Raw genomic sequence first — 281,895 nt, 5'->3', positions numbered from 1 at the left:
CTAGCTCCCTCTCTCTCCTTCCTCCTTTCTTTTCTCTCCCTTTTTCTTCTCTCCATCTGTCTCTCTTCTCTCCTCCTTTCTTCTCATCCCTCCCCTTCTAGCCCTTTCTTTCCATCTCTCTCTTCCCTTTTTTTTCTCTCCTTTGTTTCTCTCCCTTCTCCTCTACATGCCATCCTTTCCCATGGTACTATGGCTTGACGATCTCTCAATTAGTCTTTCAACCAATACTCCTATTTCTCTACCAAAAAGATGAGTAGACCTCTTTTTCTGTCAGTCTTTCTCACACAATAGAATCCAACTAGCTATTCCGTTTGTAGAGAGCCCAATATATTCCATCTCCTCATTTTTTTCTCCCCTGAACTCTTCAGCTTATGCTCTTTTTCTTTTCCTTCTCTTTCAGTTCCTCTCCTTTGTCTCTTCCCTTTTCTCCTTCCTTCTCTCTCCTTCTGTGCCCTGACCCTGTTTCCTTTGCTTCTGCCCTTCCTATTCCTGTCTCTCTCTTCCTATCCTTCCTCAGGCCTTTCCTTCTTACCCTTCCCTCATTTCTCTCTTATCCTTTTCCTTATCTCTGCCCCCACTCCCAACCCTCTCAATTCTGAGTAGTAGGCTAACAGATCCCAAATTGTGTGAGATCAAAGATATCTAGTAATCTCTGATCCAACCCTTTCATTTCATGAAGAAGAAATTGTAGGCCCAGGCAAAGGAATAGACTTACCTCAAAGTTAAATTACACAGGTGGTAAAGGCCATGCACCAGTGGTAAAGCAAAGTCTTTGGACTTCCAGGACTAGGCTGTCCACTGTAGTTAGAAACCCTTCCGGCCACACCTCTTCCCCGGGTTACTTACATTTTTATATGTACCAATAAAAGTGCTGGGGCCTCATTAGCACTAAATTTCTACCCACAGTGTTTGACTAGCAACAAGCAAAGCATTTATGAAGCACCCTGGGGCTGCCTGGATCACCCAGAACCAGCTTTGTAAGTGTGTGTAGTTGTGGCCAAACAAGGGTAATTCGAGGCAATAGCTCTCATAGTCTTCATTAAGTGTTACCAATAGTCTTATTTCACAGAAGAGGAAACTGAAGCCAAAAGAGATAAAGAGCCATCGAAATAGAACCACCAAGGAGGAAGAGACCTTAGAAATTGCCTAGTCCAATCCTTTCATTTTTTAGATGAAGAAACTAAGACCCAAAGAAGAGAAGCATCCCCTAGCAAAGTCAAGAGACAGAAACAGAATAGAGCATGTTTCTCCTAATTGAATTTGAAGTCACCTCATTTCAGTTTTGAATCCTACCTTAGCTACTTATTTCCTATGTGATCATGGGCAAGTTACTTGCCTACTTGACACATCAGTTTCTCCATCAATACAACAAATGGAATTGTACTAGATTATCTCTAATTCGTCAATAAATCAAGTATTTATTAAGGGTTTATTTACTGAGTGCTAGATACTGCTCTGGGTAAAGACATAAATTAAAGGCTCTGTCCCCAGGGAGCCTATATATGTGTATATATGCAAATATATACACATACATGTATATAGATACACATATGTGTGTAGCAGCTGATAGTACAATGGATGGAACTATGGATTTGGAGTCAAGAAAACCCGAGTTCAAAAGAGATAATATTTGTAAAACACTTTGAAAACTTCAAAGTGCTATATAAATTATTGTATAGATTATAAAATATAAATATTAGAAATTATCATAAGAAATTATTAAGAAACTAGCACTGGAAAGATCACGAAAACTTCAAGTAGGTTGTGATGCTTGAGCTGAGTTTTGAAGAAAATGAGGAATTTTAAGATGGGCAGATGCACATTCCAAATATGGGACAATCTTTGCAAAGACATAGAGATGGGAAATGATAGAATTTCAGGTATAAGTAAGACTAAAGTTCTCTGGTAAGCTCAAAGGATGTGTAAAAGGGAAAACTATTTTTATGTGGAAAGGTAGATTGGAGTCAGGTTGTGAAGCTCTTGAAATATCATCAGAGAAATTTATATTTGATCTCAGAGGTGATAGGGAACACTATAGCCTAATTGAGCAGAGGAGTGATGGATCAGACCCATATATTTAAGGAATATCACTTTGGCAGCTGTCTGGAGAATGGTTCAGAGAAAAGAGAGACAAGGCAGGGAGATTAAATAGGAGGGTATTGTAAAAGGTGAGGTTGGAGAAAAGATGACAAATGCAAGAGACTTTGTGGAGAAAAAATTGGGAAGATTTGGCAAATGGCTGAATATATGGATTTGAGGAAGAGTGAGAAGTTGAATGACATCATGGTTGTGGGATGTTGCTTTCAATAGAAATAAGGAAATTTGGAGGAGAAATACAGGGAGGAGAAGAGAATGAGTTCTGGACATGTTGAGTCCTTTCCAGTTCTAAGTCATATTATCCTTTGACTATTCTCTCTGGGCTCTTCCCACATTACCCTAGCTTCCCCAGATTACTCCAGTTTCTGCAGCCTCTGAAGGATTTTGAAGCCACTTTTTAAATGTACTTTGCAGGAATTATTTTCTCTTTTGCTAATGAAGGTAAAACAAATCCAGAGTTGATTGCAGAGCCCCTCCTGGAAAGTTAAATACTATAAATTATCTAGAAAAGTATAGCCTCTTGCATGATGTCTTAAGCAACAGCTGAGTTTGAAATTTGAGCTAGGTAAAGAACTGGAGTGAAGTGGAACACAGTTACATTTCTTTAAGAAACTTGCTGGGGAAGAGAGAATGGATAGCTATCTAAAAATAGCCAATGGAGCAGATGAAAAGGTTAACTTTATTATTTTTTTTAAATTTTCCTTCTTTCTTTATTTATTTATTATAGCATTTACAAGATATATGAATGGGTAATTTTTCAGCATTGACAATTGCAAAACCTTTTGTTCCAACTTTTCCCCTCCTTCCCCTCACACCTTTCCCCAGATGGCAGGTTGGCCAATACATGTTAAATATATTAAAGTATAAGTTAAATACAATATATGTATACATGTATGACAATTGTTTTGTTGTACAAAAAGAATCGGACTTTGAAATAGTGTACAATTAGCCTGTGAAGGAAATAAAAAATGCAAGTGGACAAAAACTGAGGGATTGGAAATGCTATATAATGGCTCACACTCATCTCCCAGAGTTCTTTCACTGGGTGTAGCTGGTTCAGTTCATCACTGCTCTATTGGAATTGATTTGGTTCATCTCATTGTTGAAGAGGGCCACGTCCATCAGAATTGATCATCATATAGTACTGTTGTTGAAGTATGTAATAATCTCCTGGTTCTGCTCATTTCACTCAGCATCAGTCATGTAAGTCTCTCCAGGCCTTTCTGAAATCATCCTATTGGTCATTTCTTACATAACAATAATATTCCATAACATTCATATACCACAATTTATTCAGTCATTCTCCAATTGATGGACATCTATTCATTTTCCATTTTCTAGCCACTATAAAAAGGGCTGCCACAAACATTCTTGCACATACAGGTCTCTTTCCCTTCTTTAAGATCTCTTTGGGATATAAGCCCAGTAGTAACACTGCTGGATCAAAGGGAATGCACAGTTTGATAACTTTTTGAGCAAAGTTCCAAATCACTCTCCAGAATGGCTGGATGTATTCACAATTCTACCAACAATGTATCAGTGTCCCAGTTTTCTCACATCCCCTCCAACATGGCACATTATCTTTCCCTGTCATTTTAGCCAATCTAACAGGTGTCTAGTGGTATCTCAGAGTTGTCTTAATTTGCATTTCTCTGATTAATAGTGACTTGGAGCATGAAAAGGTTAACTTTAGAAAAAAGGGGTGACATATCCATAATACAGTGGAAATAGCACTGATTATAGTATCGGGGAGCTTGAATTCAAACCTTACCTCTGTCACTTACTATATATGTGATTTAGACTAGTCATTTAAGCTTATTGGGCTGTTAAATAATGAAAGATATGGGTTCCATCACCTCCAAAATCCTTTTAGCTCATAAATCTATAATCTAGTGACCTAACATTAGCCACATTAATGAGTGGAGAGAATAATGTGTAAAGACCTGTGGAGAGGTAGAAGAGGAGTGGTCTGATAAATGGTTAACAACTAACTCTTGGGGGGAGAAATGTTGACATGGAGTACCTTTAAGTTAAATTAATTAATATTTGCTCTCTTGTTAATTTCTAAAGCATAAATAACTGCTCATAGGGACATTTAATAATCAGCTCCTCTGGGACCTGGTGTGAGTTGGCGCCAGTACACTCCCTAAATGAAAGAATATGGGAGAGCTTTCTCTTCATGATCTCAACCTTTTCAGGAGAACCAGAGGCTAGCTCATCCCACAGTTTAATAGGAAGAGCCAATCTGAGGACCAAAATTTTAATTTTAGGTCTTCAGCTGGCTATTTGAAAGAGACTTTGAAGAGAAAAAATTAAGGAGATTTGGCAACTAGCTGGATATGTGTATTTAAGAATGAGTCAGAAGTTGCATTAAAACTTGGTTGTGAACCTAGGTGCAAGTGATACTCTCCAGGTTTAAGTTTCCTTATGTGTGAAATGAGGGAGTGGGAGTAGATGTTCTGTGATTCTTTCTATTTGATTGGTGTAGGGGAATACACATTAAGAAAAAGTAACATTTTCTGAAGTAATGATTATATATATAGCCCTGGTCTTGAGGCTGAGCACATAAGATAGACAAAACAACTATTCCTTTCATTTGGGAGCTCTTACTCTAATAGGAGAACGGTCCAGTAATATGTTAAGGATCTCAGGGAAGATCAGGACATGCAGACCCCAGGCCTGTAGGATGGGAATTGGGGCAGGGGCAAAGAGGGGATAGGATGAGGAAAGGAACAATCAACGGTCCAGTTTGATTGGAATAGAGTCATAATTACAGGTTTAAGAGCTAAAAGAGACCTTAGAGTATATCATAGATAAGATACAGTAGATAAGAACAGTAATAGTATTTATATGGTACTTGAAAGTTTGCAAAATGCTTTAGAAAGAGCTCATTTTATACTTACAGCAATCTGGGAAGGTAAGTTCTATTATTACTTTCATTGCCAGATAAGGAAACCCAGACAAAAGTCACACTTCTAATCTGGTCTCAGATTTGAAATCAGTTCTTCCTGATTTCAGGTTCATTACCTTTCCATTGTGTTACCTGGCTGCCTCAGTCAGAGGACCATAATGCATTAGTTCCAATTCCTCATTGAAAGATGATAAACTTGAGACTAGAAAGAGTAAAGATTATATAGGTAAAGAGGGCAGGCCCTCTCACTCTAACATCAGTGTTCTTTGTATCCTGACATACTGTCTCTCTCTCTCTAATATTCCATATAAAGTTATTACAATGGTAATAACAATAACAAGTAATAAGTTATATTTCTAAGTAAGACAACCATGGGTGGGGAGTGGGAGATGACTTTGAAATCAGAAGACCAGGGGCTAGTTGTGTCCTAACATATACTATTGCCAATCTGGGCAAGTTGCTTAATGTCTCAGTGCCCCCCAGCAATGCTTTAAGATTATAAATTACATCAGAAGATGATGACAAGCATTGGTAGAAGGAATTTCCTCTCTGCGAGTTTTCTTTCTTGTACAGAAAATATAAAGCCTCTTACAATATGTCTGCCTTAAGACACTCTTTAAAAGAATTTTTATGTCCTGGGGGGGTGGTAGCACATATATCTCTAGACTGAATATAAGAAACCAAAATTTTTTTTAAAATATTTTATTATATATATATTTATAATATTATCCCTTGTATTCATTTTTCCAAATTATCCCCCCCTCCCTCTATTCCCTCCCCCCGATGACAGGCAATCCCATACATTTTACATGTGTTACAATATAGTCTAGGTACAATACATGTGTGTGAATATCATTTTCTTGTTGCACAATAAACATTAGAATCCGAAGGTACATGTAACCTGGGCAGACAGATATTAGTGCTAACAATTTACATTCACTTCCCAGTGTTTCTTCTCTGGGTATAGTTATTTCTGTCCATCATTGATCAACTGGAAGTGAGTTGGATCTTCTTTATGTTGAAGATATCCACTTCCATCAGATTACATCCTCATACAGTATTGTTGTTGAAGTGTATAGTGATCTTCTGGTTCTGCTCATTTCACTCAGCAACAGTTGATTTAAGTCTCTCCAAGGCTCTCTGTATTCCTCCTGCTGGTCATTTCTTATAGAGCAATAATATTTCATAACTTTCATATACCATAATTTACCCAACCATTCTCCAACTGATGGACATCCATTCATCTTCCAGTTTCTAGCTACAACAAAAAGAGCTGCCACAAACATTTTGGCACATATATGTCTCTTTCCGCTCTTTAGTATTTCTTTGGGATATAATCCCAGTAGTAGCGCTGCTGGGTCAAAGGGTATGCACAGTTTGATAACTTTTTGGGCATAATTCCAGATTGCTCTCCAGAATGGCTGGATTCTTTCGCAACTCCACCAACAATGTATTAGTGTCCCAGTTTCCCCACATCCCCTCCAACATTCATCATTATTTGTTCCTGTCATCTTAGCCAATCTGACAGGTGTGTAGTGGTATCTCAGAGTGGTCTTAATTTGCATTTCTCTGATCAGTAGTGATTTGGAACACTCTTTCATGTGAGTGGATATAGAGAAACCAAAATTTTAAAAATTGTATTTATTTATTTATATGTGTTTGAAAAGGCATCATGACATCATGTATAGAGAACTACAAGTCTCTATAAGTCAGGAAATTCTGGGTTCAAGTCCTGCCTCTGACATGTTTGACAACACCACAAGACTCTAAACCACAAAGCATTTGAGTTTACATTAATGGAGAGATTTTTTCCCGCCATCAAGATTTTCCTTCAGGGATGAAATCACAGATCTGATCACAAAAACCCACACTAACTTTGACATTTGTAAAGCCTCTTATGGTTTACAGAATGCACTTGTTTTTCCAATATCCCTGGGAGAAAGAATTGCACCTTGTACCCCTGGGCAAGGATTTTGATTTCTTTTTTACTAAAGAAGAAACTTAGATTCTAAGAAGAAAAGTAATTGACCCATTGTGATAGAGCTAGCAGAGTTCAGAGCCAGAAGCCAAACCTAGACTTTCCAATTCCAAAGATACTTCTTTGTGCACTGTGCCAGCAAAAGTCTAGGCTTAGTGGCAAGACTTGGTCAGTCATTCATTAAGCAATTATGAAGCAACTACTATGTGTCAAACATCATATTTCAAGAAATGATGAAGGAAAACTGCCCCAATATCTTAGAACCAGGAGACAAAATAGAAATTGAAAGAATACATCAGTCACCTCCTAAAAGAGATTCCAGTATGAAAGCTGCCAGTAATATCACAGACAAATTTCAAAACTCCCAAGTCAAGGAGAAAAATATTGCAAGCAGCCAAAAAGAAACAAGTTAAATATCATGGAGACACAGTCAGATTCATACAAGATTTAGCAGCTTCCACATTAAAGTGTCAGAGAGCTTGGAATAAAATATTCCAGGAATCAAAGGAGCTAAAATTACAACAAAGAATCATCTATCCAGAAAAATTAAATATAATTCTTTAAGGGGGGGATTTATTTAATGAAATGAAAACATTTCTTTCTTTCTTTTTAGTTTTTTATTTTTTAAAAAAATTTTGTTGAAAGTTCATTTAAAATTTTTTTATTGAAGTTTTTTTTTTATTTTCAGAACATATGCAAGGATAAATTTTCAACATTGACCCTTGAAAAGCTCTGCGTTCCAATTTCCTCTCCTTCCCTCCACCTCCTCCCTTAGATGGCATATAATATAATATATGTTAAACTTGGTAAAAATATATGGCAACATTTCTTTCATGAATTTCTGATGAAAAGGCCAAAGCTGAATAGAATATTTGATTTTCAAAAATAAGATTAAATAGAAGTACAAAAATATAAATATAAATAAGAAATCACAAAGAAATTGATAAAGCTAAACTATTTATATTTCTATATAGGGAGATGACATGTAACTCTTAAGAACTATCTTATTATTAGGATAGTTAGAGTCTATATAGAAAGAGGACTGGAATGAGCTGATTATGTTGGAATGATCTTCAAAAAGAAAATGAAGTGAGAAGGATGTGCTGGGAGAAAAGGGAAGAAAGAGGAAGAATGGCAATAATTATCTCACATAAAAGAGGTGCACAAGGAAGAGCTTTTTATAGTTGAGAGGGAAATGAAGGGATGATGACCAATGCCTAAACCTCACTCTCATAAGAACTGGTACAAAGAAGGAAAAGTGTGTGTGTGTATATACAATATAGAAATAGTGATTTGTAAGAAGTGTATCTTACCCAATGGGGAAATAGAAGGCAAAAAGGGGAAGAGAAAAGAGTATGGTTGTTATGGACTAGAACTCTGAATTTGAAACAAGGATGCTTACAAGGTATTAAGTGGAATTGAGGAGACAATGGTTATCTAGTTTAGCATGGTTCAGTATGATTGATTTAATCCTACAACAAATGATGGTTTCCTAGTCATATAACCATTGGTTTATACTTAGTGTAGTATAAGATGGGACTCAGAAAGCCCTCAGAGGCAGAGGTAGAGAAGACAAAGGACTGGAGGCAGGAGCTTAAGCTCTCAGAACCAAGGGGAGAAATTCAATTTAATCTTTGATCTTTCTGGAGGCTGGCCTGGACTCCTGCACTTACCCCACTAAGACCAAGGTTAGACTGAAAGGCTCTCCAGAAAGCTGCTCAGCATCAGGCAAAGAGATAATAAAGACTTTTGGAATTTAACACCTGGCTATTCTCGTGGTGATTATTCTGAGCTGAAACTAAGGCTGCTCCCAGAGACCCCAAGAAAACTGAACCAGATAACATTATGTAGGATGATAAAAGTGAGCGAAGATTAATACAGACAATGGTCAGAAGTAAAACAGATTTGTGAAGAAGTACAGGATTAAAAAGAAAGAGAAAAGAATAAACAAAAGAAAATAGGAAAGAGGGAAATACACAGTAATCAATTGTGAATGTGATTTCGATGATCTTGCCCATAAAACAGAAACAGATAACAGAATGAATTAGAAACCAGAATCCAACAATATTTTGTTTACAAGACAGTTCAAGAGAGAACAACATAAATATTTAGTAGGGAATAAGAGTTTTCTAAATTGATAAAGAATTAAAAAGGTAAGGGAATGGAATGGGAGGATTATAGAAGGATGTGTAGATTAACAAAATAGGATATGGTGTGGAGATTAGTGGGAATAGGAGAAAGAGAGATGGAAAAGATGGAGGAAGAGGATAAGAGAGGTATCCTTATGGTGGAGGGAACAATCGGCTAAGTAACTGAAAGGCAAGGTAGTCATTAGAAGGAGTCAAGACGCATAAAAAATAAGAGACATACAAATATAATAATAAAGATCAGGAGTAGAATTTATTAAAATAAAAAAGCAAACTTACAGCTAAAATAGATTTAATCAAAACAGAAAAATAGGGAAACTGCACTATGTATCAGCCATATTAATAATTTTTTTACATTTTTTATTGTAGCTTTTTATATACAAAACACATGCATGGGTAATTTTTCAACACTGACCCTTGCAAAAATTTCTGTTTCAACTTTTCCCCTCCTTCCCTCCACTCCCTCCCCTAGATGGCAGGTAGTCCCATACATGTTAAATATGATAAAATATATGTTAAATACAATATATGTATACATATTTATACTGTTATCTTGCTGCACAAGAAAGATTGGATTTAGAAAAAAGGTAAAAATAACCTGAGAAGAAAAAACAAAAATGCAAGCAAACAATAACAGAAAGAGTGTAAATATTATGTTGTGGTCCATATTCATTACCAGTATTCTTTCTCTGGTGTAGCTGGTTCTGTTCATTACAGATCAATTAGAACTGATTTGGATTCTCTCATTGTTCCTTCTATGATATAAGAACTCATAAATTAAATGCCTATCAAATTTGAAGATAATCCAAAGTTAGGAGGGATGGCTAACATGATTGGGTGGTGGTTCAGGAACCAAAGGGGACCATGATGAATGAAAATATAGAGTAAATCTAATAAAATGAAATTTCTTTTAAAAATAGAAAGCCTTGCCATTAGATACAAAACTTCAACTTTATAAGTACAAGATAAAGGAGATATAGCTAAATCCTAGTCCAGAAAGATATGAGGTATGTAGGAAAGGAAGTTAGTATATTTGACTCAATATGAATTCGCAGTGTATTAAAAACCACCAGAATCTTAGGTTAGAGTAAGAATGAATTGATCCTCCTGATCCTTTGTAGAATGTAGGGGTCTGCAGGTCTGAGACTACTGTTTTGTTTTGTTTTTTCCTGTAAATGGCTTTGCAGGATTTTTTTCTTTCCTTCTTTTTTTTTCTTTCTTTTTAAAAAAATTTTTTTTCTTATGAGGTTGGCTTTCTGGGAGGAGGAAGGAGGATACAAGAGAAAATTTAATAAATTGCAAAAATTAGTAAATTATCAATTTACTAAATAAATACAAGTTAATTTTTATAAAAAAGGTTTGGCATCCAAAACCAAATTGGTAACAATTTACTTGTTCTCTCTTCTGGTCAGATAGCATCTAAAATAAGGTTTCCAGTTCTGGGAATCCCAGTTTAGGAAGAACATTAATAAACTGGGTAATGAGGGTAACCAGAGACATGAAAGGCTTTGACTTCATGTCATATATAAGTATGGTGGTGGGAGGAGACATGTTAATAATTGTCAAATTCATGAAGAGGTAGTCACACAGAAAAAGGGCTAGACATATTCTCCTTGGCCCCAGAGGACAATAACCAGAGATGGCAGAGAAGAGATTGGAGCCTAGATGAAAAAGAAATTTTTAACACTACTGTTATCACTCAATCATTTTAGTCATGGTTGACCTGTTTGGGCTTTTCTTGGCCAAGATACCGGAGTGCTTTCTCCAACTCATTTTACAGATGTGAAGGAATTGAGGTAAACAAGCTCACACAGTTCACACAGCTAGTAAATGTCTGAAGATGGATTTGAATTTAGGAAGAGGAGTCCTCCTGAATCCAGGCTTGGTATTCTATCCACTCTGCCACTTAGCCGCAATAAGATCTTATTTAACAACAAGAACGACTCAATGCAGAATGGGCTTCCTCAGACTGTAATGGTGCCCCACCACTAAGGATCTTAGTTCTTAGGCTATAAGACCCCTTTAAGAGTATGTTTAGAGAGAATTCTTCTTCAGCCTCATGTGAGAATTGATGGACTCTGAGGTCTAACTCTGAGATTCTTTGATTAATCCAAACCCCCCTAATTTTACAGTGGTGGCAGTCCACAGATTGAGCGTCTTCACACAACCAGTAAAAAATGGAGTCAGGATTAGGACCCAGATTTCTTAAACATTTAATCAGCAGCTACTGTATATCAAGTACCAAGGATAGGAATTTTTAAAAAGACAATTCCTACCTTTAATGAGCTTAAAATCTAATGGGATGGGGGGGGGGAGAGAAGAAACAAAAGCAATCAAAAAGTGGAGGGGGACATTATCCAGCTTGAAAGCATAAAGAGATGACTCTCAGTGGCCTTCTCAAATGGAGAGTCTTGGAGTTCACGCCTCTGCTCTCCAATCAGAGGGGCAGAAAATATTGATGCCCCAAGAATATCAAAGTTGATTTGATTTTGCAGAATGATGAAGTTACTGAGGGCATGGTGATTATGCCCAATCAAGTACAAGTGAATGGAATAAAAAAAATCTTAGGTCTAGTGCTTTTTTCCACTTAAATTTGCATCATAGTTCACCCACAGCCTAATGCACTTCAGAAGAAAACAGCTTTGCAATAAATAAAAATCATAGAATGGGAGAATCTTTTTTTTTATTTAATTTTAATTTTATTTTATAATTATAACTTTTTTTTTGACAGTACATATGCTTGGGTAAATTTTTACAACATTATCCTTTGCACTTACTTCTGTTCAGATTTTTTCCCTTCCTTCCCCAACCCCCTCCCCCAGATGGCAGGCAGTCTTATACATGTTAAATATATTACAATATATTGTGTGTAGAACCGAATTTCTTGTTGCACAGGAAGAATTGGATTCAGAAGCTAAAAATAACTGTTTACATTCATTTCCCAGTGTTCCTTTTCTGGATGTAGCTGATTCTGTCCATCATTTATCAATTGGAATTGGATTAGCTCTTCTCTATGTTGAAGATATCCACTTCCATCAGAATACATCCTTGTACAGTATCATTGTTGAAGTGTATAATGATCTTCTGGTTCTGCTCGTTTCACTCAGCATCAGTTGATGTAAGTCTCTCCAAGCCTCTCTGTATTTCTGGGAGAATCTTTTTAACCTTTTTATTTGCCAGAGGAAGAATCTGAGAGTCAGTAAAGATAAGAGACTCGCCCACGTTCATCCAGCAAGATCATAGGTGAACCCTGACTTCCAGACCAAGATACCTTAAGTGCCAAATCTTGAACAGGAAGAAGAGGGTAAAGGGCATTCTGTCCTGGAGTTCTGGACAGGGCAAGAGCCGGGAAGCCATTGTAGATGTGCGTGGAAGATGCTAAGTAGCCAAGGCTTGTGGGAACCTGGGGAAGAGTTGGAGCTGGAACTAATTTATGAGCCTGAGAGAAGCATGAAAGGATTCCTCTGGCCATGATTCACCTGGGCACAGAGGCCATAGACTCCCGGGACTACATAGACTTGTTGTTTCACAATCAAGAGGAGGAGGTGACAAAATAAATTTCATCTATTTCCTTAAGTATTGATTGGGCATCTTCTGTATACCAGCCTTCAAGATAGACACAGGAAGGAAATGAAGAGAAGATTCTAGCCCAGTTTCTGTCACTGACATATCATTGTCGAGTTAGTGTCTCCATAAAAGGGGGGAAGAGACTTGTATTACCTTAGGAGTTCCTTGAAGACAGTAACTGTTTTTGCATTTCTTTATATCCCTGATACTAACCCAGGTCTTTATGGAAAAGGGAAGGGACTATATGTCAGGTATTATGCTAAATATTTTTCTTTTTTTTCTTTTCTTTTTTAAATATAATTTTATTTAATCTTTACAACAATTTTGCTAGGTAAGTACTGTTACTGTACCTATTTTGCAGTTGAGGCAAACAGTCACATGATTACATAGTAGCAAGTGACTAAGGCTGAAATTAAACTCCTCTTCCTGATTCCAAGCCTGTGCTCTATCCATTGTGTCATAAGCTATCTCTAAGAAGTTAGTAACTTAAAAAAAAATAAAATAAAAGTAGTAACTTTTTTGTTGACTACATAGGTCTACTGTGTAGATCATGTGAGATGACGTACTTCTTAACAGGGGACTGGCCAATGAGGACCCAATCCTTGGAACATGCACCTAGGATGAGCATGCTTGTGGACTTTCCTGATAAGTTACAATGAAGAGGGTAAGATCTCCTTTTTGGGCATAAACCTAGGACTGGGACCTCATCAGTCTGTCCCTTCATGCTCCCCCTTTACATATGTAAAGTATTATATAAACTCTTAATTACTATATAAATTTCAGTTATGATAATATTACTATTACATTTTGTAGTAATTAATATTTTATAGTAATTATATTTTGCTTTTAAATTTCAAGAAGTATTTTCTTTTTAAAAAAAAATTTTAATAGTTTTTATTTACCAGATATATGCATGGGTAATTTTACAACATTGACAATTGCCAAACCTTTTGTTCCAATTTTTCCCTCCTTCTCCCCCCGCCCAGGTAGCAGGTTGACCAATACATGTTAAATATGTTAGAGTAAAATTAAATACAATATATGTAATATTTTCCTTTTAATGCTTAAAAAAAGAGCATGCCGATATTCCTTTTTATAAATGAAGACATGAGTCTCAAAAGATAGCAAAGCTATTTTTGAGCTTTAGATTAGGATCTAATTAGGATTAGAACTCTGGTATTCTAATTTTAGGCTATCCCTCCTTGCATTATCCTACATTGTAATAATAATGTCAAGAATCATTGATTTCACTAATTGGGAATTCCTTCCATTAACGTAAACTAACTTAATAAACATATCTGAGAGAGCTGCCTGAGGCAAAGACAGGTTGAATGATTTACCTATGGTTATCCAGACAAACAGTATTAGATTCAGGATTTGCACCTAAATTTCCCAAACACTCAGGTTAGCAATCTCTCCACATGCCATGCTATTTGGTTGTTGTCACCCCTATCCTGGCCACATTTATAGTTTCCATCAGTTGTTTTGATTCATATAAAAGCATTCAGCAAGAGCAAATATTTGCAGCCTACTTCTTCTATTAGCTGCTAATGAAAAGAGAAAGATAATTCAGGCTTAGATTAATTATGACTCAAGCAATTCAGTGAAGAGTACAAGACAGAATATAAGTGTGAGTTGCATTTTAGACATGGAGAAGTTCAGAGAAGAGAGAAGTCATTGAAGGCGAGAGTACTCAGGGGGCCTCCCTGGTAGAGGTGGAATTTGAGCTGGGCATTAAAAGAATTGTAGAGCTGGAAAAGAAAGAAAGGAGAATTCCGAGAAGGGGAAATGATATAAACAAAAGCTGGAATCTGCAAAGCGAATGTCAGGGACAGTGAAGACATTTTCATCAGAGATCAGGGTAAATACAGAGGATGTTTAAGAATCTAGTTTGTCTAGGAAGGTTAGAAACAGACTTCAGAGGGTCACAAATGCAGAGGATTGTGGGATTATAAGATTTGTTTTATTTTATTCCATTATGATCTAGAAGTCTCACTACTGGGTCTACATCCCAAAGAGGGAAAAGGACCCACATGTGCAAAAATGTTTGCAGCAGCTCTTTTTGTAGAAGCAAGGAATTGGGGAATGGCTGAATAAGTTATGGTATATAAAAGTAATGGAATATTATTGTTCTATAAGAAATGATGAGCAGGCTGATTTTAGAAAAGCCAGGACAGATTTACCAGGACTGATGTTGAGTGAAATGAGTAGAACAGGAGAACACTGTACACAGTACCGTACACAGTAACAGCAAGATTGTGTGATTATCAACCACAATAGACTTAGCTGTCCTCAGCAATTCAATAATGCAAGGCAATTCTAATAAACTTTGGATGGAAAATGCCATCCACAGCCAGAGAGAGAAATATAGAGATTGAATGTGGATCAAAGGATACTATTTTCACTTTTTTTCTTCTCTTTTTTTCTTTCTCATAATTTTCTCCTTTTGTCCTGTTTTTTTCCCCTCTCCCAGCATGACTCACATGGAAATGTTTAAAAAATAAATATACATATATAACATAAAAAAATAAAATTTAAAAAATATCAGTCACTCTGCAAGAGAATGGAGATACAGAGAGAGAGAGAGAGAGAGAGAGAGAGAGAGAGAGAGAGAGAGAGAGAGAGAGAGAGAGAGAGAGAAAAAGAAGAAGAAGAAGAAGAAGAAGAAGAAGAAGAAGAAGAAGAAGAAGAAGAAGAAGAAGAAGAAGAAGAAGAAGAAGAAGAAGAAGAAGAAGAAGAAATAGGCCATGCCCTTAGCAAAGAGGGAGAGGGGCCACATAGAAGATGAGGAAATTGAGATTAAAGGAAATCATTTTCTAGGTAAGGGAGTACTGGTCATGTTATCTAGGCAATGTTACATAATGGAAAGTGCACCCATGGCATCGAAGGTTGGAAAAACTGGACTAGAGTCCCAGCTGCTTCCTAGGTAACTAATACTGGGAAAGGTATTGATCTCCCCCCCCTTGATAAAATGAAGGGATTAGACTAGATGTTCTGTATAGTCTCTTTCAGCTGGAAAATTCTAGATTCTGAGATTTATTTGTTTGGTTGATTGCTTATTTTTAGGCAATGACGTGAGGTGGCTCAGAGGCTAGAGTGATAGGGCTGATTCCTGACCTGGAGTCAGGAAAACCTCAGTTTAAAACCTGTCTCAGACATTTACAAGTCCCTTAACTTTTCTCAGTCTCAGTTTCCTCATCTATGAGATGGGGACAATAATGTAATTATGGCATCTACTTCCCAAGGATCTAATTTATATATACACATATGCATATTTGTTTGTGTCTGAATTTTTATTGGTGAAGTTACAGTGACTTTGTTTATACATATCAAACTAGTGGTTTGTACAAAATAGATTGGAAAGATGAGGGATAGATAAAGTGATGGGGAGAGTGAAGGGGAAAATCAATAAGGAGAAAGAAATAGATTGAGAAAGATATAGAGAGATCAAAAGGGAGAGTAGGAGGAAGGGAGAAAGCAAGAGAAATAGGAGACAGTGGGGGTAGGATGGGGGAAAGAAGGAACTTCTTACTTTCAAGTCATATTTAATAGCCACAGCTTATGTTCACCCATCAAAGCTTTCTTTCCATTGACCCTTAGGTCCTTCACAGTTTTGATTCTTCTAAGGTTACACTGTACTAATAGTTCTCTGGAAAGAAGAGAGAAAAGAAGGAAGAGGGCACAAGAGGTGGAGAAAATGACAGGAAAGGTTGAAAAGAAGCAGTGGCTGAGAGATGGACAGAAAAAACACAAAGCAGGCAAAGAGATGGGGGTGGGGAGATCTTGGATAGCAAAAAATTTTAAAAAATTAAAAAATTAAAAAAAGGAGTGGGATAAATTAACAATACAATGGGTTAAAATCCCAGACTTATTATTTGTCAAAGGGCCCTTTGCAGGTTTCTAGAAAACACGGCTGTGCCTTGGACCCTTAAACAAAAAAAGCAGGAATCTAATCACCTCCTGAAGTTACAGGATAGATGAGACCAACTCTACTTGGCTTCAGTTCCTTGAGCTGGGTCAGACAGTCAAAGGGCTTAGCTATTAGTCATTAGTCACTTTGAATGTAGGTTGGAATGGGAAGAAAAGAATTGAGAGAGCCAGAGAAATTAGAGAGGCCTGCTTCCCTGTGGAGGGGGTGGAGATTAGGCAAGAGGAAGCAAAATTGACTCTCTCTCTGTGTCTCTTTCTCCCCTCCCCAATCCCTCTCCCCCTCCCCCCTCCCTCTCTCCTTCTCTCTTCTCTCTCTGTTTCTTTTCTTTTCTTTCTCCCTCTCTCTGTCTCTCTGTCTCTCTTTTTCTCTCTCTGTCCATCCTTTCTGTTTCTTTCTCTCCCTCTTTCTCTCCTTTTTTTAATTGAAGCTTTTTATTTTCAAAACATATGCAAGGATCATTTTCCACCATTTATCCTTGCAAAACCTTGTGTTCCAATTTCCCCCTTCCCTTCACCCCCTCTCCTAGATGGCAAGTAATCCAATATATGTTAAACATGGTAAAATATATGTAAATCCAACATAGGCATGTGCATTTATACAATTATGCTGTTAGACAAGAAGAGTCAGATCAAAATCTCTCCCTCTCTCTCTATCCTCCACTTTCTTTCTCACTTTTTCTATCTTCTCCCCTTTTTTTACCCCCTTTCTTTATACACACAAATGTCTATGTATTCACAGTGCAAACACACATTAATGTTATGTTATATTCATCTTTTGTAAAGTCAATGCCCACATGTATAAACAATTATCAGTCAGTGATCTGAATAAAGGTATAGAAGGCATGCGAATCAAATTTGTTAATCAAAGATAACAATCAGGGTTCAGAAAAGCTAGAATGATGTGCCAAAATTAATAAGATAAAACATAATGGGACTCAATGTAAAGTGTTATGGTTGGGTTCAAGAAATCAAGTATGTAAATACAGAGTCAGAGGATCTATTATTTGCAACCTGTTTGATCTTAGTCAAGTCATTGCTTACTGGTAATCTCTAATTGAATATGCCATAGTCATATAAAATTTAATATGTCCCATATAGATCTCAATGTCTTTCCCCTACTAAATCTGTCCCTCTTCCTGTTTTCCTTTTTTCTGTTGAGGGCACTATCATCTTTCCAGTTACTTGACTCTTTCTTCTTCTTTCCCTTCATATTCAGTTTTTAAATCTCCTTGACTTCATCTTCACTTGCACTCATCTCTTTCTCTCATTCATCTAGTCACTGACCTCATCTAGGCCATCTTCACCAATTCACTAAACAAATGCATTTTGCCTCTAACATAACATGCAAGTTTTAGCTTTTAAAGCTTGTCACAAAGTAATTACACTTTGCTTTTCTAGATTGATTTCTGTACTTTGGTCTCAATTCTCACAGATTCAGACTGGGCCTGTTTGCTCTTCTCCATCTCCAACATTCTGTCTTCTAGCTCTGTGACTTTGTACAGGCCAAGATATATTTCTTCCTGATGGTTACTCCATAAAAGTCCTTGATTTCTTGGGTTTTTTCCAAAGCTTATCTCAAGTGTCACCTCCTAAGAAATCTCTCCTGACTCCTTTGACCCATTTTCTAATGTCCTAATCTCAGAAATTACTTTTTAAATATTTTGTACTTAATTTTCTCTGTTCATGTAGGCATTATTTTCCTTCAAGAGAATGTAAGCTCCTTAAAAGGGACCTTGTTTTTTTTTTTTTTGTTTTTTTTTTTGCCTCCACATCCTTAGTGCCTCCACACAAAGCCCAGCATTTACTAAGTGCTTAATATATGCCTATTGAATGAAGGAACAAATGATTTTCATTTTCTGAGCTTTTTTTTTTTTAGTCAAGCTCTAATTAGTATGAATAATGAATCCCCTGAACTAGTCAGATGTATTTGAATTTGTATTATTTGCAGTTATAATTATGTAAAAATGTGGTAATTGGTTCCAGCACAATGGAAATATACATTCTGAATTCTAATAATGGGATCGTGTCAAGGTATACATTCTTTACACGATAATTAAGACCCTAAATCGAGGAATGGATTATACTAAATGATATCTGGTTCTATAAATCTAGGATTTATAGTACGATAAATCCTACTATAAGTAGGATTGGAAAGTAGGATGGTGGCAATGCAGCTAAACTGAAAAAGACCTGGGCATTTTAATAAATAACAATCACTATTTTGGCCCCCACTGCCTAAAGGTTGGTTTTATTATATTTTAGCCCTCTTCCATAGTTCTCTTTGATTCTCTCTGCAAGTGCCAGTGTTTGCAGATGGGACTTCCCACAAGTCTAGGTGGGGATTCTTGATACTCCAGGTTCACTTAACCATTAATATGGATTAGTTTTGATAAAGGAATATTTACTTTATAAGATGGATATATGCAAACAGCTTCCCCATAACTTCTTTGCTGGGTTGGCTATAATATCCATCCTGGAATCTAAGGTTGCCATGGCTCAAGCTCCCTGGTCCAGTGGGGATTAGATAGGTAATTTAGCATCTAAAACTAGGACAAACAGAACAGAAACAAACATCCCCAGGCCCATATTTTCAAGCCTGGGTAGAAGAGAAGGGAGGGAAGGTATCATCCTGGCCTTCCCAGTTCAGTTCATGGCACTCAGGATGTGGAGGATCTTTACTTTCTAGATGTAGTAAGAAAGACAAAGATTTTTCCAATCTGACCAGATGCAGTTTGTTCTGGCTATTCAGCCAATCAAAGGAGGCTACCTCCACTCAAAAAGTGGGGCTTAATATATGTTGGTGAAACAGGGTGCCTCTACATTAGGCAATCTGAACATAAGCAGATAATTCCCTTTACAAAAACATCTATAAATTCAATAATGTGACATGCAAGTTAAATAACTTAATGTCATCTTTAATATATTGATGGATTTATGATCTCATTTATAGAAGAATTTTTTTAAAGACCAGATCTCCCTTTCATACCCATGCTAGAAGATAAGGAGCTACTCATGACCCAGTCTCACTAGTGATCATCACAGGAACTTTGACCTGTTCTATTGCTAATCCATACCAGTTCACCCTAACTTAATAGGTATCCAAGTCCCACATCCCCTAGGACTTACCTTACTGATGCTGAACTTAGTGTAGACACACACTTGGTATAATCCAATGCAGCTCAGAACTAACTCTTCAACTCAAAGATTCATCAGAAGTCCACCATAAGTCAACAAAGCATTTAGTAAGCATTTAGTAAGCACCAGGCACAGTGCTAAGGGATGGAAATACAAATGTAGCTTTGTCATTGTTCAATCATATTTGACTCTTTGTGTACCCCTCTTGGGTTTTCTTGGCAAAGATATTCTAGTGTTTTGTCATTTTTACAGATGAGGAACTGAAGCAAACAAGATAAGTGACTTGCCCAGATAGTGAGTATCCAAGGCCAGAATTGAACTCAGGAAGAGAAGCCTTCCTGACTCCAAGTCCAACACTATCTGTTCCACCTAACTGCTCCTAATAGTGTGTTCATGTGTGTATTTATGTGCATATATGTATATGTCTCTCTCTATTATTATGTTTATATACCTGTATATATAAATATATTTGTGTGTATATATGTATATATACATGCTTATAGGTATAAATGTATATATATATACATAAACTTGTATGTTTATATATGTACACATATATACTTTGTATGTATATATACATGCATATAGTATGCATGTGTGTAATTTAACTAAGTTCTTTTACCCTTGTGTGGATAGACAATTAATTAGATAGATAAATAGATAACTGGATGGATGGATGGCTAGATAGATAGATAATTTATTAAGTGCTTATTATGTATCAGCCAATATCTTTTTTTAATAAAAATTTTTATTTTCAAAACACATGCATAGATAGTTTTCAACATTCACCCTTGCAAAATTATTCCAAATTTTCTCCCTCTCTTCCCCCCACCCCCTCCCCTAGACAGCAAGTAGTCCAATATATATAAAACATGCTATTCATATTTCTATAATTATCATGCTGCACAAGAAAAATCTGATCAAAAAGAAAAAAAAGAGAAAGAAAACAAAATGCAAGCAAACAACAAAAAGAGTTAAAATGTTATGTTGTGAACCATACTCAGTCCCACAGTCCTCTCTCTGGGTGCAGATGGTTCTCTTCATCACAAGATCATTGGAACTGGACTCAATCCACTCATCATCGAAGAGAGCCACGTCCATCAGAATTTATCATCATATAATCTTGTTTCCATGTATAATGATCTCCTGGTTCTGCTCACTTCACTCAGCATCAGTTCATGTAAGTCTCTCCAGACCTCTCTAAAATCATCCTGCTGGTCATTTCTTACAGAACAATGATATTCCATAACATTCATATACCATAACTTATTTAGCCATTCTCCAACTGATGGGCATCCGCTCAGTTTCCAGTTTCTTGCCACTACAAAGAGGGCTGCCACAAACATTATTGCACATGTGGGTCCTTTTCCCTTTTGTATGTCTTCAGAATACAGGCCCCCAGTAGAGACACTGCTGATCAAAGGGTCTGCACAGTTTGAAAGCTCTTTGGGCATAGCTTCAAATTGCTCTCCAGAATGGTTGGATATCAGACTGTTGTTTAATAAAACAGGGGCACATTTGTTAAGGTAGCTCACATCTTTTCTGGAGGTGAAGGGAGTGGGGATGTCAAGCTAAGGTGTATTCCAGGCAGTTTTGGAAATTAATTGGACTCATAAGTGGGTGCTAGGATTTTAACCGATGTTTCCAAATTTCAGTTTATCAGGCCCAGAGCCAGCTAGTTGCTGAGCTGTTTGCAGTCAAAAATAAATCCAAGAGTTCAGGGAAGGAGGCAAGGACAGTTTCAAACATACTTTGTCCAAACACAAAGTATGAACTTTTATTTTAAACAAGGTTTTTATGGAGTCCAATGATTTTAATTTTTTTCCTCCTTGACTTGTTTTACAGATCACTTGTTTGCAATGTAAAATGTTTTGATTTTTATCTAATATTTCTTGTTATCTCATGAAGTCATTAGTTTCTATTTGGTCTATTTTAGTTTTCAGGGATTTCATTTCTTGGGTAAAGTTTACCACTTCCTCTTCTGACATCCTTATTCTCCTTCTAGGTCTTTCCTCAAAAGATTTTATTTCATTTCAAAAACAAACTCTTGCTTCATTTCTTCTAGGTATTCATGTAGTCCTTGTGGAAAATACATTTTCTCTTTGAGTCTTTGGAGTTAGATTTGCAATAATGATGATACTGGATGGTGTTTTCTTTGATTCACTTATCTCTTCAGTTTTAGTTCATGAATTGGGGCTTTGAGTCCAGTCCAGATTGTCCTAGTTGCCCTTGAATTTCCTGAGTTCTTGCTCTATTCTGTATCTCCTGAGGTTGAGACCCCTATAACTCTTTAATAATCAGAAAAAGGGTGCTTTAGGGCCTTCTCTGAGACCTTAGGACAGAGTATTAGACCCCTTTAAGGCCCTGAGCCCCAGCAGTACTAGTCTGAGCTTATGTGCTGAGCCTCTAGGACTTCTGTCAATTCCTAGGATTTCTAAGGTCCCTTTCTGGGGCTTTCTCTGTGCTGTTTTCTGCTATTTCTGTCCATGGGCACAAACTTACAGGATACACATGTCCTCTTTCTGCTTACATTAATGCTCTCTTTGCTTGAGGGCCCCCTGTTCTATTTCCCATAGGCTTCTGGATGACTTTTTGTGCAAACTAGAGATGCAAGATGTCATTTACTATAGTTATTTGTTAGATTTCTTGACCATTCTACCTGGTTCAAAGGGAATAGGTGTTGGGAGCTGGCCAGTCTGCCTCCTGCTTAGAATCATCTTGGCAGGAAGTCATTTCCCCTCTCTTCCATTAAAAAATAAATTCCTTGAGGGCATGGATGGTTTGGTTTTTGTCAATATATTCCCAACCTGTCATAGTCATAAAGTAGATTTTCAAAACTTTTTGAAAAGAATAGGGCTAATATGCACCTAGAAAGAGGATTTGGGGACTGGGTATGGATCATAACATAGTATTTTCACCTTTTTTGTTGTTGTTTGCTTGCTTTTTTTTTCCTTTTTGATTTGATTTTTCTTGTACAGCAAGATAATTGTGGAAATATGTAAAGAAGAATTGTACATGTTTAACATATATTGTATTGCTTGCCATCTAGGGGATGAAGAAGAGAAGGGGGAAAATTTAGGACACAAGATTTTGTAAAGGGGAGTGTTAAAACTATCTATACTTGTATTATTTTGAAAATAAAAAGATTAAAAAAAAGAAAGGACTATAGTAATAAAGAAATTGTGATATGTGAATGTAATGCAGTATTTTTTTGTCTTAAGAAATTTAAGAAAAACATGGGAAAATTTATTTGAACTAATATAGAATGAAGCAAAGCTCATCCAAGAAACTATATATATATATATATATATATATATATATATATATATATATATATATATATATATATAAAACCGGCTGTTGTGCATGTCTAAGCCACCTAAAATGGGGGCATCCATGTGGGAGATGGCTAGGGGTTGCTTCTGGGAGAAAATAATCTGTGCTACTCTGGGGTGAGAACAGCCTCTTCCCCTTCATTAGCTGTATCTTTAAAACTGCCCAACTGGAATGGTTGAACTCTTTATCCACAGTCTGGATACCTTGAATTAATCAAGAGGTAGGAAGTTAGTGTAAAGAACTATCTTTCCTCTCTCCTTTTCAGGCTCTGTGGCCTTGGGGTTTTGTTTTGGTTTGTTGGTTAGTTTTTTGTTGTTGTCATTTTTGTTCCAGGCTTAGACCTTAGAGTCCTTGGACCAGGGAGCTCAAAACATGGTAATCTTGGAAGGAGGAGTCAAGGCCGATGTTGCTTTCAGCTTACTGAGGAAATTTTGAAAAATCAGCTTATCAGGAAACAAGTCCAGAGGGGCTTTGGATTTGGAACTTGAAGGGAATATGGGATGTATTGTATTTTGTTGTTCAGTTTTTAAGTCCAACGCTTTTCATGATCCTATTTGGAGTTTTCTTGGCATTTATACTGAAGTAGTTTGCCCTTTCTTTCTCCAGATCATTTTTATAGATGAGGAAACTGAGACAAACAGAGTCAAATGACTTGTCCTCTACCTTCTCAGAAATTGAGGGGGTATTTGGGGGCATTATACCTCCCAGATATTGAGGATGGTGGTATGTTGAACATAACTTTGAAGTTAATATTCCCTCGTAAATGCTTATCTGACTGTTGAATGGTTAAGTGGAACTGAGGGGACAAGAGACCCTAATATTGAGTCAACAGCAGAGAGACCAGACATCCCAAGCTCCTCCTTGAGGGTACCAGAGAGCCCTGGGGAAGGAATGAAATGTAACATACTTTGCCTTCAGGATGAAGAAGTCAGTGTACTTATTGTTATAGATAAAAGAATGTTAAACAAAAACTGCGCCATTGTAACAGTAATAACTAAGCTTGGCCCCCAAAAGTACCTAGAGAAGGCAGTTCCTTTCCCTCTTTGCAAAGATGCAGAGCTTTGGAAGTAGAATATTGTTTCCACTGTCAGACAAGGGTGGAGCATGTTGGTTGCTTTTATTGAAATTTTTTGCCTTTCCTTTTAAAATCTTTGTTACAAAGAATAGAAAGCTGGGTAGAAGAAGAGGAGAGATACATTGGGAAGTGAAAGTGATGAAAAAACTAAAGATAACTAAAGAATTTTTCAAATAGCTTGTTAAATTATAGCTGGGCAACAGGCGAGAGCTGCCTGTGTGCTACCATTCCCTATTTGGGCTGCCCGTGAACAATTTTTCATGGGGCCTGAAGCAGTCATTAACCCTGGGGAGGAGATTTTCTTCCACAGAAGGACCATTTGTGAAAAGAGGTTGGGGTGGGAGCAGGGAGAGAGAGGATTGAGTTACAAATAATTTGCACATTCTTTTCCCAACCAGGAGATGCTTAAGGAGCTGACCTGGAAGGCTTGGCATTAGTCCCAAGCAGCCACCTCACAAACCTTTCCTTTCATAAACGGAGATTCATTTTAGTTCCATCCCACCCTACACAGCCTCATCTCAGGCCACCTTCGCTTGGCTGACTATTCCCTGAATTGCCCATGAAATGCTGTTGGTGAACACACACACACACACACACACACACACACACACACACACACACACACAAAGATACAGAGACACATACATGTGTGGACAGACTTACAAATCCGTCCATCCAAAGAGATCAAAAGACACAATCACAGACCGCTTTGGCTTAACTGACCATTCCCTCCCCCTCCTTGAGCTACTTGGATTGGGTTACATTTGTGAATACACATAGACATACATAAAGACAAAGACAGAGACACAGACTAACAGGTACACACCAACAGGGTCAAACACATACACAGAGAGAAACAACACTCCCATACACAAGCATACACAGAGACAGACAGAAACTTCCCCTCCCTCCATTTCTTTCCGCTTCTTTGAAGCTCCATCTCCCTTTAAATGGTTTTTGAGATTGGGCGCCTTCCTCGTTCCTGCTTTAGGTCACCAGGACTAATTCTCTACACCTGGTTGCCTCAAAAGGACTTTTCTGAAGCATGTTCATGCATATGTGTGAGTGTGCGCATGTGTGAGTGTGTGTGTGTGTGTGTGTGTGTGTGTGTGTGTGTGTGTGTGTGTGTGTATGAGACAGAGTAAGAATATTGCTGGCCTGCCCCCTTTCTCACAGCCCTCTCCTCATTCCTTTTATTAATTTGCAACCCAGAAGAATGGAGTACAAGAAAAACTATTGATGTGAAAGGAAAGGCTTCCTGCAAGGAACACCAATTTTCCTGCTTCTTCCATTGTCCGGTCAGATCCTGTCATTGATCTTTGGAAAGCCATGAACTGTAGGACTACAGAGGGCAAATGCTTTAGTTACCAAAATAGGGAAGACTATAGATTCCTTTAATCTCTTTGTCATATAGCATGGTTTTGATTTCTGACAATGATAAAGGAAGAATTATTGAAAGGCTAGTTTATAAAATGAAATCAGGATCCAGCACAGTTTCATCAAGAAAAGATCACCCCAGATAGACTAACCTTAGTTCCTTTTTGGGGCAAGATGATGACTGGTAAATGAGAAGAATTTTATATGCATTCCTGGGATTCTGGAGGTAACTGATAAAGTCTTTCAAAGTATCCTTAGGGACAAGACTGAGGCTTAAGATCTAAATGACAAATTGATTCAGAACTGGTTGAATAATGAGATGTAAAGAATTAGTGACTCGTAGATTAATGTGAAACTGGATAGTGTAACACTTCAGGGAACTGTTCTTAGCTTTTGTGTGATTCAATATTTTTATCAATGGCCTGGTTGCAGGCATAGAAGACACTGTTGTAAATTTGCAGATGATTCTAAGGAATAACTAATACAAGTGTGCTGGAATTCAAAAAAACTTTTGAAAGGTTAGGATGAGGGAACAAATCTAACAAGATAGAATTTAACATGAATAAATGTAAAAGCATGGAAAGACTTGTCCAAAAATAACAAAGAGCAATGTTAGCAGAACCAAGAGACCATTATATACAGTTACAGCAATATTTTTTTTAAGAAGGACTTTGAGGGAATAAGTTATTTTGACTATTATAAATGCCCAAATGAACTATAAAGAACATGTGAAGAAAAATGCTATCTGCATCCAGAGAAAGAACTGATTAAAAAAGTATGTTTGGAACAATTTTACAACTGTGTGTATGTGTGTCTGTATGCTTAATAGTAGCTGTCTCCAGCTGAATCAATTTGTCATTTAGATCTTAAGTCTCAGTCTTGTCCCTAAGGACACCTTGAAAGACTTTATCAGTTGTCTCCTGAATCCCAGGAATGCATATATAATTCTTCTCATTTGCCAGTCATCAAGGAACTCAGGTTAGTCTATATGGGATGAAATTTACCTGATAATTTTGTTGTATATTTGAAGGAAATAGCATATTATAGATTGTTGATTTACAGTCTCATATGCAATCATCTTTTTTATTGTACTATGTTATGGAAATTTTTGTTTTATTCCATAAATTAAAAATAAAATAAAAAAGATGTAAAAACCTATATTTAAATTTTAAAAAATCCAATCATACAAACAAAAAGGGAGAAACTGTGGTTAGATTAGTTCTAGTTAAGAATTCTAATGGATTAGAAATTCAATAGGAATTAACAGAGTAATGAAACTAATTTTAAAAAAAGACAATCTAGCACAATTAGGTTATAAGCAAAATAGCCAAAACAAAGCCAGTGGGTAACTATATAAATTGTTGAACCTGTAGTCCCAAAGCTCTGGATTTAAAATCGGCCTCTGCCAATTAAGAGCCATGTGGCCATGGGCAAGTCACACTAATGAACTTCATTGTCTTCATCTATACAAATGGAGACAATAGTATTTGTAGACCTTCATGGTAAGATTGTTGCTATAAGGCTCTAGTCAATATGTAAAATACTTTATAAACTACATAAAATCTTTACGTATAAGAGAAAGCAAGGTCAGTAGTTGTTAATGTTATTGTGGCCACCATTTTTGGTAATAGGAAGGTATGTGTATTCTATAAATGTTATTCATTGCTCTGGTCAGATTGCATGGAAATACTGTATATAATTCTAGAATCACAGTTGAGAAGGCACATTCACAGTCCTGTGCTATTAAATCTTTAATAACGGCTTAAAAAATGTACCCATAACACACTTTTAAGTTTCATCTACATTATTCATATTTTCCCCATCATTTTCATAAGGTTAGATAATCAACAAAATAATAAATCAAGTTCCATTTTGAATCATTTCCCTATTTCCAAGGTGTAAATAAGTGCACCCACTGAAAGTTTAACGAGCTTCTCTCTGGCTACAGCTGGTTTGGATCCACACCTGAACAGAGAATCTCAAGTGTGTCTCCAGGAAGGCAACCAGGATAATGAGGGAACTTGAAATTATATCCTATATGGAATGGTTGAAGGAAATGGACATGCTTATTCTAGAAAGTAAAAAACTCAGGAGAGACATAATGGGTGTCTTTAAGTGTTTGAAGGACTATAATGTAAGAAAGATATTATATTCATTCCATTTGGCAACAGAGTGTAGAACTCAGCAAATATCACTGGAGGGCTGATTTCTAATTTTTTTACATAAGGATAGAGTTCTGGGCTTGAAATCAGGAACACTTGGGTTTCAGATCCTGACTCAGAAACTTAGTAGTTGTTTGACGCTGGGCAATTCATTTACCATTACTCAGTTTTTGTGTGTGTGTGTAAAATGAGGCTAATAATAGCATCGGTCTCAAAGGATTGATCACAGGATCAAATGAGATAAAATGTGAAGGGCTTTTCAGGTTCTAAAGCACTAGATAAACATCAGCTATTATTATTATTATTCTCAAATACAATGACATAATAAATAAATAATTATATTAATGAAAGAATAACAATTAATAATAATGCTAGATAATCAATAAAATATCAATAAAACAATAATGTTAATAACTATTATAAAGGAAAATGATACATAATTATAAATAAGCAAATAAATAAAATGGAAAATAGATCTATGTTCCCATTATTGCCTCCAGGAGAGGCATCCTATCCTGATTGTTTTTTTCCTGTGGAATTCTTGCCCATATCTTCACATGAGTTCCCAACAGGAAGTCTATCAACATAATGAGGGTCTTCCTTGATTTCTCTTGACATTGCAAGAGCCCCAATAAGCATAGTCCATCTGTTGTCCTCACTCTATGTGATCTTTAGTCAATCAGTCAGTCAATAACCATCTATTAAGTTCTCACTATGTGCCAGACTGTGCTAAATGCTGAAGATAAAAAAGAAGTGAAAGATAATCCCTGCTCTCATGGAGCTCATAGTCTAATGAGAGGAACAACAAGCAAAGAACTATATACAAACAAGCTAAAGACAGGGCAAATCAGAGATAATTACAGAGGGACAGGATTAGCATTTTTTTCATTATGTTGGATTTGAACTCAGGTCTTCCTGAGTCCAGGGTGCTATGCACTACACATACCAGCTTGCTGCCTCTACAGCATAGCCTTTGAGATAGAATTTTGCTCTACAGAATCAAATTATTTTATACATAACCACATAGCAGTATCATGTACTATGTATATATTTAAGGCATTGCTATGAGGATAAAAATCTTTTCTATTATGGATTATCATCGGTTTGCTTCTTCCTAATACCATCATCAAAGATGCTCTTGTATATATTTGTAGATTCTTCTCCTAATAGTTTTATGTAGAAGGAAAAGTAGCTGTATGGGTTTTTATTTATTGATAGTCTTAGTTTTTTGTTTTTTAAGATAATAATGTTTAGCATTTTGTCCATACTTTGAGTATCTTTCTTTTCCTTTGAACATCTTATTAATCCATTCCTCAATACTGCCCCAATTGTGTTGCCGCCTCTGGCACAGATATTTTTGTCTTCTGTTTTGATTTGGCCATTCCCATTGTTTTTCACATCTCCATTGTCTCAAGGGTCATTTCCATGTTCTCCATAAGTACATCTGGTCCCGTGACCAAATGTGGTTGTGCCATTGTTCTTGACAATGAGAAGAGGTTCTTATAACAATCTGCAGATACTTTAAATTTTTATTATATATTTTATTTAATTGAAGCTTTTTATTTTTAAAACATGTACAAGAATAATTTTTCACCACTGGCCACTGGCAAAACCTTGTGTTCCAATTTCCCCTCTCTTCCCCATCCCCTCTCCTAGATGGCAAGTAATCCAATATATGTTAAACATGATAAAATATATGTAAATCCAATATATGTATTTATATAATTATTTTGCTAGTCTGCAGATATTTTAATTGCTTGTTGCCCTAGTTATTATTATTATGAACAAATCTTAATAATTAAAGACATTCCCAAATAGAATGTGCTACCTCTTTCATTAGTGGCTTTTAAGGAAAGGAGGAATAACTCCTTATTTGTGGATGCTGTAACAGACCTATGGTCTTAAACTCAAAGAAACAGGACCACTAATCCATAAATAAGGACCCATTGCCACCTGCGTATTGACTTAGGAATATAATGTTATCTTGAGCATCTAGTTGGCATAATGGAAAGAGAACCAGGGCTGGAGTTAGGAAGATTAGGAACTCAAAAGTTAGGAATTCAAATTTGGCCTCAGACACTTATTAGCTGTATGACCCTGGACAAGTGACTTAAACTTGTTTGCCTTCATTTCTTCATCTGAAAAATGATCAAGAGTGTGAAATAACAAACCACTCCAGTATCTTTGCCCCAAAAAAAAAAACCCATACAGATTCCCAAGGAGTTGGAAAGGACTGAAAAAACAAATAACAAAATCAAAGACTGATCAGGGATGTAGCTTAGTGGAAGCTACTCTGGGCCCTAAAGGAAGAGAGGTACAGTATTTCAGCTAGTGGAGGGAGAGCCTTCCAAGAGTGACGGGAGTCCTTTCCAAATGCATTCAAGTAAGAGGAGAAGGTCAAAGACAAGGAGGCGAAGGGAGAAACATGCTAGGAGGTAAACATAAAATTTTGATAAGTCATTTATTGAGCAAAAATTATCTATTTGCAAGACACTGTGAAAGGATACAAAAGATACAAAAACTAGAATGAATCAACAAATGGCACTGACATTAAGAGGGGACTGACTGTACTTAAATTCTATAGAAACCTGAGAACTAACTAGTTCTTGTTTTTAGAATAGCCTTGGGACTTCACTGATCTAGGGAACTCCCAGAGACAAAACTCCTTCTTCAATAAATCAGGTTTTTCAGCTGCAACTTAGAAAGCTTCCAGTGGCAGGGGAAGAGGCAGGGAGAATTGGCATTGAGATCTTAAAAATAATTATTTTGTTGTAGTTATTGCTGGGGCAGCTAGGTGGCACAGTGCATAGAGCATCAGGTCACCTTCCTGAGTTCAAAATCCTGCCTCAGAAACTTGCCAGCTGTGTGGCCTTAGGCAAGTCACTTCACCATAGTTGCCTCAGTTTCCTCAACTATAAAGTGAGCTGGAGAAGAAAATGACAAACCACTCCAGTGTCTTTGCTAAGAAAACCTCAAATGGGGTCACAGAGAGTCAGACGGGAATGAATATGACTGATCTATCACTACATAGAGAGAGAATCCAAACCTCCAGCTCCTATGGACAGAGTCTCAAGGCACCATGAGTATAAAGTTGGGGAGCAGGTCAAGATTGGAAACTATTTTAACTAATTATTCCTGCTTAGTATGTTACTTTTTGTGACTCCATTTGAAGTTTTCTTTGCAAAGATACTAAAGTAGTTCACCATTTCTCTACTGAAAAAGGTATTTTGGGGGGAAGAAACTGACTTTTTTTCTTTCTTTTTATTAACAGTGAATATGGCAGCCATTCTAGAAGCTAATATAATCATATGGTTCATAATATTCAGAATAAGGGAGATGACAGTTCTGCTGTAATCTGCCCTGGTCAAACCACATCCGGGCTACGGAGTGGAGGAGAATCTGAGAACATTTTAGAAAGAACTTTCATATTATAGCCCAGAACCATAACCTCTGAGATCATATGGATCATGGGGACTTCTCAAAAATTACTCTTAGCTCTTGCTTCATTTAGGGTTTCCCTTGGGAAAAATCCTCTGAATTAGAGTGCTGGACCTGAAGTAAGGAACACTTGGGTTCACACCACACCTCTGATATTTATTAGCTATGTGACCCTAGCAAGTCATGCAACACTTCTTAAGATCCATTTGCCTATTTGTAAAGTGATGATAAAAATAATAGGATCAAATGTGATAATATTTGTAAAATGTCTTGCAAATCTTAAAACTTTTAAATAATAACAATAGCTATCATTTATATAGTATCTAGTGTGTGCCAGATATACTAAGTGCTCTACAAATTTTATTTCGTTTGATCTTCACAAAAACCCTGTAGTATTTCACAGATGACAAAACTGAGACTAAAACATATCACAATGACTTACCCAATGTCACTCAGTACTGAGGCTGGCTGTGAACTCTGTACTTCCTGACTCCAGGCCCATTGCTCTAACTACTGCAGCTAGTTGCTTCTCAATAAAAATTCTAGCTACTACTGTTACTAATATTATTAACCTGCAATCAGTGTGGGTAAAAACATCAAGAGGGAAATCCAGTTGGTAAAGGGTCTCAAGTTCATGCCATATTCATTGGTTGCTGTTCTTCATGCTCCAAGAGGAACAAAAATGATATCACTATAATGACATCATTATGTTGAGATCAAGGTACAGTGTGCCTGAGTGTGGCTGATCAGACCAATATAATCTTGAAAGACTCTGCTACAGATCAGGTGCAAATAGTCCAGATGAATATTTGGAACAGAGATGCCATGCCATATGGCAATCCATTGAAGGAATTGGGGACGCCAATTGTGAGAGCTGTCAAGTATTTGAAAGTCAGTCACATGAAAGAGGGATTAGATTTGTTTTGCTGGACTGTGAGTGAGCTGGGTTGGACTGTAGATCTAGGAGCAATGGGCAGAAGTTAGGGTGAATTTAAACTGGACAACAGAAAATACTTTCTAACAATTTCCTAATTGTTCCATAGTGGGATGGACTTAAGAGGTGGTAGATGGGTTCCCTTAACTAGAAGTCTTTAAGCACTAGTACATGACTGTTACATTGGGGATTTTTCTTCAGATAGATGGCACAAAAAGGCCTCTGAGAATCCTTGGGCTCATTCCTAGTATTATAGCAAGTTCTAACCTTCTAAGCTTCCCAAGGTAAAGATCCTATCTAACCTTTGTATCTCTCCCAAGCCTTTTCTATAGTTAGAGCTTGGTATGGCTGCTCAACTGAATTGAATACAAGCAAAAAGTTGGGTCAAAGAAAGGAAATTGACTAAGGTTCCAGGGTAGACTGACAAGATTTGGAGGAAGGGGAGAAGGCCACATTCTGAAGGGGCCAAGCATCCCTTGCTCTCCGATTTCTAATTCGGCAGCTGTGTGTGTATTGTTAGGAGGGAGATGGGGGAGGGCAGTGACAGGAAGGTGATGGGCCAAGGCTGTGGCTTCTGGAGGCCCCAAGTTAGGGGGTTGATCTCATCAGGATTGGTTGTTGGGAGGTCTAAAGGGAAAGAAAGGAGGGAGGGACATAACCAGCTGTCCTTAGCATGATTCTATTAGCAGCTTAGGGGACTAAGCAGGCTACTTCTCTGCTTCCTGAGGGACTCTGCCTTGGGCAGCACCAACAGCTGTGGTGGAGGCCTGGACTGGGGCCTGAAGGCAGACACAGGGGCCTTTTTCTGAGTTTCCCTGGGCTAACCAGGAAGGGTCAGGCAGAAAAGGCAAGGGAAGACCTTTATTTTCTTCTCCCAACCTGCTGAAGTCCCAAGGACAAACTGACCACATCCTTAGGGTACAGACACATGGAGATCTAACGTCCATTTCTATAACTTTAAAGTTTACAAAGACATTTCACCAGGATAGCCAGAGCCACCCTGAGATGAAGGCAAGTGCAGAAATGATTGCCACTTACATGGGGGGAAACTGAGGCTCAGAGAGCCTACTTAGGTTCTTAAAGGTCATAGAAGTAGTACTTGATGGAGTCAGGACACTTAACAACTCTAATTCCTGGTTCCTTTCCATGTAACATGTATAGATGTACCTAGTGGCTCATGAGGGCACACATACTCCACAGACATGCAGACACAAACTCACAAGGATATATAACCCGAAAGAATGGACACATAGAAAAGGCATAACTCCCAAGCATGCACAATTAATAAGCATTTGTTCGTTATTTATTTATTTGGTTAATAAGCATTTATTAAGTATCTACTATAATTAAGCACAAACCTAAGAGAGGAGTATATACTGGGATTCCTGCACAGGGGCAACCTCACAGAAACAATCAAAAAGGTACAAACACTCCTCTTATACTCCTAATTCCTAATTCCAGCCCATACTTTTGGTGTCCAAGCCAGTCTGGGCTAGGATTTAAGCAAATATGCATGGGCCAGGCTCTGGTCTGGATTGGAGAAAATGAGAGAAGCAGCTCTACCTTGTGGCCATAATAGTAATTACACCTGCATTTTCTATCTGGAATTTGTATTTAGGAAAGGGTGTGTGTGTGTGTGTGTGTGTGTGTGTGTGTGTGTGTGTGTGTGTGTGTGTATGTGTGTGTGTGTGTGTGTGTGTGTGTTGCATTGTCACCCCTGTCCCCTTAGCTCCCCAACTGGGGTTTTAGAAGCTGAATGTTAGCCCAGGCTCTAAGGTCCATCACCTCCTTTCACTGCCCTCTTCCAAATCTCATACAGACGAAGAGATCCAGACATCAGAGATCTAGGTGAGGTCTAGAAAGAAGGGATTAAAGGGATTCTAAGAAGGAACTAAAAAAAGAAATTCTTGACTCAGTGGGACTTTACAATATGCTTTCTCATCAGTATTTTTCCCACCACTTTCCTTGTGAGTTTGTGTCTGCATGTCTGTGGAGTATGTGTGCCCTCATGAGCCGCTAGGTACATCTATACCATGTTACATGGAAAAGACCCAAGAATTAGAGTTATCAAGTGTCCTGATTCCATCAAGAATTAGTTTTATGACTTTTAAGAACCTATGTGGGTTCTCTAAGCCTCAGTTTCCTCCCATGTAAATGTCACTTTCTTACATAAGTATCTCTGTCCTTCTTGCTGTGTCCTAGCCTTTCTTCCCTGCTCCTTCTCTACAACTTGAGAATCTTAAGACTTGAAGTTATCTTGGCTATCAAGATGTTTGATGGTTTGTCCATCTTCATGCTTAGTTTCTTTCCCTCCCCATTTCTCATACATATAGAAAAATAATCACAGAAAATTGTCTTCAACTATAAGTACAGTGAAATTTAGATTACAATTCTAGCTTCTATAACCTTCTACTTGTTGGATTCCCAGGTTCTAGGACGATCTTTGTACATAAAAGTATTGTTCCTATTATTATTTTTTAGCTACTACAAAATATGAATATAAAGTAATGAGTTTAAAACAAAAGAAACCAATGCCAGAACCTAAAGGAATAACGTACACAGTATTTAGCCTAGGAAGTTGCCTTCCGATTCCAGCTATGTTGCCAAAGTTTAAAAACAACTCTGGAACTTACTCTTTGAAAATGCTTTCACAGCCAGTTTATTAAACATATTAGAGAAACTACCATCACTTCAGGGATTAACACCTTGAGTTGAAATGGCTAAGACTTATAAAATGACCATTTACCAGCAGTAGATGTTGGGTAGGTGCTATTGTGCTAATGAACAGAAGGCTCTTTCTGCCTCTTACCTAAGTGTGGGTGTTAATACTTTTCCCCAGCCCCTCTGTTAGAATTGTGTGATTCTTTGTAGTCAAGTCCCTCAGCTTTGGCCTTGTGGGGAATGGTTTTCCTTTTAAAATAGCAAGATAATGCAATATCCATCACTTAACTCATAATCTTGCCCCTCTCAAAGACAGCTATTCTCATTGCCTAGTATCTATCTTTTCTTTTTCACTGCTTTGGAAAGTATAAAATGTGTCTCAATTATCAATTAATTTTCTTTTTTGTTCAACTTTGATCCCCCATTCAAGGAAGAATCCCAGCAATTATAAAATTAATTTCTCTCTCTCTGTCTCTGTGTCTTGTTCTGTGTCTCTTTCTCTGTCTCTTTCATTTGCTTTCAGGTCCACAGAGACTTCTTTATTCTCCCTTAGGAAAAGGGAAAGGCTATACCATCAGTCACAAAATAAGGTCCAAAGGCTCCCCAGAGGATAAGGTATTATTTTAGAGGGCAATCCTCCCAGTTTCCCAGGGCTCAGAATCTAGGCATCATCCTGGATTCCTCTCACCTCCCACATATAATCTTTTGTCAAGTCCTTTTGATTTCACCTTTGCCATCTCTCTTGAATGGGCCCCTTTCTCTCTTCTCACACTGCCATCACTTCATGCATGGATTATTGCACTAGCCTGTTGGTGGATGTGTCTGCCTCAAGTCTTTCTGTATTCCAATCCATTCTTCATTTAGTCACTAAGGTGATTCTCCTAAAACATAGATCTGATCATGTCACCCAGACACACACTTAATAGTAGGCAGTTAATAAATGTTTGCTTGCTTGATTGGATTTTCTCTTTGCCAAGTCAGCCACTTGTAAGAGTGGCCCTTGGAACAAAGTGTTCCCATTTACCCATTCTACTGGAGAAAGTCTTCATTAGCTTGGGGTAGACATTCCCCTAATTCACCAAGGGTTTGAGGATTGTCAGTTACCCTCAACCTGTTTTACCAGGTCTAGATGCTACACATGCTACAGTTTCTTGGAGCCACAGGTGAAAGTTGGGGAAAGGTGAACATTAAGGGTAGATGAGCAGATCTGAAAAGGATTGGACAAGGACCCACCCCAGAAGTGCTATTCCTCCTTGTGCATCCCATCAACTAAGCTCTGGCTGGAACTCTTGGATCCATCTCTCTAAGACTTCAGAGTAGTTCAAATAGCTCCAGATTTAGGACAGTTTGGTGTTTAACATGGACTCCCCCTCCCTCATCTCTTTTTACCTCAAGTTGTCTTAGGACATAGAATGAAAACCTCTACCCCAAATAATTTGGCATGTTCTTCCCATCCCATCACACACCTCAGGGCTTTTCTTGGCCTTTTGTAATACCGTACTCCAACTTTTGACCACCCCTCCTTTACCACCCCCTCCAAAGAGCTGCAAACTTTTATCTCATCCCACTGTGGCCAGGCCACTTGTCTTCCCAGGTGAAAGTGTCCTTTCATTTCTTGGCTACAGTTGCTGTCTGCAGTGGTCTTTGAGTCCAAAAATATAAAATCTGACACTGATTTACACAATAATAATATGTCAAAAACAAATTATTTTGAAAGACTTAACTGCTGCATGGTTCTAGAATACTAAAGATGAGGCTTCTTTTATAAAAGTGAGAAGAAAATTCTCCTATTCTTTCTTTCTCTCTCTCTCTCTTCCTCTCCTCTCTTTCCTCTCTCCTCTCTTCTCTCTCTCCCTAGCTCTCTTCCTTCCTTTTCTTTCTCCTCTTTCCTTTCTCTCTCTCCTTCTCCCTTTCTCTCCCTCTCCTCTATCTTTCCTCTCTCCCTCTTCTTTCTGTACCCATCTTTGTCTCTTTGTCTCTGTTTCTTTCTCCTTCCCCTGACTTTCTTTCTTTCTGCCTTTCTCTATATCTATATTCTTCCCTCTTTGAGCAAATTCTGAGGAGAGGTTCAAACATCCCCCCCATTTCCTCCTGCACTGTAAAAACTCTTCCTTGCATATCTTTTATGTAAGATAATTTTTCCCATTCTCTTTTCTCTCAGGTCATTCCTCTTTCTTATTCCTTCATTTTTAAAAATCATCCCAATATTTTAGATCACACCCATGCCCTCTGACTATATAATTCCTTTTAATTGTCACAATAATGATAGTTCTTTGGATCTACCATTTGCATTTTCTTAGATCAGACAAATATCTCACTTTAACCTTTTATTGGCTCTGCCACTCCAAAATTTGATTTGAGACAATATTTTAAAGTTTATTGGAGAGGAATATCAAGAGAGTCCAGCTGGATTGCTGCCTCTAATCCTCCATCTTAACTCCACAACATTGAAAACTCTTAAGATTATTTTCCTTTCCCTTGCTTGTGGATTCATGGTATCTGAATTCTACAGAAATCTGAGAATATAGCCTGGAATATGCTAAAAATTATTGTTAGGAAAAATCTAACAAGTTTGCTAATAAGACCCTTTTCCTGTCCTAATGAACATCTTGTTTTCAGACTAATTGGCCTCATTTAGAGGTGTTAGATAATTTACTTTAAACAAATTACTGATATCTTTTGGTTTTTTTTTCATATTATCAAACTTTCCTCCAGTATCTCTTCCCTTCCTGTCCTCCCAGAGAGCTATTCCATATATATATATATATATATATATATATATATATATATATATATATAGTACTTTTAAAACAAAAAAAAAAGGGGGGGGAGAATCAGTGTAACTAATTGGTACATCATAAAGATCTGAAATTATGTTTGAACTGATCCAATCATTCTAGAAGCAATTTGGAACTATGCCCAAAGGATTATGAAATTGATTCAGCAATACCACCACTAGGTCTACATCCCAAAGTGACTGAAGAAAGTGGAAAATGACACACATGTATAAAAATACTTAGGGAAGTTCTTTTTGTGGTGACCAAGAATTAGAAATCAAGAGGATGCACACTAATTGGGAAATGGTGGACAAGGTGCTGTACATGATTATAATGGAATAGTATTGTGCTGTAAGATAGGATGAACAGGATGTTTTCAGAAAAAACATGGAAAGACTTACGTGAACTGATATAGAGTGAAGTGAGCAGAACCAAGAGAAACTGCACACAGTAACAGCAACATTATATGATAAACAACTCTGAATGACAGCTATTCTTAGCAATACTGTGATCCCAGAGAATCTCAATCATGATGAAAAATGCTATCTGCCTCCAAAGGAAGAACTGATGGTATCTCAGACCAAAGTATATCTTCCTTCCTTCTTCCCTCTCTCCCTCCCTCCCTCTCTTCCTCACTCCCTCCTTCCCTCCCTCCCTTTCTTCCTTCCTCATTCCCTCCTTCCCTCCCTCTTCTTCCTTTTTTCTTCTCTGCTTGTTTCTTTGTTGTTTTTTCCCATAAAATGATTAATATGAAAACATTTTAAATGATTGCGTATGTATAATCCATATTAGACTGTCTAAAGAAGGAGGAGGGTAGGATAAAATTTGGAACTGAAAACTTTAAAAATATATTAAAATTGGTTTTATATATTATTTGGAAAAAATAGAATATTATTATGATTTTTTAAAGATCTGAAAACACATATGATATTGTTGAACCTTCCATATCTGAAAAAGGGTAGGGTGAAAGTTTGCTCATATTTCTTCTTTTGAATCATAATTTTTCTTTATAATTTTACACTTTTTTGGGGGGAGGTGCATATGATTATTCTTTTTTGTACTTGTTGTTTCCTTAGCTTTTCTTCATTCTGAATCATTTTAGGTAGACCTCTCTGGCTTTCTCTGCAGATACCACATTTGTCCTTTTTTATTGTACGGTAATGCTCTAATATAGTACTGAATTGTCATATAAGAGCCATGTGACCTTGGATTATTCACTTACCTCTCTTCCTTGTCAGAGAAAGAAGGCTTTAAACAAACAAACAAAAGGAATGGGGAGGAGGAAACTGACCACAAGTCTCTGCCAATCCCGATAGCCCAGGGAGGTTCAGGTACTCAAAAACAATACTAGAAATTAGCTTTTATATGGTGTTCTAAGTTTTTCACATATGATTTCATTTAATCCTCACAAAAACTCTGGAAAGTAGGTACTATTATTCCTCCCATTTTACAGATGAGGAAACTCAGGTGAACAAAGGTGAAATGACTCACCAGGGGCACACCGCTATTGTGTCTGCCCGTACCATTTGAACTGGAGTCGTCTTCGTTCCAAGCCCAGCCCTCTATTCTTCCCCCCCTCCCCCCCCCCCAAGCTGGCTTGTCTCCGCTTTCAGTCTTCCTCGGGAAGATGCTGGAGATCGCCCGGCACCAGAAGGACCTGGACACGGAGGTCCTTTCTGGAACTAAACTACCAAGGCTGCACAGAGCACAACTCCATCGGGCTGGCCATGTGGTTTGAATGCCAAATGTAGACTTGTCCAGAAAAACATGTTTTAAGGAGGACTCACACAGGGCAGGTGCTCACAAGGTGGCCAGAAAAAACAAACAAACAAAAAAAAAAAAACAAACGTGTTTTAAGGAGGACTCACACAGGGCAGGTGCTCACAAGTGGCCAGAAAAAACAAACAAACAAAAAAAAAACAAACGTGTTTTAAGGAGGACTCACACAGGGCAGGTGCTCACAAGGTGGCCAGAAAAAAAAAAAAAAAAAAAAAAAAAAAACAAACGTGTTTTAAGGAGGACTCACACAGGGCAGGTGCTCACAAGGTGGCCAGAAAAAAAAAAAAACAAAAAAACAAAAAAACAAAAAACGTGTTTTAAGGAGGACTCACACAGGGCAGGTGCTCACAAGGTGGCCAGAAAAAAAAAAAAAAAAAAAAAAAAAAAAAAAAAAACGTGTTTTAAGGAGGACTCACACAGGGCAGGTGCTCACAAGGTGGCCAGAAAAGGCGACACAAGGTCCCTCTCGAGGTCCCTCTTAAGAACTTTAGAATTAACCATGACACGGGGACGCTGGCCCCGGACCGCCCAGCACGGCGTGCCCGCCTCAGAGAGGGGGCTGTGCTCTGTGAGAAAAGCAGAAGTGAAGCAGCTCAGAAGAAGCGGGAGATGTAAAGTTGGAGAACTTCTCGCAAATGTTCACAGGGACTCTGCCCGACTGAGCGCTCCCAGCTCCCAGGGCTCTGCTCTGCCACAATCCGATACATTGTAACTCGACTCTAACCGAGCGAAGACATTTTGGTCCTCTTGGAGAACGGAGGACAACCTCTGACCAACCAAGGTCTTCCCCGGCAACTAGCGCGGTGCCCACGACCCCTGGCCCGCGACAATCGCGTGTGTAGAGCTGAAAGAAATCATTAGCAGTGTTCTGCGATTCCTGGACTCGCCCTCTCTGTGGCTCCAGGCGCACTTCCCAGGTTTGTCTGTAGGTGGCAGCAATGTTCTAAAATGGCTTTTCATTCGCAAAGCCTGGGGCATCCATGCAGGGAGGCAGGCGCGGGACAGCGAATTGTCTCTTTCCCTTTGCAGACGCTATGCCGGCGTGTTGAGGTTTGGGAAGACTCTGATGTCATACATAGGTGTGGAATAGTAAAGCTCTAAAGGACTTTAAAGATCGACTACTTTAACCCTGTAATTTTACAGATGAAGAAACTGAGGTTCAGAGAGGTGACATGACCTAACCGCAAATGTACAGTGAATTCATGGCAAAAGAACCAAGGTTTTCCGCCTCTTAGCCAGGATTCATTCATTCATTCTCTCTCTCTCTCTCTCTCTCTCTCTCTCTCTCTCTCTCTCTCTCTCTCTCTCTCTCTCTCTCTCTCTCTCTCTCTCCCCCTTTGTCTCTCTATCTCTCTGTCTCTCTCTCTCTGTCTCTCTCTCTGTCTCTCTCCTCTCTCTCTGTCTCTCTGTCTCTGTCTCTGTCTCTCTCTGTCTCTGTCTCTCTCTGTCTCTGTCTCTCTCTCTCTCCTCTCCCCTCCCCTCCCTCCCTTCCTTCCCTCCTTCCTTCCTTTCTTTTCTTTCTCTCTTATTTAATTTTCAAAACATGCATAAACAATTTTCAACATTCAGCCTTGCAAGATCTTGTGTTCCAAAATTTTTGTTCCTGAGGCTGGGGTTAAGTGACTAGCCCAGGGTCACACAGCTAGGAAGTGTTAAGTGTCTGAGACCAGATTAGAACTCAGGTCCTCCTGAATTCAGGGCTGGTGCTCTATCCACTGCGCCACCTAGTTGTCCTTATCTTTGTCTCAGTTTCCTCATCTGTAAAATGGGAGAAATATTAACACCTAATTCATAGGTTGCTATGAGAATCAAACCTTTAAATGGTTTTGGCCACTCTTTTCTTAAAATGCTATATAAATGTTAGCCAAAAATCCTACCCTATCCTATTTACACAGTTCAGTGAGAGACAGCAGATTCCACCTCTGAGGCTTTGCCTGAACCTTTACAGTATTAGCTGCCTAGAGACAAAGAGCTTCTGCCTCCAGGGATCTCAACATCCAAGGTGGAAAACCTGAAACACTTCACAGAGCAATGAAATGCTGACTTGTATAGGTTTGGAGAATAGTCTTTATGAAGGAACAGGAGGCTGGGAAGACTTCTAGGAGGAGATGAGACTTGGCCTAAATCTGATGCCAGCTTTGGCTGATCAGAGGGGCACAGAGGGAAGATACTCTAGATGGGAACTGTCCAGAGGAAGGCATCTGGAAGAAGAGACCTTGAGACCTTTGAAGGAACTAAGGTTTTATTGACACTAAGCACATGGACAAAAACCCAACATTTCCCTTCTCAATCCTTCTCACCATCCATCTCTTATGAGAATGAAAAAAACAGACAAAAGAAACTTAGGCTATGGCCATTACTGAGAGCACATAGCACAATCTCTTCTGAGAAGACTATGGTGTTTTATCATGGAACTGGGGGTGTCTAGCTTGCAGATGAGAAGCCTAAAACAAAACAGGATGGAAAATTCCATCCACATCCAGAGAAGGAACTGGAGTCTGAATGCAGATCAAAGCATACTTTGTCCATTTAAAAAAATGTTTTCCCCCTTTTGGTCTGTTTCTCCTTTCACAATATCACTAATACAGAAATATGTTTTATATGGTTCCATACATGTAACCTATAAAAAATTGTTTATCACTTTAGAAAGGGGGAGGAAGAAAAATTTGGAACTCAACATTTTAAAAAATTTTCTTTATATTTAATTGGAAAAATAAAATACCATTAAAATAAATACAAGAAAAAAAGAAAAGCATGAAAGGCTTTGCTTTAGAGTTTTGAAGGGCTATCCTGTGGAAAGGATAGATGTGTTCTGCTTAGATTTATAGTCCAGTTCAGAAGGCAGATTTTGCTTCAACATGAAGAATGGGTACTGGACCTGTGATTTCATTGGTATTCTTCCACTTACTTGTGAGGAAACATCCCTTTTACTAAGGCCTGTTAGCATCTTCTCTGTAAGTTGTCTCTATTGTTTAAAGCATGAAGGGTTAATTGACATGGCCAAAGTCACATACCCAGGATGTGTTGGAATTGGATATTGGACCCAAAGTGTTCCTAGTTCCCAGCTTCACCCTCTCTCCACTGTGCCATAAAGAATAGCCTACACAGTCAGGGATGTTCCCCAAAGGAATACAGTCTTTCTTAATCTCTTCCTATTAAAATTCTACTTTTCTTTCACCTTCAGCATAAAACTTTTCCTAATTCCCTCCCAACTGGAATTGGTCACTCTCTCCATCAATTTCCCCAGAATATTTGGTTTCATCTCTTTTTTGCTCCAGCATGCATTTTAAGATAAATTAGAACACTAATAGTTGACATTTATAGAATGCTTTAAGGCTTGCAACTATGTGGTACTTGGATACACACCTGTGGGTTTGTCTCACCCATTGAATTAAAATTGTCTCAAATACTAGCTGCATGATCCCAGGCAAGGCACAACCACAATTTCAGTTTCCTATTAACTGTAAAATGGGGATAATAATAGCACCTATTTCCCAGCGGTGTAGTATAGATCAAATAAGCATTGAGCATAGTACCTAGCATTTAGAAGGCACTTTATAACCACCTGTTTCTTTCTTTCCTTATGTCCCCTAATGAGACCTCTTCATCATTATTTTACAGATGGAAAAACAGCATCAGAAGGGTTAAGTGATTTGACCATGTTCACACAGCTTGTACATCAGATTACTCCTGATCCCAAGTCCAATATTTGACTATTCCACTGCATTTGTGTACCTTGTATTTGTGCATGTGCTCTTTGTCCCCATCTTTGTTTAAAGGTAGACAAAGGCCTCCTGAGTTTACAAACTGAAGACAATTTCTCATTCAAATTGGTGGATATATCTGTCTTTTTAGGAATGATCTGTTTGCTCCCAGTTACTGCAAACTCTTTGTATGAATTGCATGTGCTTTGGAAGGAAGTTGGAAAAAAAGGGAGGTACCATGTCACCTCCTAACTGCTAATGGAACTGGAGCCTTCTTTTATTGCTTCCATGTGGATGAATACCTTAGATCAGAACACCAAGAGGAGCCTGTAGAGTAGGCCCAAGGTGTTGGTAGAATTTGAGTTAACCCCCAGACTTCCATAACAGGAGCTGAGACTGTTGTGAACAAGTTATGAAATAGAACCAGAACATTCTGAATTAATTCTGCTGTCTTCTCTTCTCCACTTTCCCTATTGACTTGGGATCCAGCTATGGACAAGAGGAATACTTTTTCACTGTCAGACTGTCAGAGAGCTCTCAAGATCTCAGAGAATTCCTTGTTTGTTGCTCTCTTGTTTTTATTTTCCTATGAACTGCTTTTTTCCACAACCAGAGGACATTTGAATACATTTTTATTGAAGAGACTGATTGACTCCTTAAGCCCAGAGTGATTTGTTGCACCAGCTTTCCAGGGCTGCTTAGTGTTTGGGGTAAGCCAGCTTTATTGGAGAGGCTTCAAAACCAAGATCCGTCTGTGTCACATATTGGCTGGTGACTCTGGGTTAAATGACATAACTTCTCAATACTCTCAGCAACTCTCCAAGACTAGTTGCAGAGAAAGGATGGGCCTGTCCTAGTAGAGGGCATTTCCTAAATGGAAATCCCAGGACCAGTCCCTGTCCCAGTTCTATTCACATCCCATCCCTGTTCACTACACAGTCTTTGGATGCTGTGGAAAAAGCTTGGATTTGGAATCAAAAGAAATGGGCTCTGATGCCAGTTCTGCTCATTCTCACCATGTGATCTTGGGCAAATCATTTCTCAGGGCCTCACTTTCCTCCTCCATAAACTAAGGAAGTGTTAACAAAGTCAGCCAATGGTACTCAGAGAGTGCACCACAGTACAGCATGGGAATGAGTTCAGCTAGATTCTCTAAAATTGTAGGTCACATTTACAATAGTATGAATTTTCCTAACTCTAAGGTGCTATGGTTCTTCAAAGAATAAAATTCTGTGCTGTGAACAAAAACTTTTTTTTTTTTTTGACAACTACTGGATTGATTAGCTCCCCAATCCCTAAAGTCCCTTTTGGTTCTAAATCCATGATTCTTACCTTATCTTAAATGGTGTTGGCTATTGCCAACTGTGCAAGTGTACATTGGGAAAATATCCATTGGGGAGTGCTCCATCTACAAAGGCGAGGACTGAGAGCCTAGAAATCAGGGACTGCTTTTTGTCTTTTGTTGTATTCCTGCCCTTAGTGAAGTCTCCGACTTTGGGGATCCTTAATAAAACCTTGTGGCCTTGACTTGAAACTCGGCATGCAGGGGAGGAGAGTTTGTGAGGGGAGAGGGCCTGAGTACTGACACCACCATTCCCCTAACCTCAATAGACCCTAAATTTTGTTGGCTTTCAGAAATGCTATTCTCCCCCTAGACATCTCTCATTACCCCTCTCCTTACATGCCCTTACCTCCTGACTGCTCACTTCACCAGCAGCTCAGCACAGGCTGGCTCGCTCTCCTTGGTGGGTAAAGGAACTTGCCACTGACAACCACAATGAAGACTCATTGCCTGATCATACCCCTCTGCTCATCTAGCTATAGACAGGACAGAGGGTCCTTTTGGGCTAGTTTGCATGGTAGTGAAGAAAGCATCACATGGGGAAATGGGATTTAACCACAGGCATGTTCTGGTGTAAATCCAAGACTACAAATGTGCTAGACACTGTTAATATTTTTGACACAAAGGCAAAAATGAAACAGTCCCTGCACTCAAAGAACTTATTCTCAATCAGGGAGGCAAATATGTACATAGATAAGTATATATGAATAAATAATAAATATAGAGCAGTTTGTGGGGAGAATGGGCTGTAGAAGTTAGGGAGGTAAGTGGGTCAATTGAGTTATCTTTGAAATGGGGTTCATTTATCTTTTGCTTTCTGCATAGATTTGCTGTGATCATCAAATAAATTTGGTAATGTATATGAAAGTGATATCTAAACCATAAAGTTTTTTTATATACGCAAGCATTATTATTTTCTAGAAAGCCCAACCACCAAACATATATTCATACATTGTAAAGTTCTGTTGTCTCTAGAAATTGTGGATCGTTCTCTGGGAGGTGGTTTCTTTTCTGTATATTCTTTTCCTCTGTGAGCAGAGGCTTCTGGAGCCTCCAGCCAGAGGGAAGATAGAATCTCCAAAATCCTCTTCTTCCTGAATCCTGGCTCTGAATCTCCTAGAGCTTCCCTGAAGTTCTCCCAGGAAGTTCCCAATCTAGACTCCTTCCAGACTGCCATCCAAACTCAGTGTCCCTGGAGACAGCCTTGGTGGCTCCTTATATCCTCCCAGAGAATGGGCTTGTGGGTACTTCCAGAGATGTAAACTCCTTTAAAGGTGTAAACTCCTTTCAGAAGACTAAAGGTGTAAACTCCTTTTAAAGATGTGAACTAAAGGTGTGAATTCTGAGCTAGAGAATTGCCAAGTACCAACTTACCACCTAGTAAGAACCTAACAATACATTATCCCAGGGGCCAAACAGGCTGTACATGGCAGCCACACACCCTAGTGTAGCTTTAACTAGGTTAAAATGTAATTGGGAAATGCTTAACAAAATAAATAAAAACATAATAGAACACTTTCTAAGTTAGCACATCATCTACAGGTTTAATGCCTGTTTCTATTTGAGTTTGACACTGTGTCCTAATCCTATTTTCTACTCCCATCTCTATGCCCAAAGCTTCCTACTCTCTTTCCCTGCATCTTTTCTTTCCCAAATATACCATTTCTATCCTCAGTTCCATCTTGATCCTTGCCAAATATATATATCACACCAATTTGTAATCTCTCTTAATTCTGTTTTCTTTATCTTTTAATTTAAAAAAAAGTTTTGATGAATGTTTTTTAACATTATGGTCGTTTTCAGATAAAATTTTCCATAGTAAATTTTAATTGCAAACACAGTAAAGCAAAACTGACAGTGAGCAGGGTGCTAGTATATGCAATAGTCCCCCACCCATAATCACTTACCTTATGTTTCCTCATTTTTTCCCCAAGGACTAAGGATGATAATTAAAACTTCAAAGCATCCACCTTCACTTGAGTGTCTCTTTAATTTAAATTGTTGTAGTCCTTGTATTTATAAATTCTTATGTTTCTGTGAATTTCTTATATTCACAATTTCTTAAAGTACAATGATACTTCATTGTATTTATTACTACAATTGGTTTAGCCATTCACCTAAATGGTAAACATCCACTCCCCTCTTTTAACTCCCCCTCCCCTCAAATCTACTTCTGTCTTCTCTATTTATAAGATCCATTTCCATCCCTAGAGTGACCTCTTTTTACTCTCTATGTTAAGACTCACCATTTTATTTCTGTCCCAGAAGCCTCAGTCCTTGTGTTCCCTTGCCTGTCTTTATCTCCTGGGCCTATTTCTGTTTTTCCACTTCTATTCCCTAGACTAAACTCTCATCTACTTCTATATCCTCTGTCAAATCCTTCTTTCATTCCAGTCTCTGGGCTTATCTTTCCCGGCCTAGCCAAACTCTTTTAGGATCTAACTTTGCCTCAGGACCCCACAATCTCTGCCAGTATTTCATCCCCATAAATTTATTTTCCATTATTAATTTCCATCCCTGGATGTCCAATTCCCTGAGGCTGTCTCTTCCTTGAATTCCCATCAAACTCTGACTCCCACCCATCTGGACTTTTGACTTTGGACTCCTGAGTTGGACACCCACCTTCAGTCATCTTTTGAAGAAAGCTGGAAATTCTATGAGGCAGAGGTAATATGCAAGAAAATTTTGGACATGGAGCACCATCCATTAAAAGGTTATAGGAGCTGGAGATGGTATGTTATATACAGGATAAGAAGAATGTTTGAAAATGTAATTAGAAATGAGTAAGGAGAGTTTTCAGGAGTTAAAATTACTGTATAATAGAAATACCAGACCATAGAATTTGTATTTTTTTTTCTCTTAGAAATAATAGGGAGCTGCTGGAAATCTTTGGGTGTGGCATGTCAGATTTTTGTTTTAGGAATATCAATTAGGCAGCTATGTGAAGAATGCTTTGGAGAGAAGAGAGACTATAAGGGGTCCAATTAAGAAACTAATAGGAAGTCCAAGTGAGAGAGAATAAAGATGAAGGCAGTGAGAATGGAGAAAAGGGGAAGGATATCAGAGATACTGCTGAAGTAGAACAAGATGTGAAACAAGATAAAAAAATCCACAAAGGTTGACCACTAACTTGATACAGGGAATAGGGAAGAGAGAAAAGATGACTCCAAAGTTGTTTAAAAATTAGGTGTCTAAAAATGGTGGAGAGGACTGTTATAGGGTGCAGTGGATAGAGCATCTGCCCTGAAGTCAGGACAACTTGACTTCAAATCTGGCCTCAGACACTTAGCTATGTGACCCTGGGCAAGTCACTTAACTCCAATTGCCTCAGCAAAAAATAAATGATAAAGAATAGTGGTGTTCTTGGTAGAAACAAGAGGGGAGAGATATGTTTGGAGAGCAATAGAGATTTAGTTTGGGAATGCTGAGTTTGAGGACTATGAGGTTTTCAGCCACAACAGACAGTGGAGTCATAGCAGTGCCTTCCAATTCAGTAAGCATTTACTAAGCACCTATTGTTTTCAATGCTATGTTCAATGCTGACTTTCCTAAGCTCAAGTTATTATCTTGGTATCTTATTACTTGGACTCTATAGTAGTGGTCTGAAGGACAAAAAAATCCATCGATATTACATAAAACTAAGCACCATCACACTCATGTTTATAATTATTTTATGAAGTAGAAGATAAAAAGGGTAACGTCAATAAACATATTCAAAACAATACTCTTTAATACATTCAACCATAAGAAGATAATTAATGTAGGAATACAGCATAATAAGTAGACTAGATAAAAATATACATCAATCTAAATTTATAGGAAAACAATTGTGGCACTTGGCAAAATAAGGAAAAGTAACACAAGTAAGTTTGGGGATCAACCATCAATTGTTGCTTCCCTGTAAAGACAGTCTATTTTAGGCAAGTGTTCTTTATAAACAAATGTAGTGAAAAATCACTTGTAACACAAATGTAATTGATCTAGGACTATAGGATGACAGAATTGGCCAAATGTTATCTCAGGCCATAGGCTCTGGGCAGTCAAGGATACAGAAGATGAAATGCTCTAACCCAACATGCTTTCTAATAGCTGGAAGGAACAGTGGAATGTTAGAACACAGAATGTTCGAGTTGGGTTGGAATTCTAGTCCAACTTCTTATTTTACAGAAGTTACACATCCACAAGTGGCAAGTAGAATTTAGTCTACATCTCCCAATTCTAAACCCAGTGTTCTTCATAAATAGCCTATTATGGATAATGTAAAAATGTGACACTTGTGGGGGTCATATTTATACATTTAATAATCTCCAAGTGTACTTGGTGTTTCTATTTCCCTCTTGAACTAAAAATGTGCACTCTTCTACTTCTTCATTCTTTTTGTTGTCATGAATGATTCTGGATTTAGATCTAGAAACACAATTTTTAGTAAAGCACGTTGGGACCTGGCTGTGCAATGACCATAGGCAAATCCTTTCCCTTCCTCTTGATTTAAATTTCTTCATTTGTAAAAGGATGGGATGGGACTAAACAATTTCTAAAGGCTCCTTAGAGGTCTGACAGTTAATGAGCTCTTATAAATGGAAATGACACAAAAATGAAGAGATAGAGGAAGTGAACAGTGCAGTTGTCCTTAGGATCAGTTTCTGATCCAAAATCGAGATTTCTGGAATCACATTCCATGCTCTGTAGCATTCCTGTTAGCTAATACTTCCTATACCAGCTGCCAGTATAATCTGGTGACATCATATGTAGTAAGTTAAGAGCACTGATATTGCAATGGATATCCTCTAATTGTTTTTTCCTAATTTTGCTAAACTACCTTTTTTGTTTTGTTTTGTTTCAAGGGATGCTATTTGATCAGGGGCACAGGAGAAGGGATTTATTAAGGTGATGTAAAATGAAAGATAGCAAGCCCAAAATAATTTTTTGAAGCATATTGGTCTTAAGACTCAGAACACTTGGGCTTGAATCCAAATGCTGACATTTTCTATGAAATAGATAAGTATTTTCTTCAAGTCTGTTTTCTCATCTGTAAAATGGCAATATTGTTTGAACTATCTAAGAAAGTGGCTGTGTAAATCTTAAAGGATTATTAAAATGTTTGTTACATGGTAATGAAGGTCCCTTATGAAATATTACCATCATTTTAAGTTACCTTAAAGTAATTCACATTTATTCAAGTACCACAGGGCCATTATTCCACAAATGGAGAATGTGCAATTAAAAATACAGGAACTCTTTAAGTGATGATTTTACTCCTAAATAACTATTTCCTAACCCAGCTGCTCTGAATATTTAAGGTCAATTCTAATCTTTTTACTCCTGCATTTATATATGTGGGGCCCAAGGGGAAGAACTCACCCAAGGACAGAATTCAAAGTCTTAAATTATGATTCAAGAAAGTATGAAGTCTGATGACTCAAGTTAGCAATTCATGGAGATAAATTAAATCCCAAGAACCAGGCAGAAAAAGGAGTCCAGAATGTATTGGAGCAGAGTTATTTGGTCTTAAATACTTTTCTCCACTTGGTCCTCTTGCAGAGGTAGCTTTTTGTCCATGTTCTCTCCATCTTCTGTGTCATCAGTCTGACTGGGCCCTGTTTCAGGCATCAATGTTAACACTTGGTTAATGTACCCACTCAAACAGCAACAGAGTCTAAATACTGACTATAGGAACAGTCTTTTGGGGAAAGGGAATGCTAAGAATGATTTTCATTTTGCAACATAGAGAAGTCTAGAGCAGGGGGGCAAATGGATTACATTAAGGCATTGATATTATGCAACACAAGAGATAGATGCAGAAAAGTTTTCTTCCTGCTTTTGATGTTTAGTGCTTGAGGTGGCAATTTTCTGTGGTTGTTCCTCAAGGAGTCCATTGCTAGTTAGAATTGAATAAAAGCATCTTCTGTTGTGCAAGAAACTGTTGCTATGGATTTGATTGATATTTTAAGTTTAGCTTAGCAGCTTACAGTAGTTGAACAGGCCCTGGATTCCATGTCAGAAGACCTGGTTTGAGCTTGCCTCTGACTATTACTAATTTTATGACCTTGGGACAAAACTCACTTGATCTCACCAAGTCTCATTCTATCTAGATACTTGCACTGTCTATTCAGTTGTGAGGAAAGTGCTTTTGTAAACTAGAAAAAAACTTTGAAAATATCTGCTATGATCATTTATTTCTGGAATAGCCATTTCCATTCTTTCCATTCCAGCAATGTGCAGTAGCACCTCAGCTCAAGCCCCAGACACCAAGTTTGCCTGCTCTATGGTATGAGTACATCATGTCACCTCTGAAGTTAGGTGCATTCAAAACTATAAAACAAAGCACAAAGGATTATAGAGAGGAAATATGGTGGGTGGGGGGAGGCTCTAATGTGTCGCCAGAAAAAAAAAGCATCAAGGATCTCATCTGAAAGACATGATATGGAAACAAGGAGTGGGACCAGTCACATGGCAAGAAAAATGACCAGCTGGGAGTCTATGTGCTCTACTGGCCTGGGGATGATGGATGGATCCACAGCAGGCTCAGGACAAGAGCTGCACAGTGTGAGAAGGCATGAGTGGTTTGGAGAAGCCCTCACCCTGATGAGGTAACATCCACACCAAGGAACAGGCACTTCTCAATCAAAGGGGGCCGATGCTCCTTAGCTTCTAAAATGTCTTATGGAAGCCAATATTGTTCCAAGTCAGACAGGATCGTCTCCTGGAAAAAAAGAACCCCAACCTAGTGAAAGATCTCACACCTAGAAAATGTGTTGGCATGGGATAAATGCTCATTGTTGATCAAAAAAAAGCTAAAATGGGTGTGGATAAGTTGGGGAGGGCTTGTGGCCTTTGTTCTCTCTCTGTAGCTCCTGGTTGGACATTTAGTTTCACAGCCAAACAATTGGTTGGTGGCTGTCCCTTGTTCTCTAAAAGGACCAAAATGACATCACTATATGGAGTCGAGTTAGTATGTGTCCAACTGTGGCTGATCAGACATACAAGCTCAGAACACTCTCACAAGTAAGACACAAATTGTCCCTATGAACATCTGAGGTGAGAAAAAGATTTTATGGCCAAACAACATTGGACCATTCAAGTGGATAACATAGTTCTGCAGGTGGAAATGGAGTTTGGTAAAAGCAGAGAGTTATTTCACATAGCCCCTATCACCCACTCTCCATTAGGAAACATCCCATACATTTTAGAATTCCAAATCCAGAGTGATCAATTATGGCACAGAGATGATGTCAAGCCTGAAAATAGTTCTCTAAATGTCCCTATGATGGTTTATCAGTATTTGTGGTGAAATGTGCAGCGGGGCTTCTGTCCATTGATGAGAATCATTCACAGGGCCTCTTAACATGTGAATACAAAGACATTTTACTCAACAGGAAATGGGGTTTTATGTCTTGAGGCTCTATTTACAAAGGGAACATTTCAAGTTCTAAAATAACAGTTATGGAAGCATACACAGTAGTAGTAGTAGGGTTTAGTGGCTAGAGGTTGGGCTTGAAGTCAGGCAGGAAGATGGGTTCATCTCTAATACTATTTATTTAAGATGACTTTAGGTAAGTCATTTAATCTCAGTGTCCCAGGCAACTTCTTATGACTTATGATCCTATTAAATCACGGACAGCCTGGGATCTGTAGTGGTGGAAGGAAGCCCTACAATGAAAGTTCACCATGCTAATAAAAACCATGTTCTTTCTCTGCACTTGCCCAGGACTACATTCAAGTAAGAGGTGCTCCTTCCATCAAAGCTCTCATGTCTCTAAGGCTGAGATGATGGTATTCAGCAAATGTTACAATAGCTGAAACGTTCTCTACCTGATACTAGTCTTCTTCCAGTCCTAAACAGGTGCAGGCCCTCCAGGTCCTTCCAGCTTTTTAGAATTGCCAGATCTTTTGTTCTGTGAGGTACGGTTACCTTCACACCAAGAAGTGGAACTGGGGGGAGGCTGTAAGGGAAGGTTATTGTTTTTGGATTGTCTTCATGACATATTGTGGTCTCCCCCCTCCCTGAATCTTGGCTAGATTTGGCTTCCAACTCCTCTCTCTCTCTCTCTCTCTCTCTCTTTCTCTCTCTCTCTCTCTCTCTCTCTCTCTCTCTCTCTCTCTCTCTCTGACAATTGTGTGTAGTTGTCTCTAGTTGTCTGCTTGAAGTCTTTCTGGCTTAGTCAGATCTGTGAGAGTCTCTGGAGAACTTGGGGTCATTTCTGTAAGACAGTAAGAAATCAGTGGAATCATACAACTTGAGAACACTAAAAAGAATAAAGCCAGAAGCACAAAATGATGTGAAAAAATAAAAGGAAATCTCCTATAGGTAAGGGATTTAATTCTTCCTTTCTTTTCAATAATCCTTAATATGTACAATCATCTGACATTTAAGAGAGATAGAGACAGAGAAAAAGAAGAGAGGGAGAGAAAGGGGAGGGGGAAGAAAGAGAAAAAAAGGCAGAGACAGACAGAGAGGAAGGAGGAGAGGGGGAGGGGGAAAGGAGGGAAAGAGAAAGGAGAGAGGTAGGAGGAAGAGGAGGGGGAGGAAAGGGAAAAGAAAGGGAGGGGGGAAGGGAAAAGGGAAAAAAGGGAAGGGTAAAAGAAGGGAAGGAGAAGGGGAGAGGGAAAAAGGGGAGAGAAAGAGAGAGGGAGAGAGGAAAGGGGAGAGGGAAGGAGAGAAAGAACAAAGAAATAACCCTAAGGACAACACAGTCCCATTGTGCATGATCAGAGATGATAAGTATATTATATCCACTTTTGGAATGAAAAGATGGCATCACTTATGGTACCTAAAAACAACTCATAATAAGAATCAGAAGGTCTGGGTTGAATGCTGGTTCCAAGTAGTAGGTGGGAGCGATAGGGCTTCTGTTTACTAGCATTTCCCTGGAAAAAGAAGCCACTTCTCTTTTTTTTTTTTTCCTCATCCCCTTTCAACAAAGTTTAGGTTAAGGTCCCCTCTTGTCTCTCCTTCAATAAAAACGAGTTTTTCCTAAAACGAGACAAAATTGCCCATGGGACCTGATTTGCTCCAGCCTTTCCTATATGACTTGGTTATCTAATGGCATAAATAAGATTGAGTCACAGGCAGTGGGGGCCCCTTTAATTTGGTGCATTTCAGAATATGGTCCTTCACCATATTCTGCCCTGATGAAAAGATGCATGAAGATGAGGAAGCCATATCCAGTGAAGTGCTGCTGTATGTATCCTTGGTGCAGATCCCTGCTATGTTAGGGAAAAGATAAACTTTTTGTTAATATTAGGAGGACCAGGCACATGAATGATGCAAATATTTTATTATAATTTTACTTTGAAATAAAAGTTCCATCCTATTTATATTCATTTTGCTTTTATTCATTAAAAAAAGTGCCCTGCATCAACTGAAACAGCTTGGTCCTTTGGAGTATTCTTAAATTACAATAGTTTTAGTGTTAATTGTTCAATGACTTCTGAGTGCCTTATTATGATCATTCTTATATCAACCCCTAACTAAGGCAGTGATGACATTCAAGCCACTTCAGAGAGTGGTAATATGGGGCATTTCACTATCTGTAAAACAAGGAAAATGACATTTCACATTGTTTATCTTGTTTAATTCAACCACTTTAGTGCATTGTGCTAAGCACTAGGGATGCAACTGAGGATCACAACACTGCTCTTGTTATCAGGGAGCTTTACAGCTTAATAAAAATAACATGAACATGATAGGAGTAGTGTATGATGGGGGCAAAGGAGGGCAAAGAGCTCTGTGAAAGTCTACAGAGGGGATCAATTTTTTTTTTTTCTTCCCTGAATGATTCAGGGAAAGCTTCACGGAGGAGGTGGCATCTGAGTTGCACCTTAAAGGAAGAGAAAAACCTTGAATAGATGGTGAAAGATCTAGGTTTGAACCATCCATTTCAGGCTTGGGAGACGGTATCTAATAAGACTATGAAGTGCTATAGAGAGGTGAGTTAACACATTCAAATTTTTGTAGACCATGTCCCTGGAAAGTTTGGGAAGGCTCTCATTCTGTTCCTTTGATCACAGATATAGAGCTGCATATTGGTATGAACAAAGTTCAGAGCAGAGAAAGAATACAAGTAGCTCACATTTATATGGTGTTTTACTACTTATAAAATGTTTTCCTCACAACAATCTTGCAAAGTAAGTAGTGCAATCATTATTCCCATTAACAGATATGAATACTGAACACCTCAGAGAAGCAATGTGATCTAAGTTGAATTGGCTAGTAACTGGCAGACCCAGGTCTTCTGACTCCTAAGTCCAAAGCTCTTTTTAAGAACAGACCATAAAAGTTAACCAACTGCTTAGCTGAAATTGGGTTGGAAGAGGTAATCTTCAGATTTCCCAAGGCAGGAGGTGGAGAAGTGACTTGTGGTGTGTAGAATTCTTCAATGTCCTAGAATCCTAAGGCACAGAGAACCAGAGCCAATGCATCCTTTCACGTTTTGTCTCTTGGAAGAAAAATGAACAAAATCTAAACAGGATTCAACCTGGCTGGTGAAGTGGACTAAGAGAAGGAAAGCAGCACTGACTTGCCGAATGGCAGAAAATGAGGGCCACTGCGATGAGTAAAAGTGGGAAAACTCTTAAAAGCAACAAAAGGTCATCGGATAAAACATTTAAAATAAATTCCAAAAAACCTAAAACAGGTTTATTTTAAATTTGTGTTAAGGTCACTTATTTAATACTGTAAAAATAGTCAAGGTCTTTAGCAGTGAGATTGCATATAAGAGGAACTAGAACAGATTCTCTCTGGGAATGTCAGCTTGAGCTAACAAAGGAATACCAACTAGGAAGTAAGCGTGCTAACATTTGCTAATACTCCTTTAGGCAAAGGTGTCACCCAGTGAGCCTTGGCTGAATCTGGGTGTCACATAGTCAAATCCAGGAAGAATGAGCAGTCTGATGATAGAGCAGGACTGCCTGAGACATCAATTTCCAGTGAATTCAGAGCTGCCCGAGGCTGTTCTAGCTTTTGGCCTATTTCCCTCATATGCAAGGAGGAGCAGACGTATGGGGTTGCAAACTTCGCTGGGAATCTCATGTTTCTTAGAGAATTTGTAATTACTGAATGTTTGAAAAGTTAGTGTAAGTCATTCATTGATATTTTCTGGAGATGAAAATAATGTGAGCACAGGAATACAACTGGACAGAGCAGAGGCAGGCTTGCTCCGTGCTTGATCAGACCAAAAGCAGGAGGCTAAGGGGAGCTACAACAGATTAGAAGGAGCTGGAGGCAGTGTGTGTATGCTTGTTAGAAATAACACCTTTAATTAGCTTGTAAAGAGGAAGAAGTCACAGCCCAAATATCCAGCTGCAACCTTGATTTACTGGGTTTTGTTTGGCACAGCCTCCTCGGAGAATACAGAGAATGTCTTGCCCAGTACCATGAATTGGTTCCTTGAAAACAGACCATAAGGTAAAACCACATTCCCAAGAGTCATGGGGAGGTAACCAACATTGCTGGGATTAAGGACTGGCTAGGGGAATGTCGGATAACCAATTTGTGGCCTAAATGACATGATGATGGGTGTCCCCAATGTTGACCTAATTGTGATATGCTGAATCTGTGAGCCAGTACGGGCCAAAGATATGGGCAAGTGCCTGGGCTGGAGAGGGTAAGTGATGGATGTGAAGGCTGCTGGTGGGTTTGAGCCAGAATGCCTGGCTCCCAGGGCCAGCGGAGGGGACATGACTGCCTAGCTCAGCCAGTGGAGCAGAACCCACCCTGTAGCTGGATCCTTTCCCAAGAGCAACAACCCTCCGAGTTTCCTTCAACAGGTATCTGAATGACTCGGCTAAGCTGTAAGCTCACTACTAAGCATCAAGAGAGACACTTAGTCTGGATCCACCCCAGCCAACAATGTCCATTATCCAATTACATATTCATTTAAAATCAAAGAGAAAAGTTACAGATCAGATTCAGCCCGCATCAAAGGGGAACGGTCACTGCTGTGACCAATGGGCAACAACCAGTGAATACTCATGAGAGAAGCCCGAGTTCTGCAGCACTTGGATATGTACATGAACACCATATGGGGTTCTTCTAGACAGTATGAGAGAAAGGCCCACTGCACGCCCCTTCTCATATTTCTGGCCCAGTGGTACGGTCAGAAACACATCTTTTCACCACAAGAGCTGGTACATTATTTAATATGGAAGCTTGGAGGGTGTTGGGATTCTCCTTCCCAGGTAACCAGGCCAGCAGCGGGCAGCTGAGCTTCTCTGTGGGCCCTCTTCTCATATGTCCTTCTTGGGAGGCTCCACCAGGATTGTGGGCCATATTCCAAGGAGAAACTATGCAGACAAGGGTTGGAGGAGAGAGAAAAGAGAAAGAACACTTTTTCAGTACAAGTTTCAGGAAAAGAGCAGGCAGAACAGGGCTAGCTGACCACCTATGACTCCTTGTCACAAGAGGTTTTTCCACACTCCTAAATCACAAGTTTCTGGCAGTGTTCATGCACGCACAGTACAAAGTGTGCAGGTTGTGTATTCAGAACTCAGGCTGTAGTGAGCACAGATGGAAGGATGGACGAGCACTGCCAGAAATATCTTGGATTCATTGTGCATTTGACTTTGAATTAATTTTGGGGCACTGCATTCAGAAATCTTTACTGTTGCCAAATTTTTCATCATCTTCATATTCACAACCCACAATTTAAGAAGCTTTGAGTTAGAACATCCTGGTCTAGAATATCAGGGTTTCCTAGCTGAAATCTTAAGAACCAAGCAGTGATTAAGAGCAATGGTCTGTCAGAAAGTGGCTGCATTAGGCCCCAAACTATAGGGAATTCCTGTATTCAAATGCATTCAGACTTACCTTCACCTTTGGTCTGTACCGCAGGAAAAGTGTCCTTGTGTATAAGCTGAAAAGGAAAGGAAAGGGCATTTTAGAGTTAGAATGACTCCCTATATGTACACTTATAAGTATAAACTAAATAAACTCAAGGTGATTTTGGGGAGGAGACACTGGGAGAAGTGTTAGTAGCTGGGAGCAGGAGGGGGATCAGGAGAAGCCTCATGTAGAAAGTGGTATTTGTGCTGAGCTTTGAAGATAGCTAGGGATTCTAAGAGGCAGAGCTGAGGAAGAATTATATTTAAAATATATGGAGACACTTTTTACAAAGATATGGAGAAGATTGTATTTTGTGCATGAAGAATAGCAAGAAAGCCAGTTTGACTAGATCGCAGAGTGGATTATGGAAGCAATATGTAATATATCCAGAAAGGTAGACTCTAGACAGGTTGTTAAAGACTTTAAATTAAAGAGGGAACTGTATTTGATCCTACAGGTCATAAGGGAGATTGCTGAATAGGCAAGGAAGAGCTTATCAAACAAGAGAGCAAGATCAGTTTGGCAGCTGTATGGAGGACGGGCCAGACAGAGGAGAAACTATAAGAAGGGAAATTAATTAGAACACTATTGTAATTGTCTGGGTGAGAAGTGTTCTGAACCAGAAAAAGGGTGGTAATTATGTGAATGGAGAGAAGTGGGAGATGTGGGAAGAAAAATCATTAAGACTTCATAGCTGAACACCTAGAAAAGAACACTGGGAAATGTGTGAACTGTTTACATTTTTGTTTTTCTTCCCAAGTTTTTACTTTCTGAATCCAACTCTTCCTGTGCAACAAGAGAACTGTACAGTTCTGCACACTTATCTTGTATCTAGGATATACTATTATATGCTATAACATAATTAACATGTATAAGACTACCTGCCATCTAGGGGAGGGGATGGAGGGAGGGAAAGGAAAAGTTGGAACAGAAGTGAGTGCAAGGGATAATGTTGTAAAAAGTTACCCAGGCATATGTTCTATCAATAAAAAGTTATAGTTTAAAAAAAAAAGATTTCATAGCTGAATGTTTATGTGAAATGTATAAATGGAAAAAATCAAGGATCATTCTCAAATTATAACTTCAGGTATCTAGAAAGATGGATGGTGGTGCTCTTGACAGAATTTATGCAAGAAATGAGAAAGAAATGCGGATAAATAGAACACAAAAGATTATAGGATTACATTTTTTTGTTGTTCTGTCATTTTCATTGGGGTTTCCTTGGAAAAGAAGTGGTCTGCCATTTCCTTTTCCAGCTCAATTTGACAGATGAGGAAACTGAGGTCAACAAAGTTAAGTGACTTGATTACATCACAAAGATACAAAATCAGCTATTCCTAAAGCTCCAGTGATTTGCTTTTGCTTCTAGGTTAAAATACAAATTCTGTCATCTAAAGCCCTTTATAACTAGGCATAATTTTATTCATTACATTGGGAATTCTTCATAACTCCAATGATAAATGCAGAGCTTAGAACAAAACACATGGTACTTAATAAATGCCTGTCAATTGACCGACTCAAATAGTTACACAATCTGGTTCTGATTTATCTTTCAAGAATGGTTTTATGATTCTCTCCTTATGCACTCTCCATTTCAACACAACTGGGCTCCTTGCTATTCTGCATACAGAACATCCCATTTCCACTTCTGACCAGGCTGTCCTCCACACTGGGACACTCTCCATTCTCATTTTTCTCCTGGAATCTCTAGTTCACCTCAAGGCTTTGGTTATCTCCTCCACAAGGTTTTTCTGATTTCCCTGTTGACAATATTTTCTTCCACAGATATAACTGTGAGTGGAATCACCTTAGGCACAGGGACTGGTATCACTAGAACCCAGAAGATTATAGGCCCTTAGTAAATGATGGATGAATCAAAGTGAATTTAAAGGAACAAGATGCTCTGTGGATTTTGATGAAGAAGGTGATCAGAGCACTGGAACTGGAGTTAGGAGACCTAGGTTATAGGCTAGGCACAGACACAAAGCTGTCTGATTATGGGCAAAGCACCTTACCACTTTGTGTCCCCTCATCTGTAAAAATGGGCAATAATTACAGGTCTTTCTGGGAATGATTTCAAGCTTTTTCTCCTCTGTTCCTCTCTCTTCTCCACAGTCCAGTATGCTACACAAATCTTTGGAAAGCCACAACCTTTGGAAAGTTGGCCCCCATATATGGGATGGTTATTGGCAATAATTGTCTTTTTGTAAGAAAATCTTGAGTTCAAGCTTTGTGTGTGGGCTGCTCAAAGTAGTGGATTTAAATACTTGCTGTTTACTAGTTTATCAGAACATCAAGTACAGGCCACAACAGTGGAGCCATTGAGAGTATTTTTTCTATAAATTACAATTGTCAAAAAAAGTGTCATGCTATACTTCTTAGAGTTGTTTTGAAGAAACTTATGACAAGCAATCAAATTAAGGTGCCCTAAGACTGAATAATCCAGTCTGTCCTCAAAAAGCTTATCCTGAGGGCCTCAAATTATTCTCAAAGAGGTCCTACATCACTGCTGCTGTCGGGGTCACCTCTAAGAAAGTGCTGAGGAAAAAGAGCGTTTTTCCCTTCTTGGAAAAGGGAAAAGAAATTAGACTTTATGTAGCAGAGCACTCTGATGCATGTAACCTATGTAATAGCATTTCAATCATCCAGGCTGGTGTCAATACCCTTTATGGATTCCCTCATTATCAAAGAGCTGTGACTTATCCCCCTGAGGTGCTTAATGTGTGCTTGCTGAAATGAAGCTGAATGAAGTCCACTACAAAAAATATTACAGGATGAGGGGCACCTAGGTGGTGCAGTGGATGGAGCACCAGCCCTGAAGTCAAGAGGACCTGAGCTGTGTGACCCTGGGCAAGTCACTTAACTATCTCAGAAAAAAAAAAAAAAAAACAAACATATTACAGGAAGATGGGCAACCTCACATCTCCTTTATCATTGTGTTCTTGCTGTGTCTTCTGAAGGTGACTATGAACATCCAAGCATGACTGAAGTGAGGTGAATGCTGGGCCCTTTCCCTTCTCTCTCTTTGAGGGGCCATGAATGTGAGCTCTGGAACCAGATGGCTGCGAGTCTGAGGGCGCAGGAGGCCTGAGTCATGGACCAGCAGCACCCTAAAAAGGGATGTTGAGGCACTCTGCAGACAGCTCCTTATCCAAACCCTGGGAGCAAATAATGATGCCAGGCTTTCCCTGGAGCAGCCATAGTGTCCAGAGCACTGGGCTCCAGAAGACTCATCCTCCCGAGTACAAATCTGGCCTCAGATACTCACAGAGAGAACTGGATGGGGATTCTCCAAGTGAAGCTGCTGCCATTTTAACCATAAAATTCCTAGTACAGAAAAAGTGTCTGGGGTCACCAAGAATATGCTGAGATGCACTAGTTGTTCTGTAAACTGATTTCAAATGTTTCCTCCAGGCCCTGAGCAGGCCTCTTGGCTCAGTTTCCTCATCTGTAAAGTGAGCAGGAGAAGGAAATGGCCAATCCTGCCAGTGTCCTTGACAAGAAAACCCCCAACGGGACCCCCAGAGTCAGACACAACCAGACCATGACAATCAGAGGGCAAGGCCGCTCCTGACCTTACTCCATAACAATCAGACTGCAGTATTGGCATTCCGGTGCATGGAGAGAAGGGCTTCCCCTCCCGTTCTGTGAGGAATTTTCCTTTCTGAAAACCCTTGAGATCACTAGGGCTGAGAGGACATGTCTTGGGGAGGGGGGCAATGCTGACGCCGGGAAGGGAATGCTTTCCTCTCCTGGGGATGAGGCCACAGACCACCAGAGCTGAAAGCAGCCTTAAGCTGTCAGACGTGGAGCCGGGAATTGTGTGGAGAAGGGGGACAGAAAAGGCCGGGTGGCACCAAACGGAAGCTGTGGAAAGGCTATCTCAGTAGACAGGGAAGCAACCGGGCATGGGGACCACTTGTGTGTGCTTGGAAATCCGCTCTAATGTTTACTAACTATGGTCAATTTTTAAAAACAAGTCAGAAAGTGGCTAATGTTAGCCAAGGAATGGAGGTGCCAGGGGTTGTGGATGCTGCCATAAGTGGCGGATCTGGTGGCTGTTCCCACTACATTTTTTTCTTTGCCACAAGGAGCAGCTCACTGGAGGCATCAGGAAAGTCATACCCTGAAATGATCGTGATGGAAAAACAAAAAGCGTCAATAAGAAATTATAATGACAGAGGAAGAGAAAGTATGAGAAAGGTTAGAAATGAAAATATATTTTACTTTTTAATTTTGAATCCTTTTTCAAAGGGATAGACATAGTTGGGTCATGTAGACATACAGGATAAGGGAAAGCAAAGTGAGAGAGAGGGGGTAAAGATTTCCAAAGACAAGGAAGAGAGAACTGGATGGGATTCTCCAGGTGAGCTACTGCCATTTTAACCATAAAATTCCTAGTACAGAAAAGGTGTCTGGGGTCACCAAGAGTATGCGGAGATGCACTAGTTGTTCTGTAAACTGATTTCAAATGTTTCCTCCATTATGTTCTCCTCAAAGTTGGGCCTTATGTGTGGAGTATTGTGTGGAGTATGTGTCAGCATTAATTGCCTTTTGGCAGAGAGGAAAACCTTGTTATTGAGACATAAGCCACTCAAAGCAGGAGACTGAAAGAAACTACCTGTGTTTCCTAATAGGAGCTGTTTACTAGTACATCCTGTTCCTTCAAACACACTGGAGCTATTGAGGCTCTTTTTCCTAAGGATTCAGAAGAAAGTTGGTCCAAAAACACCAAACCCAAAACCTAATCCTTCAAAATTGGAGTATAACAAAAATAATATTGTGAGAATATTTTCACAATCAAAGATTTTAGAATTAACTAGAACTTTTGAAATAGTCAGAAAAACTTATTCCCAAAATATATTATTCATAGTAATAGAGCGATTAATTTTTTTGTTAAATCATTTACATCTGCATAATTTTATAAAGCTTTTTACAAAAATTCTGAGGCAAACAATGCAAATCTCACTACCCTAGGTTAAACAGGTCCAGTGCCAAGTCCTTGGAATAAAAATAAAGGCTAAAATTGATCTTGTCCCCAGGGAGTTTGGCTTCTAACTAGAGGAGACATTTAAACAAACAAATAAAAAAATGATTTCTTTAATAAATTAAATAGGCATAGACAAGATACATACAGACAGAGGAAAGTTAGCCTTGGAGGGGAAGACAATACCAGAGGGTGCGTCTTGAAGGAAGCTTGGGATTCTAAGAGACAGAGGTGAGGAGGAAGAGCCTTTCAGGAATGGAGGAGACCTGGTACTAATGTGAGGAACATGGGAGATGGGAGTGTGAGGAACATGGGAGATGGGAGTGTGAGAAACTGGTGGGGAGAGGGCTAGAATGTAAGAAGACTAGAAATCAGGCTGTAAAGAGACCAGGAGGTGAAAAGCTTTAAATTTCACACAAGATATTTTATATATGATCCTGGAGGCAACAGGAAACCTGTCTACCGAGTAGGGTGTGGGATATTCCAGCCAGACTTAGGTTTCAACAAAGGAGTTGTGAGTTTGAGTGATTGGAAGCATGGTGGCAGCCTCTACAGCAGAAGGGAAGTCTGGGGGAGGAGGGGCTTGGGGAGAAAGATAATAGAGCTACTGAATCAATAAGACACAAGATAATAGGTAAGACCTTCTAAGTTTGCTTCTTTGCTCAGAGTTGATTTTAAGGGAAATCGTGGAGCAGATGAAATAATCATTAGTTTTCCTTCTCCCATTGAAAGCTATCATCTTCTCTTCTCCTGGTAGTTCAATTCCCTCCCAAATACTTGGTTCATCTCACAGTTAGTGTGCCCCATGTGGATCTGTCATCCTACTTTTATTCAGATTTTTAAGCCAATCTACACTTGGTAACTACTAAAAACAAAAGTAGTTACCTTAATTATGCTAGGAATAATCCGATTCCCTAATTCACATGAGATTATTAAAGGAAAGGGGAACAGCCAACCCTGACCAGCTAATGCAAGGCAATCAATCCATACTAAACATCTCTTCTCTAGGTGTTGGGTTTGTAGTATAATACAGAGGAAATACACCTCCATCTACATATATCTATATTACAGTGGCTATGCTTTTCTCCCCTTTCAGTCTCTCCCCATATTTCTACTTCATACCTGAAAAGGACATGAAGGTAAGAGCCAAGGCCAGTAAGAATGTGCCACCAAGCATGTAACTGTGTAAAAACGCCCACAAAAGGTGGCACTTTTGTCCGAAAGTTCCTATTAGGAGGAAAAACAGAACAGACAGATTTTTATATAACCACAAAAAGCATATAGCATCTACTACCAAGTGTGTGTTTTTCATGTATGGCAAAGAATGTATTTCTTTAGGGTTGTTATAGATTTGATGAATAAATATTCAGGATACTTTTTTTTTTTTTTTGCATATGTCCCATCTAAAACCACCTCCTGATAGAGAAATGCAGTCTTAGTCTTATTCAATAGATGACACAACTGAGGAAAATAAAGCAACTTTTCTGGGATAAATCTATGAATTCACTGGAGTAAGGCTTTCGATTTCCTTGTACACTCTTGTACTCTTTAGCCTGAATCTTAGTTTTCTGACTAAACTACATGCAATATTGACTAGAATATGGATGCCCGAGTTTGCATTTTATCTCTTTCACATACCAATTCTGTGATATAGGGCCTCAGAGTTCTGTGCACAAGGGAGCACTAATATTTGAGCACCAGTGCCTCAGGGTGATTACTTCCTACATTTTGGTGTCAGAATCAGAATTCTTTCTCTGTTTTTCTATCATTAAACAGTGCTTTATCTGCTACTATTTTTCTAGTGGATTCAGAGTAAAACTTTCAAATTACATTACAAATATGTAGGGTCAGAAATATATACACTTCATATGATCAGGTTTCTTCAGTGTTCTGAGGCTTCCAAAGCACCTTCCTCAAACCAATTCTATGAGGCAGAGGATACATATATGTAATATTAAAAACTACATCTCACTTTCTTATGCTTCTGGGGGAAAAATGTAATTAAGTTTGTTTTTTCTTACCTCAGTGAATCACAAAAGATGTTGTCTACATTCCAAAGGAAAAATCCCATTAAAAATAGGCCTAAGGACGTATAACCCAGTCCTCTAAGCCATGGATATACCCTGTGGAGAGAAGGAAAAGGAAAATCTAATTCTATTAAATCCACTGTTGAAAAATCTTGAGTGTCTCTATTGTCAAAGGGATAAAGTACACATTCCTCAGCCTGGCATTTAATAAACGGCCCTCTGCAATTTGGACTTGACTAATCTTTATGGCCTTGTCCCTATGGCTCTTCCCCTCCTTCTCTATGTACATAGTATCTCTTTCTTCCCCCTCTAATCCATAGTGTACATCCTGACAGACTAGTTTTCTACAACTTCCAACACGATTTGATCATGTCATTCCCTGCTCCATCTTCCTGGCCATCTCCATACCAACTGTTAATTAGTTTCCCTACAAGTTTTTATTTAAATCATCATGTCATTAGCAACTAGGGATCTGTCCATCTTCCCTGAAAGAAACTTGGATTCCTCCCCTGGAACCAGCTTTGATCCCTTACCAGATCTCACTGCCACTTTCTGGATATTTTCTCCTTGACTGTTCTCTCCCTCTAACCTTTCTAGCTCTCTTTAATGTACTGTCTTCCTACATTAGAATGCATGCTCTTTGAAGGCAAGGATTGTCTTACTTATTTGCTTTTTTGTTGCTCACACTTAGCAATTAAATGCTTTATATATCTTTATATATCTACTCAGAAATCTTTCACAATTGTCTACTAGATATAGTCCAAACTCCTTTGCCAGCCAATTACATCTTTCCATAACTTGGCCCTAACCTACTTCCACAGTTTTCCTTTATATTGTATGTCTTATTCAAAGTATATGACTTTGTTCTCTCACCGAGTCTAATGATTTTCTGCCTCCCCCTTTTTTTCTGATGCTGTTTTCTATGCCTAGAATGCCTTCTCTTTCTTAGCCCACTGATACCTTATATTCATTCTTCCAGGTCCATTACTAATGCCACTTTCTCCATAAACCTTAGAATTCTCCCCCTCCCCCACAAGTGCTTTTTCCTCCTCTGATCTTAGAGAACTTTATACAGTTATGATCAATAATCACTTAAGCCTGACAAGTGGCAGAAAGACATCCAAGACATTCATAACCATAAAATGCAATGAGCTCCAACCTGTTGTGTAGATCCTCCATGAGAAATTCACATACAAATAAGGACAAGACTACTTATGGTATTTCTAGAACTATATAAAACAATATTGGGAAGGGGTAACCTTTGCTTTAGTCCTGAATTTATTGGGTTTTAAAGGCAGGCAAAGAGCATATGAATCCATCACTATTTAGTAATGATGTGATGGTTTATTTAAAAAATCTAGTAAATAAGTAAAGATACTGAGATAAAGAGCTTGAGCAGAGTTGCAGAGTACAAAATAAAGCCATAAACATCAATAGCTTTTCAATAAGATAACAAAATCTATTAGGCATTAAAAAGGGAAATTTCAGTCCTAGGATAGAGAGGAATCAGTCACAAAATGTAATCAGTCACATAGAAGCAGAAGCTCTGGTCACAGTACAGAAGCAGAAAAAAATGCTAATGCATGCATCTGCAGGGAACCAGGGTCTTTCCTTGATAAAGATCAGAGCATAGACCAGGAGAGCAGTGGCCAGACCTCTCCCAGAATCAAGGCATCTTGGAAGCATCAAAACTTTGCATACCCCAGGAACCAGCTCTGAAAAAATAATACTAACAATCTCAAAGCCTAGCACAGTACCTGCCTCATCCTACCCACAGGCAAGTGAAGCCCAACTTTAACAAAGTTCAAAGGCAAGAAAAATGAGCAGATTAAAAAAAAAGTTGACCATAAAAAATTATTATGGTGGCAAAGAAGACCCAAGGTATAAACTCAGAAGTGAATGTGAAAACAATGACCAAAAATAAAAATGCCTCAAAGAAAATGGACCCAAGACCAAGAAGAATTTCTGGAAAAGGAAGTCACAAAAATTTCCTGAAGAAAAGAACTTCTTTTTTTTTTTAATTTATTTTTTTAATTTTATAATTATAAAAATTTTTTGACAGTATATATGCATGAGTAATTTTTTATAACATTATCCCTTGTATTCATTTTTCCAAAATTTCCCCTCCCTCCCTCTACTCCCTCCCCTAGATAACAGGCAATCCTATACATTTTACATGTGTTACAGTATAACCTAGATACAATATATGTGTGTAAATCCAATTTTCTTGTTGCACGTTAAGTATTAGATTCTGAAGGTATAAGTAACCTGGGTAGATAGACTAACAATTTACATTCACTTCCCAGTGTTCCTTCTCTGGGTGTAGTTATTTCTGTCCATCATTGATCAACTGAAAGTGAGTTGGATCTTCTTTATGTTGAAGATTTCTACTTCCATCAGAATACATCCTCATACAGTATTGTTGTTGAAGTGTATAGTGATCTTCTGGTTCTGTTCATTTCACTCAGCATCACTTCCTGTGAGTCTTTCCAAACTTTTCTGAATTCGTCCTGCTGGTCATTTCTTACAGAGCAATAATACTCCATAACCTTCATATACCATAATTTACCCAACCATTCTCCAACTGATGGACATCCATTCATTTTCCAGTTTCTAGCCACTACGAAAAGAGCTGCCACGAACATTTTGGCACATACAGGTCCCTTTCCCCTCTTTAGTATTTCTTTGGGATATAAGCCCAATAGCAGCAATGCTGGATCAAAGGGCATGCACAGTTTGATAACTTTTTGGACATAGTTCCAGTTATTATGATGGCAAAGAAGACCCAGAATGGCTGGATTCTTTCACAACTCCACCAACAATGTATTAGTGTCCCAGTTTTCCCACATCCCCTCCAACATTCATCATTATTTGTTCCTGTCATCTTAGCCAATCTGACAGGTGTGTAGTGGTATCTCAGAGTTGTCTTAATTTGCAAGAAAAGAACCTCTTAATTGAGTGGATGCCTATCAACTGGGGGATAGCTGAATAAGCAATGGTGTATAAATATAATGGGATATTGCTGTTCTATAAGAAATGATGGGCAGACTGATTTCAGAAAAATCTGAAAAGATTTATATGAATTGATGCTGAGTAAAGTGATCAGAATCACAAGAACATTGTACACAATAACAACAAGATTACATCATAATCAATTATGATAAACTTAGCTCTTCTCAACAATATAGTGATCCAAGGCAATAGACTTGGGATAAAAAAATGTCATCTTCATCCAGAGAGAAAACTATGAAGACTGAATGCAGATTGAAGCATACTATTTTCACCTTTTTTTTTTTTGCTATTTGCTTCTTTCTCTTTCTCAAGATTTTTCCCTTTTTATTTTGATTTTTCTTTCACAACATGATTAATATGGGAATATGTTTAAAATGACTGTACATTTATAAACTGTATCAGATTGCTTGCTGCCCTTGGAAGGGGAGATGTAAGGTATAGAAGAAAAAAAATTGGAACTCAAAATATTACAAAAATGAAACCTATCTTTACTTGTAATTGGAAAAATAAAATACGATTGAAATAAAAAAGTACTGCTGCAAGTGCAAAAGAAAAAAAAAAGAAAAGAATTCCTTAAAAAGTAGAATAGAGCAAATGGAAAAGAAGGTACAAAAGCTCACTGAAAAAAATAATACCTTAAAAATTAGAATTGGGTAAGTGCAAGCTAATTGCTTCATGAGACATTAAGAAACAATAAAACTTACTAAAAATAATGAACATCAGAAAAATAACTGACTTAAAAACAGATTGGAGAGAGATAGTTTAAGAATTATTGGACTACCTGAAAGCCATATTTAAAGAAAGAGCCTAAAAATCACATTTCAAGAAATTATAAAGGAAAAATGCCCTGATATCTAAGAACTACAGGGTAAAATAGAAATGGAAAGAATCCACCAATTATTTTCTGAAAGAGATGCCAAAGTGAAAACTCTGAGGAATATTATAGCCAATTCCAGAGCTCCCAGTTAAAGAGAAAAAATTTTAAGAAATCAAAAAGAAACAATCCCAACATCATGAAGCCAGTCAGGATCACACAAGTTTAGCAGTTTCCATGTTTTAAAAGAGACAAAAGACTGAGAATATCATTGCAGAAGGTAAAAGAGCTAAGATTACAATGAAGAATTACCTATCTAGAAAAATTAAGTGTAGTTCTTCAGCAGAAAAAGTGGATACTACATTTTGCTAAAAAGTACCATATACAATGAAACAATATTAAAAAAAATTATAGCAAATTTGTCTGATAAAGATTTCTTTTTTCAAATATATACTGAGTATAGAACAGAGTCAAATTTATGAAATAAGAGTCAACCCCCAATTGGGAAATAGTCAAAGGATATTTAATAGATTTCAAAAAAATAAACCAATAATCATATGAAAAATATTCTAAATTACTTGATTTGAGAAATGTAAATTAAAACAACTCTAAAGAATCACTTCACTGCTATCAGAAATGGCAAATGTTGTAAAAGGTATGGTAAAAATAGGTACTAGAGAACTACTGGTGGAGTAGTGAAGTGGTCCAACCATTCTGGAGAAGAATTTAGAACTAGGTCCAAAGAGTTATAAAACTGTGCATATCCTCTGACTCAGCAATACCACCTCTAGGTCTGTATCCTAAAGAGATCAAAGAAAAAGAAAAAGGACTTATATATAAAAATATTTTTATCAATTCTTTTTGTGGTAGCAAAGAATTAGAAATTAAGGGGATGCTCCTCAATTAGGGAATGACTGAATGAGTTATGGCATATAATTGTTATAAAATACTATTGTATTTATAATAATGAAGAAGTAGAGGGTGATATTTTAGGAAAAAAAACATGGGAAGATCTACTAATACAAAATGATATAAGAAAAACCAGGAAATCATTGTGTACAATACTAACAATGTTGTAATGATAATCAACTAAGAAAGACTTGGTTACTTTGATCAATACAATGATCCAATATAATTTCAAAGGAATCTTGATGAAAAAATGCTAATCACTTTCAAAAAGAGAAATGATAATTGACATATACTTTGCTTATTTTAAAAATTTTTCTTGCTTTTGAAAAACTATGACTAATATGGAAATATATTTTGTATGATTTCACATTATATTATATTGCTTGCCTTATCAGTGGGTAGAAGGGAGGGAGAGAATTTGCAACTCAAAATTTAAAAAGAAATTATTCTAAATATAACTAAATAGAAATTTAAAAATCTAGTAAAACCAGAGTGAGTTCTACCTTGGAAATTACTAGCTTTGTGAGCCTAGATGGATTACCTTAACCTAAGTATCAGTTTCCTCATCTATAAAATGAGGATAAATAAAGCTTTTACCTCACATGATTACTGTGAAGATTAAAGAAGACTATCTATCTATCTATCTATACATATATATACATATATACATACATATATATACATATATACATATATACACACACATATATATCTATATCTATATCTATATAGATATAGATATATCTCAGATGAACTCCAATTCTGCTTTAGCAATTGTTGCTAAATAATGCTGCTAGGTGAAGCGTGAAGAAAACACTACGCTTAGAATCCAGAATACCCACATTTATATTCCTGCTTCAGACACTTAGGAGCTAGATGACTCTGGGTAATGTTACACCTCTTAGTCTCAGTTATTCTATCTTTTAAATGAGGGAATTGGACCTGACGGCCTTCAAGGCTCCTTCTAGCTGTAAACCTGGAATTTATGCTGTTCATGATTTATGATCCCATGGTCCCTTCTTTCTATTCACATCTTAGCTCATTATCCTTTTAGTTCAGTTCCTCCTCCCCTCTCACCTAGATTATTCTAATAGTTCTTAAATGGTCTCCTTGCTACTCCAGGCTATCCTATATCTTCCTTACTTAAATTCAAGTCTGGCTTTTCTATTATCTCTAGGACTAATCAGAAATCCCTGTGTTTAGCTTTTAAAGCCCTTTGACAACTGGACTTCATCTGTCTTTCCGCCTAGTAGGCCTAACCTGGCTCTGAGCCAGCCACACTAGCTTCCTTTCTGTCCCTCACACTCCATTGCCCATCTCTGTGTTGGTGTGCTGGTAATTACCTAAGCCTGGAAAGCTCTGCCCCTTTTCTTTTACCCCACTACCTCCTTCCTTTAAAATGAACCTCAAGGACCATCTTCTATATTAAGTCTTTTTTGATCCCCTGAATGCTCCTTCCTAAACTACTTGGGACATAAAGACTTTTCATATATTTGTCCTTATTCACTTTGCATTTATGAAGTATGTCATTATACATGTCCTTGTTTTGCCTACCCTATTGCAGGATAAATTCCCTGTGAATACTGTTTTCATTCTTTGTACTTGTACCTCCAGTACTGAACAGGAGGACTGATTGCTGAACGCTTCCAACTGCATGCTCCATACAGATCTCAAAACTCAATATAAAACTAATCTCTCCTCCTCCTCCTCCTCCTCCAACTTCACTATTTCTGTTGTGGACACTACTCTTCTAGTCACCTAGGTTTACAACAGAGTCATACTTAATTCTTCCCCTCCCTTCCTTTCTGACTCCATCAGTTGCTGAGCTTTGCTGATTCTATCCACCCCCTTCTTTTCACTCACATAACTTCTGCTCTCCTTCAGGCCTTTATTACCTCTTGCCTAGACTATGTCAATAGCCTCCTAATTAGTCTCCCTACTTACAATCCTTCCCCAATTTCATTAAGTTACCAAACTGATATCTGCAAAACACAGATCTGACTATGTCATTACCTTACTAAAAATCTTTAAGTGCTTGCTAATGCTTTTAGGATACAAATTATTCAGCCAGACATTTAAAGCTTTGTGCAATGTGCCCCACACCTATCTCTGCAGCATGATTTTCTATTATTCCCTTTAATGCACTGTCTATTCCAAATTGACATTATGACTTCTTTTTTGATAGGAAGCGGTGCTGTATTTTGTAAAAAGCTTTTTCTGCATCTATAATCATATCTTTTGTTATTAATAGCCAATTATGCTGATAGCATTTTATTTAAAATTTTTGCATCAGTATTCCTTAAAGAAACTGGTCTGATTTTCTTCATTTTGGCTCTTTCTGGTTTGAGTAGCAGTACCATATCTGTGCCTTAAAAGAAATTTGGTAGAATGCCATGTATTTTTCCAAAATTATTTTGGAAATAATTTACATAGTATTAGGATTAATTGTTCTTTAAATGTTTAGTAGAATTCATTTAGAATACTTATAGTTCTGGAGACGTTTTTTCCTAAGGAAGTTCAATGATAGCATGTTCATTTTCTTTTTCTAAGATTGGGTTAAGTATTTTATTTCTTCTTCTGTTAATTTGGGTAACTTACAGTTTTATAGATATTCATCTATTTCATTTAGACTGTCAAATTTACTGGCATATAATTGGGCAAAATAGCTCCTAACAACTGTCTTAATTTTCTCTTCATTAATGGTGACTTCAACCCTTTCATTTTTGATACTAGTAATTTGGTTTTCTTCTTTTTCTTTCTTTTCTTTATTTTTGCTGAGGCAATTGGGATTAAGTGACTTGTCCAGGGTCACACAGCTAGGAAATGTTAAGTGTCTGAGACCAGATTTGATCTCAGATGCTTCTAACTTCAGAGCTGGTGCTCTATTCTTTTTAAAAAATTTTTAAATCAAATTAACCAATGCTTTTTCTATTTTACTGGGTTTTTCCCTCTACAAACCAGCTTCTAATTTTATTTGTTAGATCAATGGCTTTCTTATTTTTAATTTTTATTGATCTCTCCTTTGACTTTTAGGATTTCCAATCTAGTGTTTAATTGGGGATTTTGATTTGTTCTTTTTCTAGCTTTTTAGCTGCATGTCCAATTCACTGATCTGTTCTTTTTCTACTTCAGTGATGTAAGAATTTAGAGAAATAAAATTTCCCCAAAGTGCTTCCTTGGCTGCACCCCATAAATTTTATTACATTATCCCATTATTGTAATTTTCTTCAATGAAATTGTCAACTGTTTCTATGATTTGTTCTTTGACCCATTTCGTTTTTTAGGATTAATTTCCAATTATTTTTTAATCTCTCTTTCCATTGTCCATTGCTGAATGTAATTTTTATTTGCCTTCTGATCTGAAAAGAATGCATTTACTTTTTCTGCTTTTTTGCATTTGATTGTGAAGTTTTTCTGTTCTAATACATGGTCAATTTTTTTTGTAGGTGCCATGTACCACTGAGAAAAAGATATATTCCTTAATATTTCCATTCTATTTTCTCCAGAAATCTTCCATATTTAATTTTTCCAGAATTTTATTTACCTATTTAACATCTTTCTTGTTTATTTATTTTAGATTTATCTAATTCTGAGAGGGGAAAGTTGAAGTCCCTCAATAGTTTAGTTTTATTATCTATTTCCTCCTGTAAAGAATTCAACTTCTTCAAAAATTTAATGTTATCCCCAATTTGGTACACATGTTCAGTATTGATATGCCTACATCGTTTGTGATATAGTTCAATAAGATATAATTTCCTTCTTTATCTCTTTTAATTAAATATGTTTTACTTTTGTTTGTCTGAGAATCATGATTGCTATCCTTGCTTTCGTTGCTTCAGGTGAAGCATAATAGATTCTTCTCTAGCCCCTTACTTTTACCCTGTGTAAATGTATTTCTTATAAATAATATATTATAGGATTCTGTTTTTTAATCCATTTTGCTATCTTCTCATTTATGTGTGAATTCATCCCACATTTATAGTTAAGATAACTGTGTATTTCCCTCCATGTTATTTTTGCTTGTTCATCATTCCTCTCTCTTACCTCCCACCTTTTTCCTTCTTATAAGAGTTTTACTTCTGAACATTGCCTTCCCTTTAATCAGTCCCGCCCCCTTCAGTAAGTAAAATAGATTTCTATATCCAATTGTGTAGGTACACTATTCCCTCTTTGAACCAGTTTTGAGGAGGTTTAAGCTTCATGTTTTTTTGAGTCATCTTATACCCATCAATGTCAAATTTTATCCACACCCTCTGTCTACATATTCTTCTAACTGCTCCTATAGTAACAAAGTTAAGACATTGTCATTTCCGAGACTAATTTTCCTCATTTGTAAAAAGAAAGGTCCTTTTCAGCTATGGCACTGTATATTCCAAAGCCCCTTGGGATTCAATATCCTGTGTTCTAAGGTTTCTGGTGGGCAGGGACACATAGCAGGTGCATTTTTTTAAGCAAATGTGTTTTATTTTAGTATTGCTACAGGATTAAAGAACAATTCATGATGTTCATTATTGGATTAAAAGAGAAAAATTGTTAAAGAGCATTCTTGTATATGTAATTGTCATACTTTAGTCTACCTAATAATATAGAGTTGACGTTGTAACTTACCATGTAACAATATAAATAGACCGCAGTACCAGAGCAAAAACCAATAGTCCATACATGACCTGAAGGAGAAAGAGAAAATATGTTTATCACCTTCAACAGTTTTTTTTTTTTTTTTTTTTTTTTCTTCAACAGTTTTTTTAAAGGAATTTTCATTTACCAAGGACTAATTCACAATGGATTTGAACTTGTTTTGCCTCCTCCTCTGCCACTAAAAAAATTGTTTTTCTGTATTCATAATTCTAAAAATCAAACTTTTGCTTTCCTCTTGATCCATTAGTTAGTCAATTAAGTACCTCTTCTATGCCAGATATCATGCTTAGCAGTGGATACTGTATTAGGAGACTAATAGGAAGAACTAATATTCTGTCAGTCTGATGACATTCACCTGCAATTTAAAGCACTTGGACTTTGTTAAATATTTGCTAAAATGTGAAAGAAGCTAGAAGTTTGGTGTAATACAATGAAATCTGGTCTGGGAATCAGGAACTCTAGTTTGGCCCTGCCATTTATTTTATGTGACTTGTGCAAATTCTTCCTTGTTGGTATAGGGTAGTTGCTGACCATGTCCTTTCCCCACCAGGGACTATTTCTGTGATTCAGAGTTCACTGTAATCTTCATTCCATCTTGAGTACTTGATGCTGGGAAGCAGGCACTGAGAAATGAGTTAAGTCTGATTCAATTCAACAATTTCAAGAGTGCCTCCAGGGTTACCAGGTACAAAATAAAAGAGGGCTCATGCAGGAAATTGCAGAAAGCTGGAGCTGTAAAAGGGCCTTAAAATGCATCCAGTCCATCTAGCCTCTTTAGTTTATAAGATAGAAAACCAGTCCAGGAAGTAAAAGTGGTTATTTAGGCTCACACATCAATTCACTGTTATCTCCTGACCAGGATTTGGGGATCTTGGGGCTATTCTAGGACAAGTCCTATGATGTCACACCACCTCCTGTAGAGATCACAAATGACTGGTCTACTAAGGAATTGTTAAAGAGTTGAATCCTGTGCCATTTTCTCTTACCTCCTTGGGTCACATCTCTCTCAAGCTTCCTTTTCTGTGCACAATATTCTATACCTTAAGGTCCATACAGTTTACTATCTCCATTATCTCATTTGTTCCTCACAAGCACCCCTGTGAGCAAAGTATTCCTTCTGTCATCTAGTGCAGGGATCTCCCAGTAAGAGATTTTCTCTATCAATGTAGATCAGCATTTTTTGTGGCAAATTAATATCTTTAGAGAATTGTCTAGTAGAGAGTGAGGTAGGCATTTGAAAGTGCTGTTATTCCCATTCTGCAAATTAGGAAACTGGATGAGAGGGGAATTAACTCCCCCAGTCACACAGTTTTCTATATTGGTTAGCTGAATTGAATACATGGTTTTTCCTCAGCCAACTGCTCTTTCACTATGGAGCACTGCCTCCTACAGAAAAAATTCCATCCTTTCCACTTTCAAAAGACAATAGCACCAAAGAGTCAGAGTCAAAATGGCTCAGAGTCATGTCAAAACCTCTCATTTTAAAAAGAAGGAAAAAGGTCCAGAGAGTTAAGTCAAGTCAAGATGACCCAGATCTGTGAGGCAAGATTTGGATCCTATTTCTCTAATTCCAGAACCTGTGTACTTTGCCAAGCTCAGAGTCAATATAATTTATTTACTCTCTGCTTAACAATAAAAGCATCAACTGGAAGGGCCTTGAGAAGAAACAATGGCAGGGCTGGAAGGAGACTTAAGAGCTCATGCAACTCAACTCCATGTTACAGAAGAAACTGAGACCCAGAGAGAAGTGATCTTCTCAGTCATTGAGCAAGGTAGTGGATTCCTCATCTTCCCCCTCTTTTACAGTCTCCTCTAAGATTCTAAACTCCTTCGCCAGACTGATGATTGCTGTGTTTGTATGTTGGCACGCCATGAGTGCAGTTAAAATACTAAATATTTTTATAATGGTTGAAGTTTAGGAACAGGAAAAACATATGAAAATAAAAATGTCAAAATCCAGTTTTCCAATCAGATTTTATTTCTATTTGACACTCTTTCCAAATTTCCAACTAAAAAGCCAAGAAATCAGATGAAAAGACTATAATTTATTCCTAATAGCAGCTCACTCATATTTCTATGGCACTCTTGGATTTATAAAATACTTTCCTCCTAAGACCTCTGTGAAGGAGATATTGAAAGCTTTACTGTCCTCATTTTATGGATGAGGGAAGTAAAGTGGTTTATCCACATTTAAAGAACTAGTAAGCAGGAGAAATGGAACTCAGCCCCAAGTTCTGTGATTCAGATACAATGCTCTTTATAATACACATCAGCTGCCTTTCTCTGTTTAAAAGATTTCATCCCATCTGCCAATTCATGCTGCTTATTGGCTCTGTTTAATCTTTAGTTCCAACATATTGCAAATGTGTCTCCTGGCAAACTCTTATTATAAACAAATTTCACCATAAACTCCTTTGTAGTCTCGCTCTGTCACTTTAGAGAGGTAAACTATTCTATGTTCCTCTAATTTATTTATAATCTCATTCTTTATTCCTAGGTCATGAACCCATTTTGACCTAACCTTGGTGTACGGTGTTAAGTGTGGGTCAATGCCTAGTTTCTGCCACATTAATTTCCAATTTTCCCAGCAATTTTTGTCAAACATTGAGTTCTTATCCCAAAAGCGGGAGTCCTTGGGTTTGTCAGAGTTGTTAGAGTTATTATTTTGTCCTTTGGACCTAACCTATTCCACTGATCAACTAGTTATTTCTTAGCCAATACCAAATGGTTTTGGTAACCACTGCTTTATAATATAATTTTAGATCTGGTACAGTTAGGCCACCTTCATTTGATTTTTTTTTTCCATTAATTCCCTTGAAATTCTTGACATTTTGTTTTTCCATATGAACTTGTTATTTTTTCTAGGTCATTAAAATAGTTTTTTGGGAGTCTGATTGGTATAGTGCTAAATAAGTAGATTAGTTTGAGTAGTAGTATCTTCTTTATTATATTTGCTCGCCCTATGCAAGAGCATTTAATATTTTTCCAATTGGTTAGATCAGACTTAATTTGTGTGGAAAGTGTTTTGTAGTTTTGCTCAGTTTCTGATTTTCCTTTGGCAGATTCCTAAATATTCCTAAATATTTTATACTATCGGTATTTACTTTAAATGGAATTTTTCTCTGTAACTCTAACTGTTGGATTTTGTTAGTGACATAAGAATGCTGATGATTTATGTGGGTTTATTTTGTATCCTGCAACTTTGCTAAAAGTGTGGATTATTTCTAATAGCTTTTTAGTTGAATCTTTGGGGTTCTCTATGTATACTATTATATCATTAGCAAAGAGTGATAATTTGGTTTCCTCATTACCTACTCTAATTCCTTTAATCTCTTTCTCCACTCTTATTGCCAAAGCTAGCATTTCTAATGCAATATTGAATAGTAATAGTGATAGTGGACAACCTTGTTTCACCCCTGATCTTAATGGGAATGGTTGTAATCTTTTCCCCATTACATATGATGCTTATTGATGGTTTTAAATAGATGCTACTGATTATTTTAAGGAAAAATCCATTTATTCCTATACTCTCAAGTGTTTTTAATAGAAATGGATGTTGGATTTTATCAAATGCTTTTTCTGAATCTATTGAGATGATCATATGATTTTTGTTAATTTGATTATTAATATGACCAATTATACTGACAGTTTTCCTAATATTGAACCAGCCTACAGGACAGTTTCAATAGAATAATGAGGTCAGAAGTCAGAATGCTGAATTAAGAAGTAAGAGGAAAGGAACTGTGGGCATAGACAGCAGATAAAGCTTTGCAAGGAGTTAAGCCACAAAAAGGAAGAGAGATAGAGTGACAATGGATGGATCTAATGAAGGTTTTTGAGAATGGGAGATATCTTTAGGCAGGTGAAAAGCAGTCAGTAGACAGGGAGAGAGCAAAGATTACTGAGAAAGGAGGGATAATAAGAGACACTCTTCTAGAAAAGATGGAACAAAATAAGATCATTTGCCCAAATAGAAGGGTGAATGACTTAGCAAGAAGGGACTCTTATTCATGTGAAACTGGAGTAATTACAGAAATGACAGCTGAAGGTACCTGAAAATGAAATGAAAAGGATGGGAGAAAAGGGAGCTCTTAATGAATAGCATCACTTTTTTTTTTCAGTGAAATATGAGGCAAAGTTCTCAGCAGAAAGATAGGGGAAGAGGGAGGGATGAAAAGGTTTGGAAAAGCTGCTGGGGTGAATGTTATAGTTAATCAACTCTGGCTATGTAATGAAATAGTGAATCAAGAGGGGATATATAAAATGATTGCCTTATGGCAATGAGGGCCAAGTTGAGATTATGTAATGTAAATTTGTAGTGAACACAGTTGGGACATTTTCATAATTTTCTCTTGTACCAAGTGGGTAGGAGTGATCCAGATGGTGGGAGTAATGTAAACCTGGGTTCTGGCAGGATAATATCTTTGAAAGGATTAGGGTGCAATGGATTTGAGGACACTATAGAGCTGACAGTGTAGCACAGAGCAAAATACAGGTTTCTGTCATACTCCACCACAGACTTCTGTCTAAGTTGATGTCAAATGCCCATCCTTAAGTGAATCATGGCCCTCATTTTACAGAAAAGGAAACCAGAGAAGGCAACCAACTTGAGGAAAAACTGAACTGAACCAAAATCAAACAATTTTACCCTTCTTATACTACCTTTTGAATTGCAAATCCTCTTAGTCTTTGAGGATTGTGGTTTCTTTACTTCCTTGATATGTAACATGTTGGTATGTATACAGATATACACTCAGAATTTAAACACTCTGAGTTACTCCTTCCTAAAGTGTTTCCATGTACTCTGTATCATTTCTGCAAACATCTGAGAGAAAATTAGAAGGCATAATAAATAGAGGGGAAATAATAAATTGCAGCATAATATTTTGAAACCACCTTCTAGAGACACAGAGTGGCTCGGAAAGGCATGAAGATATATTTTTCAATGTTATTACTTTTCCCTGGTCCAGATGAGTTCCCTATTGAGACATTCAATTACTGATTTGAAAAAGGGCTCTTCATAAGAGCCTTACCAGACTTCTATAAATCTGTTACCAACCTTTATTTGTGCTTTCTTTTCATGTCATCTAGTGCTAGACTGAATGATGTTCCTGCTTGTAATATGACTCAAAGGTTGTCAAATTAAATTGTACTTTACAGTCTGAAAATTGAATAAGATATAGTAGATTGTCAACTTGTAAGTGGGCTAAAACATTCTGAGACCAACATCAATAGGCAAGACTTTGTGAAAGGGGATCCGAACTTGCATTATTTCATATAACCAGCTAGAAAAAAAACACCTTATTAACAATTTCTGTCTTACAATACCAAAAATAACACTCCCATTAATGAGTTTAAATCTGTAAGCCATACAGAAGAGTTACTGTAGTAAAGATGAAGAACAAAGTCTTTCAAAAGGAAGATCTGGGGATGAATCCTGATTCTGCCAAAGTGAATGAACAGATAAGCCAACACAGTTAACTGAATTCAATAATTTACTAAGTATTGACATCAAACAAGAATATGCTCATTAAAATGTTTGCCAAGCTGATTTCAGAAAAGCCTGGAAAGACTTACATGAACTGATGCTAAGTGAAGCTAGCAGAACCAGGAAAACATCGTACAAAGTAACAGCAAGATTGTATGATCAACTATAATAGCTTTAGCTTTTAGCAATTTAGTGATCTGTGACAATTCCAAAAGACTTGGGATGGAAAAGGCCGTCCATATCCAGAGAGAGAGCACTATGGAGACTGAATATGGATTGAAGCATACTATTTTCACTTTTTGTTTTGTTTGGTTTGATTTTTTTTCTTGGGGTTTTTGCCCTTTGGTTCTGATTTCTTCTTGTACAACAATACAAATATGGAAATATATTTAGAAGGATTGTATATGTTTTAATCTATATCAGATTGCTTGCTGTTTTAGAAAGGAGCATGGTAGGAGAGGGAGGGAGAAAAAAAATTTGGCACACAAAAGTTCACAGAAATAAATTTTGAAAATTATCTTTACAGGTATTTGGAAAAATAAACTGCTATTGAGAAAAAAAAAAAAAAGTTTGCCTGTATCATATAGGATGGTCTGTACTGTTAGGTTCTTACTAAGTGCTAAATCGGTACTTAACAATTCTCTAGTTCACACCTTTTAGTCCTGGCCTTTAAGGGGAGTTTGAACTTCTGAGAAGGAGTTTACATATGAAAAGGAGTTTACACAACCTTTAAAAGGAGCAAGTTCATTGGTTAAAGTAATTTTCCCTTAAGTCCTTTAATTCTCACATGCCCCTTCTCTGGAAGGATAAAAGAGACAACATTGGGCCCGGAGAAAGGAGTCTACTCTAGGCCAGAGTTGGGACAGCACTCAGTGGAAGAAGAGTCTTGTCTGGGATTGAGTTGAGACAGCAGATCTCCTCCCAGAGAGCAATCAGCAGTTTCTGGAGACAACAGAACATTAAACTGTACAAAGTCCAAACTGAAGAAGGATTCCTTATAGATAGTGAATGAGGTGCTGCAGAATATGGTATTTGTGGGTCACTTTGGGCTGAAAGTCTTCAATGAGGCAGTTGGTATTCAAAAAGATCAGCTATGTCATTTACACAGGAAAAACATGGATGCAGAATATATGTTATTCAAATGACATCCAACTGATGTTAATATTCTGATTTATTGCCCACAGCCTAACCGATCTTTTCAGCTCTTGTCTTTCTCCCTTCAATTCATCCAATATGGGTTGCCAGACTAAAATGCTCAGTGACCTTTGACAGTTTTTTCCAATGTCTCCCAATAAATTAAACTATTTTCTACCCTTTTTAAACTATGACTTTCATTTTACTCTGTTTGGTGTCTCTTGTTCACATCTTTCCTAGACTCACATCACACTTGGTTGTGTCTTCTCTTTCTAGAAACCTTCTCCGATATTTCCAAGCAAAAATCTCCCTTTCAAATTATCTCAGCATTTAATAGCATACTGATCATGCAATAATTTTTATATGATTACAGTAGACAAACAGTGGACTTCAGAGTCCCTCAGATACTGGCTGTGTAGCCTAAGGGCAAAGTCATTTAATCTCTCATTGTCCCCAGGCAATTCTCTTAAGACTAGTAGTTAAAGAGCAATTATTAACTTTCATTAGTAGAGAAAGCCTTTCACTTAAAGCCACCTACACCAATAAAATTACAGGCAGATTTAGTAAAAAAGAAAAAAAAATCCCACATCATGTGTAATGTATAAACTATTTATTTGTATATCTGTCCTATCAGCTCTACCAGATGGAAGATCTTGAAAGGGAAGGGTCAGGATTTTCTTGTCTGTGCTAAGCATAGTGCTGTGCATAAATAACCCCTTAATAAATTTCTCTTGAATGAAGGAAAATCAGAGAAGCCTTTGTTGAAACATATTAATTCCTTGTCCTCAGCCTACAAGTATTGGGAGAAAAATATGCAGCAATTATCCTGAAAAAAACATCTGATGTGTACCAAATTGTCACCTTAAATCCTTAAAAATAGAAAATCTGATCTATTCTGAAGCATAGTTTATGTTTAAAGCCTGGTTAAAGTTTAGGAATATAAGTGATTAAGTCATGCTCATGGATTGAACTCCTTATAAACTCTTATAAATTTGGGATCTTGGGAATTTCATAATCCCAAAATTGGGGAATCAACAATAATCTGATGTGTACCAAGTTGTCACCTTAAATCCTTAAAAATAGAAAATCTGATCTATTCTGAAGCATAATTTATGTTTAAAGCCTGGTTAAAGTTTAGGAATATAAGTGATTAAGTCATGCTCATGGATTGAACTCCTTATAAATGCTTATAAATTTGGGATCTTGGGAATTTCATAATTCCAAAATTGGGGAATCAACAGGAAATCCTGAGTGGAGACAACAAAGTCTAATGAAGCAACAGAAGAGCTGGGTTTTGCCACTGATTTATTGTAAATCTATAGGTCAAGTTGCTTAGGGCTTGGAACTGGATAAGATTATTTACTGAAGGTCACATTTAGTTCTAATATTTTGCTTTATGAAAGCAAGAATGACAGAGTGGCTCAAGAATAATAGAGTCAAGATACCTAAGAGTGAATTCTATCTCAGTTACTTATTACTTTTGTGATGATGACATCAGTTATAGAATTCACAGAATTTAAGAGTGAGGAGGAACAGTTAACTTTCTCAACTCATATTCATGATGATGATGATAACGAACATTTTAAGTTCTTTACAAGTATTTTCTCCTTTGATCCTCACAATTTGAAAAGTAGATATAATTCTCATCCCAATTTAACAGATGGGAATACTGACAACTGGTCATACATTCCCCCCTTTCAGCCCTTTAGGGATCGAGTTATCAACTTCTCCCAAGCTGGGGAGGGTGCTTCCACTTTTGACTTCTAATCTTTTAGAGGTTTTTCTTGACAGAATACCTAAATTTGGTGTCACTGAAGCTGCTTTTGGCTCTATTTTATGGCAAAAGCCCAACCCTAATGCCTCTTCCTTATGGATTTTCTCTAAACATTTGAAGACAGACACCATGTTCCTACTAAGTCTTCTTTTTTTTCCAGGCAAATGTCTTCATTTTCTTCAACTCACCCCCAAATGGTCAGAAGGTAAAGTCCTTCACCATTCCTGTTGAACCCTGTGGCCACTCTCTAGGTCTCATTAATGCCATTTCCAGAAGGTGGTGACACTTTACTCCTTTTCCCATATATTCTATGACATAGTTATGATGTGGTGCAGCCCTTAGGAGAATGTAGCAATAACAACGCCACTTGGCCCTGGGAGTGACCTAGTTAAAGATGATGTGCTTCTATCTGACCAGGATGCTATGGCTACAGATATTGCTAGCTGTCAAATAACAGTGATAACAGAGTTTCTGAGACAATAATGAGCAACAATAATAAGGTGCTTAAATTTGACACAAGTGCAGAACAAAATTGGGTGTCTGTCACTTGACTTAATGACATTTCAGGCTAAAAACACTTCTGGAAGATTATTCTCTGTGCCATGATGGGGTAATTATTGACATTATATCCTACCATATGCCACTATTTTATTTTACCTTTGTCTTCTTCCTCCCTGCCCCCCATTTAATAGTATTTTTCCCAATTACATATATAGAGTTCAACTTTGTCATTTTCCCTTTTTTTGGGGGGGTTAGTAAGGACTAAAAAGGATTATCAAGACATTTTTCCTTAATTCTAATTAGAATATACACAGTGCATTCATACAATACTTTAAGGTTTACAAAACCATTTTACAAACATGATCTCATTTAATTTTCACAATTATTCCTGGGAGGTAAACACTATTATCACCCCATTTAACAAATGGGAAAACTGAGACACAATGAAGTTATGTGGTCTCCAAAAGTCAAGTAGCTAATTAATTCAAATTCAAGTCTTCCTTGATTCTGAGTCACTCACTGTATCCACTGAACCATCTAGTGACCTACAGAGATCAGTTTGCTCAAATTTTCTGTGAGAAATAGTGGGAGGACAATGTTCTGTTCCCATAGATATTGTGACTTGGCTATAAAGATAAGGAATTAGAGGGGGAGTCAAATCAGTGGTTTATACTATCTTGGTCAGTTGAATGGCTTGTAATGACAAAAGAATTTATTCAAACATAGTCAGGATGAAGGGAAGGGCTAAAACGTCCTATTAAGGTATTTCCAACCAAACACCTTGGAGTCAAGGGACTGATCAAACATAACATTCTGATTGGGGGGCTCAGGCCTAAAACTGGATAAAACCAGCTAAGGTCAGTGATAGCACACAAGCTTTTTGCCAACAAGCATGCTTAATGAACCTCATGCTAGTAACTGGCACACTCCAGAGGGTGAGATTAATTGCCATCTTTGAACATGGGATGATCAGGAAGGGGGAATATAATAAGTAAGAAGTGTTATGTAATGGGAATGGATAACATATGAAACTTCTGAAGGGTCTCCTGCAATATCTGGAAAGCAGGAATGTTGGAATACATGGGAGCTGTTGGAATACACGGGAATTACCTGATAATGGTTGCTGGTTACCTGATAATGGATCCAACCCAGAATGGATCTCCTTTTGTGAGGGGATGATACAAGGAGATTGAGAGGCAGTTGCTGTTCTCTGACCTCTCTGACTGAGAGGCCGTTGTGTGGTTGTACCTCTCTCATCTTCCTTCTGCCTCCAATTTATCTCATTCCCAATCCACAAGCAACACCTGTGTCAGCAAAGGCTGCCCTGCACTCCTTCAGATGTTATGATCCACAGCTGTGGAGGCTCTTGGAGAACTGACCTGTCCCTTAACACAGGAGGAAGTGTGGTTATAAGGTATAATTGTGGGTTCTGATACCTGGGAGTTGTGTGGGTCAATGATGGGAGTTTTCACACCCATTTCTGCAGGAGTGTATTAAGGAGTGCTTCACTTATCCTGGGTCTGTTCATTCACTGAGCCTCTTTTGGGGTTCAGAGTATTATTTCTCACAGTTACACACAGAGCTAATAGCAGAAATGAAACTAGAGCCTACTGCTCCCTATTCACAATCTTAGGTTCTTTCCACTATATTACATGACCTTCTCTCTTATTTAACTTTTTATGGAGTGCCAACTCAAACGAAAGGTGTTTTGGGGTGTGTGTGGAGAACTCAAATGGAGAATGCATACACAAGTCCTTCACATTTACACAAATTTTTAGATTACAAAGAATTTTCCTAATTTTGTCTTGTAATTTATGAGGTAGTATTATTATGTAGTAGAAAGAGCATTTTTCTGGGAATCAGAAGAAGAAAGGAAAAGAAACAAACATTTATTAAACATCTGTTGTGTGCAAAATAAAAGAATGTGTGGATTTTTTTCTTTTATTTAGGCAATTGGGATTAAGTGATTTGGCTGGATTTGAACTCAGGTGTTCTTGACTCAAAGACCAGTGCTCTATCCATTATAGCAGAGACATTATTAGTCAAGCAATCCTGACTGATATCTTGTCCCAGGAATCAGATGGTTCTGGAGGAGAAAATAAGGCTGGTGACTTTGCTCAATATACCCTCAATTAAGTCCAACTTGCAGGTCATAGCATCATCTCTATGATGTCATGGTTCTTTTTGAGAACAAAGGACAAACAAAAACTCTGAGTAGAGCTCTCCCACTGGGAATGTAACTGGTCAATTGGGCAACACAGCTCCCTTCCTTTCCTTCCCTTTATCCTTCCTTCTGTCTGCACAGGGTATTATACTCTTACTGGTGGGTGCTCTGCCCAAAGGAAAGTAATTTTTCTTTTCATCACTGAAATTCCCAAGACATCTTGAGGATTACCAGATAGATTTCTTTCTTAAGGATCATGTCTTAAATTTAAATCTGTCATATTGTCATTGATTGGTCAACAATAGGTTCCAGGCCAAGCCTGGGTTCAGTTCAATTGGTCATTGTTCAGGCCCTGATGGATTCAGAGTGAATGTAAATGGCAGTCATTTCTGCTTTGGCCAGAAACCCTTCTGAAAGTCTTTCCTTCCCAGAAATTCTATCTAGTGCTTTTGACTAGATAAGAGAGGCTATTCTTTGCCTCAGTTCTTTTCTGGCCTTAATCACTGAATGAGCTTCAAACTTCAAATTGTTGAAGATCTTAGCTTAAAGACCAAGGTCTTCCATTTTATCTAGGGCCATCTCCGGTTGTTTTCTGGATTTGAGGTATAATTTCAGTCTTTCAACAACAGAGAGCCCTGCAGGACTATTTTCTTACATCTCAAGGGCAGATGACTTGAAAGAATGTTAATTTGAGTGCTAGTTAGTAAACTAGATTTCCATGCTAATTCCACACTGCTGTCAAAATTCAAAACTATATTTAGTATGACAAGCAGCTACAGCCTTAAGAGAACTCATATTTACTCTTGGTGGCCAAGAAGGTTCAATATTCCTTCCACCTACTTATATCTTGAATCAATCTAAGCCTTCTTATTTTATCTGTATATCCCTTTATTGGGATAACAAAGGACTTTCATGTGCATTAAATTCACAGGTGAGGAAACTGAGTTTTGGGAGGGAAGTGACTCACTTCCTGAGAGTCAAACACATATTCACAGCAGAACCAGGCAATTCTGAGGATCATTCTCCTAGACTGTACATTTAAGGGAATGTGGAGAAGCTAAAAGGAAGAACCATACAGCATCTCTAAAGGAAATCTGGAGAGTGCCTGACTGGCTGTAATTATAGGAAAGCAACTTTTATTTTTATTTTATTTTATTTTTTTTCTACAAGAGATTCAAAAAATATAGCATGAACTAGAAACACAAAGATTTTAATTCAAATGGCCTAAAGTGAAACTGCTGCAATTTAGCAATTGTTACCTAATATTGTAGTTGATTGAATCCTATCAGTTCTAAGTCTTTTTTCTCAAAGTTAGGGAAAAGGGAATTTCTAGAAGGCTCTACCACTAAGATGTGCTCAATAACTAGTCCATGAGCTCTCATGCAAAAACCATTTCCTCTGATACCTGGGATTTTGCTCAAGAAATTCCATTCAATTTAACTGGTAGAATCATAAAACTGCAGAGTTGGAAGCAACTTCGGAGGGCATCTGGGTTTAAGTGGTACTTAAGAATTAATCTCTTCCAGAATTTCCTTTTCAGGATTCATTTAGTCTTCTTTGAAGACCTCCAGTGATAGGAAATTCACTACCCACAGACTCAATGTATTCTGCTTCTGGACTGGCCAAAAGGATTTGTTAGCTATTATATGTTAAATGACTACTATGTAAAAAATTCTATGCTAGGCACTAAAATGAATAGGTCATGGTCCTGGGCCAAATGTGGCTTAAAATCTAAAAAAGGATTAACACCAGGCTATAAATAATTACAATATAACTTAAACACAAAGTAATCAATGCCTCACATTGCCCTTTATATGTAGATCGAGCTCCAGTTGTATTTCCCTTACTCTTAATCCATCCTCTTACCAACTGCCTTGCCCACAGGACCAAAATGATGCTTTGGTACACTTAACTCTTCCTTTTTTTTAAACATGTTAAAGTATATTTTAAATACAATGTATGTGTACATATTTATACAGTTTTCTTGTTGCACAAGAAAAATCGGATTTGGAAAGGTAAAAATAATCTGAGAAGAAAAACAAAAATGCAAGCAGTCCAAACTAATTTCCCATCGTCCTTTCACTGGGTGTAGCTGGTTCGGTTCATTACTGGTCTATTGGTTCATCTCATTGTTGAAGATGGCCTCCTCCATCAGAATTGATCATCATTATAGTATTGTTGTTGAAGGAAATAATGATCTCCTGGTCCTGCTCATTTCACTCAGCATCAGTTCATTTAAGTCTCTCCAGGCCTTTCTAAAATCCTCCTGTTGGTCATTTCTTACAGAACAATAATATTCCATAACATTCATATACCACAATTTATTCAGCCATTCTCCAATTGATGGACATCCTCTTAATTTCTAGCCACTACAAAGAGGGCTGCCACAAACATTCTTGCACATACAGGTCCCTTTCCCTTCTTTAAAATCTCTTTGGGATACAAACCCAGTAGCAACACTGCTGGATCAAAGGATATGCACAGTTTGATAATCCTTTGGGCATAATTCCAGATTGCTCTCCAGAATGGCTGGATCCATCCACAATTCCACCAACAATGTATCAGTGTCCCAGTTTTTCCACATCCTCTCCAACATTCAGGTAGACTTAACTCTTTCACCCCCAAACTGCTTTCTCGGGGCCCTGCGAGTGAGTGGTGCTTATCTGATAACTGCCTCATAATAATCATTACATCTAGGTCAGACTGTGACCACATTTCATTTTATTCCCTTAATGTAGTTTTGCCTAGACACATCTACCTTCTCTTCCCCTTCAGTTTTGGTACCATTATTTACTCAATTCTTATTGCTCCTGGAAAGAATAAAAAGAGCTAATCAGGAGTTGCACCTAGATAGCCTCATTCAGAACATCTGGTCCAGATGAACTTTGAATACTGAGAGAATTAGAAGATGTGATTTCTGAGTAATTATCAGTGAACTTTGAATGTCAAGAGAAACTAGATAGGTCCTCAGGATTGGAGCAGGGTAAATGTCCTGATTTAAAAAAACAAAAACAAAACCCACATAATATAAGGAACATATTATATTAGAGGATGCAGAAAAGATATTGTCAGGTTAGAATTCTGGAACAAAAGTAGTAAGATAAACACTTAATGGAAATGTAAAAGTGTTTTGTAAAGTTTTACATTTGGATTAAATGCAAAATGGGGGAGGCACTTGTGGCTACAAAGCTATGTGAAAAAGATTCAAAGGTTAGAGTTCTAAAAGTACAACATGAATGAGATTCGTTATATGGCAGTCAAAAATGTTAATCATAAACTGCATTAATCAACAGTTAATCATAAGCTACAGTAAGAGAACCACCGTGTTGAGGCCTGAGCAGGAAGAGTCAGTTCACAGAACATCCAGAGGAGGACACCCAGGAAAGTGAAGAGCTTTAAGATTATCTGATATGAAGACTGAAGTGGAAAGAGCACGATATTGAGAGTTAGAAAGACTTGCCTTTGAGAGCTACTAGCTACATGGCCAGTTAAGTCATCTTAGCTGCCTTATCAGATGACACCATCCCACTAGGCTGTTGTGGTACAAAGAGATACAATGGCTAGAAAGCTAGACCAGGAGCTGGGAAGACCCGAGTTTCAAATCTGGCCTCAGACATTTGTCAGCTGTGTGGCTTTGGCCACTTAACCAGTCTGCTTCTATTTATCCACTGAAGAATGGAGCTAAGAATAGCACCTTTCTCCTAGGGCTATTGTAAGGATCAAAAGAGTTAATATTTTGTAACGGTATGGTGCGTGGCATTTATTGCTTGTTTCTATCCTTTCTTGTTGGGAGAATCAACTGAGATATACAAAGCAATGTTTTACAAATTTTAAAGCACTAGATAAATTCTACAAGTTATTATTAATATTATAATTGTGATTACTTAAAGCATCAGGGGATGGTTGGAATGTGGACTATTCTTCTTGGCTTCAAAGGACAGAAGTTGAAGAAGAAAACTTAGATCTGATACCAGGAAAAATTTCCTTAATATTAGGGCCATCCAGAAGTAAAATAGACTGACTTGGGAAGTCCCCTTTTAATCCAGGGGTTTCTTATCCAAGTTTAGGTTGGACTACATGGTCTTTGAGGTCCTTCCCAATTTGGAGAATCTGTGATGCTATGATCCTGGCCCTAGGCAAGGCATTTAACTTCATTCTGACCAAGTTTTCTCATTTGTTAAGACAGTTGGATGATCTTAGCTCTGAGGTCCTTCATAGGTCTAAATTCTATGACTTCATGGAAGAGATATTTATAAGTGAGAAATCCTATATAAGTCATGTAAAAGTATGATGACCCCCCAAATACATTTTGTCAATGTGATTTCCTAATATCAAGAAACAGTATCTGAAAAGTAAGGTCTGTATCCTAAATGAGAACACAGAGGTCCATTTGTAGAGAGGTGAGCATATTCTTCAGTAATATCAATTGTTCTGTATAAAAGCATCCTATCCTATTAGTTACTCATTTCCAGTTCTGCTGAGTACATGCCAATCACAGCAGTGCAAGCCATTTGAGAAAAGAGAATTAAAGCTTAATTAATTCTATCTGACGTACTTTTGACACCAGCCAAACATAGAGTTCATTACATTTAAGTTAGATAATGGTGCTAGCTTTCATTTCAATAACCAAAGTAAAAATTTATATAAAGCTTTTTGTGTGTGTATTTTTTAAAATAATAGATGCTAAGATAATTTTCAACATTCACTCTGGCAAAACTTAGTGTTTCGAATTTTTCTCCCTTCTTCCTCCTTTTCTCCCTTCCCTAGACAGCAAATAATCCAATATAGGTTAAACATGCAATTCTTCTAAACATATTTCTACCTTTATCATGCTGTACAAGAAAAATCAGATCAAAAGGGGAAAAAAAGAGAAAAAAACCATGTAAGCAAACAACAAAAAAAGCAAAACTACTATGTTGCTGTAAAAATATGTATACATATATTGGATTTAACATATATTTTAACATATTTAACATGTATTGGACTATCTGCCATCTAGGGGAGGAAATGGGGGGAAGGAGAGGAAAATATGGAACAGAAGAAAACGTTTTGCAAGGATCAATGTTGAAAAATTACCCATGCATATGTTTTGTAAAAAGCAAGCTATACTTAAAAAAAAAAGAAAAAAGAAAATACTATGTTGTGATCTACATTCTGTCCTCTCCCTGAGTGTGGATGACTTTCCCCATCACAAGTTATTGGAACTGGCTTGAATCACCTCATTGTTGAAAAAGCCCAAGTCCAGCTTGGACAGTTCCCTATTAACTTGTTTGAAGGTTCCCTCCCCAGCTGTTCTGTGCTGACTTGATTGGTGGGACAAAGAGGGGGAAGTGACATGTGTGGGAGGAGTAGGAGGAAGAAGAGGAATCAAGACGCAGAAGCTGACTCAGTCTCTCAGGGTGTTTGAGCTGATTACATAATCTTGTTTCTGTGTACAGTGATGATCTGGTTCTACTCACCAACTCTCTCCAGGCCTTTCTGAAACTATCCTGCTGGTCATTTCTTACAGAACAATAATATTCCATTACATTCATATATCACAATTTATTCAACCATTCTATAATTGTTGGGCATCCACTCAGTTCCCAGTTCCTTGCCACTACAAAAAGAGTACTATAAATACTGTACATGTAGGTGCTTTTCTCTTTTTTATGACCCCTTTGGAATATAGACCCAGGAGACACACTGCTGGATCAAAAGGTATACAGTTTCATAGCTCTTTGTATAATTGTACAAAGATTACAATTGTAATTGTAATTGTATAAATCACTTTGCACGTTATTTTATTTAATTCACATACTATCTCTGTGAGAATGGTAGGGTAGTGCTGGAACTCTGTCTTCCCAGAAATCAGCTGGAGTCAGGATCACTAAACGTCTTTATTCTTGATCTTACAGTCAAGGTCAGAGGGTTAGGCCTTCACACCTTCCTCCCTCAAACGCTCTGAGAGACTGAGTCAGCTTCTGTGTCTCAATTCCTCTTCTTCCTCCTACTCCTCCCACACATGTCACTTCCCCCTCTTTGTCCCACCAATCAAGTCAGCACAGAACAGCTGGGGAGGGAACCTTCAAACAAGTTAACAGGGAACTGAACAATTGGCAATTAGTCTCACGAGCTTCATTATCCAAGTGCATTGCTCAGTTCTAGCCCTTTACAGAGAGCTAAAATGGATGCCCCAAGGCCATGACTAGTGAGAATGACAGGAAATGTTCAACTTCATTTTACAGAGGAAGGAAATGAGGCCCTAAGAGGTGATAGTGACAGACAACTTGCTCAGGACAATAGTCCTAGGGACTAAACCAGGATTCCTCTTCTTTTATAAAATGAGGTGGTTAGCCTCTTTTCGATCCTTTTAACTGTTGTGAGGCTTTAAAAAGTGCAGAAGTTCTTGATAGAAGGAAGTACAGAGGAGAGGGGAGAAAGTTAAGTTTGGCCATGTTTCACCAAAATGCCCTTGAGGAAAATGTCATGTTATCCTTATGTAGACAAGACAGAATCTATAAACTTTCTGGTCTGTTACCTCTTTTCTCTGGCAGTCCATTTTCCTGTTGAATGAAACCTGGGAGTTGTCCCTCATTTTCTTTTAAATTAATTATCAACATCTGGCAAGCAAGTCTTCCCTTCAGTGTCCTCCTTACCCATTCTTACCTTTCTATTTCTTCCATTATCAATCCTCACAGTTGCCCAACTGTTGATCTTGCCCCCAGTGTCTCCCCTCTTTCCCTCTCCATTCCAGCCAGGTGACATGCCAGATTTAAGATCACAGATTTAGAGCTACAAGAGACACTGAGATATAACCCCTTATTACAGAAATGAGAAAATGGAGACCTAGGAGTAGGGTAATTAAAATCTGCTAAAGGTCCTATAGGTAGTACGAAGCAGCACTAGGATTTAAACAGTGATCCTCTGATTAGGTCATATCAATCTCCCCCCTTCTCCTGCAATAAACTCCAATGGCTTGGCATTGAATCCAGATCAAATACAAAATGCTCCATTTATCATTCAAAGCCTTTTTAAACCCAGCCTCCTCCTACCTTCCCAGGCTTCTTACACCTTACTTCTAGCACATACTCTTCAATCCTGGACTCTGGTCTCTTGCTTGTGGCACAAATAAGACACTGAATCTCTCAGCTCTGGGCATTTTCTCTTACTAACTTTCCTCTCCCCTTTACCCCCCCCAATGTCTGACATGTTTTTCTTTCCTCCCTTCTTTATTCTAACTATTAACTTCCTTAGCTTCCCTTAAGTCCTAACTAAAATCCCACTTTCTACATTGTCTTCCTCAGTTCCTCTTAATTCTAATGCTTTCCCTAGGTGAATTTTATCTTTATCCTGTATATAGCTTGTTTTGTATATATTTGTTGGCATGTTGTCTCCCTCAATAGATTGTAAGTTCCTTGAAGATAGGTACTATCTTTTAATTCTTTTTGTTTCCTCAGCATTTAGCAAAGTAGCTGACACATAGTAAAGACATAATGTTTACTGACTGACTGACATGGGATTTGAAGGCCTGTATATCAATCAATATTTAACCACCTATGTATAAGAAAGAAAAAGTCTAATTAGCTGGTTTCTTTGTTCATTTGTGACATATTTTCATTTGGCTAAAAACTATTTAATCATTAATTTAACCAGTACCAGTTGGGATGACTGAAAAAGTACAGGAAATAAGAAGTCACTTGTTCTCAAAAAATTAAAGAATCTGACAAGATGAAGTAAAGAATTCTCTAAGAACTCTTCAAAGTTCACAGAAAATCTGTTTCTTTATAGTCGTAAAGTATTGCTAGTGACATTTATATCCAAAATTTTCACCCTTTGGCTTTAAGGAAGACAGATGTGTTTCAGTCCTTTCATACTTGGGTGCTAACTGGAAGGTTTTGTTTTCTTGACCCCTCTTTTCTTCTTCAGGGTAACATATGCATTTCTTCCAAATGACTTTTATATGACAGTTTCCTAGTACTTTAGTGTCCTAGAACATCAGACAGCGATGGACAACTCTTACTAACTGCATTTCAAAATCTAAACAAAATTACTCTCACATCCAAAATGGGACAACAATAGGCTTTAAAGTTGTAAGTCTAGAAATGCATATTCTGCTTCTTGCCAGAAATATTCATTCTTGTCAGGGGAGCTAAGGATTGATCCATATTTGCTATGGTCTAATTCTACAAATATATCCAAGTGTAAAAACAAACAAGAAGTATTAAAGTTTGTTGTTTTCCAATAAGAAATTTATACAACAGAGAATGCTACTTTGCCAACTCTTTGACTGAATTCAAGAAAAGCTTTCAATTTTTCATTTAGCTGTAATATCTTTACATCATCTGGTTTCATTTATATGGAAAATGTCAAAATTAATGTATTTCATTGCCTTTAGCAGTGTGTCATCCTATATGTAGAGGATAACAAAGGTTTTCCTGCTGATTGTAGTAATACTTCACTAGTAATGAATGGCTTCATATTGTGTCTTAGTGCTTTTGATCCCCCTTTCTGCCACTCTGCCTCCTTTGTGGCAGATGAAAAAGGGGATCACATGGGACTAAAGACAGCTTTGTACTTTTTAATCTGTTTCATGAGTTGCTAGGATTAAAAGCCTTTATCACCTGATGACAATCTTTCTGGTAATGAGCTCTGATGTACTTAGTGAGCATAGTCCTTATGTGACAGATGACAACCATACCATTACCATGCACAGACTTGAAGCTTTTCCAGGCCAGAGATTTACTGGATATGTTCCAAAAACCCAAGGCCTGGAAGGAATATTTTAGTAAGTAAAAGGATGAAAATACTATACCATCTGTTCCTCTCAGTAAAGACAGCATCCAGTGGGGACCTCTCCCATGTTTTACACATCACCACCTGGCTCCCTTCCCTACTTTACTGAGAACACAAAAGATCATGTTCAAGATAGAAGGGAATGGGAAACTTTACCATAAGAGGATTGGTAGAAGGAAATGTAGAGTTTGAGAAGATAAGAAAATGGGGGTGTGGTGGAAGAAAGTTAGTGATTATCATTCCCATTTAACCTACTTTGCTTGGCCCTAGAGGGCAGGGGCAGAGATGACTTTCTATAAGTAAAAATATGCTAACTAATGAGGGTTTTCCAAAAATGGAATAAACTAAAGGAACTATCTTCAAATGCAGAGAGTTTTCTTTCACTGCAAACTGTTTAGCAGAGACTGAATGACCACCTTCTCAGAAATATTGTAGAGGAGAAGCTCTCTAACACCCAAAAAGTCCTCCACTTGGGAACCACTGGGCCAGTATTTAAAAGAGAATCCCCCCCTGCTAATGTCTGGAACAAACAACCTGGCTGATCATTGTGCCTTCTCATCTCATTTAAAACAAATGTCTTAGAGATTGTGTAACAAATAAGCACTGTGTATAATGCTTGTTTTTTTCAGAAAAGAAAAAACTTCACTTTTACTAACCAAATAAATCCTCATTGACTCGGAAGCATTGTAATCACATCTTTCCATCTTTCTTTCTGCTGAACTATTTAGGGGCACTAGGTAGATGATAACAATTCCCAGCAACTTTTATTCTTTTTGTCCTCCAGGCTAACCTTCTAACTGCCATCAAGTAACTGTCATTCTACTCCTCTGCTCAACAAACTTCAGTAGCTTTCTCCTTTCTGCAGATTTCAGAGCATGTATTTAGTGCCAATTACCACCAGGCTTTAAGCTAGGTCCTGTGTATACCCATACAAGAAAACAGTTCCTCTCCTCAAGAGACTTACCTTCTCCTGGCAGGTTACAGTTTGTTGACTGATAAGTAAACGGGAGGTCACTGGAGGAAGGATGTACTAACATCCAAGAGGACCAGGAAAAGATTCAGAGAAAAGATGGCACCTGAATTAAACCCTGAAGGGAGACAGGGATTCTAAGAGATGGAAGAGGGTAGGCAGTGCAGTCCAGGTGTAGGGAATAGCCCATAGCAAGTGGGTGAGTGTGGAGACAAAATATTATAATAGCTAAGACTTTACAACTGATGAGATGTGGAAGGTGTGTGTTTGAGGGAGAAGTCTAAGACACTAGCATAAATTTGTCAAATAGCTGGATTTGGAATCGGGGGGACCTGTGCTCAAATCTTATAATCTGGGGAGGCTATAATTTCTGGGTCTCAGTTTTCCTGCTTTAAAATGAGAACATTGGATTAAGTGACCTTTGGGTTCCTTCAGCTTTAAATCTATGACATTATGACTCTAAAGGCTGTAAATCTAGGTTAACTTGAAGCCATCAACAGAAAGCAAAGTTTGAAGAAACAGAAATTGTAGGGCCTTAAGATAAGAATATAGGTAGACATATCTTATAATTTGTGATTTGCAACTGTGGTTTAGGAGAGAGAGAATAAGGCATTATTATAGGAATCATGTCTCTTTCTGGTATGTCAATATTAAGATATATATCATATGCATATGATATATATTATAATTTCCCCCCGAGCTCCTAGTTCTAAGTAACGAGTTCCTTACTACAGTTATGCAGATGATTTCTAAATATATTGTTTTGTATGTATACATAAATAATATATAAATAAGATATGTACAGGAATCATCTGCAAAGAGATGATCAGTGAGCCAATGGAACCAATGGAAGCCAATATGAAGAAGAGAAAATGAGAGATATAAGGACAGATTCTGATGAATGCCCACACTTGGGGTATGGGAAAGAATAATGATTTAGCAAAGAAAAGTGAAAAGGAACAAGGGAAGAACTAGGAAAGAAAAGTGTTATAGAACAGTATCCAGGAAGAGGTTGTGGTCAACAGCATCAAAATGGGGAGGACTGAGAAAAGTTCATTGGATCTCACAGCTAAGCATTATTAACCTTGGAGAAAGCATTCTCAATTAGGTCAGAAGTCAGATTAGAAAAATATAGAGAACTTAGTCTGAAATAAAGAAATGGAGGCACAAGAAGTATAAACAAATCTAGGAGTTTGGCTATAAAAGGTACAGAGATGATAACTTAAAGGAATAAGAGGGTCAAACTTAAGTTTTGTTTTTAGTTCAAACACCTTTGGGACTCAAGCCTCCCTTTCTTCATACTCCATATTCTAAGATAAATTCTATTATTATCCTATTCCTTTTCCAATGAGTCCTGTGTTTTCCTAGCTCGTCCTCTGTTCAAGTTATTTCCTATGTCTGAAATATCCTGGAATACCTTTCTCTTTGCCTGGTAAAAATCTGAAAACCATCAACTGATTTACTTCCAATCGTCCACCCACAGAGAAGGGAGTAGGTCATGTTAGAAATGTTGGATATATGTGACACATGCACAAAGAACAGAGCATTTATCACTTGCAAAACATTTGACAACTTAAGAAGGGGCATTTATCCTAAGGGTGGGGCCACCTAATAGTGTTATTTTTTATGTTCCAATCTTAGCACAGAAGCTAGCACATGTTATAACAAGCTTGGAAGTTAGTGGTAAGAAGCCTATAAAAGCAAAGCAAAATGTCCACATTGGGGCTATCTTTGGTATGTCACTAAAATTTATGAAAAAAAAAAAAAGATATAGTTCTTTTATTTCAAGGACTTCTGCCAAATTCACTTCAATTTCCCCATAACTATTTTTTGGAACAGAATCTATCAGATAATCATGTCATTTATAAACCAGCATTTCAGATTTGGTAAAGAGTCTTAGAAAACATCTAATCCAACTCCTTTATTTTACAAAAGAAGAAATTAAAGCTTTGAGAGGCTTTACAGGCTCAGATCTCCTGACTAGTCCATGCTCTTTCCAGTACATCACAGCTCTCTATGTGTGTGTATAGGCATGTCTTCCAGCCATTTTTCTTTGTTTTATTCAAGTAATGTTCATAGCTTCAATTACTTATTGAGGAGTTAAGATATGTCACGATCCTTTGCCTTGTCCCCATAGAGGACTGGAGTGTGAACCTTCACTTCAACAAGTCAGAGGAAATATATTCATATCTACAGATCTACATAATAGAATTGAAGATTAATGAAGCTGTAAAGTACTGGTTACAAACAGAGAGGCTGATCAGTGAAACAGATCACAAGGTACACAAGTCAGGTGAGTTCTCGTCTGTGACACTGCTGATAACCTCAGACACTCCTCTCTAAGTTTTCATGAGACTGCTCTATTCTGGTTCACCTCCTACCTGTGCAGGACTGTTAACCAGGTCTCACCTGCTGACATGAATGTCTGCCAACGCTCTGTCCTGGCCCTCTCCTCCTCTTCCCCTTCCAAGCTATTTTGATCAGTGACCTTATTAGCTCCCAAGGAATCAATTATTCTCTCTCGGCACAGGATCAAATCCCATCTCCAAATGCCTAGAAAGTAACCAGCTGGCTGCTCCATAGAGAACTGCATCTATTATCTTTCCCAAAGAATCCCCTTCCCTCTTTCAGAGTCCCCTGGAGTGCCCAAGGTACCAACCCCCCCCATCCAGGCTGGACAGGTACACATCTTTGATTCTTCATCATCTTTACAGAACCAATCTCTTCCTAAGTCCTTTCTAATTGGCATCACACTACATTCTCTTGTAATAGCCCTTTTGTCTCCAGTGAGGCTGCTATTACCCCTGGGCAGGCCCCTGATATTTAGACTACTGTAATTGCCTGATAGTTGGTATCCTTACCTCAAGTCTCTCCTATTCCAATTCCACTTCTACATGGTTATTGAACAAATCTTACAGATGTGACCATGTGGTCAATAAGCTACAGTGGCTCCCTATTATTTCCACAATCAAATAGAAAGTCCTCTGTTTTGCTTTTAAAGCTTTGCATAATCTCATTTTTCACCTTATTTTTTCTTATGTTTCTTTCACAACATGACTGATATGGAAATATATTTTACACAACTGACCATATGTAACCTATTTCAATTTATTTACCATATCAGAAGGGGAGAGGGGAAGCAAAGGTGAAAAAAACTTGGAACTCAAAATTAAGGAAAAAAATTGAATGCTAAAAAAAATCTTCTTTAAACACCCGGAATATTGTGACTAAGCTGCAGAATTACCACACAAAGGAGAAAATCTTGCAAGCAGCTAGAAAAAAACAATTTAAATACCAAGGTGCCACAATAAGGGTCACTCAAGATCTGGCTGCCTCCACATTAAAAGATCAAACCTGATATTCCGAAAGGCAAAAGATCAAGGATTACAACCAAGAATAAACTACCCAGATAAGTTTAGCATTTTTTTCCACGGAAGAAGATGGTCATTCAATGAAATAGAGGAAATGTTTCTAAGAAAAAAACCAGACAAACAAAAAATTTGATCTACATCCACAAGACTGAAGAGAAACAGAAAAAGGTACACAGAACCCTTGAGAACTGTATCTCTGTTGTGGATATATAGAAAGTCCGCATGGATAATTTGATTTTACTGATATAAAAAAGGGGGGGTTACAGTAAAGGGAAGGGGGTAGTATCAGAAAAAGGAGAAGGAGTGATAAAAAGAGGGAAACTACATCCCAGGAAGAGGCATAGAAAATATACCATATCTGAGGGAATTTAGAGAGGGGGAGAAACATTGTGTGAATCTTACTCTCATCAGAAGAGGCTCAAAGAGTAAATAATTGACATATTTGTTTTTCAGAGAATTCTCTCTCACCTCATTAAAAGGGGGGAGAGGAAAAGGGAAAAGGAAAAGGGGAATAAGGGAAGTGACTTGGAGGGAGAGGGAGGGATACTAAAAAAAGGGAGGGCTGCGCATCACAAGTGGGGTCTATAAATTAAATATGAGGGAAGGGGTTCAGGGGGGGTCAAGGGAAAAAGCATAATCTGGGGATAATATGATGGCAGGAAATACAGAATTAGTAATTTTAACTGTAAATGTGAATGGGATGAACGCTCCCATCAAACGGAGACAGATAGCAGACTGGATCAAAAATCAGAACCCTACAATATGTTGTTTACAGGAAACACACTTAAAGCAGGGAGATACATACAGAGTAAAGGTAAAAGGTTGGAGCAGAATCTATTATGCTTCAGGTAAAGCCAAAAAAGCAGGGGTAGCTATCCTTATCTCAGATCAAGCAAAAGCAGAAGTTGATCTAGTTAAAAGAGATATGGAAGGAAACTATATCCTGCTGAAAGGTAGCATAAATAATGAAGCCATATCAATATTAAACATATATGCACCAAGTGGTATAGCATCTAACTTTCTAAAGGAAAAGTTAAGAGAATTGCAAGAAGAAATAGACAGTAAAACTATAATAGTGGGAGATCTCAACCTTGCACTCTCAGATTTAGACAAATCAAACCACAAAACAAATAAGAAAGAAATTAAAAAAGTAAATAGAACATTAGAAAAACTAGGGATGATAGACCTTTGGAGAAAACTGAATGGCGATAGAAAGGACTATACTTTCTTCTCAGTAGTTCATGGATACTATACAAAAATTGACCACATATTAGGACATAAAGATCTCAAAATTAAATGTAGGAAGGCAGAAATAATAAATGCCTTCTTCTCAGATCACAATGCAATAAAAGCTACATTCAGTAAGAAGTTAGGGGTAAATAGACCAAAAAGTAATTGGAAACTGAATAATCTCATCTTAAAGAATGACTGGGTGAAACAGCAAATTATAGAAATAATTAATAATTTCACCCAAGATAATGACAATGATGAGACATCATACCAAAATCTGTGAGATGCAGCTAAAGTGGTAATAAGGGGAAATTTTATATCTTTAGAGGCTTATTTGAACAAAGTAGAGAAAGAAGATTAACGAATTGGGCCTGCAACTTAAAAAGCTAGAAAAAGACCAAATTAAAAACCCCCAACCAAAAATTAAACTTGAAATACAAAAATTAAAAGGAGAAATCAATAATATTGAAAGTAAAAAAACTATTGAATTAATAAATAAAACCAAGAGCTGGTTTTATGAAAAAGCCAATAAAATAGATAAACTTTTGGTAAATCTGATCAGAAAAAGGAAAGAGGAAAATCAAATTGTTAGTCTTACAAATGAAAAGGGGGATCTTTCCACCAATGAAGAAGAAATTAGAGAAATAATAAGGAGTTACTTTGCCCAACTTTATGCCAATAAATTTGATAACTTAAGTGAAATGGATGACTTTCTCCAAAAATATAGGCTTCCTAGATTAACAGAGGAGGAGACAAATTGCTGAAATAGTCCCATTTCAGAAAAAGAAATAGAACAAGCTATTAATCAACTCCCCAAGAAAAAATCCCCAGGATCAGATGGATTTACATGTGAATTCTACCAAACATTTAAAGAACAATTAGCCCTAATGTTATATGAACTATTTGAAAAAATAGGGGATGAAAGAGTCCTGCCGAACTCCTTTTATGACACAGACATGGTACTGATACCTAAACCAGGTCGATGGAAAACCAAGAAAGAAAATTATCGACCAATTTCCTTAATGAATATTGATGCTAAAATCTTAAATAAGATATTAGCAAAAAGACTTCAGAAAATCATCCCCAGGATAATACATTAGGATCAAATAGGATTTATACCAGGAATGCAGGGCTGGTTTAATATTAGGAAAACTATTAGTATAATTGACCATATTAATAATCAAATTAATAAAAACCACATGATCATCTCAATAGATGCAGAAAAAACATTTGACAAAATGCAACATCCATTCCTACTAAAACTGCTTGAGAGTATAGGAATAAATGGACTATTCCTTAGAATAATCAGGAGCATGTATTTACGACCATCAGTAAGCATAATATGCAATAGAAATAAACTGCAACCTTTCCCAGTAAGATCAGGAGTGAAACAAGGTTTCCCACTATCACCATTACTATTCAATATAGTACTAGAAACGCTAGCCTCGGCAATAAGAACCGAGAAAGAGATTCAAGGAATTAGAGTAGGAAATGAGGAAATTAAACTATCACTCTTTGCAGATGACATGATGGTATACTTAGAGAACCCCAAAGACTCTGCTAAAAAGCTATTAGAAATAATTCAGAATTTTAGCAAAGTTGCAGGATACAAAATAAATCCACATAAATCCTCAGCATTTTAATATATCACCAGCAAAATGCAACAGCAAGAGATACAAAGAGAAATTCCATTCCAAACAAATGTTGAGAGTATAAAGTATTTGGGAATTCATCTAGTCAGGATTTATATGAATAGTCAGGAATTATATGAGAAAAATTACAAAACACTTGCCACAAAATAAAGTCAGATTTAAATAATTGGAAAGACATTCAGTGCTCTTGGATAGGCCAAGCGAATATAATAAAAATGACAATACTCCCCAAACTAATCTATTTATTTAGTGCTATACCAATCAGACTCCCAAGAAACTATTTCAATGACCTAGAAAAAATAACAACAAAATTCATATGGAAGAATAAAAGGTCGAGAATTGCAAGGGAACTAATGAAAAAAAAGTCAGATGAAGGTGGTCTAAGTGTACCTGATCTAAAGCTATATTATATAGCAGCAGTCACCAAAACCATTTGGTATTGGCTAAGAAATAGACCGGTAGATCAGTGGAACAGATTAGATACAAAGGACAAAAAAGGGTACATCTATAGCAGTCTAATCTTTGACAAACCCAAAGATTCCAACATTAGGGATAAAAATTCATTATTCGGAAAAAACTGTTGGGAAAACTGGAAATTAGTATGGCAGAAATTAGATATGGATCCACACTTAACACCATATACCAAGATAAGATCAAAATGGGTCCATTATTTAGGCATAAAGAATGAGATAATAAATAGATTAGAGGAACAGAGAATAGTCTACCTCTCAGACCTGTGGAGGAGGAAGGAATTTATGACCAGAGGAGAACTAGAGATCATTATCGATCACAAAATAGAAGATTTTGATTACATCAAACTAAAAAGTTTCTGTACAAACAATACTAATGCAAACAAGATTAGAAGGGAAGTAACAAATTGGGAAAATATTTTTAAAGTTAAAGGTTCTGATAAAGGTCTCATTTCCAAAATATATAGAGAACTGACCCTAATTTATAAGAAATCAAACCATTCTCCAATTGATAAATGGTCAAAGGATATGAACAGACAATTCTCAGATGATGAAATTGAAACTATTTCCACTCATATGAAAGAGTGTTCCAAATCACTACTGATCAGAGAAATGCAAATTAAGACAACTCTGAGATACCACTACACATCTGTCAGATTGGTTAAGATGACAGGAACAAATAATGATGAATGTTGGAGGGGATATGGGAAAACTGGGACACTGATACATTGTTGGTGGAGTTGTGAAAGAATCCAGCCATTCTGGAGAGCAATTTGGAACTATGCCCAAAAAGTTGTCAAACTGTGCATACTCTTTGACCCAGCATTGCTGTTATTAGGATTATATCCCAAAGAAATACTAAAGAGGGGAAAGGGATCTGTATGTGCCAAAATGTTTGTGGCAGCTCTTTTTGTAGTAGCTAGACACTGGAAGTTGAATGGATGTCCATAAATTGGAGAATGGTTGGGTAAATTGTGGTATATGAAGGTTATGGAATATTATTGCTCTGTAAGAAATGACCAGCAGGAGGAATACAGAGAGGCTTGGAGAGACTTACATCAACTGATGCTGAGTGAAATGAACAGAACCAGAAGATCACTATACACTTCAACAACAATACTGTATGAAGATATATTCTGATGGAAGTGGATATCTTCAACATAAAGAAGATCCAACTCACTTCCAGTTGATCAATGATGGACAGAAATAACTACACCCAGAGAAGGAACACTGGGAAGTGAATGTAAATTGTTAGCACTACTGCCTATCTACCCAGGTTACTTATACCTTCAAAATCTAATACTTAATGTGCAACAAGAAAATGGTATTTACACACATATATTGTATCTAGGTTATATTGTAACACATGTGAAATGTATGGGATTGCCTGTCATCTAGGGGAGGGAGTAGAGGGAGGGAGGGGATAATTTGGAAAAAATGAATACAAGGGATAATGTTATAAAAAAATTACTCATGCATATATACTGTAAAAAAATTATAAATAATAAAAAATTAAAATTAAAAAAATAATTTAATAGTCAACACTTAAAAAAAAATCTTCTTTAAATGTAATTGGGAAAAAAATAAAATACCACAAAAATAGTCCTGTAGAAAGTATTTAATACCCTTGCTTTACAAATGAAGTTCAGAGAGAAGTAGTTAATGTAAGTAAAATCACAGAATAATACTAGAACTAGGACTCAAACTCAGGTCTTATTTAGTCTAAGGTCCAAGGTTCTTTTCATTATCATACATTCTCTTTCCTATTTTTTGTCCCAATATTTTGAATTCTAATGTTCCTTCCAGCACTAACTTTATATTTTGCACACTAACTTTCTATGCTCTTAAACCACTTCCTGTTCTAATATTCTCTCTTTTATTAGAATAGTAATGGAAAGAACCTTGGATTTAGACTTCAGTTAGGGAGTCACTGTAGCTTATTGAGTAGGGGAATGACATGGTCACACCTGTAAGAAGATTTGTTCAGTAACCATGTAGAAGTAGGACTGGAATAGAGAGTTTATATCCAGCTACTACTGATCCTGGGTAACCAAACTCTGTTTTAGTTTCCTCAACTGTCAAACAGGGATAATAAAACAAACTATTGTCTAGCTATATATTATTGTGAGAATCAAATGAGATATCTATACTCCATTTAGTAGTATCTAGGTAGGATATAGTAAGCCCATAATAAACACTTGTTTCTTACTCCCTAACACTTCTACATTCACATTTTTGACATTATAGTTAACGTAAAGTGCAGGGGATTTGGAATGATAATTGGAAGATACTGAGTTTACATTGTAGTTCTGCAATTTAATATCACTGAATCTAAACAAATAATTTCCTTTATTTGTTCTCTGTTTCTTAATCTGCAGGATGCCAGTATGGGATTGCATGATCTCCAAGATCCTTCTCAACTTTAAAACAAATCTTATGATTCTATTCATCTTAAATGGATTCTAACAGTATAGATATAAGACTAAAGAAAATGCATGAGACCCATTAACATTTTCATGTGATAAATAATAGATTCCTTGAAGGGGATCTGAATAGGCATCTAGTCTAGATATCTCAAATCATCCAAGATTTGGGATCCAAGTCAAAATCATAAAAAAATCAGATTTAAATATTAGAAGTATAAATAGAAGTTTGAAATCATTGATCCAGTCCAACCTCAATTAATAATAATCTCTGTATTTGAAAGATCATATAGTTTAGTCTATACCTGAGGCTCCTCTTTCAAAAAGAGGGTAGTAATCTAATCTCTTCTTGAAGCTATCTTATTCCATTTCCATACATTTTTCTAATTGTGAAGATATTATTTTAACAGAGAAAAAAGAAAAATAAAGTGGCTCTATTAGTGTGACTTTGTGTACATCACCTAAACTCAATGTGCTCATCTGTAAAATGTTCATAACATAGGGTTCTGGTGAGGAAAGCAGTTTTCAAACTATAAAGGGCCATAGAACTGAGAGCTAATTATTCTTTAAAATGAACTAACATCTGCTTTCTTGAAACATCTTCCCTATTGGATCTTATATTGGATCTTATTGTGCAAATCCCAAAGATTTTTTGATGGCATGGCTTCCTGCCTTTGTTTCCTTCCTTGTTAATAAATTCTCAGCTCAATAACTCACTCAAATGTTTAAATTGGGTAAAACCAATTTTCAAAGCACTAAAATGAATTGCTTTCAGGTCTTTCAGATCCTGGATCTACAAAGATTTTGAATTGCAGGCCACATGTTTTAAAATGGGAAAATGCAAAGTCTTGGCTTTGCCACTTTATAATAGGACCACAGGCAAATCATTTACTACGCTTGGCCTCCTAAAATGAAGGGTTTGGACTAAATGGCTTCCAACATCTTTCTTAACTTTTAATATTCAACGAATCTGTGCAGGACCTAAAACAGATCTCCTAGTATTTCCTTTTTTAATTTCTGCTGCTATAGTCCAAGAAAATAGACTTCTTTTACATTAAAATGGGAACCTGAGCTGCCTCCAAAGGTCATCTAGTCCAAGACCCTCTTCTGTAACTTATTCTTCCCTCCCCCCACTCCCAATACAAATGGTTATCTAGTTCAAAAAGGGGAATCATCCAGTTGCTGCTTGAAAGCATCTTGTGATGGGGACCCCACTAACTGCCTAGGTTGTCAGGTCCATTACTGGACAGTCCTAATTGTTAGAAAGCGTCTATATCTATCCAAAGCCGGCTCTCAGCAACTTATAGCTTTAGTGCTGAGGAGCACTGAGTGTATTGCTCCAGGACTGAAGAACAAATGAAACGTCTTTTCCCCAGAAGAATTGTTCAAACACTTGTGATTTTTGCTGGTCTAAGTCTTTTCTTAAGAGTAAACATTTCCTAAATCTTCCACTGATCCTACTGTGGCGTGAGTTCAAGACTGAGTCACGCTCTAGTTTATCAGTATTCTTCAAAATGTGTGATACATAGCCCTGAATACAAACTAGTTAGGGTCTGACCTGGGTAAGGGACAGAAGGACTCTAGCATACAGGGGAACTCAGCTCTAGCAAGTCAGGAAAAAGATCAGCACACATAAGTACAGAGGAAATTTAGACAGTTCAACATTATTCCACAGGAACTGGATTCCTTTCCCCTCCTCCCCAGACATCTGTGTTTTAAAATATTTCCTTCTTTGTTTTGTCATTAAACAGCACTTTAAATTAGTTTAGAGATAATGAAGAAGGCTCTTAGCATTGGAACTGAGTCCTAGCTCTGCCCCTTACCCTGCTCCTAACTCCATTCTGTGACCTTGGCCATTCCCCTCTGTAAAATGAGAGAGTGGTGGAGATGATCTCTAAGGTCTCTTAGGAGCACTAGACCTGGAGTCAGGAAGACCTGAGCTCAAATCCCTGACCTTAGGCACACACTTACTAGCTGTAGGCACAAGTCAGCTAAACCTTTGTGTGCTCAGTTCTCAAAAATAACATTCACCTTCCAAGGCTATTGGGAAGATCCAGTGAGATATTTGTAAAGTGCTTAGTGCAGTGACTGGCATATAGCAGACTCCTAATAAGTCTATCTTTCCATCTTTCCTTCCCTAGGGAATTTAACTTTTGATAGGGCAATGAAGCATGAGCTACAATAATAAATACCTAAAATTTTAAAGTATTTAGAACAATGTTGAAGGGGAAGAGGTGATCCTCTCGCTATACTCTGCCCTTACTAAACTACATTTAGAATATTTTGCTATTTCTGGGTGCTATATTTAAGTAAGGTACATATGCCAGGATCACATTTCTCCAGAGAATGAATAATAACTAGGTGGGCCAGGCTATAGGAAAAGCAGCTGAAGTCACTGAAGGGAGGGAAGGTTTGGGGCAACAACACAGCTGCCCCCAGGTATCTGAAGGGTTGTGATGTGGAAGAGGGATTAGATCTGTTATGCTTGACCCCAGAGGCTGGGATTAGGAACAGTGAGTAAGAATCTCATGAAACATGTGAATATACAGGGAAGCAAATGTTGATTTGAAGTAAAGAAAAAGCTAACAAAGCTACTCCACCCTAGAAAAGACTGTTTAAGCAAGCAATGAGTAGTTTTCACTGCAGGCCCCCTTAATGCCCCTGATTAAGCTTATTTATAGGTGATTCACATCTTCAGAGAGAAGCTAGACTGGAGGCCCCAGGGGTTTCCTATTATTTCAGGAGGCCTGCTCTATATTGCCTTCCTGTGAAATTTTACAAAGGTCACGTAGGGCCTCTATTTCTTTATCTATACAATGAAAAGGTTAGAGAAAATTACCTCAAAGGTTCCTTCCTATTCTAGGACTACATTCTTTTTTAAAAAAATATTAGCTTTTTATTTTTCAAAATATATGTAAAGATAGTTCTCAAAATTTACCCTTGCAAAATTTTTGTGTTCCATATTTTTCTCCTTCCTTTTCCCCCACCCCTCCCATAGACAGCAAATAATCCAATATAGGTTAAACATGTGCAATTCTTCCAAACATTTCCACATTTATCATGCTGCACATCAAAAGGGAGAAAAATAAGGAAGAAAAAAACAAGCAAGTAAACAACAAAAAAGGTGAAACTACTATGTTGTGGTCCACATTCAGTCCCCATAGTCCTCTCTCTGGATGCAGATAGCATCCATCACGAGTCTATTGAAATTGGCTTCTAGGAATACATTCTTAAGATAATGTGATTGTCATATAGTCCATTTCCTTGTTGGACAAGCTTTGATTGCTAGAAAGTTTTTTTCTTTCTTTTGAAACTTAGCTGAAACTGAAATCTCATTTAACTTCTATGGCTGATTATACTTCTGTGATTTGTTCAGCAACAGAGACCTGGAGTCAGAGGAACTAGATTCAGATCTAACCTCTTGGTACTTACTACCTGTGTGACTATAGCCAAATTACTTAACTGCCCAGGACTTTTTAATTCCCTCATCTGAAAAATGAGGGGTCTGGAACCAATGGCCATAGAAGTCTTTTCCACATATAGATCTGTGATTCTATGATTTTTGGTCTTCCTGCCTCTGTGTACAAATCTCTGTCTACTTTACATATTGCAGCAGATGGGAGAAATGGGATCGGATCCAAGATTATGATTACAGCCTTGGTTCTACCACTTACTTGCTAGGTGCTCTTGGACAATTCACTTTTCCTTCTCTAAAACTCAGTTTCATCATCTGTACAATGTAGGTCACAGAATCTGGGAATTTCAGAGCTTAGAAGTCTAGTGTTTTTCAAAGCTATAATCCCAACAAGTAATGAAAGACTTTCTTTGACAAGGAATTCAGGCAGTCCACTGAACTTTTGGGCAACATTAACTGTTAAGTTTTTCTTTACATTAACCTGAAATCTTCTTTTCTAGAAATGTCCACTTAGTTCAAGCAATTAAATATAAGCTTTTTTTTTCCACAAAAAAGTCCTGCAAATACTTGAAGAAAGGGTTTTGTCTCCCAATGGGGGAGACAACATGCAAATAATTATGTACTAACAAGATATGACCAGGGTAAACTGGAGATACTTTCTGAAAAGGCATAAGCAGTGGAAAGACTTGTTGTGAAGGAAAAAAGGACAAGACTTGGCAACAGACTGATATGTAGGATGAGTAAAGACAGAAGTCACAGATGACACCAATGTTGTGAATCTCAATCAGTGTATTTATACATATGTATATAGATGTAATGGCTGAAAAAGATAATTCAGGTTTCTTAAATAATCAAATACTACGAGAGAAGAAAAGGCTTACCTGATGGAATATAGGTTCTTTAACTTTTAGGTAAACCTGCAAAGAATAAAAAAAAATGCATTAATGTAGCCCATTATAAAAGGTCCAACAATCCTTCATAAGCCCCTCCATACTCTATCTTACAAATGCTATTTATTTCTTAATCCTTATTTTAGTCCCTCTGTGGGTAATCCTGATCAGCTAAAAAATCCAGATCAGTAAAAAAGAGTATTGCATTTTGACTCCATGATTTAATGTATGACCTTAGTAAAGAAAGCACTTCCCTTCTTTAGAACCTAATTTTACCAGCTTCACAATAAAGGAGAAAGACTGTTTTCTTTTGAATCAAAGAAAGGTAGAAGTTTGGCAACCTAGTATTTAATCTTTGGCCTGCCATTAATTTGCTGTGTGACCCTGAGCAAATAATTCTTTCTTTTTTGAAAATAACGGGCTTGGATGAGATGATCTTTCAGCGCTGAATCAATGACTTTAAGAAACTTGGTTCAACAGAGTTTTTTGTGTTTTTTTTTTTTAAATCAAGTATAGGCTGCTTGATACTACAGTATCTGTGGTAAATGGCAAATCCATGTTGTGCCTGACCTTAAACAATTACCAGCTGTGTAATGCTGGGCAAATCATTTCACCTTATTTATCTCAGTTTCCTCATCTGTAAAATAAGCTGAAGTAAGAAATGGTAAACTTCTCTAGCATTGACAAGAAAATCCCAAATGTAGACATAAAGAATTAACAAGAACTGAAGTGACTGAACTAAAATCCATTCATGGCATACTTGACTTAGTTACCTCATCAACTTGGTCACTTTCATTTGGACAAGCTCAAATTTGTCAATGGTTCTCCTAAAATGTGATGCTCTAAACTAAGGTTAATGAGATCTTACTCTAGATGGCATGTGACCAGCACTGAATAGAATAGGACTACTGTTTACCTTATTCTGGACATTAGGATCCTATCTATGAGCTTTTTTGGCTACCATAGCACACAATTGGTTCATAAAAAGCTTGGAATGTGCTAAAACTGTTTGGCTCAAGTGCTTTCTCACAAGAGCTAATTATACAACTAATATGTCTAATAGGAAGAAAGGGGGGGAAAGGAAAGGAGAAAGGAAACAAGCATCATTTCTATTTTGTGCCAGGCACTGTGCTAAGCACTTTGCAAATATCTCATTTTATTCTCATGACAAAACTGAGAAGCAGGTACTATTATTTTTCCTATTTTTCCATTAAAAAAACTAAGGAAACAGGTTAAAAGACTTGCCCAAGGTCACAAAGCTAATCCTGATTAGAAATTCAGGTTTTTCTGACTTCAAAATGCTCTATTCTGTGTTCTACATTCTATTCCCTGTGCCACTCAACTGTATCTTATCTATCGACATGGCCTAAGATTGCATTCTCTTTTTTGGTTGTCACATCATACTATTGACTTATATTAAGTTTGGAATCTGTTACAATCCCTAAGGATTAGATGCCCATTGATTGAGGAATGACTAAAGAAATTGTGGCCCATGAAATGACAGCATCATGAAATAGTACTGTACTATAAGAACATGCTGAATACGGAACAGTGTGGGGAGACTTATATGAACTGCTGAAGAGTAAAGTAAGAAGACAAGTAAGATAAAGTAACAAGTAGTAAGAAAAACAACGTGCACAACAATTACAACAATATAAATGGAAGAACAATATCCACAAACCAGAAGAACCAAATATCCAAACAAGATTACCATTAAAAACAGAGAAAGAAGATTCCTCCCCCCACCAATTTCTCTGCAGGGAGTGGGGAATACATGGATATGAAACATTATACAATAGACTTTTTTCAATATATTGATTGATTTTTCTATTTTTTTTCTTTTTTCTCTTTAAAAATTTTAATTCTTATAAAGAATAGCTCTCTGGGAAGGAGGCAAATAGAGGAATATAAGGGGATATCTAGATGTTATAAAAATAAAAACAATTAAAATAAACAAAAATCTATTCCTAAAAACTCATTTAGAATATTTCAGACAAACTGGCTGCTAGTTACCCTTCTCCCATCTTGTACTTGAAAAACTGATTCTGATGAACCCAAGTATAAGACTTTTTGTGTATCCTTAATTAAAGTTCACTTTAAGTGATTTCAGTCCAATTTTCTAGCCAGTGGATTCTGGCTACAATGTATTATGCAATGTGTTAAATGGGCCTCTAGCTTTGTATAATCTGCAATTCTGGTGACTCTACTATTTATATTTTTACCCAAATAACTGATAGAAATGTGAAGCACTACAGGATTAAATATAGATCCCCATTCAAGAAAGATTTATTAAGTGCCTGCTTTGTACAATACATTATAGTAGGTACAAGATACATAAAGACAAAAAAAAAAAAAAAAAAAAAAAAAAGCCCAGAAAAGTACCTGCTTTCAATGAACCTACATTGTTTTAGGGGATACATGGCACACACAGGGGCAAATATGAGCAAGAAAGGGGGAAAAAGGGACAAAGGAGAGGTTGAAATAAAGTGAACTGAGAATATCTGAGGAGAAAAATCTCACTATCATCTGACAGCCTATGTCCTAGCACCTTTGTACCCATGATTATTATACACGGCACTGGAGGGCTTTATGAAGGAAATAGAAAACATTTTCTCAACACAAGATGCTTACTGCAAGATGCTTATTATTGGAAGACCCAAGGTCTTAGAAAACAATTGCCACATCTTTATCTTGTTGAATGCTGAAGTGGCCAAACTAAGTCTACAGAAGAACAGGGTCAATATTTTTCCTGAAATAAAATACATAACTATTTTATATTTAAATATGTCACTAAAAACATGGTAACACATTTATATAGCACCTTAGATTCTTAGACTTTCTGAAGTCGACATAATATGCATTATTATCTTCATTTTTACAAACTGAAGTTCAAAAAAGGGTCACAGAGATAGAACACAGCAAAGCAGCATATACTGATGAATAGTGGCCTAGATTGGGAGTCTGAATTTTAAGTTTAAATGACAAAATTGTTATTTAAAAAAATAAAATCACCATATTTTATTGATGCCTTCTGTCTTTTCATCACTTATCTCAATCCTTTCTTTTAGGATGATAAAAAAGGAAAAAAAAAAGGTAAATTCTTTATAAAATGACAACATATTTCCATAGGTGGCACATGGGATAGAGTAAAGGGCTTAGAATCAAAAAGATCTGAGTTGAAATTTAGTCTCAGACACTTACTAGCTGTGTAGCTCTGGGGAAGTCATTTAATATCTATCTGACTCAGTTTCTGCAAATGTAAAGTGAAAAAACAACAGCTTCAATTTCCCAGAGTTATTATGAGGATCAAATGAAATATTTGTTAAGTGCTTTGCCAAATTTTAAGGCATCATATAAAGTACCTATCATGTCATTACCATCATCTTTAACTTTGTTGGGTCATATGCCTACCAAAAAGATTACAGGGTCAGAGTTCGTAAGCAAGTTACTTACTTTTCTTGAATAATTTCAAGCTGAAATCCAGAATGGTCCAAAGGCTTCATCGTTCCACCAAAAGTGTAATAGACACCCGTCCTTTCCTAACTTCTTAAACATTCATTGATCCCATTTTTTGTTAACTTTACTAATTTGTATAGTGTGAGATGAAATCTCAGAATACTTGTCTTTTTATTTTTCTCATTAATATATTCTGTAACACATTTTCGTGTTGTCATTAATAATTTGTAACTGCCTTGAAAACTGTTCATATCATCTGAATACTTACTTATGACTCCATCTGATTATTTAATATGCTTTAAGAAATTGTTTCAGATCCCTATATACTTTGTATATCAGACTATTATCTCAGATATTTAATGCAATTTTTTTTCTGCTCTACTACTTCTCTTCTAATTCTAACTCATCTATGCAGAAACCTTTTGGTTTTATGAAATCAAAAGTTCTTTATTTTTTATGTCTCACAATCCCCTCTCTACTTCTAGCAACTTTGGTGACTTTACCTTTCTGAGTCTTGGTTTTCTCCTCTGTTAATGAGGGAATTGAATTTGAATTCTAAGATTCCTTCCAGTTTTAAATCTTATGATGCTGATAGGGGTTTCCAATGCTTTTCCCCCTACTTCATAAAATCTAAGATGACTCTTTCTTGCTAACAAAAATTTACATTCACTTTCTTAATAAAAAAAAATCTGAAGTGCTTTTATAAGTCCTTTCATTTAAAGCAAGAACTGATATTTGTACAGAAAATAGTTTTTCTGATCTTTGATGAGAAAGAAGTGTTCTGTTGGCTCACTATAAGTAAAAACTTGAGATGACAATGTGCCCCACCCTAAATGACAACAAAATTCATCCACTCATCCAAAGTTCTATTGGATACAAAAAGAACTTACCGTGGTTACTATTAAGCTGAATAGCACTAGTATAAAAATCAGGTGATAATTGACTGTGTTCTTAGTCTTGAAACTTTCAAACCTAAAACAGAAAAAAAAATTTTCAAAAAGCAGAATCATCTAACAAAAATATTGCTTTTTTCTCATACTGCATTTGATAAAATTTGTGATTATAAAAGAATAACTCTTTAGAAAACTATAGCTTTTGAATAAATTTATGACCACAGATAAGATACACTAGACATATTGGGTTAGCAGACAAAGGAAGGCAGTGAATTGAACTCCGAGAAAGGAAAAGCAGCACTTGTTGGCTTTATGAGGGCACTGACCTCTCTCACTCTGGGTAAGCTCTGGAGATAGGAAAAAAAAAAGAAAAAAGCAGCCCAGAATTCTGGGAGGATGTGTGCTGTCAATGATCACTGACAATGTTTGTGACCACAAAAGCAAGAATGTTAGCAAAAGGACCTGCAGGAGAGCCTGGAGAGATTCCTTTGTGGAAGTCCTTTGTGTAGTTGTAAAAAGTCTAGTTAGTGTAGTGTCTGCATTTTCTCTTGTGTTATATATGTCTCGAGTTCTCAGAGATGGAGAACATCAAAGGATTAGACAGAAATGATGATGTCACAAGGTCAGTGAGAATTCTTAGCTCAAATCCTCATCTACTACAGGAATTCAGTCTTGGCCCACATTCCAGGCTCCTGATGCTTTCCCCTCTCAGGCTACTTCACTCTACTATTGTCTGTCACTGCATGTTTTCTTGCCCATTAGGCTACAGGATCTTTGGAAGGCAGGGATTTTAGTTCTGTCTTTCTGTGTATCCCAAGCACTTACCAGTCTGGCACATAGTACTTGATAAATACTGATTTCAATTCTTAGTAAAATCCTGTGTCACAAGGCACAAGACACTGACAAATTAGACTTAGGATCAAGAGACCAGGGTCCTACTTTCCAGCTTCATCACTGACCAGGAGGAACTTGTGAGTCGTTGGTTTCTTGGGTTGCCAAATGAAGCTATTAAATGACAAGATCTCTGAGTTTTCTTTCCTAAGTCCTAAAATATGTCCATTATCCCTCTAACAAGGACTGGTGGTTTCATTATAATGAGTATTTCTTTTATTTATTTATTTATTTGCCTGCCTAACATTTGTTTTTTTACTTAATTTTTTTTTTTGAGGGGAGGATTCTGGTGGAATAGGCTGGTAAATGTCAAGTCCTCCCAATTGCCCCCACAAGTAGAACTAATTTGCACCTCAGAGTGAACACAGACTAGTGAAAAATCAAGAAAACTTGGAGCAGAACAGGGATCTTTCATATACAACCTGAGAAGATCTGCAGAAAGACCCCAGGCTGGGTATGACCTGTCTGAACTTCTAGCTCCACAGAAACACCAAGTGGGACCCTGGGTTATCTGGTGTGGCTGGAGTCTCAGCAGGAACCACAGACCACAGAGTCAGGGTTTGAGTCCAGGAAGACTGAGGGAACCTCGGCTGAGTGGGGATGCAGGGGTCCAGCTGTGCTACAGAGAGGTGGCCCTGAGAGAGAAGGAACCAGCACCTGGTGAGTGCAGAGGCAGTGGGGCTGGGATGCTGCTGGCTGTGGGCACTTGTAGGAGGGGGGAGCTCTTGGTTTGGGGCTTCTGATCAGAGTGAAAAGCTGAAGGGAAGCTTGAAGCTTATTCCCCCCATGTTACAATTTGAGATGCTTACACTATTACCTCTTATTTAAAAAAAAGAACCATCAAAGAAGAAAGAACCCACCACTGAAACATTATGGGAACAGGGAAGACCAGGATTCATCTTCAGAGGAAGTCACTTAAAAAAAAAAAAAAAAAAAAAAAAAAGCTTCTACCTCAAAGAGAAATGTGAAATGGCTCCTTGCACAGAGAAAATTTATAGAAGAACTCAAAAAAAGAATTCAAAAATCAAATGAGAGACATTGAGGAAAAACAAAAATAAATAAATAAAAATCAAACAAGAAAAAGAAGCAGCTTATAAAAAAAAAGTTAACTAGAAAAAGAGGTACAGAGTATCAAAGATGACAATTAAAATTGGGGAAGTCAGTGAAGCTATGAGATAGCTTCAAGAAGTAATAAATATAACAAAACAGATTTTAAAGAATAAGAAAATAGATGGCACAGTGGATAGAGAACCAGCCATGAAGTCAGGGGGACCTGAGTTCAAATAGGGCCTCAGACACAACACTTTCTAGCTGTATGACCCTCACTAAGTCACTCAACCCCAACTGCTTCAGGAGAAAAAAAAAAGAATAGAATGTGAAACATTTTATAAGAAAAAATATAGATCTAGAGAATAGATCAAGAAGAAAAAATATAAGAATAATTGGACTGCCAGAAAGTTTTGACCAAAAAAGAGAACCTTGATACAGCAATGCAGGAAATAATCCAGGAAAATTGTCCTGGAGTGACAGACAGGAGGGGAAGGCAGAAACAGAAAAAAATCCATTGACTACCACTTCAAAGAGATCCTGAGTGGAAAACAAATAGGAATATTATTGCAGATCAAAGAGAAAATTTTGAAAGAAACAAGGGGAAAAAAAAACAATTTAAATAAGCTGTAGCTATGATTAGAATTGTACAAGACTTATCAGCAGTTACAATAAAAGACCATATGTCCTGGAATTATATCTACAAACAATCAAAAGAACTTGGCCTGTAGTCAAAAATATCATATCCAGCAAAATTATAATTCTGAATGAGGAAAAAATGTTTAACATAAACAAATTATTTTTGTTTTTTATATGTTTAAATAAAAAAACCAAAAAGGCAAAACTTTTTTTTATTAGTTTTCAACATCTACTTTGATAAGATTTTGAATCCAATTTCCCCTTTTTCTTCTCCCCCTTTTTTCTCCCCAAGGACAGCAATCAATCTGATATAGGCCATATGTGTACAATCATATTAAACATATTTCTACATTAGTTATAATGTGAAAGAAGAATCAGAAAAGGACAAACCACAAGAAAGGAAAAAAAAAAAACAAAAAAAGTGAAAATAGTATTTTTTTATAAAGCTTTTTTTTTTTTTCAAAACACATGCATATAGTTTTCAACATTCACCCCTGCAAAACCTTGTGTTCCAATTTTTTTTCTCCCTTCCTTCTCCCCCTCCTCTCCTTTAGATGGCAAGTATATTCCAATATATGTGCAGGTGGTTCACTTAACAGTGAGATGATTCAGGCCAGTTCCAATAGGCTTGTGATAGAGAGAGCCATCTATACCCAGAGAGGACTCTGGGGATTGAATGAGGATCACAACATGGTATTTTCACTCTTTTGTTGTTGTTTGCTTGCTTTTTTTTCTCATTTTTTTCCCTTTTCACTTTATTGTTGAAGAGAGCCACGTCCATCAGAACTGATCATCATATAGTCTTATTGTTGTCATGTACAATAATCTCCTGGTTCTATTCATTTCACATTATCATCAATTCATGTAGGTCTCTCCAGGCCTCTCTGAAATCATCGTTTCTTACAGAACAATAATATTCCATAACATTCATATACCATACTTTATTCAGCCATTCTCCAACTGATGGGCATCCAGTCAGTTTCCAGTTTCTTGCAACTACAAAAAGGGCTGCCACATCTGGGTCCCTTTCCCTCCTTTATGATCTCTTTGGGATATAATCCTAGCACAAACATTACTGGGTCAAAGGATATGCACAGTTTGATAGCCCTTTGGGCATAATGCCATATTGCTCTCCAGAATGGTTGGATCAGTTCACAACTCTTACCAACTATGTATTAGTGTCCCAGTTTTCTCACATCTCTTCCAACATTCATCATTACTGAAAATTGTATGTTGTGATCTATATTCAGACTCCATAGTTTTCTCCCTGGATATGGATAGCGTTTTCTAACATGAGTCTTTTAGAATTGTCTTAGATCATTGTATTGCTGAGAAGAGCAAAGTCTATCAAAGTTGATCATCCACACAAGTTTGCTGTTAATGCATACAATGTTCTCCTGTTCTGCTCCCTTCACTTAGCATCATGTAAGTCATGTAAGGATGAGTATTTCTTCTAGGAACAATGACTCAGACCTTCAAAAATTTAGTGGATTGTCTTTGTGAACTGCTGTGTCCTCAAAGTTTCCTTGACCTGTATTCTGCAGTTGAGAGATGATTATCCTCAGACTTCACTAAGTTGGTCCTGGGATGCCAGAAAACACACAGCCCTCCATCATTAGGCCCATGCCAAAGTTGTTCTAGTCTAACAGAACTAACAGTTCTAACAGTGCTAAGCATAGACATTAAAAGTTCAGGGTCATCTCCTAGGCAGCCTAAAAGCAAGGCATTCTGAAATCCCTAACATTTCTATGATAGCTTACCATCACGCAGTAAGTGGAGTGCCAGATGTGAAGTAGGAAGACCCGAGTCCAAATCCTGTGTTACCAGGGGCAATTCATTTAATGTCTCTTATCCTCAGTTTTATTATCTGTGTGGTTGTTTTTAATCTTAAAAATTATATATGTAAGTGCTTTGCAAACTTTAAAGTATCATGTAAATATAATTTATATTTACTATTATATATAAATTCATTTATTTCTCACATAATTATGGGATGCATAGAAGTATGACTGTCACATTGTACAGATGAATAAATGAGAGGCTAGAAATAGGAAGGTAAGGGAAGTTGGGTGATTCTCCTAGTCCTCCTAGGTAATAAGAGGTAGAAGCAGTACCTGCTTCTAGCTCCTTTTATTATACTGAGATGTCTCATCATTGATCTCCCTATGAGAAGTGACAAGGTAAGGGTATAAGGGGACTTATGTTACCATAAGTAGATCTACGTATAGGCTGGTTTATGAAAAGTCAGAAGCACTGTCAGAAACATTTCATAACAACTTATGGAGATGGCAAGAAACTTATAGCTTCCTCCTGGACATCTATTGGAAGTTGTTTGGTCCTCCAATAAGGAGTAAAGTCTGATTAGATTTGGAATCAGAAGAGATGTATTTGACTTTTTTATCTATATCTCTATAAACAATATTTTATATCTCTATAATTTTTTATCTCTATAAACAATATCCCAAAGAGGGAGTACAATATGCCTGAGTCCACAGACCAGAAAGAAAGAGGCCTGCAATTCAAACAAAAATCTCTTGATTCCATTACAGCCTGTTATATTTACTTGAGGAAGATCAACAGGCTAACAATACATTGTCTTGGCTTTTAGAACACTGGGTAAACTTTTTGGGGGACTGTTAGAAGGGCACAGACAAGAGAAACACAGGAGACCCTGTGGGAACTGGGAGTGCTCATGTGTAAGAATGAGATCATGGATCCACTGCAGTATTCTACACCATAGTTTGTATATAGGCACTATGAATTTTGAGTGACACCTCATTTATACTACTTATACTATTTGTCCTTTGAAAGCATGTATCTTACTTCTTAAGAACAATCCAAGAACATTTATTAAGTGCCTGCAACAAGCTAGGCTCTGCGCTTAGGGTACAGAACAAGGCAGAAGATCCCTTCTCTCAAGCAGCTTACAGACTAACAGTGAAGATCACATATAAGCAAAGATGAAGAGTAGTACTATTATTCCCATTTATAGGTAATTGTATGGATGAAATGGAGTCTGAGACAAGGTAATTATCTTGATGGTCCTCAAGGACCATACAGCTGATCTCTTTTCTATTCACATCTATCAAATGGACTATTACAACAGCTTTCTAATTGGCCTCTGGGATCAAGCATCTCTGCACTTTAATCATATAAAAGTAATTCTTTTACTCAATGAACTTCAGTGGCTCCTATTGTGTCTAGGGACAAATATAAACTCTACTGACTTTTAAAGACTTCACAAGTGATCTACCTCTCTAGTCTCAGTATAGAGTATTCTCCCGATGCTTCCTGCACTTAATAATCCAGCAAATTGGGCTTCTTCTTATTCCTTACACATAACACTACATTTCCCCTCATTTTGCCTTTGTTTTGGCCATCCTTCAACCTGGCATGTTGAGAATGCATTACCTGCTTACTCTGACTCTGAATCCCTTGTCTTTAAAACTCAATTCAAACACCACCTTCTATATGATGTCTTTCCTAAGAGCTCTTCATTATAAAATTATCCTAAATTTATTTTATATATACTGGAAACTTGTTCTGATTTGCAAACATACCAGAAAATTGATGTTACAGTTGTATTTAAAATAAAAGAAAAACAAATTGCTACTTAGCTATAGTTCAAAAAAGAGTACCGGATGGAGGATTTCAAACTCCTAAAAGAGAGAGGTTGTCTCATTCTTTGTATTTCCATAGTCTAGTAGAGTGCCTGGCAGAGAGAAGGTGATTAATAAATGCTTGAATTGAGCCTGAAGCACTGTTGGATGCTCGGTGCACTATGCCATTTTATTCTCTGACATATACTATTATGTGTAATTATGAGCAAAGTCATAACCACTAATAATCTCTGAATGTCTGAAAGGTTTATCTACTAAATTATCTATAAAAGAAACTTGATATCTCATAGAAAATGGTAGTGTTCCATACCAACAAAATGATGTTTGATATATCGTGGTAAAAAAGGAAAGGAGGAGTGGAAGGCTTCTGAAGGTCTATAGTTACTGCTGTAATTACTGGTAGAAGAACTAATAGTAATTCAAGATTTAGCTGCAATTGGAGCATAAATCTCCTCCATTATTCCCATCTTGAGGTGTAGCAACAACACCTGAAAAGGTATTCAATATGCTTAAGGATTCTTACTTTCTATAAATAAAAATTTTCACATCTCCCAAAGAAGGCAACACTAGACCTGAAGTCAGGATATCTGAACTCAAATTCTGGATCCAATACTTAATGATGTATGAGAATAGGCAAGACACGTCACTTAAATCTCTCCTGAGTTTCAATTTTCTCATTAGTAAAAAAAAGGGGATAGATAATAATTCCTGTACAATTTACTTCAGAAGGTTGTTGTGCCCAACGCATTTTATAAACTATAAAGTGCTATGGAAGTTGTATTTTAATAATATATATAATAAGCCATTTTGTTATAATTCATTATGCAGTGCTATTACAGCAAACAAACTTGAAATATTTCCTATTATTAACAACATACAAGGAGAAATCTTTGAAAAAAGAAAAAAAATCTTTTTTGCATTTAGCGTTGGAAAAGCTGTTACTTACCAACTTATTCAAATACCTCCATTTTACTTAAAAGATAGGACTTGAGAGAGAAGTGATTGGTCCAAGTGACTATTACATAGCTAGTGGCAGAATCAATGTTATATATAATTAAAATCAACAATTTCAATCCATGATTTTTTTCATCTGTTCCTATTTAAAGTTTCCTATTTTTAAAATTAAAGCTTTTTATTTTGAAAACTTATACATGGATAATTTTTCAACATTTACTCTTGAAAAACCTTTTGTTCCAAATTTCCCCTTCTCTCCACCTACTCCCCTAGATGGCAAGTAATCTAATATATGTTAAACATGTTAAAATATATATCAAATCACATGTATATGTATGTGTATATATATACATATATATGTATACACATGCACATACATGTATATGTATATGTATGTATGTACGTATATGTGTGTGTGTGTATATATGTATATATATGCAATTATCTTGCCACACAAGAAAAATCGAAAAGGGAAAAAAAAGAGAAAGAAAACAAAATGTAAGTAAACAACAACAGCAAAAATGCTATGTTGTGATCTACAATCAGTTCCCACAGCCCTCTCTCTGGGTGGAAATAGCTCTCTTCATCACAAGATCATTGGAACTGATCTAAATCATCTGATTTTGGAAAAGAGCCACGTCCATCAGAATTGATTATCATATAATCTTCTTGTTGTCATGTATAATGATCTCCTAGTTCTGCTCATTTCACTCAGCATCAATTCATGTAAGTCTCTTCAGGCCTCTGAAATCATTTTGCTGATTGTTATTTATAGAACAACAATATTCCATAACATTCATATACCATAACTTATTCAGCCATTTTCCAATTGATGGGCATCCATTCAATTTCCAGTTTCTTGCAACCACAAAAAGGACTGCCACAAACATTTTTGCATGTGTGGGTCCCTTTCCCTCCTTTACAATCTCTTTGGGATATAAGTCCAATAGAAACACTGCTGGATCAAAGGGTATGTACATTTGGATTGCCCTTTGGGCATAGAATTTCCTTATTCTAAAAGACAGAAAAAAAACTCTATTTTCTTTTCAAAATTATGAGTAAAGAAGATGGAAGTGGTGATGGGAAATACATATGACAGAAAAATACAAAAATTACTCCAATGACTAGAAGTGCCTTATAGCTTCTTCTGAAGAACTTCTTCTGAAGCCTCACAGATAAAATTTTTTCATATTTTTTTTGCCAGATATCAATAAAAATGGGTCCTCACTATTATTGAGAGTACAGATTTAGATAAATTGGCTGACTAAGATCCCTTCCCTAACACTTTTTTCAAATAGACAGAGTAAGAGTCTTGGCTCAAGGTGACTCAGGTGTTGCTAGCAGCAATGGGATCTAAACACAAATCCTCTGATTCCAAATCCATTACTCTTTTGACTATATGATAATTCCATGTCTATATCAAGGCAATCAATGATGTTGATCAAAAATTACTTCCTTTCCCGAGAAGTGACTAGAAAATCTAGGAGCCTCTCTCAAACAAATCTTTGTATGGTATGATATCAAATTCTTTCCTTCTAAGCAATATTTTGGTCACTCTCCTCTGTCCTCTTTCTCATGCTCTAGGTGATCAGTTTCCATCTTAAAATATTTCCAGGTTTCATAGGCAATGAGGTCAGCACAATGCCTCTGTAGATTTTCAGTTCAGTAGTCAGTCTAATACCTTCTCTCTCACACACACACTTTCTTTTCATGTCCCCCAAACACTGGGCTAGCTCTGGCAAATATGTGTCAACTTCATCATCTAACTGTACATCCCTGGAAAGTATATTGCCAAGGTTAAGTGTATTTATTTACAGTATCCAAAATATCTCAATTAGCTGTAACAGATGGTTCCACATATAGATGATTTGCTGCTAGCTAGTGGAGAACCTAAGTTTTCTTGGTGTTAACTATCAGACCAAAATGAGCACAAATAGCAGCGAATCAATCAATACTTTCTTGCATCTCAGCCTCTGAAGCTGCAATGTGTGTACAATTGTCTATGAACAAAAAGTTGAGCACCAATTCTTCCCTTCTAGTCTTGGCTTGTTAAATAATTTACCATTAGAGACTTGGCTTTTCTCAACAATTAGGTGATTCAGGCCAATTCCAATAAACTTGTGAAGGAAAATGCCATCTGCATCCAGAGAGAGATCCAACTTTTTTGTTGTTGTTGTTTGCTTGCTTGCTTGCTTTTTTCTTTCTCATTTTTCCCCTTTTGATGAGGTTTTTTTTTTTTTTTTTGTGCAGCATAACAAATATGGAAATGTTTCAAAGAATTGCATATGCTAACCTATATTGCATTATTCGCTGTCTAGGAAAGGAGATGGGGAGGAAAGGAGGGAGAAAAATTTGGATACAAGGTTTTGCAAGGCTAAATGTTGAAAATTATCTTTGCATGTATTTTGAAAAATAAAAAAAACTATTATAAAAAAGAAAAATAATTTACCATCAGTACAGTAGCTGATCTTGATGATGGCATCATTGAAGACATCTCACTGAATGTCTGGTAACATTTCTGAAAACATCATGCTAAAAATCACAGAGGCACACACACAGACCTATTTCATTCCATTGCTGATTGGGAAAGTATAAGAACACCATTATTACGCAGAGCTAGTGCAAGCGTACTGTCATGAAACTGGCATAAAATATTGAACTTTTTTAGGTGACCATATTTTGCTTCTGATGACTTGGCCTTGGGCAGACTGACGAATGCTGTGTACAGACCTCTGTCATTTCACATGGAGTTGTAAGGCAGCAAAGTTCTCCAGTCCGTTCTGAAGCCATATGGCTCTCGGGTAGATGACCATAGGTGAAGAATCAGCTTGTTTAGGAGGACTCTGTTAAGAATCTTGTTGGCAATCACTAAGAGAAAGACATCCCTGTGATTGTCATAGGAAATCTATTTCCTTTTCCCTTATAGATATGGACAATGGAAGCTATCCTTGAACTCTGGGAGAAAACTTCCCCTTGCCATATAACCCAGAAGATTTCAGTCAGATTTCATATTAGCAGTGGAACTCATCACTTGTAAATCACCTGGAACACAACCAGGCGCACTGTGACACAAAAAGAGCCTAATGACACTCAAAACCTCTTCTTGAGTTGGAAGTTTGGCTGGAATAAACTTCTACCTGAGGTTCACAGTCACACCTCCACCTGAGGAATATGGCTGATGACAATTTACTGAGAATGCTATGGAAGTGTTTGGCCCATCTCTTCAAGATCATGCCTTTATTACACATGAGCATGGCTCTATCAGTGCTGAGTAGCTGAGATGCCCCCTAGGTTTAATCCATCATTATCTCAGAGCATCACAGAAGTGCTTAGGATTGTTACCATCATCATAAAACTGAATTTCACATGCCTTTTTACTGAGTCAAGAATCCTGCAGCTCTTTAAAATTTGCTTTGATTTTTGATGGTATTAAACACTGCCTTCTCAGAGATGGACAAACTAACCTGCTAGTAACTCTGTGGAGTTCTTTTTTCATTTAGCAGTTTGTGAATGTCTTCATCATTTTAATCAAACAAATTTTGATATTTGCGAATGTTCTGAGCCAGATGAATAAATATGGTGCTATACACCACATCTCTGAAAGCTACCCACTCCTTTTCTGCTCCACTGTTGCTGTATTGGCTCAGCTTTCCCTCCAAACTAGTAACAAATTGTTCACACTGGAAGTGCTCTATCCTGCTGACATGAAGTCTTCTGGTAGTCACCTTGTTTTGGGGAATCCACTTTTGCTGAATGTGAATGTTTAATTTGGAGAGGATAATCTATTCAGTACTTTGTACCACACATCACCTTCAACAACTCACACATCTCGTGTCTTACAATAATGCCAATGTTTGCTGCGAGGGTACATCTATGACATTTTATGGCACTTAGGTAAATGGAAGCCATTGTTAATGGTGAGATGACCATGAGAAATCTGCAAGGCTTTAGCAGTGGATGACTTTTGTTTCTGACTCCATTCTTCCCAAGGACTTCCAGACATGTCTGTCTGTGTTTATTCTGTCTAGTAAAGTCATTCATAATTACAAGTTTGTCCTCTTTTGGCACACTGATGCTGAGGGGTCTCCAGGTCTTCATAAAAATTTTCTTGGATCTTTTTAGGATTCATCACAATGGGAGCATATGCACCGACATGATGCTTTCCTGAAAGTAGCAACTGCATTGTCATAAGCCTGTCATTCACCCCTTTTGGGAGGCATATAAGCTTGTTGATTAGATTACTTTTGATTTTGAAACTTATGCCAGTTTCATGGTGTTTCTCAAAACTCAAGTTACTCCAGAAAAGCATGTATCTAGCTCCAACTTCAGTAAGCTTGTTCTTCCTTTGTCAGCTTTGTTTCACTCCAGGCTGCTATTTAAATAAGATACTTGATGAATTCTCCTGCAACAACAGCTGGTCATCTTTCAGGTCTAATATATTTCAAGCTGTCCATAAGTGTGCACACATTCCTTTGACCAATAGTGAGTGGAATCATCTTCACAAAAGTTTTTGTACCTTTTTGTGTATTTCAACTGCAGAGGAGGAGTCCCCATCTGCTGAGGTAAGCAGGCCAAGGTTTGGTTAGGTGAGGCTACAATTTTTAGGGCATCTTTTGTTTTTTCTCATTTAACAGTATTTTATTTTTAAAGCTGTCAACATTTATTTTTGTAAGATTTTAAGTTCAAATTTTTCTCCCTCCTTTATTTCCCTCCAAGATAGCAAGCAATCTGATATGCTATGCATGTATAATCATATTAAAACTTATTTCCACATTAGTCATGTTGTGAAAGAAGAATCAGAACAAAAGGGAAAAGTTTAAAAAAAAAAGTGAAAATAGTATATTTTGATCTGTATTCAGACTCCATAGTTCTTGGGATGTGGATAGTATTTCCCATCATAAGTTTTTTTTAATTGTCTTGAATCATTGTATTACTGAGAAGAGCTATGACTATCAACGTTGATTATCACAATGCTGCTGATACTTTGCACAGTATTCTCCTGATTCTGCTCTCTTCATCAGTAACAGTTCATATAAGACTTTCTGGATTTTTCCTGAAATCTGCTGGCTCATCATTTTTTTTTTAGCATAACAGTATTCCATTACATTCATATATTACAACTGGCTTAGCCATTCTCTAATTAATGAGCATCATTAATGAGAATTTCTAATTCTTTGCCACCACAAAAAGAGTTGCTGTAATGATTTTTGTACATGTGGATCCTTTTCCTATTTTGATGGTCCTTTTGGGTAGGATACTTCTTCTAGTTCCTACCTCATTCTAGCAGGTAATCAGTGTTTAAAAAAGGTACTCAGCAGTCTGCCAAATCCCACCACTGCTTCAGTCCTGTGAGGAAATAACCTTATGGCCTGGGCCGCCTGTGTGCAGGATTCTGTCTATAGTTTCCTGTGTATCCACACACACCTGCTGCTTTGCCACTTGCCTGTTGCCACAGGACTTTGAGGTAGGTAAAAATGGTAAAATGGCATGGGGGATGTATTTCGACTTGCACATAACTTGGGTTTAAGAGAGACACAGTTGTGTAAAGTTGTCAGTCTCATTATCTCTTCCAGTCATCAAAGTCCAGTACAAGACAAAAGTCAAAATGATTGGCAATAGGCCAAGATGCAATAGGTGACTTTGGCTTCTCTGATGTTTAACCAAGCTCTAAGGTCTCACAGCACCTTCTTCAGCCACCGTTATGGTGGTCACTGGAGCTTTAGTAAGTAAGTAAATAGCTTTAGTAAGTAAAATGTTAGATATTGCCAATATCATCCAGATGCAGTGTTTTAAAGTAGGAAGACAAGAGTCAATTATGTGTGGCCAGGCACCCCTGGTACAAGGAGACACTGATTCTGAGGACAATCAATGTTAAACCAACTATGTCAGCTCCTTTCTAAACTAGAACTTTAGTTCTGAGATAATATAAGTTTATATTCAATATGAGTAATTCTTTTGCCAATAAAGTTCTCCTTCAACTCTTTGTCATGATGTAAAGATGAAGACTGACTGTGTGTCTGAATGCCTACAGAAAGAGAGGCTCATTATTAAGAAATTAGACATCAGGAGATGTACTTTTGGGTCACATAAACTATGCTAGAAACTCTTTAGAAATATTTATTCAGGTGCAGAGGTATTAAAATCTATATTAGAAAGAACAAGGACACCAATGAAAACATGGAGTATATGTAACACTTATGTTTTTCAACTGTTTAAAGTTATACGACTTTATCTGATGTAAATTAACTATTATTTATTTATCAATCTCAGAGCTGAATTAAAGCTTTGAGATTAAAACCCATGTTACTTAACAAGTGTGAGATAATGGAAAAAGTCCTTGTCTTGGGCTCAGAAGACCTGGGATCAAGCCTTGGCACTTAGGCATGTAGCCCTAGGCAGGTTACTTAATTTTCTCAAAGTTTCACTTTCCTCATCTATACAAGAGGATGAGTGCTTGCGCCATTTAACCCATATTATTGTGGGGAAAATATTTTATAGGGATAAAAGCAGAGGAAGCACTGTGTAGTGGGAAGTGCACTGGTCTCTGAAGACATAAAAAAAGACCAATATTTGAGTATGGATCTTACACATATGATTGTGTGACTGGAAGCAAGTTATATCTCTCATCAACATCTGGATGATAATCCTTGCACTCCAGACAGCAAAAAAGAAAGACTTTGGAATATCTTATTACAAATCAAACTGCTGGTTCATCTCATCTGAAATGCAAATACTTACATGCAGTAGACAAATATACAACAGCTGTAGATCATGGGTAATTCGTCCAATAGCTACAAAAGAAAAAGACACAAAATTTGAATAACTGTTCACATCAAAATGACATGACAATACAGAAAAACATCATGTGTTTTTGTGTGTATGCGTGTGTGTGTGTGTGTGTGTGTGTGTGTGTGTGTGTGTGTGTGTGTAGTAGCAGATGGAAGGCCACTTTAAAGGAGGATGGCACATATGCCTAATAGAAGGCCACTTTAGGGAGGATGGCACAAATACCTAATTGAACTGAACAAAGTATATATTACCCCTGACCATTTGTACTTTTTTATTTTTTAAAGGTAAAGCTAAAGCTTTAAAAGCTCATTTAACAGTTCAGCAAATAAAATTATACAGCTATTACACATAGATCACTGTGCTAAGTGTTAAATAATTTCCTGCTCTCAAAGAATTACAATTTAAAAGGGAGATATATGATACACAAATAACTGCAATACAAATGAAATATAAAGATATCAGAGGTTAAAAAATGTTATGCAAGTCAGAGGAAAAAATATTTTACTGGGAAAATCAAGGAAAACTTTATAGAGGATGTCCTGCTTGAGCTGGGTCTTGAAAAATGTTTAAGATTTTAATTGGTGGGAGTGGAATGGAGAAAAAAAAACCTGAGTAAAAATATAGAATTAGGAGGACATGGGGTATATATGGAGAAAAGGAAAGTAGACCACTTTGAAACTTTGAGCATATAGAGAGGAACAATTAATGATAAGACTGGAAAAGTAGGCTAATACTTGATTGTCAAAGGCTTTATAGTTGGAAGGGAACTTAAAAGATTCATCCAGAGCAGAGATGCCAAAGATGCTGCTCACAATACTCGAGTGCAGAATCAGATAAACATATAATTAGGAAATATTGAACAAAATAAGTAAAGATGCACTGGAACACAGATTATATTGTGCTTTTCTAAGTCAATATTCAACTGGATACATGACCCTTGTTTTTATTTAGGTTTGACACCATGATCTAGAGTCTAAATTCTAGACTTTGTTCTCTGTGTCCTGTGCCTAAAGATCCTTTTGGGGGTGGGAGTGGGGGAGTGATTAAAATTATTTTCATAGCAAGGAGTAATAATGAGAGATTTGAGCTCAAGTCTTTTGACTTCAAATTTACATTATATCTTGCTGTAGAGACCTAAAGTGTCAAGGGAGGGAGCAAGACCTTAATTCAATGAACAAAAAGGAACTACTTGAAGTGTTTTGAGCTATACATAAGGAAGATTAGTCATAAGATGTAATGGATGAATTGGAGTAGTGAGAAAATGGAGGCAGGCAGACCTATTATAAAGCTCCTGAAATGCTGTCATAATAGATTTGAAAGGGAATTTAGAAATCAACTGTAGCCCAAGGAGAGCAGTTAGTTAGATGGTAATGAAAGTCTACCCAAGGGTGATGACTATAGATTAGAAAGGGAGCAATTATAGCAGTATTAATTTTATGGATCTTGCCAAATGACTGGATAGAGAGAAATAGGGTAATCCTTAAGAAAAACTGTTCTCTTCTTCTGAGACATGGCCCTGGAAAAACTCCAGAACCCGATTAAAACACAATTGCAAAAATATTTAACAAAAACATTAATAAAACACAGAAAATGAATTTATGGTTTTCTAAGTCAAAATAAGGCCAATTTAATGGCTGCTGGTTCTAGTTTAATTTGACAATTAAATACCTTGTTAACTGACAGTAAAAAAGAAATAGAAATAATTACCTGCAAAAAGCAACTTTTAAAATAATAGTTTAAATATCATCTAAATGGCAATTATGTAGACACAACATTCCAAAGCTTCTTTAATTATTAAAATGAAGCTGAAATGAAAAGATAATCTAGAAAATCAGTAGAATAAAAATACCTGAACCTTTGTCAAATGAAAAGCTGTAATATAAGAAAAAAATAGATTCACAATTTATTCTTTCCTTATCATATGCTTCAATTACTAGAAAAATGTTTATGAAAGTCAAATTAAAGATTATTATAATGAGTCATTTGAAAGCTACAATGAAAATTGAATAAAATTTTTATTCCAGGGAGGCAAAAAGGTAATTTTCTTAATTTAATGGCAATATTAATATGCATGTTTTAACAAGAAGGGTATTAAATAAAATTGTTTTGGAATAGTGCCTCTCAATAAAGACCCATACATTGCATTAAAATAACATTCTAAAAACAATAAAAAGAATTTCCCTTTCTTTTTATTTTATTCTTCCAAGATTTATACAGAGTATGCCAAATAGTTGAAACATACACTTAAGATTTTGAGGTACCCTATAATCATGGTTCACAGAATGAGATTTAAATTTAAAATGATAGGATCTTTTAATTTTATTAAAAGAAGTTATTTTTATTATGAAATTAATAATTAACAGCAAATATGAACAATTCAACATCTCTGTTGTTCTTTTGTAGAAATGCAAAGTAACATATTGACCTTAACTCTGCCATGACCCTCCCCAAGACTGGCAAATTTAGGTTTTTAAAGGGCCACCAGAATGTAGTTAATCGTTTGTCAGCCAACAGCAGATTTTCCTTCAAATTCCACTTGGGAAATTTTTTCCCATTTTCTAAGATTATAACAAAAAGCAGACATCTGTTTAACACACACACACACAAAAAAGTGGGTTTTTTTTGTTTTGTTCTGGTTACAACAACTCATCTATACAAAGCTCTTGTAATACTACTGAAAATCTCCACTGGGAGAGGTATCATGGGTTATTTTGAAATAATTATGTTTGTTTCTCTAAAACGCTATTTTTCAAGGTGACAGTCTCCTGTGTTTTCTTGTAAAGGGGTGGATCTACTGGATACAAGAATACAAAAAGGCTTTTTATAAAAGGAAAGATGATGCAAAGTCTGACCACTGAGCAATATAGCCAGTTATCACTATGACTCATATTAGATCTTCTGCCATCAGAGATCCAGCAGAGCTTATGATATATTCAGGGAGGACTAGGTAAGCCCTTTTCAGGGCTGCTCATCCACCTTTGAAGCCTGCTTAGCATTTAACTCTCAGTGGTGACTCCCAGAAGCTGTAGCACATGGAGCAGTTACACACAGTAAAATTATCTTGGCAGATGGGCTAAACCAGGGTGAGAGACCCCAGTGAGCCTCAGACCTGTATGATGAATTAAGGGGATGTCTACCTTGAGTATGATTCTTCAACTACAGAATGAGAAGATGAGAACAATTTGTTCCAATGGTCAGGAAGGCAACTACAGCAGACTCTGGGGAACACTTGGTCAGACATCAAAGACACCTAAGTCCTCCACAGCATCCCCTCCCCCCCACTACCAGCCTTCCTAACCATTGTCTTGCTTCTGGGCTTAGATAATGCCGAAAGAGTAAGATTGAAGACTCTGTACAACTCTTAAATCCACTTAAATCCAATTCATGAACCAGTGAAGATATCACGCTGTGATAGCATTGGTCCTCTTTGAAAACGCAGGACAAATGCAAATAACCTCAGTGATGGTGCAGAATCTTCCATGTAAAACCTAGTGTAGCCTCGGTCATTAGGACTTATATCATTAAAAAGGCCATTTCTGGGTGGTTGAGAAAACAACACAGGATGCCTTAGAATGAACAGATCAGCCTGATTTTGAGTATCACATGGTTCTTTTTATCTTTCACTCTGTACCACAGATAAAGAAACAGGAGAAGTTCACATATAGAATTAAGGACTAGTTTATATTTTTCTGTTTCATGGGTTGACCAAGAAAGATGATTCAGCATCCAATGACTGCTGGTAAAGTTCCTTTTTATATTCATTCAGCTAGGTGAGTCCTCAAACAATAGGATCAAACAATTTGTTCTGAGGACCATATTAAAGTCTTTTCAGGATGGTAGAACTTGCCTTAAAAGCCTTCAAGATTCCTTTGATGAAGAAACAAAGGCATTGTCTAGGGTCATACAAGCTAGTGACTATCTGAGCCCTGATTTGAACTCAGGTCTTCCTTACCCTATACTCAGAATTCTATCCACTGTACCAACCATCTAGGTGCTTTACAAAAAGGAGAAATAAATGCTAACATGTCAATATAGCTTACTATCATTTCCTATGAAATGTAAATTATTAGCCACTGACACAAAGATGAATATAGAGAACATATAAATTTCCTTGGTGTAAAACACTCCCATAGCAGAAGAGGAGGACATGGAATCCAATGGTAAGTGCTGCTTTAGAATGCAAAATAATTCTCAAAATTTAATGAGAGCACTAAATGATGACACTGGGTGAAGGGCAATAGACATGAAATAGAATAATTACATTAGTATTTATGTAACCAACTATTTTCATCATTGATAGCAGTAGAACACCTACTTTTAAACTCTAAAAGCACTCTGATATGCTGCATGAGGAATTGAAATGACTTAAAGAGGGGGAGAGATAGGAAGATAGAACAAGCAAAAACACACAAGAAATCCATGTTCAAGAAAGTGAAAACATTGAGGAACTAGCTTTCAAGATTATCTAATTGAGGGCTTGATACTGAAATTATAGATGAGATTACTGAAATAGGCATTAGAGAGGATATAACTACTAACCTACATATCTGCCGTTAGATCTAGAAAACTATTACATGAATGGCATATATACATATGTACATACACATATACATCCATTGGGCATAAATGACTTATTATAGACATCTTTTCCATCACATTGATGATTGGAAAGATGAAAAGAATATATTATTGTGCTTATTGTTTGCTGACTTTAAAAAGCATCCTATCTCATTTTGACTAGATAGAGTCCTAAAGGATTTTCAACAAAATACTTCTACCATGCATATTAAGATGATATAAGATTCCTTGATAAGATGGAAATTTTTGTTTGATGGGCCTATGATTATTAATATCAAGCAAAGTATAGAATAGTGAGATGTATTCCGATAAAGTATTTGCCACTGTTATGGCTAATGTCCAGCAGGAATTAGAAATGGAAGAGAGATTTCCTGTCAAAGGTGAGGTGCTCTAGATGGTCCTATTTGTGAAGGACATTCTAATCAACTCTCTTGAATCAAATCAAACAACATGTAGAAATTCTTTACAGATATCTGTAAGTACTTGAAGGATTTAGCTTACCTTAACAAGAAAAATAAAATCTAAACAAGTAGGATAAAGTATGCCTATTGTCCACATTCTAATAATTCTAATAGCATACATTAAGCTTTTCCTATGTAAGGATACAAAGATAAAAGTGAACCTTTTCTGCCCTCAACAAATTTATATAGAGGATAAGGCAAGTATATGTGTAGGTATATACAAGATTTGAATAGATACAAAGTAATTCTAAAGAGCAACTCTAGGCATTTGAGATTACTCTTGAAGGAAATCAGATAAGCAGTGGGTTAGACAACTAAATAATCAATTCATCCACACAGGTAGAAAAGTCAGGGTTGAGATCTGAATAAGAACAGGTAAAACTCAATTTGGAACATTGTATTCTATTTTTTTTTATAAATATTCCGAGCTTCTCTTTTAAACATCAAAAAAAATTTTATACCAATACTTTTTATATCTATGGCTACAAGTCAAGGTTTACCATTATCTCTAAAAACCAAAATGTGGGCGACCCAAATGCAATATAGAAATCTAGGATGGGTATAAATTGGCTGTAAAAGTTACTTGTGCATCAAAAATGTGAGGTCGTTCAGGTAAATGGTAATAGAGACAAACTAGAGTGCTGACTGTGTTATGATATTTAAAGCTCTAGAATCTATTTTTCCAATGAATGGGGCATATTCTTTGTAGAATTTTAGGGACAATATGGGCAAAGATTTCACAATATAAAAGGGATTAGATGAATTGCAATCAGTATCATAGCAGAAAGTATCTGGAGTGTTAAATCATGAATTCATTGAATGAAATATACCATTCCCAAAGAAATTTTCCAGTCATTTGCCTCATCCTTAGTCTTGTACAGCCCCCTTCAGCTCCATAGTTATAGAGGTAAAGTAGTAGAAAAGAAAAATCCCATGGTTTGTAGAGTATCCATAAACTATGATTACTTAAATGTGAGGATCTTGTACAATGGCTGATGAATTGATATGCTTGTGGAGGAAATAAATTTTAGGAATTCTGATGTTCATGATATAAACAAAATCAGAACAAAGAAGTAACAGTTGAATGGAAGGAAGGGCCACAGGTACCTTTTTTCATATATTCAAAGGCAAAAAGAAACAATATTTCATGGGATTTCCTGTGATACTGTGATGTAGCACTAATGATAAGAAGATAATGCCATGAAAATAATGTGTAAATACCAACATCAGTTGCTATGGATAAAAAGTAGAAAAATTCTAAGATGAAATTGGTAATACCTCCAAGTTAAATTAACACTGATGCTCAGTGACTTAATTATGGCAGGAAAAGATAAGAATTATGAAAAATAGAGAGAAAAGCATGGTTTAGGAAAAGTAAGAAAAGCTAAAGACTTGTAAGTTACAAAGAAATCTTTTAAATCATGAACTTTTAAAAAAAGAAGTGTTGAACATTTAAAATGGTAAGTACCAAATAAGATTATAAAAAATGAAATGGCTATTTCAACTGACAGGAAAAGATTTGTTATTTATATGGATACAATTCTGAATCAGCTGTCTGTGTATAGTTAGAACACTAACTTTTCAGGGCAAATTATCAACAATTCATAAAAAAGAAAGAAGAATGAAAAAAATATGCGGTATATTATCAAAACAACAATACTGGATTACTTAGACAATACGTAGCAATAAAGAAATGTGAAATGGTCTCCAAAGTTTACAATGTATCAGTTAAAATATTTTAACTGATAAAATACTTTTATAAAAGCTAAATGATATAAACATATTGCCATGACAAAAGTGAGTCTAGGAAGAATGGAAGGAAAGAGGGAAGAAAAGAAAAGAAAAGAAAAGAAAAGAAAAGAAAAGAAAAGAAAAGAAAAGAAAAGAAAAGAAAAGAAAAGAAAAGAAAAGAAAAGAAAAGAAAAGAAAAGAAAAGAAAAGAAAAGAAAAGAAAAGAAAAGAAAAGAAAAGAAAAGGTATTTATATAGGGTCTACTGTGTGCCAAGCATTGTGCTAAGTGCTTTAGAAAAATTATCTTATTTGGCCTTCACAACCACCCCGGGAAATAGGAATTCTTTTCATCTACATTTCATAATTGAGGAAATTGCAACAGATAGAGGTTAAGTGACTTGGCCAGAAGACTTGACTAGAAAGTTTCTAAAACCAGATTTGAACTCAGGTTTTCCTGAATACAGACTTAGATCTCTATCCATTGCACCACCTTACTGCCTGGAAAAGAGGAAAAATCTGACTTGCTTGCCAAGTGAAGAGAAATGGTGGCCAAAGGCAAAGCAGGTTTAGGATAAATTTGTTTGTAAAATTTTATAATAAAGGATGTTGTAAGTAGTATTATCTCAAAAAACAGTGGAACTGAAGGATGAAAATGGAAGAAAGTCAACAAAAAGAAAAATGAAAAAGATCTGCAGAAATTACTATAATACATTGTTTTCACCAATAAAGGGCAGTAGAACTACCATACTTGGCTCCTAATTGTGTTTATGTGATAGTAGAAACACTATTTAAAAAATGAAGACAGGAAATGCAGCTAAATTCGACTGTAGGTATATTGAGGAGAATCATAGTGCTGAGAAGATGCAATTGAGCTACATCTTCCAAATAAAAATGTAAACAGTGGTTCCTTTATCTTTTTGTCCTTTTTTTGATTCCTGAATTTTTATGTCAAATTTTCTGTGCATCTTTGGTCTTTTCATCAGGAACGCTTGGGAGCTCTATTTAATTAAAGGTACATTTTTTTTTTCTCTATTGAATTCTGGATTATTCTTAGTTATAAGCCTAGATTTTTTTTTTTTTTGCCTATTAGATCATCATATTCCAAGTTTTCTGATCCTTTATTTAGTGACTGCTAAATCTTGCATAATACTGACTAAGGCTCCATAATACTTTAATTCATTTTTTTCTGGTTGCTTACAGTATTTTCTTTTGGCTATAATATTCTTGAGAATTTCCATTTTGGAGTTTCTTTTGGGAAGTGAGTGGTGAATTCTTTCAATTTCTATTTTGTCTTCTGGTTCAAAGAAATCCTGGCAGTTTTCTTTTATGATTTTTTTTGGGGGAAATAAGGTATTTAGGCTCTTTTTTTGGTCATGACTTTTCAAGCAGCTTAATGATTCTAAAATAATCTCCCCTTGATCTCTTTTTGCCGTCAGTTATTTTTCCCATGATATATTACCCATATTGTTTCAATTTTTAAACTTTGTTTTATTATTTCTTGATGTCTCACAGAGCTATTAATTTCTATTTAGTCAATTCTAATTTTCATAGATTTGTTTCCTTCAGTAAGATTTTTCTACCTCTTGTTCCAGGGTATTAATTCACTTTTTATATCTTTTTCCCTAGTCTCATATCTTTTTCGTGTTTTTTCCCTTAATGTTTTAATTTGCTTATAGATGTTTTCAGTCATTTTCTTCTTTTGGATGTATGTCTTGAGCCTTCCTGTTGTTCTAATAGGTCTTTATGGTGGGTTTATTTTTTCATTTTCTCATTCTTCTAGCCTACTTCTTGATTGTGGGCTTTATGTCAGTGCTGGGTTGGTGCTAGGAGTGATTGAGGTGAGAAGGGGAAATGTCTGGCTTAAGCTGTTGCTGTTTTCATACTTCAGGCTCAGAGTCTGCAAGCTTTTAGTGCTACCAAAGTGATGTGATCTGGGATGAGGTCTGTTTCCTTTAGGGTCTGCCCTCTGCAAGTTCCTGACTCAGGTTTGGATCTGCTGGCTTATTCCTGGTTGGGAATCTCAGGAGACTGCTACTGGACTGACCCACTACTAGACTAATTGTGGGGCGCTGCAAGTCCAAAGAGTGATTGTACTGTGGGCTCCCCTTTAATGTGGGATTATTCTTCTAGTTATTCTACCACAGGTCTCAACACTAAGTACAACTTCAGCAATGAATTCCTATTCTGCTCTTGAGATCAAAGATACACTTTAAAGATATAGTTTTGAAATTTGCTTTCTTTGTTACCTTTGTTTTGAAATTTGGAGTCCAGATTCAACCCTCTTTTAGTTTCTAGGTTTTGAAATGCTCTGTGGGCATTATGCTTTGGCCAAATCCTATCCTGTATCCAAAGACCTCTCTTCTTGTTTCCTTAAGCCTCTTGGGTTAGAAAAGTTACTATGAGATTTTCTTAATAGTCTTCATCAGAATTAAGGTCTAATGAATTTTCTAAATCTTTGTGGAATAGATTTAGAGAGGTGATATGCTACAGTGCTACCAAATCCATTGTCATCTTGACTCTTCTTCCAGCAACAAAATCATGAAAGTTTTTTTTTAGCATTAATATGCAATGAATTTATGGGGAGAAGATACTAAAGGAGTAGAAAAAATTTTGGATCATATTAATATAAAAAAAGAGAAAACTGAAAAGATCAGCAACTACTTAACTACATCCATGCATATACATTCTCCCAACTTTATAATATCTTTATGTAAGTCATCTACATATAAATTTAGGGTATTCTTGTTGGAGTATTAACAGGGCACAAGGTGGCTTTACTTTTTTTTTTTTTAACCATAAAAATTGCTTTTTTTCTTTGTCTTTTCAGTACTTAGGATAGAATCTGGCACATACTAGGCTCTAATCTGAAAGATGTTGAGTATATAAGATCACACTGTTTATTGTCTTATTATGAAAAAAATAATTGATTCAGGAGCACAAAATGTTGCTTTAAATAAGGCTATTTTCTAACAGTGTATTTCCTATCCAAATACTTCAAAATCATTCAACATTTTTTCAATGAGAATTTGATTTTAAATATAAGATAAAAAAATAAAAAAGAGAACCATATGATAGCCATGATTTTTTCCATCTTTGTGGCAAACACTACAAAGAGATGGAAAAAACCCTGTTCAGAGGCAAAATTTAAAGGGGTTTATTCTGTATACAGTAAGAAGTCTATATATTCCTATTTGTAGATGACATTATGCTGGTTCTGTTGTGTCCCAAAAACATAGCACACCATTCTGGAAGAGATCTAGAAGTATTCAAAAAAAGTCTGGCCTGATCATCCACTAAGAAAGTCCAAATGGATATCAATTGCCTGGATTATCACTTTGGAAGATAATTTGGTGGGAAAACCTGTATAGCTTGTCCATCAATATGCATACTAAAGACATACAATATTGATGGAGGTTAAGATAGGCTAGAGTTGAAAAGGAAGTAATGAGTAGAGTGGAATGTCTCTGGAAAAATTACAAGGCTCCTTTAAGGACCTTTAACCTTCCCACAGAAATAAGACTTATTTTTTATGCTATCACTCTATTCATGTTGTTGTGTAACATAAGAACATGAAATACAAGAATCTTTGCAATAATCTGCATAATTGAAGGGACCCCTATCCAATTGATCAGCTCACATGTATTGAGTATGAGAACATAAGGGAATTTCTACTTTATCTTGTTTGTTACAATTTCTGCGTTTTTATGGACTTATATCTGAAGCCATGAGTCTTATATTCTTTTCTTAGATTCCATCATCTGAATTACTGGACAATTTTTTTCTTGCATTGTTAACTCTTTCTATGGTATCTAAATTGGTATGTTTACCATATGTTTTTTTTTAAACTCCCTTTCTCTTTCCAGTTTTGAAAAAGAATTAATAACTAAAATAATTTAAGGAATAGGATGATAAATATGTAAGAGCTGATGGGAACTATAGTTAAGACCCTGTGAAATTCATTCAATTCATTTAAATAATAAAGCATTTAGTGAGCTTCAAACAATTATTATAATAACACTGATAAAAGTTCACATTTATATACTAATGATCAATACAGTGCTTTATATATGTCATTTCGTTCACAAAAATTATTTGAGTATTTTATAGATGAAAAATAATTTATATATTTTGAGTACTTGTAATAAGGAAGTTAAAGGTGAAATTTGCATTTGGATGCTGTCAATTCAATGAACATTTATTAAGTGTGCATAATGTGCCAAGCAATGTTCTAAGTGCTGGAACAACAAAGGTAAAAACAGCAGCTCTTGCCCTTATGAAGGACCATGTTGCTACCAGGGGATGCAACATATACTTAGAGAAGGAAATACAAGGTAAGTTGAGGAAGGATCAAGGAAGACTATGTGAAGATGGATTCAAGAAGAAAGAACGTGGATTCAGAGAAATCAATTAGAAGGTTATTATAATAATTCAAGTCAAAAGTAAGGAGCCTGAACCACAGTAGTAGGTAGCTATGTTGGTAAAAAGGGAATAGATGTAAAAGATGTTCTATCAGAAGAACAACAGAATTTGGTCATTGTTGGGATATGGAGAAAGGTAGAGGGCAGAGTAAAGGATAACTTGAGGTTATGAATGAGGTTAACCAGGAGGATAAAGCGGGAAGTATGAAGGAGAAAGAGTTCAAGAAAAAAAGACATGGAATTTTAATTTGGAAATTCTGAATTCCAAATGTTAATAGAACAGCCAGGTGGATATATACAGCAGACAGTTAATGGTACAGGACTGGAACTTTTGAGAAAGACTGGGCACAGAAATATAGATTTGGAATAATTTTTTAAATGCTAATGTCAAATGACTTAAAAACAAGAGGCAGGAATGGAGTTTGTGTTGAATTCCCATGAAAGGGGTGAGAAGGGAGTACACTCTAGGCATGAGGGACAGCAGGTCCAATAGCACAGAGAAGAGTTAAGAGTGCTGTAGCTGAGAAACAGAGAGAAGACAGGTCTGGCTTACCCATGTGGTATGGAAAGGGGAGTAATGTAAAATAAGCATCAAAGAAAAACTGGGGCCAAGTTGTGAAGGATTTTAAAATCAAACAGAGGATTTACTGGAGACTTTATGTATCCATAATCCATCCATCCATCCATATGTGTGTGGGTGTATTTATCCTATGTGCATAAAAATGAGCACTGGAGTTTACTGAGTAAGGGAGTGACATAAATCTGGGCTTAAGGAAAATCACGTTGGCAGCTGTGTGGGGATAGAAGGAGCTTTAGAACACAGAACATAAAAGTAAGAACTTGATGGAATCTAACATAAGAGAGTGTCAGAATTGGGTAGGCCTTTAGAACTTCAATACAGAATTTCAGAGTTGGGAAGAGCATTAGACTCAGCCAATCTCAGTCAAAAAACATTTCTCCTATTATGTGATAGGCACTGTGGCTAGATATAAGGAAAACAAAGACAAAAGTGAAAAACAGTCCCTGACTTCAAGGAGCTAATAGTCGTCTGGGGAGATGTGGTTTTTTATTTTTGTGGAACATATAAAATAAATACTAAGTAATCTAGATCTAGTTCAAACTCCACCTCTCCCCGCCCCAATAATTTAATAAATGGGGATATCGAAGCCCAGGGAAAGAAAGGGACAAGATTTTTTTTTTTTTTTTAATTCGCAGCCCAGGGCTCTAACACACAACAGCACCACAAATGGGTTTGTGAAATTATGTAAGTACAGACCTCATTTGCTCTTCATCCCTTCTACTCCTTTCTCAGTCTCACTTCTTCCAGGCACACAAATTCCCAAAACAAGTTCCAACTGCAGGAAAACTTGGGTGTTGGGAGTGCGGGTAGAGGATGATGGAGCAGGGGGAAGAGTGTGTGGAGATGCTTTTCTTTAGTTTTTCCAAGACTCACCACAGCTTTGCATTAAGGAAAATACATGCCTGTTCAGAGCTAGTTGGTGTTACTGACCTGCATTTCATACTGCAGAGTCATATGGAAGCACCACGATCCCAATCCTACCACTGAAATTGAAACAAAGAAAAACAGCAATTAGCACAAAATTTGGGTGGAGGGACTTAGGAGCAAAGCAGGACATCATTACGTGTTAGTTATTTTCAAAGGAAAGAAAATTCAGAGAGAACTTAAAATTTCTAATGTAATTAATAATTCACTAATAGAATTTTAGCAAACAAAATACTACCTCATTAAATTATATTCCTGAGGAAGTCCTAATTTAGAGGAGATAAACTATATAAACAAATCCACTGAACAAACAGTTCTCACCTTTTTGACATGAGATATTTCAGCTAGTTTGTAAGATATACATTAAACTTTCCTTCTCAATGATTTACAGGGAGATGATTGGCATATTATTAATGTACTGATTTAATTGTGCAGTGAAAGAAATATGTTGGTGTATTTTTTCCACTTACAGAAATAAAGAAATAGGACTATTGTGTGTAGAGACACAAGAAGTAGAATGGCTTATAGATTTTTAATAACAAGATGATGATTTTAATTGGAGAAACCACAAAAAGATAAGAAGAATGTGTGGTATATGATTTCAATGGAAAAAAGTAGAAGGTGTAATGTATTGGATTACATGCCAATTAGGGAAGGTGGTGGGGGGAAGGAGGGGAAAATTTGGAACAGAAGGTTTTGCAAGGTCATATGTTTTGTAAATAAAAAGTTTTAATAATTAAAAAAAATAGAAAGTGTACAAATTAAGAAAAAAAAGAATAGAATTGGATCTGGGCCACCCTGAAGGAAATGGAATGAGACCTTATGCCTCTGTTATACACTGCTTCATTACTTTCAAATTTTCTTTATAGTTATTGAATTTAATAGCTGCAATCCCTTTTAATTTGAAACACATATAAAGTACTGTGCCCATCATAAGGAATATGTGGAGCATAAATCCTCGTCAGTTCTTTCAATGGTTGGGGGAAGCTACAAACCTGTATATACAAACTTGACAAAATTAGGTGTGCAGAAATAACTGCTGATAACATATGCACCCCAAATTACATATTTTGCCATGAACTCCAAAACCTGCATTTCCCAAAAACTGCTAGGCAACTCCATCTAAAAGAGTCCCACAAGCACCTCAAGCTCAACATATCTAAAACTAATCATTATCCTTCCTCCAAAATCTGCTCCTATCCATCTGTTTCTATTAATATTCCCACTCATTCAGTTGAAATCTCCTTAAATCCTCCCCTAACATCATTTTGCCTTTTACCCTGGTCATCTTCTGAGTGGAGGACTTCACTTCAAACTTCATCCAGAAAAGTGAGGCCATTAGTTAAGAAAGGTTTTTTGACTTCTACCTCTCAGCTGTCATCTTCCACAATTGTCTCCTTCATACCTGTCTCACATTAAGTAGTGGTCTTTCTCCTTTCCAAGAAATCGTCTTGACATGCAACTCTGATCCTTCCCATCTTGTTCACAGATTGATTCCATTATAATCCACTGTCTCTAATAATCTATTAATCTACTAGTTCCTTCTCTGCTACCAACTAATATGGTAGTATGTCTTTACTTTTAAAAAATCCTCACTTGATCTAACCATACCTGCCAGCTATCATTCTACACAGTTTTTCTTCCCTTCTCAGTTAACCTCTTTTTAATAGTATTTTATTTTTTTCCAATTGCATGTTAAGATAGTTTTCAAATTAATTTTTGAAAAATTTTGAGTTCCAAATTTTTCTTTCCCTTCTCTATTCCCTCCCCAAGATGGCAAGAAATCTGATATAGGTTAAACAAGGGCAATAACAAAAAAAAATACATTTCCACATTAATCATGTTATGGAAGACAGAACAAAAGAAAAAATCATGAAAAAGGAACTCAAAATGAAATCAATATTCTTTGATCTACATTCTGACTCCATCAGTTTTTCTCTCTGGATGTGGATAGCATCTTAGTAAATCTCCTTGAGAAAACAATCTATACTAGGCGAGTCCACTCCTTTCACCAGATTCTTTTTTTTAATTCAATTTTATTTTATTTAATGTTCCAAATTATTTTCCTTTCCTCTTTCCCTCTCCATCACTCACTGAGAAGTCAAGAAAAACAAAACACATTACAAATACCTATAGGCATGTAAATAAAATTTCCATGATATCCATGGATGGGGAGAACAAAAAGAAACAGAAGAAAATATGCTTTAATCTGTATTCTGAACCCATTGAACTTTCTTTCTGCAGGTAGATTACATGTTTGATAATTAGCCCTTTAGAATTATGTTTGGTCAAAAAGTGGATTAGTTACTATTTTTTCAAAGATGATTATTTTTACAATATTCCTGTAATCATAGAAATGATTTTCCTAGTTCTGCTCCTTTCACTTTCCATAACTTCATACAAGTCTTTTCAGCTTTTTCTGAAACTATCTCTTATAATTTCTTATAGCACAATAATATTCCATCACATTTACCATAACTTGTTTAACTATTTTTCAACTGATAAGCACATTCTCAGTTCCAATTCCTGACTACCATAAAAAGAGCTGCTATAAATATTTTTGCATATGTGGGCCCTTTTCTTTTTCTTTGATCATTTTTGGGGTACAGACCTACTAGCAAAATCACTGGGTTCAAAAGTATGAATAGCTTAATAACTTTTTGAGTAGAGTCCCAAATTCTTATCCAGAAGAGTTGGACTAGTTTACAACGTCCCACATGTCCTCCAGCATTTGTAATTTTTGCTAATCTGACTGATGTTGCTATAATTTTAATTTCTCTAATCATTGGTGATTTAAAGCATTTTTCATATTAGATTGCTCTGATTTCTTCCTCTGAAAACTTCCTATTCATATTTGTTGACCTTTTTATCAATTTGAGAATGTCTCTTATTCTTGTAAATTTACCTATATATTTTAGTGTTTCTATGATTTTTTTATTGAAGCTTTTTATTTACAAAACATATGCATGGGTAATTTTTCAATACTGACCCTTGAAAAACCTTCCATTCCAAACCTCCCCTAGATGTCAGGTAGTCCAATACATATTAAATATGTTAAATATATATTAAATCTAACATATGTATACATTTTTATACAGTTATCTTGCTGCATAAGAAAAATTGGATATAGAAAGAAAAAAAAAACCTGAGAAGGAAAACAATGCAAGCAAATAACAACAAATGAAATTTGTTCTATGTTGTTCCCATGGTTCTCCCTCTGGAGGTAGATGGCTCTCTTCTTTACTAAACAAGTGTAACTGGCCTCAATCATCTCATTGTTGGAAAGAGCCATATCCATCAGAATTAATCATTACATAGTCTTGTTTTCATGTATTATGATCTCCTGGTTCTGCTCATTTCACTCAGCATCAATTCATGTCAGTCTCTCCAGGTCTTTCTGAAATTATCCTGTTGCTCATTTCTTGTAAAACAATAATATTCCATAACATTCATATACCATAATTTATTCAGCCATTCTCCAATTGATGGACATCCACTCAGTTTCCAGTTTTTTGCCACTACAAAAAAGGGCTGCACATGTGGGTCCTTTCCCCTCCTTTAAAATATCTTTGGAATATAAGCCAAGTCGTAACACTGCTGGTTCAAAGGGTATGCACAGTTTGATAAACCTTTGGGCATAGTTCCAAATTGCTCTCCAGAATGGCTGGATCCATTCACAACTCCACCAACAATGTATCAGTGTCCCAGTTTTCCCACAACCCCTCCAACATTCATTATTATTTTTTTCCTGTCATCTTAGCCAATCTGACAGGTGTGTAGTGAATCTCAGAGTTGTCTTACTTTGCATTTCTCTGATCAATAGTGATTTGGAGCACCTTTACATATAACTAGAAATAGCTTCAATTTCTTCATCTGAAAATTGTCTGTTCATACCCTTTGGCCATTTATCAACTGGAGAATGGCTTGAACTATTATAAATTTGAATAAATTATCTATATATTTTGGAAACGAGGACTTTATCAGAACCTTTGAATGTAAAAATGTTTTCCCAGATTAATTGCTTCCTTCTAATCTTGTCTGCATTGGTTTTGTTTGTACAAAACCTTTTAAACTTAATATAATCAAAATTAACTATTTTATGATCAATAATGATCTTCTTTGGTAACAAATTCCTTCATCCGCCACAAATCTGAAAGGTAAACTATCCTATCTTCTTCTAATTTATTTATAATCTCATTCTTTATGTCTAGATCATGAACCCATTTCGAATTTATCTTGGTATAAGGTGTTAGGGGTGGGTCAATGCCTAGTTTCTGCCATTCTAGTTCTTATCCCAGAAGCTGGGGATTTGGGTTTGCCAAACACTAAATTACTATAGTCACTGGCTATTTTGTTCTGTGAACCTAATGTATTCCACTGACCAATTATTCTATTTCTTAGCCAATACCAAATGGTTTTGGTAACTGCTACTTTATAATATAGTTTTAGATCAGGTACAACTAGGCCACCTTCATTGGCTTTTTTTTCCCCCCCATTAATTCCCTTGAAAGTCTTGACCTTTTGTTCTCCCAGATGAATTTTGTTCTTATTTTTTCTAGTCAGTAAAATAGTTTCTTGGGAGTCTGATTGGTATAGCACTAAATAAATAGATTAGTTTAAGTAGTATTGTCATCTTTATTATATTCGCTTGACCTATGCAAGAGCACTTGATATTTTTCCAATTGTTTAGGTCTGATTTTATTTGTGTGGAAAGTGTTTTGTAGTTTCGCTTATATAGTTTCTGACTTTCCCTTGGCAGATAGATTCCCAAATATTTTTTACTATTGACAGTTATTTTAAATGGAATTTCTCTTTGTATCTTTTGCTGTTGGATTTTGTTAGTGATGTATAAAAATGCTGATGATTTATGTGGATTTATTCTGTATCCTGCAAATTTGCTAAAGTTGTAGATTATTTCTAATAGTTTTTTTAGTTGATTCTCTAGGGTACTCTAAGTATACCATTACATCATCTGCAAAGAGTGATAATTTGCATTCCTCATTACCTATTCTGATTCCTTTAATCTCTTTTTCTTCTCATCGCCAAAGCTAGCATTTCCAATACCACACTAAACAGTAATGGTGACAGTGGGCAACCTTGTTTCACTCCTGATCTTACTGGGAATGGCTCCAGTTTATCACCATTACATATGATGCTTGCTGATGGTGTTAAATAGATGCTACTGACCATTTTAAGGAAAAGTCCATTTACTTCTATACTCTCTAGTGTTTTTAATAGGAATGGATGATGGATTTTATCAAATGCTTTTTCTGTATCTATTGAGATAATCATTATGTTTTTTATTAATTTAGTTATTTATATACTTAATTATGCTAATAGTTTTCCTAATATTGAAGCAACCCTGCCTTCCTGGCATAAATCCTACTTAGTCATGATGTATTATTCTGAGGATGATTTTCTGTAATCTCTTTGCTAATATTTTATTTAAGATATTTGCATCAATATTCATTAGGGAGATTGGTCTGTAATTTTCTTTGTTTTCATCCTTTCTGGTTTAGGTATCAGTACCATGTCTGTGTCATAAAAGGAATTTAGTAGGACTCCTTCATTCCCTATTTTTAAAAATAGTTTTAATAGTACTGGAGTTAATTGTTCATTAAATCTTAAGTAGAATTCATATGTAAATCCATCTAGTCCTGGGGATTTTCCTCTATTAATAACTTGTTCTATTTCTTTTTCTAAAATGGGGCTATTTAAGTCATTTATTTCCTCTTCTGTTAATCTGGACAAACTATGTTTTTGTACATATTCTTCCATTTCACTTAGGTTATCGAATTTATTGGCATAAAATTGGGCAAAGTAACTCCTAATCATTGCTCTAATTTCCTCTTCATTGGTGGAAAGTTCTCCCTTTTCATTTTTGAGACTAACAATTTCATTTTTCTCTTTCCAATCAAATTAACTAAAGGTTTATCTATTTTGTTGGTTTTTTTTCATAAAACCAACTTTTAGTTTTATTAATTCAATAGTTTTTTTTTTTTACTTTCAATTTTATTATTCTCTCCTTTTATTTTTAGAATTTCAAGTTTGGTATTTGGGGAGGGGTTAATTTGTTCTTTTTCTAGCTTTTTTAGTTGCAAGCCCAATTCATTGATTTTCTCTATATTATGTAAGCAAGAATCTAGAGATACAAAATTTCCCTTTATTACCACTTTGGATGCATCCTGCAAATTTTGGTACATTGTCTCATTATTGTCATTCTCTTGGATGAAATTATTGTGTCTATGATTTAGTTTCCAATTACTTTTTAGTCTATTTTCTCCTAGCTTTCTATTGCATGTGATTTTTATTGCATCATGATCTGAAAAAAAAGCATTTACTATTTCTGCCTTTCTGCATTTGATATTGAGGTTTTTATGCCCTAACATATGGTCAATTTTTGTATATGATCCATGAATCACTGAGAAAATAGTAAATAACTTTCTATTTCCATTTAATTTTCTCCAAAGATCTATCATACCTAACTTTTCTAACATTTTGTTTACTTCCTTTTCTGTGATTTACTTCCTATTCTGTGATTCAATTTATCTAGTTCTGAGAGAGTGAGGTTGAGATCCCACACTATTAAAGTTTTGCTGTCTATTTCTTCTTGTAGTTCTCTTAACTTCTCCTCTAGGAATTTGAATGCTATTTCACTTGGTGCATATATGTTTAGTATTGATATTGCTTCATTATCTATGGTACCCTTTAGTAAAATACAGTTTCCTTCCTTATCTCTTTTAATTAGATTTATCTTTGCTTCTACTTGATCTGAGATTAGGATTACTACCCCTGTTTGGTTTTTTTTCCTTCACCTGAAGCATAATATATTCTGTTCCAGTCCTTTACCTTCACTCTGTATGTATTACTATGCTTTAAATGTGTTTCTTGGAAACAACATATTTTAGGATTCTGGCTTTTAATCCAGTCTGCTATCATTTTTCTTTTTATGGGGGAGTTCACCTCATTCACATTCACAGTTAAAGTAACTAATTCTATATTCCCTGCCATCTTATTTACCCTAGGTTATGCTTTTCTCTTTCCTATCCTCCCCCTTCTCTCTACCTCAGTATTTTGCTTTTGATGACTACCTCCATCAAACAGTCCTCCCCCTTTAGAATCTCTCCCCCTTTTCACACCTTTCCCCTAATTCTTCTGTTTTCCTTTCTATTAGTCTTTCCCTTTCTTTTCCCCCTTTCCCTTCTAATTCCCTATAAGGTGAGACAAGTTTCCTTATGATACCAAATACTGGTATATTCTCTGATATTCTCTGTTAGAGCCAAATCTGATGAGAAAAAGATTCACACAATGCTTATTCCCCTCCCTTCTTTTTCTCAATTATAATAGGTCTGCTTTGCCTCTTTGAAAGATGTAATTCCCTTATTTTACCTCTTTTCCTCTTTTTTCCAGTATGATCCCCTTTCCACCTCTATTTTCTTTTTCATATTATCATAATAAAATCAAATTATACCCACACTAAGTATGTGCATACCGAAATATAGTTCTCAAGAGTTCTTTCTGTTGTGCCACAGTTCTCTTTAATTGTTCTGACTCAGCTTCCCTAATTGGTTCTGTTTCCATTTCCCTTATTGTCCTGAGTTTCCCTGAATTGTTCTACTCAGTTTTGTTAACTGTTCTGCCTCAATCCCCTTAGTTGTAAAACCCCGCTCTGGTCCATTAAGACTGAGGACCATTTGCTCTAAGCTTATAAATTGTCAATGTGAGGCTCAAGATGAGGGGGAGATCAGACTTCCTGGTTCCTAGCTTCTTTTGCCCTCAAGAATTTATGACACTGACCCTCTAAAATATTCCAAAAAATAAGACTATTCCGGATACCTCATTGACATCTTTACTTCTGTTTATTCAAACTTCCTGACTCTGGCTTTTAGTAAGAATTTATAGCCTCCCCCCCCCCCATTCTGACAGAACCAACCTTTTGCAATTGGCCAATTAAATTTTTTTGTTCATTGCCTTCTTTTTTCTATTTTTTTCCATTACTTTTACAATGATTTCATTTTCCCATTTTTCTTCTAATTTTTCTTCTCTTTTAAGATTCTTTATGCAATCTTTGAAGAAAGCCTTGTGAAATGGGGACCAGCTCATGTCTCTCTTTGGGACTTTTTCTGAAGTTGTTTTGCCTTGGAACCTAGGTCTGTTCTTCTCTCTCCATAAAAGCTGTTATAGTGAGAATTCTTTTTTGTGTTTTATTCATTTTTTTAAGGCTTAAAGTCTACTTAATGCAAAGGAGCCATAGCTGCTTTAATTTGTCCTGGGGCAGTTCTGCTGATTGATGTCCACTGCTGGGTAATGGCAGCTAGGTCCGGCATTCCTCCAGGATCAGTGGTTTACAATTTGCCTTTTGCAGCAAATTTGCTAACACCTGCTTGCAACCAGGAATGAGTGGCCTAAGAACCTCACAGAAGATTCCCAGGTGTGTGTGGAAGCTGCAATGCTCTGATTCCTGCCTCAGCTCCTTGCCTGATCTCTCTGTGCTATGATGTGAGCTCGGCAGACTGGCCCCCCTGCCTGTTCTGAAGTTCTTCCAAGGTATCTTCTTCTCGGAATGTGTTATACTCCAAATATGTGTGGGTTCTGTCAGTCCAAAACCAGTTTAGAGGCTTAATCTGCTGTTGGTTTGAGAGAAGGTCAGAGGAGGTCACAAAAAGTCATGTCTGCTCTCCACCATCATGGCTCTGCCCCATGATTTGTTTTTTACACTGAGTCTCTATATATGACTAATTTTTGTGTGTGTATGAAGGTACCATAAACAGCGAAAATAGGTAAACTACTTTCAATTAGCATTTAATGTTCTCCAGTGATACAACATATCTAGTTTCTCTAAAACTCTATTCATATTCTTAACTTTTTTTTGTTTATGGTTAGATTTATCTAAATTGGAGAGGGATAAGTTAAAGTTCACCACTATTATAGTTTTATTATTTCTTTGTGTAAATCATTTTACTTTTCCTTTAAGATGTTAAATGCTATGCTATTTGGTGTGAATATATTCAATACTAATATTAACTCAATGTCTATGGTATGTTTTCCCCCTGAGGCAATTGGGGTTAAGTGACTTGCCCAGAGTCACACAGCTAGGAAGTGTTAAGTGTCTGAGGTCATATTTGAACTCAGATTCTCCTGACTTCAAGGCTGGTACTCTATCCACTGCGCCATCTAGCTGCCCCTTGACCTGGCAGTCCTGGTTTCTGTGACACTCCTGAGAACAATTTTTTAAAACTTAAAAACAAAATAAGAAAAAAACAAGATAGAAAAAGAGAGACAGAAAAAGGAAAATGGAAAAAAACCCAAAACGTTGTCATGTACTCAGTAGAACATCAGGGAAGATAGTTTAGCACAGATACACACACATACACATGCATTACATACACATTGCACCCTCCTACAAGATTTATATCCACACATACATACACCTACATTCAAAGCACATGCATATATACATATGTATACATGCATATGCATATATTCAATATAGAGACATGCATCTAAAACAATATAAATATGGCTGATTTATAATACAGATTTCTCTCTTTACTGAATCTTTAAAGTTTGACTTTGAGATCAATGATTATCACTCCTACTTTTTTCCTAATAAATTCTATTCTTGATCATTGTTATTATATTTGTATATATCACTTATTTCCTACCCCTGCTAACTCTTTAATTCTATTCTTTAAAACTGCCTTCCTATTAACTCCTCTCATGAGTTCCTTATCTTCCCTTCTATTTATCTATTGATATTCCCATTAATCTACACACCTTTAGAATCAGATAATACCCTCAATTGCCCCAGTCTTTTGGACTACCCAATTACTAATGTCAATCTTAGAGATATAGTTTATATTTCCATGTATAAAACAAACATTTTGTCCTTTAAGTTCCTTGAAACGAGTCTTTGAAGTTAGCTCTTATATGTCACATTTTCTATCGCGTTCAGGTTTGCTTGAAACAGAATCCTGAAAATCTGAGAGTACAACTGAATGTCCCTTTTTGTTGTTGTTGTTCCAATGTTCTAATTAATTTTGCTGGATATAATATATTTGGCTGCTGGCCTAATTCTTTTGATTGCTGATATATTTGGCCATAGGCCTAGCTTTTTTAATTGCTGATATATAATATTCCAGGACCTGGGGTATTTTATTGTAGCTACTGATAAATCATAATTGTAGCTACAGTATATTTGAATTTTTGTTTGTTTTTTTGTAAAAATTTCTCTTGATCTACAATGATAGACAGAAATAACTACACCCAGAGAAGGAACACTGGGAAGTGAATGTAAATTGTTAGCACTACTGTCTATCTACCCAGGTTACTTATACCTTCAAAATCTAATACTTAATGTGCAACAAGAAAATGGTATTTACACACATATATTGTATCTAGGTTATATTGTAACATATGTAAAATGTATGGGATTGCCTGTCATCAAGGGGAGGGAGGGGGGGATAATTTGGAAAAATGAATACAAGGGATAATATTATAAAAAAAAATTACTCATGCATATATACTGTGGGAAAAAATTCTTAAAAAAAAATTTCTCTTGATCTAGAGGTTTAAAAATTTAACAATAATGTTCCTATATGTTTTCCTTGGATCTCTCTGAGTAAGTGATTGGTGGATTTTTTTTTTTTTCTGTTTCTACTTTCTCCTCTTATTTGAAGACCAGGACAATTTCTTTTCATTATTTCTTGTATTTTTGTACCAAGGTTATTTTTTTGGTCGCAGCTTTCTGCTAGTACAATTATTCTTATGTTTTCTTTTCTTGATATGTTCTCCATATCTGTTGGTTTTATGTTTCACATTCTGTTCTATTTTTTTATTCTTTATATTTTGTTTTGTTATTTCTTGGTTTCTTTCTTATAGCTTCAGTGGCTTTCCCTTGCCCAATTCGAATTTTCTTTTCTTTAAAAAAAACACAACAACATTATTTTAATTTTTTGGCTTGTCTTTTCTTTCTTCTTTTTCTTATAGCTTTTTATTTACAAAACATATGCATGGGTAATTTTTCAACATTGACTCTTGCAAAACTGTCGGTTCCAAATTTTCCCCTCCTTTCCTCCACCCCCTCTCCTAGTACAATTATTCTTATGTTTTCTTTTCTTGATATGTTCTCCATATCTGTTGGTTTTATGTTTCACATTCTGTTCTATTTTTTTATTCTTTATATTTTGTTTTGTTATTTCTTGGTTTCTTTCTTATAGCTTCAGTGGCTTTCCCTTGCCCAATTCGAATTTTCTTTTCTTTAAAAAAAACACAACAACATTATTTTAATTTTTTGGCTTGTCTTTTCTTTCTTCTTTTTCTTATAGCTTTTTATTTACAAAACATATGCATGGGTAATTTTTCAACATTGACTCTTGCAAAACTGTCGGTTCCAAATTTTCCCCTCCTTTCCTCCACCCCCTCTCCTAAATGACAAGTACTCCAATACATGTTAAAATATATGTTAAATCCCATATATGTATACATATCCATACAATTATCTTGCTGCACAGGAAAAATTGGATCTAGAAAGAAAAAAGAAACCTGAGAAGGAAAACAAATGCAAGCAAACAATAATAAAAAGAGTGAAAATGCTATGTTGTGTTCCACACTCGGTTTCCACTATCCTTTCTCTGAGTATAGATGGCTCTCTTCATTACTGGACAATTGGAACTGGTTTGAATCATCTCATTGTTGAAGAAAGCCACGTCCATCAGAATTGATCATTGTGTAATCTTGCTGTTGCCTTATACAATGATCTCCTGGTTCTGCTCATTTCACTCAGCATCAGTTCATTTAAGTCTCTCCAGGCCTCTCTGAAATCATCCTGCTGATCATTTCTTATAGAACAATAATATTCTGTAATATTCATATACCACAACTTATTCAGCTATTCTCCAACTGATGGAAACTCCAGTTTCCAATTTCTGGATACTACAAAGAGGGCTGCCACAAACATTCTTGCACATACAAATATATCAACAACTTTTCCTTCTTTAGGATCTCTTTGGGATATAAGCCCAATAACAGCACTGCTGGGTCAAAGGGCATACACAGTTTGATAACTTTTTGAGGGTAGTTCCAAAATTGCTCTTCAGAATGCTTGGATCCTTTCACAGTTCCACCAACAATGTATTCGTGTCCCAGTTTTCCCTCATCCCCTCCAACATTTGTCATTATCTTTTCCTGTCATCTTAGCCAATCTGAGAGGTATATAGTGGTATCTCAGAGTTGTCTTAATTTGTGTTTCTCTGATCAGTAATGATTTGGAGCATCTTTTCATATCACTAGCTTCAATTTCTTCATCTGAAAATTATCTGTTCATATCCTTTGACCATTTATCACCCAATTCTAATTTTCAAAGAATAATTTTCTTCTTTAAGATGCTGAATTTCCTTTTCTAATTATCTGGCTTTCTAAAATGGTTATTATTGTTATTATTATTATTGCAGCTTAATTTTTCCTCAATTTCTCTCTTTGATTTTAAAAGTCTTTTAAAAAGTTCTTCTATAACCTTTTTCTGGGCAGGTCGCCATTTGATATTACACTTTGTGGTAGGAGAGGCTTCCCCCCCCCCCAAACTTCAGTGTCCTCTGAAGATGAAGCTTGGTCTTCCATATAACCACAGTAACTTTCTATGATTGGTTTCTATCCCTTTTTTTCTATTGAGAATTTATTAATGTAAGAACCTCTAGTCCAGGAGTGGGGGGATGGTGCCTGGGCCCCCCCTTCTTGTGAATGCCCACAGGCCCCTGCCCCACAGCCTCTGCACTCACTGCTCTGCGATTCCTCCTTGCCCAGGACCCTGCCTCAGCAGAAGCACCTCTATCCACAGAGGTTCTGTCTTCCCTGAGATCAGACACCCCTCCTCCCCAGAAGTAAAAGTTGCTGCAGCTGGAGCTAAAGAGACCTTCAAACCCAACTAGCCCCAGAGCTCCCCTCTTGCTGTCTCTGTGGAGCTAGCCTGATGGTGTTCACACACTTCACAGAGGTGAAACCTGGATCCTGGGGTAGGTCTTCTCAGGTTGTCTCAGAAGAACTCCTGTTCTGCTCATCGTCTTATTTGATCTATGTTCATCCTAAGGTACAATTTTGTTCAAAAACGTTTATGTCCAACACAGAGTTCATTCTCTCCTCCCTTAATCCCCCTGCCTTTTCAACTTTCCCCTTCCTGTTGAGAGCATCTCCATCTTCCCAGGCATACGGTTCTCATCCCTGAGTGCTCCCTCCCATTGCTTCCACATATCCAAACACTGCCAGTTTCCCACACCCACTCTCCCTGAGGTCTCTTTCTGCCCATTCCCAAGTCTCCAAGCCAACACAGGCTTTTATCACTTTTCCTCTGGACTGGGACACAGCCTCTGACTGCTCTTCCTTCTTCAGTTATCTTCCCTTTCCCAAACTTGCTTTTGCTAAAGGGTGGGCCTGACACCCTGCTCAGTAACACCATGACCTTCCTCTGATTGTTCAGTACCAAAGGCTCTTTGGGGCATTTAAGGCCCTTCCTAACACCATCCCTTCTTTTCTTCCCCAAATCCTTTGTCATGCTGCCTCTGCTCTGTGATCCAGCTATAGGGGATACCTGCTTTCCCTCTTGGCTTTGGGCTGCTGTGTGCACCAGGCCTAGATGCTCTCCCTCCTCCTAACCCGACTCCTGATGTCTTGATTTTCTTCAAAACTCATTCACACTACTTTATTCAGGGGGCTTTTCTCAGTCTTTTTTCTGCCCCTTACACCACCTTCCACTACTAGTGCCTTTTCCTCTGAGATTACCTTTAATTTTCCCCAAATTCATTTTGTGGGTTCTTAGTTGTTTATGTGTTGTCTCCCCATTAGAATGGGAACATCTGACATCAGGGTTTTTTCTCCCCCTTCCTGCCCCCAGAAGTTAACATAACACCTCACACATAGTACCACTTAATGTCTGTAGGGGGATGGTCTGTTCCTCAATTTGGGGCTATTTTTCCTACGTCTGTGTTTTTGTGTGGGTCATATCACATGCCCGAAAAATATCCTCAACAATTTTGCTTCCTTCAAGATTCAGCTTAAATGTTACCACCTCTCCAAGACCTTTTCTGATTTATTCTAGCTAAAAACAACTTCTCCCATCTTAAGTTTTTTTTTTTTTTTTTGTATTTTCTATGTCTGTCAGTCAAGAGACACAGATTCAAATCCTGAACCTGCCAGTAAACGAGTGAATTGGTCTCTCTGGCCATTTGCAATGCCAGGGTTAACCTTGAAATATCTCTTAAGTTATCTTTCACATGGATAATTTATGTTCTAACATCTATTTTAGCTAGTTTGCTTTTTTATGATACATCCTTGTGCTGACACTCTATGAATAAAAGAAATATTAACACTATTTTTTAAAAAGTCTAATATACTTTAATTGTATCTAATTTTTTTCTTCCAGAACTTGAGCAGTACTCATCAGCAACTGTATACTAATATGGTAAGGCTTTAGTTGTCTTCTCTTTGAACTAGCAGGAGGTATTCTGCAATGGCTCTAGGAAGTGAGGAAGAAGTGTATGGGAAAAAGAGGAAAAATGAGAATTTTAACATTCTCTTAAAAGTGGAATGAGAAACTACTAGACACATGAAATATGAGAAAGAAAAATGAGTGAAATAGAAAAGTAAAGAGATTAAAAGTCATTATGTTTATCAGACCTACAACTTGGGGAAATTGGTATGTTTCAATAACAAGAAAATCTTTCAGGCTGTCCAGTAAACAGTAATTTCCTTATGAAAGCATTATCACCAAAATAGCAATTGAGAAACTTCCTTGAAGTCAATTAAGTCAGTATGACTCATTTTAATAAGGGTAAGTTTATTTATGTATCTTGTAATAAGAATGAAACTATCATTTAAGGCTGAAATAAAATCCATCTTCAGAAGATTTTTAAGATTTTGAAAAACATACTTAAGTAATCACACTTTACATTTAGACTTATAAATGTTAACTGAAATGCAAAGACCACTTAGAAGATTCAAAAGGCAGTGACTTTAATTATAGAATGTCACAACTTGCAGAGATAGAAAGAATATCATACTTGAAAAGGAGAATTATAGAATGCAGAATATCAGAACTGAAGGGACCTTGGAGTTAGAAGAGGACTTGGAACATGGGATGTTAGCAGTGGTTGGAGCCTTGAGAATTATACAGAGGAGCAAATTGAGATCTCTAAAATAGGAAGTTAATGGTAATCTAGTAGTACAACTCAGGTCTTTTAATTCTCCAGTCTGGTATCCTATCTTTTCCTTTTCTTTTTTCAGTTTTCTTCCCAAGATAATAAGCTACTTGCTATCTTTGCATATGGACAAAATCATAGGAAAGTATTTTCAATGAATTCAAATCCAAAAAAAAAATCACAAATTTGAAAATAAAAAAATGTTTTTAAGTAAGGTAAAAAATGGCAGAAGGCAGGAATTCTTATTTTATTCAAAAAAATGATGAAAGGCAAAGTAAAGTGTTCAATATTGTCTCTTTTGCAACAGAACAGATATGAAGCTAACAGAAAGGGCAACTCAATTCAATTTTGGAATGAATATTTTCTTGAAAATTCCCAAATATTTATTTTTTAATTAAAAAATGGAGTCCCCTTTATCATCTTTATTATTATGTGTTTTTACATTTTACAAAACACCTTCACATATAGTATCATATCTGATCAGAAAATTCTAGTCACTAGGTAAAGGCTTCATAAATTTTTCTTCAATAACATGGCGTCATGGAAAAAGTCCTAATCCCTAAAGAGTTAGAAGCACTGTTTCAACCATAAAGAAGATATGTAATCTTGAAAAATCATTTTAATTTGGGAGAGGATTGGATGGAGATGGAAATAGACTACATGTTCTCTAAGGTCCTTTTCAACAGCAAACTTCTAAAAGTCCATGATCTCAACCAAAGGCAGAAAGACAAAAACCAAACATACACATTAAAAACCATTTTAAAATATTAATCTTGATTTTTTCACCAAGGGTAAAACATCTTCTCTAAACAGACTTACTCTAAACATAGCTTATCAATGCCTTCCAATTAAAATTCAGTTCTTTTTTTTAGTTAAATATACAGGACTCTACTTCATGGTGTCCTTCCCCTCACACTTCTCCCATGCCACATAGTCTCTCCTCTCATTTCTCCCTCACACCCATCATGCTTCATGAGGTCTCTCTTCTCACCCCATAATGCCCTATGGTGTCTCTCCTCTCAACCTCCACTGTGTTTCATGATGCCTTTCTTCTCCTTACAGCTGACTCTCTTTTTTCCTCCTAAATTACATCATTTGGTGCCAACAAACCACATCATCTGCTACCTCAACCACAACAATCTTATTGTTTCTTTTTAATAGGGTTTTCTTTTTCCAAATACATGCAAAGATAGTTTTCAACATTCACCTTTGCAAAATCTTGTGTTCCAAATTTTTCTCCCTCTTCTACTCACTCCCCAAAACAGCAAGCAATCTGATATAGGTTAAACATATGCAATTCTTGTAAACATATTTCCATATTCATCACGCTGCACGAAAAAATCAGAACAAAAGGGAAAAAAACACAAGAAAGGAAAAAAAAAAAACCTGACAACTACAACAACAAAAAAAATACTAGGTTTTATCCACATTCAGTCTTTCTCTGGATGTGAATGGAACTTTCCATCACAAGCCTACTGGAATTGCCTTGAATCATCTCATTGTTTAAAAGAGCCAAGTCCATCATAGTTGATCATCGCATAATTTTGTTGTTTCTATGTACAATGTTCTCTTAATTCTTCTCTTGTAAGTCTTTACAGGCTTTTTTGAAATCAGCCACTCATCATTTCTTATAAAACAATAAATTCCATATTACAGTCATATATTATAACTTATTCAGTCATTTCCCAACTGAGAGGCATCCACTTAATTTCCACTGACTAATAACTCTTTTAGAGTGCTAAATCCCTTTTAGGATTTAGCCTGCCAACTTAGGGCATTGCCTCAATCTCATGGAGTATTTCCTTTCTCCTGGATAATTGTGTATTCCACTAGGGAACTTGCCTTTTCCATCAGTAATTATTAAAACTTCTTTATTTGCTATTTGTTCTCCCAACTGTACTTCATATTTACCATTCCTGATGTCTATTATTGTATCTCTTCATTTTGTCTGTAACCTCTCCTAATAAACCTACTTTTTTGCCAAATAGAATGGCCATTGTGAATTCTTCATATGACCTGTGCTCTCCTAAATCTATATTATCTGGTGCCTATAAATCATATCAATTTTTATAACTAAATTCACTAGCCTTTTTTAGTTTGCTTTTCCCTTTATTTTTCTGTAACCTTTCCCCTTCCTTCTTGAAACTCTTCTCCTATGCCTTCCAAAGCATACCTCCCCAAAATTTCTCAATTCTGTTTAATTTCAAATCCTTATCTTACACTCTTTTTGGTTATACTATAAGGCTCTGACCTTGATCCTTTTCTCCTCTTTGTTTACATTCTTTAATTGGTGAGTTTATTGACTCCCAATAATTAAATTGTCACCTCAAAAAGAAATAGAACAAGTTATTAATCAATTCCCCATGAAAAAATCCCCAGGACCAGATGGATTTACATGTGAATTCTACCAAACATTTAAAGAACAACTAGCCCCAATGTTATATAAACTATTTGAAAAAATAGGGGATGAAGGAGTCCTGCCAAACTCCTTTTATGACATAGACATGGTACTGATACCTAAACCAGGTAGATTGAAAACTGAGAAAGAAAACTATAGACCAATTTCCTTAATGAATATTGATGTTAAAATCTTAAATAAGATATTAGCAAAAAGACTTCAGAAAATCATCCCCAGCATAATACACTATGATCAAGTAGGATTTATACCAGGAATGCAGGGCTGGTTTTTTTAGGAAAACTATTAGTATAATTGACCATATTAATAATCAAATTAACAAAAACCATATGATCATCTCAATAGATGCAGAAAAAGTATTTGATAAAATCCAACATCCATTCCTACTAAAAACGCTTGAGAGTATAGGAATAAATGGACTATTCCTTAGAATAATCAGGAGCATATATTTACGACCGTCAGTAAGCATAATATGCAATAGAAATAAACTGGAACCTTTCCCAGTAAGATCAGGAGTGAAACAAGGTTGCCCACTATCACCATTACTATTCAATATTGTATTAGAAATGTTAGCCTTGGCAATAAGAGCCAAGAAAGAGATTAAAGGAATAAGAGTAGGTAATGAGGAAATCAAACTGTCACTCTTTGCAGATGATATGATGGTATATTTAGAAAACCCCAGAGATTCTAATAAAAAGTTATTAGAAATAATTTACAACTTTAGCAAAGTTGCTGGATACAAAATAAATCCACATAAATCCTCAGCATTTTTATATATCACCAACAAAATGCAACAGCAAGAGATACAAAGAGAAATTCCATTCCAAACAAATGTTGAGAGTATAAAATATTTGGGAATCCATCTACCAAAGAAAAGTCAGGAATTATATGAGCAAAATTACAAAACACTTGCCACAAAAATAAAGTCAGATTTAAATAATTGGAAAGACATCCAGTGCTCATGGATAGGCCGAGCGAATATAATAAAGATGACAACACTCCCCAAACTAATCTATTTATTTAGTGCTATACCAATCAGACTCCCAAGAAACTATTTTAGTGACCTAGAAAAAATAACAACAAAGTTCATATGGAAGAATAAAAGGTCGAGAATTTCAAGGGAATTAATGAAAAAAAAAGTCAGATGAAGGTGGTCTAGGTATACCTGATCTAAAGCTATATTATATAGCAGCAGTCACCAAAACCATTTGGTATTGGCTAAGAAATAGACCAGTCGATCAGTGGAACAAATTAGGTACAAAGGACAAAAAAGGGTACATCTATAGCAATCTAGTGTTTGATAAACCCAAAGATACCAACATTAGGGATAAAAATTCATTATTTGAAAAAAAAACTGTTAGGAAAACTGGAAATTAGTATGCCAGAAATTAGATATGGACCCACACTTAACACCATATACCAAGATAACATCAAAATGGGTCCATGATTTAGGCATAAAGAATGAGATAATAAATAGATTAGAGGAACAGAGGATAGTCTATCTCTCAGACCTGTGGAGGAGGAAGGAATTTATAACTAGAGGAGAACTAGAGATCATTATTGATCACAAAATAGAAGATTTTGATTACATCAAACTAAAAAGTTTCTGTACAAACAATACTAATGCAAACAAGATTAGAAGGGAAGTAACAAATTGGGAAAATATTTTTATAGTTAAAGGTTCTGATAAAGGTCTCATTTCCAAAATATAGAGAGAATTGATCCTAATTTATAAGAAATCAAACCATTCTCCAATTGATAAATGGTCAAAGGATATGAACAGACAATTCTCAGATAATGAAATTGAAACTATATCCACTCATATGAAAGTGTTCCAAATCACTACTGATCAGAGAAATGCAAATTAAGACAACTCTGAGATATCACTACACACCTGTCAGATTGGCTAAGATGGCAGGAACAAATAATGATGAATGTTGGAGGGGATGTGGGAAAACTGGGACACTAATACATTGTTGGTGGAGTTGTAAAAGAATCCAGCCATTTTGGAGAGCAATTTGGAACTATGCCCAAAAAGTTATCAAACTCTGCATATCCTTTGATCCAGCAGTGCTACTACTGGGCTTATTTCCCAAAGAAATACTAAAGAGGGGAAAGAGACCTGTGTATGCCAAGATGTTTGTGGCAGCTCTTTTCATAGTGGCTAGAAACAGGAAGATGAATGGATGTCCATCAATTGGAGAATGGTTGGGTAAATTATGGTATATGAAGGTTATGGAATATTATTGCTCTGTAAGAAATGACTAGCAGGATGAATTCAGAAAGGCTTGGAGATGAACTGATGCTGAGTGAAATGAGCAGAACCAGAAGATCACTATACATTTCAACAACAATACTGTATGAAAGTATTCTGATGGAAGTGGTTATCTTCAACATAAAGAAGATCCAACTCACTTCCAGCTGATCAATGATGGACAGAAACAACTACACCCAAAGAAGGAACAATGGGAATTGAATGTAAAATATTAATACTACTGTCTATCTACTCAGGTTACTTATACCTTCGGAAACCAATACTTAACGTGCAACAAGAAAATTGGATTTACACACATATATTGTATCTAGGTTATACTGTAACATATGTAAAATGCATGAGATTGCCTGTCATCTAGAGGAGGGAGTAGAGGGAGGGAGGGGAAAATCTGGAAAAATGAATACAAGGGATAATGTTATAAAAAAATTATTCATGCATATATACTGTCAAAAATGTATAATTATAAAATTATTAAAAAAATAAAAATAAAAAAAAATTAAATTGTCACCTCTATGCAGATAATTTTAAAATCTATTCAGAAGCTTTGATAAGTCCTTGCTACTTAGTACCTTCATGTTCCATAACCATATTGTATACCTATGCAGGTGTTAAGACCTTGTTACACCACATTTAAGTCATTCTAGACATAAACAATATTTCAATATGAGACTTCCTTGCGTTAATCCAAGAGGTGCAATAAACAAAAAAAAATAGAAATTGGTCCTTTGGGGATCAGGCTTTCATGATAGGTTGCATACCTATACAATACTATATACAAATATAACATTTACATAAGTATACAGTATTGCCTCCCATTAAAACAATCTTTTTGAGGGCAAGGACTTTTTGTCTTGCCTTTATATCCCCAGCATCTAGCAAGTACATAGTATGTAAAAATAAATACTTGTTAAATTACTTATTTTAATTAATCTATAAAGCTTCATTTTTATTCCCAACCTCTTTTCAGAACTCTGGCCTCTACTTGAAAGACCATCTAAAATAGTTATCTCTACCTTCCTCTTCATTTTTCATAGCTTCTGATCATATCATTCAACTGAATATGCTGTTTCCAGTCACTAATCTAGTATCCTTTTCCAAGTCTTCATCCTTTTTGGCCTCTCTGTAGCTTTTTATACTGTCAATTTCCCTCTTCTCCTTGAGACTCTTTTCTCTAGCTTTTTGTGATATTAATTTTTATCCTAATTCCCCTCCTACTTATCTGACTGATATTCTTACTCTTCTTGGCCACCTCTTTATCCACATCAGCTCTGCTAAGGAAGAGGTCTACAGGGTTCTGTCCTGGGCCTTCGGATCTTCTCCCTCTACACTATTTTGCTTGATTATCTCATCTGTTTCCATTGTTTCAATTATATCTATTCCAATGATTCTCAAATCTCCTAAACCAGACCTAACCTTTCTTTCAACTTCTAGTGTCACATATCTCTAACTGCCAATTGGATATCTCAAGCTAGATGTCCTATACACAGATATTTTAACCTCAATATGTTCAAAATAATTCATTATCTTTTCTTCTGAAACCTGCTCTCCCCTCCTGATTTCCGATAACTCTTGTGGGTACTGATACTCAGGTTTAAAACCTGAATCTCAGACTCCTCAGTCTCTCTTTCTCTCTCCACGACCACCCATCCACTCTGTGGCCAAGGTCTGTCTATTTTACCTTCCCTTACACTTGCCCCTTTCTCTCCTTTAACAAAGGCCTTCATACCCTCATGCTTCAACTACTGTAACAGCCTTTTGGTTGTCTCTCTATACCAGTCTGTCCTCCACTTAGCTATCCAGTGATCTTCCTAAATTAGTACCATGTTATCCCCTTTTCCCCACACAACAAACTGTAGTGGTCCCCTATCAACTCTAGTATCCAATATAAAAGCTTTTGTTTAGCTTTCAAAGCCTTTTTCAACCTGCTTCTAACTCCCACCTTGCCAGTCTTTTTATACCTTACACTTAACATCATATATTCTGAAATCCAGTGACACTGGCCTTCTTGCAATTGTCTCAGTTCTAAGTATTTTCACTCATATTTCTAGCCATTTCTGAAATGCTCTCCCTCCTCATTTCTACATCCTACCTACCTTGCCTTCCTTCAAGTACCAACTAAAATCATATATTCTATCTATAAGAAGCCTTTTCCAATTTACCTTAATTCTAGTGCTTTCCTTCTATTGACTATTTCTAATTTATCCTGAATATACAGCTTATTTGTACATGGTTATTGTATACTGTCTTCCCCATTAGGTTTGTAAGTCCCTTGAAAGCAGAGGCTGACTTTTGCTTTTCTTTGTACTCCTATTTCTTAGCACAGTGTCTGTCACATACCAGATTCTTAATAAATGTTTATTTAGTGAGTAGCTGATTCAAATTCAATATATCCAAAATAAGTCCCCCATATTCTCACCTAAGTCTACCATCTACCCAACTCTTCTAATTCTATTGATTCTAATTCTCTTGTAATTCTTCTAATTCAACACTATCCTCATAGTCATCAAGGCTTACCATTTAGAGTTATCTTCAATCTTTCTATCTCTATTACTTCCATTTCCCTTTAAATGAAAATATCTTCTCTTCTCACATTTCCCATACTATAGATAACATAGTATAAATAACTGTCATTTGCAGTTATCTTGCACTCCCTTATATTAGTTATTACTATGTATTTTGGACCCAATGGCTTATATATAGTACATACTTAATTTTTTAAAATTAGATTTAATTTTTTTTATTGAGATATGAACCAGATTGACTTTTTATTGTAGGGTTAACAGTTAAGGGATTCAACATCTTTGGATAGATCACAGAATCCCAGTTATTATCCAATTTAACTCATAAACAAGAAATCATACATGATCATCCAATGAAGGGAAACTATTTCATCAAAACAGCCCATTTCATTTTGAGGGATCTGTCAGGAAGTCCTCTCATGCATTCTCTATATTGAGTCCAAACACTCCACTTGTGAAGTTAAAAATTATCAAAGGCACAAGTATACGATACAAGTAACAGAGTTTTTCATCAGTTACTTGATAAAGATCTGAGAGTAATGATAGATTTTAAGATCAAGGCAAGTCAAAGGCATGACTGGGCAACTAATAAAAGTGGGTATGACCTTGAAAATATGAGCATCCACAGAAAAGAATAAGAGTACCAACTGTTTTTCACTCTGGTAAGATCACATTGTAAGTATTATGCTTTGTTCTTGGTGCCATATTTTAGGAGGAACATTGAAAAACTAATTAGGATGATGGGGTGACATAAAATTACATCATAAATGGGTCAGTCAAGGGAAGTCACATGATAAAACAGATTTCTAGTCAAACAGACCTCCAAGATCACTGAGTCCATCATTCCTCATTTTTCAGAGGATCATTGTAAGGCTGAAGGAGGTTAAGTGACCAGGGTCACACAGCTAGTAAATGTCTTAAGTATATTTGAATTTAAATCTTTCTGACTCCAAGAACAGTAGCTTTATTTAGCAAACTACCCAAGTGAAAATTAAGCATAAACCATTACTATTTGTCACATTGAAGGTTTAATTAGACTATCTATGCTTAATCCTAGGAGAAAGAATTAAAACGTAGGGACACAAGTTACAATTTTCCCCTAATATTAAGAAAAACTTCCTAACAATTAAAGTTTTCTTAAAAAGTGGAATGTGTTGCCTTGGGAGGGAGTATACTTCTCAGACTAATCTCTGAATATCTTCAAGTGGAGGTCAAATTACCACCTGTCTGGAATGTTACAGAAGCAAAAACCACAGGTCAATTAAGAAGAAGATGAATAATACAAATTAGAATAGATATTAGAGATTAGATATAAGATAATTATAAGTGCAACTACTAGAGGAAGCTGAACTAAATAGGGATTGGGGAAGTAGCAGGTCCCATTTAAGTCAGGGAAGATTTTTCTGAAGAGTTCGAGTCAGGCTTTGAAATAATGGATTATGGACAAAAAGAGATGGAGAGAGTAGAGTGTTAAGGACAAAGAAATCAGAATTTCATTTAATTTTGTTTTTCCATTTCAGCAATCATTTAGGCATCCATTATAGTGAGAATTTAGTGCTAAGAGAGCCATATAGTTTTAAGACACTGTTGCTCAAGAGCCATCTAGTTCTCCCTCCATTTAGGCAGGTCTTACAGTCTATGGCACATGGCTATTGTGAATATCAAATGAGATAAGAATTGTAAAGTGCTTAGCACAGTGTGTGTCACATAGCAAGCACTATATAAATGTTAATTAATTTATTATTATTCTAGGCCAGTTCTCTACCCATTATGCCACATTAAAACTGCTTTTATATACTAAAAGCACTGATCTGGAGCCACGAATAAGGCACAATCACTCCCCTTCTCTTGGGACTTCAATTACTTTCTTTCTTTTTTTAAACTTATTTTTAACATGTTTTTCTTTTTTTTTTTTTAATTTTTTTAAAATTTTGATTTAATTTTTAATTTCCAAATTCTCTCCCTTCCCTCCCACCTCTTCACCACGTACTAAAAAGGCAAATAATGATATCAATTATGCATATGAAATCATGAAAACATTTCCATATTAACCATGTTGCCAAAAAATAAAATAAAATAAAAAGAAAGTGAGAAAATTATTCTTCAATTTGTACGTAAGTCCATCTAGAGGTGAGTAACTTTTTTTCACCACAAATCTTTTGGAATTGTCTTGGTTCACTATATTAGAGTAGCCGAATCTTTCACAGTTGATCATCATTATAATACTGCTGGTATTGTATACAATGGTTTGAGTTCTTCTCATTTCACTTTGCATCAATTCATATAGGAGTTGCTGTGTTTTTCTGAAACCACGCTCTTCCTCATTTCTCATTTCTCATAGCACAATAGTACTCCATTACAATCACATTTCACAACTTGTTCAGCTATTCTCCAATTTATGAGCATCTCTCCAGTTCTTTGCCACCACAAAAATAATTAATACATTTTTGTACATATAGGTCCTTTTCATTTGATCTCTTTGGGATACAGATCTAATAGTGTTTTTTAACTTAAAATATTTGTATTGATTTTGTTAAATGTTTCCCAGTTACTTGTAAAAAAAATTAACAATCATTAAAAAAAATTTTGAGTTCTAAATTCTTTATGACCCTCCTTTGCCTTTCTTCTCTTGAGAAAACAAGCACTTTGATATTGATTATATATAAAGTCATACAAAAGCTATTTCCATATTAGCCATGTTACAAAAGAAAACACAAACAAAATGTAAAAATATGGAGAGTTAAAAAAAAAAGTATGTTTTAATCTGCATTTAGGATTCATCAGTTTTTTCCCTAGAAGTGAACAGCAATTTTTGTCATGGGCCCTTTAGAATTATTTTGGATCATTTTCTTGATCAGAGTAGCTAAGTCTTACATAGTTCATCATCCTTACAATATTGCTATTACTGTTCAGGAGAACATTATACACAGTAATAGCAATATTGTATAATGATCAACTTGACAATACCAAGATTCAAGATAATTCTGAAGGACTTAAGATGAAAAATGCTATACACCAGAGGAAGAACTGATGAAAACTGAATATAGATCAAAAATGTTTTTTAAAAAGTTCTTTATTTTTCTTGGATTTTTTTTTGCCTGTGTTTTCTTTCTTAACATGACTAATATGGAAATATTTTGCATGACTGCACATGTATAACTTGTATCAAATTGGAAAAAATAAAATATTAAAAATCTTTAAAATATCCTTGTTACTATGTACAATATACTTCTAGGTTTTACTCACTTAATTTTGCATGAGTTCACATAAATTTTGTACTGTTTTTCTGTAATCACCCCCTTCTCATTTCTTATAACACAATGGTATTTTACAATCATATATTATAACTTGTTCAGTCATTCCCCAATTGATGGGCATTCCTTTTAAGGTTCAATTCTTTGTTATCATAAAAAGAGGTGATATAAATATTTTTGTATGAATAGGTCCCTTTCCATTTTCTTTCACCTCTCTGGAAAACAGACAAGTAGTTGTACTGCTGGGTCAAAGGGTACACACACAGCTCTATGGGAATTGTTCCAACTTGTCCTCCAGAGTGACTGGACTAGTTCACAGTTCCACCAACATTTCATTAGCATCACTATTTTTCTATATCCCTTTCCCTGGGATTCTGAGGAGCTTTTGATCACTTTAGGACTGACTTTATAGAATTCGTTCATTGAGACTTCTTATCCTTTTTCTGAACCAGGACTTAAAATAATACTAACAGTGAATGAAACTAGGAATGCTTAGCTTAAAAAAAGGAAGAGTTGAGATGTGGAAGACAAGAAGAAAGTGTCTGAAAGACTACCATATGGGATAGGAATTAGATTTGTTTCAAAGTGTCTGAAAAACTACCATAAGGGATAGGAATTAAATATGTTCTGATTGGCTCTAGATAGTAGATGTGGTGAAAATGAGTGGAATCTACTAAAGAGGTAAATTTTGGCTTTCTATGAGAAAAAATTTCCTAATAATTAAAGCTGTACCAAAGTGCAATGGGAGGCCACTGGACAAGTACATGTTATATGACCACTTTTCAGATATGTAAATGGCACATATTCATATGGCCCATATGATCAGAATAGAGAATCTTGAAAGTTCCTTTAACCACTGAGATCCTGTGACAAATGATATATTCTTAAAGTCTTTGGGACTATAAGATTTTCTGATTATTTCTTCTTACATTTTTCTTCAGGTGCTAAATAAGTGAACTGTTATTCACTGATTCAACATCCAGTGGTCAGAATGATAAAAAAGGAATTAAGTTAGGAAGGTTCACAAACTATATTACAGAAGGTCCTTGCCACCAATACACATTGATTTTAAGTTTCTTTCATTACTAACAGTCAATGCCGAAACTTAAAAGGTTTTTAGTCTTTTCTGCTCTGTATTAAAGCTTCTTCAACAACTTCTCTGGCTAGAAAGGGTATAGCACATTCAAATTATTTCTGATTAATCTTATAATAGTATGGTCTAGTCAAAACAGGCACTCAGGTACTATCCCATTAAAATTAATCAATTAAACTTCTTCTATTTAAAGTACTTCCAATGAATCTATGTGTTCAAGAAATTACTGTCTTTCTCCTTTCAGTGCCTTCTTACTTTGGTTTTGAATTGTGAAGAAGCAACAAAGTTTTTTCTATGTTTCTCTTATTTTTTAGATTTGTCAAAGGCTGTAGAGAGAATCAAGAAGGGTGAGGAATGAGAAAAGTCCCTTAAATTGGTAATTAAGAAAACATCAGTAATTATAGAGAGAGTAATTTTTGCTGAATAATGAGATCAGAAGTCATGCTACAAAAAGTGGAGACGGAGAGGAAAAGTCAGCAAAGAAAAGAGAGATATAGGATGATAGCTACAGGGAAAGATTAAATGAGGATTTTTTTGAGGATAGGGAGATAAGGCCATGTTTGTGGGAATTAAGGAAGCAGCCAGTAAAAAAGAAATAATTCCAGATTAGTGAAAGAGTAAGAATTATTAGTGAGGGAAATCTTTGGGAGAAAATGGGATGGAATATATGTAGTGAGGTTGGCTTTGGAAAGGAGAAAGGTTTCCTTTTCACATGAATCAGCAATGAAGGATGAGATGGTGGCAGAAAGAACCATGATTATGTTTCTAGTCTAGATGGCCACATTGGGGATATGTTGTATTGTGTTGGGGTCCCCTTTCTAAAAACAGATCAGATTACTAAAATAACCTCTGTCTGAAGTTTCTCTTCTTCTCCAATATATCCTCTCCACAAAGCTACTGACATGATATTCCTGAGGCACAAGTCTTATCTCTTTCTTTCTCAAAAGAAAGGTGACTTCCTATTATGTGAAGGATGTAATTTCCCAAAGTGGCTCCAGGATACTTTTCCAGTCTGATTACATACTATTCCCCTTGCTGCACCCTAGCCAAATTGGTTTCCTTGCTGTTCTCTTTACAGACATCACTCATCTTCCATCTCTCTGTTTTGTTTTGACAATACACTCTCTCATCATCAAAGCTCCCTCTTCAAATGTCATCTTAAGTGCTACCAAGTTATCTCCCATATAAGATCTTTCTTTAGCCTCATTTCCCATCCCGCCCTCCCCTACCTCATAGAGGGTATTAATGCACCCATCTGAATTTATTTATATGAACAAATGTTGTTTTCCCAAATAAAACATAAAGTCCTTGAGATTAGGGAGATGTTTGACTTTTTGCACTGTACCTCCCAGACCCGGCAAATCAGTGCCTGGTACATGGTAGTTATATGGTTGTTGACTGATATCCCTGAGACTCCTGTAGTTCAGAATATATGATTATGTGCCTGAACTATAAGGGGAAAGAGAAAGTAGGTTGGAAAAAAAGTCTTGTTGATCCAATTCCTCTGAGATTTTCATCTCCATGTTTGTTTATTTGAGTATATGCCACAGTTTCAAAACTAAAATGATATTAAGCTATTTGGTAGTGATTGAGAAGGCTTATGTAAATCCGCATAAAGAACCTTATTTACAATCTTCTAAACTCATATTGTGCTGGGTCAGGAATTGAAAATCAGAAAATTTTCATTTTACAACTTTAGAAAGTGCATGAGAATATAGAAATCCATCTACTTCAACAACAATAACAACAAAAATCATACCCACCTCACTTGAAAATCTATATCAGGATTTTCATTTAGGCGCCTGAAAATGAGTCGTTTTTATTAAAAGGCTCTCAATGCCAGAATGTAACTATTCACTTTTATAGACAGAAAAACCAAAAGAACATGCCAATGCTACAGATGATTATTTCTTGGGAAGTTCCATCAATAATAGTCAAACTTACCTGTAATAGCCAAATAGGAAGCTGTGTACCGCTTTTCCAATCCATCTTTGACTGTCTGAATGGCACCATAAATTGGAGGTAGAATCATAATCAAGTTACTCAGTGTGTTCCCTGTGGCAGAAAGACCAAAGAAGAGATTTAGAATTAATTAGTAAAACACTAAATAAGATGTTCATTCCTTCACCAAATGTTTCCTATATTCTACAGGAAAAGGGATCTTATGGTCATTTCAATAATTGTCTTAGAAATGAAAGGAATCTGTCAAGAGTTCATTCATCTAACTCAGTCTGCTCAATGAAGCATGAATTCTTTCAGCAAAATGATCATTAATCTATCTAGATCTCTAATTGATATCATCCATTAAGAGCTCTCTTCTTCTTCATAGTTTTGGTTTGGTCATGGAACTTCATAAAGTTAGGGAAATCGTGATATGGAATTTCTCTGTACCAGTGCAGATCAGCAGCCCTTTTGTAGTTTTTATCTTAGGGAGTTAAGAGGCATCCTGAGAGGAAGTGATTTGTCCATGGTCACCCAGTCAATAAAGGAGAGATGCAGAACCTGAACCAGGGTTTCCTTGACTGCAAGGCTACCACTTTATCTACTCTGCTCTCCTCCCTCTCTCTTCTCTATCAAGCTAGCTCGCCTTCACTTTATGCCCCTTTCCAATCACAGCTCTGACACAGGCAATCCAGTGAAACCCACACCTGAAGCATGATCTCTCTTTAGAACATCCCTATCAACTAACCACACAATTTGAGCTATCTCCAAGACCTGGGAGCTGACTGCCTCATAAAGGAAGAGAAGGAGAGAGGAACAAGCATTTAATGTGTTAGCCACTGTGAGGAATGCTTAAAAGTTGGGTTTCCAGTGTCACAAGCTTCAGGGTATGTGGGATAGTGGCTACCACGGATCAAGAGTTTTTCAGAAGGTTAGGGAAGGTTAAGATTCCACAGAAGAATTAAGTGATCAATAGAAGCCTTGAGCAAACAAGGAATGAAGGGGGCGGGGCACAGGTGGATTCAGCCAATCAGAAAGAGTCTGGTGGTTTTGAAAGAAAACACAAACTTAAGCTAATAGCCCATCCAGCCCAAATTAGTTGTGGTCAATGATCTGCCTGAACCAAATCACTACTGCAGATGCTTAATAGTCTGATTGAATATTAAACAACATACCCATAGGAGTAGTCGTCCACAATTTTTGAACATGGGATGTATGATGATGGAGAGGGAACGGTTATACATATTTAGGGGAAACTTGTGGGCATATGAGAAAGATTGTAACCCAGAAGAAACTGACCAATCCATTCTCTGAAGAGAGGAGCTGCACTACACTAGCATGTATAAAGGTTCCCCCATTTCTGTGTTCAGAGCACCCTTTTCCCAAAGAGGCTAGCCAGAAGCATTAAGATGATTCCTTAAGATTCTTCTTTAATAAATTTTCCTCATCTAATTTTCATTGTCAAGAACATTAAGAAGCACCTGTATGAGAATTTGATCTTTACAACAATCCTGCAAACAGATGCTGTTATCCTCCCCTATTTTATAGTTGAAAAAGCTGAGCCAATCAAAGGTTAGCATAGGGTCATACAAGGTGGACCTCATTTGAGCTTTACCATGTTTAACATATATTGGATTGCTTGCTGTTTGGGTAAGGGGATATGGGGAAGAAGGTAGTGTGAAGGGGGGGGGGGGAATTGGAACCAAGATTTTGCAAGGGTCAATGTTGAAAAATTGTCCATGCATGTGTTTTGAAATAAAAAGCTTTAATAATAATAAAAAAGAATTCTTGTTTGAAATAAAGGATTTCCCTCTGTGTCACTTGACTAAATGGATTACAAAACATCTAAAGGCAATTTAGTACAATGAAAAGAGTAAGAGATTTGGAATTAAAGGCAAGGCATCTCAAGTGTAACTCAGAGCACATCACTTTACCCTATGTGAGCCTTAGTTTCTTCATCTGTTTAAAAAAAAAAAAAAGGTATTATACTAAATGACCTTTTCTAAAGTCCCTTTTAGTTCTAAATCCTTTAAAAGTGGAAAAGCTAACATTGAAAAGGAAAAGCAACTCTCCAAAAGCTAGGGAAATTTTCTGTTTATGTAGTACTATAGAAAAACATAGAAAAAAAATAGAGTGCATGTAGTCCCTCTCCTCATGGACAGGAAGGAAAAACTAATAATGGGAGTCCTTGAAAAGGCAAAAGTTTTCATTTTTTTCACTTGTGTCTCTGCATAAAGGATAAACTGTGATTGGCTTATGAGAATAAACCTTGTTCACAAGGAGAAAATGAAAACTCAGGGTGAGTGAGATAAAGGTGAGAGAGGAGGATCAAAATAACAGGAAAAGCACAAAGATATATTAGAACAACAGGGAAGAGTCTATCTACTCAACAGAGTCTAGCAACCTACAAGGAAGTGGAGAAATTTTACAATCACTTTCCTAATGAATCATCAAGGATGAAAGCCTTGAGTTCTGGGGAAAAGACATCTCATGAAATGAATCATTCATTTCTATTTGTTCAGTTCTGATTTTTAATGAGTTATTTCTTCATTAGCTTTTTTATATTTTTTTGTATATGTCCAATTGAGTTTTTAAATGAGTTGTTTTGCTCTATGGATTTCTTTCCCCATTTCAATATATTACATGTGTGTATGTATGTATGTATTTATGTATACACTAAGCATTTACTAGGTTTCTATCATGTGCATGGCTTGAAGGTGGATGAAAAATGGCATACTTCAAGAGCTTACAATTTATAGGGATAATTAACTATAAAATAAATTAGAATATGATAATCACAAAGTAGCCAAAAGTATTATAAGAGATTGAAAGAAATTACTCCCAGCTGAAAAAGGAAGTCAGGGAAGATTTCCTGGAGGAAGTTATATCCTACCTTGAATCTTCATGGAAGGAAAATATTTCAAAAGAAATCAGAGGTGTTGAGAATTCATTGCAGGAAGAGGCGCAGGGCCTATCAGTAAACTGGGTAACAAAGAAGGTACTAAATGAAGTGAGATTAGGGCAAAAAAGCAGGACGGGTCCAGCCTAGGAAAGGCCTTAAAAGTATCATTTATATGGATGCCCATCAATTGGAGAATGGCTGAATAAATTGTGGTATATGAATGTTAGGGAATATTATTGCTCTGTAAGAAATGACCAACAGGAGGAATACAGAGAGGCTTGGAGAGACTTACATGAACTGATGCTAACTGAAATGAGCAGACCAGGAGATCATTATATACTTTAACAACAATACTGTAAGATGATCAATTCTGATGGGCGTGGCCTTCTTCAACAATGAGATGAACTAAATCATTTCCAATGGAGCAGTAATGAACTGAACCAGCTACACCCAGCAAAACTCTAGGAGATGAGTATGAACCACTACATAGAATTCCTAATCCCTCTATTTTTGTCCACCTGCATTTTTGATTTCCTTCACAGGCTAATTGTACACTCTTTCAAAGTCTAATTCTTTTTGTACAGCAAAACAACTGTTTGAACATGTATAAATATTTTGCATTTAACTTATACTTTCACATATTTAACATGTTTGGGTCAACCTGCCATGGTGGGGGGAGGAGGGGAAAAATTAGAACAAAAGGTTTGGCAATTGTCAATGTTGTAAAATTACCCATGCATATATCTGGTAAATAAAAAATATTAAATAAAAAAATAAAATAGTTATTAATAAAACTGAAAATAAAGACTTAAAAAAAAGTATCACTCATGAATTTATAATCAATCTGTCAGTTGGTCATGGGGAAGGCCTTGTAGATTTCTGAGCTGGAAAGGGATCTGCGAGATCATTAGTAAGATTACATGGGCAGTGCTATAAAGGATAAATAAAAAGCTGACAGACCCAGGAATTAGGAAGCTGACATTCCAGCCCAGATATGTGGGAATGCAAAGGAGGTTGAGAACTGACCTTAGTATTTATAGACAAGTCAACTTAACATAGAAGTCGGGAAGGTATTAGCTGAAAAAAGTTAATCTATCCTGTATTGGAAAAAAAAATGGCAGGATTTAGGGAAGAGCAAGTTTAATTTTCTTCTGTGACAAAATGACAGGTCACATATCTAGGGATAAAATGATGAATATGAATGTACTCTCAGTTTTAGCACAATTTTCAATTCTCTCTTACATGCAAGTTTATTAAAAAAAAAAAAAAAAAGGAAAATTAGGTAATGAAGTAGATAAAACACTGGAAAGTTAAGAAGACCTGAGTTCAAATATGATCTCACATATTTACTAGCTGTGTGATCCTGAGCAGGTCAATCTGTCTGAACACTGAATTGTATATTAAATGTTTAATTTTTATATTATGTCTTTCATCATCTTTTAGACTTCTGTGAGGGAAGATGCTTTGATTTCTTAAAAAATTTTCATTTCTTTGCTCTCCATTTCCCCAATGCCCAACAAAGGATCTCTTATAAATTAGGCACTGAACAAATTTTGATTTTGTTTGAATGTAATTCAATAGCCATTATTTGGTGATGGGGGTTTTCTTAAATCAGTCAGCAGAGGGCAGCAAAATCCAGCTCTGGGAAGCAAGGAATCTGGTTGATGGCTACTCAGTCCAAGTTACAGGACATTCCCCAGTACAATAGGAGAAAAGACCTGGCTATGGCAAAGGGAAAAGCAACACATGAACAGGTGAAAATTGGGAGTTTTGACAAAAGAGGGAAACAAGGAGGGTTCAGGCTTCAAAATCAAGCACCTATTATGTAATTCATCAAATACAACCTTCCACCTCTGGCGGCCATCTCCAGGTGCACCTTCACATCACCGGCCTGTGCCTAGAAGGCTGTGCTCCCTCACCACAAAGCCTTACTTTTTCTGGTCTCTTTCAAGGCTCTGTTCAAATTCTGCCTCCCACAGGAGGCCTTTCCCAGTCCCCCTCTAGCTTCTAACCCTTTCTCTCCCAGATTCTCTCCCTCTATCCTCTTCATATCTTTGGAGATATATCTAGAGTTTTACACATTTCCCCCATTGAAATATTCTTCTATTCCTTGAAGGCACTGACCATTTTCTGCCTTTCTTTCCATGCCCACACTCAGCACTTGGCATATATGCTGCCTTTGGAGAACAAACAGGACAACTGGCTGGCTCCCGGAAGGGAATCCGGAATCTCAACCAGAATCTCAGGAGCTGGAAGGGACCTCTATAGTAATATTGTCCCACCCTTTCTGGGAAGCAGAGCCAGTAAGCTTCCTAGAAGCTGGGAGCTCAGTCTAAAGGGCTGAAGTGTTCTCTCTGGTTCTTACATCTCAACTAAATGCAGATGTCTGGCTTATTGTGCAGAGGTTACACACTTGCTGCACTGGATAGGAGGCAGGCCCTCTAAGGTCCCCTCTCAAACAGATTCTCCATTGCACATGTAACAAGATAAGTAACATTACAAGGCAATACACAGTAAAGGTGAAACATAATACAAAATAAGTGTTCCAAGAGTTTACAAAACAAAATGTGGTGGGCTGGGGCAGTTTGGGAAAGCTTCACAGAAGAAGTAAACTGAGGCTGGACATCTAAAAGACTGGTGAACTTTCGATAAGGAGGAGAAAAGAAAACATTCTTGGGAGGAGGAAGAGAGTAAATAAAGGAATAGTTTTGGTTTTTTTAGGCTGGGAGGAAAGCAGTTAGGAGACCACTCTGGCTAAAGAGTTTAGGGAAGCACAGCAAGAGTTTCAAATTTATATTATACATTAATTGGAAGTTTATATTATCCAAATATTTTTACTAATAATATCAAAATCTGCTTTTCTTCACAAAGTTTCAGAAACATTACATTTTCCTCTGAACAAAGGAACAAATGCTACCTAATTCAACAAATATGCATCAATTAGTAATTCTGTGTAAAAATTACAAAGATAAAAAAATGACCAAGTCCCAATCTATAAAAACTTGAATTTTAATGAGTAAGATAGGTGAGAAATGGACACAAATAAATATAAGAGAGCTCACAGCACAATAACATGGATAGGGAAGGTTAAAGGGAGGTATGGGAGAGAATGGGAAGAGAGGAATCGATCATTTTCAGTTTGGAAAATGAGGGAAGGCATGACGGAGGTAGTAGAACCTGAGAGGCTTTGAAGTGGGAGGATATATATTATCAGAGTGAAATGCTAGGGGTTTCCCTTCCAAGTTGTATAAGTAAACATTTAATGAGAGTTTGCTAAATTGAATATATACTAGAATTGCTAAATTAATATATAAGAAAATCATTAAGACTTTGTGAATAGGAACAGATATAGATTGCTGTTATTATTTTCAGTTATTTTCAGGCATGTCCAAACCTTCATAATGACCCCAATTTGGTGTTTTCTTGGCAAAGATACTGGAATGGTTCACCATTTCCTTCTCCAGCTCATCTTACAGATGAGTAAACTGAGGCTAAGAGGCTTAAGTGACTTGCCCAACATCACACAGATATAGTGTCTTGTTAGGATTACTAAGTGAGAACTGAGGTTTTCTGGACAATTACAAGGTGAGAACTCAGGTTGACTTGATAGAGGGGGCAAGCTCATTGGCTGGGGTGGTTCTTCCCAGAAGCCCTTGCATTATCCCACGCCCATTCTCTGGGAGAATAAAAGAGAGGACTCTCAGAGAAAGAAGAAGACTCTCTGCATTACATCAGGCCTGACGGGGCTCTCTGCAGGAAGGGAAGTCACTTCTAAGGACAAGAGTTAACAGCAACTGCCTGGAGACAACGGTTCATTACAGGAAGAAGAATCTGTCTGAGAGATTGTAGTAGACACAGCAGATCTCTTCCCAGAGAGCGATCCGGCAGCTTCTGGAGACGACAGCTCGCTACAATTGGCGCCCAACGTGGGGCAAGGACTTTTGCTTATCCTGACAAGAGGAGCTAGACCAGACCTTCACAATTTGGCGCCCGAACAGGGACCTGCATATACGTCCAAACATTTTACACACTTTTGTGCACAGTATAAGATTTTACATACCACGGGCATACCCTTTAATCCTCAAGGGCAGGCAATAGTAGAGAGAAGAAACAGAGATATTAAGACACTCCTCCAAAAACAAAAGAAAGGGGGAGCCACAGGTAACCCTAGAGAACTTCTAAATTTAGTTCTCTATACCATTAATTTTCTAATTTTTGACAAAGATGCACTGGCTCCAGCAGACAGGTTTTATAACCCACCAGAAGGGCAGTGTCCAGTGCGAGCAGCTCCACTGTCCTTAGATAATCGCCAGGTGATGTGGAGAGATCCAGAAAGTGGTGAATGGAAGGGACCAGATAGGTTAACTGCCTGGGGGAGAGGGTTTGCTTGTATTTCTTCAGCAGGAGAAGGAATCAGATGGGTGCCAACGAGTCATATTCGCCTTGTCCACCAGAGAGAGACAGAAAAAGAGAAAGACCTCAAAATAAAGGAGAAGATCTAAGAAACATCTGACACTGAAAGATCATGGATAATAAGAAGACTGTTAAAGAACTTTAAAAACCAGCAGGAATCATTGGACTTCCTCACACAAGATGAGACTAATGGACAATGGACTTATGGACATTTATAAATTTTCAATTTATGATTATGTTATATACTTCTAGCATGTGTTACGTTACTATGTTACTATGTGCTTATGTAATTTATGTAATTATCTGTAATACTTCCCATATTGATGGATTTATGTTTCAAGGTCATGACTGTCCTATGTTCTAAATCAAAAGAAAGGGGGAGATGTTAGGATTACTAAGTGAGAACTGAGGTTTTCTGGACAATTACAAGGTGAGAACTCAGGTTGACTTGATAGAGGGGGCAAGCTCATTGGCTGGGGTGGTTCTTCCCAGAAGCCCTTGCATTATCCCACGCCCATTCTCTGGGAGAATAAAAGAGAGGACTCTCAGAGAAAGAAGAAGACTCTCTGCATTACATCAGGCCTGACGGGGCTCTCTGCAGGAAGGGAAGTCACTTCTAAGGACAAGAGTTAACAGCAACTGCCTGGAGACAACGGTTCATTACAGGAAGAAGAATCTGTCTGAGAGATTGTAGTAGACACAGCAGATCTCTTCCCAGAGAGCGATCCGGCAGCTTCTGGAGACGACAGCTCGCTACAGTGTCTGAGGCCAAATATGAATTCAGGTCTTCCCAACCACAGGCCTGGCATTGCTGCCCAGTACAGATTTAGATAGTATTGGGGAAAAGAGATGAGTAGGGAACTGCATGAGTAAAGGCGTGACCAGGAAATACTGACTCATTCTCTGTAAGGCTTTTGTCAAGTCTCTAAGGGCGGCATTGTGCTAAGATTTAGGGTACAGAGAGAGGCTCTGCCATCAAGGAGCTCACCATCTAACAGTGAGAGACCGCAAGGCACTAACAAGTTACAGACAGAAAACATTGGAGCTATCTCAGGAAGAAGGCACTTGACCCTAAAAGTCTTACAAAAGGTAGGATTTTAGCAAAGGCTGAAGCTAAGGGAGCCAGAAAGAATTCCAGGCATGGGGATCAGCACTGAAAAGGCAGAGCTGGGAAAGGGAGTGTGAAGGAACAGCAAAGAGACCTGTGGCACTGATTGCAAAGTATGGAGGGGATTAAAGTATAAGATTAGAAAAGTAAAAAGGCCCAAGTTATAAAGAGCTTTAAAAGCCAAACAGGGAGGAAGCAGAGCCAGAATGGAGGTGTAAGGCAGGGACTTGCCTCAACTCTGCCCTAAAGCCTTCCAAGTATCTTTAAATAATGACTCTATTCAAACGGTAGAGCCTCAGAACCCACAGAAAGTCAGAGTAAAACAATTTTCCCTACCAAGACAGGAAAGGTCTGTCATCTGCATAAGGAGGCAGGTGACAGGGGTCTCTTAGCTAGCCCTCAGGTGGGATTTGTGGCTTTGCTCACACTGATCAGCACCTCAGGCCTGGGTAGAAGCCCTAGGGGGAAGCACTAGCACGTCACAGTTTGAAGCCCCAAGGGGTAAGGGTCTTCCTCCAATTTCCATCACAAAGGAGTGCTTATGGTCACTCAGAGACCTAACTTAGCAAAGAGCTAAAAGTTAAGAAACAGGCTGGTAAAATGAGCAAACAGAAAAAATTCTGACCATGCAAAGTTACTATTATAATAGGGAAGATCAAAACACATATTCAAAGCCTCCAAGAAAAACTGAAATGGTCTCAGGCCATGGAAGAACTCAAAAAGAACTCTGAAAAATCTAGTGAGAGAGGTAAAGGAAAAACTGGGAAGATGAATGAGAGTGATGCAGGAAAATCACAAAAAACAAGTCAACACACAGCTTTTTTCAACAAAGAGGTGCTTCAGGCCAATTACAATACACTTGTGATGGAGAAAGCCATCTGCATCCAGAGAGGGGGCAGTGGGAACTAAGGGTGGATCACAACATAATATTTTCACCTTGTTGTAGTTTGCTTGCTTTTTTTTCTTATTTTTCCCTTTTTTTCATCCGATTTTTCTTGTGTAGCATGATCAAAGTGGAAATATATATAGAAGAATTGCACATGTTTAACATATATTGGATTACTTGCCAACTCAGGAAGGAGGAGGTGAAGGAAGAGAGGAATTAAAAAATTGGAACACAAGGTTTTGCATGGGTGAATGTTGAAAACTATCTTTGCATGTATTTTGGAAAATAAAAGGCTATTATTAAAAGAGAGAAAAAGAGAAAAACAAGTCAAAATTTTGGCAAAGGAAACAAACAAGAAATCTGAAGAAAATAATACCTTAAAAATCAAACTAGACCAAATGGTAAATGAAATACAAAAAATCAATGAGCAGAAAAATACTTTAAAAAGCAGAATTGGTCAAATGAAAAGTGAGAGGAAAAAAAACTCCTTAAAAGGTAAAATGTCCAATGAAAAAAGAAGTAAAAAAGCTTACTGAAGAAAATCATTCCTTAAAAATTAGAATTGAGGGGCAGCTAGGTAGTACAGTGGATGGAGCATCAACTCTGAAGTCAGGAAGACCTAAATTCAAATCTGATCTCAGACACTTAACACTTCCTAGCTGTGTGACCCTGGGCAAGTCACTTAGCCCCAACTGCCTCACGAAAAAAAAAATTAGAATTGAGCAAATGGAAGCTAATAACTTTTATGAAAAAATCAAGAAACAAAACAAAACAAAAAGAATGTAAAAATAGAAGACAACGTGAAATATCTCATTGAAAAAACAACTGACCTAGACAATAGATCCAGGAGAGATGACTTAAAAATTATTGTAATGCTAGAAAGCCATGATGAAAAAAGAACCTAGATATCACCCTTCAATAAATTATCAAGGAAAGCTGCCTTGATATTATAGGACCAGAAAGTGCAATAGAAATTGAAAGAATCTATGAGTCAGCTCCTGAAAGAGGTCCCAAAATGAAAACTTCCACAAATATTATAGCCAAATTCCAGAGCTCCAAGATCAAAGAAAAATATTGCAAGTAGCTAGAAAGAAATAATCCAAGTATCATAGAGCCACAATCAGGATTACATAAGATTAAAGGATTGGAGGACTTGGAATATGATATTCCAGAGGGCAAAGGAATTAGGATCACAACCAAGAATTATCTACTCAGCAAAACTGAGTCTAATCCTTCAGGGGGAAAAATGAATATTCAATGAAATAGACAACTTTCAAGCATTCTTGATCAAAGACTAGAGCTAAATAGAAAATTTGACTTTCAAATACAAGACTCAAGAGAGACATAAAAAAGTAAACAAGAAAGGGAAATTATAAGGGTCTTAATAAAGTTAAATTGTTTGCATTCCTACATGGGAAGATGATATATGTAAATCATAAGAAATTACTCATTATTAGGATAGTTAGAAAGAATATACATAAAGACAGACAGGTATGAGTTGAATATAAAGAGATGATATCTAAAAAAAATAAAACTAAGGGATGAGAGTGGAATGTGCTTGGACGAAGGGGAAAGGGAAAGATAGAAATGGGGTAAATTATCTTAAATAAAAGAGGCAAGAAAAAGCTTTATAATGGAGGGAAATAGGTGGGAGGTAAAGGGGAGTGAGTAAACCTGTAATCTGCCTTCCTGGCAGTTACAATTACTAGTCTGTCCTAGGCCCAACAGAGTACCTTTGACCACTGACCTTTGCGGTGTCAATTCTACCCGGCTCGCCTCCTCTGAGGCCATCAAAGGTCTCTGGCCACGATCTCTTGAATCTATAGTTTAATAATCGGTAGTATGCTCAAGAACAGCCATGTGTAATCTTAAAAGCCTTTATTATACCTACTCACATAATTCCCTGACTTGATGCCCTGACTTGTTGGTTCCCTAGTGAACACCTGGTTAGAAGACCCTATCCATCCACTTGGCTCAGGAAGCCAGGTTAAAGAGAGCGACTGCTGTCTGCAGTGGGTTATAAAGGGCCTGTGAGGTCACACATACACAGCCAACCAGCGAGAGAGTCACCCATTACGAAGCTATCTCAATATGGACAGGATCCCACCCACAGGGCAGTCCTATATCCACAGAGATTATCTCTGGGACACTCAAATCTCCCCTTGCACTGTGGCGCCGCCCATTTAAAGGGCCCTTACAATTCCCTTCTCTTGTTTTGCGGGAACCGCATCCTTACAGTTACTTTGGTAGGAATGTGAACAACAATGCAGAGAGGGCAAAGACCATACAAAGGCAGGAAAACCAATGTGGGGGGAATTATTAAAATAATTTAATTAAGAGGTAATAAGGTTCTGAACTATGGTCAAGTCTGTGGGAATACAGAAATATTGCAGGAGGAGAAAATATAAGACTTAAAATCTAACTGCTTGTGGAGGATGGGGAAGGAAAACAAATCAAACATGACTAGAGATTTTTAGTTTGAATGACAGTGGAGATGATAGTGACAACAATGGAGCTGGTGAGCTACTTTATGATCACCAGGATAAAGTACTGTCACAAAAGGGATCAACTTGACACCACAGGAGTCACCAACAAGTCAATCTTGAAGGGAATGTATAGAATGTTATTCTCCAGGGATCAATCCAAAGGTTGAATTACTGAAAGTCCTTCAGCTGACACAGATGAGGGAACTGAAAATATTCTCAAATCAACAGATGAAACTAAATTAGGTAAGGTTCCTGATCCTGTGAGAAAGATGAATGCATTTGCAAATACTTTGAAAACATAGTCCTACAAAATGGGAGAAAATCAGTATAACAAATACAAAACAGAAAGAGAGTAAATAGGAACAAGCAAGAGCATAAGATTACATAGCAAAATAATACATGAGGATTATGCTTCACAACAAGCTGTTTATACATCAGAAACATATATATTTCTTTGGGAAAACAAATATTCAACAAGATCTTTCAGCAACGTACTTCTATTAAAATAAATAACTTTTCTGGTGCACTCTGCATTTTTGTTTAGATTTTATTCAGAGGACTTGTCCATCCAATTCAGGGCCTTATGTTATTTTTATTTAATTACTTCGAAACCAAAATAATGAGGCAGTGGAAGCAGGGACATAGCTATGTGGTCTGGATGGGATCCTAATATGAAATAATTCCATTATGCTCATATACCATAATTTGTTTAACCAGTCACTAACTGATTGGGCATCTAATTTGTTTTTAGTTATATGCTACTTTTTAAAAAGGTATTATGTTTTCAAAAGAAAGAAAGGGAAGCTGGGATGATTTCAGAGAATAGGGGTGGCAGTGTGACATAGCAAGAGAAGCCCTGGGCTAGGAGGAAGGAGAACTGGTTTTGAGTTTCAGCTCTTCTACTGACTCATTGTGTGATGTGACAATGCCTACCCAATTATGGGACTCATTTTCCTAATCTGTAAAATAAAAGACAGGAGAGATAACTTCCAGTTCTAATATTTTGTGTAGTGAAAAGAACACTATTTTAATACACAGATCTTCTGAGTTGAATTCTGGCTCTGATACTTATTTTGTGAAACTAATTAGGTAAGTTTCTTAACCTCTCCAGCCCTTAGTTTCCTCATCTAAGACATAGTGGGAGTTTGGATTTGACTTCTAATATCCCTTTTCAAACATTAAGTCTATGAATTTATGGGGGAAGGCTCCTTTTGCATCTAACAGACTGTGCACTTTATAAGGTATCAAAGTGAAGAAAAGAATGTAATAAGAAGAAACTGTGGTTATTTAACTTCTAGTAAAGGTTAAAGAAAGATTATCCAAATACATAGACTTTGTTTTTGTTTTTTAATAAGCAAGAACTTGTTCATGAAAGACTGAAAAGGAATAAATGGGTTCAAATTAAACCAAGGTGTTTTCCCCTCAATCTGACTACTAGGATGATAATTAAGCATTTGACTAGATAACATCTCTCTCTCTCTCTCTCTCTCTCTCTCTCTCTCTCTCTCTCTCTCTCTCTCTCTCTCTCTCTCTCTGTTTCTCTCTATATAATCACTGACTCTTCCACAAAAAGAATAAATGACCATCTTTTTGGGCAACTTAATAAATTTTAAAGAACATTGATTAGAGTCAAATTATCAGGGTTTTAAGCTCTGAGTCTACTCCTTATTAGCTATGTGATCTTAGACATACACAATTACAGAATCTCACTTCAAGTCAGAAGAGAAATTAGGTGTCATAGAATTTGAAACTAGATCCAACTAATATCTTCTCTTCTACGACAAATAATCAGTCAGTAGGTCAATAATAATAATCTGGTCTCTGCTTAAAGTTTTCCAATAAAAAATTCATTCTCTTCTCACATGGCAATCCTTTCTACTTTTAGACAATTCTGATCATTAAAAAGTTCCTCTATACAAAACTGAAATGAGCCTTGCATTAAATTCTAGCTGCTGGTCTAGTTCTTCTCTTAGGAGTCAAGGTGAATAAACTTAATGCTCTTATCCCCACCACATCTTGCCTTCTCCAGTTTCTTCAAGCAATTATTGTCATAGTAATTTTATACAATCATGAGCTGTAAAATATTCACACATCAACAAAGTTTATATCACTTATTTCCCGGCTCAACAATCTTCAAAAGGTTCCTTATTATCAACAGGACAAATGCAATTTCTTTAACTGGGTATTCAAGAACTTCTCCAATATGGCTCTAAGTTACTAGGTCTTACTTCATGAAATTCCCCTCTACTCTTCATTCAATCAAATTGGAGTTTGAACTATTCTATGATCTCATTCTGATTTTGCCACCTGTATGCACTGAAATAAGCCATGCTCTCTGCATTCAAGGTACTCTCTTTGACATTATGGTTACATGGAGATTTTTCCCCTTAATTTAGGTTTCAATTCTGGCTGAATGTCAGCCTCCCACAGTACTTAACTACTATGCTTATCACCTCTGATAAGCCAATTATTTGAAAGGAAGAATGATGTAACTTTCATCTATAGCACAAGGCCTAGCACAGAATCTAATACAAAGTATAAAAAATATTTGTCAAATGAATGAATAAATAATATAATTTAGGGATGGAATGAAAGTGTTATAATAAAAAATCAGAATAAAATTTCAAATCAATTTTTAATTTAAAAAATAGGTGAGAATATTTTAAAAATGCTTTATCCCTCAAATTTATTTTTCCTATATTTAATACTTACTACTTTTATCTTCTGCAGAAAAATGTTCACAGCATTGCAACAACCTCAATAAATTCCTAACGGAGAGTATTATTTATTCAGTACAACTAGAGACACAAATGTATCAAAGGAAGGAGAATATCCCAACAATTGTTTATGTGCAAATTTTTATGTATGGACAATTAATGCTAAATAGATTCCAAATCCTGACCAAGTATCAAATGAGCTTAGGGGCACAGGTGATATATTCATTACTACTGTCCATCATAAAGGAAGGGCTTCAAAAGAAAAAGGCAGATTTGGAAAGTAAATAGCTGAAGAAGAAATAGTGTCTGGGATAAGAATTTGAGTTAAAACCACAGTTTACATTATAGGAATGAAGAATTCCTAACCAGGGATAGAATACATTTATCAAGGATTATTTAGGATATATATTTTTTGAGCTAAATCTAACCAAACCTAACCAAAAGCACTTTAAATTGAAGAGGAAAGAGGGAATGAGAAAGATGAGTGTGTATAACCACTATGCAAGCTATTATAAAGTATCTATGATAGAAGAATAGCAGTAGAGATAACCAAAAATTAAAAACTCAAGAAATAACAAAATCATGAAGGCCATATAGAATTGCAAAAAGGGTAACAAGCAAGATAAAAGATAGTGATTCTTAGCAAGAAGGTAAATTTGATACCAATTTCAGCAAGATTTATCAGTATAGGACCTTTGACTATTAACATAGCCTTTGGAAGGATATATTTTTAGTAAAAAAAAAAAAAAACATAAGTAAAATGATGGAAATGGAAGACAGCAGCATGTATTATGGACAGCAACACATATTATCAAAAACTAGTATATAATAGAATTAAAGTATATAATAGAATTAAAAAGAGTAAATATAGTGGAACATATTTGTAGAGTTCAAAGGAGGCTGAAACATAAGAAATTTTCTAATTAGACTAGTAAACTACACCCTTTCACTGGACAGAAAGAGGTGGTAGATGAAGACAAACATATCACAAGCCTGGTATAAAAGCATGATTCAGTAATGATCAAAGGATTTAATTATCTGTTGGAGCTTCTGCTCTAACAAAAAGCAAAACAGTTAAAATTTTACTGGCATATTGCTTATAAATTCATTTTTCAATAGGTGGATGTGCCAATGAGGAAAAACTTTTTAGTAAAGAAAAGAGCCATGTCTTCATGTGAGACAGTAATGAAGGAAGAGATAGTGAAGGGAAACATGTAAATAATATATGAGACAAGGAGAAAGAAAAAGAGATGGAGGATTTGTTCAAAGAATAGCAAAGGAGACCATATCACAGGACCAAAAAGTATGAGGGGTGGGGAGAAAATGAGTTGTAAAAGACTGATAAGGTAGAGGGTTGGCAGATCATGAACTATCAGACATGATAGCCTTAAGAAAAGAAGTGGAGAGCCTAGAAGTTCTGGTGAGGACAAAGAACAGATTGAGAGTCACAAGAGTCAAAGACAGATGGCAAAAGATTATGATAAGTGCTTTGGAGTTCATGAACAAGGTTCATGACATGGGTCATGAACCAATACTTGTAGGTAATGGACCAATAAAGGCACGTTCCTGGCCCTATGTATCAAAGGTTGTAAGAGAAGAAGCATATAGCCTTGGAAATGGTTCAAAGAGACATGATGACTTCCAAAGAAAGTTGGGATTCAATGAGCATTAGAAGAATGTGGGAGGAAGGGGAGTTGGTTAATAATAGAGAAGGATTCCCAGGGGAATAGTAAATAGGAAGGCAGAGATGGAAAGGAACCAGACAATAACAGAATGATGAAGCAAAACAAAGGAGTTCTGCTCCAGTTCTGAATTACAAGACTTCGAAGAACAGGATGGAGCCATTTTTTTAGGTAAAATACATGAGTACCACAAAATACAGAAAAGCTAAATCAATCGTGAAGTTCTGGTTAAAATGGTGTAGGGAAGAGAAGGTAAATATTAGCTCTTTAATATATCAATTGCCGTCATAAATATCAATAAGGAGAGGATGTGGGAAAACTGGGACACTGATACATTGTTGGGGGAATTGTGAATACATCCAGCCAATCTGGAGAGTGATTTGGAACTCTGCTCAAAAAATTATCCAACTGTCCATACTCTTTGATCCAGCAGCGTTGCTACTGGGCTTATATCCCAAAAAGATCTTAAGGAAGGGAATGGGACCCGTATGTGCCAAAATGTTTGTGGCACATGTTTAACACATATTGGATTACTTGCTGTCTAGAGGAAGGTATGGAGGGAAGGGAGGGAGAAAATTTTGGAACACAAGGTTTTGCAAGCGTGAATGTTGAAAACTATTTTTGCATGTATTTTGAAAATAAAAAAGCTATTTTTAATAAAAACAAATTTTTATTGACTTTGCATGTGATACAGATAAATATATAGGTCATTCAGGCTGGGGCTCTATGGGCAATAGCACTTCCCACTGTCAATGTTGTTGATTTAGACTTTGTTTTTATTTTTATTTTACTTTCAATAAACCATTAATGCAATATTGATCCAGAAATTAATAACTAATTATTTATTAAATGTATTGATTGTGTGTTCAGCATGATGCTAGTAATATGCCCTACTTTTAAAAACAAAAGAGGAATAAAATAAAATTATGACTTATAAAATTGTAAAAAAGAAAAAAAAAAAAAAAGAATGTTTGTGGCAGCCCTCTTTGTAGTGGCCAGAAACTGGAAACTGAGTGGATGCCCATCAATTGGAGAATGGCTGAATAAATTGTGGTATATGACTATTATGGAATATTATTGCTCTATACGAAATGACCAACAGGATGATTTCAGAGAGGTCTGAAGAGACATAAACTGATGCTGAGTAAAATGAGCAGGACCAGAAGATCATTATATACTTCAACAACAATACTATATGATGATCAATTCTGATGGATGTGGCCCTCTTCAACAATGAGATGAACCAAATTTGCTCCAATAGAGCAATAATGAACTGAACCAGCTACACCCAGTGAAAGAACTCTGAGAGATGACTATGAACCACTACATAGAATTCCCAATCCCTCTAATTTTGTCTGCCTGCATTTTTGATTTCCTTCACAGGCTAATTGTGCACTATTTCAAAGTCTGATTTTTTTTGTACAGCAAACTAAGTGTTTGGACATGTATACATATATTGTATTTAATTTATACTTTAACATATTTAACATGTATTGGTCAACCTGCCATCTGAGGGAGGGGGTGGGGGGAAGAAGGAGAAAAATGCGAACAAAAGGTTTGGCAATTGTCAATGATGTAAAATTACCCATGCATATATCTGGTAAATAAAAATATAATTTTTTAAAAATAATAAAAAAAAAAGAACTGGAGAAAGTCAATAAATAAATAAATAAAAATAAAATGGGTTGCCTTAGGAAGTAGTGGATTTACCTTCTTCATTATATATCTTCATGAAAAGGCTATATTATTACTTTGTTGAGTACGTTCCAGAAGCTTGTTTAGTAATGAGCTGGACTAGCAGGCTTTCTGGAGTTTCTTTCTTATTAAATTCAATAATCAAAATCCTTCACAATCTAGTCCCCTCCTGCCTTTCCAGGCTTCTTATACCATAGTCTGATCTAGTACACTGGTCTCTCCATCTCTCAATTCCAGGTATTTTCTTTTCCTGGGACAAATTCCCTCCTCCACTCCAAGTACTAATCTCTGGCTTCCTTTAAGTTTCAACTAAAATCTCATTTTCCCCAATCCCCTTTAATTCTACTGCCTTCCTTCAGTTAGTTATTTATTATTTATCCTGCATATATTTGTTTTATCCCCATTTTATCATAAGCTCCTCTTTTTTTAATTCCCAGAATTCATGACAGCACCTGGCACACAGAAGTTAAGTAATAAATGTCTACTGACTGATTAATTTTTATATCAGGTACTATGCTATATGCTTGGAATAGAAAGGAAAAAACGAAGTCTCTGACTTAAGGGAACTTACTTTCTAGAAGACTTAAGGCTGAACTTGGATTATCAAACTCCTGTTAAAGTTCTGTTAAAAGTACAGAATAATCCCTTTGATTGTTTTAAATTTGAAACAATTCTGGGTTCTGTGACATTTGACTAGTGTTGTCACAGCTGAGGCTCAAAGATGAGGGACTTTCTCAGTCACAGCTAAGAATTGTTGGAGATAGTAAATTTCAAGATGGGTCTTTCAAAGCTGAGAAATACTTCAAAGAGCACTGGGTCGATGTCTGGCTCTATTGATTCTTTTCCTAGTGACAAGTAGTTGTGCTTTCCAAGCCTCAATTTCCTTATATATAAAATAAAAATAATCACAACATCTATTTCTCAAAGCTGTTATGAGGAAAACACCATGCAAATGGTGAAGTGCTACAGACGTGTAATAATTATTGTTATTATTTAGAGAAGTTGCAGGATGTGATGGAAAGAATCTGAATTTGGAATCAGAAGTTGTGACCTCAAATTCTAGCTTCTCTCCCAGGTATTAAGCTTTTTTTTAATTATAGCTTTTCATTTTTCAAAATACACACAAAGGTAGTTTTCAATATTCACCCTTGCAAAAAAACCTTGTGTTCCAAATGTTTCTCCCTTAATACCTACCTCCCCTCTCCCCTTGAGAGCAAGTAATCCAACATTGATAAAACATGTGCAATTCTTTTATACATATTTCTACGTTTATCAGGCTGCACAAGAAAAATCAGATCAGAAAGAAAAAAAAATAGAAAAAAAATCAAGCAAGAAAACAACAATAATAAAAAAAAAAATACTATGCTTGTGATACATCTTCAAGTGCCCAGAGTCTTCTCTCTGGATGCAGATGGATCTCTTTATCACAAGACCACTGGAATTGTCCTGAATCATCTCATTGTTGAAAAGAGCCTAGTCTATCACCCCTGATTATAGTATAATATTGCTGTTGCCACGTACAATGATCTCCTAGTTTTGCTCATTTCACTCAGCATCAGTTCTTGTTAAGTCTCTCCAGGCCTCTCTGAAATCATCCTCTTGGTTGTTTCTTAAAACAATAATATTCCATAACATTCATATACCACAACTTATTCAGCCATTCTCCAACTGATGGGCATCCATTCATTTTCTAGTTCCTCGCCACTACAAAAAGGGCTGCCACATTTTTGCACATGTGGGTCCTTTCCCTCCTTTAAGATCTCTTTGGGATATAAGACCAGTAGAAACACTGCTGGATCAAAGGCCATGCACAATTGGACAGTCCTTTGGAAATAGTTCCAAACTGCTCTTCAGAATGGTTGAATCCATTCACAATTCCACCAACAATGTACCAGTGTCCCAGTTTTCCAACATCCCCTCCATCATTCATAATTATCTTTTCCTATCATCTTAGGCAATCACACCAAGAGGTGTGAGGTGCTTATCAGATATTAGTTATGTGACTTTGGGGAAGCCATCTGACCTCTGAGTCTTAGTATTCTCATTTATAAAACAGGAATAGCACACTCCTGACACCTCATCAAGCTGCTGTGAAAAAAGTGTTATAGAGATGTGGAGTATTGTTACTTTTATCACCATTTCAAGCACAGGGGTTAGCAGAGTCACTATTATGCTTACTACAAAAGAGCTCACAAAGTTATCAACTGGAGGCTTGCTGGCAAATATTTAACAATTGGCTCTCTCTGGACACACTTGTAAATTTAATCTATGTCCTTTACATTTTCTCCATCACTTTCTAAGTCTAGGCAATCAACAAAACAATAACTCAAGCACTGATTTGTATCATCACCAATGTGTGAGGCACCAGGGTTCACCCTGAATGTTTCACAATGGTCCCTCATGAGCTGACTTCAACAGCAGGTTTCCTGGAGCAGATCTCTGTTTCTAACCTTCAACTACTTTTGTAGAGGGATGCTGCACCAACAGTCAAAAGGATGCTGCAGCCTTTGGAGCCTACCTTTGTGACTTCTCTAATCATTGGTCTCATTTGTTCAATGAGGGATCTGTCTGAGGTCTGTTAAGGTTCCTTCCTCCTTTAAATCCCTGGTACTCTTTCTTCTCAATTATCCTGGGACTTCTCTGGCAGATCTTGGGGGCTTGGGTCACTGCTGAGGGGGTGCTTTCTCACTCTTCCCTCCCTGCTTCTGAGTAGCACTAAAACATGATAATCAGCACTGAACCTCTGGGCCCCTGCCCCTGCCCTTGTCCCTGTCCTTTCTCCTTCTCCTTCCTTTTCCCCTTCCCCTTCCTTTTCCCCTTTTCCTTCCCCTATGCCCCACATCCTACAATTCTCTTTACATAAAGGGTAACTTGCCCATCTGGGTGGTAGGTGATTAAGTAGCAAAACTGGGATTCAAACTTAGTGGCTGAGACTCCAGGGTAAATCAATTCACTGAGCAACACTGAAAGAGGAAGGAGACAGGATTCTAATTCTTTTTCTGCTCCTTTCTCCTTGACATTTTGGAATTCAATTTCCTCATCTACATAATGAGAGACTATATTGAGGGTTCTTAGCTTTTTGGGGGACTCTTCTAAGTTCTCTAACGAAGGCAAGGGACCCTTTCCCAAAATTGTTTTAAATGCATAAACAAAATTCATAAGAAAAGGAAACAAGTTGTCCTGAAATAACAATTATTCAAATATTAAATAAATTCATAGATCATGAGTCATGAAGTCCTGTACAAGATAATAATAATGGGTCATACTTCTAAAGTGATTTATGATTTAAAAATACTTTTTTTCAAAAGAGATGAAAATAACTAATAATTATATGAAAGATTCTTCTAAATCACTAAAAATAAAGAAATGAAAATCAAAACAATTCATATTTTATCTCACATCCAGCAAAATGGCAAAGATAGCAAAAGGGAATAGTCAATAGTGAAGGGATGATTATGAGACCCACATATTTATCAAATACTAGACCACGAATTTGTTGGTCCAGTAACACTGGAAAGCAATTTGGAACCATACTGAGAAAGTGAACAGAGAATATCATCAATATTTTATAAATGAGGAGATTTCAAAACATCAAATAATTTGTTCTTTGATAATCATAGTGACAGAAACCCATTAATGCCCATATTTCCTGATGCCCAGTTCAATGAACTTTCCCCTATACTTTGCTGCTTTTCACATACTGGATGGAATATTATAATAAACAGAATATCAAATGAGAATTTAGGAAGAACTTGGGCTCAATTCTCACCTCTGACACTAGCTTTATGACAAACCGCTCAAGGTGGTATTCCTAATATACAAGTCTGACCATGTTACTCCATTCCTCAAGAAGCTCCAAGGATTCACAAATACCTCTGGGGTCCAATGTAGACCCTTGTCATAAAACTTTTATTTAACATTTCAACATTTTATTTCGGAGTATCAGTTTCCTTATGTGTAAAGTGGAAATAAAAATATAATTATTTATGTTCATTTTTCTGCAGCATCCATATTTAAATCAGATACCCTGAATTAATGATTGTACCTCCACAACATCCTTGCATATATTCCCCTTCTGTCTCCTCACATAGCCATCACTCTAGTTCAGAAGGCTACCTCTTCCTTTCCCCATTGTAATAATATCCTAATTTGTCCCCCACTTAAAGTTTCTCGTCTCCAATCAATTCTGCACATTGAAGCCAAGGTGGTATTCCTTTTTTTTTTTTTTTTTTCCTTTGGTGAGGCAATTGGAGTTAAATTACTTGACCAGCTAGGTCAAGTGTTAAGTATCTGAGGTCACATTTGCACTTAGGTCCTCCTAACTTTAGGGCTGGTGCTCTATCCACTGCACCACCTAGCTGCCCCTCAAGGTGGTATTCCTAATATACAAGTCTGATCATGTTACCCCATTCCTTAAGAAGCTCCAAGGGTTCACAAGTACCTCTGGGGTCCAATATAGACTCTCTTACTTTTCATTTAAAATTCTTTTTCATCTCTAGATCTTTTTACAGCCTGGTCTTCCTCTTCACTGACATCTCAGAAACTCTAGCTTTCTGTAAAATTTCAAAGTTCAGTACAGGTGTCCCCTTCCTAGTGAAGCTCACCCTGGACTACTCCTCCTCCCCTCACTCAAAAAAGTATTTATCCCAGATAAGCTTTTTCTTTACTTATGTGTTATTTCCTCTGATAGAAAATAGCATTTTAAAACTGGGGCAGTATGTTTTTGATTTTGTATAATCTCAGATCTGGGATGGTCTAGAATATAGTAGGTACTTTATAGAGGTATGTAGATTGATTTGACAAAACAATCCAGGTTTTTATGAGGCTCTAAATTGTTCAATATAAGTAAAGTTCTTAAAATACTATGTAAATGTCTATAGTTGTAAGAGAAAGCCTAAACATTGTAAAAGGGTTCAGACCTTATCTCTGACACACCAGACAGGTGACAGGTTAGGTGGGCAAGCCTAAAACACCTAACAATTCTAAAACCATAAGGTACAAAGAAGGGGATAGCTCAGATGGGTAGAGGGAGCTTTTCCACTTGTAAGCTCCCTCATACACTTCCTTCCAGTTATATAAATTACAGCTCATTCATGTTTGGCCATTCTATGTGATTCTTGTCTGTGCTTTCCAAAAAGTTTACAATAGGAGACTTCTGGTGCGGTTGGAGGCTTCTGCCTCTTCTCTCAGAATCAGGAGATAATAGCAGAGCATTCTGGATTTCATTTCTCTCTCTTGCCAGGTTACTTAGGTCCATCTTTTCATCCCATTCATATCATCCTTCCATTATGCATTTGGTATTACTCCTTCTAGATCCTTACTGTGTATTGCACACTGCTCATACCAACCAAGTGGCTTTCCCCTGCCTTCTGTATGTGATACTCTTTAGACATTTAAGAATGTTCTATTTCTTGCTGCCATTAAGTAACACCTATAACATATTGCTCTCAAAGAAAAAGTGTGGGTATTTTCTTCCACAAAAAACCGTGGGATCAGTAAAAATAAAAATTTAAAAAACAAACAAACAAAACAAAAAAAAACCTTTGCAATTTCCCTAATGTCTCTCTGTCTGTCTCTCTCTGTCTCTGTCTCTGTCTCTGTCTCTCTCTCTCTCTCTCTCTCTCTCTCTCTCTCTCTCTCTCTCTCTGTGTATACATATACATATATATATATATGTATATGTATACACACACACACAGACACACACACATTATTGGACAAGCACTATAAAGTATGTTGAAATCTGGGCAACAGGCATTTTATCCATTTGATCTTGCTTGTGTGGATGCATGAATCAAATTCCTTTAAATGATTATAGATCTTTTTAGAAGGTTCTGCAAGGTCTTGGATTGTCGTGTAATAGGCATATTGTCATCCACAAAGGAATATCTGGAAGACCTCACCATCAACCTTCTCAACCTAGACACTATACTAGATCTCCTTGATTACAGTGACAAATAAACTCTCGCAAAGATATATCTTCCTATTTGTTTGTTTTTGCACTGCTTTTCTGCTCCTTTGCAATTGCTAAACATCAGTTTCAAAAGCTTTCTTCTGCAGAAAAGTAGTGCAAAAAACCCCAAAAAACACCAAAGTGTAAAATTCACTAATATTCTCATCAAAGATGCCACAGAATGAGATAGCTGCCAAAGATTCATGAATAGATGGCTTCCATAAAGATTTCTAGATAGATCAGTAGGTACTGATGAGGTATATACTAATGATGAGGTCTATACCTCAATAAAATTAGGATTAATTGAGGTCTAGTAGCAGATTAGGGGTACAGGGAGTCAAATGGAGCTCCCCTGCAACCCCTTTGGATTCGGCGCAAGGATACAAAGTTAAATGAGGTCTAGCAGCAGCAACAGTCCCCTGTAAATGAATTTATAGGCCCGAAAACCTAGATTGGTAAAAAAAAGAGGTTTATTGCAGGGTTTAGAAGCAAGGTTAAAGTCTGGTTAGTAAAAGGTATTAGAGGAAGAAATACACCAAAGCGGCGGTGGGACAGAGAGTCTGTGATGCAAAGTATGGTTGCTGGCATCTTTCAACTTTCTGCCAAGGGATGATTCCCGCTTGGCTCTTTTATCTGCTTCAAGGAGCCTAGGGCAGTGCCAAATTCTTGGCAGACTTTTCAGATAAGGAAGAAAATGTTTTGTGGAAACCTGAGCAGATAGTTGGGGGTTGAGAAAATCCAAGCCAGCTCAGATCGGGTGGGGGCTCAGATACAGATCTCTCCCCTTGGAATACAAAAGGATGGTTTTGACCAGATCTTGTAAATCAAAGGTCAGTCCCAAAGGAAGTTGTAGATCAAACAAGGAATCTTAAAGGGGGCTACCCCGCCTCAGATACTGTTATTCTTTTGGTCATTTTGGGGGGGAATGAATTAATAATGTCCAAGATTATTTTTCTGCGTGATTGGTAGCTTCATTTTTTTAAGGTATCTTAATTATTGGTCACTCAATGCATCATCTCTAGCTCTAGCATGAATCTCCTCTATATTTAATCTGATCCAATTTGGCTACTTTGTTCTGTCTTTGTTCTTTTTGACACTTTCTACTTCCTCTATATGCTTTTCGGGGTTTGTAATGTTAGGATCCAAATGTTGTAATTACATTATCTTTGATGAAAAAAATAGCTCATTTAAATGATTTTGAAAAATATTTTCCATTTTTGTTCTATTTATAGTCCTCCTTCCATTTTCATCCTTGAATGCCTATAGATTAACTTTGCTTAATTGAATATTTTGCCAAGGTTTCTTTAAACTAGTTTTACCCCCTATTTTTGTATTTTATGAGACAATATTACTCATAATTGCCCATCATCCTTCTTCATAAGATATTATAGACAAGGTTATATTCTAAGTCAGTACTGCCTTAGGTATGGGCAAGCATCTCACTTTGTCTAACAAATAAGTCAGATGTTTGCTGCTACATTCTGGGATCTTTTGTTCTCTTTGCTGTGGCAATTAACTTACATTGGTTAAACTTTTGAATGAAATTATTAGTGCATGTCAATGTCATTTCTGTAGCTCATTTACCATTTTTTATTTTTAATTACTTGTTTACATAATTCAGAGTTAAATTACAATTAAAAGAATGTCTGAACAGGGACACAAGAATTATTTAATTGTATTAATTCTCTCCTCTGGTCTTTACACAAATCTGACCTTAGCTCTGTGGGTATTCCTCTAATTGTATGAGACAGCTGACTCATAGATAACTGCTATGGAAACAATACAAGTCTTTCCCTGCCCTTTAAAATACTCAGTACTTCATCTTCTGTGGCATTATTCAATGCTTTGTATATGTATTGCCTACCCATTGTTTTTTCAAATTAAATATCCATGAAACAGAAGCCTGGGGCTTCTGGATAATCTTCAAGTTCTCTGGTTGGTCTCTCTCTCTTTCTTTCTCCTGAATATTATTTTCCCACTTTTTTCTCTCTATATATCTTTAACTTTTCAATGACATCACCAAATAACAAACTATATGCTGACTTGATCTGAAGAGTCTCATTCAAGTTGTTGTGGAATTTCTCTACAATTTCTTCTTTAGCAACTGATGTAAGTAAATCAAAGCTACTAATTTCCATGATAATCTTTTTGCAAACATTTATCATTAATACTAAATGCTGAGTGACCGCATGAAATGTTTCTTGTAGTTTTGCAGATAATAAAACCCAGTCTATCAACTTTTTTTTTGTCTCTCCAAGGAGAAACAATAAACCATTCTAAATGGATCTAACTGTAACTATACAGGACTGAGAGCCACTTGGAAATATTTCCTTGTTTCTTGAGTTACTATAGCAAAAAATAAAAAAAAATAAAATTCTGCATCAAGTAGACAAATTCTGAGTGAAGTATGATAGAATTAGAGTTTGTACTCCTTTTAAACTTTCAAGAATCCAGTCACCTCCACACTAAGAATAGGATCTGATAGGGGAGTTTGTAGAGGACTGAAGATATTGGGAACTCAAGAAGTATACTTGAAACAAGGATGCTTACAACAAGGTGTTAACTCAGTGGAATTGCTGAGATAATGGTTCTCTAGTTCACATATATCCGTAGTATGGTGATGTAATGGCTCTTTAGTTCACACATATTCAGTTTGTGGTATGATGTAATTGTAATAGGGTATTTTAAGGGCTGAAAGGACTGGAAATAAGACATCCCATCTTTGACCATCTTCCGGGTGACTCTCCTGCCTCCTGTGCTCCTCCACTAAGATCAAGACTGGGTCAGACTGTGACAGACACAGACTGTGAAGGAGACAATAAAGACTTTAGATTCTATTCCTGTCCATCCTCATGGTGACTATCCTGCTGAGACTAAGGCCCGTCCAGAGGTCCTCCAAAAAGCTAACCGGTATCACAACATATGGCGCCTAAACAGGGACACAAGAATTAAGAACCAGCAGCATTCGAGAGGTTTTTATGAGTAGGATCCTCTCAAGAGTTCTTTGGTAACCCACGGGGAAGGAAAGGGAGAAGAAATACAGTAAGACTTTTTTAGTCTGGGCAATTAAATGGGCCAACACATCAAAGGGCCGAACCAGGAGACTGATGAGACTTGAATGCTTCTTCTGACCTTTCTCCTCTTCCTAATTGCCTTCAATTTATTTCCCAGTCCATAAGAAACACCTGCACCAGCAAAGGCTGCCCTGCAACTCCCTCAAGTGTCATGATCCACAGATGTGGAGGCTCTCGGAGAATTGACCTGCCCCTTCACCCAGGCCAGGTCCTTAACAGGAGTTGATCTCTTTACCAATAAAATCATAAGATGTGTTTCTTTATGATGATGGTGGTGGTGGTGGCAGTAGTAGTGATATCATTATCATTATTGTTTACCAGAAAATCCCTAAATGTCTTTTTAGTTATGTGGTTTTATATCTATGGAAAACGCAAATAAAATAGATTTATTGGGACTAGAAGCTGTATGGAAAATATAATGTAGTCATTTGTTAAAAGTCTAAGTATCAAAATTTACATAATCTAACAGCTAACAAGAGTTTCACATATAACCTGGCTTATTTTCTGGGACTAAAAACACAAATCATAAATTTGAGACAGTAAATGTAATATAAAAATAAATCAGAACATTCAGGAGTCAGGTGCACATACATCATGGAAGCATGACAATGGACAATGGTTTCACAGTTAAATCTGTTACCAACACATGCAAGAGGCAAGCAGTGGTAAAGGGACAAGTGATCTAACCAAAAAATGAAGGATTGTGATGTTCGTTCATAATATACCAGATAAGAGGCAAAGGGCTGTATAAGGAAGCCACTTAAAATGGCCTTCAATGAGTTTCAAATCACATTTTGTCAGACTATTGAGAAAGTAGCAACCAAGATATCAATGTGAACTTAACTGAGCCTACAATATAGCAATTAACTCACTCTCATTACCTTTGTATTTTTTTTGTCTCTGTTGTCAGTTCTCCTCTTTTCCCATCACCTACTTACATTTATGTGGTACCTGAACATAGAGTAAGGAGATCTGTCTTCAAATCCTATCTTTATTTATTTATTTATTTTAATTTATTTTACTTATTTTTTAAAGTATTTACTTATTTGCTGTAGGACATCAGTTTTTTCTTGTGTAAAATGAGGATAATAATAGCAATTGAATTCTCAGGGTGGTTGTGAGGATAAATAATATTTGTAAAAGATTTTGAAAACCTACATAAGTGTGAGTTGTTATTGTTGTTATTATTATTATTATTATTCATAGTCTCCATTCCAGTTAAACTGGCCTATGACACACTTTGCAACTCTCTAAAAGTGGCCTCATGCCTGACATGCATTCCCCCTTCTCAGCTCCAAAGCAGTGCTAAAATGCAAATTCCTACACAAGGTCACTTCTGATACCCAGTTATTAGAATACTCTCACTTTTGAAAATGCTTTGCCTAACACTTTGTGTTTTTATTTACTCTTTGCATATGCCAAATTCCTCTCCCTTCCACCCCCCCTCCCCACCAGCAAGTAGAATGTGAGCTTCTTGATGACAAGAATAGTTCCCTTTTTAACTGTGTATCCTCAATGTAAAAGATGTTTAATAAGTATCTGAATTGAATTGGCACATCTTTTCCCCTAAACTTCAGCACTGGGAAGAATTGTCACTAAATTGTCACTTAGAAAATGAGACAGATTGTCTTAGATTGCCTCAGTTTCTTCAACTGTAAAATGGCAATAATAATAGCACCCACCTCACAATGTTGTTGTGTGAGTTAAATGAGATAATGTAGTAAGAACTTAAAAACACAGTACCTGCACCATATAGTAGATGCTTAATAAATACTTAAAAAAAAAAACAAAACAAACAAACAAAAAAAAAACGAGACATGCTTAACACTTACTAAGGAAATTACACTAGATGTTTTGTTGAAATCTGTTCCATTCTTTTTGCATCTCTCTTCACAATGCATGGTTTCTATTTTGTACCATAATGCATCTTTTTGTTAGTGTCGGGTCTTTCAAACTAGACTTTGAACACAAAGTTAGGAAATCACATCTTACTTGACAATTCAATTCAGCAGAAATATATTAATTGCATGCTATGTGAAAGTTTGTATAGCTGATGTTAGGGTTGCAAAGATGAGTAACAATTCAATTCCACAAATACTGATTAAACACCTACAATGTGAAGAATAGTTTCCTAGTCCATTCCATCTGATTCAAATCTGGTACAAGTTAATTATCATATGCCAGAATGTCAAAGAAAAGGAACTAGAGTTTAAAAAAAACTACTAGTGCTGTTAAAGTATCTCTAGCACCAGAAGTCACTTAATAGAATGAAGGTTTAGATTCACGGAAGCAGAGATTTTGGAAATCAACTTCCTCCTGTGACAGATAGGGAAAGTGAGCCCCACAGGAGAGGTTCCATGTACTGGAACCAAAGTTGCTTCCCAATTCAATGTTCTTTTTTACTATAATGAAGTCATCCCTTCTAACCAGGTTCATCGATTCATGCCTCCACTAGGGTGTCTAAAAGAACTAAGTAAGGTATAATAATTATCAGGTTTGCTTCTCATTTAGCGGCAGGTAAGATTTCATGACTTCCTTGGCCTCCCCACCCCCAATATCTTTGTACTTTCGGGTTCATGAAATTCTCTTACAACGGGATTCCACGATTAAAGGCTTAAAATTTACCATCTAGCCAAAATGATACATTAGATAAACTCCTTCAAGTGTAATTACTAAGTCAGTGAATATGAATAGCTTATTAGAGTTTTTTTCCCTCCCAGCTACTGCTTTTAAAGGGGATTAGGGAATTCAAGAGTGAAAGAGAGAGAGATATAATGAAAGATTAAGTATTGCCAGACAATTGTTTCCTTTTGACAAGATTACTAAACTGATAGGCCAGAAAAATGCTATAGAATTTAACTTAAATCTTAATGAGGTATTTGATAATATTCTTGTGCAAAATATGGCAAGATGTCATAAGTGATAAGGCAAAATATGGCAAGATGTTAAGTGATAGTACATTTAGTTGGATTTAGTAATAGATGAATAGCCAGAATCCACAAGTAGTTAATAGTTCCACATCAAATTGGAAGCTCTGGAATGGCATATCCCAGGAATGTGTACTTGGCTTCCTGCTATTAATATTTTTATTAATAAAAGACATGGTTAAAATCTACAGATGACACAACTAATGGGCCACAAACACAAAAATAAAACTATCTCTATGCTATGTGTACCCATACTGCACCTAGAATACTTTTTTTTAAATCAAAGGCATTAAATAGTAAGTAGTTAGGATGGGGAACATTAACAGTTGGGGAGATGAAGAAAGGCTTTCTGAAGTGTCATCCTGAAGGAAGAGAGAAATTCCATAAGGTCCAGGTGAAAAGGGGATAATTTCTAGAAATCCAGCACAATCAGCACAAAAGCATAAAGAATGGAGGTGGAATACCATGAGTGAAAAACATAGAGAAGGGTTAATTGGACAAGTTTCTAGAGTATAGCAAGGAGGAATGTTTAATGAGCCTGCTAAGATAGAGTGGGGCCAGGTTGTGAAGAGCTTCAATGGTCTTCAGATTTTATTGAGTAGGAAACACAATACTGAGGAGTACAGCTACTCACTGGATAACAGAATACAAAAAGATCCTGACAGGTCAAATACTTGGGTCAAATCTAATACAATGAAATTTAAAAGGGATAAATGTAAAGTCTTATACTTGGGTTCAAAAATTTAATTCCACGAATAGAGACCTGATTAAATAGCAATCTGTAAAAGATTCAGGGGTCTGAGTGGAAAGCTCAGTAATGAATCAGTAATGTGATATGGCAGCCAAAAAAAGCCGAGGCTGAAAGGGACAACTTTCAGCTCTTTGATCATAGGGACTGTTTTTCCTTTTCTTATTTGTATCCCCAACATTTAGCACAGTGCCTGGCAGATAGCAGGCACTTGATAAATGGTTACTGAGAGTCATCTGGAATGTTCCCCAGAGTTCTTCTGAGCAACTGAAAAATGAATTAAGCCTCTGGATAACAGATAACGGCAGGCCTTTCTGCACATGGCAGAAACCCAAGATTACTAGGAGAAAATAGTCTGTTTTTTCAAACTTGGCTACCAGATACACGGTGCATTTTGATGGTGCTTATCATCTGGGAGAGTGAAGCTGGCAGCTCTCTTAAGCTTAGTAGCTCTGAGCCTCCTGGGCGTCCACTAAGTCCCACACCAATATGGTAAGTCCCCTGGAGGGGTGAACCTGCCCCCTCCCCAGGTCAGAAACAGAATGGGTCAGGGTTTCCTTTTAAGAGGCAGCTAGTTGGTGCAAGTCACTTAACTGTTTAACTCCATTCTTCACCTATAAAATGAATTGGAGAAGGAAATGGCAAACCACTCTAGTATTCTGAAAACACAGATGGGATCCCAAAGAGTCATACAGGTTTGAAACAACTGAATCAGCACAAGATGGATTTAATATTCTTTGTTCTTTGAATTACATTCTATTTTCTAAGTTCCTTTCTAGTTTTAACATTCTGTATTCCTTGTTGGAATAGTCTATTTTTCCTTATTTTAGATAAATCCATAATATCATCTAGTCTGTTCCTTTAATTGTACAGCTGAAGAAACTGAAGGCTGGGAAGGGGGAAATCTGACTTAACCATGATCACCAAGGAAGACAGGAGTAGTACCCAAGAGTACTAACTACAAGTTTTCCAAGTTCAAAAATCATTATCTTTCTACTATACCATGGATGCCTAGCCTAGAGACCACTCTGCTCAAGGTCTCTATCTGCTCAAATCTTTATTTGAAAGTTTTATTACTTTGAGGCTTTTTCCCACAATTTTTTGTTGTTATTTTAGCTCTTTTTCATTATAGTACCCCCAAATTTAAGCTCTATTTGCAGTTGCATAGTTTTCCTTTTCCTTCAAATATTGTAGCCTATGTTTTGAACAACGAGATGATAGATTTGTGATGGAAAGAGCTAGCCAGAGGGAGGACTATGGAGACTGAATGTGGATCACAGCATAGTATTTTCACCTTTTTGTTGTTTGCTTGGTTTTTGGTTTTTTTTTCCTTTCTCATTTTTTCCCCTCTTTGATCTGATTTTTCTTGTGCAACATGATAAATGTGGAAATATGTTTGGAAGAGAACTGCACGTTTGACCTATATCGGATTGCTTGCTTTTTTGAGGAAGGGAGGGAGGAAGAGGAGAGGGAGAGAGGAAAATTTCTTTTTCTTTTTTTTTTAAACTATTTTTTATTAATTTTTATAATTATAACATTTTCTTTGACAGTACATATGCATAGGTAATTTTTTTTTTTTTTACAACATTATCCCTTGTACTCCCTTCTGTTCTGAGTTTTTCCCCTCCTTCCCTCCACCCCTCCCCTAGATGGCAGGCATTCCCATACATATTAAATATCTTATAGTATATCCTAGGTACAATATATATGTGCAGAACCGAATTTTGTTGTTGTTGTTATTGCAAAGGAAGGATTGTATTCACAAGGTAAAAATAATCTGGGAAGAGAAACAAAACAAAACAAAACAAAAACAAAAAAAACAAAAAAACAAACAAAAAAAAAAAAACAAAAAAAAAAACAAAAAAAAACAATGCTCTCAGTTTACACTCATTTCCCAGTGTTCCTTTTCTGGGTGTAGCTGATTCTGTCCATCATTGATCAATTGGAATTGGATTAGCTCTTCTCTGTGTTGAAGATATCCACTTCCATCAGAATACATCCTCATACAGTATCATTGTTGAAGTATATAATGATCCCCTAGTTCTGCTCGTTTCACTCAGCATCAGTTGATGTAAGTCTCTCCAAGCCTCTCTATATTCCTCCAGTTGGTCATTTCTTACAGAACAATAATATTCCATAACATTCATATACCATAATTTACCCAACCATTCTCCAATTGATGGACATCCATTCATCTTCCAGTTTCTAGCTACAACAAAAAGGGCTGCCACAAACATTTTGGCACATACAGGTCCCTTTCCCTTCTTTAGTATTTCCTTGGGATATAAGCCCAGTAGTAGCACTGCTGGATCAAAGGGTATGCACAGTTTGATAACTTTGTGGGCATAATTCCAGATTGTTCTCCAGAATGGTTGTATTCTTTCACAACTCCACCAGCAATGCATCAGTGTCCCAGTTTTCCCACAGCCCCTCCAACATTCATCGTTATTAGTTCCTGTCATCTTAGCCAATCTGACAGGTGTGTAATGATATCTCAGAGTTGTCTTAATTTGCATTTCTCTGATCAATAGTGATTTGGAACACTCTTTCATATGAGTGGAAATAGTTTTAATTTCATCATCTGAAAATTGTCTGTTCATATCTTTGACCATTTATCAATTGGAGAATGGCTTGATTTCTTTTAAATTAAAGCCAATTCTCTGTATATTTTGGAGATGAGGCCTTTATCAGAACCTTTAACTGTAAAAATGTTTTCCCAATTTGTTACTTCCCTTCTAATCTTGTTTGCATTAATTTTGTTTGTGCAGAAACTTTTTAATTTGGCGTAATCAAAATTTTCTATTTTGTGATCAATAATGGTCTCTAGTTCTCCCTTGGACACAAACTCCTTCCTCCTCCACAAGTCCGAGAGGTAAACCATGCCATGTTCGTCCAATTTATTTATGATTTCATTCTTTATGCCTAAATCTTGGACCCATTTTGATCTTATGTTAGTATGTGGTGTTAAATGCGGGTCTATGCCTAGTTTCTGCCATACTAATTTCCAGTTTTCCCAGCAGTTTTTGTCAAATAATGAATTCTTATCCCAAGATTTGGGATCTTTGGGTTTATCAAACACTAGATTGCTATTTTTATTCACTATCTTGCCCTGTGAACCTAACCTATGCCACTGATCAACTAGTCTATTTCTTAGCCAATACCAAATGGTTTTGGTGACTGTTGCTTTATAATACAGTTCTAGATCAGGTACAGCTAGACCACCTTCATTTAATTTTTTTTTCATTACTTCCCTTGAAATTCTCGACCTTTTGTTCTTCCATATGAATTCTGTTGTTATTTTTTCTAGGTCATTAAAATAGTTTCTTGGGAGTCTGATTGGTATAGCACTAAATAAATAGATTAGTTTAGGGAGTATTGTCATCTTAATTATATTTGTTCGGCCTATCCAAGAGCACTGAATGTCTTTCCAATTATTTAAATCTGACTTTATTTTTGTGGCAAGTGTTTTGTAAGAGAGGAAAATTTCAAATACAAGTTTTGCAGGGGTGAATGTTGAAAACTAATTTTGAAAATAAAAAAAAACTAATTTTGCTATCATTATTATTATTCCCCTCACCCCTGAGGCTGGGGTTAAGTGACTTGCCCAGGGTCACACAGCTAGGAAGTGTTAAGTGTCTGAGACCATATTTGAACTCTGGTCCTCCTGAATTCAGGACTGCTGCTCTATCCACTGTGCCACCTAGCTACCTCTTGCTATTATTATTTTTAAAATAAAATAAATGTTGTAGCCCTTATCTTTTGAAACCTAATTTTATGTATGATATGCACTTAACCTACTTTTATTTTATAGAAGCCTTTTCCCCTGGCATAATCCATTTTAAAAAGGAATTGTTCATTCCCAACTATCTATTGAAACTTAGTTTCCAAGACTTTGTGAAACCCCAAATAGTATTGTAATTCTTAATATTTAATTTTTTTTTGGATAATTTAGAAATGTGTAGTGTGCCTTGAGTTGAATGTAACAATACTTAGAAGAGTTTGGGAGTTTCAAGGTGCATGTTCTGGACAATACATTTTATATAAGAATTAGCAAGCTTTCCCTAATTGCAATTGAAATCTCTTCTCAGCCCCTTTAGCTGACTTGAATTCAATTTGGTTTATCTTAGTCTCCAGTAAAATAGTAATACAGACTTTTTAAAAAAGAAATCATGTGGTCAAGGTCCTTATTACAGAAGTTTTATATGTAACCTCTGAGAATTTGTTTTCTTCCAGATTCCAATTTGGAATTAGCTAGGAGGTCAGAAAAAAAGATTTTCTCTTTAGGGAAATTCTTCCTTTCTAGGTGACCTGTTTCACTTGTCACTGGGGAGTGTCACCAGGGAGTGGGATCCTCACTGACTGACCTAAAATAATGGTTCCTTGTAGGGCTCAATCCATTTCAACTACCCTTGAAACCTCCACTATTGGTAGGAATAAAACAATTGCCCCCTGACCTTCACTCCTTTCATAATTTAGATAAGGCTGAGGTAAATCTGACAAAACTGAAGTAAATTTTAAATTATAGACTCATTGGATAGTATTTGACTTTGTGTGATCCAAGGTGGTCCAGCTCCAGCTCCACAAATGGAAATATTCATAAATTATAGGGGTTTTTTTTAATTGCAAAAGGAAACAGAGAAAAAGGGAAAGGGATTTTTTTTTATGGAAAGATTCATTTGTTTTATATTAACAAAGAGAAAGACATCCCTACCTGGCATTTTGATTTGTCTAGTTTAAAACATTGCATAGAACAAGAGGAGTTACATCAGACCAAGTTATGAGGCATTTAAGTAAAGAGAAAGTTTGTAAAACTGTTCAGACTTTTAAATAGTTGTAGGGAAGTCATCAATGAGGATTTCATCCATGTCTGTGCTTGGTGTGCAACCAAATGACCAAACACTTTCACACCTCTCCTCATGAAAATTAATCTATTAAGCTCCTCTGAGAAGTGGTGGCTTCTCATATTGTATGGTGAGAAATTAAATTTCTGTTAACACTTGCAGAATATTGCTCTACAGATTTTTCACCATCTACAAAAGACTTCGTGCCAATTATCCTATTCAATCACAAAGGCAGAGTTCTAATAATTTAAAAAATGGAATATGCTTCTTCTAGCACATTTACTACTATGAAGCCCTTTAGTTCCAGTTTCCTTCTTGTCAACTAAGCATGAGAGGGCTAGAATGGCATTCAGTCTGACTTACCCATAACCTCCAACCACAGTAGGAGGAATAAAGAAGGGGCATTAAAGGCTTTTAATTCTCCAGAATAAGGGAAACTCTTGATTATATATTCCTTTTGCAATCTAAGTTTTTGTGGGCATTTTTCATGTACTACTTGCATTTTAAAAGATAAATGCATGTATCTTACCCCCCTACTAGAAGATGAGTCCATGAGAGCAAAGAAGAGTTTTATTTAAATGTTTATATTCCCTACAGACTAGGCACACTAGTACTGTAAATGAATAAATGTTTCTTGAATGAATGAAAGCAAATAAGTGTAGTATGGGGGAAAAGTACTGGATTTGAAATTAAGAGATCTAGGGTAAATTTCTGTTTCCCAAATAGATCACATGGCTTCCTGCCTTGGTGTTTTTGCTCATTGATATTCCTTATGCCTAAAATGGCTTCTCCATATCCTATCTTGCCTGTTGATATCCTCTTTATATCCTCTTTATTCTTCAAAACGCAGGTTCAATTTCATGTTCTTCATTAAGCCTTCCTTGATTACTCCAGAGAAGACACTCATCAGCTTTAATAATGTTTTTTTTTAATTTTTATATTTTAACTTGTATTTAACTTGCATTGTAACTGTATTCACTCTGCACTGTAATTATGTTAAGTCACTTTCTTAGACAGTAAGCTCCTTATGGAAAGAGGCTAAGTCTGACTTATCTAAGCTTTGTTTCTATCTGGAATTTCATGAACTTTGTTGACCTGAATTATAGTTCCTTATAGTTGCATCACTGATTTACTCACAAACAAATAATTCAATAGAATGATGAACTTTTAGATATCTAGGAAAAGACATCTAGAACCAATGACAAGTACAAATCTTAGCTCTGCTACTTGTGACCAGCACAACGAATCTAGTCACTTCTTCCCTGGTCCCTCTGTTTTTTCTTTTGTGAACTGGGGGCAATTTTAGGATAGATGCTCTCTTGGGTCACTTCCAGCTCTAAATCCTATGATTTAGGATGTCATTTAATTAGAAACAAAGAATGCTTGAATTGTATGGGATCCCGACATCCCCATCTCATTAAAAGAACTTTCTTATTTTATAGAGGAAAAACTAAGACCCAGTAAAAGCAAGTAACTTTCACAATATGGTAATGAGAAAACAAAGGCAGAAATGGAGATCTGACTCTTGGTCTAATGCTTTCCCTACTATATCAACTTTATATTTCTGATGCTAAGTGATAAATATATCTCTTCCTTTGTATTTAAGAAGAGGGGTCTTTTTTCATATTTTGTGAAAAAGCAAGAGTAAAAATATTTCCAATATCTAATTCTCAGACAGTGATAAAGCTGAGACCAACACATCATATGTAATTACATTTACATTTTACTTTGGAAAAAAAGGTCTTTACTGATAACAAAGCTGTGGAGATGGACTCCACTGAACACAAAGTGCTATGGAGATAAGAGCTAAAGGAATAAGGATTATAGCAAACCTATTTTAAGAAAATTTTCTTAGAAGTACATTTTATACCATATTCTGAAACAGCTGAGGTAAATAAAAGGACATTATTCTACGTAGAGGGAATTACTATGAATTCAGTTAAGACTAATAAATGATGTTGGTAGAAGAAATGGAGCAATGATTGCATCCAAATAGGAAGTTCATTACACAAAATATGTTTACAACATCATATAAAGAGATTATGTATTCAGGGATGCATAGATCTCAGCACCTAAAAATCTCATACACTAATCTAGCAATGGCTCAAATCATGATCAAGTGGTGTTTGAGACTCCATTTGAAACTTTCAAGTAAAAAGCATCTTGTTATTTAGCAACACAGCTGGTTAGATTATTTTTTTTTACATAATTCCATTTCTTAAGAAAATTCATGACACTGAGTAGATCTGATCTACCTCTCTACAATTTGGCCCACTTAATAAACTGCCCATATAAAGAAATACTATGTGCTTTATACATATAATAATAGCTCACATGAATGCAGTGCTGAACAGTTTGCACTATAGCCCTCTAACATAAGGATGAAGAGCTTGAGATCTAGAGGGGATAGGTGACTTGTTCCAAACCAGGATTCCAACTGAGCTCTGACTCAAGCCCAGCACCCTTTCGCTAGACCACAGCATTTCTATAAGAAAAAATAGGCATTAACCATTCATCAGGTATGTACCAGGTATAGCAAAAACTTGTTAAGCACACATGTATTTGTTTGTTGACTAGATAGGAATAGATTAAATTCACTTTTTTAAATTTATTTTTTTCTTGTTGCATAAATTCACTTTTTTAACTTTCATGTTCAATTCTTAAGTTTCCATCTCCTCCTACCACCCGTGACCTCTCAGATTGGCTAAGATGACAGGAAAAGATAATGACAAATGTTGGAGGGAATGTGGGAAAACTGGGATAATGATGCATTGTTGGTGGAGATGCATTCCAGAGAACAATTTGGAGCTATGCTCAAAAAGTTATCAAACTGCGTATACCCTTTGATCCAGCAGGGTTACTACTGGACTTATATCCCAAAGAGATCTTAAAGAAAGGAAAGGGACCCACATGTGCAAAAGTGTTTGTGGCAGCTGTTTTTGTAGTGGCTAGAAACTGGAAACTGAGTGGTTGCCCATTGATTGGAAAATGGCTGAATAAGTTCTGGTATATGAATGTAATAGATTATTATTGTTCTATAAGAAACGCTCAGCAGGATGATTTCAGAAAAACCTGGAAAGACTTATATGAACTGATGAGATCATTATACACGGCAACAACAAGACTATACAACAATTCTGAGGGACATGGCTCTCTTCAATAAAGAGATGATTCAGGCCAGTTCTAATGGTCTTGTGATGAAGAGATCTATCTGCACCCAGAGAGAGGAATGTGGGGACTGAGTATGGACCACACCATTTACTCTCTGTTGTCTGCTTGCATTTTGTTTTCTCAGTTTTTTTTTCCTTCTTGATCCAATTTTTCTTGTGCAGCAAGATAACTCTATAACTATGTATTACAGATATTGGATTTAACATATATTTTAACATATTTAATATGTAATGGGAGGGGATGGGGGGAAGGAGGGGATAATTTGGAACAGAAGGCTTTTGCAAGGGTCAGTGTTGAAAAATTACCCATGCATATGTTTTGTAAATAAAAAGCTTTAATAAAAAATTAAATTTACATTTCCATTCTTACTGTTGTTTTTCTCCACTATAAAATACTATACTTGATGATCCATAGTGTCCCCTTCCAATTCCAAACTCCAAGGTTCCCAAAGGAGAATTTCCCCTGATTCCATCACTTGGCTTGATATGCAAATAAAGTAATTTATCCTCTTCTAAACCAGTAAGTTACTCATAAATGGTAAGATGGTTAAAAATAAACCTATCAAATAAACTTCTTTTAACATGTAGAAGCTAAGAGTGGTTACTTTAAATATGAATGAAACAGGAATATACAAAACTAAATTTGTGACTGAAATTAAGGGCCAAATACATATCTCAAAGGAAAAATATCTTCCAAAAAAGGAGAGGACAGTAACCTGGTAGGATGCACATGGTAGGATGGTAGATACACAAATAGTTTTATATGGGAAGGAAAAACATATTGGGTTAAGTACTTTTTGAAATTGCTTGCTCCCACTTAAGACAAGAGCAATCACAAACAAGAGATAAAAATTTTTAAATGAAAAAGTTAGCAAAGGGATTGACTTGGGAAAGATATATATCCCAGGAAATATAATGGAAGCTTATAAAAACTCCTACTGGAAAAGCTAAAGCTGGTAAACCACTTGAGCTTGGGAGTTTTGAGCTGGAGGCGGCTATACTGATGGAGTGTCTTACATAAAGTCTGCATCCAATTGAGTATGAAAGAGTGGAGTACCAAAGTGAGGCGATCCTGTCCAAGTCTCAGACAGAGAAGACAACAAAAACTCATGTGCCAACTGAAAGTAGATTTAGATTTACAAATAGCCACATTGTACTTCTGGCTGAGATGAGACAGAGACCCAGTTCAAGAAAGAGAAAAAGGAAATGAAAGACAAAAAGAGAAGGAGAAAAAAAAAAAAAGGGAGAGGAAAGAAAAGCGAAGAAAAAGAAAAAGAAAAAAAAGAAAAAAGGAAGGGAGGAAAAAAAGACAGAAAAAAGGGAAGGCAAGGAAAAGGAGGAAAAAAAAGTAATACAGGGACAATACAGAAACAGAAGAAAAGAAGAGGAAAAGGAAAGTCAACACATATTTATTAAGAGCTTATCATATGTCATCTCTAACTTCCTAGTTAGACATCTTGAACTGAATGTCCCACAGACATTTTAAACACACCAAAACTTAAACTCACTACTTTTCTCCTAACTCACCCTTCCTAACTTACCTAATTTTATTAAAGGTTTCCTGGAAGCTAAAAGCTAAGTGTCATGTTTGATTCTCTCCTCACTTTTCATTTTTCATTACTAATCTGCTGACAAGTACTTTAGATTTTGTTGAAATGCCCTCTTCTCTCCTCTGACATTGTTGCCACCCTATTTGCCCAACTCCCTTGCAGGTTTCTCAGGCCTGAACTACTACAATAGCCTATTAGTTTATCTCTCCCTGGCTAGTCCAATTTCCATTCAGCTCTCAAATTACTCTTTCTAAAGTGCACATCTAAATATGTCAGCTCCCTATTCAATAGGCACCAGTGGCTCTCTGTTATTTCAGATATATGATGTTGTTTGGCATTCAAAGTCCTTCACAGACTGGTGCTATCTTCTACCTTTCCATTCTTCTTCCAGCTTGCCTAGGGTAGCACAATTATTAAGTACTGGAGGCCAGATTTCCGGACTCCTGCTTTGACTGCCCATCTAACCTTATACCACTCCAAAAAGAAGAGAAAATATGAATTAATACTTTTCCTTCCCCTATAACTTTAGAATTAGAAAAGATCCAATATCACACCAAGTCTGACCATTACCAGAACTACGAATTCCATGTAAAACACCAATAGTCAGTCATCCAAACTTCACTTCAGTACCATCAGTATCAGAGAATTCACTACGCTCATGGAAATCCATTCTACCTTAGAATAGATGTAACTGTTATGAAAATTTTTTTTCTTATGTGATACTGAAATCTTATCTCACAGAAAATCTCCTCCTTTCCCCCCCCCCAATCTACTTCCGTTTTTGCCCTTTGGGGGCATTTACTTATTTGTGTGTTGGCAAATGAAGAAAAAAAAAAACATATATTTAGATTTAACATTTTGACAGGTTTGTTAACATGGAAGGATCTGTTCATTTCTTTTATTCATTAAAAGTTTGGTCTAATTTTTGACTATATTTTGCAAATTCATAAATGTAGAAAAACCTTTGGTTATAGCTGGCTCCATAGCAGATTGAGTAGAAGCGGGTTTTTTTGTTCAGCTCTTTTAAAGTACATATTTCCATACAATGTGGTATTATTGTGAAGCCTGACAATTGTATTTAGATTCAATAAACAGAAGCTATGTTGTTGTTTAATTGTTTTTTAGTCATGCCTAATTCTTTGTGACTGCTTTTGGGGGTTTTCTTAGCAAAGATATGAGAATGGTTTGGTATTTCCTTCTCCAGCTCATTCTAGGAATGAGGAAAACTGAAATAGGGTTAAGTGACTTGTCCAGGGCCAAACAACTAGTAGTTTGAGGCCAGATTTGAACGGAGGCCAGATGAGTTTTCCTAACTCAAGACTTGGTTCCTCTATGTAATATATCACTTAGTTCCACAACTGGAAAAATCTATCTACCTACTTATCTACCTATCTATCTATATTATTTTCGATAGGACAAACTATTATGTCCCTAATTATTTTAAAATCAAAGACTATCTTTGTATTTCTCTTTTCCCTCATAGCATTTCTGGGAATGTTTCTCCTAAACTGCTCTCCAACTACTCAAGGTCAGTTCTTGCCCCCACATTTTAGGGGTTACATAAAGACAGGCAACTTATTTGGGGAGGAGCTGTGAAGAAAGATTAATGAGTCAGGAAAGTGATGTGGCCTGCAGAACAGACTGTTCAGCTCTGTATAGCATACAAATTTGCAAGGGGGCTTTCATTTTGATCCAGTTTAAACAACTGTCACACAAAACACTCTTGGTAAATGATCTTAATTTCTCTTAGAGATACAACTGTTACCAATCTCAGGAAAGCCCAAATGTTGCATCTGTTCATTGAAACAAACATAGTTTTATCTGCTAAGACACAGCTACCTTTAGTGAAAACAATGACAAATGAAAATGAAGACAGAAAAAATCATGCTGAATAATTCCGTGGCAGAAAAGTACATGGAAAGAGTCACCTGTAACTGAGGTGACTAAGAAGTCAGTCTCTAAATGTTAATGCTGCTTTGAACCTTAGAGCTCATCAAATCTCCTCCCTTCATTTCCTGGAAGAGGAAATTGATGTCCAGGGAGGTTAGGGATCACACACCCAATGCTACACTGAGACATTGGAGGAATGGGAGGAGGCTGCCCAGCTGAAGTTGGGTTGAATTTAGAGTCAGAGGCCCCAAGACTGAATCTTATCCTTTGCATTGCAAACTATTTAACTACTTTTGTGATCTGAGTTGTGTCAGTTAACCAATATGGGCTTCTGTTTTCCGTAAAATAAAAGCGTTAAGACTAGACAACTTCTAAGGCCTCTTCCATGTGTTAGTTAACCTATGAATGTGGGGTGTACCTCAGAACTGACAACAGACAAAAGTCCTAATTTTCAAAAAGGATTAGATGGCATCTGAAAATCTTAAAGTCAGTAAGCTTCATTACATTCCTGGAAAAATCATTAAATGGACTAAAAGAAAACTCTGAAAACTAGCTATCCTGTTAGAGAGAAAGAACTGACAAGGAGAGTCAAAAGAAACGTGTACTAATTTTGACTCAATTGATAATTTGTCAAGTGATTTCAGACAAGTTGTTTCTCTCTTTAGGGCCACAACTGCTTCATCTAAGACACAGATTGATTAAATTATATAGGATCTGAAATTCTTTCCAGTTCAAACATTCAATCAAATGAGATGGTATATGTAGAATACTCTGTAAATCTTAAAAGCCATTTGTGTGAGTTAATATGCTCTAAAATCCTATGTTATGACATCCTTTTAGCTTTCATATTACAGCTGTTGTGAAAAAAGTACTCTATAAACTAAAAGGAATTATATACATATGAATTATTATGTTCTAAGGTCCCTTTACCGCTCCAACATTCCATATTTTATGTTTTAACATTCTCCATTCAACGAGTTCCTTCCAACTCAAATATGTTTTAACATTCTAAAGTTTTATGACTCTATGAGTATATATAAAGACACATTCTTTTCCATTGGGCTACCAACTAGAAACATTTCTGAGAAAGAAGAAGGAAGAAGAGAAAGTAATAAAATGCTATGACAAACTTACTTAACAAGAACAAAAGAAAAATTTCATATTATAAGACTATCTCAAAAATACTATTTTTTATCAATTACATATTTCAATATCACTGTTTTATTTCAATTTTATACCATGAAAATGGTGGAGAACAGCTAGATATTAAAATTCTCTTAGTTTTTCACACAAAGAAACTTTTCAGAAATGGTTTCTGCTAATGTATAATTCCTCTAATTCTTCATTATGGTTTGAACACTGGCTCCCAGGCTCCTTTGCTCCTAAACCTGGCAAACTTTGCCGCTCTGCAACCTTTCCCCTACTTTACTGTTCCTGAGAGTTTCAAAGTACATTGCTCTTGATTTCTTAACCACAAGAAATGGTTTTCCACTGCCCACCAGACACTGTGTGGAAATCCTTCAATAATTAAGAAAGAGAGCAGAGTCACAACTGGAAACTACTTCCCTCTGTACACAGCAGGCCTGGGCTGATTGGGGGGGGGGGTACATTCTGACCTTTAGATAATGTAATCATTCGTTACTTGCATTGAATAGTCAAATGAGTTAGTCAAAGTGCTAATGTGCTCTGAGGCTTCAATAATAAAAGTCTAGTGTATTGAACAAGGGAGATCCCCACTGCTCTCTATCTAGCCTGCTTTTTTCATAGTAAGTAACTTAGATTATCATGACTGCCAATTCTATGACCTCATCTGAAATACATTGCCCAGTTCTGGGCTCCACATATTAGGAAAGACATTGACAAACAATGTGTATGGTAGAGAGGGAGACCAGTGTGGCAAGGAAGAATTCAACTCAAAGTTAATAATAATAGAGTTGTTCAAAAAGGGAACAGGCAGAGTAAACTCTGTCTTTGGAGCTCTTTAAATGAAGATTGCATAGTTGCTTATCAAGGATATTAGAGAAGAAATAATAATTTAGATGGCTGGGAAGGCTAAATAATCCAAAGTCCTTTCCAACTTTGAGATCCTATGATTTCCTGACAGCCTCTAGGGATATATGGGAAGCTAGAGAGGTTCCTCAAGCCTAAGATTCTTTTTTTGACCTGACAATAACAGTAGCTGAACTTCAGCCTGTTAAGCATCCCTGTGGGTTAACAACTATTCTCCCTCCCTTTTACTTTTTAGCTTATTTCTTCCTTCCCTCCCTCCTCTCTCCTTCCCTTACTAACCCTCCCTCCCTCCCTAACTTTTCTTCTTTCCCTTCCTAACCCTTCTTCCCTTATCTCCCTCCCTTACTTCCTTTCTTCCTTCCTTCCTTCTCCTATGTATATCACTTTACACTCCTTTGGGATTCCTTTTCCTCCTGTCGGGAGACAGATGTCTGTTGCCTGAAGATTGGCCAGACATGTGTGTAAAGGAATATTATTGGGCTGTAGGAATCAGTGAATATGAAGAATAGTCAGAAGCTTTACAAGACTTATAGGAACCGGTACAAAGTAAAGGAAACAGGCCTAAAGAAATAATGTACATAGTGACTATAGAAATATTATTAAAATCCAAACTGAATACTGCCAACTGTAATGACCTAAAGAAAACATGTGAAAACAAACTTCCTTCTATGCAAAGATGGGGAACTCTGGGTAGAGAACACAGACTGCTAGCCTAGCTGATGTACTATTAACAGGAATGGCTTCCTAGGGAAAGGAAAGAGTAGGAAAATGTTCAGCAATAAAAACAATAAAGCAATAGAAGATGTGAAGACAAAAGACAGCAATACTTTTTTTTTTTAAATTAAGGGGTTTGGATTAGACCTTGTACTGTCAGATCTGATGCTCCTACAAAGTTTAACATGCTGAATTCCTGAGTTGTTGCTCACCAAGAGAAGGAATCCTGAGAAAAGCAGGAAAAAAAATGCCTCAATCCCTTTATGGTTTGCATGATCATTTACATTTTTAAAAGTATGTTCACAACTTTATTCCATTTGATCTTTATTCCATATTCCTATGAGGGAATTAGAGTAAAAATTGTTATACTCATTTTACAGAGGAAGAAAATGAGGCTGAGAAAATTTGCGTGTCATTTGTTCAAAGTCACACAGTAAATATAGAAAGCTAAGGCATGAACTTGGAATTTCTAACTCTGAACCTGGATGAAGAAGGGGACATGGTAAGAAAAAATGTAGACAGGAGTTAGAGAGATGTTGAACAATTCAATTCAACAAGCATTTGGTAAACACTTAATAGCTGTAAAACACCATTCTAGGCTCTGGGGATACAAAGGCAAAAATGAAAATTATCCCTGCCTTCAAGAACTTTGTACACAGATAGAGGACAATTTGTGGAGAAAGCACTAAAAAGTAGGGAGATGAAGAAATGGTTTCACAGAGGGGTTGGCACCTGAAATGAGTTTTGAAGGGTGCTAGGATTCCAAGGCAGGAGTGGAAAGGCCATGCACTCCAGGCAACACAGGCCAACAGAAAAGTTTCTTTTTTAAAAAATTTATTAACACTGCTAAATATCAAAAGGAAGCATTTCAGTGCAACTGTATCAGTATACAGTAATCTTACTATATCAAAAGAAAAGAAAGAATATTAGAAAGTTAGTTTCAACACAGGCTGCAAACAGTAGTCCTAGAATGCTAGAGAAATAGGACTAAACCCCTGATTAAGATAAGTAAAAAATTAGCAGAGACTAGATTCAAGAGAATCTTGTTTAATTACAGCCATTCAGACCTTGCAATCATTATCTCTAATTGGACTCTATTTCCTTTTGCCTTTGTAACCCCACCTTCTAAACCATTCATACCTTTCTCAGCTATGAAGAGAGTTCCCAAAGGCCCCTTTCTCTAGAGATGACTAAATTAGTACAATCAGGATTCCTTAATCACACCAAGAGGGACCAAAGTATTTACTTAGTTGAGTAGATTTCATAAGAGCCAAAGCTACTACTTTGCTAACAGCCATATCCTAGTGTCAAGTGCCCAATGGCACAAACAACATTCTATTTCTGCAGCCATGTGTTAGCACAGAAAAGGATTTGCACAAATTTGGAACTGTACCAGAATTCTGAATCTTCTCCCCCAAGAATTAGGAACTCCTCCTGCTTCAGATTGTCTCCCCTCTGTCTTACAACTGACTTCCTAAAAACGTCTTTGAGTCACTGGAATAACTGTCTTCCTCATTGATGAAAATGTTAAAAGCACAAGGTCAAAGGAAGATTCATGGGCCAAGCTGCCAAGCTTACATTGATCACTTAATAACCAGTCTTCGTAGTTATGGATCTATCAAACTACCAAATAAATTTAGTATTTTCCCCCCAGTTAATTAATATGCTTAATTATCAATTAATTAATAGCTTAATTAATAAATATGCTATTTAGCATAATTAAGACCTGCAATAATCATCAAAATATTTGATAGTGGCTAAAAAGCAGAAAAATCAATCAATAGAATAATTAGGTACACAACATATAGAAATGAAGGAGCATAGTTGCATAAAGTTTGATAAACTCAAAGACCATAAATACTGGGCTAAGGACTCATTATTTGGAAAACAAAAATGAAAGCAAAAAGTTCTGGGAAAACTGGAAAGCAGACTAGCAAAAATTAGGTTAAGACCAAGTTCTCACATTTTATATAATTTGTTATTATTCAATTGTTTTCAATTATGTCTCTTCATTTTGGACTTTTTTTTGGTAAAAACAATTTTTTTTTACTTTTTTTTTTAAACTTTGACATCCAGTTTCTCTTCCTTCACCCCCTCCCATTCCCCACTAGCGAAAGCAAGCAATTTGATATAAATTGTACACATGCAGTCATGCTTTTGCATTTCCATAAAAGTCATATTGTAAAAGAAAACATAGTCCTCTCCCCCCCCCCTCAAAAAGTCTTATGAAAAATAAAGTAAAAAAATTATGCTTCAATCTGCATTCAGGCAACATCAGTTCTTCTCTGGTTATGGATTGTTGTTATTTGTCCTTCATTCTTGAAGATGACCATGACATCGAGGAGGTGACACCACGACATGCAAGTGAGTTGGATTTAAGTGAGGGAGGGCTGGGCGAGTTCACCTGCCTCACTAACCCTTCCAGAACCATCTGGGGTCCAGTGGTCAGATACAGAGATCAGGATGATTGGAGATGGCCCTGGAAAAGTAGGAAACCTTGGCCTTTTTAAGCTAAGGTCTTCAACAGGCCTCAGTATGACTGAGGCTGCACCCCTTCAGTGATTAAGGTTAAGAAGCAATTGAGGCAAATGTAGTCCAAAAAAATCTAAGTAAATAAATCTGGGAGAAGACCCTGAGGATTTCTGGCCAAAGCAGAAGTGACAGCTATTTACATTTAATCTGAGTCCAATTTTAATCAGATTGGTTTTGGTTTAAAGCCTAGTCCTTAAAAAAGAAATCTAGCCAGAACCCCAAAATATCTTGGGAGGGTTCAGAGGTGCAAAAGAAAAAAAAAAAAAAAACAAGCTCTCCAGTCGTCCTGATCTATATTTGGCCACAGGACTCAGATGGCTCTGGAGGGGAAAGTAAGACAGGTGAAGCCATTCTCTTGCACAGCCCTGCCTCACTTAAATCCAATTCATCTCATGGCATCCCCTCCCTGATGTCATGGTCCTCTTCAAGAACGAAGGACAAACAAGCTCTGTAGGTAGAAGATAAGATTCCTTCCTTTGTTCCTTCTTTTCCTTCCTTCTCTTCCTCTCTCTTTCCTTCCTTCCCTTCCTCCCTCCCTCAATATGGATGGTATTTCTCATCATAAATCCTTTAAAGTTGTCTTGGATCATTGTATTGCTGAAAATGGCTAAGCCATTCACAATTGATCATTTTGCTGTTATTGTATACATAGTACATTTCACTTTGCATCAGCTCATGGAAGTCTTTCCAGGTTTTTCTTTAAGCATCCTGCTCACCAATTGGACTTCTTAAACTTTTTCCTACTCGCAAATTCTTTTTGCCTGAGAAATTTTTACAAGACCCTAGGCATAAAGACATATACATATATATGAAACATAAGCATATATATATAATATGTATGCAAATCAACATTTACTGACAATAAATCATAATCTTGCAAACCCCCACATTCAGTTATGAGATCCTATATAGGGTCAGGAACCACAGTTTAAGAAGTGAGGTCTTATAGCACAATATTTCATCATAATCAAATACCTTTATTTGTTTAGTCATTCCCCCAAATGATAAGCATTCCTTCAATTTCCAATTCTTTGCCCCCAGATAATCTTGTTATAAAATATTTGTCCATATAGATCCTTTTCCTTTTTGCTTTTTACCTCTTTTGGGTTACATACCTAGTTGGTGGTATTGCTAGGTAAAAGACCATGCCCTTTGGGCATAGTTCCAGATTGCTCTATAGAATGACTGAATCAGTTCACAATTCCACCAATAATTTATATCAACATCTCATTTTCCCTACATTCCCTTCAACATTTGTCATCTCTTTCTATTCTATTTCTTTTCTGTTCTAGTAGCCAATCCAATACAAATGAGATAGCACCTCAGAATTGTTTTAATTTGCTTCTCTCCAATCCATAATGAGTTAGACCACTTTTTCCATAGGGCTATAGATAATTTTGATTACTTCCATGTGGAAACTATTTATATCTTTTGATTTATCAATGAGAAAATGGCTTTCACTTTTATAAATTTGATTCACTTCTTTATGTTCGAGAAATAAGACTTGTCAGAGAAACTTGCTTCAAAATATTTTTTCAGTTACTACTGCTAATTATATTGTCCTCTCCCATTTATTCTATTCTTTCTCCTTTCACCTTGTCCCTATCTTCTTTGCTTCTGATTACTCTCTCCCCAATCTGTCTTCCTTTCTATTCACAACACTCCCTTTACCCCCCCATCCTCTCCCACCACATTCTTATTCCTTTCCCCTCCTACTTTCCTTTTCTTCTACCCAATTAAGCATGTGTCATTCCCATTTTGTCAATTATGATGAAAGTAAGTTTCACTCACTTCCCTTTTCTTCCCCTCCACTATAAAAGCTTTATCTTATCTCTTTGAAATGAGATAATTTACTCCTTTCCATCGGTCCTTTCCCTTTTCCCCAATAATTCCTCTCTCATCCCTTAATTTTATTTTTTAGATACCATCCCTTCATAGTCAACTCATAGTATGCTGTCTATATATTTTCCTTCTAACTACACAAATGAGAAAGTTCGAGTTATAAGTACTATCTTCCCATGTAGAAATGTAAACAGTTTAACATTTATTAAAACCCTTATGATTTCCCTTTCCTGTTTACTATTTTATGCTTTTTTTTTTGAATCTTAGATTTGAAAGTCAAAATTTTCTACTCAGCTCAGGTTTTTTAATCAAGAATGCTTGAAAATCCTCTAATTGAATGTCCATCCCCTCCACCCCACCCCAAAGATTAGATTCACTTTTGCTGGGTAGGTGATTCTTGGTTGTAATCCTAGTTCCTTTACCTCCAGAATATCATATTTCAAGTCTTCTGATATTTTAATGTAGAAATTGGTAAATCGTGTCTTGTCCTGATGTGGCTCCATGATATCTGAATTGTTTTTTCTGGATGCTTGCAATTTTTTTTGCCCCTTGATCTGGGAACTCTGGAATTTGGTTAGAATATTCATGAGAGCTTTCATTTTGAGATTGCTTTCAGGAGCTGACTGGTGAAAAAGTCTTTCAATTTCTATTTTACTCACTGGTTCTAGAATATCAGAATAATTTTTCTTGATAATTTCTTGAAAGAAAATATCGAGGCTCTTTTTTTGGGGGGGATCATGGCTTTCAGACAGTTTAAAAGTTTTTAAATGATCTCTCCTGGATCTATTTTCCAGATCAGTTGTTTTTCCAATAAGATATTTCACTCTGTCATCTAATTTTTTCATTCTTTTGGTTTGGCTTTATTGTTTCTTGATTTCACAAAAAGTCATTAGCTTCCATTTTCTCAATCTTAATTTTTAAGGAATGATTTTTCTTCAGTGAGCTTTTGTATTCCCCCTTTTATTTTTGTCCAATTCTACCTCTAAAGGAACTGCTCTCTTCAGTAAATTTTTATGCCTCTCCATTTGGCTAAATCTACTCTTTAAGGCATTCTTCTCCTTATTGGATTTTTGTACTTCACTTCCATTAGTCTGTTTTTTAAGCTGTTGTTTTCATCAGTATTATTTTTGGTCTCCTTTACCAAGGTGCTAACTTGTATTTCACAAAATTCTTGCATCACTCTCATTTCTCTTCCCAACTTTTCCTCTATTACTTGATTTTCAAAATCCTTTTAAGTTCTTTCATGGTCTGAAACTAATTTATATTTTCCTGGAGCATTCTAGTTGTAGCAGCTTTGACTTTGTTATCTTCTGAGTGTTTTTTTTACCTTTCTTGTCACCATAGTAACTTTCTATAGTCAGAATCTTTTTCTGTTTTTTGCTCATTTTCCCAGATTATTACTTGTCTTTTAATTCTTGGCTAAAGTAGGACCTCCCTGCATCTAAGGTAAAAAGTGTACTATCCCAAACTTAGTGCAACTATTTTCAGAAATACTTTTAGGGACTTATAAGTTTTCAGTTCTTTCAAGGGTTTATTAACTCTCCTAGCCTATGAGCAACAAGAAGCATTTGTTTTTCTGACGTCAAATGTGAGAAGGTGCCCCTGCTCCCTGTGACAGCAAGCTGTGGTATGCTGGTGCTCCTCCTCACCTTGGGACTCCACACAGGATTGTGACCCAGATCCAAGTATGGGCAAAGCAACTGAGTCCTGCCTCAGAGACAGCTGTGATCTCCTTCTTGCTGCTGATTCGGCACCTTCTCTTGGTTTGCTGGGGCTGTGCTGACACAGCCTGAGCTGGACTGTGCTCCACTCTCCCAGGTGTGAGAAATCTTTCTTGGTGATCTTCTAAATTGTCTTTGGCATCTGTGATCTGACAAGTCAGGAAGCCATCATTGTTGTCCTTAATGCAGTTACCTCAAGGCCTGTTCCTGGTTTGCTAAAGCCCAGGCTGTGCTGGTCCAGCAAACTCCACTTCCACCTGGAGAGACAGAACTTTCCCAAAGACCTTTCAAGTTGTCCTGGGCTGGAAAATTGTTTTACTTCATGTTTTTGCAGGTTCTGAAACTCTAAAACTTGTTTAGAGTCATTAATTGAAGGTATATGGTGGGATTTAGGGGAGAGCTCAGATGAGTCTCTGCCTTTACTTTGCCATCTTAGTTCCCCAAATTATGCTTTTTGTTTTGTTTTGTTTTAAAACATTTCTCTAAATGTTTGGGTTTTTTTTTTTTTTTTTTACAAGAATACATATATAACTTATAACAGATTTATTTATTTATTAAATGAATGAATGAACCTAATAGTAAAATATTTTAAATATGTCTGTGGTTTTTAAGCTAATTAAAATTTGAGAACATGTTAAATAAAGCAACTCATATATTTATTTGTATTCATGTATGCAGTAACAAAAAATGGCCTGTTAATAGCTAATAGTTTGTAGATCACTGGCGTCACAATGACTTTGAATTCTTGCTTTAGTTTTGATAAACAAAATAATCAAACATTATTTGTACACCTCTGCTATGACTGGATTGTGACCTACAGAATTAAGAGAGCTGGAAAGCACTTTAAGTATCTAACAGTCATTCTCTAATTGATACACAGTCTATGTGTAGGGTTATGTAGACTATGAAGAGGAAATTTTCAGAGAAAGAAATCAAAGCTACAGCGACCATATAATAAAAAGCTCTGAATTATTAGTAATTAGAGAAATAAAAATTAAAATAACTCTGAGACAACACTTCATACCCATTAGATTGATAGAAAAGGAAAATGGCATAAGTTGGATCTGGAAATATAGACACACCCCAATATATTGTTGCTGAAGCTGTCTACTAAACTAACCATTCTGAAAAACAATCTGGGGCTATGCCCAACCAATCATTAAACTTTATTATTCTTTAATCTAGTGATACCACTATTAGGTCTATAACCCAAAAGATCAAAGAAAGAGAAAAAGGGCCCATATGTGCAGGAATATTTATGACAGCTCTTTTTTGTAACAAACTGGAAACTGAGGGCATGCTCATCAACTGGGGAATGACTAAGAATTGTATATGATGATTGTGGTGAAATAAACTATTGTGCTATTAGAAATGATGGTAATGGTTTCACAAACACATAGGAAGAATTCTTTGAACTGATGCAAAATGAAGAAAGCAGAACCAGGAGAACCCTGTAAAAAGGAATAGCAGTGCTGTAAAAAATAATCAACTCTGAAAGACTAAAGTTACTAAATTCTGATCAATACAATAATCAACCACAATCCCAAAGGACTCATGAAAAAAACATTTATCACCTTCAGAAAGAGAACTGATGGATTCAGAGTGAAGATTTAGGCATATTTTCTTCGATGTTTTTATTTTAAATATTTTGTTTTTAAATATGGCTAATATGGATGTTTGTTTTATATGTTTACATGTGTTTATAATAAGTTTTATTTTTGTTGCCTTCTAAATGGGTAGTGAGAGAGAGAAGGAAGGGAAAGAATTTGAAACTAAAAATAAAATAAAATATTACTTTAAAAAGACCAGCTAACATCTTTATTTAACAAATAAATGAAGATAAACAATATAAGGAAAGTAAGCATAAGAGAGCTAACAAGAAATGTCAGTGATCATATAATTATAATAAGTGGTAAAGCCAGGGCTTGAACACCAGTAGTCTGTCTGGGATTCTTTCTGCTCTACCACACTGCCTCTTTAAATTAAAATTTTATACTTTAAATTTTTAAAAATCCTCACCTCCCAATTTAAAGCATACAACGAAGGGAAAAGCCTATGAATGGAACACAAGATCAAAACTTTCTATCTTTTGTTTATATCCTATTCTTGTAGTTCTCAAATGAGTGACTCTCTGGGTATGCCAGAATCTTTGGATCAAGTTCCCAAGAACAGGGAATGTATTTTTCTAGGTTATTTATTGTCTGAGAGTTGGCTTTCAAGTGGCTGAGAGAAACTACTTAAAAGAAGGCCAAAGGGAGTGGAGTAGGGCAGCCAAAGGGTGTATGCTGGGGAGCAAACAGAGACTTCTCTGTGACCCAATTATGGCTGCTGTTAAGCCCATACAACTAACCCCACATTGCAGTGGGGTGGGGCCCGTCATTATAGCAGCTGTGATTTTTTTTTTAACCATTAATCATAAAAAAATGAGGCATAAAATTTCAAATATTTAATTAAATCTAACAACAACATTGAAAGAAGTAATTTAAATGAGAAATGGAAGAAGGAAATCAGAATGAAAAATGGACAAGAAAAAGAAAGAGCAACATATAAAAGTAAATCAAAGAAAAAGCAAGAGAGGACATATAGGGAATGAACAATGAGTTTATGACAAGTACTCAGTTTTTAAGTAACAAGCAGCCCATATATTTCTGACTATTAGACTCCTCCAACAACAACACCATCTAGTGTGTTTCATTTGTCAACAATGAAATGAATCTCTTGTAATTCATTGATTTAATTAAATACCAATAATCATTCTTGAGTTTGTTTTGATTGGCATTTAACATTTCACAATTTTATGCAAGCCAAAATTTTTTTTCTAAGATAACTCACATGTTTTCTTATCCTCCACAAAGTCTTACTCATGGTCTCATCATGGCATAGTGGTGACTTGGTTTATAGAAGTTAAACACAAGCAGAGCACAAGATTTCAAGCAAAAGCCCCAGCTAGACACTAGGTCTGCTCTCTGAAGATTAGTCCAGTCAGTATAAAGAAGCTTATGCTAGGCTAACCCCTTATTGATAAATATTTTCCATAGTAACTTATGAAATAAAGAAAAATGCAAAATAGTCCTCAGTTCTGTGTAGTTCTCTTTTGTTTCAGTATTGAAAGTGAGAATAGTAAAAAAAAAAAAAAAAAAAAAAAAAAAAAGATTTTTGGATCATCTATAAATTTTAGTTTAGCTGCTGGTTCTCTAAATGTGATATCCTTGATTCAATGACCAATAAGTAGATATGCTAGTGAAGGAGTCAAATCATATTAATCTTGACATTTTTGCTAAAAATAAAACCAGAAGATAAAAAGATCTAAATAAAAGGACAGCTCATAGGTCCTGCTTGGAAAGATATATAATAGAGTAGGCATTTCTGAGTTGCATGTCCAGGAATAATAAGATTTCTGGGGGGTGAAGTCAAGATGTGAAGCCAGGAAGCTATCTGAGTTCTCCCAGTTTCCCTTGAAAACCACATGAAACCAAGCCTCTGAACAGTGTTTGATGGAATGAAACTCCTCTCCAAATCAATACATAGGAAAATTTTCAAGAAAGGTCAGTGTCCAAGGGAGCTAATGAAAAAAAAAAAAATCAAATGAAGGTGGCCTAGCTGCACCAGATCTAAAATTATATTATAAAGCAGCAGTTACCAAAACCATTTGGTATTGGTTAAGAAATAGATTACAGTTGATCAGTGGAATAGGTTAGATTCAAAGGACAAAGTAGTCAATAACTTTAGTAATTTAGTATTTGACAAACCCAAAGACGCCAGCTTTGGGGATAAGAATTCACTGTTTGATAAAAACTGCTGGGAAAATTGGAAATTAGTATGGCAGAAGCTAGGCATTGATCCACACTTAACACCATACACCAAGATAAGGTCAAAATGGGTTCATGACCTAGGCATAAAGAATGAGATTATAAATAAATTAGAAGAACATAGGATAGTTTATTTCTCAGACCTGTGGAGGAGGAAGGAATTTATGACCAAAGAAGAACTAGAGATCATTACTGATCACAAAATAGAAAATTTTGATTATATCAAATTGAAAAGTTTTTATACAAACAAAACTAATGCAGACAAGATTAAAAGGGAAGCAATAAACTGGGAAAACATTTTTACAGTCAAAGGTTCTGATAAAGGCCTCATTTTCAAAATATATAGAGAATTGACTCTAATTTATAAGAATTCAAGCCATTCTCCAATTGATAAATGGTCAAAGGATATGAACAGACAATTTTCAGATGAAGAAATGGAAACTCTTTCTAATCATATGAAAAGATGCTTCAAATCATTATTAATCAGATAAATGCAAATTAAGACAATTCTGAGATACCACTACACACCTATCAGATTGGCTAGAATGACAGGGAAGGATAATGCGGAATGTTAGAGGGGATGTGGGAAAACTGAAACACCGATACATTATTGGTGGAATTGTGAATACATCCAGCCATTCTGGAGAGTGATTTGGAACTATGCTCAAAAAGTTATCAAATTGTGCATACCTTTTGATCCAGTAGTGCTGTTCCTGAGCTTATATCCCAAAGAGATCTTAAAGAAGGGAAAGGGACCTGTATGTGCAAGAATGTTTGTGGCTGCCCTCTTTGTGGTGGCAAGAAACTAGAAACTGAGTGAGTGCCCATCAATTGGAGAATGGCTGAATAAATTGTGGTATATGAATGTTATGGAATATTATTGTTCTGTAAGAAATGTCCAGCAGGATGATTTCAAAAAGACCTTGAAAGACTTACATGAACTGAAAAAAAAAAAAGGGGGGGGGGGTGCTCAGCCCAGCTAAGAGAGACTCTGGGAAAGCCAGAGAGAAGGTCTTAATCACAGCAGATTAACAACTGAGATCCTCGGTCCTGGCTCAGTAAAGGAACAGAACAGTGGGGCAGCCTCCAGTGCCAGCTCAGAAGGCAAATTCTGAGAAACCAGGCTATTTCTTGGAAAAAAGCAGATAAAGCTACCCCCCTGCAAACACAAAGGGCCCCTGTGCTCAAAACCAAAGCTCAGAGCTGCACAGGAAGTTTGGGACAGAGCCCCCTTCTATCCCAGGAGCAGAGCTCAACCATAAGTGAAAAAAAGAGAAAATACCAAAAGAAAAGGAAAGAAATTGAGCAAGAAACAGTAAAGGAAAGACATTGAGCAAGAAACCTTAACCATAGAAAGCTTCCATGGTGACAGGAAAGACCAAAACACCAATTCAGAAAAGGACAAAATGTCCACAGAGGAAATCTCAAAGAGTGATATGAATCTGTCTCAAGCCCAAAAGGGCTTCTTGGAAGTGCTCATAAAATATTTTAAAAGACAAATAAGAGAGGTTAAAGAAAAAATGAGAAAAGAAATGAGAAGTATACAAAAGAGAGTCAACAGCTTGAAAAAGGAAGGTAATTCCTTAAAATATACAATTGACCAAATGCAAAACAAAACAAAACAAAACAAAAAAAACACTAAAGAAAGTAACACCTTCAAAAGTAGAATTAACCAAATGAAAAAAGATATAAAAGCTAACTGAAGAAAATCACACATTAAAAACTAGAATGGAACAAATGGAGACTAATGACTCTATAAGACACCAAGAATTCATCACTAAAAAGAATGAAAAATATGGAAGAAAATGTAAAATACTTCAATGGAAAAACTGCTGATCTGGAAAATAGATCCAGAAGAGACAATTTAAAAATTATTGGTCTATCCGAAGACCATGACCAAAAACCGAGCCTAGATAGCATTCTTCAAGAGATCATAAAGATAAGAGAGCCTTCTACACCCAGAGAGAGAACCATGGGAACCGAGTGTGGAACACAATATAGCATTCTTACTCTCTCTGTTGTTGTTTGCTTGCATTTTGTTTTCTTTCCCAGTCTTTTTTTCTTCCTTCTTGATTGTATTTTTCTTGTGCAGCAAGATAATTAATTGTATAAATATGTATACATATTGGACTTAACATATATTTTAACATATTTAACATGTATTGCACTACCTGCTATCTAGGGGAGGGGATGAGGGGAAGGAGGGGATAATTTGGAACAGAAGGCTTTGCAAGGATCAGTGTTGAAAAATTACCCATGCATATGTTTTGTAAATAAAAAGCTTTAATAATAAAAATAAATTAATTTTAAAAGAGATCACCAATATAAACTGGCCCAATATTCTAGAAACAGAAGGGGAAGCAAGTCATTGAAAAAGTCCATCAATCACCTCTAGAAAGAGATCCCACAAGAAAAACTTCAAGGAACATTGTTGCAAAACTCCAGAACTAAAATTTCAAGGAAAAAATACTGCAAGCTGCCAGACAAAAGCAATGCAAATATTAAGGAGCAATAATCAGGATTACCCATAATCTAGCAGCTTTTACAATAAAGTCCTGGAATACCATATTCAGGAGTAATAAGAAACATCATTTCATGGAAACATCATTAATCATTGAGCATTACAATGTTGTTTATGGTAAGTATTCACAAAGGACCCCAATACTATAACTTACACACAACACACATTGCAGGGGTGAAAAAGGCTGAACAATTCTATGAAAAGCTTAATAAAACCCCTTCAAAGTAAATATTAAAGTGATTTCAAACAAAGGTAGAGAATGGACCAAAAACATTTAGACTGCACAGAAACCTTAAGCCAACATATCATGAATTTCTTCTTCAAGAAAAGAAAACACTAGATTTGATAAGTGCTGACTAATTTCAAAAATTATTTATGTTTTAATAAATTGATAAATTACTTTTTTATTGATGCGGGGGGTGGGGGGAATCAGTCCTGAATTAGCTGTCTATGTATGGTTAGACTTTCAACTTGTTAGAGAAAAGATTAAAGGTTATGCAAAACTAAAATGAAAAAAAGAAAGTACATAGCATGCAATTGCATAACTCCATCCTGACCTACTTAAGCAAGTTATTGTTGGTGCAAAATGGAGTAAGAACAGAAATTTTAAAGGCATGAAAAAAATTTCAAGCCTTATTAATACTGAAAAGGGCTGATTAAGAGAGCATCAACAACTACAGATATAAAGCCTAGCTTATATCTATATAAAATTTTTGTGAGAATCACCTAACCATGAAGTAGGAGCTTTTGAAAATAATATTCCACAATAGATCACATCTTTATCATCACAGAAGTAACTGAAAGGTACTACTACTGTGCATATTTTGTTGATTTCAAAAAAGCATTGTTTTTCAGTAAAGCAAAATGCTTCCTTAAAGGTTCATGTTCTACAAAGTTTTTCCTATTCACAAAATTGTTCAAAATTCTCTGAAACATATAATAATATTTATAACCCTATTTGAGGATCCTCAAATCATTAATATCAGGTGAGACATAAAACAAGAATATGGATATTTGCTACATGTTCACCACCATGACTGAGGAAATAAAGCATTTATTGTGTATCATGTGCCATGCACTATCTATGCTGATTGAGTAGAGTCCAAATTGAAAATAGATTTCCTACAAATGGTGAAGTCCTCCAAGATGCTCTGTTCATGGACAACTAGGTAGTATCAAGGTCCCCAAACACTATAAAGCCTCTTGGAAGAGATCTGTAAACATTCAGTAGTCAGACCTGGACCATTCACACAAGAAAAAATCAAATGAATGAATGATGATCTAACTGTTATAGTTCAGGGAATAAGCAAGGATTCTTAATCTGGGGTCCATTAATTTAAAAAAAATTAATAACTGCATTTCAATATAACTAGCTTCCTTTGTAATCCTATATTTTTTATTTTATCCATTTAAACTATTACTCTTGAACAAAGGGAACCATGATACAAAAAAAAAAAAAAAAAAAAAAAAGGGGCTAAGAAACTCCTAGGTTAGATGGAGTTTGACAAATGTGAATAAAGACACTACTTAGAGTTCATAAGTTTTTGCAAAAGCAATCAAATTTATATAAAGTAAATTAGAAGGAAAACTAAAAATTATATGACAATATGGGCAAAGCAAAGTGTATTGCCATATTATTTCTGATGTGGAAGTATTTAAAAGAAAATTTTACCCTTTCCCTTTTACCATTTAGGCCTTTTGTTTTTAACAATAATCAAGATAGGCAAATTCATTTTATAACAAAAACTTGCTCTTAAATATTTTATAGATATTTGAAAAAGCTGAGTGCTCTAGTCAACTCATACTAAGACCTTCAAATTCATATTCTGATCCATCCCCAAATATTTAGAAAATAAATGTATTTCCTAATACCTTTCCTTATACATTCTTAATAAATGTATTTCTGTATTTAGTTATAGATAATACATTTTAAAAATAATATCTCTTAAATGTTTCACAATTTAAAAAATAACCATTTAGCAAATAAAACTCTCTACAGTTAATCACTTCACAAGTATAGACTTGTGAAATAACTCATTTGAAAGACTTACATATTTCTAAATTTTAATATATAAGAAACCCATTTGCCTTGGTTATGATTAATTTGGTCTAATTTAATCTGAACAATGATGATTAATATACTGATCTTATGATAATACATTGAAACAAGTCTCGAAGGTTTTATTAAGTTTTGGCTTTGGGGAAGCAAAGAATTCTCTCACTTAAAAATTGATACAAACCAGTTTTAGTATATCATTTGAATGAAATGAGATTTTCTACCATAGTTATTATAGAGACAAAATTTCAATTTCATTAGTGGTTGAAAAAAATATAAATGGAAATGTTATCAATTACACCATATTTGGAGAAATTGCACTAAAAGCAAAAAGCCTACTTGCTTTACTAACATTGTTATGGCTATTAAAGATACAGATTTAAATGCAGATTTATCCATGAAATCCTAAATAATACAGAAGTCAAAGAACAAATAATAGAAACATTATCTGAAAGAAAATTATGATGATAAAACAGCAGACCAAAATTTCTGGGATACAGGAAAACAGTCCGGGGAGGGAAAACATCTCTATAAGTACACATTAATAAGCTAAAAAAGGAAAGGATTGATAAATTGAATATGCCTTTTCTGAAATTATAAAGCCAACAAACAAAACTAAAATGACATAGAAGAATAGATAAAAATTTGAGAAGAAATAAACTGGAAACAAAAATCATTAAAAAAATTAGAAGTTGGTTCTTTGAAAAGACTAATACAATTAATAAACCTTTAGCCAAACAGATTTAAAAAAGCAAAAAAGAAATTATCACCAGTTACAAGATAACAAAACTGAGAATACAATAGAGGAATACCTTCAAAAATATAAAATACCGAAATTAATAGAAGACCAAATAGAAATTTTAAATAATCCAATTTCAGAAAAAGAAACAGAATTACTCACAAAGGAATAACTATTTTTTAAAAGTTTCTGATCCTAAAGACTCACCAGAGAATTCTATCAAGCTTTTAAAGAACAATTAATATTATTATATAAATTATCCCAAAAGTTTGAGAAAGTACTCTTATCAGATTCTTTTTATGAGGGGAATATCTAAGCCAGGAAAGGAAAAGCATAGAAGAAAAACTAAACCAACATAATTAATGAATTTTAAATTTTAAGTAAAATCCTATCAAACAGATTATATTTCTTCAAAAAATCAATCATTATTTGTTAGGTTCTTACTAAATGCTAAGTTAACTCTGGGCACTGAAAAGGCAAATCTTTTCATATCCTCCTTATCTAGAGGGATAGAATAGAAACAATCCTTAATGTCTATAACCCATAGAGGCCATTCTCTAGGCAATTGAGTAGGAGATGGAAGTCCAGGTTGAAGAGTTCCCATAGTTTCCATATGTTTATTTACCTTTCTTAAATCAGTCAACATCCTCCATTTTCAGATTTATTTTTTACAACAAATACTGGGGAATTCCAAGGACTTGGAGAAGGTTGTAAGTGTCCTTGGTCAAGTTGTTCTTGTACTATGTCTAATAAGAAGTGAATTTTTATCGCTACCTAAGGGCCACTGTTTTATCCACACTGGTCTATCAGTTTTCCATTGGATAGAACAGGTGAAAGTGGTGGCAGGCCTTCAACAGCAGCCCTTGGCAGCTGAGGTTATAACCAAAGAGCCTTTAGAAGGTCAGGATTCTGATGTGATCTATCAGCCGAAAAGTAATCACATAGAAGAAAGGGATTATTTGATTAGTCAGCTAAAAAGCAATCAGATAGCAGAAATGGATTACACTTGAGAAGAATGCAGGCCTTTTAAACCAACAGGGCTGTGTCCAGTGCAAACAGATCCAATGTAAGTGCCAGTTGATGAGAAGAGATTTAGAAAGTGCTAAATAGAAGGAAATTAGAATTATTAACTGCCTGGGAGAGAGGGTTTGCTTGTATTTTAAGACAGAAAGAAACAGATGGAGAAGGAAACAGATGGGTGGCAACAAGCACCAGGAGAGAGACAGAAAAAGAGAAAAACCTCAAAACAAAAGAGAAGATCTAAGAAACAACTGACACTGAAAGAGCATGGCTGATAAGAAGACTGTTAAAGATTCCCTAACACAAGATAAGACTATTGAAGGATTTTAAAACTTGCAGGAATTATTGGATTTCTGACACATGAACTAATAGATAATTGACTTAGGGACATGTATAAATTCTCGATTTATGATTACTTAATCATGTTATTTGTTACATCACTTCTAGCATGTGTTATGTTACTATGTGTTTTTGTGATTTACGTAATTATGTGTAATATCTCCTATATTGATAGCTTTATGTTTCAAGTCATGACCACCCTATGTTCTAAATCAAAAGAAAGGGGAAGATATTAGGTTCTTGCTAAGTGCTAAGTTGGTACTTAACAATTCTCTAGCTCAGAATTCACACCTTTAGTTCAAATCTTTAAGGGAGTCTACACCTTTGAAGGAATACTTAAGAACAAGATTTCCCGGGAGAACTTCAAGGAAGCTCCAGGAGATTCAGAGCCAGGATTCAGGAAGAAGAGGATTCGAGATTCTAACTTCGCTCTGGCTGGAGGCTCCAGAAGCCTGCTCATAGAGGAAAAGATTATACAGAAAAGAAACCTCCTCCCAGAGGATTACAATTGAGAGACAATCAGGACATTATAATTATTACAAGATAGATTTATATCAAACATACACAGATCATTCAACATTAGAAAAACATAATGAATTATACTGAAACTAAAAATGTCTCAAATCATATGATTATGTCAATAGATTCAGAAAAGGTATCTGACAAAGTACCATATTCATTTACACTTAAAATGCAACAAACTATAGGCGCAGAATAACATTTTTAATGTGTCAGAAAGTCCCTATCTAAAACCAAAAGTGAGCATATCAAATGTTATGTGGATACACTAGAAGTTTTATCAATAAATACAGTAGGAAAGCTAGAACTTTTACCAATAAAAACAGTAGGAAAGCAAGATGCTCACATTCTTGCTGTTATCTGAAATAGTTCTGGACATGTTAGCGATAGCAATAAGACAAAAGAATACTTTACTTAGAAAATCCTAGGGAATATGATACTAAATAAGACAATTACTGGTTTTAGCATAATTTCAGGCCACAAAACTTTTAAAAAATCAATAGCATTTCTATATAATAATAATAAAACCCAAGATACAATCATAGAAATGGAAATCCTATCCCAAGTAACTACAAATGCAGGGATTAATCCATCAGAGGTCATAAAATACTTCTATAATTTCAATTACAAAGTACTAGGTTAAAGAAATCAAGAATAACAAATATCTAGAAGAATATTCAGTGCTCATGAATAGGCCATACTGATATAATAAAGATGACAATGTTACATAAGTTAATTTACAATTTTAATGCCAATCAAATTTTCACAGGGATTCTCTACAGAATGACAAAATAGTAACAAAAATTCATTAGAAAAAAAAATTAAAATATTACAGAAATAATGAAAAGATGTAAGGATGAAGGGGATATAATATTTTCATAGGCCTCAAATTATATTTTAAAACAATTGTTATTAAAACCATTTGGCATTGATTAAAAAAGAAAGGTAGATCATTGGAGTAGACTAGGCAACAAAGAATTAGAACCAATGGAACTTGATAACTTAGTTTTTGATAAAGTGGAAGATATAAATTACTTAGGAAAGAAATTCCTATTTGATAATAACTACTGGGAAAACTAGAACATCTTATAACACATTCCAAAATATATTCCAAATGCACACGTGACTTCACTATTAAATGTCAGATCAAAAAAATTAGCAGATCACATGCCTTTCATGGATATGAGTTGAAAAAATATTCTTAATCAAGCCACCTCTAAAGATTAAGTGATTACATGAAACTGAAAAGTTTTTGTAAAAACAAAATTAGAACAAGAGAAGAAACTGAATAGGAAAAAATTTTGTGTCAATTTTCTTTGATAAGAATTTGAAATCCAAGAAATATAAACAGTTAACAAAAGACCAAAAGCCATTTCACAATAAATGGACAAAACACAAGGAAACATTTCTCAAAAGAGTATCAGCTAATTATTAAAAATCACATGAAATAAAATAATAAAGAGAATATAATAATAAAGAAATAATACTAATAAATAAAAAAATACAAAACAAAACAACCCTGGAGCTTCACCTCACAATTTGTAAGTTATCAAGTATAACAAAAGAAATTCAATGATGAAATAGTTGTGGGAAGAGAGGCACACTGGTGTACTGTTGGTAGTACTGTAAATCAAAACAACCATTTTGTAAAACAATTTGAAATTATGTAAATAAAATTATTTAAAATGTTCATAAAACTTTGATTCTTAGATTCCACTACTAGATTTATATTCCATGTAGGACACTAATAAGAAAGAATATAGAAGTATGGGAAGATTTTTGTGAACCAATGAAAAGAAAAGTAAATAGAGTAAAAAAAAAAAATTACTACAACAATATAAACAGAAAGAACAATACTAAAAATGAATGTTGCAAAATTATAAGAACCAGTATGGCTCAAAAGAAAAGATTAGAATGCCTTTGTAACTAGGAAGCCCACAGATATATTGCACATATTTTCTAATTTTTGTGATCTACTAATCAATTTTGCTCCTTTTATTTCTTTTTTTTTCCTTTAAAATATTATTTGTCATATGGGAAGACTTTCTGAGAAAGGGGAGGAAGAAAAACAATTTAGTGGCATATTAAAAACAAAAGATAGCAATAAACATTTTTTAAAGTGTCATAGGATTCAAAGGTAATAGGGAACCACTGGACTTTATAATGAAGGAACATGGCATGGTCAGACATAGTTAAGAAAAGTCACTTAACTACCAGCTGAGTGGAATGGAGAGACTTTAAGAGAGGGAGACCAAGGAGGAGTCTTTTGAAGTGGTTCATGTGAGACATCCTAAGAACCTGCACTAGGAGAATGGGCTGGTTAAGTAGAGAAAAGAAACTTACATATGAAAGATGCTATAAAGTAGAAAAAAAATCATGAATTTTTAAAGTACTGAAGGATTTAATCATTTTTCAGTCATGTTCAATTCTTCACAAATCCATTTGGGGTTTTCTTGGCAAAGGCACCGGAGTAGTTTTTCATTTCCTTCTCTAACTTATTTTACAGATAAGGAAACTGAGTCAAACAGGGTGAAATGACATTCAGGGTAACAAAGCTAGTTATTGTCCGAGGCTAGATTTGAATTTAGGAAGATGAGTTTTCCTGATTCCAAGCCCCGTGCTCTATCCACAGTGCCACTTAGCTTGCCCTCTGAAGGCCTTATTGGATATCCTTTAGTCAGAATTCAAAATTCTTATGATTAATAATATTAATTCCTTCTCTTTGTTATTAACCAACTGACTAAATCAACTAGAGACCATAATAAGCTACAATATGATACTAATTCTATTCCTTGTTTTTCTCTCTTGGGTCACATTCTCAATCTCTCTCTACAAATAACAGTAAATATTTTATTTATTGATTTTATCTATAATACATCATTTATAAATTTCTGAGCATTCAGGTTTTCTTATCACAGAAATCCACCATAGAATGATGGATAGTACAGTTGGCCTTAGCTACCAGTAGAAAGGGAAGTGGCATTTAATTCAAGAATCCATGGATTTAAGTCCTGCCACTGACACATACAGGACTGAATGCCCATGGTCAAGTCACCTTAATTCCTTTGTGTCCCAATGCAACTAACTCTTAAGATTCTAAGATACAGATCCATTGTCATTATGGCACTTACTGTCCTAGAGCACAAATCCTTTTAGGGAATGGGGACCTGTGACTTCATCCATACAACCCTCTTCCAACCCAAATCTCCAATTGTTTCCATTGATAAGTGTTTGAGCTCTTGGAAGCACTGTGAAATTATAGCCCAGTGTCAGAAAGCAAAAGGTAGCAACTGAACTCTGGGCTTGACTTTGAGCCTGGCTTTAAATAAAATACCATGCTGCCTTCCATATATGTGGAAATGTGGATCTATTCTAAAGAGCTCTGACAAAGTAGTCACCCAACTTTTCTTGAAGATCTCATTGAGGGGGAATCCACTGCCTCCTGATGAAAACATTCTACCTCTCAGAGGCAGTTCATGCCTTTTTTTGGAAAGTTCTAATTGTTAGGAAGTTTTTCTTCACATTAAGCCTAAATTTTGGATGTCCTATTCTATTGCTCTTAAGAGTATTAGTTCCATTGAGTGGATGCCCATCAGATGGAGAATGGCTGAATAAGTTATGGCATATGAATGTTATGGAATATTATTGTTCTGTAAGAAATGACCAGCAGGATGATTTCAGAGAGGTTTGGAGAAACTTACATGAACTGATGCTAAGTGAAGTGAGAATAACCAGATCATCATTATATTATATGATTATATGATGATCAATTCTGATGAGCGGGACTCTTTCCAACAATGAGGTGATTCAGGCCAATTCCAATGAACTTGTGATGAACAGAGCCACCTATACCCAGAGAGAGGACAGTAGGAACTGAGTGTGGATCATCACATAGCATTTTCTTTCTTTTTGTTGTGGTTTGCTTTTATTTTTTCCTCATTTTACTTTTTAGTTTTTGATCTGATTTTTCTTGTGCAGCAAGATAATTGCATAAAATATATACCTATTATTAGATTTAACATATATATTTTCCATATTTAATATATATTGGACTACCTGCCATCTAGGGAAGTGAATAGGAAAGAATGAGAAAATCTAGAACACAAAGTTTTGTAAGGGTCATTGTTGAAAAATTATCCATGCATATGTTTTGAAAATAAAAAGCTTTAATTTAAAAAAGGAGTATTAGTTCACTAGTTGATAAGTGATCTAGTCTTTGGTAGTTCAGTCATTTCACCTATTATCTTATGGTCCAATCTGGGCTGATTACCTGTATGTGGGCTAATGGCATTTCTTTCTTTTAGTATACCTGAATCATATCAGTTACTTCCGAAAGCCAGAAATAGGCATCTTGTCCCTTCCTGTTTCCAAGCTCTCATCTTCTTTTGGACTCCCCATTAAGTTGCTGTTTCCTTTTTGAGGTATGCCTCTGTTTGATATGGACAGGTCCTGAGTTCAGAGAGTGAGCCTGCTTTTCTATGCTAACCACTTCCCCACATTACTCTGATGATTCATACTTTTCTCATTCCAAGTGGATAAGTCAAAAAAAATTTTTTTTATATAAGAGTAACAATAACAGATAATTTCCACCAAAAGTACTAGAAAGCCCATTACCTCATTATAAAAAAAAGTCAACTAGGAGGTTCAAGAGAGAAGAGCAGTGAACTCAAAGAGTCCCCTGAGTTTGAATCCTGTTTTAGACTGTGTGACTACAGACCAGTCATTTAATCTCTGTGCTTCTGTTGCCTCATCTGTAAAATGAGGATTACAATAGCACCTATCTTTCAAAGTTTTTGTGAGCATCACATGACTTAACAAGTGGTTATTCCTTTGCAAACCCTAAAAAGTGTTATATAAATGTTATTGTCATTATTAACTATGACAATTCTTAACGGTAGGATAAGCAAAGGAAATTTATTTTCTCCCATTCTTGCTCTAGTCAAAAGTTTGATACTGATATCAATTGGTGCAAAATCAATGATGCTAATTTGTACTCTGAAATTTCCATTCTAGATTTCCTAAAATTGAGAGAGTTTTCCTATGCAGACTATTAGCTAAACCAGGGATAATCAATATTAATACAGGTAACACATCTTTGCATTAAATAAAACTCCAGTAGAATCCTGAAACACAATCTTTTAAAAATCAAAATACACAAAGCAATGCATAATGTTGATGGTATACCATAACAATAAAAAGTTAATTTATGGATCACTTGACATTTATAGAGAAATTTACATACACTATCTCATTTGACCTTATACTAATAACTCTAAATTTCCTCTGAATGTGAAAATAAACACAATAAGGCAACTTGAATAGTCTCTCAGAAAATCTGGCTTCTACTCTTATTTCTGATATATTCAGAGTGCATGACATCAGGCATAGCCTTGACCCTCCAAAGACTCTTAGGCAGCTCACCATGGTGATGAGATGCAGAGAAGGCAATGGGACTCACTAGTCTGGGAGCTCCTGATATTGACTAAATCACAATTATGAAAAGAAACTCTGGTCCATGACAGAGATGAAGTCTGTTACACTGAACTGTGTTTCCAGCAGTGTAGTGGAATTAAAGTAAATCATGCGATCACAGGATGTGTGGAGATGCAAGAGAGGACTGAATATCATCTAGTCCAATCCCCTCATTTTATAGGGCCCCATTTTATTACCTAGTGTATCTTAAGACAAGTGGCAGACAAATGGCCAGATAGGTGACTAGAGTGAAGGCCGCAGCCTGGGACCTCTTGGCAGACCAAAGCTAATTAGAAGCAGGATCTTAATCACTGCTAATGTGGGACTGGGCTTCACAGAATACAGAGGGGATCATTCTGCTACCCTCTGCCCTCACCAGGTCTCATCTGGACTACCATGCTCAGTGCGTGGCACCACAGCTTAGGGAGGACACTGATAAGATAGATGATATCCAGGGAAGAGAAAAAAGAGAAAAGCCAGGCATGTGACTTGAAGGAACTTGGGATGTTTAGTCAATCGGTCCACAAGCATTTAAGTACCTATTATGTGCCAGGTATTGTGTTATAGGGGGATACAAAGGAAGTTTTTTTTTTAAATCTCTGCCCCCAAAGAACCCACCCTTTAGATGAGAAGGCAGCATGTATAGCAATATCTGAAGAAGAAAAAGTTCGGAGAAGAATATAATAGTTCTCTTCAAATAGCTGAACTCTGACAAGGAGGAGAGATTCGATTTGTTCTCAGTCTGACAGAATCAGGAGCCACAGGGATGGCGACAGCAGAGGAAAATTTAGATGTGATGTCAGGAAACACTCCCAGACACACAGAGCCATACAAAACTGGAATACTCTGTGAGGCAGTAGGTTCCACTTCACTGGACATCTATAAGCAGAGGCTGACTACTGGCTGGATCCATTAAAATGTAAATTCCTTTTAAAATATCGTTGAACTAGTTGGATGGCCATTGAGGCCTCTGAAATCCTAGAATTCATTGTCCCCAATGTATTTTTCCAGGCATATTTTCCATTACTCCCCCACATATATTACTATATTCTCCAGCCAAATTATATTACTTGCTATTCGCAAAAATTCCATGTGCTTTCTCCTTGCTCTTCTCTCTACTCTGCTTCTTTCTAAAATGACATTTGAGAAAATTGCTATTCTTCAAGATTCAAATGTTAGCTCCTCTGATTTTCTAGGGTCATGATGCTTCCTTCTCTCAACTCTAATAAATACATATGCATAAATATAGATAGATAGATGTGTGTGTTTTATATGTTTGTGTGCTTTCCTATGTGTGTGTCCTTCCCTATGAAAACTCTGCCTTCTGCATAGCTATGTGATTTGTTTGTTAGACTTAAGAACCCCAGGACAAGGACAAACCAATGTATAGAAAAGATTGACCAATGGTGCAGCTGTCTGCAATCATTAATTTACCCCATGGACTATAAATGAGCATCTCTTGGCACTAATAATCAGTGGAGTGGGTGTTGTAGAAAGTTAGCCCTTAGGTATCTTTAATATAAGTGTTGAGAAATATGGAGTATAGAGCATGAAGAACAGAGTATGAAGGGAGACTTAGTATTCAGCTGGCTGATTAGTGGTTTGAGTCAGAATAATTAGTAACGCAGAAGCTGAGGGAATGTTGAGTCAGGGCAAATAAATAGAGGTTTGTGTGATCAGGTACAGATCCCCAAGCAATTTGATGGAGTGTTTCATACATTCAAGTGTGGCTTACCTAAAAGTTTAAGTTATCCCCTTCTGCTAGACCTCTATTTGAGATTAAGAAACCATAGATTTAAAATGGAAGGAGACTTATGATATCATCTAGTGCCCCCGCTTTTTATGTGGTTCATTGTTAGGATTACAAGGTGAGAACTCAGGTTGTCTGGACAGTTCTCTGGCTCAGAATTCACACCTTTAGCTCTGGCGTTTAGGGGGAGTTTACACCTTTAAAAGGAGTTCTGAAAAGGAGTTTACACAACCTTTAAAAGGAGCAAGTTCATAGGTTGAAGAAATTTTCCCACAAGCCCCTGAGTTCTCACATGCCCCTTTAAAGGGAGCAAAGTTCATTGGTTGAAGTATTTTTTTCTCACAAGCCCCGTTGAGTTCTCACTACAATCTCTGCTAGGATAAAAGAGGAGGGCAGGAGGGTAGTCTCTGGGACAGAGTTGGTATGGCACTCTGGAAGGAGAGTAGTCTGGAAGGACAAGAGCTGGAGGAGATTCAGAACTCCCAAGAAACCTGCATACAGAGAAAAGGATTCACAGAGAAAAGAAATCTCCTCCCAGAGAAGGATTCTAATTGAGAGACAACAAGGACTTTACAATTCATCGCCCTATGTGAGATCTTGTAACTGAATTTGGAGATCACAAAATTAAGACTATCCAGTAAATGTTTGATTTGTATGCCTGTTTTATATACCTATTGTATATGGGGTCACTTAATTTCTCAGGTGAAAAGGGATCACAAGGAGAAAAATTTTAAGTAGCTTTGACCTAGTATTAACAAGCTCATCACTTTACAGATGAGGAAATGGGGCAAGAGAATTCTGTGGCCTACGGGCACAAAGTCAGTCAGTAGAAATCATTGGCACCCCATGTTCTGCCCAGGTTTTAGGTCCTATGGTTTGACAAGATCACACATACAACCCTTAATAACTGAATCCCAGAAAAAAGATACAAATAGCTCCATAACAGGGAACTGTTCTTAAACTGACTGATTAAAATAAATACGCTGTCCTTTTGATAATGACAAATTCCATAAAAGCCATAAACATCTTATAAGCAAAGCATCAAGAACAGTAGAGGCCTCCAAAGCAGGACTGTGGTATGATTTTAAGGGATAGATGATAAACTAATTGGTGGGAGGGAAGGATAAGTCACATTCTATTCTCTTGCCATGATACCCAATTGTGGGCTTGTCTCCAACATAGATATACCATCCCTTTCATCTTATAGTTCAACAAAGCCACTTTGCCCTCTCCTTCTACTGTCCTAAGATCTTGGGATATATTGTGCTAGGTTAATTTAAGGAGCAGCCCTTAACACAAAAATAATCTGACTCACAGTCTGGCCAATAGCAGGTTCCAGACCAAACCCACATGGTTTGGTCCTGATCGATTCAAGAGTGAATGCAAATAGCAGTCATTTTTATTTTGACCAGAAACCCTGTGAGTCTTCCTGTCACAGATTTATTGATTGATTGGTGGATGGATGGAGGGATTTTTTTTGACTAGGTGAAAAAGGCCATTCTTTGCTTTGATCTCTACCTAGCCTTAATCACTAAATGGATATGGTCAAGCTGAGAGCTATTGAAGACCTTAGCTTAAAAAAGCCAAGGTCTCCCACTGTTATCCAGGGCCATTCAGTTGTCCCAAGTTGCCTTTGGCTACTGAATGGCTCTAGAGGTGACCCTGCCCAGCCACCCTCACTTAAATCCAGGTCACTTGCATATCATGGCATCACCTCCCTGATTTCATTTTTCTCTTCCAGGACAAGAGATAAACAACAACTTCTTATTTCTACCAAAGAGAGGTAAGCTGGCAGAATTCCCCATCTCCCTGACCCTCTTATACCCATGACAAAAGGTCAGAGTTTCTACTTAGGGCAATGGTCAGTAAATAAGAAGCCTGTTCCTTCCCCTTTTTTCATTTTAGATAGGATGGAATGAGTGAGATAGGATAAGTAGGATGGGTAAGTGTCACCAGACATAGCAGATCTCATTACATTAATGAGAGCTTTCCTATTCCAATCTCATTCTCTCTCAAACCTTGTCATTTTCATATCTCTTCCTCTGCTTTCTATTCACAGTCACCACCCCTATTCCAGGTCACATCATCTCTGACATGGACCATTGCCATAACCTCCTACTGGCTTCCCTGATTCTAGCCATTCCCTTTTCAAATCCATCCTCCACACAGTTGCCAAATGATATTTCTAAAAGACAATTCTGACTGTGTCACTTTCCTACTCATTAAACTAGAGTGAATCTACATACACTCTAGGATCAAATACTATTTTATCTTTATCTTTATTTCACAATTAATAAGACTATAGAATAGTGTACACATAAGTTTTATTGCACTAGGAAACCAAAAAGTTCACATGACTCACTTTCTTGCAATATTCACTTTATTGCAGTGGTCTGGAACCAAACCCACAATATCTCTGAGATATGCGTGTCATTTCTACTTTAAGATCTACTGGTAAAGACAAGGCTTTTCAACACTTAAAACTTTGGGGGGTTTTTTGTATTTTTCTATTATAGCTTTATATTTACAAGATATATGCATAGGTAATTTTTCAGCATTGACATTTGCAAAACCTTTTGTTCCAACTTTTCCCCTCCTTTCTCCCACCCCTTCCCCTAGATGGCAGGTTAACCAATCCATGTTAAATATAATAAAGTATATGTTAAATATAATACATGTATACATATCCAAAAAGTTGTTTTGCTGTACAAAAAGAATCAAACTTTGAAATAGTGTACAATTAGCCTATGAAGGAAATCAAAAATACAGGCAGACAAAAATAGAGGGATTGGGAATTCTATGTAGTGGTTCATAGTCATCTCTCAGAGTTCTTTCACCTGGTATAGCTGGTTCAGTTCATTACTGCTCTATTGGAACTGATTTAATTCATCTCCTTGTTGAAGAGGGCCACGTCCATCAGAATTGATCATCATATAGTATTGTTGTTGAAGTATACAACGATCTCCTGGTCCTGCTCATTTCACTCAGCATCAGTTCATGTAAGTCTCTCCAGGCCTTTCTGAAATTATCCTGCTGGTCGTTTCTTACAGAGCAATAGTATTCCATAGTATTCATATACCACAACTTATCCAGCCATTCTCCAACTGATAGGCATCCACTCAGTTTCCAGTTTCTAACCACTACAAAGAGGACTGCCACAAACATTCTTGCATATGTGGGCCCCTTTCCCTTCTTCAAAATCTCTTTGAGATATAAGCCCAATAGTAACGCTGCTGGATCAAAAGGTATACACAGTTTGAATACTTTTTGAGCATAGTTCCAAATTGCTCTCCAGAATGGCTGGATATATTTACAATTCCACCAACAATGTATCAACACTTAAAACTTTGAAAAGAAAGATGGAAAATCCCAAATTGTCAACTGAGTATTTACTACCAATTACAGTCTTCTTCTTATAGCAGAACTGTCCCAGGCACAAATGCCATCAGTTCTATGCTGCTTAGATCAATTAATTTGCTTTCTCAGCAAATTCTTTCTATGATTCCTCATATCCAAAAATTAATCACAGATTGAATTCTGAAAAATATATGCACACACATCACACACATGTCTCAGGAAGCCTTTTTAATTGCTATAGTTCTTAACCTTTGGCAATATTTCTAACAGCTTTTCCCTTTTTTCTATTCCCAGGGCAACCACTGGTTCAGTCTATTACAATAGTTTGCTTAATCTAATCCCTTCTCCCTAGCTTCAGCTTCTATCCCTCATCTATCTAGTGGATACTATAATATAACTAACTATGTCATCAGTCCGCTCAGAATCCTTCACTGGGGAAGGTCTGGGGAAGGTATCATCTCATCCATCCAGCTTTTCCTAGTTCCTCCCAGAGACAAGTGATTTTTTACTTACTAAATTTGTACTGTCAACAATCATATATATAATCATTAAGTAGAGCAGAGGCCCGAAGCAAGACTATGACTTATCAAGGAACCTCTCCTTGGCATAACTGCCTGCCAGGACCCCTGCCTGCTATAAAGAGACATTTTCTTCTCAGTGACACACCTTTTGTTATTTCTCTGCCAGGACTTTGCCACTGAGGAAGTCAGTCTTTCTAGCAAAGCTGACTTCTGCAGTGCCAACAATAAAACTTTCTTTTTTGCCACTAAAAAAAAAATCATTAAGTAAGAGCTTCAATGTTCTCACTTGTAAGAAAGAGAATAATATTCCCACTGCCAACAGCACAAAGTTGGTAGAGAAGTGCTTTGTAAACTGCAAAGTGCTAGAGAAATGTGTTTTTACATTTTTCAGAATGAAAATGGCTTATCACACAGATAACCTCACTGGGCCTCAGTTTGTTCATGTAAATTGCATAGGTCTAGATGGTCTATAAAATCTCCTCTAGCAACAAATCTATAATTCTATAACCATACTTATAAGTTTAGCTCTTTAAGCATTGTGAAATGTTTTCTTCACAACCCTGAGAGGATTGGTATTATAAGGATTATTTATACATTATTATTTTTGGTATTATAAGAATTATTTATACATGAAAAACTAAGGCTCAGAGAAAGTAAGTTTCAGCCCATTAAATATCTCTCTCCCCACTCCTTTCCTTTTATCTCCTTTTCCCCAAAAAAACCTTTCTCCCCCTCTTTTTCATTCTCAAATACAGAGGTAAAGTTAAGAATGAAAATACACATGTAAATCAAGTGTGGTAACTCTTTAGTTATCAAGCTGTGTTACAAAGAAAGAGATTTTAACTCAACCCCAGAAGACTGGAAAGTCTGACCTAAAACAATGTTGTAAAATCTCATTACTGGAATTCCTACAATCCCTCAAATCAAATTATTTCTCATTTCCTTGTAAAGAAGAAAAATGGCAAGATATTCTTACACCTTTCAAAGATTTAAATGTAGAAAACACTGCCCTAAAACAGGGCATCTTAAACTTTTTCCACTCACAGTTCCTTTTCACTCAAGAATTTTTTATGTGATCCCAGGTACACAGGTATATAAAATAAGTATACAAATCAAACATTTACTGATAATAAATCATAATTCTGCAACCCCCATATTCAATTATAAGACCCCATATGTGGTTGTGACCCAAAGTTTAAGAAACTGGGCCCTAAAACACTAAATGCCAGCATCTTCAGAAATAATTAAATGATGGGATGAGATTAGTAATTAATCTTTGAATCCAGTAATGAAACTATTAGATTAGGAACTAAAAGCATCTTAGCATTATTTCTAAATCCTCTGCCTCTCAACAGATGTTTTTCATTTCACAGACTCAGAATGTTAATAAATGCCACAGAAAATCCCAAGAATTTTGTAGTCCAATTCCCTCAAGTTGCAGGTGAAGAAACTGAGCCCCTACTAGAGGAAATAAATTGCACTAGAGACTGTGAAAGACCCTACCAGACTCAACTTTTCCACTTAAAAGCCTTGGAACCTTGAGGAAGCCACTTCTCTGAGTCTTATTTGTTCATGAGTAAACAGAGAAAAGTAATCCTTAAAATACCAATCCTTTCAGGGTGTGAAGAAAACATTTCATAATATTTAAAGAGCTAAATAAATATAATCACAATTACAGATTTGTTTCTAGAGGACATTTTATAGACTACCTATCTAGTCCTACTCAATTTACAGATGAACAAACTGAGTCCCAATGAAATTATTATGTGAAAAGGAATTTCAAAGATGAAAAATGTAAAATCACATTACAGATTTTAGCAGTAACAGATAAACATTTACAATCTATTTTGATGACAAAAACTAACTTTGAACCCAATTAAATGAAATGTTATTTAAAAAAAAGAATTCTACATCATAAAATGCTATTTACTGTGTTATATATTTTGAATGTTGTCAATAAAAGGTGGAAATTTATTTTCTTATTTGTCATAATCTACATAATATCCTTGATTTTGTCTTTTGCCCTTAAAGCCTAAAATTTTTATCTATCCCTTTACAAATAAAGTTTGCAAACTCCTGAACTAGATAAACAGTTGATTCACAAGTTATGGTGCTTAGTTGAGCAGAAAGAAAGCCGAGCTCCTCATTATCAATTCCTTATTAGTTTCAGAAGAGTGAATCTGTAGAGAACTGGGAGGCCATCCTGGGAGGAATAAGAAAGAATAAAGTTTGGAAAGCAGGTAAAGTAAAAGAGAAACATCAAAGAGTGATGAGAAAAACAGAAAAAAAAAATGACTGGAGAGACAAGAATGAAAGAACCAAAGACAAAGCACGGATGTATTTCTTAATAACAAACTAGATCTGAATTTGTTAAGGCTCTAAAAGGGGAGGAGGAAGTGCAGGGGAAAGAAGAGTAAGTGTGATTCCAAGTACTTTAGACTTATGAAATATTTTCCTCTCAACAATTCTGTTTGGCAGGTGGGTGAGAATATCATTAAGCTCATTTTACAGATGAAGAAGCTGAGGCTCAAAGAGATTTTATAATAGGCTTCTCAATTTATAACTAATAACAGAAGATTTGAAACAGGATCTCCTAATTCTTTCCACCATACCACACTGCCTTCTTTTACCAATTTACAAAGTACTTTATATTGATTATCTCTCATATGATCTTAATAACACCAGGAAGCAGAAAAGACAAAGATCATTATCTCCATTTTACAAACTTAATACTAGAAGATGTATAATCTGCTCCAAATCAAAACTCTATTAAATAGAACACAGGTAGTAGTATTTCAAATCTGCCACATTCTTCTGGGGGTCCTGTTGAGACCCTCACCGAAAGACAGTGATTTTTTGGAGGACACCGTGCTATTGAGAGGGATCTATATTCTGCTCACAGATAAAGAAGCTATATAACACAATCTGAGAGTCTGAGTTTGAACCTTAAGAATTGCTTATTTATCTTGGGAAAACTCAGGTTGAGCATCTTGAAGTGGACAAAACTAGTATAGTAGAGATACAGGGAAAAAATCAGAATTAATAAGTATGTTTTCTTTAAAGATTTATTTCTTAATTTCTCTAGTCTTTATTCTTTAAAAAAAAAAAAAGGAAACAAATACAAGAAAAACCAATTACCTAATGCAGATAAAAGAGAAGGAAGCATCTTTAAACAGGAAATTAACCTCATACTATGTGCAAACTGAAAATAACTAAGGAAAACCGGCACAATGTGTATTGAGAACCATTGGCTAGCAAAAGGTCTACATGAATACAGTCAATAAAGAACACTAAGATAAATTCATTTCCATACTCATCAATCCCACTCATCAATGAGGCTGGAAGGGGATATAATTTGTGACAAGAAAAGGAGAATGGAAGGGCTATCTTGTTAAAACTTTATTCAAGAGACATTAGATGGTTTGTAGAGCAGCATCAGCAGAATGTTACAATAAAACATTCCTCTTTTAAGGAAACCTATCAAAGTAGGAGAATGGGAAAAGAAGAAACAAAGGAAAACTTTTAAATGAGGATGATCAAAGAAAAGAAAAACACCAGGCTAATGACAGCATGGCTCTATTACTAGCCACCTGGCCAGAAGAACTGGTTAATCAGTTCTGAAAGAAACTCACAAGACTGGCACTCAAATGAAAGACAGAATTTAGGAGAAATTTCAACTACTTAGAAACCTGCTGAGGGCTTTTTTTTTTCTTTTTTTTTAAACTAAAATCAAGTAACTGATCAATTCTTTCTAGATATTGTTCATAATTTTAGCTATAAACTGCTGGAGAACACAAGAAGCTTATATTTTGAACCTGCTTATGACCAATAAGAAAGGACTAATTTTTTTTAAAGGGACTGATGAATAAAGTGGAAATGCTGAAATATAGGAAATTATCAAACATTCCTAAGAGTTTCTGATAGCTAAAAGAGTAAAGCTTAGCATAATGGCATGCAAACTTAATTTTTGAAGAAATAATTTCAAAGAGTATAGGAAAATGAGATCTGATGTCCTAAGATTCTTTTAGAGAAGCTGGAGCAAGAGGGATGGTAGGCTCTCAATAGAATTCTGAAAACATAAATAGAAATTATCCTAATGAAAAACAAAAAGGCTGTATAAAAAATTCAACATGGCTTTATAGTAAATTCCTCAACCAACTAGGATTCTGTATAAGATTACAAAGAATACCAAAGAATAGCCAATAACTAAGATAGAAAAGAAATGAGTATCACAGTATTGTAAAGAATAGGTTGAGGCTGGTCACAAATAGTGAATAATAGCCAAAGTGTGACAGCAAAAGGGATGATATGAAATAATTCCTAATTAGTGACTGTGAAACACTGCCTCCCTTAACCATTTAAAAAGTATTTTTATATTGATTCTCATATCTTAACATTTGAAGGTTAAAAAATGAGGACTTAGTACTTATTAAAAAAAAACTTGGCTTTTTTTTTAAAGAACTTATATATACAAAATATTTATAGCAGCTATTTTTGTGGTGGCAAAGAATTGGAAATTGAAGGAAATTGAGGAATGGTTGCATAAGTTGTGCTTTATGAATATGATGAAATAGTATACTATTATGATATAAAAATGACAAGGGGATGGGTTTAAAAAAACCTGAAGAGAGTTATATGAATTGATGTAAACTGAAATGAGCAGAACTAGAGAACATCATACATAGTAATAGCAATATTACAATGATAATCAACTATGAAAGACCTACAATGGTCCAAGATATTTCCAAAGGATTCATAATGAAAAAATGCTATTCACACCTCCAAAAAGAGAAGTGATGGAACTATAAATGCAAATTGAAACATATTTTTCTACTTTATCTTTTCTTGCTTTCTTTCCCTGCAATATAGCTAATATGCAATACATTTTACATGCTTTCACATTTATAACAGGTAATTACTTGCTTTCTCAAAGTGAGGGGCTGGAGAAAGGGAGTGAATTTGGAACTCAAAATTTTTAAAAATATATTTAAAAAAACAATTTTTCAAAAAGCTTTGTGTAGAGCAAGAAGATCAAAATGGAGGATAAGAACATTGCTTGATAGTCTTATCATCTTATCATCATTAGGGGATGATAAGAGATGACAAAAAGAAACTATGATTACTGAACATTTCATTTGGCTTCTACTTTCTCATAATTATAATCATGAGACCTGAGTTCAAGTTCAAGTCTGTCCTCAGAAACTTTCTAGTTATGTGATGATCCTAGGGCAAATCACTTAATCTCTCTATTTCAGTTTCCTGTAAAATGTAAAATAATAAAATAGTACCCACCTTCTAGGGTAATAGTAAGGATCAATCAGTGAGAATATATTTGTAAAGTGCTTAGCACAACTGCCTGACATGAAGTAAGTGCTATATAAATGGAGCTATTTTAATTATTATTTGATAATTTTTATACTATTTTATACATCATGCTAAGCACTTTTATAGATATTTCATTTGATCCTCATATTACCCTAAAAGGTAGAAGCTCTTATCATCATACCATTTTATAGTTAAGGAAACTGAGGCAGAGAGGTTAAATAACTGTAGGGCAGCTAGGAGGTACAATGGATAGAGCACTGGGTCTGAAGTCCAGAAGACTAATTTTCTTGAGTTCAAATCCATCCTCAGACACTTAGTAGTTGTGTGACGCTGGGCAAATCACTTAACCCTGCTTGCCTCAGTTTTTCATCTATAAAATGAACTGAAGAAAAACAGCAAATCACTCCAATATCTTTATCAAGAAATTCTCCAGTGAAATCACAAAGAGTAGGACCATGACTGAAAGGACTAAACAACTTCCTGAGTTCTGGCTCAGCTTGTCTATTGTGCCACCAATGTGCCTTTTGATGAATAAATGCCTTTTTTTTTTTTTTCAAAGGATCTTGGAAAGATAAAACCCTAAATGGTTTACAGGTAACTTAAATAATGAATAAGATATCAAGACAGTACCAATTAGTTCAAATTACCAGACATGGCCAAATTAAATCCCAGTGTACTAAAGAATGGGCAGATGTAATTGCTGAGACACTGACAATGATTTTAAAAATATGGAAAACTGGAAATTCTTCTGGACTAAAGATGAGAAAATACTGTTGAAATTTTCAAAAAAGGGAGGGAAGGAAGATTCTTCAAACTTACCTTTCTGATCTGAAAAAAACAAAGAACAAATTTTAATAGAACAGCTTGTGAGCCCATAAAAAGAGAGTGTTTACTATAAACCAACATTGATTAAGTATGTTTTGTCATAATATAATTTCCTTTTCTGACAGTGAGGAGATGAATAAAGATAGTCCTTGGATCAAATTGGTTATTTTTTTCCTAAATAGACCCAATAATATAGTATAAAGGAGATATCTAAACAAACTGATAACATCATAATATGCTGGCCATTGAATAAGACAATTGATGGAACACAGGGATCTCCAGAGACTGGCTGGCTGCAGATCAGCTACACTCCCAGTAGGCTTTAAAAAGCCAAGGAGCTCCTCTGAATCAATAGGCAGTTAGGGATGAGCTTAGTGTATGGAAGACTGAACTCTTTGAGAGTGCAGTAGGGTAGGAAGGGTATTTCCCTCTTCCTTCCCCCAGCAGGATAATGGTCCCTGCAGAAGCAGGGAACAGAAGTACTTGTGGATTGCCTGACCCAGACCGTGACCTGTGGAGAGACAGCTCGGTGCCAGGAGATGGAGTCCTCCTGCTAAGGAGATGATGGACTTCCCAGCTAAGGCTGAGGTAACTAAGCTCAAAATTGTTCAGCCACAACCTAACCAAGTACTTCAGCTGGACCAGAAGCTGGAACTAAAAGAGACTACAGCAAACTGGAAAAACGGATTACCTACAAAAACCTAGTGCAGGGTTTACAGCTCCAAGTTCTGCAAGGATGAATTCTTCAGTAAATCCACAGCATGTCCAGAGGCTCCTGCAGTGGCTTTGTAAGGTCACCCTCCACATATATTCCTTCAACAGAATTATGCAATCATTCTCCCTGTTGATAGCGAGTTATGTTTGTGCCATAGTGCTCACTAAGTTGGTGATGAAAATGTCCTATGCCATTTCAATAAAAGTTTTTGCTCTAGGTTGATAACATATTTCAACAAATATATCAGGAGGGATACTGGGGGAATAATTCTAGGATATACATAGTTTCATGGAAGGAGGCTGAATTTGGAGTAAGAATTTCTGGTTTCACTTGTAGCTATGATACTTACTAGTAGTACAGCCAAAATCATTTCACTCAAGTTTTAATATCTTCAACTACAGAATTTTTTTTAACTTTGCAAGACACTACAGAAATGAGTTTTTAAAACTGATGATTCAATAGTAGTCATAATTTGACTTCCTATCCTCTAAATTCCCAATGAGTTGTCAGTCATATAATCTTTAATTACAAGGCAATAAAATGGCAATTTTAAATTGCTTTAATCATAGTTTTAGCTCAATGACTACCCCTTTCAAAAATCAAGTTGAAAGGAAAAAAAATTAATTTTACCCCACCAGTTTGGAAAAAACAAAACGTGACTAAGGTTTTAAGAAATAGTACAATAAAATGTAGGATATAAAGCATTATGAAGGAGAATAAAAGTAAAAGATGTTACTGTAACTTCCAAGTCATATGACAAACAACAAAGGCTTAGGTAAAAACATTCCTATACTCCTCCCTTTTCCCCTTTCCCCTTCTTCAATGTTGCAATCTCAGCACTAGGCTGTCAAACTCTACTCCAGAGAGCTTTTGAGCAATCCTACTAAACCTTCCTTCATCAACTTACAAACCTACTCTCCTTACAATGGCTCTTTCAAATTTTTTCATCCCTCTTCAAATCTCCCCTAACAATTCCTTTCAAATCTTTTCATCCCTCCTCAAAACTCCCCTAACAATTCTTCCCCCCACCTCTCAGCTGAAAACCTTGGGTCTTATTCTACAGCAAAAATTAAGATCATTTGCCATGAGCTTCCTCTTCTCCGCTCTCCCTCATCTCCTATCCCTCCAGTGCCTTCTACTATTCTCTCCCCCTTTAACCCTGTCTCAGATGATGAAGTGGCATTAGTCTTTACTCTCTATTACCGCCAGATTCAAATACGAAGGAATACCTCTGATCAGCATTTAAAGCCTTTGTCGACTTGGCTCTAGCCTGATCTTCGTTCCAGGCTTATTCCCCATTATTCCCATTGGTACTCATATACTCCAGGGTCAGCCAAACTGGCCTCCTTATCTTTGTGCTGATGCATTCTCTGCCTCTCCACCCCCACAGACACACCTAGCCTGCGGTCTAGAGCATAGGAGATTAAAAAAAAAAAAAAAACCAACTTGTGTACTTCATACCCTCAGACCACTTTGTATTTCTCTTTTATGAAATTGTATTATTTCATTTATCTCTATGTCTTTTTCTCTACTCCCCCCCAGCAGAGAAACATTATACACTCCCAGAGGGACAGGAACTGTATAGTTCACATTTTGGTTTCCTCATAGGTTAACATAGCCTACTGCACATAAAAAAAAAAAAACAACAAAAAAAAAACAAGTCTATGAAACTCTGCCAGACTTGGAAGTCATTTAGTCCATATCCCCAACCTGAACAAGAAGCCGCACACTGTTTACTTGACCATTTAGTCAAGTAAACACTTGACCCCAATCTGAACAAGTAGCTTCACCCCATTTCCCAACTTGAAATCCCTAATGATGAACTTAACTTTAGAATGCAACAGTGCACTTAATATTTGGAGAACTCAGATGATTAGCAAGTTCTTTCTTATATCCAATTGAATTCTGTCTCCATTTCTCCTACTTTTTCTTTAATCTACCCTCTGATCAATCAGAATAAATATTATCTCCCTTCCACATGAAAGGTATTAAAATATCTGACAAATGTTAATGCTTCTCCTCACATTTCATTTTCTTGCCATGGCATGATGTACAAACGATGAAACTATCCTCTGAAATCCTCAGATTAAGAAAATTCTGTCTCTTCAAAGTATTTGGTTCTCTATTTGCCTCTTTTTTCCCTCCACCTGATACTGTAGTTAACTGTTGGGCCCATTTTATGGCCCTCCATTTTAGGATGGAAAATAATTGAAGACAAAGATGTCAATTTTTAAACTTTGTATTCCCTGCTTTTAAGCATTCTCCCTTGTACTTTGGAGACACTTTGCAGAATTTGGAGACAGATTTGTAGAATTTGAATTTGACATATTCTTATTTAGCTATCCCATCTTTCCTAAATTGTAGTACCCAGTTATGAAATGGGGAATTAGGCTTGGGAGCCACCAAAGCAAGCTCCCAAGCCTAATTCCCCATTTCATAACTGGGTACCACATACATATTCAGGGAGAGGCAAAAAAGTATGTCAGAATGACTTCTGACTCTCTTGCTAGTCCATGTCTCTGTATTGCTTCATTTGCTATTTAGCAGCCTATTGAATTGTATACAACTTTCTCCATGCTTTTCCTAAAAAAAAAAAAAAAAAAAAAAAAAAGGAAAATAAAGATTCCTTGTCCCTCTGCATCTAATTGGGAGGCAGTTGATAAAACAGTCTGGGAGGAACCCTGGGTAGAAAGATAAGAAAGTATCATTACTTGAAAGCGCATTGTTATGTGCTGAGAAAAATTTTCTGTCACATGAGCTACAATGGAATTCCATATTTTTTACCTAATCATAAAGGACAACTCTTGTACTTCCTAAAGCACCTATCTAGTACTTTGAACATAATTAAGTTCTTACTTCCAATTCTATTTCCCCAAAAGCCCATCCTTTCTTTAGTCAAAAGAACTCTAAACATCCCCCTCTCCCTGATTTTACTACAAGAACCATCATTCACACATCAATTAAATTTTTTGATCTGGTCCAGTACTCAAGTTCAGGGAGATCTGAAAACAAAATCAAGCCTTCTTCTAGCTTTAAGCCCCAATTCATGTGTGCATGAGCCCTCCATGTACAGATAGAGCTTTTGATGGATAATGGAAATATGAAGTTTACAAAAGGAATCATGAATACTTTGTCCCAGGAAGCCCTGTCTGGATTACTATATTCAATTCTGGAAACACTATTTGAAGTGAGAGATTGACAGAACGACACAATCTGCCCTCCAATGCTCCAGAGGATCTTAGGAAACAATCAAGCCTTCTGATTATAGATGAGGAGACAGATCCAGAACCTCAGAACACTTAAGTCACAAGCAGGGGAGCTGGAATTGCCACCTATAATATCCAACATTCTAGAGTTCTCTCCACTACATCCTGCTGGTTTCTCAGGGACTGTGACAGCATACAGCCAGAATCTACCAAGCTAGGAAAGTATCCAGTCCTGGGCATTTATCTGCCTGCTAGCAGTCTGCCTAGGTGAGGCTGGGAGGCCATTGGCAGGCAGTGAACTCTATTTCTGCTGTCCAAGAACAAAGCCTCCAAAACACGGCCCAGCTGGCCAACAGAGTAGCTCTCTGTCTATCTGCTAAGTAGGAAAGCCTGTAATCTGCATCAATAAAAGAATCACTCCTTTTGAGTGTCAGTACTAGTTAAGTACTGATCAAGTGGACAAATGGCAAAGGGGAAGACAACTAGGAAACAGTCACTATTTAGTAAGTACCATTTCTGTCTAGTGGAAAAAAATGGAAATGCTAATAAAGCAGACTGGAGGGACAGTGGGGAGTGGGAGGGTACTATTTTCAAATATCTGAAAGGATGGCATGATAAAAGAAATTATAACTGTTCCGACTAGTCCAAGAGGGCAGAACTAGGAGCGATTGGTATAAATTAAGGGAAGACAAATTTTGGCTTCCCAACAATTAGAATTGTAAGCTTCTAGACTCTTGGCTCCTGAAGGTCTGTGAGCAGCAGGCAGATGAGCACTTTTGGGATGTTTGGTATTACAGAGAGTAATCACTCTTCCAAAAAATAAAAAATCTCATAATGTAATAGTTTGCAAATAACATGATGTCATAAAGTGCAACGTGTACTATGCTGGAGCCAGAATCCATCCACTCACCTACAGCTTTAGGTTGTACTGTGTCATCTATCCTGTATGCAAAAACTTCAGGTGATCTAAAAAAAAAACCCTACAATTTTCCTCAACTAAACTATTTCACTTTTGCATAGTTGTTGGGATAACTAACAGCTTTTTAAAGTTTGTGGCTCAATTTTACAAGTTACCTTATTTAAGCATCACAAAACCATGTAGGTAAATAGCACAGGTATTTCCATTTCACACATAAAGAAATAGGCTCAGAGAGGCTGAATTATTTGTCTATAATCTAACCACTTAAAAAGTAAGGTTGAACTTTGGTCCTCCTTACTGAATTCAAATCCAAGCTCTTCACGTACATCTTAAAATGTACAACTCCATTGCTCCCATATATGGCCTCTGAGGCCAAGTAGGATATGTTATAAAACCACAGTTTAAACATCTTCTATATAATAGAGTAAGGCTTTTTCCTTGAGAGTAGGATTTCTTTTATTTTTGTTTCTCAGAGCCTAGCAAAGAGCCTGTCATACAGTGAGTACTTAAATATATAGAGAGATTAACTGGTTGATGATAACTCTCAAATACTTGAAGACAACAATCACATTCTCCCTTAGTCTTCTCTTCCCAGTTCCTTAAGTCAATTGTTACATTCTTCAGTTCCCTCTCTCCCTTGCTGTTTACCTTCTTTTGAATTGGTTACAGTAGGTCAATGCCCTTCCCAAGATGTGCTGCTCCATATCTAAATGACTAATATCCCCACTATCTCTATAGAAACAGTTTAGGAATGTATTTTGGAATTACACCCCTTTTTAAAAATGACTAAAATGTCTATAATTTTGACCCAGAGATCCTACTGTTAGGTGTAAACATCTCAAAGAGGTCAAAAACAGAAAGAAAAATCCCATATATGCCAAAATATTCCTATCAGCACATTCTGTCACAGCAAAGAATTAGAAAAACAAAGTAGACTGGGAAATGACTAAACAAATTATAGTACATGAACATAAGAAATGACCAACATGAATTCAAAGAAATACATAAAAAGGGTGGCAAAATAAAGTAGGTAGAACCAGGGAAAACAATAATACACAATAACAAAACATTTGGTAAAAACAATCAAGGAAAACAGAATGCTGTTTAGCTCTAAAGACCTGGAGAAGCAATACAAAAATGTACCTTCTTCCTTTCTTTAGAAAGGTAGAGAATAAAGATAGAATGTTGCATATGCTATTAGATACCATCAGTATGTGGTATTAGTAAATAATATAAAAAACAAAAGTCATTTACAAAACTAAAAAGCAAGTGAGTTGAGCAACAGAATCACTACCACAAATAAGAAAGTAGGTAAATTAGTTAAATACAATTTAGGATTACATGCTGGTTATTTACATGAACTGACAGTCCATTTTAAAATCACTGGATCTTTTTCACAGGAACTATATTGCCTAGTTAATTCCATCATGGACTTGTAAGGCTGATTATCTGAAGAAAGGGAGGGAGGAAGGAAGGGAGGGAGGGAGGAAGGAAGGGAAGGAGGGAAGATATGTAAATTGCTATTTACACTATGTATAAGGCACATAGTCTTCACAATAATATCTCCTTTTTACAGATGAAGAAACTGAAGCACAGGATAATCACTTGCCTAAAGTCATATAACTAGTAGCATATGAAGCCAGTTTTTTAGATCTAAATCAAGTAGTATAGGTTAGGTCTGGCCAATAACCTGAGATTCCTTTCATCCCTGTAGCTCCTGAAACTATTCATATTTGAATCACAGAATCTCTGAATCCCAAAAGACTCCACAGAAACAACCTTTTAACTGCAATTTGAGTTCTGATGCTACCTACTATGTGACAGGCACTTAAACACAGAGACTCCAAATCCAAAGAATGACAATCTCTTACAAGCTGATGAGGTTGCAATCTGTTGCTTCACAGCTGTAAGATCTTGGACAAATCCCTTGTCTTTTCTCTGCACCTCAATTTTCTAAGCTGCAAGAGGGATTGCTCAATACTTGTACCATCTGGGATACTGTCACTCAAACCTTGTATTTTTATTATGTTCAATATATATTATTGTGTTATATTCAAATAATGCCTTAGAAAAGTGTAGTCTTAAGGGGGAAAAGAAAGAGAAAAAATAACTTGAGAAAAAAAGGATGGCAGGAAATACAGAATTAGTCATTTTAACTGTGAATGTGAATGGAATGAACTCTCCCATAAAACGGAAGCAGATAGCAGACTGCATTAAAACCCAGAATCCTATAATTATACTGTTTACAAGAAATCCATTTAAAGCAGAACGATATATACAGAGTAAAGGTAAAAGGCTGGAGCAGAATTTAATGCTTCAGGTAAAGTAAAAAAAAGCAGGGGTAGAGATCTTGCAAAAGAAAAAAGTGATCTAATTAAAAGAGATAAGGAAAAATGTAGCCTTTTAGGCAAATCATTTCACCTCAGTATCTTTATAAAGTAGGAATGCTTTGTAAAGCCATAAGGAAAGTGTTCATAAATTATAAAGAATTTTAGAAAAGTGATTTATTACCATGATCATACTACTTTTAGGCCTGCCCTGAAAGCCAAACCTCCTAAATGGCATGTCCATAGTCTAGGACTCGAATACTGCTTATATTTGCAATGGTTAGGAGGATTGCAGAATGATAATTAGAAATGGGAGGGATATAGTGATTAGACTGGTGGCAAGAAGAGAATAAGTGAAAGTTGCCCACATTTTTTCCATATTTGTTGGAAAAACTATTATCTCAAGAAAATCTCATTAAAAAGTAGATGAGATCAATTGAAAGGGTTGGAACAGCTGGAAAGAACCTTGGAAATCAGCTAGTTTTCATTTTGCAAAAGAGGAAACTAAGAGGCCCAGAGAAGAAAAATGTTTTGCCCAAGGCCCCAAGTGCATCAAGTAAAGGAGGCAGGATTTGAACTGGCTTTTTTGACCCCTAATAAACAGTATCCTAATTCGATAACACTTTAAGAACTTGTCACTGCTTTTTCTTTGTGGCAAGTACTCAAAAATCATCTTTAAGGAAGTAATATGAAAAAGAGGTACAAATTTAGCACATTGGTATTTATGGCCATGGGTATATACTGAATATGCCCACCTTACTTTATTTAATCCAAGGATTTGTCCTTAAAACTTCTATAAAGTTTTGTTTCAATCCCGTTAACTTCTTATTCTTCCATCATTTGCCCAGGACCTGAAATCTCACTTCCCTCATGAATACTCTAAGAAGTGAGGTCTTTTGGATTGCTTTCCCTTTTTTCCCCAGCTAATTTTTCCTAAGTACTTCTCAAACTGAGCTCAGGACCCTGTGGAGTATTAGGTAGCCAAGATAAGTATAAATGAGGGTGAGGATGGTCCAAAAAAAAATAAGAGGAAGGTCCTAAGACCACATAATCAGAAAGTGGAAGAAGCAGAGTTCAAATCTCAGTAGTTCTGATGTTCCAAGTTTATTTTTCAATCCAATATCAAGATGTATGACCTCAAAAAAATAATGTATGATCTCTAGGGCAATCAACATTTTTTTTTTAAATTTATCTGTCCAAATTTCTTTTTGTGAAAGGGGAAATTGGAAACATGATATTTTTATTATCTAAAATACTTGACGTAATTTTGCAATGTGAATATTGTATCACAGAGGGCTATATAATATGTTCCAATAGAGGCCTGACAGATCACTTGTCATGGATGCCCCAGAGGGGCCCATAAAGCCTGAGTGAAAGATTAAACTAGGTAACATTTGAGGTCACTTTCAATTCTGAAAGTTTAGTACCCCAAGCTCATATCACAATTTGTTTTTCTATTCCTACTTTTCTACTCTTATTCAACTTCTACATATTTCTAGTTATTTCAACAGTACAAACTTGAATTTCTTTTTGAGAATACTAATATTTCAGATTCGTACAGCACCTACCATGATCTCCCAGAGTTTTAAAGTGTTAGAACTGGAACAGATCCTAAAGATGATATAATCCAATACTATCACTTTACAAAAGAGGAACTGAGAACCTTATCAAGAGGCAGCCAGGAGCAGACCTGTGACAAAATTTCAATTCTCAAGCCCAAGTCCAGGGTCCTTCCATCACAACACTCCCCTTATTTCATACTCACAACATGACAAGGGGAGATCAGTACTGTAAATGATAATTACTGTTATTTTAAAGAAGGATACTGAAATGAGTTCAGAGAGAAGTAGGACTCAAACCCAAGACTCAAATGCAGGTTTTCTGTGTTTTTTCACCCTACCGTGCTATTTTTCAATGGCTTTTCATGAAACATTCTCCAAATTAAGCAATTCCCCTAGAATATCTGGACAAAAGTGACTGCCAATACTTCTCCTTATCCTCTGATTGAAAACCAGATGGTTGTCTGTGTAGTGTTTCCTTTACTAATTGTGCAGAGAAACAAGGTCATTTCCCATTTCTAAGGGTAAACTCTGACATTCTCTCTCCCTCTTTTGTGGCCCTCATGAAATGCAATCTGCTTAGCCCATGACTCCATGGCCTTTGTTGCTCTAATTTAAGAGGTCTTCCTCTGACAAACACTGAATTTCGCAAGGCCACCGTACAAATAACCAAATGGGGTTCTTTAAGTTTTCTCCTTTGCTGTACAAAGTGTAAGTTCTCCAATACTGCAAACACAATTTTTTACAAACCAAGTGATACAAATAGCATGACCCTTAAAAAAAAAAAAAAAAAAAAAAAAAAAAAAAAACACAAATAAATAACTTTCAGCATAAAAATAGGCCTGTAAGGCAAAAGACTGATAACTAGAAGATCCAGAAAGGCACTTTTTTTTTTCTTCTCGTACAGCTGGGTCAGACATGATAATAATTGCCTGGAATGTTTGCCCTTTGCCCTTCTGCAGGGAGCAGGTGCCTTGGGGAGAAGCATAGCAGGAATAAAGTACGGGTCACAGTTCTGTTGGGGGATAGAGAGTGTCCATCATCCAGCAAAGCTGCAGGAGTATCTCTTATTCTGAGAGAAGCTGATGGAAAAGGACAACCAAAGAAAGCAACATATATGTCTTAAGCCCTGGATCGTAGAAGTAGTCAGGAAGATTTTTCCTTGGCTTTCTTGGATCTGATATAACTTTCTGTATTGAAAGCATGGGCTGACAGTGATCTTGAAGATTCTGACTTGTGTCCCCAGGAAAGTACAGAAAAGGGAGGCTGTATCCTCAGGTGGCCGCTGTGTTCTTAGGGGCCAGAGAGGAGCAGGGAGCACAGTTAGGAACTGTTCTCCAGTAGCCTGATTGGGGGGAGGGGAGGGGGAGGTTAAAGAAGGGACTTGAAATAATCAGGAAACTCTAGTGAGCTGGGGGAAAGCCAGCAAAATGAGTTCCATCTCTGGGCTACCTCAGGACCTGGACCAAGTAGGGCATTAAGATAATGGTGTTTGGCAAGTGGACATGTGGCATGAGGACAATATCAGGAGCGCCCAGCAGAGCCAGGTGTAGGAGGACAGACAACCCTTAAGTACTCTTTCCTGGGGCCAAAGGGCCTGATCTACACAGATAACAGAAATGGGCAGCACGGGTCGTGCCCTCAGACCGAGCAGTGGGCAGAAGGGAGTTGTGGAATGAGGACAGCTAGGAGTTTATATTACGGATTAAAAAGAATTTCCTCATACAAGCTTCAAGAGCTGGTACAAGCAGTACCCAGGTGGGCATGTGAGGAGAGAAATGCTCATAAGCTCACGGCAGAATTCAGGAATTACTGGAAGATGAGAGGAAGGAGGCGGCGAGGGGGCAAGCTTTCATGGGTGTGAGAAGTTGCCCCGGGCACTGAGAGGCAGCTGGGGACAAGAGTGGCAAACAGCAAGGCTCGGAGAGGGCAGCGCTGAGCCTGGCATGAGAGAGAGTATCTGAGAAAACAGAAAAGAGGAATAGGCCTGAGGTTCATGAGCAAGAGCAGAGGGAAAACCACATCTCCAGCCCCAGGGCTGGTAACTGGCAGGAGCGTCAGCACCTGAGGGAAGCAGGAGGGAGCCAGAGTGCGTTTGTGGGGGGGGAAGAAGGGGGACACACATTCTTCTAGTCTTCAGGGGGTTAGGAATGGCAACATGCCCCATATTAACCTCACTGCCCCTGATCCCCTTGTTTGGGGGGAGTCCCCTACTTCTTTTCCTCCTAAAACAGGCCTCCACCTTCCCTCCCTCCCTCCCTCTCTGTGTGAGGATGGGGAGGAATTGAGTCTTCCCGTCCCCCTTCCCCAGCCTTGGAGGAAGGAAGTGGGTCTCCACAGCCTCCCATCCCCTGACAGTGGAGACAGGCCTCCCAATCCCAATCCCCAACTTTAACGGAGGTGGGCTTCTACAGTCCTGTCTCCTGCCTTAGGGGGGTCTCTCCATCCCTATCCCCTGCCCTAGGAAAGGGGTCTCCAGAATCCATATCCCCTGTCCTGAGGGGAGGGGCCATGGGGGGTGGAAGCTCCAAACTCTCCATATCTCTCTGCACAGGGGGAAAACGGGGGTCCTCACAATCCCCGCCCCCCTGCACTGAGGAGCCGTGGGGGGTCCCCACATTCTCCCCGCCCCCCCCCCCCGCACTGAGGAGCCATGAGGGTCTCCACACTCCCCCGCCCCCCGCACTGAGGAGCCATGAGGGTCTCCACGCTCCCCCGCCCCCCGCACTGAGGAGCCGTGAGGGTCTCCACGCTCCCCCGCCCCCCGCACTGGGGAGCCGTGGGGATCCCCACGTTCTCCCCCCCGCCCGCGCTCGCTCTCGCGGGGCCGCAGTGCCGGGGTCCCGCACCCCTGCGCGCCCGCGGACACTCACAGAACTCAGCCACGTAGAAGGAGACGGCGTAGTTCTCCTCGCACCAGTCCAGGGTGGACGTGGTGGGGCCCCAGTAGCCCACTCGGTCCGCCCCCACCGGGGCCATGGCGCTGCTGCCTCCCCTCTGAGCGGAGCCCGGTCGGCCGCAGCCGTCACTCAGGCAGCTCCGGCCGGCTCCGCCCCCTCGGCCTCCTCGGCCGCCCCGCCTCAGCCGCCGCCGCAGCCACGGCCCAGCTCCGCCCCGGGGAAAAAGGCGGGGTAGCCGCGAGCACGGCCCGGGGCCCTCAGACAGGCCCGCGGGAGGAGCGGAGGGCGGGGACTGGGCGATGTCACCGCGATCCCGGGGAGGGAGGGTTAAAGGGGGCTGTCGTCATGGCGACCCTGAGTCTGGGGGTGGAGCCCAAGCGAACACAGCGAGGGGTGTGGGCAAGGGGTGGGTAGCGGCGTTGCCGTGGTAACTGGACAGTGGGTGGGGCCGGAGTATCGAGGAGAAAGCGCTAAAAGACCTTGTGTGGAGGAGGCGAAGGCACTGGGGTATCCGGGGCCGGGGCTAGAGGGGGCGGCCTAGAGAAGGGACGTGGTCTGCGGAGAGCGCACTGACTCCGGGAGAAGGTCCCCGAAGGAGGAGCGGTCCCCTTGCTGTTGCCTCTTCCTGCCCCGGCCGGCTCCTTTTTGGGGGGGAAGTAAAAGGGGAAAAGGGCTCTGGAGAGAGAGAGCACCAATTAATTAATCATAACATATCCGCGCGTTCCTTCGTAAGGCATCCGCGCTGGGGGTTCCCTTAGCTTCCGGCAGCGCACCACGTGGATGGGGCCGGAACCCCGGAACTTAAACCTCTCTCTGGGCAAACTCTCTCCCGTCCGCAGGGCCCAAATCAGACATTCACGGATGACAACCCCCAGTCTGAGGTCCCCACGTCCAGTTAGGAGCCCCACGGGGGGTAGGGGGGCACCGTTAGGAAGCCCGCTCTTATTGGAAGCTCATATTGGAGTCTTCAGCTCCAGAATCGTCGATCCTCCGCCCCTGCCTCAGTCTCCCCCCGGGGCTCCTGGGCTGGGGATCCTCGGAGACGGCCGTCCCTCCCAGCCCTGGGACCAGACCGCGGAGCCATTGGATCCCGGCAAATCCCTCCCTTTAAATAAAGCATTAAATGCCCTCTGACCTCCGCCTGCCTCAGTTTCCCCGGCATTTCAGTTTGGGAATTCTGTCTTGGAGAACTGACTCTCCCACTGGGACCTACGGGGGACGTGAGAACACAGAGAATCTTGGTGCAATGGGAAGACTACTACTGGGGTCTGGGCTCAAAACTTTCCTCAGGAGCTTTAGAGAAATCCATTTAACCTCTCCGGTGTTTAATTTCGTAAAAAGAAGGGATCGCGCTTAACCTGCGATCTGTCAATTTTGTCTAACGTGAAACTTAAATATTTCATCTTTTTCCAGTTACATATAAAAACAACATATAACATCTGTGTTTTTTGAGTTCCACGTTTTCTTCTTCCGTCCCTTTCCTAGGTCTTCATTGAAAAAGCAAGGAATGCACTTGGGTTTTAAAAATAATTTGATAATTGTATTGCCATATAATTCATTTCTTTTGTGATCCTGTGTCTTACATACATTTATAAACATTCTTCCTAGAGGGTCGTGTAGATTTCACCTGACTGCCGGAGGGGTCTTTTACACAAAAGGATAAGATTAAAAATGCTCTCTTCTAGATCAAGACCTAGAATAAATTACTAATAATTAACATTTAGATGATGCTTATTTGCTAGATACTATGCTCAGGGTTTAATAGCGATTCCCTCCTTTGATCCTCATAATCAGCTGGGAAGACAAGCACTGTTGTGATCCCCATTTTAGTTAAGAAAATGAAGATTAGGTGATTTGCCTGAAGCAGGCAGAGATGATGTAGCTCTACGTCAGGGAGCACGGCGGAGCCGTACAGTTTGAGGCTCTGGGCCCAAACACCGGGTTCTTTCCACGCTTTCAAAGAACACTGGCTCATCACAGACTGCCGGTTCTTATAGGGTCTATTCAGATCAGTGTAGTCCCAGCCCCCTCCGTTTGTGTTGTGTGCAAGTCCTGACTCCATTTACGGTTTTCTTGGCAAAGATACTGGCGGGATTTGCCATCTCCCTCTTCAGCTGTGAGTGCATTTGAGGCCATATTTATAACTGGCGTCTATTCACTGCCAGGTGGGAGGAGGAGGGATGTTACTCCGGACCCCCTAGCTGCTGTCCTATCCATGATAAATACAAAGTCATTTTAGAGAGCCCCAGGGAGGGAGGAATCAGAGAAAGCTTTGCCGCTAGAAGAGGGGGCACCTACCCATGGAGTAGAATAATTACAAACGCTACGAACGGCTAGCAAGGGAATAGAGTTCTGGAACTGTTGGTAGACCAGTGTGGCTGAAACACAGAGTTCATGAAGAGAAGATACAGGACTAGAAAAGCATGTCCCAGTCTGTCTAGGGAGGGCCTTAAAAGCTAACAGAAGGATGGAGCCTTTTGGAGAAGTGAGGATTATGGAGTGTTGCATATACTTTCAGCTGCGGTCAGTGTGCAGGCGTTTTTCTTTTTTTTGTTTTTTTAATTTAAATTTAATTTTTTTTATTATGGCTTTTTATTTACCAGATATATGCATGGGTAATTTTACAGCATTGACCATAGCCAAACCTTTTGTTCCAATTTTTCCCTCCTTCCCTCCACCCCCTCCCCCAGATGGAGGTGTTTTTCTTTACTCCCTTTTTTGAATTTGAAAGCAAGGTTTCTTTGGGGTAAGGGAAAAGTTCAGAAATAAGATTAAAAGATTAGGCTGATCAATAAAACAATTTTAGTGGGGTGTGGAGGAGCATTGCTTAACCCTAAACAGATAAGCTGGAAAATATTTAACAAAACAAATTACCAAAAAGCATTGAATGTTAATATGTAGTTTTCTAAGTCAGTATTTTCACTTGAGTTTGACACCACTGAATTGGAGGATAAAAGTGGCAAGTAACAGAAAAAAAAAGTGTTAAAGTCTTAACGAAATTATAAAGGAAGTGTTAAGACTTCATTAGATTTTGGGGGTGGCAGCTAAGTGCTACTGTGGATAGAGTACTGTGTTAGGAAGATCTGAATTTAAATCCAACCTCACATACTGTGTCTTTGATGGCTTTTACAGGTGAAGATTTTGTCCATCCCACAGCATGGGTACCAGCTAGTAAACTGCATGAGGAAAAGGTCATTTCCTTTCTCCTCTGGCCCTGTGAAATTGGCCTAATGTTTTCTCCTGTCTCATTTGTACTTTTCAGTTCTAGATTCGGGGAGGGGAGTCCCAGACCTGGGACTAGTTTTCCAGGTGCAGTGTTCCTGCCTGCCCAGCAAAGAAGCTCGGAGAAGTCCTAGTTCTGGGAGACAAGCCCAGGAAGGCTTTGGACTTGGAGTTTGGTGGGATTAGTGCTTCAAAGGAATTGAACTAAATTGTAAACCTAATCCTCTTCCACCTCTCCCTAGAGAAAGAGGGGCTTTAGAGGAGATTATGCTGCCTAGGAGTTAGGGGAAATATTTGTATGTTCTTGCTATACCTTTGAAGTAAATATTCCTTTGTAAAAGGTAATTTTATTCCTAAGTGACTAAAATGGAACTGGGGTGCTTGGACCTCCAAAAGTGAAGGAAAACAAATGAATAGGGACTTAAACCAATGGCAGAGGGAAGGTACCATCTCCCTGGAGGATGGTGAAATAGAACTACTGAGTTGCTGGTGAAAGGCAAGATTTGGCTATATGAAGACTTTCCCAGATCACTTTTTTTTTTCTTCCCACTAAGTAGTTTTAAAGGCATGATCTTCCTTTTTCCCATTCCTTTCACGGTGCCTATAGATTCTCTGAGGATAGTTCTTTAGATCAAAGCTTCTTAAATTGTGGGTCGAGACTCCGCATGAGGTCACATGACTGAATGGGGGGCAAGAAAAATTTGCCAATTGTAAAAGATTTCTGAATGCACAGTGACAAATTAAAAATCAGATAGGTAATGAATCTGAGGTGTTTCTGGAAGCATTTGCACCATGCAGATTCACTTCAGCCTTGGTTCTGAACACACCACAAATGCACTTTGCACTGTACATGCACAAATGCTGCCAGAAACACCTTGGCTCAGATTCAAGATGGGGTCAATTAAGAATTTCTCAGGTCAAAAGGGGTTCCAGAGTGGAAAAAGTTTAAGAAGCCCTGCTTTAGACCAGTAGTGTCCAATGCAAGTAGAAGCTGGTGCCACGAAACCCTACATAAGGATTTCTGCAGTATTCATACTTAGTTTTAAAATATATCTATGTTTGGTTGTAGTTTTGTTTTGCTATTTCCCAATTACATTTTAATCTGGTTTGTGCAGCATTATGGGAGTCTTGAGATCCATGTATAGCCTGTAACTTTTCTATTTGATACTTCTGCTCTAGATCCTTGAATCTAGTTCAATTGGGACTTGTTTTTTCAGCCTACCGATACAGAGGCCCCTATATTAGAGATGCATATAAAACTCTAACTTTGCTGTTTAGGAATTCACAAAACTTATCTTTATAATGACTTTATATTAGGGAGTATTTGTATAGTGCTTTGAGGTTTACAAAGTGCTATGAATGTTATTTCATTTATGTCAAGACTATAAAAATCTTTATTGCTTAGAATTCTCCACTCAGGATAAAATGATAAAACAATTAAAAATCAAATAGGTAATGAATCTGAGTTGCATCTGGTAGCATTTGCCCCTGTTGCACCATGCAACTTCAGTGCAGCCTTGGTTCTAAACACAGAGATGCTACCATCCTGAAAGTAATTAAATGGTTAAATGGAACTGAGGTGCCTGGACTCCTAAATTATTTGTATTTCCAGATAGTCACTGGAATCTTCCATTGTGCTTCCCCAAAAAAATTATAGATATGCAACATAAAGAAGTTAGGATCAAACTTTTAAATGTGTGAAATGAAATCAGGAAACTGACCAGCAAAAGGCACAGGATAGAGATTTAGAGAAATTAAACCTTTTGTAGTTTTTCTCCAGCGCTTAACTGGACAGGTAGGTGGACAGTCCATGTGTTCCAGCCACCCCCATCAGAGTTCTTTTTGTAGGAAGAGTGGTAAGCAAGAGAGGCATCAATACCCCATTGTTAGTCCCCATTCAAAGCACCTACCTTCTCAGGAATTATGATTGGAAATTATAAATTGGCTTGAGGTCAGGGAAATGTTCCAACCATTAGAGCTGCCCAGACAGGTTTGAGCTGAGGTAGTGTGGGTTACTCTGCACCCACTGCTTCACTTGCTATATGATCGACCTTTCCTCTGCTCCCAAAGTGCCATGCATTTTTCCCTAGAATGGTTTTGAGCTGGAAGGGATGGTAGAATCATCTGGTGCAATCCTCCAAAGCCCAGAAAGGTTCAGGGACTTACTTACTTAACTTTGAACAAGTAGCAGCTAACAGCAAGAATTTGAACTCAGCATTAATCTATAGTTTTCTGACTACAAATCAATAGCATGGAATAGAAGATAAATCTGGAAAGCTATGTCATCATCGGAGCATATTAAATTATCCTCCTAAGGAAATTCAAAGGTTTGATATGTTATAGGGAAAAAATCCAAACCAGAAGGTTGTAGTTAAAAGATCTAAATATGAATAGAGGCTTTGCTACTTGCTAAACTGAATGATCTCCGGGAAATCACTTAACCTAGCTAAATCTCAGTTTATTCAACCATAGTTTATTCTTCTGTGAAATGAGATTAAATGACTTTCAATGTCTAAATCCTGAGTCTTTAGCGATGTTTATATTTATTTATTTCCAAATAAATAAATAGATTACTTGAAAACTTTCAGCCAGAATTTATACTAGAGTGTCTTAATCTGCGATCTGTGAATTTTTAAAAACATTTCAATAATTGCTTTGCAATATGATTGTTTATGAACCTATGTATTTTATTTTATTCTGTAAATAATTATTCTGGAGAGGGGTAGAAAGCTTCATCAAACTTCATTAAAGAGGCCCAAAAACTCATACCAAAAATGTTAAGAATTCTTCGAGATGATCTTAAATTAAGGATCATAGATGAAAGCCTTGATGAATGCAGGGTTTGGTTTTGGTTTTTTTCTAGTATGGGCTGATGTAGAAATGTGATTTTGGAAACTCCAAGAAAATTCAGAACTATATAGCTTTAATTTTTTTATTGCAAATGAACCTTTTTTATTTTTATGAATCAGAGTATGAATTTGAGGAGCTTGATTGATTTATTTATAGTACTCATGGTTTTTTAATCCACATATATTAGAAGGAAATCTTTTTTTTTTATTTTCATGAAATTTATTTTTATTTTTATTTTTATTTTTTTATTCATTTTTCCAAATTATCCCCTCCCTCCCTCCACTCCCTCCCCCCATGGCAGGCAATCCCATACATTTTACATGTGTTACAATATAACCTAGATACAATATATGTGTATAAATACCATTTTCTTGTTGCACATTAATTATTAGCTTCCGAAGGTATAAGTAACCTGGGTAGATAGACAGTAGTGCTAACAATTTACATTTGCTTCCCAGTGTTCCTTCTCTGGGTATAGTTATTTCTGTCCATCATTGATCAACTGGAAGTGAGTTGGATCTTCTTTATGTTGAAGATTTCCACTTCCATCAGAATACATCCTCATACAGCATTGTTGTTGAAGTGTATAGTGATCTTCTGGTTCTGCTCATTTCACTCAGCATCAGTTGATGTAAGTCTCTCCAAGCCTCTCTGTATTCCTCCTGCTGGTCATTTCTTACAGAGCAATAATATTCCATAACCTTCATATACCACAATTTACCCAACCATTCTCCAACTGATGGACATCCATTCAACTTCCAGTTTCTAGCTACAACAAAAAGAGCTGCCACAAACATTTTGGCACATACAGGTCCCTTTCCCCTCCTCAGTATTTCTTTGGGATATAATCCCAATAACAGCAATGCTGGGTCAAAGGGTATGCACAGTTTGATAACTTTTTGGGCATAATTCCAAATCGCTCTCCAGAATGGCCGGATTCTTTCACAACTCCACCAACAATGTATCAGTGTCCCAGTTTTCCCACATCCCCTCCAACATTCATCATTATTTGTTCCTGTCATCTTAGCCAATCTGACAGGTGTGTAGTGGTATCTCAGAGTTGTCTTAATTTGCATTTCTCTGATCAGTAGTGATTTGGAACACTCTTTCATATGAGTGGAAATAGTTTCAATTTCATCATCTGAGAACTGTCTGTTCATATCCCTTGACCATTTATCAATTGGAGAATGGTTTGGTTTCCTATAAATTAGAGTCAATTCTCTGTATATTTTGGAAATGAGGCCTTTATCAGAACCTTTAACTGTAAAAATATTTTCCCAATTTGTTACTTCCCTTCTAATCTTGTTTGCATTAGTTTTGTTTGTACAGAAACTTTTTAGTTTGATATAATCAAAATTTTCTATTTTGTGATCAATAATGATCTCTAGTTCTCCTCTGGTCATAAATTCCTTCCTTCTCCACAGGTCTGAGAGGTAGACTATCCTCTGCTCCTCTAATCTATTTATGATCTTGTTCTTTATGCCTAAATCATGGACCCATTTTGATCTTATCTTGGTATATGGTGTTAAGTGTGGATCCATATCTAATTTCTGCCATACTAATTTCCAGTTTTCCCAACAGTTTCTTCCGAATAATGAATTTTTGTCCCTAATGTTGGTATCTTTGGGTTTGTCAAAGATTAGATTGCTATGGATGTACTCTTTTTTGTCCTTTGTATCTAATCTGTTCCACTGATCTACCGGTCTATTTCTTAGCCAGTACCAAATGGTTTTGGTGACTGCTGCTATACAATATAGCTTTAGATCAGGTACACTTAGACCACCTTCCTCTGACTTTTTTTTCATTAGTTCCCTTGCAATTCTCGACAGAAGGAAATCTTTTAATCAGAATGAATTTGTTTCATCTTCATAATACTAATAGGAAAATGATCAGTTTTACTTTTAAATAAAAATAATCTTTGATGGATTTTGACACAAGAAAGCTAGTATGTTTCAAAATATTGTCATAGAATTTTGCAATGAGTCTTCACTTTAATGAATTTTCTCATAAAATTGATTACTTTTGTAACAACTTGAAAAACTTTATGTACCTCTTTACTCATATCTCTCAGTATTAGTGATGGCTTATTAAGCAAATAATGTGTTCGTATTGCATAAGGACCACATTTTTTATCTGCATTGATATCAATTTCATTTCTTTGGTACAAAGTACTTTACAAATCTCCCACATTTCATAATTTGCATGAAAAAAACTTGCCAATTTTATTGAAAATTTATTTTAAAGAAACTCTACATTTAAGATTTCTAAAGCAACAAATTTTCACTAAATAGTTTCAGCAACGTGTCATACATATGTGATCAAGTGAGCATCTTTACCTCTGTTGCTTTTTCCAATCACAATGCAAAATAGGAAGATTTTAGTTTGTCAACTAATTTATCATTTCAGTCTATAGGTATTGATAAGATCAAAATGAAATTTGGCAATGGGGATATGGCATGTGCGATTATTCTTAATTTTCCTTTCCTGGTCCAGCACTTACGAATTTTAGCACTTTTGATACTATTCTTACAAGGCCATGCCATGATTTTATATTCAACCTCCACTACTGTCACTGTTTCTAGCTTCTATGCATCTTTTAAAAATCTGTTGGTTAGTGAATTCTGCACATGTTAGTCTCTTTAGACAACTATCTTTCTCCTTTTTTAATGAGGTTTTGCTGTGTATTTTCACTTTCATTCTTGAGAGTTTCCCATGCCTCCTAGGCTGACTTCCTCTGCAAAATTTTAGAACACAGAATCTTATCTTTGATTCCTTCTGAATCTTTTGAAATCTATGCTATATATCAGATTATTCTCATGTTTTTCCCTCTCCACTTTAAATTCCAAAATTAATAGGTTGGGTATTTTCTTCCAAAGATGCCATAATTTTCTCAGCAGTCAGTCCTTCTTGTTGGTGAAAATCAGATCCAAAATAAAAGTTCTCCTTCAAATTTTTATAGATTTAGAGCTGGAAAAGATCTCAGAAGGTGCTGAACTATTTAACCCCTTTGTTTTATAGATGAAATAACTGAGGCACAGAGTTTACCTGACTTGAACAGCTTCACACAGTACGTGTCTAGGGTTGTGTTGTTGTTTGAGGGGGAGATGGTGTGGGTGGATTGTACTCTTTTTTTACTCCAAATGCAAGGCCCTATCCACTGTACTGAGCTGTCCTTTGTTCTTGTTAGATGGATGAAATTATAATCAAGACAAGTCAAGAAAATATTAGTCATTTGACTTTTGTAAATGTTTGGATACTTGATCATTACCATACTATGAAGCCTTGCTGCCAGATTTGTGATCTGTTTCCCAACCTCCTTATGTAATTACTTTCTGTCCAGATGATCTGGAATATATACTAATGATAATATGGCTTCTGTTTATGTCTTCATTGATCTTTTTTCAGATATTTTTTGCTATCCCTCTTTCCCTTTCATTCTTATATTTCTTTATGTAAGTATATATATATATATATATATATATATATATATATATTTTTTTTTTTTTTTAACATAAAATGTTATTTCACTCCTTCCCCCTTCCCTTTTCCTTTGCTGCTTCTTTTGAATTAGGTCTATCTTTCCAGTGCAATAATCCAGTCATAGGTCTCATTCCATTAAATCTCAATAATACTTATGAGGTCAAATTTGCTCCCTTGCATTAGGATCTCCAATTCATACTGTTTACTTCACATATTTTGGGCATTTGTATATAGGTGTGAAATAACTGAGGAAACAAAGGTTCTGATCATATACATTTATAAAGAAATTCATGGCAATTGCATAACAAATCAGGACCAGATCTCCCTAACTTGATACAGGATATTGAATACAAGGGGAAGGTTTTTATGTATGTAAGAAAAACAATTAACATGATATAAACTAGAATACAAGACTGGGTAATTTGATTTCTAAATGGAAGAAAGATTAAAGATTTCCCAGGTTGAAAAGGATAGAGCAAAAAGATACAATTCCCTGAAATTAGAAAGAAAAAAAAAAAAAAAAAAAAAGATGTCTTACTCCCTTCCCACCAAGTATCTATATTCAATCTATATTCAATCAAGTTACATGGAAATAGTAACCGATTGACCAGTATAGGACCAATTTTCAAATAACACGTATGGGTTGCTTGAGATTTATAATTGTGAGAAAACTCCTCTTATCGCTCTTAGGATTTGACTGGATTTCTGGTCAGTATAACCTAGATTCTTCTTTCAGGTTCTTTAAACAACAGGTGGTTCAGCTTCCTAGCCATAGAGGGCTAGGTTCAAATAGTGCAATAGTTTTCTCATAATTGTCATAATTGGATAAATTTTTCTCACAACACAGAAATTGGACTACCCTCATAACTGAATAGAAAGGAAAATGAGCTAGATCCAGAATGGAGTCACAAGATGGAGTCAATGTGGTTCCCTCAATTCTCATAATTCCTACAGATATTGGAGGACACAGTTTTAATTATGAATTTCTTTCTTGGATTTTATCTCCTATGAATTTCCAGGTGCCTCTCTAATTTTTTTCTTTCTATACCTTTGAAAACTATAAGGCAATTTTTCTCTTGTCCTTGCATTTCAGTCTTAAGATCTTTTAATTATATTAATTTGTAGTGGTATTCAATTCTAAGTACTTGATTTTCAAAAGGACACTGACAATCTAGAATGTTTCTAAAGGAAGACAGAGAGGGGACCATAAAGTATGACCTTTAAGAATCATCTGAAGAAATTGGAGAGATCTAAACCTGGAGGACACTGGGCTTGTGCGGTGGGGATGAAAACCATGATGGTTTTTCTTAGATACTTTGTCTATTTATAGGGAACTGATGTTAGATAGTTTTGGAGGCAGCATAATAGTGTTGAATTTGGAATTAAAGTATCTGGGTTTAAATACTAACAAGTTCATATATACATGCATATGTGTGTGTATACATACATGCATCTATATATCCATGCATGTACAGAATATCAGATCTTTAGCAGAGAAACAATGATACCGAGTTACCTTTTTGATTTCTAAACAAAAGCATACTTAGATTAAAGGGAAGGAGAAATAAAATATATGAATAGTAAATACTGCATTTTTGTCCAGAATTAGTGTATATATGATTTCTCTATGAGTTGTAGAAACAGTAACTCAGTGAAACAAATCAAAGCTGACAAAATAATACAAATTTCATATCTGTACCTAAGCATTGTAATTGTACACTTCTAGTCGGTAACCTAAGACTTTATGCCTAAATTTGAGAGGTCACTAACTTCTGGGTTTGTCCTCAGGGCTCACACGGAATAGGAAGAGGATTATGTAATTACAACTACATGGGGGAAGATGACAACTGGAGAATGAGGCTGAACTATTCAGTAGTCCTAGAAAATGTCTCATGTTTATGGAAGTGGATGCCCATCAATTGGGAAATGGCTAAATAAGTTACGGTATATGAAGGTAATGGAATATTATCCTTCTATACGAAGTGATGAGCAGGCTGATTTCAGAAAAACCTGCAAAGACCTATATGAATTGGTGATTAGTGAAGTAACCAGAACCAGGACAACATTGTACTCAGTAACAATAAAGTTATGTGATGATTAACTGTGATGAATTTGGCTCTCTTCAACAGTGCCGTGATTCAAGTTAATTTCAGTTTTCTTGGGATGAAAAATGCCATCTACATTCAGAGAGAGACTGAATGTGGATAGAAGCATAATATTTTCACTTTTTGTTAGTTTGTTTTCTTTCTCGTGTTTTTTTTTTCTTTTGATTTTTCTTGCACAATATGACAAATATGGAAATATGTTCAAAAGAATTACATATATTTAACCTGTATTGGAGTACTTGCTGTCTTGGGGAGGGGAAAGGTAATTGGAGGGAGAAAAATTTAGAACACAAAGTTTTAAAAAAATTAATGTGGAAAACTATATATTTGGAAAAATAAAATACTATTAAAAATAAAAATGTTTTCAAAAGTGAAAAAAAATCAACAAAGTGTTTATGTTTTAATCTTTGGACTAGATATAGATATCAATCTCTTAGGTTCTGTGTCATGTTGTCAGTGCATCTTGTGTTTTATAGGTTTCTTTTGTGTAAATGAAATAAATAGCTATCCTACCTCTGTTTTACATTTTAAATTGAATATCATTCTAAGTCCTTTTAGGAAGACTATAGATATGACCCTGACATTTGGGGTGGGTCTTTAAACTTTGTGATTTCTCTCAGATCTCCCAAATAAAGGTGGATAAAGTCAGAGACAATGGGAAACCAAAGGGCCTGATCCCTCTCTTTAGAAATCAGATCTGATCTGATCCACCAAATAGCAAAACTGATGATCCTGCACTAGCCTTTCCTTTTTCTATCCACTACAACCAGACGTTTCAGTGATTTATCCCACTGAGTTTTAAGCCTCCTTATGAGTGGAGTTATGAGATCCATTCTTGAAGTTGCATGGTCTGTTTGTTGTCCATTATCACTCTCTGCATGAGAAGCTGCATTTGAAGCCCTGGACTTCTGTGAAATTCTCCATATGGCAACAATAATCTAACTGCTTGAGTTCTTTAAGATGATAATTTTGTAAGGCCTGAGAATCCTATTATAAATACCCAAATGACTCTTGGCAGAAAAAAGGTTCCCCACCCCTGACCTACACTCCAGTGTGCACATTATTATGATTAGCTTTATAGAGTTTAATGTTTCTGTCTTAACCTTAATGGATCTTTTACTATGGACAATAGTCCAGGTCACACAGATGATGTTGAAACTAATTTGATCTAATTTGCATCTTCTAATCCATTCTCCATTTTGCCAGGTCCTCATCCTAGTGATTCTTTGATGAGGCTCAGGGAATATTACTCATGGTGACTTGTGATTTACACATAAATGAATTCTTTCCACCAACACCACCGGAAACCTCTCTCAGTTCCTCAATTAGTGACTGACTTTTGGTGATGAGCTTCTGTGCACTTAGTTTGGCAGGTCTTTGAATGATGAATAGATCAATAAATCAAGGTGTTTTGCTAGCCTAATGGCTGGAGACTTTCCAGCCCAGAAGGATCAGTCCCGTTGCCCTTGGCTAGCATAATTTAAGAGACTATTTATTTGTCTTATCTACGCCAGACTGCAAATTCCCTGAGGACAGGGTTGTGTTCTTGCTCATCAAATTAACTCCCATAGTACTAAGCACAGTATTTTACACTTAGGAGCCAAGGACAGTACTCTGAAAATGGATCAGATCTGGAGGTAGAAATGTGACTTAATTTCAGCATTAGTGCCAGAAATCCAGGGAGGATGAGAGCACTCTCAGGTCCCAATGTTAAAGTATTCAGATCTTTAGTTAGAGATAGGAAAGAAAGGGGGGACCAAGTGTGAATGATGCAGTAGAAGGAACAAGAGACTTGGGAACCTTGGACCACTATCTTAATTCTGCAGGTGGTTGCTTATATGACCTTAACTAGTTACTTCCATTCAGTTTCCATCTGTAAAATAAGGAGGGGAGACGAGATGATCTTAAGATCAATCAATGGCAGATTTTATCCATTGATTCAATATGTAGAAGTAAAGGAATTAAAGGAAGTAAAATAACTTCTATGAAAATGAATCCATAGGTAGCTTCAGCCTTTGAATAGAAGATTAGGCAAGGACTCACAATAGTAAGCCTGCAGCAACCTTTTATTATCTGAGCAAATATAGGATATGGCAGAGCCGACTTAGCAACATATTATTTGGGGGAAAAAAAAAACTTAAAGATTTTAGTTTACACAACCTTGACGCAAATCATGGAGAACATGGCTAGAGCAATCTTAGGTTGTTTTGATAGTCAATGAAACAGTATATTTAACCTAGAAAAGATTTGCAGATTGCCTTCAAATATATGTAATTCTTAGCTCCATCAAACTTGTTTTTTGTTGTTCTTTTCAGTAGTGTCAGACTGCTCATTATCGCATTTGGGGTTTTCTTGGCCATTTCCTTCTCCAGCTCATTCTGCAGATGAGAAAACTGAAGCAACTAGAATCACACATCTAGTAAGTGTCTGAGGCTGGGTGTGAACTCAGGAAAATGTGTCTTCCAGACAAATCCAGTACTCTATCTACTGTGCACTCAGCTGCCCTTTCGTCAACATATTGAAGGGAAAAAGATTTTTTTTTTTTTATTTTTTAAAAATATTATCCCTTGTATTCATTTTTCCAAATTATCCCCCCTTCACTCCCTTCCCCCATGACAGGTAATCCCATACATTTTACATGTGTTACAATATAACCTAGATACAATATTTGTGTGTAAATCCCATTTTCTTGTTGCACATTAAGTATTAGCTTCCGAAGGTATAAGTAACCTGGGTAGATAGACAGTAGTGCTAACAGTTTACATTCACTTCCCAGTGTTTCTTCTCTGGGTGTAGTTATTTCTGTCCATCATTGATCAGCTGGAAGTGAGTTGGATCTTCTTTATGTTGAAGATATCCACTTCCATCAGAATACATCCTCATACAGTATTGTTGTTGAAGTGTACAGTGATCTTCTGGTTCTGCTCATTTCACTCAACATCAGTTCATGTAAGTCTCTCCAGGCCTCTCTGTATTCCTCCTGCTGGTCATTTCTTACAGAGCAATAATATTCCATAACCTTCATATACCATAATTTACCCAACCATTCTCCAATTGATGGACATCCATTCATCTTCCAGTTTCTGGCCACTACGAAAAGGGCTGCCACAAAAATTTTGGCACATACAGGTCCCTTTCCGCTCTTTAGTATTTCCTTGGGATATAAGCCCAATAGCAGCAATGCTGGGTCAAAGGGTATGCACAGCCCGATAACTTTTTGGGCATAGCTAAGGGAAAAAGATTTTGTAAGGAACAAATTTCTAACAATTATAGCTCTTCAACAACAGAATAAGCTGCTGCTTGAAGTAGTGAGCTCCATGGAATTTTATATGGAAGCAGCAGAGGACTGTTACAGTCTTCCTATTTCCTTGTCTAGCATCCTATTCAGGAAGGAAGAAACTACTAATAGGCTCCCTGAGAAGCTGGATATTGGAGTGAAAAGTATAGGACTTGCTGACACAAGAAACCTTAACTCAAACCCCTGGATCACTGGCATTATGCTGCTGTATAATCTGCAAAACTGGATTAGATAAGACCCTACCTCTTTCAAAGTTATTGTAAAATAATCATTGTAAAAGATGAATTTTTGTGGCATTCTGAGCCACAATAGGAGGAAATATGAACTATTTCATGTTGAATTCTGTAACGTGCTCTCCTGGCAGTTACAATTACTAGTCTGTCCTAGACCCACCAGAGTACTTTGACCACTGTCCTTTGCAGTGTGAGCTCTACCCGGCTCGCCTCCTCTGAGGCCTTCTAAGGTCTCTGGCCACAATCTCTTGAATCTATAGCTTAATAACCGGTAGCGCACTCAAGAACAACCACGTGTAATCTTAAAAGCCTTTATTATACCTACTCACATAATGCCCTAGCTGATGCCCTGACTTGTTGGTTCCCGAGTGAACACCTGGTCAGAAGACCCATGTGTTCACTACCAAAATCCTTACCTCTTTCGGCTACCCATCTTGGCTTGGCCACCCAGGCTAGGAGCCAGGGTGAACAGCACGAGGTTAAAGAGGGCGGTTGCTGCCTGCAGTGGGCTTACATAGGGCCTGTGAGGTCACACACACAGCCAATCAGCGAGAGAGTCACCCATTACGAAACTATCTCAATATGGCCAGGATCCCGCCCAAGGGCAGTCCTAATACTTCTGGGCCTCAATCTCCCGATGCACTGTGTCCGCCCATTTAAAGGGCCCTTACAGAATTCAGAACAGAGTTGGAGATATTTTAGCAACAATCCTATTGATCTGAATTCTTTTCATTGTCATGGGTAAAGTGGAATGTATAATATGCTTTCAGAATTCTAGTCTTCAACAATATTTATTATTTATCTATTATAGTCAAGCAATTGTGCTAGATACTGGGTATATAATGAGAAAAATAAGCCAGTCTCTACCCTCCAGGAGCATATATTCTAGTAGGAAGTAATAAATATTTCATAAATTAGTATGAGATAATTTGAAGAATGAAGAAACCATTAAAGACTGGAGGGATTAGAGAAGACTTCCCATAGGAAATGATCCCTGAACTAAACTTTGAAGGAAATTAAGGATTTTGAGGATTGTAAATGAAGAATGCCTGTTATGCATTGAAAATGGCTTGTGCAAATGGATTGAGATAGAAATGGAACAACTTAGTAGTAGTGAATCAGGTATTCTGAAAGGAATAATGTGTAATAGGACAGGAAAGGTAAGCTGAAGTCAGTGGTTATGGTTATGAAAGTCTTTAAGTATTAGCATGAGAAGTTAATATTTCTCAGATACATCGAAGGGGCTTAGGTAAGAGAATGAATAATCAGTGAATTTATGTTTTAGGAAGATGACTTTGGCCACTGTTTGGAAAGGGGGCTAGAAAGGGGGAAAGACTAGAAGCAGGGAGACCAATTAGACCAATTAGGAGATTAGGGCTGGGTATATATAATGTGGAGCAATCAGATTAATGATGATAATTAAACCTATGGGAGTCCAGAATATCCCTAGGGAAAAGAGAGATTAGGGAGACAAGGAAAAAAGGGTCCAGGAGAAAGCATTGAGAGACAATTATATTTAGGCATCTGGGAATAGATGGAGAGTCAGCAAAGGAAAGAAAAGGAACTGTGGCATTTTTAGGAGAATCAGCAGGCAATTTTATCATGGAAGCCAAGGGAAATGAGTGTCCAAGACAGGGTATGGTCATCATTGTCAAAAGATATGGAGAGCTGGGATTTTAGATCTAGAACTGGAAGGAACCTTAAAGTTCATCTAATTGAACTCCCTCATTTTATAGATGAGAAAACAGGAGCTTAGAGAGTTTAGGTAACTTGATCAAGAACACCCAGAAAAGATGGTAGAGTCAGGATATGTCTTCAGGTCATTATGGTCCAAATCAAGAGTCTAATCAGCTTTCCAACTGTTACATTTTCAGTGTGAGCATTTTCTCAGAAATTGGCAATGCTACAAATTTAAGATTGATTTATTATTTTATTGAATGTCTAGACTTAAGTTTTAAAACTATGTATTAAATTTTAAAGGATGTATGTTTGGTTTTTTTGAGAGGCCAGTTGTTAAACATTTACCAGCACAGTCCTGTATTGCTATTTAATAGATAGACATTACTTGTGCTCAGCAGGAGGGCAGGAGAAGGCTCAGAGAATGAAGTCATCCCAGATTGCAGGCTTGGTGACTGGAGGCTAATAAAAATAATAGTAATGATAATGATAACAACTGGATTTTATGTAGCTTTAAGATTTATAAAATGAGTTACATTGATCACCTCATTTCAGCCCTATAATACTCCTGTCAAAATCTGTGCTCATTCCACAGTGCCATAGTGTCAATGAGGAACAAAAAATACATGGATTTAGCAGTTTAAGAATCATTCTTAAGCTCAGAGAAATCTCAGTAGGGTGTTGGGGTTGTTAAGAATTAAAAAGTGAGTGGGTAAAAAAAAAATGAGTGGGGAGGTGAGGAAGTAGAAGTGGTGAGAGTGGATAGCTCTTTCTAGGAGCTTGGCAGAAAAGGGAATAGCTGTCTTCATGTATTTGAAGGGCTTGTTACTGGAAGAAGCAGTTAGCCTGCTTTGCTTGACTCCAGGGAGCAAACCTAGGAGGAGTGGGTGGGAGTTGCAAAGAGGAAAATTTAGACTTAAAATAAAGAAAAAATTCCCTGATAACCAGAGCTATCAAAAATTGGAATAGTATGTCTCAAGAGAGAATTATATTCTCTCTCCTTGGAGATCTACAGACAAAGGTTGGGCTAATATTTGTCAAGTAATTGTAGAGCTGATTATTTTTCACGTCTAGTTTGCACTAGCTGGCCAGGTGATAGCAGAGTGCCTGTGGAAAATAAATAATAGGAATTTGTAGTGTACCCGGTCTGTGTAGTTGTGGTCTATAAGATGGAAACAGGAGTGGAGAAAATGGGTGGCAGAGGTGAGTCAAGGTGAAGATTGACAGGGCATGAATGGCACTAAGATTCGGGGGAAAGTAATCAGAAGACAGAATACAGTAATAAAGTTGAATTGCAGGGCCAAGACTCCAAAGAGAAGGAAGGGAAGCCAGAGCAGAAGTGAAATATTGGGAGGGCACGAAAGGATAGAGGGAACAGAAGCCATAGCAAGTGAATAACAGGCTTAGGAAAAGTGAGGTAGCAGAAAAGATGGAGGGAGAGGAAATTACCATCGCAGAGAAATTCAAGTGTGTGAAAGCACAGCAATGAAAGGGTTATGGGTAATATGAGAGCTAAGGTATTATCACCATTCTAGTTCAGCCAAAAAATATGTTACAAAAGTTTAGGAAGTTGGTGAATATAGAAGCCAGGCTGTTTTGAGGGTTCTGCTACATGTATTTTTAATTTTATATTTTATTTTCCCAAATTACATGTAAAACAAATTTTTAACATTAGTTAAATTTTTTTGACTTCCAATTTCTCTTTCTGCCTCCCTCTAATCTCTTCTTCATTGAGAAAGAAAGCAATTTGATATAGGTTATGGGTGTGCAGTCAAGCAAAAAATATTTCCATGTTAATCATGTTGTGAAAGAAAACACAGACAAAAAAAACCTCCAAGAAAAAATAAAGAAAAAGCATGATTTCATTTATATGAAATTCATTTAGATTCCATCAGTTTTTTCTCTAGAGAGAGCCACCATTTTTCATCATGTTTTTCAGAATTGTATCATTGTATTGTTAAAAATAGCCCAGTCTTTCACAATTGATCATCATACAATAATTGTTTTTTGCTGTATATAATGTTCTGGTTCTGCTTACTTCACTTTGCATCAGTTCATGTAAGTTATTCCAGTTTTTTTCTTACAGCACAATAGTAAACCATTACAATTATGCGCAACAAGTTGTTCAGTCATTCCACAACTGACGAATATTCCCTCAATTTCCAAATCTTTGCTACAATTAAAAGAGCTGTTTTTGTACAGACAGTTCCTTTTTTTCCTTTTTGGTTTTTTTTTTTTTTTTTTCATCTCTTTGGAATACAGACCCAGTAGTGGAATCTGCAAGATGTATTAAGAGTACAGACAAAGATGATTGTGAGCCAGAGAGCTAGAGATTAGTGTGTTATAGGAAAGGTGATCTACACGATGGAGTAATCTTGGAAGGAGGCATGTCAAAAATTCTAGCAGCACCAGCCCTGAAGTCAAGAGGACCTGAGTTCAAATTTAAACTCAGACACTTAACACTTCCTAGCTGTGTGACCCTGGGCAAGTCACTTAACCCCAATTACCTCAGAAAAAAATTCTAGTAATAGCATTAGGTAGCAAGGAATAATCTGGCTCCTCCTCCTCACCTATGTTTTAGAGAGAGAGGAGGATCAACAGAGAGCGGATAAGCATGTGGGACCCTCTGGAATAAGCCAGATTTATGTGAATTGTAGAAAAAAAGTGAGATTAATATAGAGCAGAGGTATCAGAGGGCCCGATGGAATGAGAGGATAGAGGAAGATACAGATTATATAGATTTACCTCTAAGGTGACATTAGAAGGCCTTATATCTATTCCCCTCCCCGTTCTACAGATGAGAAAATTTTGACCTAGGGAGAAGAGGGACTTGCCCAGAATCACACAAGTAGCAAGTGTTCCCTGCTCTTTCTTACTCTAAGCCTAGGGCCCTGTCACTATGTTATGTAGCCTCTCACAGATAAGGGTTAGAGCTGAAATCAGATAGAAGTGCTAATGGAGAAGGAGGCCTGAAACACGGTGGACAGACCCCACAACACTCAAATTGAATTACAAGTGAATCCGTGTGTTTTTAAAATGAGCCCAAACTGGAGAATGGGAAGATATATAAAAGGGGAAAGAGGAGAAGAAGAGAGGAAGGAATGTATGTTGCACCCTCATCAAGTCAATGGTTAACCCTGAGAGGAAGATCAATCTCAGGATAAGAGAACATACAGGAGAATAGATGAGGTAGCAAAGGGAAGCACTGGAATGGGGCCATAAAAGTAAGAGACATTTTGATTCAGTGAAGAGGAGAGAGAGCTTCTATAATGGGGAACTTGACAACGGTTATAATCTGCAGGAATTTGGTGCTTAGAGAAGATTGCTACGTGGGAGATACTGGCAAAGGACCACCCAGCACGGTGTGCACTGTGCTCTGTCAGCTACAAAGAATTACAGGAGCTCAAAGGAGATCTGAGTTGTGCAAATTTAGAGACACCCCCGCTCCAAATCTTGGTGCGGACTCATGTTCCCAACCTGTGGTGGAGCATTCAGAACTCATATTGGTCAGTCAGTCACAGATGGACGCACTGTACCTTGACCCCAAGGCACACAGTGATGTCATGTGGGTCCTTTCAGAGAACAAAGGGCACCGACCAACTTCAGAAACAAAGGATGAGCAGCATCCTGACACAGAAGGGGAATTAGAGCTCTTTGAGGCAATGGACACCCAAAAGAGAGGTAGAGCATGGGTCCAGAAAGACTTTGTGGAAAATAGGGGAAAATTAATCATGGGGAGAGCAAAAGGTAGCAATGAATTGAAGAGAGAAATAGGAAAATTACATGTAATGGAACAAACCATAGGAAAAAACCCTTGTGATATTTTTGTACTAAAAAATTTGTATTTCTATAAATGAGGCAAAAAAAAGAAAAAAGGAAGAAGAGGATATTATCTACAAGGCAACAATGTTGAAACTGTTTAGAAATGGAAATTCGAAATAGGCTCCTGACAAGCTTTTATTCCATGAAAAATAGAGAAACTAAAGAAAGTAGAAATAAAGGTCATGAATCAAAGAATAATGCCAAGGATAGACAGAAAGGGAAAAGAAGGAGAGAGAAATCCTTTTTAGAAAAAGATGCAGAAAATTAAATAACAAAATAAGTTAAAAGAGGGAAGGAAGTTTTTTATTTAACTCCTTCGAGGGAATTATATAACCAGACAAAAGGAAGAAAATCCCCCCAAATTTAAGATTTAAGCAAACCTCCAAAAAGTAGGGGAAAGGACAACATATGCAGCGGATACTTAAGATCAAGGGGAAGTGAACCAGTGGGATTAGTTCTGTCTATAAGTAGATCTAGCAAAAATAACTTGAGACAAAGCACTGTTATTTACATAAGAAAAGAATCTAATTCAGGCAACAATAGCAGCAACAACAACATAACAAATTTTCAATATTAAAGATAAATGGAGAAAAATATAAATCCAACTCATAACAATTCAGTAGAATGAAAATGAGTGACAGATTGGAGTAGCAGGTTGGATAAGAAAACAAAACACCTTGATCTGTTGTTTATAAGAAACACAACTAAAAATCCCCAGATATACATATAAATATGACGCATCAGAACAAAGTTTACTATGACTAAGGTGAATCCAAAAAAGTTGGGAGTTGTGACTATGCTATCTGACAAAGCAAAAACAAAAATCCTCAACTTAAAAAAGTGATAAACTCATCTCTTCATTCTTTATTATAGGAGTTAATGCTCTAGCTATAAGAGGGAGAAAGATAAAAATATTGGCAATGTTAAAATATAAAATATCAAATTTATATTTTATACTTTAAAGGAATAACAAATTGCAATAGATTTGCAGTTTCATGGACAATCATTTCTATCCCATTCTACTATGTTATGGAAAAAAAATCTTCTTTTTTTAAGTTCGGAATTTAAAAAGAAAAATAAAGTTTACTATGTTCTACATGCTTTAGTAGGAACTAATAATTAAAAGACAAAACAAGAGCTAAAGAAGGAATTTATATTCTAACTACAGAGACACACATATATACAGATAAAAATAATATTAAAGTAGACATCAGGTAAACTTGTATTCTTAATGTACAGTATCTATTTTACCTGCCTTAATTAAGGGCATATAAATGAACATATTATGAATATTATGTTTATTTGGGATTTATTTTCCTTTTGTCTACAAATTTTTCTATGAAAAATGTTTAAAGTTTTGCAATTAAACTAGAGGATCAAATTCTACATTGTTTGAACATTCTTTCCCCCTTTGAATTTAGTTTTGTATTTTGTATTTATATAAATATTATTCATGAAGCTTGTCATTCATATATACATATTTAATGTAATTTATTTCAAAAAACCAAAGTGTGTCAAAAGTTTCTTTTTTATTTTAGGTTAGCCAAATAAAATTATACGGTTAAACTTTACAACAAAATCAGAAAGAGGATGAGCAGCTTGAGGTACCACTTTAAGCTGAAGATTTGAATCTTGAAGGAAACCATGGATTTCAAGCTATAGAGGTGAGAAGGAAGAGCATTCTAGGCATGGGGGACAGCAAGTAAAAAGACATGGAGCATCATGAGTGAAGAACAACAAGTCTGCCAGTGTGACCAAAGCATAGAGTAGATAGAAGAACTATCTAAGAAGGCTGGAAAGTAGGAAAGTAGGTCAGGTTGGGCAGAACTCAAAAGGTCAAAAAGAGGAGTTTATTTATTCTTGAGTTAATGGGGAGCTACTAGAGTTTATTGAATTGGGGGCAGGGAGGGAAAGGTGACTTGTTCAGATCTATACTTTTTTGGTTGAAGGCATACAGGTAGAGGTTTGGATTTGAACCCAGGTTCTCTCTCCCTACAGAACCCATAATCTTTTCATTCTACTATCTCACATCTTTTCTCTTAAATTCTATTAAGAAGCATTACATAAGCACCTTCTATGTACATAGTCCCATATTTGGTATTGGAGACACAGAATAATCCTAGCTGAACAGAAGAATACAGTTCAGTGCTGGAGGAAGACAACATTCACAGGTACCTATCTTTAACTGAAAGCAAATTGTTCCCCATACTCACCTCTGTACATACATTTGCATTAACAGCTATCCTCTGATGGACATACATCTAGCCTCCTTCGTCCTCCATCATGCTTCCTGGAGGAAAGGACTGGCGAGCTTTGGCTTTCCGTATTCTGTACAGCTCAGAACATAGCACCAGGCACACAGCGGGTACTCTGATTATCAGTGGATTGATTATAACAATCACCCACACTCCTATTTGGAAGACTTCACAGAATCCTCCTTGGAGCTGGAATTCCTTTTACAGTGTTCCTGACAAATATTCATAGAATCACAGAACTCTGGGATAGATGAGAGAGCTCTCTACCTCCCAAAGCAACCCATTCTTCTTATGAAGAGCTCCAATTGTTAGAAACCTTTCCTTTATGCTAAAATGATAGCTATTCCAAATTCAAGCCTTGATAATTCCTAGCTGAGTGACTGCTGGCAAGGCTCAACACATCCCTGAGCCTAAGCAAATCTATGAAATAGGATATTTAAACCACCTGCCCACATATTGTTGTGAAGATCAACTGAGAATATATGTAAGTAGACATGTGTATGTGTGCATGTACAGAAACAGTATTGTTGTAGGAACATATTATAGACTGCCTGGTCAGAAGGAAGTACTGGATGATAAATTCTTGAAGCAGATTATAAAGCTGGCATGGAAGTATCTTCTCCCCTCGTCCCCTCCTCACCCCCTTCCTATCTCCCTCCCTCTCTCTCTGTCCCTGTTTCTCTGTCTGTCTCTCTCTTTCCCACTTTCCCCGTCTTACTCTCCTATGCC

The 281,895-nt window shown here is 36.6% G+C and overlaps 1 protein-coding gene across 4 annotated transcripts; it reads right to left on the bottom strand.

Moving 5' to 3' along the window:
• Positions 1-53,903: 53,903 nt before the first annotated feature.
• ACER3 (alkaline ceramidase 3) lies at positions 53,904-258,502 on the bottom strand. 4 transcript variants are annotated; one of them, XM_074304131.1, is made up of 11 exons: positions 258,198-258,502; positions 167,488-167,598; positions 138,805-138,857; positions 126,056-126,108; positions 112,164-112,245; positions 107,809-107,844; positions 73,531-73,589; positions 64,182-64,283; positions 63,283-63,387; positions 57,159-57,204; positions 53,904-56,635 (listed from the first exon to the last, which is right to left on the bottom strand). In XM_074304131.1, exons 1-11 carry the CDS (start codon positions 258,301-258,303, stop codon positions 56,579-56,581), a joined length of 810 nt encoding a protein of 269 aa, XP_074160232.1. In that variant the 5' UTR covers positions 258,304-258,502; the 3' UTR covers positions 53,904-56,578. The 4 variants fall into 4 exon arrangements, with proteins under 4 accessions (XP_074160232.1, XP_074160235.1, XP_074160233.1 ...); XM_074304134.1 differs by having other exon boundaries at positions 138,571-138,857; positions 258,198-258,500; XM_074304132.1 differs by lacking the exon at positions 258,198-258,502 and adding an exon at positions 168,259-168,400.
• Positions 258,503-281,895: the final 23,393 nt, after the last annotated feature.

This window comes from Sminthopsis crassicaudata, chromosome 3, assembly GCF_048593235.1.
Source record: "Sminthopsis crassicaudata isolate SCR6 chromosome 3, ASM4859323v1, whole genome shotgun sequence".
Taxonomy (NCBI): domain Eukaryota; kingdom Metazoa; phylum Chordata; class Mammalia; order Dasyuromorphia; family Dasyuridae; genus Sminthopsis; species Sminthopsis crassicaudata.
The sequence above is the reverse complement of the archived record's forward strand: the minus strand, read 5'-3'. Positions and strand labels throughout refer to the sequence as shown.

Bases quoted from the DNA above. Each gene is read 5' to 3' on its own strand.
- ACER3 (XM_074304131.1), bottom strand. From the start codon at position 258,303: ATGGCCCCGGTGGGGGCGGACCGAGTGGGCTACTGGGGCCCCACCACG. The intron at 126,109-138,804 runs GTCAGTAACACC...TTTCTTTTGTAG, and splicing joins CTCTGCAGTATGAAATGCAG to CTATTGGACGAATTACCCAT. The intron at 107,845-112,163 runs GTAAGTTCTTTT...TATTCTTTGCAG, and splicing joins TCAGCTTAATAGTAACCACG to GTTTACCTAAAAGTTAAAGA.